This window comes from Oncorhynchus kisutch, linkage group LG9, assembly GCF_002021735.2.
Source record: "Oncorhynchus kisutch isolate 150728-3 linkage group LG9, Okis_V2, whole genome shotgun sequence".
NCBI lineage: Eukaryota > Metazoa > Chordata > Actinopteri > Salmoniformes > Salmonidae > Oncorhynchus > Oncorhynchus kisutch.
The window spans coordinates 6095313-6381273 of record NC_034182.2 but is presented as its reverse complement, the minus strand read 5'-3'; the positions used below and the strand labels follow the sequence as shown (position 1 = coordinate 6381273).

Here is a 285961-nt window from a genome sequence, read left to right as displayed (position 1 = left end):
TCCGTGGCCTCCAACTGCTCTTAAACGCTAGTAAAACCAAATGCATGCTTTTCAACCGGTCGCTGCCTGCACCCGCATGCCCGACTAGCATCACCACCCTGGATGGTTCCGACCTAGAATATGTGGACGTCTATAAGTACCTAGGTGTCTGGCTAGACTGCAAACTCTCCTTCCAGACTCATATCAAACATCTCCAATCGAAAATCAAATCAAGAGTCGGCTTTCTATTCCGCAACAAAGCCTCCTTCACTCACGCCGCCAAGCTTACCCTAGTAAAACTGACTATCCTACCGATCCTCGACTTCGGCGATGTCATCTACAAAATGGCTTCCAACACTCTACTCAGCAAACTGGATGCAGTCTATCACAGTGCCATCCGTTTTGTCACTAAAGCACCTTATACCACCCACCACTGCGACTTGTATGCTCTAGTCGGCTGGCCCTCGCTACATATTCGTCGCCAGACCCACTGGCTCCAGGTCATCTACAAGTCCATGCTAGGTAAAGCTCCGCCTTATCTCAGCTCACTGGTCACGATGGCAACACCCATCCGTAGCACGCGCTCCAGCAGGTGTATCTCACTGATCATCCCTAAAGCCAACACCTCATTTGGCCGCCTTTCGTTCCAGTACTCTGCTGCCTGTGACTGGAACGAATTGCAAAAATCGCTGAAGTTGGAGACTTTTATCTCCCTCACCAACTTCAAACATCAGCTATCTGAGCAGCTAACCGATCGCTGCAGCTGTACATAGTCTATTGATAAATAGCCCACCCTTTTCACCTACCTCATCCCCATACTGTTTTTATTTATTTACTTTTCTGCTCTTCTGCACACCAATATCTCTACCCGTACGTGACCATCTGATCATTTATCACTCCAGTGTTAATCTGCAAAATTGTAATTATTTGCCTACCTCCTCATGCCTTTTGCACACATTGTATATAGACCCCCCCCTTTGTTTTCTACTGTGTTATTGACTTGTTAATTGTTTACTCCATGTGTAACTCTTTGTTGTATGCTCACACTGCTATGCTTTATCTTGGCCAGGTCGCAGTTGCAAATGAGAACTTGTTCTCAACTAGCCTACCTGGTTAAATAAAGGTGAAATAAAAAATTAAAATAAAACATTGTTTTTATCCGCTAGTGAACGCAGTTTATCCAGTCTTAAATTTGATTGATTATTCACGTTACAAAATACCTAAAGTTGTATTAGGAAAGTTGTTTGAAATGTTTGGACAAAGATTACAGGTCATTTATTAGATATTTTGTAGTCATGTTGCACGAGTTGGAACAGGTGTTTTTCTGGATCAAACGTGCCAAATAGATGGACATTTGGAGATATAACGATGGAATTAATCGAACAAAAGGACCATTTGTGATGTTTATGGGACATAATGGAGTGCCAACAAAAGAAGATCTTCAAAGGTAAGGCATGAATTATATAGTTATTTCTGAGTTTTGTGTTGCGCCTGGCGGGATGAAATATGATTGTCTGTGTTTGTTTGATGGGTGCTATCCTCAGATGATAGTATGGTTTGCTTTCGCCGTGAAATCTGACACAGCGGCTGGATTAACAAGAAGTTTGTCTTTAATCCTATGTATGACACTTGTATCTTTCATCAATGTTTATGATGAGTATTTCTGTAATTTGATTTGGCTCTCTGCAATTTCACCGGATGTTATTTGAGACAATACGTTACTGAACATAACGCACCAATTTAAACTGAGGTTTTTGGACAAAAAGAGGGACTTTATTGAACAAAACGAACATTTATTGTGTAACATGGAGTCCTGGGAGTGCCACCAGATGACGATCAAAGGTTAGTGATTAATTTAATTGCTATTTCTGACTTTTGTGAGCCCTCTCCTTGGCTTGAAAATGTCTGTATGGCTTTTGGGGCTAGGCGCAGTCCTAAAATAATCGCATGGTGTGCTTTCGCCGTAAAGCCTTTTTGAAATCGGACACTGTGGTTGGATTAACAAGAAGTGTATCTTTAAAATGGCATATAATACTTGTATGTTTGAGGAATTTTAATTATGAGATTTCTGTTGTTTGAATTTGACGCCCTGCAATTTCACTGGCTGTTGTAGAGGTGGGACGCTAGTGTCCCACAAATCCCAGAGAGGTTTAAGGATCAAAAGTAAATGTCATTTCTAAAATTTACTTAAGTATCAAAAGTGAAAGTATAAATCATTTAAAATTAATAAAACCAGGTGGCACAATGTTTTTTTTTTTTTTTTTTATGTATGCGTTTTAAACACTGACATAATTTACAAACAAAGCACCCCCAAACAATAAATAAATAAAATAATATTTACAAAAGAAAGCTACAAAAGCATTCCTGTTTAGTGAGTCCACCAGGTCAGGGGCAGTAGGGATGACCAGGGATTTTCTCGTGATAAGTGTGTGAATTTGACAATTTTTGTTTCCTGCTAAGCATTCAACTTGTAATGAGTACTTCGGGTGTGAAAGAAAATGTATAGAGTAAAAAGTACAGTATTTTCTTTATGAATGTAGTAAAGTAGAAGTAAATGTTGTCAAAAAGGAAAGGTAAGTTTAAAAAAATATATATATATTTCACCTTTATTTAACCAGGTAGGCAAGTTGAGAACAAGTTCTCATTTACAATTGCGACCTGGCCAAGATAAAGCAAAGCAGTTCGACACATACAACGACACAGAGTTACACATGGAGTAAAACAAACATACAGTCAATAATACAGTAGAAACAAGTCTATATACGATGTGAGCAAATGAGGTGAGATAAGGGGTAGAGGCAAAAAAAGGCCATGGTGGCAAAGTAAATACAATATAGCAAGTAAAACACTGGAATGGTAGATTTGCAGTGGAAGAATGTGCAAAGTAGAAATAAAAATAATGGGGTGGAAAGGAGCTAAATAAATAAATAAATAATACAGTAGGGAAAGAGGTAGTTGTTTGCGCTAAATTATAGGTGGGCTATGTACAGGTGCAGTAATATGTGAGCTGCTCTGACAGTTGGTGCTTAAAGCTAGTGAGGGAGATAAGTGTTTCCAGTTTCAGAGATTTTTGTAGTTCGTTCCAGTCATTGGCAGCAGAGAACTGGAAGGAGAGGCAGCCAAAGAAAGAATTGGTTTTGTGGGTGACCAGAGAGATATACCTGCTGGAGCGCGTGCTACAGGTGGGTGATGCTATGGTGACCAGCGAGCTGAGATAAGGGGGGACTTTACCTAGCAGGATCTTGTAGATGACATGGAGCCAGTGGGTTTGGCGACGAGTATGAAGCGAGGGCCAGCCAACGAGAGCATACAGGTCGCAATGGTGGGTAGTATATGGGGCTTTGGTGACAAAACGGATTGCACTGTGATAGACTGCATCCAATTTGTTGAGTAAGGTATTGGAGGCTATTTTGTAAATGACATCGCCGAAGTCAAGGATTGGTAGGATGGTCAGTTTTACAAGGGTATGTTTGGCAGCATGAGTGAAGGATGCTTTGTTGCGAAATAGGAAGCCAATTCTAGATTTAACTCTGGATTGGAGATGTTTGATGTGGGTCTGGAAGTAGAGTGTACAGTCTAACCAGACACCTAGGTATTTGTAGTTGTCCACGTATTCTAAGTCAGAGCCGTCCAGAGTAGTGATGTTGGACAGGCGGGCAGGTGCAGGCAGCGATCGGTTGAAGAGCATGCATTTAGTTTTACTTATATTTAAGAGCAATTGGAGGCCACGGAAGGAGAGTTGTATGGCATTGAAGCTTGCCTGGAGGGTTGTTAACACAGTGTCCAAAGAAGGGCCAGAAGTATAAAGAATGGTGTCGTCTGCGTAGAGGTGGATCAGAGACTCACCAGCAGCAAGAGCGACATCATTGATGTATACAGAGAAGAGAGTCGGTCCAATAATTGAACCCTGTGGCACCCACATAGAGACTGCCAGAGGTCCGGACAGCAGACCCTCCGATTTGACACACTGAACTCTATCAGAGAAGTAGTTGGTGAACCAGGCGAGGCAATAATTTGAGAAACCAAGGCTGTCGAGTCTGCCGATGAGGATGTGGTGATTGACAGAGTCGAAAGCCTTGGCCAGATCAATGAATACGGCTGCACAGTAATTCTTATCGATGGCGGTTAAGATATCGTTTAGGACCTTGAGCGTGGCTGAGGTGCACCCATGACCAGCTCTGAAACCAGATTGCATAGCAGAGAAGGTATGGTGAGATTCAAAATGGTCGGTAATCTGTTTGTTGACTTGGCTTTCGAAGACCTTTAGAAAGGCAGGGTAGGATAGATATAGGTCTGTAGCAGTTTGGGTCAAGAGTGTCCCCCCCTTTGAAGAGGGGGATGACCGCAGCTGCTTTCCAATCTTTGGGAATCTCAGACGACACGAAAGAGAGGTTGAACAGGCTAGTAATAGGGGTGGCAACAATTTCAGCAGATAATTTTAGAAAGAAAGGGTCCAGATTGTCTAGCCCGGCTGATTTGTAGGGGTCCAAAATTTGCAGCACTTTCAGAACATCAGCTGACTGGATTTAGGAGAAGGAGAAATGGGGAAGGCTTGGGCGAGTTGCTGTGGGGGGTGCAGTGCTGTTGACCGGGGTAGGAGTAGCCAGGTGGAAAGCATGGCCAGCCGTAGAAAAATGCTTATTGAAATTCTCAATTATAGTGGATTTATCAGTAAAAGTAAAGTACAGATACCCCCCAAAATGACTTAAGTAGTACTTTAAAGTATTTTTACTTAAGTACTTAAACCATTGCTATTATAAAATGTATATTTATGTAGCTAAACCTGTACAGCTCTAATTAAATTGATATCTTTAATTTACACAACAAAAAACTAATTTAGCTAATCTAATTTTGGCGATTTTTTGCCCTGAAACAGAGGCCACACATAACACTTGCTAAAAGCTACAAGTTCAATGACATAATTTACAATTACATTTTTTACAAAGCACCAAAAATATTTGTACCACACAAGACGTCTCGAATTGTTCATTGATTAATGATTGTTGATTCATCTTTAATGATGTGGTTATAGATTCGTGAAAGTTCTTCTCAGCAGATTTGCCTCTTCTCACCAGCTCACACAGATGGAACAAGGAGGGTTGGTTATGTGTCCTCGGATGGGGCCACAGTGTCTCCTGACCCCTCCTGTCTCAGCCTCCAGTATTTATGCTGCAGTAGTTTATGTGTCGGGGGGCTGGGGTCAGTTTGTTATATCTGGAGTACTTCTCCTGTCCTATTCGGTGTCCTGTGTGAATCTAAGTGTGCGTTCTCTAATTCTCTCCTTCTCTCTTTCTTTCTCTCTCTCGGAGGACCTGAGCCCTAGGACCATGCCCCAGGACTACCTGACATGATGACTCCTTGCTGTCCCCAGTCCACCTGGCCATGCTGCTGTTCCAGTTTCAACTGACCTGAGCCCTAGGACCATGCCCCAGGACTACCTGACATGATGACTCCTTGCTGTCCCCAGTCTACCTGGCCATGCTGCTGCTCCAGTTTCAACTTCCACCTGACTGTGCTGCTGCTCTAGTTTCAACTGTTCTGCCTTATTATTATTCGACCATGCTGGTCATTTATGAACATTGAACATCTTGACCATGTTCTGTTATAACCTCCACCCGGCACAGCCAGAAGAGGACTGGCCACCCCACATAGCCTGGTTCCTCTCTAGGTTTCTTCCTAGGTATTGGCCTTTCTAGGGAGTTTTTCCTAGCCACCGTGCTTCTCCACCTGCATTGCTTGCTGTTTGGGGTTTTAGGCTGGGTTTCTGTACAGCACTTTGAGATATCAGCTGATGTACGAAGGGCTATATAAATAAATTTGATTTGATTTTGAGTTATAAATATCTTTGGGAAGATCTCCATTGTTTCTCGTTGCGTCCTGTCCTCGTCTCCTTCTCATAACACATTGGATGAGAAAGCCAGAGGTCCCGCCCCTCTGACATTCTTCTCCATTCGAGTTTGAGAAGGAGACGAAGAGAGAGGACGCAACGATTTAGAAATTTCTCTGTCTCACACAAGGGAAGAACAAACGACGAATCATCGAATCTGAATCGTCAGATTTGTAATCACATTTTCGGGCGGGATGATTGAAAGTTTGTTTTCGTGGACCAGTGACCACTGTTGAAAATCTGCATAGTATGTTTTATGGCTACTTTTAGGATACGATCAGTAAAACATTTGAGCAATAATATAATTTTGACCATCGCTAAAGAAAAGAAAACTGATATGGAGCGACCATCGAGGTTTGTAACCAAAGCTAACCTTCTTTATTAGCTAAGCCTCGCTTGCTATTACAGTAGCGTTAGCCAGTAGTACGAGCTGACAGCACAGACTAGAGAAGTGTATTGCTTTGCTTGATCTTTAGGCTCGGAAATCCCAAACCTACATTGGTACATTGTGGGTGGCAACCCGTCTGTCTAGAGAGACTACTTGATCTTGCCAAATCTTGTCACTTATAAGGTGTGTGTGCGCGCGCGAGTGGTTTTTATTGATTTATTATTCATTTTTTTGACAGGAAGACCAAGCTTGTAAATTATTCAGATTTCCAGGACTTGGGTGATGGTATGTCAAATCCAATGTATTCCATTAATTTATGGTGTAAATAGAGAGTTGGTGTTGCAATTCCCTTCTCCTTTTATGGTTTGTATGTAATCATGTGTTCCACTGTTTCTGATCATGTGCAAACAGATGATGATTTTGCCTCTGTGAAAGCACCACCCAGCAAAAAAGCCAAGGATAGTGTGAAAGAACCAGCACAGGAGAAAAGGAAGAAATCTTCAAGCAAGACCTCCAGTCAAGAGACTGGCTCACAGCCCATAGGCCACAAGGATAGGTAGGACGTTGAATCAGAAACAAGCAGAAACAACCCTTAAAGGGTTTACTAAACAACACCGTATATTCAATATAATTTATTGTTGTTTCTTTGTTCCTCAATAAATATGTTGTGGAGACAAAAGTTATGAAACATTCTTAACAGTTTTGTAGTGTGTGACCGCGGCTATGTAAACAAAAGCATGCATGCAGAACACAAACACACTGAATGTCCTTGTTGCCCTCTGTCAGTGCCCCGTCACCTTATTCTGCATAGTGACAGATAAACAATAACAAATACCCAGTTGCAGGCAGTATTAGGGACAATGTGTCTAGATGGTGTATGTAAGGAAATCAGGCTGACCACTGGCCCAGAGAACTCCATAAATCAGTGCTCAAACTCAAATGAGTCTTTTAGCCAGACGCGTTGCTTGTGATCTGCCATGCATCAAATCACAAAAAGACACAATGTGGTGAATCATTGGCAAGGTCTCTGAGGCCAGTGGCAGTAATGGTGTTTTGATGTGTCATGGTGAGACAGAGTGACAGTCACTCTGAATGTAACCTTGTGATCAATCTGCTCTATGTTGATCAAGATTGTCTGTGAAACTTCAGCAGTGCAGCTCAGGATGACCAGAATTCACCTACACATATCACGTGTTACATGTTAACTCTGTCACACTTTTGTCACGTCTCTTTGAGAAGGCTTTTTAATGTATCAGAATTGTACCTGTGTTTTTCAGGAAACCATTGGATGAGAAGCTGTATGACAGAGATTTGGAAGCAGCTCTTACTTTGTCGTTGCTTAAAACCACCAAGATAAATGAGGAACAATGCTCTTATAATCCAGGTTTGCATTGGACTGTTGATTCTTTACAATTGGTGTTTGAAACATTGCTGTTCAACAGCAAAACAGCAATTTGGAGTGGTTTGGCTCATTGGTAGATTTATCACAATGTGCACATTACATACAGTGGAGAAGAGATGACTCGCATGTCTCACTCACTGTCAACAATTATTTGCAATTTAGTTTATTCTATTTATTTTTAGAAAGATGTGTCAAGAATCAACCACAAAGAGATGGTGAAAATCTGGATCCATCATTACGCCTTTCCAACTGCAGTGTGGACATCAACCATTTGGGTATTTATTTTTGATATCTAAAATGCATGGGTGGTGATGCTACACATGCCCACCACTGACAAATCTATGTAATATTATTGGATCCCATGCTTTTGCATCTCACAGACACTAGTGATCCCTTTGTGATTAGATAATCTCCTCCCTTAGGCCTTGACCAGATCACGAATGATCGGGGATCCCCTTGCGCCCCCTCCAGACAGAGGAAGGCAGCCTCCAAGGCTACAGAGCAGCAAAGGAGCATGCTGAAGGATGGCGATGAGGACTACAATCCCAAAGGGACACCAGGTTGTCATATCAACAAAATGGCGTATGCTCTTTGTTTTTCTACATTCCAGGTGTATTTCATGACACACATTTGTTGTGTACTGTATACTGAATATTCCTTTCTATTCAGATTCAGAGAGTGATGCTGATTTCAGTGATCCAGCTGAAAGTGGTGATGATGATGATGATGATGAGTTCACAGTAAAGAAACCAGAGAAAAAGAAAAAAAACACAAAAGTGAAGACAGCCAAGAAGGAGCAACCAAAAGCTAAACCTCAGGTGGCCTCAAAGGAAGAAAAGCAGCCATCAAAACCATCAAAAACCAAACCACATTTGACAGGTACTTAATAGCATTATGAACTGTGAACTGCCATTCTAATAACTCAATCTCTTTATGCTCCCAGCCTGCTGAGTTTCAATCAAATTGTCCTTCTGTGCCTCACAGGGTCTCCCAGTCTAAAAACTCCCACCTTAGGTAGAAGTCCAACTGCCAAGCCTGCTTCTGTGCCCAAGAGGTCCCCTGCCGCTTCTCCTGTCTCCAGACCTGCAGTCTCTGGCAGTCCAGCAGGGGGCAGAATACCCAAGTGGAATCCTCCAGGTAAGACTGACTGAAAGGTCAAGGAGGTCATCGTAATCTCATAAACAGGTGTAGGACTGCATGTTTGGAAACAAGGTTGTGCCTTGTATTCAGGCATTTTAAGACCCATTTCACCCATTATTTTTCTTATACAACTTGTCATCAGGTCACGTTGGACGAAGTCCCGGCTCATCACAGAGTGCCCCAGTGAAGTCTCCAGGGCAGGGTCTAAGACTTGGACTGTCTCGCATGGTGCGGGTCAAATCCCTACACCCCAGTGTTGCTAGTCACTGACCCCACCTATCTATCAGAGAGGAGCTCTGTGCCTCTCTGCGTAATTGACAGTTGACTTTCAGGATTCCTTTTGTAATCCTCTAGATCTGTCTATTTTAAATAAGAGGCATTCAAATTGTACTGTTCATTATTTTTAGTCTGGTGTCATACATGCTCTCCTTTTATAACAGCTCATCTTTTGGACCATTTGACTTAACAAAGGTTAGTTCCCAACCTTTTCTGTTATTAGGCCTACAGCAAAGCCTTAAGATTTCAAACCTTTTGTGTCTTTTATTATTTCAGAGAGGTTTTTGTCTTCTGTCTGTTTAGTTTTCACTCAAACGTGTAAAGAAATGGTGCAATGGCACACTCTGCTGGATACAATAATCTTAAAATGCAAAATGAACATTGTTAAAATGGGTAAAAAGCTGAGGGATGAGGCTGGAGAAATGTAACCACTCTGAAATTCATAGATAGAGCTGTGGATGCAAGGACTGACCATTCATGATATCAAAACTAGTTTTAACTATGTTTTGAGGCTATATACCCAAAGTGCAAAAAACTGGTTGGATCAACTTTATTTTCAGCAATTTCAACCAACAAAAAAAATCTATGTGATGAAGTTGAATCTACATGGAAAATTGGATTTTCAAAAAGTCAAGGTAAGGGTATTTCATAATTTTTTTTCACTCAACTTTTAACCTAAAACGACATTACATTTTTTGTTAATTTCATGTTAAATTCACGTTAGTCGACAACTAAACTAAATGTAAATCAAAATGAGAAGTTGAACTGAAGGCTGTGCCCAGTGAGTAGTGTTTGTTTGCATTTAATGTATTAACAAACATTGGGATTAAAACAGCTTATATTTTGGGGTCTGATGGGGTATGACCATTGAACCAACCTCATGAGCCATTTATAAGTTATATTCTTCAAGACTCAATGGGCTAATATCATTCATTTTAAAAGTAAAATAATGGATGTAGCAACTACAGAGCGCCCCTTTTATATAAGGTTTTACCTTGATTTGATGAAAATACAGTAGAATAGGCTATGTACCTGTTCTATTTGTGTTTAAAGTTTTGTGGATTTTGTTTGTTTAGTGAAAGCTTTGTACAATGTGTAAATATAAAACATTAAAGATTCAATATAAACTATAACCTTTTATGTAGTGAGCATGTTTCCAGTATAGCCTGTATAGGTCTAATGAGTTTGTTCAGCATCTCCGTGTGTTGTGGAACATTGTGGACAGCTACTTTTTGAGTGAATGATAATTCTCATTGCTCCCAAAACCAGAAATGGAAAGTGAATCACCATAGATTATCATTATTCTTTTGCGTTACATAATGCGTTGTTTTACGTGTTGATTTCACTTTTAGCGCTTATCAGTCAACAGCGCGCCGTCGTCAGTCCGAATGTATCTCCATTACGACATAATGAAATCACAATGACATGACGCGTATGTATGCATAGTCAGTTTGAACATTGCGTTTGACAGTTCAATATTTAGTTTACTCCGTTACCTTGCAGCAGTAAACCACCGGACATGAGCGAAGAAAATCCATCCAATGAGCGAAAGTAAGTGTGAATTAGTTGTATGACTTCCATTTCTGATTTTGGTTATCAATCCTTTTTTTATCGTGAATTTGCCAAATTTTCTAGCGCATTTCCATTTATTTTAATTTTATATTGCTGTGTTATTTACTCATCTACTATGCAAACATCTAACGGGATAATAGACAAATAGGATTTAAACTATCGCTCAAAAAAGATAATTCCACTATTTAAACACAAAAAAACATGTATGTCAAAAATCTTCAAAGACTCCATAAACCTCTCAAGTTGTTGACCTTTCTGTTTTCAATAGGAAAGAAATGAAAAAGAAGTTGAAGAGACTTATCGAAAACAGGAACCAACATCTCCCGTTGTTGAAAAAGGTACTGTATTTATCTTGACATTTACAATATAGACATTTAGCAGACACTCTTAGATCATATCTGGACCACCTGAGATCACCCACAATCCAACAGTCAGAGTTGCCTAACAAAACTCCAGCCTTGGATCCAACCAGGCCTACCACAGGAAGGTAAGTTTACCATCAATCTGAAGCCCTACCCCCAGTTACATCTCAATCCTCTGGCAATTAAAAAAGCACATTGATTGATATCTGAGTAGCACAGTCTCTGTCTCTGCACAGGCTGAATTCTATGTACAATGCTGCAGTCCCAAATAAATTAAACAATAGTCCATGTCCTCTGAATGGGATCTGCAGTAGGCCACCTGGGATTTGGGATTAAAAAAAATAGCTGGACCACTGGAGGACAGGATATAAAATGTGGAATGGAAAAAAATCCACCACATAAAATTAACAAGAAAAGGAGAGTGGGAGACTCCCTGATCCAGTGGTGCTAATTCATTGCCTGTAGAATACCAATGAGAGGAAGCCTGAATCCAAAGGCAGGAATATGAGATAGTGAGCGATGATGAATTCCCTCTACATGCCATGCACTCAGGAAACATCTCTGTGCTACTAGAGATCCTCCTGATCAAATGGAGGATCAAATGCTCCTCTGATCAAATGTCTATTTAGGGCTGCTGGCTGTGGCACGATCTACCTCAAACTCTGGAACATGTACTGTCAGAACTCAACCAGGGCTGATGATGAAAGCGAAGAAAAAGACACGAGCATTGCGGCTACATCAGCAATGCAATGCCTAGAAGAAATACAAAAAAGGCAGAGAAATGTCATTTTGACATTGTATTATGAATCTAGCTTGATAAAAGCTTTTTCATTGGTCCTTATTGGACTCAAAAGAAACATCACATTATATATTTTGTTTCATGTAAATTGCTCATGGCTGTACATTGTTACCATATGTGGTTGCTAACGGTGGCAGCCAAAAATGGCTTGTTAGAGCACTAGTCCATTGCCCTCGGCAGGGAGTGTAGGAGGTGACCGAAACCTGTCTTTGCTTACCTGGCTGACATGGAGCCCGACTGCCTGTCTCATCTCCAGCACCATGGACAGCGAACGGGGGAACAGACAGTGCAGCTCACCCCACCCCACCACATGGCGGATGTGCCGACAGATGGCTCAGAGTAGTAGACAATGCAGACAGGTCCCTTACACTGTGTTTAGGGGGGAGTGATAAGCCAAAGGTGTGGGTGCTCTACAACATGTTATGCATGCTATATAGACAGTCCACTGAGCAGTCTTTTAATGCATGGCGATGGACATTTCTGTTGATTTGTCTGTGGTGAGTGTCTGGTGTTTTCCTGGTCTTGTTGGAGGCATTTTCATCAAACTATTTAGTTGGAAATTGGAAATGAAGCATGATCTTCTAATCATGAAGGCTACATTTTATTCTTTAAAGTACCCCCCTCATTTTATGTTGTGGAGTTAAATCTCTATGTTACAGCACAAAGAAAAGGAAGTATGTGCGTTCTCTGACCCCTTGTAGCTAAGTCAAATAACCCACAAATTCCCAGTGGAATGAACCTTGAAGGTAGCCCACTCTATCATTCACTTCACATTCCTCAGCCACTGCCTGCCAGAGTTGTCTGTCTGGGACAGTTGTGTCACCACCACTGCTCAGTCAAAAGGATAGAGTTCACTCTGACCAGCAAGGTTCGACCGGTTCTGACCCCTGACAGACAGACCGACAGCAATGTTTAGGGTAAAGCCAGCAGTGCCTGATTAGTCTACTCAAGATAATATTGTGTCTAGCTGTCTCTGTACGCAGATTGAAGTGGATACAATCTGTGTTCTAATATGGGTCCTTGGGAAAGGCCAGCTACACAGGCCAAGCCTGTCTGTCCCCGGCCTTTTCTGGGACACGAGGATGGTGACATGGTAAGACTCCAAACAGGGCTGATTTACTAATGCCTGTTATGACATTCTCTGGATCAGCAGTGAAGAGATGGTTGTTATTGAATTCTATTGGTTATTGTCGGATTTACCTTGGACTTGATCATAGAAATTCAAACTGCATGAAGTGCATTTGTTTTGTGTGTGTGTGTGTGTGGAGGTTTTAACAATAGAGATGTAGGCTTGGCCGCTGTGTTTTAGTTCTATTGCTATAGTTAACACTGCATTGTGTGCTCTCAGGGTTGTGTAGCTATTGATGTCCGCCGCAGTGCTTCTGCTCCTAGCTCTGCTCCTTCCAGAGTGGTTTTCCTCTCTGTGTCTCTGTGGCAGTCAGTCCATGGCAGGCTACTAATGGGATTTAGCCTGATCTGGATTAGACCAGTGGGTGGTCCCTCTTTACTCTCTAGCCTTGGATGCCTCCTACTACTAAAGTTAGAGAATAAACACCCACCTACAACAACACAGGTCTACTGGTGCACTCCATCATGCTGCAGGAGAAACACACCTTTTGTTTCCACTAGAAAATAAAAAGGGCTATCCTTTACCTTTGCACAATTGTTTCCAGTTAGTCTTATAAGCCAAAAAATATTGTCAAATAATCAATGGTATTTTATGCACGGTGGACAATGAACCTTTGCCCAATTACGTCAACCGCACTGTTGGGTATAACTGCTACAGTGGGGCAAAAAAGTATTTAGTCAGCCACCAATTGTGCAAGTTCTCCCACTTAAAAAGATGAGAGAGGCCTGTAAATTTCGTCATAGGTACACTTCAACTATGACAAACAAAATTAGAAAAATAATCCAGAAAATCACATTGTAGGATTTTTAATGAATTTATTTGCAAATTATGGTGGAAAATAAGTATTTGGTCACCTACAAACAAGCAAGATTTCTGGCTCTCACAGACCTGTAACTTCTTCTTTAAGAGGCTCCTCTGTCCTCCACTCGTTACCTGTATTAATGGCACCTGGTGAACTTGTTATCAGTATAAAAGACACCTGTTCACAACCTCAAACAGTCACGCTCCAAACTCCACTATGGCCAAGACCAAAGAGCTGTCAAAGGACACCAGAAACAAAATCGTAGACCTGCACCAGGCTGGGAAGACTGAATCTGCAATAGGTAAGCAGCTTGGTTTGAAGAAATCAACTGTGGGAGCAATTATTAGGAAATGGAAGACTTACAAGACCACTGACAATCTCCCTCGATCTGGGGCTCCACGCAAGATCTCACCCCGTGGGGTCAAAATGATCACAAGAACGGTGAGCAAAAATCCCAGAACCACACGGGGGGACCTAGTGAATGACCTGCAGAGAGCTGGGACCAAAGTAACAAAGCCTACCATCAGTAACACACTACGCCGCCAGGGACTCAAATCCTGCAGTGCCAGACGTGTCCCCCTGCTTAAGCCAGTACATGTCCAGGCCCGTCAAGTTTGCTAGAGAGCATTTGGATGATCCAGAAGAAAATTGGGAGAATGTCATATGGTCAGATGAAACCAAAATATAACTTTTTGGTAAAAACTCAACTTGTCGTGTTTGGAGGACAAAGAATGCTGAGTTGCATCCAAAGAACATCATACCTACTGTGAAGCATGGGGGTGGAAACATCATGTTTTGGGGTTGTTTTTCTGCAAAGGGACCAGGACGACTAATCCGTGTAAAGGAAAGAATGAATGGGGCCATGTATCGTGAGATTTTGAGTGAAAACCTCCTTCCATCAGCAAGGGCGTTGAAGATGAAATGTGGCTGCGTCTTTCAGCATGACAATGATCCCAAACACACCGCCCGGGCAACGAAGGAGTGGCTTCGTAAGAAGCATTTCAAGGTCCTGGAGTGGCCTAGCCAGTCTCCAGATCTCAACCCCATAGAAAATCTTTGGAGGGAGTTGAAAGTCCGTGTTGCCCAGCAACAGCCCCAAAACATCACTGCTCTAGAGGAGATCTGCATGGAGGAATGGGCCAAAATACCAGCAACAGTGTGTGAAAACCTTGTGAAGCTTACAGAAAACGTTTGACCTCTGTCATTGCCAACAAAGGATATATAACAAAGTATTGAGAAACTTTTGCTATTGACCAAATACTTATTTTCCACCATAATTTGCAAATAAATTCATTAAAAATCCTACAATGTGATTTTCAGGATTTTTTTTCTCATTTTGTCTGTCATAGTTGAAGTGTACCTATGATGAAAATTACAGGCCTCTCATCTTTTTAAGTGGGAGAACTTGCACAATTGGTGGCTGACTAAATACTTTTTGCTCCACTGTACACTGCATTAAGAAGTCCGTCTTCTTCATAAAAAAAATCCTGGGCTTAGCCTATAGCCATGAACAGATTAAGGCTGGAGGCTTACTAGTGAGGACTGGTTGTGACTATAGGCTTCTTCAATATCATGGACTGAAGCTGGAAATCATATCACCATGGAGACTGCAGCTTGGGTAATGGCAAAAAAAACATATATGGATGGTATGTCAAAGGTGAGAGAAATACACTGGGTAGCAATTGAAAGAAAACAGCTATTTTCTGTTAGCACTAATAAAAAACCAGTTATGAAATAACCACTGTTATCTAGTCGTGTCTACCCCGAGATGACTGACCATGCCGACGTAGGCTTCAGTAGAACATACTGTACCACCCACTTCACGCTTGGGGAATGTAGGATGAATCATGTGAAACTGTAGATGCCTCTCCCACACATCTCAAAGGATTCTCCACTCCAGGTTTGCCTTGATGTGTAATTCACTTTCAATTATAAGGTGTGCGTGAGTTTTTAAAATATGTTTTACAATACCTGTACCAGAAGTACTCACAAGAATGGTAAACCAACTACAATTTTGAGAAGAGAGGACATTCCGGTCCTCACATATGAAAAGGCTGTTTTAGGTTAAGGAAAACAGGATTTTGAATGGCAATCAATTGTTGGTCCCCCCAAAAGTCCTCACAAGTATAGTAAAATGTGTGTGTGTGTGTGTGATTTATAAACTGATCCAATGATTAAACATTTGATGATTTAGTACTGTTTTTTGACAATTGCATTTTTACAACCTAAAGATCTCTACTACTGTAAAGCTGTTGTGATATCATTCAATATTCCATGTTTAATGTGGTTATTTTGATGGTACCTTCGTGGGAGACTAAAAGTGAAGTAGTAATCATTAGCCTCAGATGTGTGGTTGCTATTCAGCAGTGTTGCTCTGAGTTTCAGTTCCCGGACAGTGATTCTGACACGTGAGCATTGATCCAGTGTAGGTGCATCTCATTCTCTGTAGTAGGCCTACACTGTGAGATAAACACCGCGAAGACTCAACCCAAGGATTTGGGGATTTAAGAAAAAATGGTGTCATACACGAGCTAGAGAGAGGGGATTTGTTGTTGTTTGAGCTTGGTCACAAACGGTCGATGGATTTTGTTTTGCTGGGGGACTTATACTGTACATGGTTCTATAGGCTACTAGCCACATAACGGTTTTACGCGCAATGTTGATTCTCATGCTTGGAAAGTTATGTATGCGGTACCCGAGGAGTCTGTGTGAAGTTGGACAGTTGAATGAATTGACAAACAATCTATACCGGGAGTCCAAGGTGTCGCTTGTAGATGTGGAATAAACTGTGACCCTAGAATACCCTAACAGGTGGCTCTCCGACGATATGCGCGTCAGTCTAACAACAGCTTGTACACTCTCCATAATCTTCGGCTGACAAAGCTTTTTTTCTGCATCTACAGTCCGTTCATTACTATTCAGCAGCACTACTCTGCAGTTACCACCGAGCTCCAACATCGTTTTGATGGAAGCAGAATATTGGTTTCTGCGTTTACTCGGGAATAACATTTAGCCTGGGAATGTTTTCAGGCTGTGCGCTCACGTGGACCAACTAGGAGTGATTCTCGATGATAATTGGAATTCACCCGGGTTATAACGCAATGTTTCCAGAAATTCATATCAAGGTGAGGTATAAAGAATGGTATTGCTTTGTTTTATGTGGCTCATTGGATACAAATTCAACATGGTCTTTTTTGCATTTTGTTTTAGTTGACAGTACTGTATTTGGAACCTCTGTACTTTCATGCTAACTTTAAGTGTACTGTACAGACTGTACTGGACAGACAGACAGTAATTAGATCTGAACACTTTCCAACTGTTTTCAGAATCAGATGTCAGTGCATTGACACAATTACTCCCATGGTTTCATGGTTCCACTAACCTTCAGATGGACTAACCCACTTCAATCCCCATGATCTACAGCTCCGTGTGCTCAGGAATGGATCATTGGCTTCCTGGGGTCTACTGGGTTAATATGATCCGTTTGTCACGGCTGACACCTAGCTGGTGTCAGCACTGGATTCACAATATATTTGGGCCACTGCACATTTTTATATTGCAGTATTCAAAAATGGGCTTACTGTGTCTACTCTAGCCATAGTGGAATACCCCCCCCCCCCCCCCACCCCCATGCATTTATGCAGTATTGACTACAGCTGCATATGAACCACATTTGAGAATCATCGCTAGTTCTAAAAATACATTGCAATTTAATTAGGACGTTGGCCTTCATAGATTTTCTATATGCAGTCGGTGTGTGTGTGCGCACGTGTGAGTTCTGGGGCCAAGCTAAATAGTTTGTGCCTATGTGTAGGTGTGTGCACGAGTGTGTTCATCTTCAGCTAGCGCATATTATATGACATCCTTTTCTCATCCAATCCCCACAGACAGAGAAGCCCGATGCCTACTCCCAGCAACACAAACTCCAGCCTGAATGCACACGCCTTGGGTCCAGCCGGGCCTACCAGCAGCAGCAGGTAAACCTACTCCCTGATCCACCAGTATTCTGCTCTTGTATGTGGGTGTGCGGGGAATACGATTGATGTGTCATGATCTGTTTGTGTGGGGGAGTACTATGACTCGTGTGAGCTGTAGGGGAATACTGTATGATGGAACAGCCCAGCCCGCACCTCTGAAAAGACGGTGCAGGGTAGTTCTCACCAGTTAGTCCCTGCTGATTGGATCCTGAGTTTTAAAAGTAATTTGCCTTATCCCAAAATGATTCAATGGCCTAAATAACAGTGTGAACGTGCCGGCCGGGTGCAGAGGTAACTGTCTTCGGTACCATGTTGCTATATATAGCTCTTTATGAATAATTAATCTTGCAGATACTGCAGTAAAGCCCTGGATATTAAACAGTGCGTTCTATTAATAGAAATTCCCCTCTCGATTTGGCAGCACTGTTTCAGTTCAAATCAATAAGGCCACGAGAGCCATACTACTGTAACTGCAGCACAGCTTTATCCTTCAGTCAGAGGTGGTGCCCTGGTATAACCTAGCCTTTTAGGCAGCTTTTGAGAGAATGTGTTGCATAGAGTACCGAGAAAGACTAGCAGCCTATAAACAAAGAGAGAGTGAAGGAAAAATAAATGGAGAGAGAGAGAGACTCCGAGTCGGGCTGCAGTGAAAGCTTCTGTCGAAAAGTAGACCTCCAAAGGCTTTAGACCCTGCTTCCCTCTCGCCCTGGCACGTAACTCTATGCCCTTTCTGGGCACCACAGGCTACTTGCCTCATTACTGAATCGGCAGGAAAACTAGAAACACCCAGTGCCTCAAACCTCGTTATGTAACAACACCTGTATTATCTCTGTACATTTAACCTGGATGACCCTCTAAATATGGGTCCTTCTCTCTCTTGTTCTGGCTGTAGAACTGTGGCTCGGGCAAAGGCACCCTGCCCAAGCTGGATACTAAGCCCCTGGTTGTAAACAATGTCAAGTACCATCACCTGTCCGAAAGCATCCTGCCCAACATCACCAGCAAGGGCCTGCAGAACACCTGTGATAGGCAGCTTTCAGGTACTAGGCACCAGGAAAGCTTCCAGGTGAGTCCTTGTTACTATTAGTCTAATCTCTTGGTATTATGTACTTAGAGCCTAGTATATTGAAGCAATGAAACATTCTGCTGAGAAATTATAAGTGTTAAATTGTTACCATGCAAAACCTCTGCAACTAGTTAATTTCCTGTATGTTTTACAATTGACAGGATGAGAGATCACAGAGCTCCACAGTGGAGAGTCTGCCAGAGTCCATCAACAGGAAGAACAATCAGGAGCAGGAGAGGAATATTGAGGGACACAATCTGCCCATGTCTCCTGCAGGTGTGTGTGGGCTAAGGGTAGGACTAGGTCTGAGTTGGAGAGTAGGGAAGCGTTGGTGGAAGGTGCTGTTGTTGTCGATTTAGTATTGGCAATTCTAAAGGAGAAAGAGTTTTCTGTCCCTTGATCTTATTTCATCAGGAAGAAACAAATGCAAACTGAGATTTGCAGACAGTAATTTCCTTTCCCTCCTATACAGAGGTCCTGAAGGCGTTCAAAGATCGTCTGACGGAGCATGAGCAGGAGGAGGTCATGGACTACTCCGAGGTCTGGTACCTGGGCCTGGATGCCAAGAAGATGGAGGGTTCCCCCAGCCTGCCCCATAACTCTGGCTATGACGATGAGAGCGGAGGCTATCTGAAGGTAACATAAAATGGGCACAAAGATGGCAGTAAAGAAGCTCTGTGAATTTCAGAACCAGTTTTAGTGCCATATAGAGTAAACTTTTTGCAGTTTTGCTTTAAAGTAAATTATGCCCTTTTCTCTGCAGGTCGCGCATGACCACATAGGCTTCCGGTTTGAGGTGCTGGAGGTGATCGGGAAAGGATCCTTCGGACAGGTCCTGAAGTGCCTGGATCACAAGACCAATGAACTTGTCGCCATCAAGGTCATTCGTAACAAGAAAAGGTGACTAACACCACTAGCTAGCTAGCATATCGTAGTACAGCTGGGTTGTCAAATACCAACATTTCACTAATAACACGTTATGACACGCTATGACACGTTATAACACTGCTTCTCTGTTATGATTGGCTGCAGGTTCCACCACCAGGCCATGGTGGAGTTGAAGATCCTGGATGCGTTGAGAAGGAAGGACAGAGACAACAAACACAACATCATTCACATGAAGGAGCACTTCTACTTCCGGAACCATCTCTGCATCTCCTTCGAGCTCCTGGGGTAGGCTTGACGGACACAGACACTGTAGGGCCAAATATAAGATCATATTCAGAAATACAATAATACCTTTTTGTTATTTGTTTATTTAGTTCAGGAGAGAATACGTCTGCTATATTTCATCCACAGGAGGTAAACATGTAGTATGAAGATTATTTGGGCATTTAAATCTAAAGGATGTTTGCTTATCTTTGATCGTGCAGAGTGAACCTGTACGAACTCATCAAGAAGAACAACTTCCAGGGCTTCAGCCAGATCCTGGTGCGCCGCTTTGCCTACTCCCTCCTCAAGTGCCTGCAGATGCTGCACAAAGAGAAGATCATCCACTGTGACCTGAAACCAGTATGACCCCTAGCCATGACCTTTAACCCCTAACAATCTTGACACATTACTTCATGAAAAGTGAAGCATATTTGCACACATATTCATTGTTGGCTCAGTATAATGGTGCCACAGGAGATGGAGAGGATATGCTCATACTTGGGTATTTATTTTCCAGGAAAACATCCTTCTGTCACACAAAGGCCAAGGCAACATCAAGGTCATTGACTTTGGCTCCAGCTGCTACGAGCAGCAGAGAGGCGAGTGTCTTAGCTTGTAGATTTACTAATGTAGGGTTAGAGCAAGTAGGCAAACAGGGGGCACAAACTCATTATAGTATCACATTATAGCATACCTAATTCCTGGCTCTCCTTCACAGTTTACACCTACATCCAGAGCCGCTTCTACCGTTCCCCAGAGGTGCTCCTGGGCCATCCCTACAGCATGGCCATCGACATGTGGAGCTTTGGCTGCATCCTGGCTGAGCTCTACACTGGCTTCCCCCTCTTTCCTGGGGAGAGTGAGGTGGAGCAGATTGCCTGCATCATGGAGGTACCTACCTAGTACCTACAATATCATGTTCTCTTTGTTAATGGCTCTTTCAACCTTGTGGTTTGGCTAGCAACGTTGATGTATTAATCACTGTGTGTGTTCACCTGATTTGTTCTCAGGTGCTGGGAATGCCTCCAAATGATTTCTTGTCGACAGCAACCAGGAAAAAGCATTTTTTTGGTAAGCGTTTTTGATCTAGTACAGTCACATGGTTTTCTCTTCGACTGTTCGATTGAAATTCTGTTAAACTGAGACCTTTCACTTCTACTCATGTACCAATAGGATCACAGTTAAATGTGTATATTTCTGACATAGGGATTTGACAGAGGGTGTTTAAGCAATAAGCCTGAGGGAGTGTGGTATATTGGCCATATAACACAGCTGAGGGTTGTTCTTATGCACAACGTGAAAGGGAGTGCCTGGATACAGCCCTTAGCTGTGGTATATTGACCATATAACACAAACCCCCGATGTGCCTTATTGCAATTATAAACTGGTTACCAACATAAATAGAACAGTAAACAAGTATGTTTACATCACAACCATGGTATATAGTATGATATACACATGGCTGAAATGCTGTTTCAGCCAATCAGCATCCAGGACCCAAACTACCCGGTTTATAATTCTTAGTAAGAGATCTTCTTGTTGATTAATCATTGGTTGTGATTGTGCAGATTCCAAGGGCAACCCCAGGAACATCACCAACAGCAGGGGGAGAAAGAGACGGCCCAACTCCAAGGATCTGGCCAGTGTCCTGAAGACCAACGATCCTGTCTTTCTGGACTTCATCAAACGCTGTCTCACGTATGTACTGTGTACACTGTACACCTGTCAATAACACAGCCATAGAATTACCCAATCTCAAATATTACTAAGGAGTCATGTGAAGCGAGCCCTCTTTCGCATTATTATTGACTTAAGTTTATTTACCGTTTACTCATCCAAGTGAGGCTCATTGAGATTGAAATCTACAAGGAAGCCCAGTGTGGGGTTTTACCTTTGGTTCTCTCTGGGAGAATCTCATTTGAATACTCCTCACTTCCTCTCTTCTCTCTCCTCGCCTCCATCTCAAAACCCAATGGAGGAAGAAGGTCAGAGGGGAGGGACCTCCGAGAGAGCACGCGAGGTGTATTCAATTGAGATTCTCCCTCTATCTGACTCTCTGCCCGCTTCTCTCTTCTCTCTGTCAGGTGGGACCCTAAGAAGCGCATGACGCCCGACGAGGCCATGCAACATGAGTGGATCCAGGAGGCCCGCTCCAACAAGTTTCGGCCCAAGACCCGCACCGTGAGAAGGCCCAGCGAGAGCCTGAGCAACGTGGAGAACCACAAGATAGAGCAGCACATTCCCCACAACCCAGCCCTCATCAACAAGATAGGTAAGAGGAGCAGTCATCTACCATACTACTACCATGCCATCCATATGTATGTGTTTACATGTAACAAAACAAAAAACATCTGCACTAGACATTTTTTTGACTTTGAGAGTGGCAAATTGACACAGACTACATTTTCTCCACATCTCTATGATTGACATGAAGTAACAGGCATCTTACTTCCCCCTCTCTGACGCAGTTGACAAGGCATTCTACAGCCCGTTCTCCAACGCCACAGACAGGCCCAAGAGAGAGAACTCTGTGAAGCTGGCGTCCGCCGAGCGCTTGCGTCCGATGGGGGCTTCGGCCGAGGGCCAGATGGGCGAGGGCAAGACCAAGAGCACCAGGGCTGTTAGCAGCAGCAAGCAGGAGGTACCTAGGGAGAGATCAGTCCACATTGTCATCAGACCCCGGCTGGAGCACACTGTAGACGCAGACAGGGACAGTCTGGAGCCCCAGCAGGGCCTGTCCCCCATCACATGAAGGCCCCAGGGACAGAGGGCTTGGGGCTGGGAGGGGGTTGAGGGGAGGGGGGTTTATAGGTCACATGCATAGGTCACATCAGGGTTAATATCATCAGAGGTCAAACATAAGACACATATTTATAACATTAAATGGGGGTCATGGTTGGAGGTTATCCTGTTTTGTAGATGTAGTGGGTCATCAATTTGTTATATACAGTGGGGCAAAAAAGTATTTAGTCAGCCACCAATTGTGCAAGTTCTCCCACTTAAAAAGATGAGAGAGGCCTGTAATTTTCATCATAGGTACACTTCAACTATGACAGACAAAATGAGAAAAAAACATCCAGAAAATCACATTTGTAGGATTTTTTATGAATTTATTTGCAAATTATGGTGGAAAATAAGTATTTGGTCACCTACAAACAAGCAAGACTTCTGGCTCTCACAGACCTGTAACTTCTTCTTTAAGAGGCTCCTCTGTCCTCTACTCGTTACCTGTATTAATGGCACCTGTTTGAACTTGTTATCAGTATAAAAGACACCTGTCCACAACCTCAAACAGTCACACTCCAAACTCCACTATGGCCAAGACCAAAGAGCTGTCAAAGGACACCAGAAACAAAATCGTAGACCTGCACCAGGCTGGGAAGACTGAATCTGCAATAGGTAAGCAGCTTGGTTTGAAGAAATCAACTGTGGGAGCAATTATTAGGAAATGGAAGACATACAAGACCACTGATAATCTCCCTCGATCTGGGGCTCCACGCAAGATCTCACCCCGTGGGGTCAAAATGATCACAAGAACTGTGAGCAAAAATCCCAGAACCACACGGGGGGACCTAGTGAATGACCTGCAGAGAGCTGGGACCAAAGTAACAAAGCCTACCATCAGTAACACACTACGCCGCCAGGGACTCAAATCTTGCAGTGCCAGATGTGTTCCCCTGCTTAAGCCAGTACATGTCCAGGCCCGTCTGAAGTTTGCTAGAGAGCATTTGGATGATCCAGAAGAAGATTGGGAGAAGGTCAGATGAAACCAAAATATAACTTTTTGGTAAAAACTCAACTCGTCGTGTTTGGAGGACAAAGAATGCTGAGTTGCATCCAAAGAACACCATACATACTGTGAAGAATGGGGGTTGAAACATCATGCTTTGGGGCTGTTTTTCTGCAAAGGGACCAGGACAACTGATCCGTGTAAAGGAAAGAATGAATGGGGCCATGTATCGTGAGATTTTGAGTGAAAACCTCCTTCCATCAGCAAGGGCATTGAAGATGAAACGTGGCTGGGTCTTTCAGCATGACAATGATCCCAAACACACCGCCCGGGCAACGGAGGAGTGGCTTCGTAAGAAGCATTTCAAGGTCCTGGAGTGGCCTAGCCAGTCTCCAGATCTCAACCCCATAGAAAATCTTTGGAGGGAGTTGAAAGTCCGTGTTGCCCAGCAACAGCCCCAAAACATCACTGCTCTAAAACATCACTGCTCTAGAGGAGATCTGCATGGAGGAATGGGCCAAAATAACCTTGTGAAGACTTACAGAAAACGTTTGACCTCTGTCATTGCCAACAAAGGGTATATAACAAAGTATTGAGAAACTTTTGTTTATTGACCAAATACTTATTTTCCACCATAATTTGCAAATAAATTCATAAAAAATCCTACCATGTTATTTTCTGGATTTCTTTTCTCATTTTGTCTGTCATAGTTGAAGTGTACCTATGATGAAAATTACAGGCCTCTCTCATTTTTAAGTGGGAGAACTTGCACAATTGGTGGCTGACTAAATACTTTTTTGCCCCACTGTATGTGCTGCACTATAGAATATATTTCCTAGTCCAACGGTATGTTTAGCGCTTGGACTCTGTCTAGCTGCAGAGGTCTTTGGAACACAGAGTCTTCGGTGGGTCTTTGGGTAGAGTTAAATGAGCTGTGTATCAGCAAATGTTGGTCTTCTCTAGTATTGCAGTAGTCACAAATGGGCTTATTGCATCTAGAATGTGGCCACATTCACTTGTCATAAGCTTGTAAAGTAGCACAGGTCACTTGCATTAGTTTAAAATGGCTGAGAGATTCTGTGAGGTGGGATCCCTCGGCTTAGAACCCAGATCAATGCCCAGATTTTCCTGTTTTCCACTCTCGGTATAGCCAGGTTAGGTTGAGCCACATTTACTGAAATTTTGCCAGAGGTTTAAAGCTCTTTGAGTAGGCTAATTCCCTGCAAGTGTTCTACTGGAATTGAAGTTTTGGCTTTGACAACACGGATGTCTGACCCAAAATATACGTAGGTTAAGCCCCGGCCCAGGTGTTTGCATTGAAATACGCATGGCAAGCCCAAGGAGTTGCCCGTGCCATGGATGCGATGTTTAAGGCTCTTAGCAGCACAAAGTATCTCCCATGCACAGAGCTGATGGTGATAGTGGAAAAACGTAAAGCACTAGTGTGCACAAACTGATCTTGAGATTACTCAGAGTTGACCATGTTTATGGAGTTTGACATTGACTCAATCATTTGTGGTTGTTGACCATAGTATTATTGATATTGTTTCATTACGAGTTTATTAAAACTCTAGGTGTTACTGAATAAAATGACAATCACTTGTAAGTCAGTGAAAGGGCTGTCGAGCTGACAACTGTTAGCTCAAAAACAGGGCCCTCAAGTGGTCAATGTAAAGGAATGTTATTTTCCTGACCTGAAATGCCAAGCTTGGACTGGGATTGGATGGTTTGATATTCTTCATACGCCATTGTCTTATACAAAGTATCCCAGTGTCTACAAAACAGGAATATTCTGACCAGTGATCCTCACCACTTGTTATTCAAATGTGCCTTTCAGCATCCAAAGTGACTTTCTGACCCACAATGCATCGTCTGTTTTTTTTTTATTCCTCACACAAATGTCATTTTTAAAAAGCTCTTAATTCTTCAAAAAAGCAGTTCCATCTATTTTGATTAACTTCTCTTACCTTGACAAAAAGATAATTTGCTACAATGTTCAGCTTTCTTCAATAAAACCTGGGCCAAATGAAGGAAAGTAGCTTTTTTTGTTCTCTGTACGCTTCTTTTTAAGGAAACTGGTGCTGATGCTTTTCACATGCTCCAGTTAGAGAAAGTCATTTTAAAACTGTTTTTATATTTGTAACATGTTCAGAAATGGAATATATTTCCTTTTGAACAGTACATCATTTAATGTACATTTTACACTTTTGTTATGATTAACTTATTGGTTTAAGGTGTGACCTGTATATGAAATATTTGGGGTAATAAACTCAGCAAAAAGGAAATGTCCTCTCACTGTCAACTACGTTTATTTTCAGCAAACTTAACATGTGTGAATATTTGTATGAACATGGTTACACGTGGTCTGCCACTGCAAGGCCGATCAGCTGTCCGTCCTGTCTCCGTGTAGCGCTGTCTTAGGCGTCTCACAGTACAGATATTGCAAGTTATTGCCCTGGCCACATCTGCAGTCCTCATGCCTCCTTGCAGCATGCAAGGCACGTTCACACAGCTGAGGCATGCAGCTGAGGCACAGCTAAGGCATGTTCACACAGATGAGCAGGGACCCTGGGCATCTTTTCTTTGGTGTTTTTCAGAGTCAGTAGAAAGGCCTCTTCAGTGTATTTTAAGTTTTCCTTAATTCCGTAACCTTAATTAACCTTAATTGCCTACCGTCAGTAAGCTGTTCTTGTCTTAACGACCGTTCCACAGGTGCATGTTCATTAATTGTTTATGGTTCATTTGACAAGCATGGGAAACTGTGTTTAAACCGTTTACAATGAAGATCTGTGAAGTTATTTGGATTTTTACGAATTATCTTTGAAAGACAGGGTCCTGAAAAAAGGAAGTTTCTTTTTGGCCGAGTTTATATCTCAAGCACTGTATGTATACATAACCAGGTCACATTGGCAATGTCTTAAATGAAATATGTATTTTTTTTACCATGTTTCAATTGTAATTTGAATGGTTTTCTTGTTTATTTTTCAGTGCTCGCTGAACATTGTTATTTAAGAGAGCCCCACAGACAATAGCTGGTGCGCTTAATGATGATATTGTGTGATGTACTGAGTAACTGTTTTGCAATCTTTCTATAAGTCAGTATAATAGCATGCCAGGACATTGCTGATTTGTATTGTACTGTACTACAACAAAAAGAAAGTGTGTGCATTCATTTCAACCAAATTATTTCACAATCAGCCATTGTGGTCTATTTGGAAATAATTGAATTGAGGGCATTCCACTTGATGAACTGTATATTGATACGAAAACATTTATGAACATGTAATTGAATAAATTGGTTGCCTCTGCCCATTTGATTGGACCTCAGATCATTTTGATATTGTATAACAAACATTCAGCTAGTTAATGAAACAATAGATTATTACCATGCAGGTAGTGAAATAATAGATGATTATAATGCAGGTACCCCAGCCTAGCTAATGTTAGCCACCACCTAACATTAGCGTTAGCCACCTAGCTAATTGGAATTCGTAACATACAGTATCATACAACTTGCAAATTCGCAACATATTGAACAAATTACAATTTGGAACATACTTTATCTTACTGAATGGATGATGGACAACCACAAATGAATACATACCATACGAAACGTAACATTTCATAATAAGTGGAGTGTCTCGGATTTAAATACAGAATCATTTGAAATGCTCTGAGACCTGAGACCTTTACCTCTTAAAATCAGGTGGTCAACCTAGAATGGAGAAGAGCTACAGCTGCTCTTTATTGTGGACTTGAGTTTCAATTACAAGACAAAGTGCTAGTAACAGCCAAGACCATCACTTTCAGAGAGCCACACCTTTGCAGCCTGTAGTATTGTGGCTTTTAGCATTTATTTCCTGGCTTCAACAATGACTTGAATGCCAAATGAAAGGTTGGATCCATTAGGTGCAGGTTTTTGACCTGTTCAGTTCTTACATCTTTCAGGATAAAAGGCTTGTACGTTACAAGGTTAAGATTGATGAGCCAAAGGCAAATATTATTGAATGTGTGCTTTTCCTCAGAAACTCATTTGAACATTAGGGTGAGAAACTCACACCCACCGAGTGCCAGCCAGGTATGGTGCACCTCACACTCTCACCTTTCAGGCGAGCCTGGATCTTGGGAGAGTGAAAGAGGAAGGCCGTCCTGTCCGTATCCCCATGCTGAGTGCTTACGCTCAAAGGGACGATGAGGCTATGCTTGAAAAAGTTGCACTTCTCTTTCTGCGAACATGTAAGCCTTAGTCTTTGAGTAGATTTAGAGTCTTTTACATTTGAGTCATTTAGTAGACTCTCTTATCCAGAGCGACTTACAGGAGCAATTCATGTTAATTGCAATGTTCACTCTAAGCTGCGCACACTAGCATATAACAAGAGACAATTCTTTAAATAGTAAAACACAGGATAGCATGACTATGTAATTTTCCATGATATTTCCTCCATTTTGAGACTAAGTCTCAACCTAATAGAACATTACTTACAAGCATTTTCATTAAACAAGCCTTAACATGAGGAAAAATTAAAGACTTTCTTACACTTAGTAAATGACCTCTGTTGTCATTGAGTTTCAACCATTCACATAGTGCAATTCATTCTCAGAAGGGCATCTTCTTCAGGGGTCAGTAATGGCATGTCAAGAATAGTCTCAATGGCTTTTACACAACTTAAAAAATGTAAGCCTATGCTAAATTAACCAATTAAAAACAGTATTGTAGCAATGATGTTTGTGCAGTAAGCTATAGGCCCAATACATTATCACTTTATGTTGGCTTTGCTTGAATTGTTGTTCGGGACATTTTTTTTATTACAGATACTTTTAGTATACCTGTAGTATTGTGACTTTCAGCATTTATTCCAATCAACAATGACTTGAATGCCAAATGAATGGTTGAATTGAACCTGTTCAGTTGCGCAAATTCATTCTAACAGGATACAACATATCCTGAATCCTTTCTCAAATATTTAAAAAAGGTGTTGGTATTTCATTGTACTTACATCCTTCAAGACAAAAAAGCTAGCAAGTTACAATGTAAAGATTCATGGCCCAAAGTCAAATAAAAGTAACTGTGTGCTTTTAGTCAGAAATTCATTTGAATATTAGGATAAGAAACTCACACCCCCTGGGTGCCAGCCAGGTATGGTGCACCTCACACTCCCTCCTTACAGGCGAGCCTGGATCTTAGTGAGAGAGTGATAGAGGAAGGCCGTCCTGTCTGTATCCCCAGGCTGAGCACTCACACGCTGAGGGACGATGAGGCTAGGCTGGGTTCGACAGCTAGCCCCTTTGCTGGCCATGGCTGCTGGAATACTCTACATCACATCCATTAAGTGGGAGGTTCATTCTCATGGGGAGAGACTGCAGGGGGCCCATCAGAATGAATTGGCCAGGGGCCAGGACATTCTCAAGAGGCTGGAGAAGATGGAGGCTCACATCGAGAAGCTGGGTGAGTCTCAATCTCCTTCATTTACCTCTGACTTACCTGGAAGAGAAATACCAGTAGCTCTGTCCAAGTACTGTACCTGGACTGCAATCTGCCACTGTTGTAGCTGGTAGGGCAGATTTAGAGGGGAGTATTTGAGAACACATTAGAATCTAGCCTGAGCCTACATGTTGATCCCAGAAAAAGTTATTTCACACTTCACAGTGATGATTGTAGAAGGGAATCTGTTCCCAATTAAATAAAGGGTTTAAATAAACTAATAAAGGATTAAATAAAAGTACCATTTTAGATTGTTCTTTAATTCTGTATACTGTTGCTTGTTGAACTACATTTATTCAGTTTTGATCTATCAACTTCTATGTGCCAAAGTTTGCCATATTGCTTCATTTTACATTTACAAAAAAGAAAACACTTTTACAACAGTTACATCAAGGTAATTCTCCAAGGTAATTCTCCAAGGTAATTCTCCAACATAAAAAATTGCAGAACGGCGCAAAGTTCTGTACCCAATCTTCAAGGAGAATAAATTAAAAGGGAAACGTGTAGCTCTTGTAGATGATAAACTGTTTATTGATAACCAAATGTTCCGAGACAGAAAGTGTAATGATGCGGACTGAGAGTCGGAAAGCAAGTTCAGGGAGTGAATGTTTTAATAAATAAACACAACATAATACAAAGTAAGAACCACGAACAACGCACAGACATGAAACAGCAACAATGACGCCTGGGGAAGGAAACAAAGGGAGTGACATATACAGGGCAGGTAATCAAGGAGATGATGGAGTCCTGGTGAGTGTCATAATGCACAGATTGTCAGATTCTCCCTAGGAGAGTAGGGTGTGGAGTCAGGCGTAGGAGAGAGCGAATTGCAAGAAAGGGCGTTTTATTTACAAGTCCAAAGAACAGGGACAGGACCACAACAGTAGCCACAGAACAACAGGAACGCAGTCCAGAAAAAACACCTGTTCAACAGAACAAACCAAAACGCAACCCAAACAAATGACAGCCTCAGGTGCAGAGAGCAGAGGGTTGATTTGTAGTATTTATTCTCCTGCACAAAACAGTCATGCCAAATACAGGGCGCATAACACTGACCAGCCCAAAACACAGGACAAAACGGTCCGGAGAAAAGGAGAACACATCCACAACCAACAGTGGACAAAATAAATCGGGCACAAACCTAACTGGGCCTAACAGGCTTAAATAGACCAAAAATCCAGAAACACAAAAAGGAACAGTTGCAACTATTAAGACTAAACCAACAGAAAAGGAAAAAGGGATCAGTGGCGGCTAGTAGACCGGCTACGACGACTGCCGAGCACCGCCCGAACAGGCAGGGGAGCCACTTCGGTGGGAATCGTGACAGTAACCCCCCCCCCCCCCCCCCCCCGACGCGCGTGCCTCAAGGGCGACCCGGGGGGCAAGGCATCAGCCGATCCGGGTGGAGGCGGTGGAACTCACCCAGCAGAGATGGGTCCAAGATGTCCCCCACCGGCACCCAGCACCTCTCCTCCGGACCGTACCCCTCCCAATCCACAAGATACTGCAGGCCCCTCACCCGACGACTGGAATCCAGGATGGCATGTACAGTGTATGCCGGGCCCCTCTCGATGTCCGAGGGGGGGGCGGAGGGACCTCCCACACCTCAACGTCCTGCAGTGGACTAGCTACCACCGGCCTGAGGAGAGACACCTGAAATGAGGGGTTAATATGATAGTAAGGGGGAGCTGTAACATATAACACAACTCGTTTATTCTCCTCAGGACTTTAAATAGCCCCTCAAACTGCGGGTCCAGCTTCCGGTAGGGCAGGCGGAGGGGCAGGTTTCGGGTCGAGAGCTAGACCCAGTCCCCCGATGCGAACACAGGGGCCTCACTACGGTGGCGGTCAGCGCTCTCCTTCTGCCGCCCACTGGCCCGTTTCAGGGCTTCCTGGACGGCTCTCCAGGCCTCTTTTGAGTGCTGCACCCATTCCTCCACCGCAGGAGCCTCGTTCTGGCTCTGTTGCCACTGTACCAGGACCGGCTGATAGCCCAACACACTGAAACGGTGACAGGTCCACATCCTGGTTCACTCTCTCCACCTGCCGATTTCTCTCGGGGTGAAAACCCGAGGTGAGGCTGACCGAGACCCCCAGACGTTCCATGAACCCTTTCCAGACCCTGGACGTGAACTGGGGACCCCGACCAGAAACTATGTCCTCAGGCACCCCATAGTGCCGGAAGACGTGTGTAAACAGGGCCTTCAGCGGTCGGTAGGGCCGTAGGGAGACCGGGCAAAGGGAGGAGACGGCAGTACTTAGAAAACCGATCCACAACGACCAGGATCGTGGTGTTCCCCTGTGACAGCCATAATAGGGATTGTAATAAAAAAATATATAGAAAAGCAATAAAATACAACAATTGTTAAAGAAATAAACTACAACTACACTATACCATTCTAGATGTGTCATGGCTTCCACCCAAGTCGGTTCCTCTCCTTGTTCGGGTGGTGTTCGGTGGTAGGCGTCACCGGTTTTCTAGCCATCATATATCCATTTTTCATCTTCCATTTTGTTTTGTCTTCTTTTCCTACACACCTGGTTCTCATTTCCCTCATTAAGTGTTGTGTATTTAACCCTCTGTTCCCCCCATGTCTTTGTGTGGAATTGTTTGTTTGTAGTGCTTATGCACATTTGTTACTGGTGCGAGTCGGGTTTTGTACAAATTATGGTTATTTTGATGCTGTTGGTTTTGTATTAAACTGCTCCTGCTGTTACCTAGTTCTGCTCTCCTGCGTCTGACTTGACTGTGTCATGACTGTCCTGATCAGGTCAGGTTACAGGAGACCACAACCCTACAGATTATCTCTCAACCCCAACAGAGGAGGAGAGATCTAGTGGTCTGAAGATGTGTTTTTTATGACCCCTCAAGCCCCTGGTAAATCTCAGGCCACAGACACATTCCTTTGACCTGTTACTATGGAGAACCAGCCTCAGAACATTAAACATTAAATAAAAGGACTTTGGAACAATGGTTTCCGTCAGCCGCAATGGTGGTCATGAGAATAGATGGAATATGAAAATGTATGTCATTTTTGTTTTGTTATTAAAGGTTAATAGATGACATTATTACATAGACATTGTAACGTGAAGAGTTTTCCTAGTAGATGTTGGATGTTTATACATTGTACGGTGTATGGAAAATATCAAAGAGAATGTTTTGGGGAAGATGAAATGTTAAGTTAGTTGTCCAAAATTGGATTTGAATCAAATCTAGACCTTGCCTCATTAACTTGGTACGCCCAGAGAATAGCCCTAAAGGCAGTTACGCCCACTTCCCAAGGGTATAAAACCTGTGAGTATAGAATTTACAGACAGGACTACGTGACCCCAGCTGCAGCAAGGTCTACAAATAATGTGTCTTGTCTATATGTATCTTTTATTATCATTTTAGCTTTTTAGTAAATAAACATTAAACTAAGATTGGTGTGGTACGAATTCATTGGTGAGACCGGGTCCGTGCAGATTCACGGGCTATACGACGTTCAGAACGAGATTGGTAGAGGCAACTGGTTAATTAGCGGCTGTTGTAAAATCAATATTCTGATATTCTTTGAGTTAATTTGGGAAATAGGAACTCAATAAAAACTAGTTTTCCCATGGTGCCCCACGTTAATGAGTTAATAATTGCTTGATTCAGATAATCACATAATTAGAAACTTTTAATAATTTGATGAAAAACAGTTCATCAAATTAACTAATACAACATCACGACAACTGCCATCAGTTACACACGCCTTTACAGAATTCCACACCGCACCATGGAGTCAGCAGGCGATGATCCACCATCTCGGCGCCGCCATGGACCGCGTCGCCCAAACACTGGACAGCTGAGACAGAGAATCCCTCCAGCGCCTCCCCCAGCACAACAGGGGTTCCCACTACTCGTCCCTCCTGTACCTGGTTCCAGTGGGATGCGTCTCGCCCTTCCAGAGGAGTATGATGGGACAGGGCACGGTGCCAGGGGTTCCTGCTACAGCTGGACCTATACCTGGGCACCGTTTACCTGGCTCCCTCAGGAAGGGAGAGGGTGTCCGCCCTCATCTCCTGCCTCTCAGGGAGAGATCTGGAGTGGGCTAACGCCGTGTGGGGAGAAGGAGATGCGTTGTTGGACGACTTCACAGAGTTCAACCGCCGTTTCCGGGCAGTCTTTGACCACCCGCCCGAGGGTAGAGCGGCGGGTGAACGTCTTTTCCACCTGAGGCAGAGGACGAGGAGCGCCCAGGAGTTCGCCCTGGAATTTCGGACCCTGGTTGCCGGAGCAGGATAGAACATCAGGGCCCTTATCGACCAATACCATTGCAGCCTGCGCGAGGATGTCCGTCGGGAGTTGGCCTGCAGGGATACTACCCTCACCTTCGACCAGCTGGTGGACCTGTCCATTCAGTTGGATAACCCGATGGTCAACCGCAGAGGTCACACTGCTGGTCGGTGCCGGGTTGTTTCCTCTTGGTACCGAGGCAGCAGGCAGGGCACTCTGGCGTCGCCCCAGGTGAGCATGCACCACTCTCATCCAGAGCCCTCTGTTGTTCACCTGTTTGTGCATGTTTCCTTTCCTGTGATTTCCCAGCATTCCCAGCATAAGGCGCTCGTCGATTCAGGCGCGGCTGGGAATTTTATTGACAGAGCATTCGCCCATAGGTTAGGGATCCCTATTGTTCCAGTGGTTAGGCCTTTCCCAGTTCACGCTCTGGACAGTCAACCATTAAGGTCCGGGGTAATTAGGGAAGCTACCATCCTCCTGGGCATGGTGACGCATTTCCCGTTGTACTAGGCCTTCCCTGGTTAGCTCGTCATGACCCCACCATTTCATAGCATCAGAAGGCTCTCACGGGGTGGTCGCGAGAGTGCTCAGGGAGGTATTTAGGGGTTTCAGTTGGTGCTACTATGGTGGATATTCAAGATGAGGTCTCCACCGTGCGCATTCCCCCCGAATATTTGGCTCTTGCCTTCTCCAAAAGGAAGGCGACTCAATAACCACCCCATCGACGGGGGGATTGTGCGATAAATCTCCTGGTAGACGCTGCACTTCCCAGGAGTCACGTGTATCCCCTGTCACAGGCGGAAACGGCGGCTATGGAAACATATGTCTCCAAATCCCTGCATCAGGGGTACATTCGGTCCTCCACTTCACCTGCCTCCTCAAGTTTATTTTTTGTGAAGAAGAAGGAGGGAGGTCTGCGCCCGTGTATTGACTACCGAGGCCTAAATCAGATCATGGTGAGGTATAGTTACCCGCTACCTCTTATCGCCAGTGCGATTGAGTCAATGCAAGGGGTGCGCTTCTTCACCAAACTAGACCTCAGGAGCGCTTACAATCTGGTGGGTATCAGGGAGGGAGACTTGTGGAAGACAGCGTTCAGTACAACCTCAGGGCATTATGAGTACCTCGTCATGCCGTACAGGTTGATGAATGCTCCATCAGTCTTCCAAGCCTTTGTAGATGAGATTTTCAGGGACCTGCATGGGCAGGGTGAAGTGGTGTATATTGATGACATTCTGATATACTCCGCTACACGTGCCGAGCATGTGTCCCTGGTGCGCAGGGTGCTTGGTCGACTGTTGGAGCATGACCTGTACGTCAAGGCTGAGAAATGCCTGTTCTTCAAACAGTCCATCTCCTTCCTAGGGTACCGCATTTCCACCTCAGGGGTGGAGATGGAGAGTGACAGCATTTCAGCCGTGTGTAATTGGCCGACTCCCACCACGGAAAAGGACATGCAGAGGTTCCTAGGGTTTGCCAATTACTATCAAAGGTTTAACCTGGGTTTTGGTCAGGTAGTTACCTCCCATTACTTCACTGCTGAAGGTGGATCCGGTACGCTTGCAGTGGTCGGCTGAGGCGGACAGGGCTTTTGGTCACCTGAGGGCTCTGTTTACCTCGGCTCCCGAGCTGGCCCATCCAGATCCTTCTTTGGCGTTCATAATGGACGTGGACACGTCCGAGGCTGGGATAGGAGCCGTGCTCTCTCAGCGCTCGGGTACGCCACCGAAGATTCGCTCCTGTGCCTTCTTCTCGAAGAAGCTCAGCCTGGCGGAGCAAAACTATGACGTGGGGGACCGGGAGCTGTTGGCCGTTGTCAAGGCTCTGAAGGTGTGGAGACATTGGCTTGAGGGGCCTAAACACCCTTTTCTCATCTGGACTGACCACTGCAATCTGGAGTACATCCGGGCAGCAAGGAGACTGAACCCTCGCCAGGCAAGGTGGGCCATGTTTTTCACCTGTTTTGTTTCCACACTTTCTTTCAGACCAGGTTCCCAGAACGCTAAGGCAGACGCACTGTCCCGGCTGTATGACACAGAGGTGCGGCCCACAGAGGAGCGGCCCACCCCCTACTCCCCGCCTCCTGCCTGGTGGTGCCAGTAGTGTGGGAGCTGGATGCGGATATTGAGTAGGCATTACGTGCAGACCCCGCTCCCCTCCAGTGTCCCGCTGGACGTATGTACGTTCCGTCTGCTGTCCGTGATCGGCTGATCTATTGGGCCCACACATCACCTTCCTCTGGTCATACAGGCATCGGTCGGACTGTACGCTGTCTGAGTGGAAAGTACTGGTGGCACACTTTGGCCAAGGACGCAAGGGTTTATGTTTCCTCTTGCTCGGTGTGCGCTCAGTGTAAGGCTCCTAGGCACCTGCCCAGAGGTAAGCTACATCCCTTACCTGTTCCAGAATGGCCATGGTCGCACCTGTCGATCGATTTCCTGACCGATCTCCCCCATCACAGGGAAGCACCACGATCAAGTCCTGCCATCTCCTTCCTCTGCCCGGTCTCCCTACGGCCCTGCAGACTGCGGAGGCCTTGTTTATGCACGTCTTCCGACACTACGGGGTGCCTGAGGATATAGTGTCTGATCGGGGTCCCCAGTTCACTTCGAGGGTCTGGAGGGTGTTCCTGGATCGCCTGGGGTCTTGATCAGCCTTACCTCAGGTTTTCACCCCGAGAGTAACGGGCAGGTGGAGAGAGTTAACCAGGATGTGGGTAGGTTTCTGAGGTCTTATTGCCAGGACCGGCCTGGAGAGTGGACGGCGTTTGTGCCCTGGGCAGAGATGGCCCAGAACTCGCTCCGCCACTCCTCCACTAACCTCTCCCCCTTCTAGTGAGTACTGGGGCATCAGCAGGTTCTGGCTCCTTGGCATCAGAGTCAGACCGAGGCTCCTGCGTTGTACGACTGGTTCCAGTGCACGGAGGAGAGACATGGGACACCGCTCATGTTCACCTTCAGCGCACCGTGCTGCGCCAGAAATTCAGCGCAGACCGTCACCGCAGTGAGGACCCAGTGTTCGCACCAGGAGACCGGGTCTGGCTCTCGACCGGAAACTTGCCCCTCCGCCTGCCCTGCCGGAAGCTGGGTCCGCGGTTTGTGGGGCCATTTAAAGTCCTGAGGAGACTGAACGAGGTGAGTTACAGGTTACAGCTTCCCCCCGAATACCGTATTAACCCCTCGTTCCATGTGTCTCTCCTCAGGCCGGTGGTAGCTGGCCCGCTCCAGGAGTCTGACGTGCGGAAGGTTCCTCTGCCCCCTCTGGACATCGAGGGGGCCCCGGGGTACTCTGTTCGATCCATACTGGATTCGAGGCATCGGGGGAGGGGCCTTCAGTACCTCGTGGACTGGGAGGGGTACAGTCCGGAGGAGAGATTCTGGGTTTCGGTGGAGGACGTGTTGGACCCTTCAATGCTGTGGGAGTTCCACAGTCTCTGTCCGGATCGCCCTGCACCTCGCCCTCCGGGTCGTCCTCAAGGCCAGTGTCGTCGTCAAGGGGGGGGGGTACTGTCACGACATCCACCGAAGTCGGTTCCTCTCCTTGTTCGTGCGGTGTTCGACGGTCGGCGTCACCGGTTTTCTAGCCATTGTCGATCCATTTTTCATTTTCCATTTTGTTTTGTCTTGTTTTTTTACACACCTGGTTCTCATTTCCCTCATTAAGTGTTGTGTGTTTAACCCTCTGTACCCCCCATGTCTTTGTGTGGAATTGTTTGTTTGTAGTGCTTGTGCACATTTGTTACTGGTGCGCCTCGTGTTTTGTACCCATGGTTATTTTGATGCTGTTGGTTTTGTATTAAACTGCTCTGGTTATTACCTAGTTCTTCTCTCCTGCGTCTGACTTCACTGCCACCAGTTACGCAAGCCTTTTTTTTTGATGTTGGAAAATAATGAGTATTAGACTTTCCAATAATAGTACTTCATAAATTTATAAGACAGCATTACAATAACAAATAATTAGTGAAATAATGCATCTTCAAATATAAGGAACTGGAACACAAAAGTACTCAATCAACATGGAAGAGATAAAACACAGCAAACAGAGGACATAGAAGGCACAGTATGTGGGTATGTGCAGATGTATTGTGATGGAAGGTGGGGTGTGTGTTTTTGTGTTTGGAAAAGTCTGGAGTTAAGCGAGTGAAAAAGGATACAGTAAGGGTTGCAAATCCCAGAGCTCATGTGTGTTTGTGAGCAGGGGTGTTGAGAGATCTTTCAATTTTGTGCAGATATGGGATATACATTTTTAAATAAATTATAAATATAGTTTATTTATTTATTGTCCTATCCTGATGGAATGGTCCCCAACCCTATACCCTGGACACCCAGCTGAGCGTCCCATACATTAAGGAGAAGTTCTTATCTGTTTTATGGGTCTACTGTAAGTAGCCTACATGTCTGAGGACAAGGTGAGGGAAATGATCTCTGAGAAATTGAAGATGGACCACATGAAGATTGAGGTGGAGCGTGCCCACAAGACTGGAAAGCCCACAACCGGCCCAGGTGACAGGCCCGGGCTGATAGTGGTCAAGTTCCTGAGGTTCAAGGACAAGGAAGCTGTTCTGGAAAGAGCCAAGAACTTGAGAGGGACATATATCATCCTAAATGAGGAATATCCTGAAGCTGTGCACCAGAAGAGGAAATAACTAATTGCAGCCATGAAAGCTGCCAGAGTGCATGTGACACGCTCGTCGTCGAGGAAATTACCAGACCAAGGTGCAGCGTGGTGGGCGTATTATGTCTATATCTTATAAGCTACCCATGAAAGGGCTGAAAATAGCCCATATTAATATATGTAGCCTTAGAAATAAGGTTCATGAAATCAATATTTTGCTAACATCAGATAACATTCATATATTAGCCATTTCTGAGACACACTTAGATAATTCATTTGATGATACAGCAGTAGCAATACAAGGATATAACATCTACAGAAGAGACAGAAATGCTTATGGGGGAGATGTTGCTGTATATATTCAGAGCGATATCCCTGTAATGTGTTATTGAAGTGTTGTGGTTGGAGGTTGTGACGACCCTCCCACTCTGTCTGCCGTATTCTCTCTTTGTTCTTGTTTCCTTATTAGGATGCCGGTGGGCGGAGTTGGGAGGGTGGTCAGCTACATGGGAAACACCTGGGCCCGGTGTGTCCCAGGATAAATAGACCTCTTCCACATTCATGGAAGAGACACTCTCCATGCAGACACTTTGATAGTTTTTGTTGTGTTTCTTGGTGGTTTTTGGTTGTTTGCTTTGGCACCTTTCAACACCCTGCATTATCACATTCATGCAAGCAAAACACTCACTTACACTACTGATTACTGATTACACACACCATTGTATATTTTCCTTAGTTGCTTTATTTAATAAATATATATTTTGTTACTCCTTACTTCCACGTTGTCTCCCTTTCGTTACGGGCTTTGAGCCGGTTCGTGACAGAGGTTCACTTGGCACATCTAAAGCCTTTTGTTGCTATAGGCCACCAAGTGCTAACAGTCAATCTCTAAATAATGTGTGTCAAATGCTTGATTGTGTATGTGATAAACAGAGAGGTCTACTTTTTTGTTGACCTGAATATTGACTGGTTTTCATCAAGCTGTCCACTCAAGACGAAGCTTCTTACTGTAACCAGTGCCTGTAATCTGGTTCAGGTTATTAATCAACCTACCAGGGTGTTTACCAACGCTACAGGAACAATATCATCCACATGTATCGATTACATTTGTACTAATACTGTAGAACTTTGTTCTAAAGCTGTATCCGTACCCATTGGATGCAGTGATCACAATATAGTAGCTATATCCAGGAAAGCCAAAGTTCCAACAGCTGGGCCTTAATTAATGTTTAAGAGATCATACAAAATATTTTGTTGTGACTCTTATGTGGGGAATGTTACAAATATTTGTTGGTCTGATGTGATTCATGAGGAGCATCCAGATGCTGCACTTGATAAATTTATTAAATTGCTTCTTCCAATGATTGAACATGCACCTTTTAAGAAACTGACTGTTAGAACTGTTAAGGCTCCATGGACTGATGAGGAATTTAAAAACTATGGTTGAAAGAAAGGAGAGGCAAAAGGAGAGTCTGGCTGCACATCTGACTGGCTGAACTAAACTCAACAAAAAGGACGAAACTGTATAATGCCAAAATAAAGAATGATGGAAAAAAACTGGATTACTTTAAATGAAATTAGGGGCAGAAAGACAAATTCAACTGAATCTTTTATCGAATCAGATGGCTTATTCATCACAACTGTTTGATGTTGCCAATTATTTGTATAATTACTTAATTTGCAAAGTGGGCAAACTTAGTAAATACCAACAACGAACAGTAAGCCATTGTGTTCATGCATTCATGCATAATGAAAGAAAAGCTTTGCAAGTTTGAATTTTTTAACGTTTCTGTGGGAGAGGTGAAGTAATTATTGTTATCGATCAATAATGACAAACCTCCTGACATTGACAACTTAGATGGAAAGCTACTGAGGATGATAGCTGACTCTATATCCACTCCTATCTCTCATATCTTTAATCTGAGCCGAGAGGAAAGTCTTTGTCCTCAGGCCTGGAGGGAAGCCAAAGTAATTCTGCTACCCAGTAAAACGGCCTTTACTGGTTCTAACAGTAGACCTATAAGCTTGCTGCCAGCTCTGAGCAAACAGTTGGAAAAAATTGTGTTTGACCAAATACAATGCTATTTCTCTGTAAACAAATTAACAGACTTTCAGCATGCTTCGAGAGAAGGACACTGAACAAGTATTGCACTGACACAAATGACTGATGATTGGTTGAAAGAAATCGATAGTAAGAAGATTGTGGGACCTGTACTGTTAGATTTCAGTGCAGCCTTTGATATTATTGACAGTAACTTGTTGAAAAAACGTATGTGTTATGGCTTTTCAACCTCTGCCATATTATGGATTCAGAGCTTTCTTTTTTGGAAGCTTCTCTAATGTCAAACATGCAAAGTGTGGTGTACCGCAGGGTAGCTACTCTTTTCTATTTTTACCAATGACCTGCCACTGGCATTAAACAAAGCATGTGTGTCCATGTATGCTGATGATTCAACCATATACGCATCAGCCACCACAGCAAATTAAGTCGCTGAAACTCTTAACAAAGAGTTGCAGTCTGTTTTGGAATGGGTGGTCAGTAATACACTGGTCCTTAACATCTCTACAACTAAGAGCATTATATTTGGTACAAATAATTCCCTAAGTTCTAGACCTCAGCTGAATCTGGTAGTGAATGGTATGGCTGTTGAACAAGTTGAGGAGAGTAAATTACTTGGTGTTACCTTAGATGTAAACGGTCATGGTCAAAACATATAGATTCAATGGTTGTAAAGATGGGGAGAGGTCTGTCCATAATAAAGAGATGCTCTGCTTTTTTGACACCACGCTCTAGTTTTGTCTAATCTTCATTATTGTCCAGTTGTGTGGTCCAGTGATGCAAGGTTAAGCTGCAGCTGGCCCAGAACAGAGCAGTACATCTCGCTATTCATTGTAATCAGAGGGCTGATATAAATGCTATGCATGCCAGTCTCTCTTGGCTAAGAATTGAGGAGAGACTGACTGCATCACTTCTTCTTTTTATAAGAAACATGAATGTGTTGAAAATCACAAATTGTTTGCATAGTCAACTTACACACAGCTCTGACACACACACTTACCCCACCAGGCATGCCACCAGGGGTCTTTTCACAGTCCCCCAAATTCAGAACAAATTTGAGAAAGCGTACCCTTATTATATAAAGCCATTGTTGCATGGAACTCCGTTCCATCTTATATTGCTCAAATAAACAGCGAACCTGGTTTCAAAAAACAGATAAAGCAACACCTCGCAGCACAACGCCTCTCCCCTATTTGACCTAGATAGTTTGTGTATGCATTGATATCTAGGCTACGTGTGCCTTTAAAACATGTTTTATGTAGTTCTGTCATTGAGCTGTTCTTGTCTATTAATGTTCTGTATTATGTCATGATTCATGTTTTGTGTGGAACCCAGGAATAGTAGCTGCTGCTTTTGCAACAGCTAATGGGGATCCTAATAAAATACCAAAATACAAAATATGCAGTCAAATCAGAAAGATGACTGCAGCCAGAGAACTACTAAAGCAGCACCGCCCCCTCAATATTCTGAGCCTGCCTGGCAGGGTTGGTCCTAAAAGCCAAAGCCCCCCAAGGAAATTCTCAAAGCTGATAATTATAAACATGACAACCTTGTACCTAGCCGGTGGGGTCAAAAGTTTTAGAATAATTACTCATTCAAAGGTTTTTCTTTATTTTGACTATTTTCTACATTGTAGAATAATAGTGAAGACATCAAAACTATGAAATAACACATATGGAATCATGTAGTAACCAAAAAAGTGTTCAAATCAAAATATATTTTACTTTTGAGATTCTTCAAATAGCCACCCATTGCCTTGATGACAGCTTTGCACACTCTTGGCATTCTCTCTACCAGCTTCCCCAGAATGCTTTTCCAATAGTCTTGAAGGAGTTCCCACATATGCTGAGCGCGTGATGGCTGCTTTTCCTTCACTATGCAGTCTGACTCATCCCAAACCATCTCAATTTGTTTGAAATCTTGTGGAGGCCTTTGTCCTGTTTAAAAACAAATTATAGTCCCACTAAGCCCAAATCAGATGGGATGGCGTATTGCTGCAGAATGCTGTGGTAGCCATGCTGGTTAAGAGTGCCTTGAATTCTAAATAGATCATAGGCAGTCACCAGCAAAGCACCCCAACACCATAACACCTCCTCCTCCATGCTTTACGGTGGGAAATACACATGCGGATACTATCCATCCATTCATGTCTCACAAAGACACGACGGTTGGAACCAAAGATCTAAAATTTGGACTCACCAGACCAAACACTGTTGCTCATGCCCAATTTTTCAGTTTTTGATATGTTAAAAAAGTTTGAAATATCCAATAAATGTCATTCCACTTCATGATTGTGTCCCACTTGTTGTTGATTCTTCACAAAAAAATACAGTTTTATATCTTTATGTTTGAAGCCTGAAATGTGGCAAAAGGTCGCAAAGTTCAAGGGGGCCGAATACTTTCGCAAGGCACTGTATCTTCTTCTTTTTGGTGTCCTTTAGTGGTGGTTTCTTTGCAGAAATTTGAACATGAAGGCTTGATTCATGGGGTCTCCTCTGAACAATTGATGTCGTGATGTGTCTATTACTTGAACTCTGTGAAGCATTTATTTGGGTTGCAATTTCTGAGTCTGGTAACTCTAATGAACTTATCCTCTGCAGCAGAGGTAACTCTGAGTCTTCCATTCCTGTGTCGGTCCTCATGAGAGCCAGTTTCATTATAGTGCTTGATGGTTTTTGCGCCTGCACTTGAAGCAACGTTCAAAGTTCTAGAAATGTTCCGTATTGACTGACCTTCATGTCTTAAAGTAATGATGGACTGTCTTCGCTTATTTGAGCGTTCTTGCCATAATATGGACTTGGTCTTTTACCAAATAGGGCCATCTTCTGTATACCCCCTACCTTGTCAAAACACAACTGATTGGCTCAAACGCTTTAAGAAGGAGAGAAATTCCACAAATAACTTTTAACAAAGAACACCTGTTAATTGAAATGCATTCCAGGTGACTACCTCATGAAGCTGGTTGACAAAATGCCAGAGTGTGCAAAGCTGTCATCAAGGCAAAGGGTGGCTATTTGAAGAATCTCAAATACAACATTTGTTTAACACTTTTTTGGTTACTACATAATTCCATATGTGTTATTTCATAGTTTTGATGTCTTCATTATTATTCTACAATGTAGAAAATAGTCTAAATAAAGAAAAACTATTGAATGAGCAGGTGTTCTGAAACTGTTGACCGGAGTGTATGTACAGTTTATCACAAAAGTGAGTACACCCCTCACATTTTTGTAAATATTTGAGTATATCTTTTCATGTGACAACACTGAAGAAATTACACTTTGCTACAATGTAAAGTAGTGAGTGTACAGCTTGTATAACAGTGTAAATTTGCTGTCCCCTCAAAATAACTCAACACACAGCCATTAATGTCTAAACCACTGGAAAAAAAGTGAGTTCACCCCTAAGTGAAAAAGTCCAAATTGGGCCCAATTAGCCATTTTCCCTCCCTGGTGTCATGTGACTCGTTAGTGTTACAAGGTCTCAGGTGTGAATGGGGAGCAGGTGTGTTAAATTTGGTGTCATCGCTCTCACATTCCCTCATACTGACGGGTCACTGGAAGTTCAACATGGCACCTCATGGCAAAGAACTCTCTGAGGATCTGAAAAAAAAGAATTGTTGCTCTACATAAAGATGGCCTTGGCTATAAGAAGATTGTCAAGACCCTGAAACTGGGCTGCAGCACAGTGACCAAGACCATACAGCGGTTTAACTGGACAGGTTCCACTCAGAACAGGCCTCGCCATGGTCGACCAAAGAAGTTGAGTGCACGTGCTCAGCGTCATATCCAGAGGTTGTCTTTGGAAAATAGATGTATGAGTGCTGCCAGCAGTGCTGCAGAGGTTGAAGGAGTGGGGGGTCAGCCTCAGTGCTCAGACCATATGCCGTACACTGCATCAAATTGGTCTGCATGGCTGTCGTCCCAGAAGGAAGCCTCTTCTAAAGATGATGCACAAGAAAGCCCGCAAACAGTTTGCTGAAGACAAGCAGACTAAGGACATGGATTACTGGAACCATGTCCTGTGGTCTGATGAGACCAAGATAAACTTATTTGGTTCAGATGGTGTCAAGTGTGTGTGGCGGCAACCAGGTGAGGAGTACAAAGACAAGTGTGTCTTGCCTACAGTCAAGCATGGTGGTGGGAGTGTCATGGTCTGGGGCTGCATGAGTGCTGCCGGCACTGGGGAGCTACAGTTCATTGAGGGAACCATGAATGCCAACATGTACTGTGACATACTGAAGCAGAGCATGATCCCCTCCCTTTGGAGACTGGGCCGCAGGGCAGTATTCCAACATGATAACACCCCCAAACACACCTCCAAGACGACCACTGCCTTGCTAAAGAAGCTGAGGGTAAAGGTGATGGACTGGCCAAGCATGTCTCCAGACCTAAACCCTATTGAGCATCTGTGGGGCATCCTCAAACGGAAGGTGGAGGAGTGCAAGGTCTCTAACATCCACTAGCTCCGTGATGTCGTCATGGAGGAGTGGAAGAGGACTCCAGTGGCAACCTGTGAAGCTCTAGTGAACTCCATGCGCAAGAGGGTTAAGTCAGTGCTGGAAAATGGTGGCACACAAAATATTGACACTTTGAGCCCAATTTGGACATTTTCACTAAGGGGTGTACTCACTTTTGTTGCCAGTGGTTTAGACATTAATGGCTGTGTGTTGAGTTATTTTGAGGGGACAGCAAATTTACACTGTTATACAAGCTGTACACTCACCTTATTAATCAAAAAAATTTTAAACACCTAAAAACAGTCACTGAAGCTATGTATATGAGATCATGCTCTGTTTGTACCAAAAGGAGTGAATCATGTTGATTCTGGCAGTCATAACACATTTATTACAGTGTGATGAACAGCTGTCATGTTTGTCCACAGTGAAGACAATCAACAAAGGTAGCAGTCTGAAAGAGGGGCAGGCTGTGAAGGCTCCCGAGGTCAAGAAGGAGAGGAAGGTGGTGAAGAAGGTGTACCCCAACTCAGCTCTGTTTACACACTGGGGTGATGAGCTCTCAGAGGAGGAGCAGAAAGAGGCAGAGGGGCTGTTTCAGATGTATGGATACAATGCCTTCCTGAGTGACGGACTACCCCTGAACAGGGAAATCCCTGATACTCGCGATCCTAAGTAAATCATTTCTCATCTCTCCTCCACCTCAACACAGCAAATTATGGATAAGTTGATAACATAAATTCTAACCACAGTCTGTTGCATTGCGGCCATCCAAGGTCAATTCCATCTCAGCACTGTGAATGCAATTTGAGCAATCGTGACCTTAGAATTAGAAGGTTTTATCTATCTAATAAGGTTCTACCCCTCCTTCGTTTAAACGGTGTGAGCAATTTTTTATCTTGTATTCTTTTAAACTGAACAACGTGAAATGGGGTATTTAGAGTACTATATAGGTAGAGAACATTGAACAGAGCGAAGCTATGTCAACAAATACATTTTGACAAAAAATGCAGTCCAAGCTCTCGCAATGATATTGAAATTGGCAATCACTTAAGAGTGAAACAGCAGCTTTGGTGGAATGAATGATATGAGGTGGACCAAATGTGTTTGTTGTGCCTGTTAGGTGTGCTAAGCACCAGTATCCCCATGACCTGCCCACCATCAGCATGGTGTTGATCTACTTGGACGAGGCCCTGTCAATCATCAAGAGAGCTGTCCGCAGCATCATAGACAAGACCCCCCCCCAACGCCTGCTCAAAGACATTATACTGGTGGATGACCACAGCTCCAATGGTTCGCATATTTGGTCTCTTCTCTATGTATAGAAACATTTGAAATTACAATTGTTAACATTTAGATTGAACTTTGATTGAAAGGTGTGGCTTTCAACATTTGTTGTGCACCACCGATTTGCAAGCTTCTGCTTTCACAGATGATCTAAAGGAGAAGTTGGCTGCCTACATCAGCTTCATCCATGAAGAGCGTCCCGGCCTGGTGAAGAGAGTGAGACACTCAGAGCAGCTCGGTCTCACACAGGCCAGCCTCTCAGGGTGGAGGGAAGCTGAAGGAGATGTGGTGGCCATCTTGGACGCCCACATAGAGGTCCATGTGGAATGGTAGTCTAAATGAAATATCTCAGTGAGACTTTCTGAATCCCCCCCCCCCCAAAATTGTGTTTTGACTCTGTGTTTGTGTGAACAGGGCGGAGCCTCTGTTAGCTCGGATAAAGGAGGACCGCACGTTGGTGTTGACACCGGTGTTTGACAACGTCCATTTCGATGACTTGACAGTCACACGTTATGTGCCTGCTGCAGACACCTTTGACTGGGCCCTGTGGTGTATGTACGAGCCCTTCAAACCTGAGTGGTATGCCTTGAAAGACGAGTCACAGCCAGGAAAGTGAGTTGTTCGTGATTTCATAGGATGATAGTCCAGTTTCACAAATCTGTTTGAATAGGCGATAAGGAAAGCACAGCATTGGGAGGAAAATCATACCTAATATTTACACCTGGATTATTAATTTGCGTTATATATTCATTAAATTAATGTCACTTCTCCCAATGTGGAAATGACCATGATTTGTACTGTATGTTTGTCAGGAGCCCCTCCGTTATGGGCATACTAGTGGTTGATCGCCTGTTCTTTGGGGAAATTGGTGCTCTGGATGGTGGTATGAAGATCTATGGAGGAGAAAATGTTGAACTGGGTATCCGGGTAAGCCCCTCTGCTACAGTTTCTAAATGAATGTTTGAAATCAATGCAGACTTGTGTTTGCAGAATTACTTTTTGTTCTTGAGTCATTCAGTTTGAACAAACCAATCTACATCCAACATCCAGACACTTCAGTCCATATCTATAAACTCTTCCTTCTCTCTTGGTGTTTGATGTGTCGAGGTGTGGCTATGTGGTGGAAGTGTCGAGGTCATACCTTGTTCTAAAATAGCCCACATCGAGAGGGCCCATAAACCCTATCTCCCTGACCTGAGCATTACAATGAAGAGGAATGCTCTGAGAGTGGCTGAGGTCTGGATGGATGACTACAAACATAATGTCAACATTGCCTGGAACATCCCACTGAAGGTACTGTACACAAGAAACCAATCAAACAGTAGGTTTTGTTCAGCTGTTCCTATAGAATAGCAATGATTGCTGTTTTGCATGCCTTGTGTTTGAAAATAAGTAGATTAGACAGTCAATATTATTTTTAAAATGGTCTATTACTCAATGCCATGATAAAGATCAGAGGATCCATGTAAAATGATGGCAGTAAGCAAAAGTGGATAATAGGTGGATTGCTCACATGGCCTGTGTTTCGGATTTAGAATTCTTCCTCTTTCTCACCACAGGATCACGGCATAGACATTGGCGATGTTTCAGAGAGGAAGAAGTTGAGAGAGTCTGAACTGCAAACCCTTCCAGTGGTATCTGGATAACGTGTATCCCATGTTGGACCCCCTGGGTGACTTGCTTGGTTATGGAGCTGTGAGTGATGCTAAAATGTTACAGTTGTTTGATAATTATTTCCTCACCAACTGTGTTTAGTGGCATGCATGGCATCCTTTTTCAATAGGATGCAGGGTCATACATCCAACTCATTATCTAATCAAATCAAAGTTTATTTGTCACGTGCGCCGAATTCAGCAGGTGTAGGTAGACATTACAGTGAAATGCTTACTTACAGGCTCGAACCAATAGTGCAAAAAAATCTATTAGGTGAACAATAGGTAAGTAAAGATATAAAAATAACAGTAAAAAGACAGTGAAAAACGGTAGTGAGGCTCTAAAAGTAGCTAGGCTACATACAGACACTGTTTAATCAGGCTGATTGAGGTAGTATGTACATGTAGATATGGTTCAAGTGACTATGAATATATGATAAACAGAGAGTAGCAGCAGTGTAAGGGGGGTTGGGGGGGGCACACATGGCAAATAGTCTGGGTAGCCATTTGATTACCTGTTCAGGAGTCTTGTGGTTTGTGGGTAAAAACTGTTGAGAAGCCTTTTTGTCCTAGACTTGGCACTCCGATACCACTTGTCATGCAGTAGTGGAGACAACAGTCTATGACTGGGGTGGCTGGGGTCTTTGACAATGTTTAGGGCCCTCCTCTGACACCGCCTGTTGTAGACGTCCCGGAAGGCAGGGAGCTTAGCCCCAGTGATGTACTGGGCCGTACGCACTACCCTCTGTAGTGCCTTGCGGTCGGAGGCCAAGCAATGCCATACCAGGCAGTGATGCTCTCGATGTTGCAGCTGTAGAACCTTTTGAGGATCTCAGGACCCATGCCAAATCTTTTTAGTTTCCTGAGGGGCAATAGGCTTTGTCCTGCCCTCTTCACAACTGTCTTGGTGTGTTTGGATCATTCTAGTTTGTTGGTGATGTGGACACCAAGGAACTTGAAGCTCTCAACCTGCTCCATTACAGCCTCGTCAATAAAAATGGGGGCGTGCTCGGTCCTCCTTTTCCTGTAAGTCCACAATCATCTCCTTAGTCTTGATTACGTTGAGGGATAGGTTGTTATTCTGGCACCACACTGCCAGGTCTCTGACCTCCTCCCTATAGGCTGTCTCATCGTTGTCGGTGATCAGGCTGTTGTGTTGTCTGCAAACTTAATGACGGTGTTGGAGTTGTGCCTGGCCATGCAGTCGTGGGTGAACAGGGTGTACAGGAGGGGACAGAGCACGCACCCCTGGGGGCTCCAGTGTTGAGGATTAACGTGGCAGACGTGTTGCTACCTATCCTTTCCACCTGGGGGCGGCCCGTCAGGAAGTCCAGGATACAGTTACAGAGGGAGGTGTTTAGTCCCAGGATCCTTAGCTTAGTGATGAGCTTTGAGGGTACTATGGTGTTGAACTCTGAGCTGTAGTCAATGAATAGCAGTCTCACATAAGTGTTCATTTTGTCCAGGTGAGAAAGAGCAGTGTGGAGTGCAATAGAGATTGCATCATCTGTGGATCTGTTTGGGCGGTATGCAAATTGGAGTGGGTCTAGGGTTTCTGGGATAATGGTGTTGATGTGAGCCATTACTAGCCTTTCATGGCACTTCATGGCTATCGAGGTGAGTGCTACGGGTATGTAGTCATTTAGGCAGGTAGCCTTTGTTCTTGGGCACAGGGACTATGGTGGTCTGCCAGAAACATTTGTATTACAGACTCAATCAGGGACATGTTGAACATGTCTGTGAAGACACCTGCCAGTTGGTCAGCACATGCCCGGAGCACACGTCCTGGTAATCCGTCTGGCCCTGCAGCCTTGTGTATGTTGACCTGCTTTAAAGGTCTTGCTCACGTTGACTACGGAGAGCGTGATCACACAGTCTTCCGGAACAGCCGATGCTCTCATCCATGCCTCATTGTTGCTTGCCTCGAAGCGAGCATAGAAGTGATTTAGCTCGTCTGGTAGGCTTGTGTCACTGGGCAGCTTGCGGCTGTGCTTCTTGTTGTAGTCTGTAATAGTCTGCAAGCCCTGCCACATAAGACGAGCATCGGAGCCGGTGTAGTAATATTCAATCTTAGCCCTGTATTGACAGTTTTCCTGTTTGATGGTTCATTTCAGGGCATAGCAGGATTTCTTGTAAGCTTCCGGGTTAGAGTCCTTGAAAGCGGCAGCTCTACTCTTTAGCTCGACTGTTGCCTGTAATCCATGGCTTCTGGTTGGGGTATGTACGTACAGTCACTGTGGGGACGACGTCCTCAATGCACTTATGGATAAAGCCAGTGACTGATGTGGTGTACTCCTCAATGCCATCGGAAGAATCCCGTAACATGTTCCAGTCTGTGATATCAAAACAGTCCTGTAGTTTAGCATCTGCTTCATCTGACAACTTTTTTTATAGACAGAGTCACTGGTGCTTCCTGCTTTAATTTTTGCTTGTAAGCAGGAATCAGGAGGATAGAGTTGTGGTCGGATTTACCAAGTGGAGGGCGAGGGAGAGCTTTATACGCGTCTCTGTGTGTGGAGTTTTTTCCCTCTGGTTGCACATTTAACATGTTGATAGAAATTTGGTAGAACTGATTTAAGTTTCCCTGCATTAATGTCTCCGGCCACTAGGAGCGCCACCTCTGGGTGAGGGGTTTCCTGTTTGCTTATTACCTTATACAGCTGACTGAGTGTGGTGTTAGTGCCAGTATCTGTCTGTGGTGGTAAATAAACAGCCACAACAAGTATAGCTGAAAACTCTCTAGGCAAGTAGTGTGGCCTGCAATTTATCACAACATACTCTACTTCAGGTGAGCAAAATCTAGAGACTACTTTAGATTTTATGAACCAGCTGTTGTTTACAAACATGCACAGACCCCCCCCCCCCCCCCCCCCCTCGTGTTACTGTTGCTGTTCTATCTTGCCGGTGCAGCATATATCCCGCTAGCTGAATATCCATGTCGTCATTCAGCCACGATTCCGTGAAACATAGGATATTACAGTTTTTGATGTCCCGTTGGTAGGATAGTCGCGATCGTACCTCTAATTTAGTCGCGACAATACCTCTAATTTATTGTCCAATGATTGCACGTTGGCGAGTAATATTGACGGTAATGGCAGCTTTCTGCGGGTCCTCGTGAGGCATCCCGTTCTGTGTCCTCTGTACCTGCGTTTCTTCCTCTGGCAAATAACGGGGATGTTGGCCCTGTTGGGTGTTTGGAGAAGGTCCTGTGCGTCTTGCTTGTTGAAGAAAAAACCTGTGTCTAATCCGAGGTGATTGATCGCTGTCCTTATATCCAGGAGCTATTTTTTGCCGTCAGATACGGTTGCAGAAACATTATGTACAAAATAAGTTACAAATAACGCGATAGGAATATGCAGGATAGGAATCTGCACTTTTATAACTGTTTATCTCTGTCTATAAAATCAACAGCTGGTCAATGACCAGAAGACGGATCTCTGTATAGATCAAGGCCCAGTTCCGGGGAACACACCTATTTTACACGGATGCCATTATTTTGGTCCACAGGTTTGTAGAAACATTACTTAATATCTTAGAATTTAACTACATGTATAATATGGTTCATCCCATGGCAAACTTGGTATTCAATCCATGCCACAATGCAAAGTACTGTCAATACCACAGACTCAGAAAAGCCTAAATATCTATACTCTCTGTCCAGAACTGTTATTATCGAGCCAGTGGGGAGATCTACATTGGGGGCATCAAGTCTCACAAGTACAACAGTAATCGCTGTCTGGTGGACACTGGCACTCGAACCCCAGGACTGTATGAGTGCAAGGTGGCCCAGCAGAAGGGATTCCACATGCTCTGGGACTTCCAACAGGTAAGCACTCCAAAATGAAATAGGGAATTTGATGCTTATAAATTGTTGGAAACAACAGAGATGTCTTTGACTTTTTTCATTTTTTTATTGTGGGATGCTGTACAGTAGAATGTTTGTTGTATTTTACAGGGAAAAGCCATCCAGAACAGACAGACAAAGAGATGTCTGGAGATTGCCCCAGGGGAGGACACCTACTACCAGCTCATCCTTCAGGAGTGTAGTGGGCAGCACTGGAACATACAGAATCTGATTAAAGACTTCTGATACACAGAGATAGTTAGGCCTACTGTACCAGAGACAATACAGCAGGACTATAGGAGTTAATGCTGCAATCATAAGCAAGTGGGAAGGTGGTATTTACCACATACGACTGGTAAAAGTCCACTTGTACGCCCCTCCAACTGGTAATTATTAGTGGGAAACTCGTCAATCTTCCCTGAGGTCCGACTTCTCCCACATGCTGACCTCTGACATCACCTACTAACGAAATTACCCTTTTATCATAATTTTCAATAGTTCAATGCAACAACAAAACATTATTTACAAAAAGATGTCCTTAAATATGTTTTTGAACACTATAATTTTTGTACAAACATGATATCTGTACTTACAGTTTATGGTTGACGCAGCTTCTTGGCCCTTAGCCTATCTGAGTTTCTCAATGAGTTCAATGCATGTGAATGTATTTACGACTTCACAACTGGTAATTACCACCTTCCCACTTTGTTATGAACACATCATTATCATCATGCTTTGAAAAGCTGGTGGTCAGCAGTGGTCAGCAGTGAGATGACTGTGTAATCTTAGTGATCTATTGGTTTTACATATTTTCATGGGGACAGATGTACAGTTTCTTCACAGAATGTGGAATGCTATTGAGCTATGTTCTCCTTGGTCCTGAATGTAAATGCAAAGAAATAATACATATTATTCCTGTATTTATGCTAATTTGTAGTTTCTTATTGATTTTCACCAAAGAAGGTCAATGAATATTTGTCTGCACTGACATCATATAGAGCTGAATTGACATCAGTGTAGTTTTGATGAAGTCCCATCCTCAACTGCTCAGGGATTTCTCTATGAGTTCTTGGAGATGAACTTATTCCACATCCTCTGCCACATGGCCAGCCCTCTCTCCATCAGCTGTGATGGCTGTGAGCTATATCTATGGTAAAGTCACGGTTTCTAGGACATATAACTACAACTCACAGACAAACACCTCATAGAGTCATATGAGTGCCCAGCGTGCCATATAAAAACTGGAGATTTGAGGGCAAAAGGACTGTATTTAAGTTTAGTTAAGGGGCGGCAGGTAGCCTAGTGGTTAGAGCGTTGGGTGGATCGAATCTCCGAGCTGTCAAATCTGTCATTCTGTCTCTGAACAAGGCAGTTAACCCACTGTTCCTAGGCCATCATTGAAAATAAGAATTAGTCCTCAACTTACTTGCCTAGTTAAATAAAAAGTTGGTTTCCTTCATTTTACTGTTTCAGACAGCCATTAAATATGGAGTGAATGCGATGTAGTTGATCCTCTGTATTTTCAAGTATTGCCGTGGCAGCATCATGTTAAGAGTATGCTTGTCATTAGCAGGAACTGGGGAGTTTATACAAAAGGGCTATGTTGTATCTTGACTTTTTGGATTAACTTTAGACTCGGGAATGGGGACCGAGACTGATACATCGTTTTAGATGCAACGAGTGTTTTACTGAAAAGTGATGTCTTACATTACTTCAGGGAGTCCCTTTAACAACCGACTTCAATACCCATAATGCTTAGCATTAGAACTACGGCTTCAGAAACCCACATAGTACATAAATAGTTAGTCCCAATATATAAAATATAGTATTTCCTCCCCCTTAAATGGCATGTCCACATTAACATAAGCAAACTAAACTTTCTCTTACTTGTGAGAGAGGGTAGACTGCCTCAACATCCCTCTAAACCCAAAGATAAGTATTATGCCCCTTGCTTCCAGGGTTAGCACTATGTATAACATTCAGGAGGTTTTCTTTCTCTAGGTGGGTTGCGACATAACCCGGGATCAGGCTCAGTCACAGGCTGGTGTAGCCTCTGTTGGCGGCAGTGAAGAAGAAGCTGGTGCGGTTGCTGACTTGTTCTGGTGGTGTGTCAGCTCGTTTGTGAAGGTGCCTCTGCTTCAGGGATTGAAGCTGCAGGTGCTCGTGGGAGCAACTGGTTAACTTCTTGCGTCGAGCCATCCCGGATCCGGGATCGTGAATACAGCCTCAAGCTCATTACCATAACGCAACGTTAACTATTCATGAAAATCGCAAATGAAATGAAATTAATATGCTAGCTCTCAAGCTTAGCCTTTTGTTAACAACACTGTCATCTCAGATTTTCAAAATATGCTTCTCAACCATAGCAAAACAAGCATTTGTGTAACAGTTAGCGCAGCTAGCGTAGCATTTAGCGTTAGCATTAGCAGGCAACATTTTCACAAAAAACAGAAAATCATTCAAATAAAATCATTACCTTTGAAGAACTTCAGATGTTTTCAATGAGGAGACTCAGTTAGATAGCAAATGCTCAGTTTTTCCTGAAAGATTATTTGTTTAGGAGAAATTGCTCCGTTTGGTGCGTCACGTTTAGCTATGAAAAAAACCTGTATCCAGGGGTGTAATTATCCCCGCAGCTCATTAGCATAACACAACGTTAACTATTCATGAAAATCGCAAATGAAATTAATATGCTAGCTCTCAAGCTTAGCCTTTTGTTAACAACACTGTCATCTTAGATTTTCAAAATATGCTTCTCAACCATAGCAAAACAAGCATTTGTGTAACAGCTAGCGCAGCTAGCGTAGCATTTAGCGTTAGCATTAGCAGGCAACATTTTCACAAAAACCAGAAAATCATTCAAATAAAATCATTACCTTTGAAGAACTTCAGATGTTTTCAATGAGGAGACTCTCAGTTAGATAGCAAATGCTCAGTTTTTCCTGAAAGATTATTTGTTTAGGAGAAATTGCTCCGTTTGATGCGTCACGTTTGGCTACCAAAAAAAAATGAAAATGAAGTCTTCAAAACGCCAAACTTTTTTCCAAATTAACTCCATAATATCGACTGAAACATGGTAAACGTTGTTTAGAATCAATCCTCAAGGTGTTTTTCACATATCTCTTCATGATATATCGTTCGTTGAAAGCCTCCTCTCTCCTCTCAATCACTGGATGACTGCGTGCAGCTTGTAGATTACGCACCAATTTAGACAAAGGACACCGGGCGGACCCCTGGTAAATGTAGTCTCTTATGGCCAATCTTCCAATGATATGCCAACAAATACGTCACAATGCTGCAGACACCTTGGAGAAACGATAGAAAGGGCAGGCTCATTCCCGGCGCATTCACAGCCATATAAGGAGACAATGGAAAACAGAGCTTCAAAAATTCTGCCCATTTCCTGGTTGAAGTTTCATCTTGGTTTTGCCTGTAGCATGAGTTCTGTGGCACTCACAATTTTGGAAACCTTAGAGTGTTTTCTTTCCAAAGCTGCCAATTATATGCATAGTCGAGCATCTTTTCGTGACAAAATATTGCGCTTAAAACGGGCATGTTTTTTTATCCATAAATTAAAAGAGCGCCCCCTATATCCAAGAAGTTAACATGTCTCTGCCAGGTCTGGTTGTCTTGGGTGCAGACTGTATGAGGCAGGCCAAGTCTTTTGAGAACAGTTGCGGGTGGCCACCTTTCTGTAGTGGTGTAGTTGCGTGTGAGGACTGGATCTTCAACAGTGAACTGTCTGTCTTTATACCATTTAGCTGGCTGGTTGACTTGGTCTTGCTGCTTGTTTTACACCACCGTTTTGGTGGGCATTTCTTTTCATGAGCAGATAATCAGGGGACGTTCCAGTTGTTGCATGAGGGGTATTACAATACTGTAGTGGTGCTTCACTTTTGGACGCCTTGAGTGCATGTTTGTCTGAACCCTTCACTCTTCAAGTCTATGAGTGGATGGATGATAAGGACTTGAGAGGATGTGTTTGATTCCATTGCTCTGGAGGAAATTTCCATCTCCTTGGAAACAAAAGATTACCATTGTCCGTGACTATCTGCTCAGGCAGTCCGAGACTTCCAAACATCTCCAAACAGGTAGGTGATCCCGAAGATAAGATAATAAGGGTATTTCAGTCCTTGACGTGAAAGCAATGGGCTTCTCCTGCAGATGTGCTGTTAGACACGACGGCCCGAACTCCATACAGGGAAGCGTTGCAGGCCAGTGGAATTGGCAAGAACGGGTCAAAGTGAGTCAACATCTTTTCAATCAGTGCTGCCTTCCAGGATTTGCTCTCTCTCATTACCTCATGCAAAGGCTTCAGCTGCAGGATGAACTCGTCGTAGTCATTCAGGACGCCAAGGAAAGGCCACAGCTGGCCGACTTTCTCGGGAGTAGGAGGATCTACAATGACTGTCACTTTTGATGGGGCTGTGTGGAGACCGCCAGCATCAATCAAATGGCCTAAGGACTCCACTGCATGCTTGAAAAAGTTGCACTTCTCTAATTGCAAACACGTAAGCCTTACTCTTCAAGTCGATTTAGCAGATGCTCCTATCCAGAGCAACTAGGGTTAAGTGCCTTACTCAAGGGTACGTCGGCAAATTTTTCATTTAGTGGGCTTGGGGATTCAAACCTGCAACCTTTCGGTTACTGGTCCAACACTGTTAACCACTAAGCTACCTTCCGCCCTACCTGCCACCCTTTTAAAGGTTCAGCAGTTGCTCCTCGCCATCCTTTCCTGTGATGAGGATTTCATCAAGGTAACAATATGACCTAGGGTGGTCGCTCAGGACCTGATCCATGGACCTCTGGAACAAGGCAGATGCCAACGTGATTCCAAAAGGCAAGTGGCGGTATCAGTAGAGTCCCATGTGGGTAGTGATGGTGAGGTACTTTTGTGACTCTTCATCTACATGCAGCTGCAGGAAGACTTTGTTGAGATCAATCTTGCTGTATTGCTTTCCACCAGCCTACCTTGCGTGTAGTTCCTCAATAATTGGAGGAAGCGGCTATTGTTCCACCATCAGTACAGGATTAATGTTCACCTTTATCTCCACACAGGGGAATGGAGCCAGTTCATCCTTAAAAACAGCTGCATGTCGAGTCAGCACAGCTGACAACCCTGTTTCTTCAACTGTCACCGATTCACCTTCGCCCAGTCCAGACAAATCTTTTCAAACCATGGTTGGCATATCAGCACCTTGACCACATAGATGGGAAGTTTGGCTTTTTATCGGTTTAGTTCCCGCATGACCTCTGCCATTCCATCATGGGGACAATCTCTCAGTGTGAATTTTTGCATGTGTCTGTGAAAGGTGGTTCAGCCTTATTTTTTATCGTTTTTCTGACATAAGTGAGACAGCTGCTCCAGTATCGATATACATATTTTTTGGTTGTCCTCCCTATGGTGTTGTGACACCGTTGGCTGTAGAGTGTCCTTTTACTGTCAATTCCTTGATCGGTAGCTCCTCCACAGAGTCTATGCCACTGTTGCATGACTGGACCTGCTTCACAGCATGCAGGTGTTTCTTCTTGGGGTGCAGCTGGCTGTGTTTCCTTTTCCAGATATTTCCTTATAGCTGTCCTTTGCTGGTTTCTCTCTATTTCTTTTACAAGCTCGCTCAATGTGTCCTTTCTTTTCACAATGGCAGCTCATGTCAGCTCCTTTGCCCAGCATTCAGATGGGTGATGACCCTGCTTTCCATGGTGCCCCCTTTTTTCTATCCTGCACTGCTGCTGCACTGTGCACTCTTGATACAGCCCCCAGCTGTTGTGCTTATTTGCAGCTAGCTCCATTGATTCAGTGAGTAGGCACTTCTGTATTGCCTCACTCCTTAAGCCACACACAAGCCGATCAAGTGTCATTCAATGTTGCATTAAACTCAATGTTCAGTTAGTCTCTTTTATATATATTTTTAGAATTCCTTATTATGTGTCCAATTCAGGAAATGTGTCTTTTATCTCAACAAACTTAAATCCGGGTGGGGATTTTCTCTCCCAACACATGTTAAATAGGCTTCTAATCAAGGGGCGTAATCATTAGTTCAAAACATTTTGCAACAAAATTAAGAGTTTACATTGGACAAATTCAGGTAGGTCCCTCCCTGTTTCGTTCCGTTTTGGTTCAATTGAGTTCCTAGTGAATACACCCATGGTTGCTACCTAATGGACTGAGTATGGAGTGTTTGGAGATGCTTAATGTGTGATCTAGTTAATAGATGGGTTGACTGTTTAGCAACCAAACCATGTTCAACTATGGGGCAAAACAGATGGAGTTGGCTTAGATTGTTGACAACATATTTCATCTCTAATGTTTATTGAAAACATAAATACAGTTGCACAATGAGCACTTGTTGCCTCTTAAATACATTGTTACAGTTGTTGTTTAGCTAGCCAAACCATTTTATCCATATTAGCATAAACCTAACCTCACTCCGAATGTACTTTCACATACAGCTTGCATAAGAAGAGGAAGTTAGAGGAGTTACTTTCAACTATTCAATTTTATTTAGGTAGTCTACAACAATGAGTATGGAAGCTGATCAATGTGTAAATGTGTTGAAATGTCACTGAAGCGGACACAGCTTGTTTCCAAATTTAAGCAGGGTACAAAGAGGTAGACATCTGGATGGTAGAATTGTTCTCACTGAGGTGCATTACCTCTCATATGTGACCAACCTCTGTGACGCCCTGACCGTAGAGAGACTTTTATTTCTCTATTTTTGGTTAGGTCAGGGTGTGATTAGGGTGGGCATTCTATGTTTTCTGTTTCTATGTTTTCTATGTCTTTGTTGTTTTTGCCATGTGTGGTTCCCAATCAGAGGCAGCTGTCTATCGTTGTCTCTGATTGGGGATCATATATAAGTTGTGACTTTCCGTTTGGGTTTTGTGGAGAGTTATTTTCTGTTTAGCTGTTTTGTTGCCTGACAGAACTGTGCGCTTTTGTTTTTTTCTACTTTGTTATTTTGTTGCAGTGTTCAGTTTATTAACCTGTTGCGACGAGCAATCCCGTATCCGGGAGCGTAATTATAGCCTCAAGCTCATTACCATAATGCAACGTTAACTATTCATGAAAATCGCAAACGAAATTAAATAAATATATTGGCTCACAAGCTTAGCCTTTTGTTAACAACACTATCATCTCAGATTTTCAAAAAATGCTTTTCAACCATGGCTACACAAGCATTTGTGTAAGAGTATTGATAGCTAGCATAGCATTAAGCCTAGCATTCAGCAGGCAACATTTTCACAAAAACAAGAAAAGCATTCAAATAAGATTATTTACCTTTGAAGAACTTTGGATGTTTTCAATGAGGAGACTCTCAGTTAGATAGCAAATGTTCAGTTTTTCCAAAAATATTATTTGTGTAGGAGAAATCGCTCCTTTTTGTTCATCACCTTTGGCTGAGAAAAACCCCCAGAAAATTCTGTCATTACAACGCAAACTTTTTTCCAAATTAACTCCATAATATCGACAGAAACATGGCAAACGTTGTTTAGAATCAATCCTCAAGGTGTTTTTCACATATCTATTCGATGATAAGTCACTTGTGGCAGTTTGGTTTCTCCTCTGTTCAAAATGGAAACATGCACGCACCTGGAGATTACGCAATAGTTTCGACGGAGGACACCGAGCGGACACCTGGTAAATGTAGTCTCTTATGGTCAATTTTCCAATGATATGCCTACAAATACGTCACAATGCTGCAAACACCTTGGGGAATCCTTGCGCATTCACAGCCATATAAGGAGACATTGGAACACAGCGCCTCAAAAATCGGACTCACTTCCTGTATGAAATTTCATCTTGGTTTCGCCTGTAGCATTAGTTCTGTGGCACTCACAGACAATATCTTTGCAGTTTTGGAAACATCAGAGTGTTTTCTTTCCAAATCTGTCAATTATATACATAGTCGAGCATCTTTTGGTGACAAAATATCTTGTTTAAAACAGGAACGTTTTTCATCCAAAAATGAAATACTGCCCCCCAGAGGTTCAAGAGGTTAAAAATCATGAACGCCTACCACGCTGCACCTTGGTCTCCTTCTTCAACCCACGAGAGTCGTAACAACCTCCTCGATTCGGTCTTATGTAGCAACATTTCAAATGGTCTTTTTTACATTGGAAAAAGTAGAGACTCGGAGCTACAGAATGGTATATCATACACTGGAGTTGAGGGACAGGTGTGTGCCTTTCCATAAAGACAGCTGTGTGCCTTTCCAAATTATGCCCAATCGATTGAATGTACCACAGGTGGACTCCAATCAAGTTGTAGAAACATCTCAAGGATAATCAATGGAAACAGGATGCTCCTGAGCTCAATTTCGAATCTCACAGCAAAGGGTCTGAATACTTATGTAAATGAGTTATTTATTTTAATAAATTTGCAAAAAACATGTTTTTGCTTTGTCATTATGGGGTATTGTGTGTAGATTGATGAGATTTTTTTTTTAAATACATTTTAGAATAAGGCTGTAATGTAACAACATTTGGAAAAGTTTAAGGGGTCTGAAAACTTTCCAAATGCACTGTATTAATCTTGAACAGGATTATTTATTTTGGATGCAATCTGAATAGAACTGATGAAAAGAGAGAAAGATTGGGAGAGAGTGCCTTGATTTGAAGCAACAATATAGGAGTTTTAAAACTCTGCAACTGCACAATTTTTTTTAAAATTTTAGAATTAAAAAAATAAGGTGATCCCCGAAAGTCAGATGGAGATGTGTAATTAGACGTGCAGTATGTCTTTATATTACTGTAGCATAGACTATGCTGCAGGAAATATAGGTCTACCTGCCACAATGAAAAAAGTTACCATGATGAGATGATGGGTCTACATGGCTGTCGGTCCCCAGCCTGAGTGTTGATGATTCTTCATGCAGTGACCAGAGAGAAGGCTGTAGAGAATACAGATTTAGACATTGCACATCATTTAACAGTTCCATTTCACATCATGATGTTTATATAAATAATTTACTATTTTTTAAAAGGGAGTGGTTTTGGGGAGTAAATATCAATAACTGGGTTCCAGCCATTCAACCCCAGTCTACAGCTATTAACACCCTCTTAAGCCTTAGCCCCACCCCATCTCTTTAAGGATTCACATGTGAGGTCATGTGAATCCTGAGTAAGGTCGGGAAAGGGGGATACCTAGTCAGTTGTACAACTGAATGCCTTCAACTGAAATGTGTCTTCCGCATTTAACCCAACCCCTCTGAATTAGAGAGGTGTGGGGGTTGCCTTACTCAACGTCTACGGCGCCCGGGGAACCTTGGGTTAACTGCCTTGCTCAGGGGCAGAAAGACAGGTTTTTACCTTGTCGGCTTGGGAATTCAATCCAGCAACCTTTCGGTCACTGGCCCAATGCTCTAAACACTTGGCTACCTGCTGTCCGAGGTAGCCTATTATTATTTACCAGTTTCTCACAAAAGGGAGTGGTTACTGAAGCGTCATTTCAACCACACAATATAACTGAATAAAATAAAACATATTTTTTAAATTTCTACCTGGAATTTTCAACGCAATTGCAACGTATACATAGTTTTGATGATTATGTTGTAATCAGATGATTGATGTAGCAACCTGTTAGTCAGGTTAAGTCAATGTATTTAAGTTAAAGTTTTACCCTAATTTCAATGTTTACAACGCTGGTTGAAATGAGATGGACAGTACTGGTTGATTACTTTTTTCAAATCCAATGTGTTTTCCACTTTGATTCCACATCATAATACGTTGACAAATGACGTTGAAACAACGTTGATTCAACCAGTGTGTGCTCAGTAGGTAGTGACTGTATCTAGAGTTTCATTTAACATAAGAGGAACTTTATTGTCCCCAAATTGAAATACCCTACAGTGCTGATTTTTTTATTGAATCAATGGGAATTAGTGATATTATGATGAGTACTAACAGACAATGTGGCATTTACCTGGTTTGAGATGATTCAGACTTCCAGGCCCTGTTTCCCTTCCTGGAGAGCTCCTTTGCATACCCATGCCAAATACGTTGGGTGTTGAACAGTAGGGCATTCAGAATTTTTTCATCCACTTCAGTGCCCACCTCGTCTACGTAAGTACGCATGTTTGATGTATCTCATAATAGCCTAGTTAATCATAGTTGATATATTTTTCAGGACAAAAGGCTATAAAGTTACACGGTAAACATTCATGGGCCAAAGGCAAATATAAGTGACTGCGCTTCCATGCACTTTTCCTCAGAAATGCGCACTGTGTTTATGCATTATCTACATGACAATTTGCTAATTGTCACATCGACCCAAACCAGAGACAGTGAGTGATTGACAGCCTAGGGGAGGCGAGTGACGAAAAACTCACATCCACTGAGTGCCAGCCAGCCAGGATGGTGCACCTCAGCTACAGTATAATGGGAATATTTAAGATGACTAAAGTTCATATTTAATTTAGAATGATCAACACAATGTAAAAAACGTGATTTCCAGTGTTTGGTTTGTAACACTTGGGTTGATGGTCACTAGACTAGAGGCTGTATGTTATGGATTAAACTCATAACTGCTGATAAGGTTGACGCCAGACTGGAGGTACAAGGACAGAGGATACACTGATTATTACTATATTGTGTGAAACAATGTGATTCTGTAGCTGCTGACAAAGTCACTGCCTTCTGTTTTGACTTCCTACAAGCCTATCGGGCTGGTGTTTACAGAACATTTGTACGCTGATTAGGATATAAGGGTGTTCTCAGAGAAGGCCAGTTAGACATTTTCTGTGCTTCTATCCTGGAGGTTTCTTTCTCCCTGTTGCAACTTGTAATAAACAAAATATATTTTTGATTGACTATCTGCAACTGCTCTTCTCTTTTGTTCACTTGGAAATGTCTTACATCTCCCCTCCCTCCTTTCAGGCGAGCCTGGATCTCAGTGAGAGAGTGAGAGAGAAAGGCTATCCTGTCTGTATGCCCAGGCTGAGCACTCACACGCAGAGGGATGATGAGGCTAGGCTGGGTTCGAGGGCTGGCCCCTTTGCTGGCCATGGCTGCTGGAATACTCTACATCACATCCATTAAGTGGGAGGTTCATTCTCATGGGGAGAGACTGCAGGGGGCCCATCAGAATGAATCGGCCAGGGGCCAGGACATTCTCAAGAGGCTGGAGAAGATGGAGGCTCACATCGAGAAGCTGGGTGAGTCTCAGTATCCTTCATTTAACTGTGACTTACCTGGAAGGGAATTGGCAGTAGCTCTGTCCACGTACTGTACCTGGACTGCAGTCTGACACTGTTCTAGATAGTAGGGCAGATTTAGAGGGGAGGATTTGAGAACACATTAGAATCTAGACCAAACCAACATGTAGAGTTGATCCCAGAAAAAGTTATTTCACACTTCACAGTGATGATTGCAGAAGGGAATCTGTTCTCAATTAAATAAAGAGTTTAATAAACAGATAAAGGGTTAGATCAAATAAAACAAATATGGCCCATAATCATTTTAGAATGTTCTTTAATCCTGTATACTGTTGATTGTTGCACAAAACTTGTTACATTTTTCTATCGACATCTGTGTGCCAAAGTTTTCCGCAATGTTTACTTTTACAGTTATGTCAAGGTAATCCTCCAAGGCAAATCAAGTCTTATTAATCAACTTTGAAAAAGCTAATGCAAACAAGTTCATGCTTTGTTTGTATAGTATCAAAAGGAGTGACTCATGTGGCTCAACTAGTCACCTATGTTTCATTGATTTGGCAGCCTTAAACAATCTGAATTATTCAGTAATAACCTATTAATTTACGTTTGATGAGCAGCTGTCATGTTTGTCCACAGTGAAGTCAATCAACAATGGGATCAGTCTGAAAGAGGGGCAGGCTGTGAAGGCTCCCGAGGTCAAGAAGGAGAGGAAGGTGGTGAAGAAGTTGTACCCCAACTCAGCTCTGTTTACAAGCTGGGGTGATGAGCTCTCAGAGGAGGAGCAGAAAGAGGCAGAGGGGCTGTTTCAGATGTATGGATACAACGCCTTCCTGAGTGACAGACTACCCCTGAACAGGGAAATCCCTGATACTCGCGATCCTAAGTAAATCATTTTCCTCATCCCTCTACCACCTCTACACAGCAAATTATGTCTAACTCAAGACTTCTGAATTCTAACCAAAGTCTGTTGCATCCGAGGTCATCAGAGGTCAATTCCATCTCCAGCACTTTTAATGCAGTTTGACAAATGACATTGAAATGGACTAACTTTAAGAGTGAAGCAGCAGCTTTGGTGAAGTGAATGAATGATATGAGGTGGACCAAATGTGTTTGTTGTGCCTGTTAGGTGTGCTAAGCACCAGTATCCCCATGACCTGCCCACCATCAGCGTGGTATTGATCTACTTGGACGAGGCCCTGTCAATCATCAAGAGAGCTGTCCGCAGCATCATAGACAAGACCCCCCAACGCCTGCTCAAAGACATTATACTGGTGGATGACCACAGCTCCAATGGTTTGCCTAATTGGTCTCTTCTCACCTCTTAGAAACATGTCAAGGTATATTTGGTAACATATAGATTGAACGTAGGTGTGGCTTTCAACTTTTGTTGTGTATCACTGATCTGCAATTGTGTGCTTTCACAGAGGATCTAAAGGAGAAGTTGGATGCCTACATCAGCTTCATCCATGAAGAGCGTCCAGGCCTGGTGAAGAGAGTGAGACACAAAGAGCAGCTCGGTCTCACACAGGCCCGCCTCTCAGGGTGGAGGGAAGCTACAGGAGATGTGGTGGCCATCTTGGACGCCCACATAGAGGTCCATGTGGAATGGTAGTCTAAATGAAATATCTCAGTGAGACGTTTTGAATCCCCCCCTCAAAATGGTGTTTTGACTCTGTGTTTGTGTGAACAGGGCGGAGCCTCTGTTAGCTCGGATAAAGGAGGACCGCACGTTGGTGTTGACACCGGTGTTTGACAACGTCCATTTCGATGACTTGACAGTCACACGTTATGGGCCTGCTGCAGACACCTTTGACTGGGCCCTGTGGTGTATGTACGAGCCCTTCAAACCTGAGTGGTATGCCTTGAAAGACGAGTCACAGCCAGGAAAGTGAGTTGGTTGTGATTTCATCATAGGATGATAGTCCAGTTTCACAAATCTGTTTGAATAGACGATAAGGAAAGCACAGCATTGGGATGAAAATCATACCTAATATTTACACCTGGATTATTCATTTGCGTTATATATTCATTAAATGAATGTTACTTCTCCCAATGTGGAAATGACCATGATTTGTACTGTATGTTTGTCAGGAGCCCCTCCATTATGGGCATACTAGTGGTTGATCGCCTGTTCTTTGGGGAAATTGGTGCTCTGGATGGTGGTATGAAGATCTATGGAGGGGAAAATGTTGAACTGGGTATCCGGGTAAGCCCATCTGCTGCAGTTTCTAAATGAATGTTTGAAATCAAAGCAGACTTGTGTTTGCAGAATTACTTTTTGTTCTTGAGTCATTAATTTTGAACAAACCAATCTACGTCCAACATCCAGACACTTTCAGTCCAAACTCTTCCTTCTCTCTTGGTGTTTGATGTGTCGAGGTGTGGCTATGTGGTGGAAGTGTCGAGGTCATACCTTGTTCTAAAATAGCCCACATCGAGAGGGCCCATAAACCCTATCTCCCTGACCTGAGCATTACAATGAAGAGGAATGCTCTGAGAGTGGCTGAGGTCTGGATGGATGACTACAAACATAATGTCAACATTGCCTGGAATATCCCACTGAAGGTACACTCTAAGAAAAAGGGTTCCAAAATATAGAATAACAATCGTCACTGTTATTGCAGCTTGAAAGAAGACTAGACAGTCAGAATTAGCACTTTGTGTGAAAAGTTTACATTATTCAATGCCACAATAAGGATATTGAAGTATGATCTATGTAAATATCACCAGGGTAAAAAAAGTAGCTGGAAAATAGGTGGATTGCTCACATGGCCTGTGTTTCGGATTTAGAAATCTTCCTCTTTCTCACCACAGGATCACGGCATAGACATTGGAGATGTTTCAGAGAGGAAGAAGTTGAGAAAGAGTCTGAACTGCAAACCCTTCCAGTGGTATCTGGATAACGTGTATCCCATGTTAGACCCCCTGGGTGACTTGCTTGGTTATGGAGCTGTGAGTGATGCTGAAACATGTATCATTGTTCTTCGCACAGACACACAGTCCACTCTGCTGTTCTATTATATACTATTAATCCAACTACGCGACCAAGACACTACCCACTTTTTATTTGTAAATACATTCATACTTTACATAACACATTCATTATCTATACTGTATGTATATACACTGTACCAGGATGATAATCTGCACTTTTATAACTGTTTATCTCTGTCTATAAAATCAACAGCTGGTCAATGACCAGAAGATGGATCTCTGTATAGATCAAGGCCCATTTCCAGGGAACACACCTATTTTATATGGATGCCATTATTATGGTCCTCAGGTTTGTACAGTCATTGCTTTGTATTTTTGTATTTAACTACATGTATAATATGGTTCATCCCATGGCAGACTTGGGAATCAACCCATACCACAATGCAAAGTACTGTCAATACCACAGACTCAGAAAAGCCTAAATATCTATCCTCACTGTCCAGAACTGTTATTATCGAGCCAGTAGGGAGATCTACATTGGAGGCATTAGGTCTCATAAGTACGACAGTAATCGCTGTCTGGTGGACACTGGCACTCGAACCCCAGGACTGTATGAGTGCAAGGTGGCCAAGCAGAAGGGATTCCACATGCTCTGGGACTTCCAACAGGTGAGTATTACAACACTCTGTAAATAGGAAAATGTATACTAATAAGCATTTGAAACACAGTGAATTTCAAAGGCAACATGCCCAAAACCATGGCTAAAAGAACCGTAATTTACATTTGAGTGTTTTTTATTGTGGGATGTTGTACAGTAGAATGTTTGTTGTATTTTACAGGGAAAAGCCATCCAGAACAGACAGACAAAGAGATGTCTGGAGATTGCCCCAGGGGAGGACACCTACTACCAGCTCATCATTCAGGAGTGTAGTGGGCAGCACTGGAACATACAGAATCTGATTAAAGACTTCTGATACACTGAGATAGTTAGGCCTACTGTACCAGAGACAATACAGCGGGCCTATAGGAGTTATTATCAACTGGTAATTACCACCTTCCCACTTTGTTATGAACACATCATTATCATCATGCTTTGAAAAGCTGGTGGTCAGCAGTGGTCAGCAGTGAGATGACTGTGTAATCTTAATGAGCTGTTGGTTGTACATAGCTTCATGGGGACATTCCTCACATAATGTGAAATGCTATTGAGCTGTGTTCTCCTTGGTCCTGAATGTAAATGCAAACAAAGAATAAACACGATTCCTGTATTTTCCACTCATTTGTGGTTTGTTATTGATTCACTGTAGATTTTCACCAGAGGGTCATAGAATATATGTCTGCATTGACATCATATAGAGCTGAGTTGACATTGTGGCTTTGAAGAAGTCCCGTCCTCGACTGCTCAGGGATTACTGTATGAGTTCTCAGAGATGAATTTATCCCACGTCCTCTGCCACATGGCCAGCCCTCTCTCCTTCAACTGTGATGGCAGTGAGCTATATCTATGGTAGAGTCGTGGTTACTAGGACATATAACTACAACTTTGTCAAACATACTTTTCATGACTACAAATTAAGCAGTTGGTAATCTCTGAACCCAATCACCCATACGCAAGCTAGCTATGTTAACGGTCATGAGAGATGAAACACTTATTATCCAGAGCAAACAGAGGTAATACCATAAAGATACATGAAAGGTACATGAAATACTATTACATTTAAATTCTCGAAACAACTCTTGACCTCACCTTATGGAGTTGATGGCCAGCTCCTTGAGAGTGCCCAGGTTAGCCCTCAAGCCACCGATGCCCACATACACCTCATAGAAGTCATAGGAAAGCCCAGTGGTCCCAAACAGGGACGGGTCATCAGAGCTGACCACCATGGGGTGGCCCTCAGACATCAGCACAGCTGCAGGGTGGTTCCTTAGGTCGGACACCAGCTTCAGCACCTGGTCATAGACACACAGGGATTCAGGGACGGCAACACTGATTTAACTCAATGGACTATTGACAACTGACACAGAGATATCTAGAGTTACAGTTAAGATTAACTTTATTGTCATCCAACTGAAATACCCTACAGTGCTGCTTTTTTATTTAACCAATGAGTTGTACTATGATGAGTACTGACAATATGGCATTTACCTGGTTTGAGATGGGGCATACTTCCACGGCCACGTTTCCATTCCTGGAGAGCTCCTTTGCCAGTGGGTGGTGTGCCAAGGCATACCCATGCCCAATACGTGTGGTGTTGAACAGTAGGGCATCCAGAATGTTTTCATCCACTTCAGTGCCCTCGTGGTCTGCGCAAGTATGAATGCGTACACACACACACACGTTATACTATAAGTGCATCACAATAATGTGTACATGTATATACCGTGGATTTGTTTTTGTTAATTACACAATTGTTTTAAATCAATCATCCTATGCTTACCAGTCTCTCCTGCATGAAAGAAGTATGGCAGCGTGACTCCAAGCTCTGCAGGTAGAGATAAGGCCTCCCTGAAGAACCAGAGAGGTCTTCCCCTGTCCTCCCTGCCAACCTAAAACCACAAAAGAACAGTTTATTTTGCAATGTGTGTCGAATAGATGCAATGTAATAAATAATTATGTCAATGTGTTAAGTCATGAAATTGTTTGTGTATTTATTTTCAGTAATGAGTGGGCATAATGATTGGTTCTACCCCTCAAGAGAATTCTCACCAGGTCGAATCCTGCAACAAACTCTGGGAAATCCTTCTGCATCTGAATGGCCTCTTTTACAGCTGCTTTAACATCAGACACACTTAGAAGCCTAAGGTGCACACAAGGGCAGTGCCAATCATTCTATTGTTTCCATTGCAACAGGCAAGCACAATCAAGCACAGATAGTGTCCGAAATGATTTATAAATAGTTGTCTGTACTGTACCTATGGACGGAAATGATGAGTCGAGCTCCCAGAAAGCTAGGGTGTTCAGCCACAAACTGTTGTGTGACTTCCTGATAAGTCCTCAAGGACCAGGCTTTATCATGGATGCTTCCATCCAGCTCATATGTCTGCAGGATGTGCAGAATAAAAACAGGCAAAACACATCACCAAAAACCCTTGGGGGGAGAAAAAAATCTATGTATCTACTATAGCCTAGGTAACATGTAATTCCAGCTCACTACATTGCCCAATATACTTTCGATTAAGGCCCACAGTACTAACACTTGATAGTCCAGTTCTTAGTTCCAGGTACATGATGTTGTCATGAAACAGCTGTTCTAAGCCCTTGTAGAGAAAGTCTTTAAACACAGGAGCGTAGGTGACCAGCCCAGCTATGGCCACGAATGCCATCTCAAACCTCTCCCACACTGCATCCTGGCTCGGGTAGGTAGTGTCTGGATCCTCAGTGAACAGAGTGAGGTTCTGCATCAAGCTGGAAAAAACATCCAAAAAGACAATAAACTACCCATCTTTTTGCTACTACATGTGTTAATTCAAAGACGCCTATTTGAATTGCTTGGCTCTAATGATATAGTGGAATACCTGTAGTCAAAGCCTGTAGGATCCACCATGTTGGCTCTCAAGGTCTTCAACAGTTGCCAGTAGAGGCAGTCCCAGGTAGGGAAGGGCCGGCGACTAGAGAAGACAAACCGTACAGACCTGCCCCATGTGAAGCAGATGTAACAATGGGGCCTGTATGTGATGTTCTTCACCAGCCAATCAACACTCACCAGGGATGAGCTGTGGATGTGGAGAGCTGCCCCTGTGACCCAGTATCGAGAATGTACTAAATGCAGTTAAATTGATGGAAAACATATTTATAAGGTGAGCCAAGGTGCTCCTCAGCTGCACTAGGGCAGTGGGACTGTATTACTTGTCTTACCTTTGGGCATCCTTTGCAGCAGGCTAAAGATGGGACTCTTATGGATGAGGGGCCGTGCCTTGAAGAAGTGAAAGGCAGGAGGGAACTGGGCCGCAGCCATCTCTTGTTCTTTTAGCTTGCGAAGGTGTGCGTCGAGCCGCTGTTCTGCACCTGTCAGATGCACACGACCCCCTATCTGTCTGGAGGCCTCCTGGTGCATCATCGTCTCCCTCTGACGGGGGTCAGGGGTCCCGCCGCATGCCGTCACACAGCACATCACAGCTGCCAACTGGAGGGTGATGGTATACCTCCCTCTAGAGGGCAAAACCACCTTGTTCTGCAGTGTCATTGGAGGTTGGAAGAACCAGTTGTGGATATCCTTCTTGAGGCCACTCATTCAACTGAATACTAGCTTTAATTCAACAATGAACAAAGAGTTTTTCAGAGATTGTAATTAAGAACACAGGGTACTACTGCAAACATTTGCAACTAGAGAAAATGGTGCCGACGGGTAGGGCTGCCATGCTTCAAGCTCTTAGGAAACTTAGCAGTATTTAGCTTTTTTACGTATAATTTATTACATTATTAGCCCAGGACTTTTTTTGTGTTATTACATACAGCCGGGAAGAACTTTTGGATATCAGAGCGGCGGTAACTCACCAGCATTACAACCAGGAATACGAGTCACTTTAATAACGTTTACATATTTTGCATTACTCATCTCATATGTATATACGGTATTCTATCCTTATCTACTGTATCTTAATCTATGCCGCTCCGACATTGCTCCTCCAAATATTTATATATTCCTTCAATTTAGATTGTGTGTATTGTTAGATGTTACTGCACTGTTGGAGCTGGAAACACAAGTATTTCACCCGCAATAACATCTGCTATACACATGTATGTGACAAATAAAATTGGATTTCTAAGAACAATGAAACACAGCCCTGAACAGGAATGTTGAGATAATCATACAATTTGAATCAGACAATTGAATTCAACCAAAGTTCACATTAATAAAATAAAGCATACTTACAAATGAAAAGCAACAGAAGCAAAGAATTCTACCCTTTTCCTTATTCACTTTTTCCTTCTCAAGTGTGCAAACCTTTCTCAATAAACTACCCCAGTACTATGCTAGTTAGTCTGACTTGACGGGCTCACAATACCATTGTGTTATACCCACTTAGTTAATGGCTGTTGCTAGTCAGAAGAATGCAGCCCAAAAATGTAACATGTCATGAGATTCTCTGGAGGGGCCATGGATGATTCAATTTAATAAATAACAAGAGACTATAGAGCAACTCCTTTGTCAGACAAAAAATGCATTGTATTACGATACGATAAGAGAAAAATGTGTAGGTCAAAAAAGAGCAGGCAACTGATACTATCGATTTATACTTTATAACATATTTTCACGATAACCTCTTCAGATGGAAATATTGACCCTTCCTTCTGTTTCATGATACAACAGCAGACATTACATCAATAAATTAATTGGATTCAATAAGGACATAGTTGGTCTTCAATGTTTTTCCAGCATCACTTCATTTTAATTGTGATAGATGGGAGCAAATAGCTACGGGTGAGTCAATGCTCCATGCAACTTTTTATTATATTTTTTCATGAGAGGAAGATGTTATTAGCCTGAACCAATCAGACTGAAATTATTACTGTCCAGCCAATCATAATAAAGATGACTGCGGTGTGTAAACCAAGATCCCCAGGGGGAGCAGCAGATCCATTACCACTGTGCAAAAGTTGCTCCTCCTACTCACATCTGCAATGAAGTTCAACTTTTATACTGTCCCAAGATAAAGAAATACAACAATACATGACAAAACAACAAATGGTATCTTTTCCATTTTTAACTGTGTTTTTGGAATTCTTCTCACAGACACAGGAATGGTAACTTTCACACGACAAAAATAAATAACTCCTCTTCAAGACAATGGATGGAGACACTCAGTCCAAAAACTTGCGGTTCTGGTTCTGACCAAAGAGAGCCACTCGAATCTCAGGCATCATCTGAGCAGAAAGACAGACACTGGATTAGTGCCAAGCTGAACCTCATGAAAAACCACAGAGCAAGGGGCCAAACTACATCTGAGAATTTACAGTACAATCATGTGCAAAACTTCACACAGTGTATACATCTAAAGAATGATGGTAAGCCGATAGCTTTATGCGAGGATATTCACACTGTTGGTTGTTTATATAGGACACAACTGTCAATGAACTAGATGTGCTAGCTGTTCATAGTACAATTATAGTTCCTGTGAGACTGTCCCTGTGCCCTTACCTGCTGAGCCATAAGGTCCAGTCTGCTCTCTAGGGTGTTGGACACCTTGATCTTCCCATCAGCGTTGTAGATTTCAATACCTCCTGAGCTGAAGGAGACATACAAACAACTTTGAATTAACTCATGAACCCTTGACTGACACCTTAGAAAGACCACAGAAGACATTTTATTTCAATGATGTGTTAATCAATCAATACTATTTCAAAGTAAAAACCTATTTGAAATGAATGGGTTCACATTGAGACAAGGGACTGTCTTCTTACATGTCTGGAGACAGGAAGTTGTCCTGGTCGATGCGAACCTCAATATTGTTCTTCACTGCTGCTTTATAGACGGGAATGGTCTTCTGGATAGCCGCCTGAATAGGAATAAAACATATGAATCATGCATCAACCCGGTATAAAAGGAAATACACTTGAACAACATTGAACTGTTAGAGGGAAAAGGATCATTCTGACCTTAAGCACCTGCAGGTCCTGTTTACGACAGCGGATGGTCACTTTGGTCTCAAGAAGCTGATAGAAACCCTAATATTAAACAACAGAGCAACAGACATTAAAAACATTAGCTTTAAATCAAATCAAAAACTCACCGCACAACGCCTTTGACCTAAATAACATGCAGGCCTATGTATGCAGGACTGTATAACTGATCAACTATACTGAATGTAACATATGAATGTAGGCCTAAAGTAATAGTTATCTCTGTTTCTCTCAGCGTTGTCCCAGTACAGGACCTTTTTAAGTTCTGTTGGTCTTATTTTCCACACATGTAGTTCTCCTTCAGCGGTTCTTGTCGATTCATGTTCAGTATTATGTCATGTGTTATGTTCTGTGTGGACGCCAGGAAGAGTAGCTGATGCTTTAGCAATAGCTAATGGGAATCCTAATAAAACACTAAAACTGTGGCAGTGCATTATTTTTAAAAAGGCCTCACCTGCAGAACCAGCCCGTCCATCAGTGCTGGGTACCTGGCTGGGTCCTTGGCTACGTTGGCCAGCCGTTGACGCGCCTCGCTCAACATTTCCTGAGGACACACATTGAGAGGGTTAGCCTATTATTTACACAGAATGCATTGCTGTAGCAGAACATCATGCCTCTGGCTGTGTTTGAACAAAATAATATGCCAGCCAAGACAAATTAAACTTACTGAAATCATGTCGTCGCGAGCCTTTAACACCTTCAGACGAGCCTGGTTCATCAGGTTAGACATTTGACTGTAGAGGAAGAGAGGTAAGTAAACAAGAGGCTGTGGCACAGGACCACATCACATGTCCAAGCAGGTGTAAGCCATAGCACATATACTGTGCTTCTTATAATGAATGAGCTGTTGGATGTGACTTCAAATTTAGAATATAAAAGACTTAAAGGAAGTTGTGTCAGACAGATTCCTCTTTAGAGAAAGAAGAGATTGAGGAAGTCTCTGAGGGAGCTGAGAGACTAGCAGCAACACTGCCTGAGCTGTAAAGAAAAAGAGTGACTAACATTTTCTTCTGCTGCTCGATCTGCTTCTCTTTCTTCTCGTAATACTCCATGATCTTCAACCTCTGGGTCTGCACCAGACGGCCCTTCTCGATGTTGAACTCCTCTTCCGCCTGCAGGGGGAGACACTTGTCACTCAGAGCATGCAATGAGGAGGCCCTGTCTTTATGATGGTAGGGTCATTCCTCACTATTGAGGATACATTTTAAGAAGCATTGAACCAGTAGAACAGTTAAAGGTACAACTAAAATGATTGATTTAATTTAGTAAATTCTCATTATGTCTTAGAGGAGGGATCATGCCTTCTTATTTCAGTTGAATGTGCCTATGCAAATCTTTTGAGTTTTTATTTGCTGAACTATGCCAGTCACTTGTGAATAAGCACTGTACCTTGGCATCAATTTCCTCTGCCTTCTCATTGGCCTCCTGCTCAATGAAGGCCATCATGTGTTTGATCTATACAGTGGGAAAAAACAGTGAGAATTAGAGATGTGTTGACAGTAAAAGACTCACCACATTAGGCATGCTTTCCAAGTCATATTTCATGCTGAAGAGAGTCAAGAGGCTGACTTAAAAAGCTTCATTACTCTGTACATTAATTAACTTGTCTCTTTTGGTTCCACCATGTGGTGTGGAATGTGTCTGCCTGGTGTATAGCTTACATTTCTGTTCCATAATTTTCCATGTAATGTTCATCTAACAAAACATGTTTCTAAACCATAAACTACAGAGGGAACTGTAATTATGAAGCCTCCTAATCAATTCTACTGTATATACAGTGCATGATAAGGGTTGGCGTGATAAGACAACTGGACATAGGACTCCTCAGCTGACCATGGGTTTTACCATCATATGACCATATATTGCATCTCTCCCTCACAAATACCGCACTGAGTAAATGTATTGTGCAATTAGATGTCTAAATCATACTAGACATTGTGATTGTATTTTAGTAGTATTTCAGATTTTTTTTCAATGACAACCTTGGCATGATACAATCACAATTCTGCTCCTTACAAATATACAATTGCCATCATTTATGATAAGAAAGAAAAAAGGCCTAAATTGAGCAGCAGATGGATAGACGGGTGAAGGTTAAAAGGCTGTAATTGCAATGTACCTGCTTCTGAACGTCGGCATCGCTGAGCGCCATGGTTGCAGCAGTCTAGGATCTTGTTTCCTTGAAAATATAAACACCGTGATTTCAATACAATAAATGCAACATGCTTCAAAATATTGTGAATCCTTTAGTGCGATGTATCAATTAATTACCAGAGAAATAGAGCCAGGAATGTATGAATTAACCGTTGTAGTCGTGACTAAAGATGTCTACACTTGATCATCTGATTTTCAACGTCACATGATGTTTACTTCCGGTCTCACCCACCATTAAAATGTGTGACGACGGATACTGTATGCTACGTTGGGTTAGGGGGATATATTATATATTTACAAAAACGAGTGAGTGCAGTGGATACATTTGTAAAATATATAATAAACAGTGTTGGAAAAAGTACACAATTGTCATACTTGAGTAAAAGTAAAGATACCTTAATAGAAAATTACTCAAGAAAAAGTGAAAGTCACCCTGTAAAATACTACTTGAGTAAAAGTAGACGCCATCATTTGCTTTTACACTCCGACACCACCATAATTTACAAATAAAGCATTTGTGTATGTTTAGCGAGTCTGCCAGATCAGAGGCAGTTGGGATGACCAGGGAGACTATCTTGATAAGTGCCTGAATTTGACAAGTTTCCTGTCCTGCTAATAAGCATTCAAAATGTAATAAGTACATTTGGGTCTCAGGGAAAATTTATGGAGTAAAAAGTTACATTATTTTCTTCATGAATGTAGTGAAGTAAAAGTAGTCAAAAATATAAATAGTAAAGTAAAGTACAGATACCCCCAAAAATGTCTTAAGTTATACTTTAAAGTAAGTATTCAACCCCTTTGTTTTGTAAGGCTAAATAAGTTGAGGAGTAAACATTTGCTTAACAAGTTACATAATAAATTGCATGGACTCACTCTGTGTGCAATAATAGTGTTTAACATGATTTTTGAATGACTACCTAATCTCTATATCCCACACATACAGTTATCTGTAATGTCCCTCAGCCGAGCAGTGAATTTCAAACACAGATTCCACAAATACCAGGGAGGTTTTCCAATGCCTCGCACAGAAGACATTTAATATCTCTTTGAGCAAAGTGAAGTTATTATTTCAACTTTAGATGGTGTATCATTACACCCAGTCACTACAAAGATACAGGCGTCCTTCCTAACTCAGTTGCCGGAGAGGAAGGAAACCGCTCAGGGATTTCACCACAAGGCCAATGGTGACTTTAAAACTGTTAAGAGTTTAATGGCTGTGACAGGAGAAAACTGTAGATGGATCAACATTGTAGTTTCCAACACAGTACTAACCTAAATGACAGAGTGAAAAGAAGGAAGCATGTACAGAATAAAAAAATATTCCAAACATCTATATAATATATATAAAACATTGCATCCTGTTTGCCAATAAGGCACTCAAGTAAAACTGCAAAGAAAATAACATTATGTCCTGAATACAAAGCTTTATGTTACGGGCAAATCCAACACAACACATCCCTAAATACTATTCATATTTTCAAGCATGGTGGTGGCTGCATCATGTTATGGTATGCCTGTCATCAGCAAGGACTCGGGAGATTTTTAGGATAAAACAAAAACAAAATAGAGCTAAGCACAGGTAAAAAAAAATTAAAAAAAACACAAGGCCAAATATACACTGGAGTTGCTAGTTTTGACTTAAATCGGTGTAACGTTCGTCGTTAAGGGTAGACGAAGGCGCAGCGTGATTTGGGTTCATCATATTTATTTAAAGTGTGAACCAGAAGAAAAAGAACAATAAACAATACAACGAAAGAAAAGCTTTGTCGTGCAAAATAGATGCAACCAAACAAAGACAAGATCCCACAACTGAAGGTGGGTAAAAGGGCTGCCTAAGTATGATCCCCAATCAGAGACAACGATAGGCAGGTGCCTCTGATTGGGAACCATACTAGGCTAACAAAGAAAAATAAAACATAGATATACAAAAACTAGAGTACCCACCCTAGTCACACCCTGACCTAACCAAAATATAGAGAATAAACAGGGATCTCTAAGGTCAGGGCGTGACAATCGGCTTGAAAATCTATGGCAAGACCTGAAAATGGCTGTCTAGCAATGATCAACAAACAACTTGACAGAGCTTAAAGAATTTTTAAATTAATAATTCTCAAATAGTGTACAATCCAGGTGTGCAAAGCTCTTAGAGACTTACCCAGAAAGACTCCCAGCTGTAATCGCTGCCAAAGGTGATTGTAACATGTATTGACTTAGGGTTTGAATACTAATGTAAATGAGATATTTCTATATTTCGTCATCAATACATTTGCAAAAATGTTTTAAAAAACTGTTTTCGCTTTGTCTTTATGGGTATTGTATGTAAATGGGTAAGAGAAAAATATATATTTAATCCATTTTGAATTCAGGCTGTAACAACAAAATGTGGTCATGGGGTATGAATACTTTCTGAATGCTTGTATTAAATTAATTAAAGCTGTCAAACACGGACTTCTCACTGAATATCTTTCTCAAATGTTAATATTTTAATTAGAAGGAAATCAGTTGCGGATAATGTCAACATCAGAGGAGACTGGTGGGTGGAGCTATAGGAGGATGGGCTCATTGTAATGGCTGGAATGGAATAAAAGGAACAATATCAAACATATGGAAACCACATGTTTGACTCTGTCCCATTTATTCCATTCCATCCATTACAATGAGCCCATCATCCTGTAGCTCCTCCCATCAGCCTTCTCTGGTCAACATTTATTTAAAGTATTTTTGTAATAATCCTCAGAAATAAATTGTCTGTGCAGACTGACTATGTAGTCAATGATGCAGACCATGGTGCTGCAGACCATATATGGGCCTTGCCAGTAGATGACACTAGAGGGTTAGAGGAATTCCGTAAAAATAGCACAGAGTTTCTATTCTGGTTCTGACTCAGTCTGCATTCTTTCCTTCGACAGCACAGTGAATGACTGTCTGCCATCTGGAAGTGTGTCAGAAAACTTTGGCCAACTGCCTGTGACAGCTCTAACCTCTGCCTCCTCTGTACTGTTCATTATTATGTCACTCAGAGGTTTTTTACTGACTTACAGCTAGTTATGTCTGCCCAGTGCAAGACAGTAGGCATAATAGAAGGCATAGCTATTTTACCAAGCTAGCACAATGATGAAGTATTCAAACACTTTGCATGCTGCAATTCTATAGCAGCCTCTTACAAATGGAATATATTTATTTTTTCCCTCCATAAAACATGCATGGCCACATTGTAGCCAACTGTTACGTCATAGTCTGGGCACTGGACAGGGGATGAAGAAAGAGAGAGACTGGAAGAGTGAGATAGAGATAGAGAGAGAGGGAGGGAGGGGGGCTCCTGTGTTCTGTGGAGCAGCTGGTAGTCCATTGGTAACTACAGCGTGTATGTCACCGTCTCTGTCGCTGTGTCCTCAGCCCTGACTTTCTGTCCGAGTGCACGTCTCTTACTCTATTTCAACATCTCTCTCTCGCCTACGACTTTCAACACTTTACAGAGAGGAGCCAGGTAAGAAAGACACTTATTTTACTCTGATCTTAATTCATGGAATGCAAGGCCGCATCACAGGATATCTTGTTGTTGTTTCAGGGCACGGCTCTCCAACCCTGTTCTTTGAAAGCTACCATCCTGTAGGTTTTTATTCCAACCCTGATCGAGCGCACCTCAATCGAATAATTCGCTGGTTGATATGATGAATCAAGTTAGTTACAACTTGGGTTGCAGCGAAACATCTACAGGAGGGTACCTCTCTAGGAACAGGGTTGGAGAGCCCAGTTTTAAGGGAATTGTGGTGTGTGGGTGTATAGTACTGTAGTTGTATTAGTAGTACATAATAGTACACACACGTAGTAGTAATATATGTAGTTGAGGGGATAGGGCCTTGTAAAAGCTTGCTTTGTTAAACCAATATAGAAGGTGTCTATATCAGCCATCATGGAGCTCTTTGATGTTATGAAGGGCACAACTCCAAGAGGTTTTAACCTTGTGTACCACCTGTCAACATAAAGAAGTCTGTTTCTCCGGGTGTTGTTTGGTGGTTGTCATTAGTTACTAATTAAATCAACAGGGACAGGATTATGTCCGAAGTCTTGTGTCCAGCTAACTTGTCATTGACATCGGAAAAAACTAGCCTTATGTGCAGCCTATCCTCAAGTGTGTGTGTCTGTGTCCGTACGTCCCTGTGTGTATGTTTGTGTGTGCATGTGCGTGTCTGTTGTCATGTGTCTGTTTCTAGAAATCCAATCAGATAAGATCATCAGATGGTTCATGAGGGGCTGAGAATGTGTGGTTTCCTCTGTCTGACATTCAGACTGACCTTTTATCTCTGGGGCTCTGATATCATGACCATGAGTCTCTGACATCACTACCATGGGTATCTGATACTATTGGGAAGAGAACAAACCTGGGTTCAAAATAATTTCAAATACTTTATCTGGGTTTGATTGAACTTGCCTGGCACAATGGAACCAATATAATAGTCACAAAAGAAGTGCAAACCCCATCTATCTGGCACTCCAGACAGACTAGGCCAAACACTAAATGTATCTGAAAGATTTCAAATAGTAATTGAATCCAGGTCTGGAAAGGAGTAGGACTCCACATTATAGGGATTCATTTTAATTAAACTCTGTGGGGGTTAAAAGCCATTGTCAGGGGGTGGCTCATTGGGAAACCTATAACTAAAAGAGGGTAATAAGTGAATGAGTCTTGTTGGACAGACTAAGCAATTAATATGCTTTAGAACAGGTACTGTACAGTACCATTCCACATAAACAAGTTTGTGGATATCTGCCTATAAGCCTTCTCTGTGCCTTGCAGGGAGAGCGTGATCACCATGTCACTGCTTCCCCTTGTGCCAAAATGCCTAGTAACATACACCTGGCAGGCCTCGATGTTAGAGAGAGGGCAGCTTTCTCGGCATGCTGCACTGGTCACATGACAGCTGGTTAGTCACTGCATTTGTCACATGCTGAAGGTTATGTGACTTCTATTCCATGGCTCACTCTTCCAAGCTAAACAGTTTGGGAATGATGGGAAACAGGGTAGGGTTGTAAGAAATTAGTGGCTACTTGGAAACGTGACTTTGGACTGATGAGAATTTGTTTTGCCTGTAAAGACAGTGACATGAGTTCCAGATGTGTGGAGGCTGGTGCCATCAGTGATGGTTTTCATAAAATGACTCAACTATTACACAAGTGTGCTTCTTGTTGGGTGCACTGTAAACACTAGGTCCAATGTATAGATATTCTAGGTATTTAAAATGATTCCCCCACCCAAACAGCTTGCACTCAGCTTTAGCCGACAGATATTTAATCCACGGTCTCTGCTGATGTGCCTCTCAGAGACAGTCGATCTCAGGACAAACACACAATGCGTTCTGTAACTGTACAGAGGAACACAAGTAGCACGGCACAAGTGCATGAGCTGTTTGATCATTCAATATTGATCAAATCAGGAAATATTTATCGTAAACATGGATAAAGGTGACCGATTTAAATGTCCTCTGTCACTGTGGTTCTATGCTTATTCATTATGTAATAAATGGCTCTGACTTGATCTCAGTGTTTTGACTCTGTGCCTGGGATGAGATTACACGCATGCACAATGATTAATCAGGGTCACTCAATGATGGACAGATGCATTCCATCTCAATATACAAGGAATTAACAAATACATACATTGACATTTGAATAGAAAGGATGGACTGAAAGACAAGGGTACAATGAGAGGATGAAGAGTGCTGCCACAATCTAAAATGGATTTAAAAAACATTCTACACACAATACCCCATAATGACAAATATGTTATTTACATAAGTATTCAGATTTTGAGTTCAGGTGCATCTTGTTTCCATTGTTCATCATTGAGATGTTTCTACAGCTTGTTTGGAGTCCACCTGTGGTAAATACAATTGATTGGACATGATTTGGAAATGCATACACCTGTCTATATAAAGTCCCACAGTTGACAGTGCATGTCAGAGCAAAAACCAAGCCATGAGGTCGAAGGAATTGTCCGTAGAGCTCCGAGACAGGATTGTGTCGAGGCACAGATCTGGGGAAGGGTACCAAAACAATTCTGCAGCATTGAAGGTCACCAAGAACACAGTGGCCTCCATCATTCTTAAATGGAAGAAGTTTGGAATCAGCAAGACTCTTCCGAGAGCTGGCTGCCATTCCAAATTGAGCAATCGGGGGAGAATGGCCTTGGTCAGGGAGGTGACCAAGGACCCCAAAGGTCACTCTGACAGAGCTCTAGAGTTCCTCTGTAGAGATGGGAGAACCTTCCAGAAGGATAACCATCTCTGCAGTACTCCACCAATCAGGCCATCACGTCTGAAGGAAACCTGGCACCGTCCCGAAGGTGAAGCATATTGGTTGCAGAATCATGCTGTGGGGATGTTTTTCAGCGGCAGGGACTGGGAGACTAGCCAGGGTCGAGGCAAAGATGAACGGAGCAAAGTACAGAGAGATCCTTGATGAAAACCTGCTCCAGAGCGGGCAGGACCTTAGACTGGGGCAAAGGTTCACCTTCCAACAGGACAACAACCCTAAGCACACAGCCAAGACAACGCAGGAGTGGCTTCGGTACAAGTCCCTGAATGTCCTTACAGTGCCTTGCAAAAGTATTCACTATTTTGTTGCATTGAAACCTGTAATTTAAATTGATTTTTATTTGGATTTCATGTAATGGACATACACAAAATAGTCTAAATTGGTGAAGTAAAATTTTAAAAATTAAAAACAACGGAAAAGTGGTGTGTGCATATGTATTCACCCCCTTTGCTATGAAGGCTCTAAATAAGATCTGGTTCAACCAGTTACCTTCAGAAGTCACATAATTAATTAAATGAAGTCCACCTGTGTGCAAGCTAAGTGTCACATGATCTGTCACATGATCTCAGTATATATACACCTGTTCTGAAAGGCCCCAGAGTCTGCAACGCCACTAAGCAAGGGGCACCACCAAACAAGTGGCACTATGAAGACCAAGGAGCTCTCCAAACAGGTCAGGGACAAAGTTGTGGAGAAGTACAGATCAGGGTTGGGTATTAAAAATATCTGAAACTTTGAACATCCCACAATTTTTTTATAATCCATTATTAAAAAATTGAAAGAATATGGCACCACAACAAACCTTCCAAGAGAGGGCCACCCACCAAAACCCATGGGCCAGGCAAGGAGGGCATTAATCAGAGAGGCAACAAAGAGACCAAAGATAACCCTGAAGAAGCTGCAAAGCCCCACAGCAGAGATTGGAGTATCTGTCCATAGGACCACTTTAAGCTGTACACTCCACAGAGCTGGGCTTTACGCAGGAGTAGCAAGAAAAAAGTCATTGCTTAAAGAAAAAAACAAGAAAATATGTTTGGTGTTCACCAAAAGTCATGTGGGAGACTCCCCAAACATATGAAAGAATGTACTCTGGTCAGATGAGACTAAAATGTAGCTTTTTGGTCATCAAGGAAAATGCTATGTCTGGTGCAAACCCAACACCTCTCATCACCCCGAGAATACCATCCCCACAGTGAAGCATGGTGGTGGCAGCATCATGCTGTGGGGATGTTTTTCATCGGCAGGGACTGGGAAACTGGTCAGAATTGAAGGAATGATGGATGGCGCTAAATACAGGGAAATTCTTGAGGGAAACCTGTTTCATTCTTCCAGAGATTTGAGACTGGGGCGAAGCTTCACCTTCCAGCAAGACAATGACCCTAAGCATACTGCTAAAGCAACACTCGAGTGGTTTAAGGGGAAACATTTAAATGTCTTGGAATGGCCTAGTAAAAGCCCAGACCTCAATCCAATTGAGAATCTGTGGTATGACTTAAAGATTGCTGTACACCAGCGGAACCCATACAACTTGAAGGAGCTGGAGCAGTTTTGCCTTGAAGAATGGGCAAAAATAGAGCTTATAGAGACATACCCCAAGAGACTTGCAGCTGTAATTGCTGCAAAAGGTGGCTCAACAAAGTATTGACTTTGGGGGGGTGAATAGTTATGCACGCTCAAGTTTTCCATTTTTTTGTATTATTTCTTGTTTGTTTCACAATAAAAAATATTTTGCATCTTCAAAGTGGTAGGCATGTTGTGTAAATCAAATGATACAAACCCCTCAAAAATCCATTTTAATTCCAGGTTGTAAGGCAACAAAATAGGAAAAATGCCAAGGGAAGTGAATACTTTCGCAAGCCACTGGAAGTGGCCGAGCTAAAGCATGGACTTAAACCAGATCAAACATCTTTGGAGAGGCCTGAAAATAGCTGCCCAGCGACACTCCCCATCCAACCTGACAGAGCTTGAGAGGTTCTTGAGGCTGTAATTGCTGCCAAAGGTGCTTCAACAAAGTACTGAGTAAAGGGTCTGAATACATATGTAAATGTGATATTTCATTTTTTAAAATATAAATTAGCAAACATTTCTAAAAAGCTGTTTTTGCTTATTATGGGGTATTGTGTGTAGATTGATGAGGGGGAAAAACAATTTAGAAATAGATTTTAACATTACAACATGTTGAAAAAGTCAAGGGGTCTGAATACTTTTCGAATGGACTGTATTTTTCTAATTGTAACGTTTTGCGCAAGTGCAATGTCCTCTGGCTGAAATGGAAATACATATATAGGGCTTATACATAGTCAGACATGTGAGGCCCAGGCTATATATAGAAAAGAATGCTGCAACACGGAGCAGAGGGTGCTACTTTTTCCACACAGAACTTGATCAGTCCACGTCACTGAAGGACATCTTCTAATATATTGGTTAACCTTTTCCAGGGACCACAGCTATAAGATAGCCTAGTCCCAGAACGGTGTGTGCTCTTGCCAACTCTATTGCTGCCATTTTCAAGCCAAACAATTCCATAAGCAGTTGGCAAGAGATCAGAAACAGACGCTATGAGATTCTGTGTCATAAAAACACACAATCATTCTAGCAACTATTAAGTAGTTATTAAGGTTTTATATTCAACTCAATATAGTTGATTCATTTATTGTTGATTTTAGGAATTTAATTTATTTTCTGAACAATATTATCCTATATGTTTTCATGTTAATGGTTGGTTGTCTGTTGTGTCTCTCTAGTGGCCAGGTTTCAGACTGGAGGGCAAGGTCCCAGCAGTGTCCAGAGGGGGGGACAGTGGTGAGGTCAGTTCCCTGTCTGGAGAGCAGAAGCCTGATTGGCTGGGCCCCGCCATGTTACAGCTGAGCCAGGGAGACAGCGGCGGGTCTGGCCCCTGGCAGACAGAGAGCAGCCTGGCTGAGTCCTGGTCCACCGTGGGAGACATGATGGACCCCGAGGACACCAAGAGCCTGGACAGCAGCGACGGAGTGGCCCACCTAGCTGAGGAGCGCAGCGAGAACCACTCCTCCATCTCAGACATGGTCCACCTAGAGCGGGAGGAGAAGATACTTGCGGAGGAGGAGGAGGACGGGAGCCTGGGGGAAGAGGAGGAGCTGCAGGCCTGTGTGATGAGTGTGATTGGGGGAGGAGGAGACATGTCTGAGTTCAGGGAAGAGGAGCTGGATACCCAGGAATTATTACCTTCATCTGAGGTGTCAGCTGACCACCAAGAGACTATGGATTTAATTATGTCTGTGGCTGAGGAGCTATTTGTCCAGGAGGAGCCTGTTGAAGTATCCCACGCCACCACTGCCTCTATGCCCATGCCAGTTTGGAAGCTAGAGCCCCCCTCTGCCTCCTCTACTCCTGTCCCCTCAATACCTACACTAGCTGAGTTACATTCAGAGCTCCAATACTCTATGCAGGAGCAGCTCCACCCTCCCCCGGTCCTAGGACCAGGAGCACCACAGCCACCAGACCAGAGCCAAACTAACAGCCAACCAGAGTCCTTGGCCTCGCTCCACACTGCCCAGGAGACACAGGAAATCCCACCAGTGACACAGGAGGTTCCACCAGAAAAGACAGAGGCTGAGCTTGCTACATCGCTCCATGCCACTGAGCTACCTGTGCTGCTGTGTGGGGGCGCTGCAATGGTTGCTATTGTGGGAGTATTAGCTTATGGGGCTGTGGCTTACTGCAGAAAGTAGCAAACCCCTATCCTGTGAGCCCCAGCAGCCATATAACCCAGGTCTTTTCAAATCTACTCTAAACTATTCCACCAAGTACATACTGGATTTTACACAATGCGTTTCTTTGCATCTAAGTAGTATTATAAAGGTTGGTTACATTTTTTATCTATTTCCTGTGCTACCTCAGTCCACGTAAGAGCTCAGGAGATTTGTAAGAGCAAGAAAATTTGTTTCTCTGTAAATTCACAGGAAATTACACTTTTAAAATATCTTAAAAATCAGATCTTTGTTTGTTGTTTATTTTTTGTCCCTGTCAATGCACTATAAAATAACACACACGCATGCACGCCCACGCACACACACACACACACACACACACACTAATTATGACTATAGTTGAGCCACTTCAAGGGGTATTGTATAATGGCTTGTTCTGTGTCACTGTGGGCAAACTCAGTGACTATGTTAGTTTTTGATCAAATGTATTAGTGGATATTAATCTGTATAGTGACTCAGCTGCAAATCAGCAAAGGGCCAAAGCTTATATAGCAGGTGTGGATATCTGGAGTTACAGTAACCACACAGCACTGCCCCCTGTTGCTCAGTTTTTGTAATACAGAACAACAACTACTATTTGTCTACAAACCCTAGAGATTGATTTCCTGTTCAACATGGCAGATCAATAAAGGTCTTCTGCAAGCTCTAAAGAATTGAATGCACTCAGATTGTGCTCTGTGCTCCAATATTTTCCTACATTGGCTGCTGTGGGGGAAATAGATTTGATAAGAAAAGGTCCCTTTGACATTTTTATTCCTTGTGAAACACACATTGGTTACTCAGCAAACATTCCCAACCTTAATTCTCGCTCTGTTATAAACAATTATAAATGTTAATGTTACTTTCTATGAAGTACATACATAAACCGTTTTTTTCTTTGAACTGAAGGATTGACTAAATTAGATGTATTATTATAATTTTCTGACATGGTGTGATGTCAGTCTTTACTACTTCCTAGTGGCCATGTGTGGAACAGTAAAAAATACAAAATAAATGTAAAAAATATGTGGAACAGTTTTTTCCTGTTGTGGATATATTTTATTTTATTTAACCTTTATTTAACTAGGCAGGATAAGTCAGGATATAATTATAAGTGACTCATATTCACAAGTCCATGCCCATGAATTCACTGGCTAAAACTTCAAATGGAAAAAGTATAAATTAAGTTATTCATTCTGTATTATTTCATTTGAAATTATATCTAAAACAATCTCAGAGATATACATCATATTTTTTTCTAAATAGTACTTGTGGTTACATTTTCTCTAACCACAAGTCAAAGGCTATCTAAACTGTTAACATTGACTGTCTCAAGCATGTATTCATACTCCGTTAATAGGAACCAGTGGCATCTACAATTACTTTGATATAGTGAGAAATTCTTGCAGAACAAAAATTAAACAAAATAACAAAAACAAAAGAAACTCAACATGCAACATCCACATCCATAACTCAGACCATAACATGATCTCACTGATATAGTTTTACAATGCTGTGGCCTCACAAACTTTATTCCACTGATCTAATCTGTGTCAGTGCCTTTGGTACTTCTTGATTTTCATTGAGTGACAGTAAATAAAGAAGTTGAATCGGTGTCGACCGTGTTGCGGTTACACTGCCCTTCCCTCATTGGTGTTGATATAAACAGACCTTTTCAATAGAGCCTGCAGAGAAGGGGAAGAAAAATGCTTCTTTGTTTGAAGAGATAAAGCAGCCCGCACGACTGCTTTATGGGTAAATGTAAACACCTTGGCACAGACACGCACTCATACACACCCACGCACGCACAGACCGCTCTCAGGTAAATATGTCAACCTCAATCTTCCTGCTATGGGTTAATTGTTATAACTATAGCTGTGATGTTGTCATCACAATCTATACAAATACATTTAGTAAATAGAAGGAGTCAAGAGGGCCTGCATTATTGGTTGCATGGTTGTTGTTTTTGATTTATAGTTGACTTTTGACAGAAGTTTGACCATGTTAATGTGTACAATGGAAAGAAAGCTAGAGGGGGAGAACGTTTAGGCACTGTGGTTTCTAGCGTTCGAGCAATACGAGTCACCTAGAGGAAACCCCACACAAGCACACGCACATCTATACACACGCACACACATGCACCCATCACACACACACAGTATGCAGTAAGTTCAAATGTATTTTCAATTCCAAAACTGTCTAGTTATATAAATGTATGGTCTAGTTCAGTGAGTGTAGACAGCGGTTTTACAGTATATGCCATAGTGTAGGCTAGGGACACGGATAGATCAAATCCGTGCATCTTTGTTGCACTGTGTCCATAATCTTTTAATCTATCCATGCAGGCAAGATATCCGCTGTATTCACACTCAGCGAACCTGAAAGGGGAACTTCGGGAGTCAGTCCGTTGATATTTAAAACGTGTCGGCAGCTTCTAATAAATGAACTTCTCAAAAATCCCTTGTTTATTTGGAGAGGGAGGAGTTGGGATTTGCGGACAAGACAAATACATATACTTGAACTATGAATCATTAACGATAGCTTTTATGACTCAGGTCAAAAATCTGACCCCTAATGCATAGGTCAGTTCCAGTTAAGCAACACATATCTATTTATTAAAATGTGTGATATCTGTACAACATATGGTTGCAACAGTGACCAGACGGTGTGGCTCACATTGATTTACTGAAATATTTCATAATCATCTCAAAAAGGTTACATTTATGTAATCGACTCACAGCAAGTTATACTTACGGTACTTGTGTATTGTATTTTTTTCATCATCACCTAGTTTGTTTAATACTTTGAAGTATCGAGTGTGAAAATGAAATCAACAAATGCTGTTTTAAAAATATAGAAACGGCGATGTGTACATTAGCAATCCCTAGTGGTTCAGAAGGTGCAATCAAGTTACACGAGGTTTTTTTAACAGGTGCAGATGATTCCATCATTAGAATTAGGGAAGTATGGTTTTTAATCATCTACTTTTCAGTCTCCTGCTGAAATCAACACTCATCATGCACACCTTATTGTGTTTGTCTTAGGCATACAGTAATATCCATTACAAGTCAGGATAAATCAGCAACATTGTATCAATTCTAAAACCAACAGATTGCTAATCTACTGAAATACAGATCAACTATTTACCAGACATGATGCAACACTTTTCACTACTTTCACTACTTCATTACACCATCTCCAGTGTGTCCATAATAACTTACTATCAAAAAATGCTAAATGGGCTAAAGGCTACATGGAGCTTATACTCAGGCTTTAGAATGGAAAACTAATAGGGTTTTTATCACTTGATGTCAACGACTGCAGTTTGGTTACAGATACAGTGCCTATAGAAAATCTACACCCCCTTGGATTTTCTTCACATTTTAATATATTAAAAAGTGGGACAAAAATGTATTTAATTGTACTTTTTTTGTCAATGATCTACACAACACAACATTTAAAAAAAAAGATGAATGAAAAAATGAAAATGAATGAAAACACTAATATAGCTTGATTAGATAAGTATTCACCCCCCTGAGTCAATACATGACACATCTGGATTGTGCAATATTCACCTATTATTCTTTTCAAAATTCTTCAAGCTCTGTCAAGGTATTGGGGATCATGGCTAGACAGCAATTTTAAAGTCTTGCCATAGGTTTTCAAGCAGATTTAAGTCAAAACATTTACTGTCTTCTTGGTAAACAACTTCAGTGTAGATTTGACTTTGCGTTGTTGGTTATTGTCCATCTGAAAGGTGAATTCATCTCCCAGTGTCTGGTGGAAAGCAGATGAAGCAGGTTTTCCTCTAGGATTTTGCCTGTGCTTAGCTCCATCCAGTTTATTTTCATCCTGAAAAACATCCCAGTTTTTGCTGATGTCAAGCATACCCATACCATGATGCAGACACCACCATGCTTGAAAATAAGGAGGCAGTTACTCAGTGATGTGTTGTGTTGGATTCCACCAAACATAAGGCTTTGCATTTAGGCTAAAAGTGTATTTTTTTAACTTTAGTGAATACAGGATGCATATTCTGTATATTTTTATTCTTCTTTTCACTCTGCTGTTTAGGTAATTATTCTGGAGTCACTACAATGTTTGTAAGGGTTGCGGAACTAGTGCCAGTGAAGTCAGACGCAGGAGAGCAGAAATAGGTAATAGCCGGAGCAGTTTAATTTAAAAAACCAACGGCAATAAAAAAAGAACCTACATGGGTACAAAACCCGACCCACACCAGTAACATAGTGCACAAGCACTTACATACAAACAATTCCACACAAGGACATGTGGGGAACAGAGGGTTAAATACACAACACTTAATGAGGGAAATGGAAACCAGGTGTGTAGGAAAACAAGACAAAACAAATGGAAAATGAAAAGTGGATCGACGATGGCTAGAAGACCAGTGACGCTGACCGCCGAACACCGCCCGAACAAGGAGAGGAAACGACTTCAGTGGAAGTCGTGAAAATGTTGTTCATCCTGTTTTCTCCCATCACAGCCATTGAACTCTGTAGCTGTTTTAAAAATCATCAATGGCCTCGTGGTGACATCCCTAAGCAGTTTCCTTCCTGTCCTGCTGCTCAGTTCAGAAGGACGACTGCATCTTTGATGTGTATGGGTGATTTAATACATCATCCACAACATAATTATTAACTTGACCATGCTTGGTCATTACATTTTTGATTTGTTATTGTTACCCAAAAATCAACCACTATTATTTCCCATAGAGTGAGCCCATGTAACTTATTATGTGATTTGTTAAGCCAAATTTGACATCTGAATTAATTTAGGCTTGCCTAAACAAAGGAGGTGAAAACATACGTTATATTTTAGTTATTACATTTGTATTAATTTGTAAAAATGTGTAGAATTTTCTTTTCACTTTGACATTGTGGAGTATTTTGCCTAGATCAATGACAACCCCACTTTGTAACGCATCAAAATGTGGGAAAAAAAGCTTAAGGGGGTGTAGACATTCTATAGGCTCTGTAAGTGTTAGCCACGTCAGACAATACACTTAAAACCCTGTAAAACAATATAATGGAAATTATATAGACATATCCCTCAGCAGTTCAAGGGTCTCAGATTTCAATTTACAGTAAAGTCTATATTTACTGAAGAGCATTTATGGTAAGATAATATGCATGTTTATAAATATCTACCCAAAAATGCTAATTAGAATGCTATTGAAGGATATTCCTGGATAAATGAAGTCATAAGAGAGGTTATTATTATTCATGTGATCTGATCTAGTAACAGTGTGAAAGAGTGATTGTGGGAGGTGTATCTGATCTGCTCTTCCAAAAAGAGAAGTATTGCCAACCACGAATTGACGTTGACACATTTAAATCGACCAATCTCTTTTCTGACACTTCGTTTTAGCCGAAAGGTGAATATTGCGGGCTTACACCACTATATATACACCTGCACAAGTACATCCATCTCACACAGACAGTGGTCAGACACTGCTTGCCTTGTCTGAAGTTCACGCTCAAACATACAAAATGGTGAGTCATGACAGATTGAAGATCAATTTAGTTTTTATTTTAAATACATTTCATGTTGTTCTAGAATAAGGCATTTATTCCTATTCATTCTGTAGCTTAACTTTTCTCCTAATTACGACATTGTAGTTGATTGCACGTAATTGATGTTTTCCTAGATCTCCCTGGATAATGACATCAACCAGCACTTCCAGGATGCAATTGATGTGATTCAACGGCACTCTGACGATCCGTATTGTGATACAGGTAAACTTACACTTCAACACTCATGCCAGAAAACCAGATTTAAATCTGAAAGCTAACAATCACCATCATTATTGTACAGACATTATTGTTTATACTTTCTTTGTATTGAGCATGCCTGAAAAATGATTCAATACATTTTAGTCTCATTGGTTCTGGCAGTGAAGACTGGATTGAATTACTATATTTTTCTCCCTCTACTTAGAGTATAAGTACTTTGAGCCTCCAACGCGATCAGGCATAATGTGCTGCTACCCCATCACCCACCCTTCTGATGTGCCAGGTCCATATGACTGGAATGAGCAGACGGTGAGTGTACAGAACAAGTGGTTGTATTTGACCAGTATAGTACTATTGACTGACTTCTCCAAGTTTGCACAACTGTGATGTAAGGTTACAGTACATGTATGTGTCATGTCTCATGTGGTTGTGACTGACCTGACCCGTTTGTCTCTCCTCGTCCTGCCAGTCATGGCCTCATGTTGTTCCTTACGACTCACTGGGTCCATCTGTAACTGTGGAGTACCCCCAGTTCTACTCCATTGCACCGCCACCGAGGAGCGGCAAAGGTAAGCAGTGTTTGGCCACAAGTGATGAGTAATGACAATGTCTGTATGAGATGTGAGAGAGTACAACTACATACGCTAGAATTGAACATGTTTCTAATACTTTAGTATTCTATTGCTTCAGATTTTTGATTGCCAAGTATCAAATTGACATCATTACAACTGAATCTCTGCCTGTTTATGATTTCATCATAGTCAACCTTTTGATCTCATCAGGTCGCAAGAAGCTGCGTCTTTATGAGTACCTGCATGAGGCTCTGGGCGATCCCAACATGGCTGACTCCATCCAGTGGACGGACCGTGGCAGCAGCACCTTCCACTTCATTTCCAAGAACAAAGAGAAGTTGGCCGAGTGCTGGGGCAAGCGCAAGGGCAACCGCAAGACCATGACCTATCAGAAGATGGCACGGGCGCTGCGCAACTACAGCCGAACGGGCGAGATCGTAAAGGTGCGCCGCAAACTCACCTACCAGTTCAACCCGTCGATCATCCAGAGGCTTGGGGGCATCAGTCACGTCATTCCCCCTGCCGGGCACCCCGAGGCTGGCCACCCTGGGCGGGAGGTGCTCCTCCACCAGCAGCATGCCCCAGCTGAACAGGCTTACTATGGCTCTGCTGCTGCACCTGACTGGCACAGCTGGTATGAACATTACTCCCTCCAGGGAGACTGTGATCTTGCCACAAGTTTCACTTCATCCACAGTCACCAAGGTATGAACTCAGGTAATGTCACTGTGGGAAAATAACAGAGGTTAAAAGCTGCTTTAGCTAGCTGTCAATTCATACTGCTACTCCTGCATACTTCTGAGGGGGCCTACAACTGGGCCTTGTTATGCAGCCATTGTGTTATGGGGGTCAGGAAACGTAACAGTCATGGTAAAGAACATTTCAAAATGTTTACTCTCCGTTAAGTCAGCACCTTTTGCCATTTAAATTTTTTTAATGACCATTGATCAGGTATTGTGGATCATTGAATATGTAAATAATGAAAATATATTCACTTTTTTTTTTTACCTATGAGAACTGTGAACCAGTTATAAGCCTTCGGTGTGGGTACTGTACATGTAAAGGGAAAGAATTACAATGTTGGTTTCAAATACGAACATGTATTACTGCATGTCATTTTGTAAATAATGAATTGAAATCCATTGATGTATTTTAATAAATAACTTTTGTATAATTTGTATTTGTACTGTGTATACGGTTTTATTTTAGGCAATGAATTATTCAACACTGCATCAACACTGACTTCAACACTGACTTCATAACTGACTTCATAACCGAGCCATTCTTGCTTACCTAACAATGGTGAAAATGTCATGAGTTCCAACAAGTGTCCCATCCTTGTTGTGTCCGAGGAAAAAAAGAGGGGGGAAAAAATAGAAAACCATGAACTTTGTTGAATGAGCCAAATATGTCTGCTTGTGCAACGGCAATAACAACACTGTCTACCCCTCACTCACAATTCCCCATCAATCCACACTCTGTAAGACATGAACACAAGGTGTATCGCTATCCCAAAAGGCAAACCATTGTGATAAGTGCTGTTTTCCTGTCAAGAGAGCCCATGGCTGCTCTTATCTTGCCCAGCGGTGAGGATGTGGTCTGTCCTGGGAGACAGTGCTTCTCTGGTGGTGGGCTTTGTGGGGTGGTGGTCATTGTTCCTGTGGTGAAAGTTTATTACGGTAGCCTAGTTGTGGTGAGTAGTGCAGGCCAGGCGATAAGCAAGGCAGCCCCAACTGGCTGTCATGTTGCGGAGGCATAATAAAAGCCTGGGTGTCACACAGTTCCTTCATGCATTTCATCTAACACACAACTCTGTGAAAAACCTGGGATCAGGACCTGTGACTGCAGCAGTCTACGTGCATCCGACAACGATGGTAAATATGAGACCGTTATAAGCTTAAGGATAACTGCACAGTGATGTATATTGACGTCACACTTTCAAACTGAACTGTATGTGTGAGTCTGCTGTACAATTTGAATCGGTTATCTTTATCAGAATTCTTTCGAAGATAACCAGACAGATCTGGAGGTGATTTTGGACTTTCTGGAGGAACACTACAGACAGGGCACTGGAGATGGCGGAGAAAAAGGTTGTTCTCTATTAGCGTTATGAATCATACAAATAAATGGATTATTGTATATTTTTAATGCCACCTCTTGTTCCACACTATTGCAGTGGGAGGTGTCTGTGCTTTGCCTACACCAGTGACAATGGAAGGAAACTCTGGTGAAACTTGTTTTGATCACTGGTGCCATGAGGAAGAGGTATGCATTCAATTATATATATATATATTTTATTGATTTATTTGACCTTTATTTAACTAGGCAAGTCAGTTAGGGACAAATTATTACTTTCAATGACGGCCTAGGTACAGTGGGTTAACTACCTTGTTCAGGGGCAGAACGACAGATATAAGCCTCCCCATGATGCTTAGGTCAGCATGTCATAGACAGCACTTTGATCTGTGAAAGATACACAGTATAGGGCTATAGTTTATTGGGTGATGTTCTGCTTGTCTCAGTCATTCAACTCAGTTGGTTAAAAAAAAAAAAAATGTTTTTCAGGCTATGCAATCACACGGTGGCTACACAACAACACTACTGGACCAAAACACCACTACAACGTCTGAGAAAGGGACAGACCACACTTTGCCACATGCTATGCCAGCAAGACCAGCACCTACACACCACATTGGACCTTGTGAAAGAGGCAAGTTCCCTTTTTGTGGTTAGTAGATACTGCCACTGGAACTCATTCTGCCCTGAGGGACCAATGCCTAAAGAGACCTGCCTTTAACTGTAAAGGACAATGGTCCCATACTCCGCTTATCTCTGTATGTTTTACATACATATCAAATGAGCTAAATGTTTACAACTTTACCACTGAACACCATCACAGCTGGTCATCTCACAAAGGGATTTTTATCATCAATTATGACGGGATATTGTTAACCGCTCCATCATTGTTACTGTGGTTACAGGTAGAAAGGTGCGTCTGTTTCACTTCTTGTTTGAGATGCTGGAGAACCTTGGCATGGCCCACTGTGTTTCCTGGGTGCCAGCGGCAGCAGACGGAGTGTTCCGCTTCTCTTCCCGGAACAAGGAACAGGTAGCAGCACTCTGGGGGCAGAGGAAAGGCAACAGGAGGCCCATGACCTACCAGAAGATGTCCAGGGCCCTGAGGAACTACGCCCGGTCTGGAGAGATCTTCAAGGTGAAGATGAAACTGACCTATCAGTTCAGCAGAGCGACATTGAGTGCCTTGAGGAAGTGCCATCAGGGAAAACTGTAATGGACACATTTTCACATGAAAAACTGTAATCTATTGTAAATATCAATCATCAATTCGATCATCATCAAATCAATCATCAATAATTTGAAGACTGACTTGATTTAGTCTGTAGATTTGTGTCAGTAGCTAGGCCTGCTGTGTGATATTTTACACAGACAGAGGTATATGACTGGCATGTAGTGTAGGCTTCTGCTATAGGATACTAAACTGACTGTACAAAACATTAAGGACACCTGCTCTATCCATGACCGGCTGACCAGTTGAATTCAGGTGAAAGCTATGATCCCTTATTGGTGTCACTTGTTAAATCCACTTCAATCAGTATATATGAAGGGGAGGAGACAGGTTAAAGAATACTTTTTAAGTTGATTTAACAGGTTACACCAATAAGGGATCATAGCTTTCACCTGGATTCAACTGGTCAGTCTGTCATAGATAGAGCATGTGTCCTTAATGTTTTGTGTAGTATCCTATAGCAAAAGCCTACACTACATGCCAGTCATATACAGTTGAAGTCGGAAGTTTACATACACCTTAGCCAAATACATTTAAACTCAGTTTTTCACAATTCCCAACATTCAATCCTAGTAATAATTCCCTGTCTTAGGTCAGATAGGATCACCACTTTATTTTAAGAATGTGAAATGTCAGAATAATAGTAGAGATAATTATTTCTTTCAGCTTTTATTTCTTTCATCACATTCACAGTGGGTCAGAAGTTTACATCCACTCAATTAGTATTTGGTAGCATTGCCTTTAAATTGTTTAACTTGGGTCAAACGTTTTGGGTAGCCTTCCACAAGCTTCACACAATAAATTGGGTGAATTTTGGCCCATTCCTCCTGACAGAGCTGGTGTAACTGACTAAGGTTTGTAGGCCTCCTTGCTCGCACATGCTTTTTCAGTTCTGCCCACAGATTTTCTATAGGATTGAGGTTAGGGCTTTGTAATGGCCATTCCAATACCTTGACTTTGTTGTCCTTAAGCCATTTTGCTACAATTTTGGAAGTATGCTTGGGGTCATTGTCCATTTGGAAGACCCATTTCCAACCAAGCTTTAACACTGATGTTGCTTCAATATATCCACATAATTTCCCTCCCTCATGATGCCATCTATTTTGTGAAGTGCACCAGTCCCTCCTGCAGCAAAGCACCCGCACAACATGATGCTGCCATCCCCGTGCTTCATGTTTGGGGTGGTGTTCTTTGGCTTGCAAGCTTTCCCTTTTTCCTCCAAACATAACGATGGTTATTATGGCCAAACAGTTATATTTTTGTTTCATCAGACTAGAGGACATTTCTCCACAAAGTATGATCTTTGTCCCCATGAGCAGTTGCAAACCGTAGTCTGGCTTGCTGAGAGGCCTTTCAGGTTTGTTGATATAGGACTCGTTTTTACTGTGGATACACATACTTTTGTACCTGTTTCCTCCAGCATCTTCACAAGGTCCTTTGCTGTTGTTTTGGGATTGATTTGCACTTTTCGTACACCAAAGTACGTTCATCTCTAGGAGACAGAATGCGTCTCCTTCCTGAGTGGTATGACGGCTGCGTGGTCCCATGGTGTTTATACTTGCGTACTATTGTTTGTACAGATGAACGTGGTACCTTCAGGCATTTGGAAATTGTTCCCAAGGATGAACAAGACTTGTGGAGGTCTACAATTTTTTTCTGAGGTCTTGGCTGATTTCTTTTGATTTTCTTATGATGTCAAGCAAAGAGGCACTGATATTGAAGGTAGGCCTTGAAATGCATCCACAGGTACACCTCCAATTGACTCAAATAGTGTCCAATAGTCTATCAGAAGCTTATAAAGCCATGACATCATTTTCTGGAATTTTCAAAGCTGTTTAAAGGCACAGTCAACTTAGTGTATGTAATCTTCTGACACACTGGAATTGTGATACAGTAAATTATAAGTGAAATAATCTGTCTGTAAACAATTGTTGGAAAAATTACTTGTGTCATGCACAAAGTAGATGTACTAACCGACTTGTCAAAACTATAGTTTGTTAACAAGAAATTTGTGGAGAGGTTGAAAAACGATGTGTATGTAAACTTCTGACTGTACCTGTAAAATCTCAAACAGCAGGCATAGCTACTGTTAAAAATCTATAGCCTAAATCAATTATTCTTTTATATAATCAGTGTACATTTGGGCAATATTGTCAAAGGGGGTGTAGTATATGGCTAATATACCACGGCTAAGGGCTGTATCCAGGGTTGGATCTTGCCTAAGAACAGCCCTTAGCCGTGGTATATTGGCTATATACCACAAATCCCCCGAGGTGCCTTATTGCTATTATAAACTGGTTACCAATGTAATTAGAAGAGTAAAAATAAATATTTTGTCATACCCTTGGTATAAGGTTTGTTGTTATAAAGTGGGTAGTTCGAGCCCTGAATGCTGACTGGCTAAAAGGCTTGGTATTTCAGACCATATACCATGGGTATGACAAAACATGTATTTTTAATGCTCCAATTACGTTGGTAGCCAGTTTATAATAGCAATAAGGCACCTCGGGGATTTGTGATATATGGCCAATATACCATGGCTAAGGGCAGTGTCCTAGCACTCCACCTTGAGTCGCCTAAGAACAGCCCTTAGCCGTGGTTTATTGGCCATATAGAGTACAACACCCCCCAGGCATTATTGCATAAATATACCACAGCTTTGAGCCAATCAGCATTAAGGGCTCGAACCACCCCAGTTTATAATATATATTTTATCATATTTATGTTTCATAATGTTTACTTATGTTTCTTTCTTGTTAAATGTTAATAAAGTCTAATAACAATAATGAAAAATAATGTAATTGTAACAAATACCCAGATCACGTGACCATGTCGGGGGACTGGTCTGGTATTGATGCATTTTCAATTAATGTAATTACATTATCCATTCAGTTTTTCAACTAAATGTAATTATATCTCGATATTTGCATGATGGGAACTAAATACACCGCAGGAAAAATCTGAGGCCGCTGTGGAGCGCGTGCATAATTGTTCATTTTACCTGCCCAGCTGTTGACACCACTGAGGTGTCATAAGAACGGTTGACACGATCGAGAGATGCCATGTTTCCACCTTATAAACGTTTCTTTTAAAAAGTATGTAGGCCTATTTCTTATACATAAAAAAACAGTTGAGACAACGCCACAGAGTGCCTAGGTGAGTTCGGGCTACTGCATTTTCTTTGATAGGCCAATATTTTGTTCAAGGGAATTTTCCGTTTTAGTTGTTCGTGAAGAGTCAGTGTATTCATTCCGCCAGTTGCAAAACGAGTTTCTATTGAACAAATTCAGGTATGTCCCTCCCGGTTTCGTTCCGTTTGCTTCCGTTTAAGAAACGTTTTGAAAGAGAATCAGCGTAATTAATATGCCCCTACAGGAAGCGTATAAAGTTATCGAGCCAACTGACTGAATAAAAATATTTAGGTTGGCTGTTAGCCGAATTGCTACAGATGTGTTCTATTAGGCCTACAACGGTTGGCTGTTCCTAGGTGTCATTTTACTATACTACCTATACAATAGCCATAAACAGTGCCAAATACTGTTGGTTCGAGGGGCCCATATTGCAGGAAAATATTTCAAGGCTATACATAAATATTAGGATATAATTTAGGCAATAGACCTATTATGTTACTACAGTAGGCATAGTAAAGCTTCTTCTTTTTTTGTCATTCAAGCTCCATATTTTTTGGCACATGAACTGGAGAGCTGGAGGGTTCTGGAAATTTTCGTCAACCAGTCCAGAGAGGTTCATATGCCTCTGCTCTCAGGAATGCCTCTTGGGCCCAGTATTTCCAAAGTTATCCATCTGAATTTCGCCTACCGGCTAGGATTAAATGTATACAAATAGAATGGATGAATCATTGACTTGAATGGGGACCCCTGTTCTTTTCATTACATTTCTTTGCATTTGATCCTATCCGATAGCCAAAATCCGGAGAGATAACCTTTAAAAAACTGGACCCTGAAGTCAGAGAGACATTTGATCAGAGCATGGGGAGTTCCATCACCATAAGGAGGTAGGAGTGAGTCTATTTACAGTCTACTTTCCATGCTACCCTCAACGTTTAAAATGGGCCATTCTCCTATGGGAACAGAATTATGCAGTAATGAGCGTCACTGTAATAGCAGTCTCTTGGCTGGGTGTGATACTTTGCCTGGTCTGTGTGATCTCTCCTTTTGTGTGAGGTTAACAATTTCATGTAATCATTGACTAGAGTATGTCTACATACTGCATGTGTACATGCCAGGAAGCATGTCATGTGTATGTGTTGGTGTTAGTTTCATCATGTGTTTAATGGGTAGAAAGGTAAGAGCTGTTATGTTCTTGTGTGACCAGCAGGGGTCAGTGTAGCTCCTCGGAGGGGCACTGTTTCCCCCTGGTTGTCCCTATCAGCTCTCAAGGGTGACCTCATGGCTAAATCTCCCCTGGGATGCCAACTCCTGCCCAGACCAGGCAATTCCAAATGGTTTTGTGTTCTCTTTGTAGCAGACCCACATGATACTGCCCTAAGCCTTGCATTTACAACTGGAGCCCACTCTGAGTTATAAATGGGGTACAGAGCATGTGTGTGTCTGTTACCAAGAAAGGCCACATACTTCAAAACTATCTGTGAAGGCAGTCACCTAACACTAGGCCTAAGTAAGGACATGTTTTTTTCTTCATGAAATCTGTCTGGTGTGAATCATTAAAGTCTTCCACGTCATTAGGAGACAATGTGCATAGTAGGTGTGCAGTATCATATGTAGAGATTCAACAAATTAGTTGCAGGGTTTCTTTATGAAGGGTTTTACTGTCCCATTTCAATAGGATAGCCTGAAAGGCTGCAGACAGAGATGTTGTTTCAGATACAATAAACAGTCTTCTGTGGTCTTTTGTGTTCAATGGACAGGGGCAGCACTGCGCTGATATTGGCCACATCTGGGTATGTTGTTGATACAGTGAATGATAGCACAAGATGCAGTGGAACAGTTTTCAGGAACAACTGAAGTGTTGGGGAAATGGGATCCTGGTGTTGAGTGGTTATGTTATGTTAAGTCTCAGCAGGAGCCTGGGACTGCTCACAATAAGAAGCCCTCATTGTGTGTTTTATAAAAGCACCAAGATGACCTCTCCTTTTAAGTCCCAACAGCTTTAAGCCTTGTTGGCCGAATCGTCACAGCCTCACTAGAGACCACTGCCTGATTTATCACTCACCCGATGTGCTAAAAGGTTAATTAGCCTCCTAGCAACCGCACCAATCTCAAAATTCTCTTATCAAACCCCCTTTCCATGTCCGACATGTCAAATGTCAAGGTTCATGACAGCTTTCTAAGTATAGGCCATATAACCACCGCCAGGGCAGCTCTCCAGTATTTATTGGCCCTGCAGGCAGGCCTACTTACTTGGACAGCATCCCTCGAGGATTACACAGATCTCTGACACTTGGCATAACGTCTATATAAGCTAGTCTTCTCAATCTTTTTATGTGCAGCGAACCCACAAAGTCACTCAAATAGCTCTTGGTATAGGCCTAACGAATGTGACTGAATCATCAGGAACTATCAGATTAATCTCACGCCTGAAATGTCTCATTGGCTTTTATTCCCTATTTACCACTCTTCATAACGGACCAGTCTCCTCCCTCATTGCCTTATTTTGGGTTGCAAAATTCCTAGAACGTTCAATAAATTCCCAGTTTTTCCAGAAATCCTGGTTGGAGGATTCCAAATGTCCTGCTTATTACCGCCTGACTCTGGGAATCCTCCAACCGGGATTCCGGGAAAACCAGGGAATTTATTGAAAGTTCCAGAAATTTTGCAACCCTGCGATGTTTTGCCCCACCCACACAATGTCCATCTCATTCAGGGTTGATAGCCTGGGCAATGGTGGCATCCAGTTCACAGAACACTAAATAAATCCACAAAATGTTGTACTCCCAAAGTGCTGTTTATTTTGATACTGTATAGGCAATGGATGGTCCAAGAGCCTCTGTCTGCCTTCTATATATTACAATAATGAATTAAGCCACAGTTGAAATGTTCTGTCCCAATTCTGTTTTTTGAATGTGCATACATGTATTACTCCTAAAAGTGTATCTATTTCACAAACAGTGTGTTATCTGTTCTGGTTTTGATATGCTATTTTAGAGTTTTAGGATAGTAGCGTATATACCCGTATCAGACCTGTACAGAAAGACATTCGATGCCACACAGCCCTGAGGGGCCAGTGTGAAATTCAAAGTAAACTGGCGGCTGGCCAGTTATGTACGTCATAGTGCTAACCTCAGCATCCTTTCATCTGACAACCTTCAGGAAGTCATCAGAAACCAATCATTTGGATCCACCACTGTTTGGATGAGGAATCAGAGCCTTTAGAATAAGAACCACACCTCTGCCAGAGTCTCCCCAACCAGCACCACACCGAATCCCTGGGAGAGCAGCCTATAGAGCTGGCATAGAGGCCAGTGAAGACAGTGATGCTGGGGGCAGGATGGAGCTGTACTGTCAGCTAGAGAGAGGAGGGGACTGCTGCCCTGCTATATAAAGACATGAAGCCCATCTCCTAGATGTCACAGTGCCGCCTCTCCCCCATTGAGATTCCCATACTGTCCCACACTGTGCCCTCCTCATCTCTTCCAATCACTCTGGTCTGTGGGTCCCAGAGAATTTCCCAGGTGGTCGCCCATCTTTATCTCTCTCCCTCTGGACTGAGGGCTCCCACGCTCCACCTGGCCTCCCATACAATTACGCTGATCTGAAGGCACCTACCGGCCTGCAGCTTTTCATTCGTTGACGCTTTTCTTGGGACCCGGCTCAAGATGCCAGAGCCCACAAAAAAAGGTAGGAGCGCCCCTGTTCTCCTCACTGAGTGTACAGAAAGGGTTTCAGCAAACTGTACTGTACAACCTGTCCTGAAGCAACGATTTGTTAGAATTTCAGACTGCATCTAGGATCCTGCTTGTTTAATGTATGAACAACAGCTGATAATGCATATGTTATTTTACTTTCATGTTGTAATAATTAGTTGATTTTCTCTACTGGCATATAATATGAGGAAAAGTTCCATTAACCCTTAATTCCTTTTTCTTGTTGTGTAAATATTAGGCTAACCAAAATATTATTATTTTGGTGTTTGTTTTGTTCATTTGTTGGCATTGAGTAGTCATTTAGCATTAGACAAAATAAGTTCTCTAAACTATACTTTGAGAGTTCCCAGGAATTTGCTCACGGTAATTGAGCGACAGCAGTATTGGCGACACCAGTATTGTATTTCTGCTTGGATGTTTCTACCTCACCTGTGGAGATGGAGATTCGGGAGGTTTATTTAAAAAAACTGTTGTTGTTGCTGCTGTTAGCATGATGTACAGTGGTCTCATGGTGATAAGGAGCCCCCTGGAGGGAGACGTGATGAGCACTGGTGGAGGAATGTTAATGATCCCTGGTGCTTTGCGCTGGGCTGAGCTGGACACCAGCGAAGAAGACCCCTGAGCGGTGATGCAATCTGGATGGACTCTTGGGATCGTGTTGGAATGAAGATGCCTTCCGGGTGATGGATACATTCTATCCTCGGTCTTGCTGATGACTGATGAATCGATGGCAGGGTGGATGACATGTTATTGTGCAGCAGAAGCCAAACAAGATTCCTCAAACCCATCCCCCATATTCAACTCCATATTCATCTCCCTCCTCCTTTCTATGGCAGAGCCCTGAATAGCATATCGCTGCTAGTCTGCATCGACTTAATCACTCTGTGTCTGTCTTGTTTGTAATTCTGCTATTCTAGTACTTCCTCCCTCTCCATTAGTTCAGCTATTTGGGGATTTTGCTCAATAGTAAGACATTCCCATGTACAGGAACAGAACAGTATATTCATCAATAGAACACCACCACAACGGAGTGAATAACAAGTTTTCTTCTAAACCGTTCATCTTCTGGTGGACCGTAACTTTATCTGCAGCAGTACTCGCACATCAGGAATGGCACACCCCCTCTTCTCTCCACACATACATCCAGACCACTCTGCCGGTGTATTCTCTCCCCTGCAGGACCATGGGGTTTATAGGCTAGAGTGGGAGGGCTTTGCATTCATGGGAATGATTCAATAAATATGTTGGCAATACATTTTGGGACTAGACCAGGTATGCAGCAACCGGTCCAATCCACTTTTTGTCATCTTTAAAAAGTCAGCTGTGAGCACAAAAACACTTTACTGGCCTCATTCGGGTTTCAGTACCAGTTTGTTTGCCCGTGTTGCTTTGATAGGGCTCTCAATAAATAAATGTCAACATCTCAATGTAGTGTAGGAGAGGCTGGGTGAGCTAGAAGTTTAACATCTACAACGTCGCTTTGGGGTGAGGCACCATGACACTGTTGGACAGCTTAGCTTCCTCTTGTACACATAACACACAGCACTACTATAAAGTGGGTTTTATTAGTACAGGAGAGATGCCTCCAGAAAGTTCATCCAGCATAATAAACATTCATCGTCCCGTTGGAGACAAACACACAGGGAAAGGGGAGGCAGTTGCATGCCAGTCCACACACAACCGTCTTCCATAAATAGCTGCTCTGTTGCAGAAGACTAGATAAATGACTGTGAAAAAAAGTATTGTTGTTATAAATTACTCTGAACAGCTGAAGAGGAGGAGGCTGCTGGATGTGGTGTTGGTTTAGACTGCAGACCCAAGTCTTTAAAAAGCAGGATGAGAGATGACAGACTGACTGGACTGACTGGCTGGCTGGCTGAGTGGCCCTTGGAGCTCTTGGGACCTGGATTCCTTGGTCCCTGAAATAGTTCATAATGAGCAGACTTTTAATCCTCTCTCGGTCTCTGTCTCTCGCTCTCTCTCTCTTGTGCTCTCACTCCCTCACTCTCCCTCACCACACGCCATTGTCACACCATCATTTTAGATGATGATTCACTCAGGGCACTATGGAGTCAGACGTACGGTCATTAAAACTCAAATGACCAGCATCATCCACTACACCCACTGTGCCCGCTCTCAGCAAAAGTTTTGGGTTTCAGTGAGAAGAAAGCCCACATCCTCACCTCTGTATATTTACAACCACTCCGCCCCCATCACTCTCCCTGCTCTGTTACCTCAGACAGCAGGTCGTCGCTTTCCGAATTCCACTCCACATAAATCAAGCCTTTAGGTAAACAACACAGGGAGACCCTGTTGGCTGCTAATCACAAAACCACAGCCCCACATCCACACTGAGGTCGTCGGCAGTTCCTTTTTGTGGCCTTTTCACTTCTAGCAGCACTCATTCTCAGCGCTCCTAGGAATCAAGAGTTTGTCATTCTGCAACGAACGAACACTATCCCTTATGTGGACCGCCGGTCCGACTGACACACAATAGTCACAAAGAAGGGGTGTTGATTAAAGGTGTGCATTCAAAAGTTCTGGTGTCTATATTAAGAAGAGACGGCAGCTTGGCTCTCTTTGGGATCACCAGTAGCCCATCTGTCTGCACAGCAGCAAGGGCGACAGCTGAACATACCTGCAGCGTGATCAGCTGCACTGGGGAGTTCACTGAGGTGAAACAAAACCTTTCTCTGCACTCATGATCTCCACGAGGAGACAAAGAATGCCTCCCTGTAGTGCACTTTGATGTGTGTGTTTGTGAGACCCTATAGGATTCTGATGTGATGAGCCAACACCAAGTTTTTGGTGAGGTGTGTCAATGTCTAAATCTGAACTGGAGTGTCCGGTGGGAATCACAAAGGAGTGGCTAGACAACGGGGTTTTTGGCTGTGTTGCAGACTGGAGAGTAGAGTGGTTGGGAAGTCATTATGGATCTAATTGTGTATGGACTTTGGATTACAGTATGTACAGTATTACTGTAATTAAGCACACAGGGATTTAGGAATGAGAGATGGATGGGAGTTACTGTATATTAAAAAGACAGAGGAAATTGTCAAAGGCAATAGATGTGAAGAGGGAGGGGAGAGGACAGAGAACTCACAATGGGGCATGGCAGACAGTCTTACAGAGAGAGAGAGACAGGAATGGCACTGTAATGCACAGTATTTCTCCAGATCATTAACAAAGGACCCGTCGTGCCTGGCACAGTGCAGCGTGGCAAGGCTGGCAACCCTGCAGAATTCACAGGCTGTTGTGCCAGGCCTACTGCTCATCGCTGAGTGCCACTCTGTGGAAATGGACAGGCTAGCAACAGAGCTATGGAAGTACACTGTCATCACCTTCCAAAAATTCCCCCTACACCCCCTCTCTTTTTCCTCTCCTTCCCTTACTCAGTCAGTCAGCGTCCGTGTCCAAAATCTGGCTTGCCTACTACTTACTTAAACTGCGTTCTGTGTACTAATCGTACTACATACTATTTAGCACACACTGTTTAGTAAAAAGTATGCAGTATGCCACGGCCGAAATGTACTACTTTTGGTCCATTCAAGACAACTGGGAATACGGAAACAAAACAAGGTCAGACTGGGAAAAATCAGAACGTCGGTGATCTTCAGAGCAGAGAAGTCAAAGCTCAAAGTTGATGCCTTTCTGACTTGTAATTCCGAGTGGGATGACCGTTCAAAAATTATTTTCCCAATCGTAGCAGTTTCTTTCCCCCCATGTTCCCCGCTGTCTTGAAAGCACCGTCAGTTACATCTTCATATGAACCGGAAATTATCCTCTGTAGACCCACCCAGTGACCTTTCCGTGTTGTTGTTTTGGGTTTACATTAGCTAAAAAGTTAGCATTTGGAACAATGTATTTGGAGTAAATTTAGGTGTATCGTAGGCCTATGCATGTATTAATGGAAGAGTCACCTGAAGCTTGAAAGTAATGACAGATGCAGTAGAGGAATGCAGTACTGAGGCAGATGGCTCGTAATGAGGATGACTGGCTACTACTCAGGTGGTGAGATTTCTGGAACCCAGAGCTGCTGAGGCATCACTCAAGTGGGTGCTATACATTGTGAAGGAAGTCCAGTAGCTACCCGACTCCCAGAGCAGCCCACAACAAGATCGTCATCAGACTCCATCTTCATCAACCATGTCCCTGACCACCTTCCTCTGATCAAGCCATGAACTGTCCCTCCACCTTTGGAGGATACATGCACTCAGACTTGGTTGACCTAGCGAACTAAAGCTAGGCTACTCATGATCTATTGCTTCTTTGTTTTTTACTTTTGATGCACTTTGAGATTATGAAAGCGCTATTGAAATGTAATAAATTATTATACAAAAGATGGTTTATTTAGTTTAGTAGAGCAAAAAGCTCTGATGAAGGCCAAGAGGCTGACAAGCTTCAATAAAAAAAGTGCTACTAGCGAGAGCAGTGTGCAGGTTTATTTTTTCATCATAAACAACAGTGATACTAGTGAGAGCAGTGTGCAGGTTTCTCTTTTCATAATAAACAACAGTGATACTAGCGAGAGCAGTGTGCGGGTTTCCCTTATCTTTCAACTTATCAATTGTTACCATGCACCTGGAACTTAACTCCTGAAAAATATGGAAAAGTATAGCTTTCAGCATCAAACATATTACATGTCAAAGCCTGTAAAAGGTATTATGCCAATTGCAGTATATTTCTCTGGAATACTTGCACTTTTCTGAAATGTATATCGTCACACTTACAGAACATCAATGTGCCGGTGAAGCATAGGAAATAGATGTGTTGTTGCGGACACGGCATTCGGGTATTTAGACACGGCCACTCTCATTTTTCCTTTTGTCAATGACTAAGACTCCATCATTCTAAAATCATCCTATCTACTTTATGTGTGATGCCAGTACCCCCCCCCCCCCCAAATGCCTGTGTTTTCTTGTACTGTATGCAAATGTGAGTGGTATAAGCGTGGTTATCAGGCTCAAGATATACATCTGTTATTATTGATGCCAAAGTCCCTGTGGATTGATATCGGTCTTGGGGTAAGTGCTCTTCTTGTAGCCTCTATCTGTCACTGTCTGCTGGGGTCTCCATGTCTGTGTTTGCCTGTTACTGTGTAATCCATCCTCAGTCTACCAGGCTAATGTGACGATTGGGTGGAATCCCCTTTCCTCCAGTCTGCATATTGACACATGACATGAGAATGGAACTCTGTGAAACTTGCATTGACTTTCAATAGGAAGAGGAAAGAGGAAGAACCACTGTGTTGCGCAAAAGTGGAGATTTTCAATCTAACCTTCTGGTAAGGACCAGACGAGAACACACGTGACTCTGTTTCACTAGCCCATTAATAACACACAAGGTAAACGTTCAAACCCGATAGGCTAGGGCGTACCAAGGGATGTATAGAGACGTTGATCCACTGAGGCCTAGCTTTAGGTCCCTTTAATAGGTTTAGATTGTAGTGTTCAAATAGGTGCCATAAACCCGCTGTGCAGGTTTGCTCAGTCCAGACAGTGCAGAGTTCAAACAACGTGTGTCAATTGGTACCTTTTATAATCAGTTACTACTATAGTGTCCAGACACAAGGTGCTGTGCACCCCAGGGATGATGTGGCTCACTGGGGACATAAGACATAGGCTTATAGCAGTAGCATCCTAGTCATGATACTATACATTAAACTGTGTAACATGTATACATCCAACCTTCTCAATACTTTTAGAAAAACGGTCACATGCTGCTTTGATGTGTCCACTTACAGTATCAATATTTTGATAGTTGCTGTGGCGCGCAACAAATTGACTAAATCAAAAATCACCACTTTTGAATTGTTCTCTTTTGTCTCTGTTTTGCAGATGAGACACCCAATGGTGAAAAAGGTCAGTAAAGGGTGATGCCGAACAATGTTCTTTCACCTCACACAGCACTGGCTTTGAGCAGAGAAGTTGGTATGAGAGAATTATTATGGTAAACATTGGTTATGTCATGCAGGAGAGAATGTATCCCATATTAGGTTGGCAGTTTTGGTCTATTGAATGGTAGAAACCATGTTTGTGCAAATGTGAAGTCACATTAAGGTACAACTGAGGCTGTATGTGATGTGACTACTCCACTTCGACTTCAGTGTGAATGTGGAAACACGGTCACTGGTTTAAACACTGTAAAAGTGTAAATGTCTACATGTCCTTGGCAATATAATTGTTGTATTACTGTGGCTCAGTGGTCAGTGGTGACGACCGAGTGGTCAGAATCTACACATTCCCCTGGCGGACCGGCTGATCCAGGCCTGTTGATTCAGCTGACGCTCCTGCCCCCCCATGTGACCAGGACTCTGGCATGTTATTGGCCGCCTGCCGGCACCAGGCTTTGACCTTGGGAGCAGCGTCTTGGGCCTGGGGCTTCGTACAGTGGGGGGAATAGCTCTGCTCACACACAGGTTTAGGCTAAATGTATCCCTGGCCGGGCACTGATTTGATTTTACGTACTTCTCTGAAAGTATTAAATCGTAATTGTGCCATAAATATCGCAATTGTGCTTCAGAATGAGAATTGTCTCAGATTTGATAGTGTAGTTTAAAGTCAAAAGTAAGAATAGTCCAGAAAAATTTGGACAAAATTTATTCTGAATAAACCTGTCATACAGTAAGTGAAGGACACATTTGAACCCTGTAATGTATTTCATCCATCAACTTTGGGGCGGCAGGTAGCCTAGAACATTGGGCCAGTAACCGAAAGGTTGCTGAATCGAATCCCAGAGCTGACAAGGTAAAAATCTGTCGTTCTGCCCCTGAACAAGGCAGTTAACCCAATGTTCCGAGGCCGTCATTGTAAATAAGAATTTGTTCTTAACTGATTTGCCTAGTAGTTAAGTAAAGGTTACATTTTTTTAAGTGAAAAAACATTTAAACATTCCCTCAAGCCCACCAAAACAATGAATCTGCTTCAGCCAAATGGCTGTAAAAAAGAAAAGAAAAATCTTGAAGGGAAAATTTGTTCATCTACACTATCCCACTTGATATTGTGCATGCATATGTATGAATGAATTCAGTGGATTTACTGTATGTGTCCCAATCTGTGTGTGACTGAGTGGAAAATGGCGAGTGAGGTCGGGCATACAGTGAGTTAGTATGCCCATTGGTGTGAGAGTATGTTAAAGACTAGGTGTGGAGACTTTGCGCTATTAAATGCAGCTCTTCCATCCCTGCTATATTTGTCACATACTCAGAGAGTGTTGCCACAGACAGTAGTGAGGCGCCAATGCCCACACCTGAGATATCCCTCGAGGTCTCACCTCCACCCCCAGGTGGGTAACCATGCACTGGTGTCATGCCCCTCTTTTCTCCCCTTCCCCACTCTTCCCAGGTGATTAATTTGCACACCACACTGATAACACGCGTGTTTGTTGTTGTGTGTCCACCGTTCTTGTTTTTCTTGTTTTGTAATGAGATTTCTCAACTGTTCCTCGACGACACACACGTTCACATGCAAACATAACGCATATAAGTCAAAATAGTCTACGTGCGATCCGAATAAATCAACTTCCTGATAAACAGCACATATGATGCACATAATTCCGTAGTTGCACTGCTGCTACTGTAACACACTCCCGTGCTCACGTTGCTGTGATGCTTTGTCCCCAATACTGGCTTGTGCTTGTTCTACCAAGTGTGTGTGTGTGTGTATGAGGTACTGAAGTATTGGATTGGAATATGGAATCATCCACAGGAAGTACATTCATTGTGAATGAGGAAGTATAGGTTTAATTGTTACATTCAGCAGGTAGCCATCATTAGACTTATAATAGATTCCGTTGACCATGTCACGTTCAAATTTCTGGGAACTGTTATGATTTGCTATGTGAAATAATGAAAATCGTTTTTTAGAGCTTGTGGTACATTGCAATTAAGTCTTGCACAAGCTTGCTGAATAAGTAAAACTATACTTCCTTGAAGCCTCCAGGACTACCTATAGATGTGCAATGACCAGATTGGTAACATCCCTTAATTTTTTCTGCGTATTTGGCAAATAACTTTTTTATCATTTGTATACATTTTGATCGCCTGTCATGCATTCAGACATGACTGTCAATGGAAAGACCCATTCTGGTTGCTGGCTATCTATGCTTATTCATGCCCAGCCAGCACCTCATATACACTGCTCAAAAAAATAAAGGGAACACTAAAATAACACATCCTAGATCTGAATGAATGAAATATTCTTATTAAATATTTTTTTCTTTACATAGTTGAATGTGCTGACAACAAAATCACACAAGAATTATCAATGGAAATCAAATTTATCAACCCATGGAGGTCTGGATTTGGAGTCACACTCAAAATTATAGTGGAAAACCACACTACAGGCTGATCCAACTTTGATGTAATGTCCTTAAAACAAGTCAAAATGAGGCTCAGTAGTGTGTGTGGCCTCCACGTGCCTGTATGACCTCCCTGCAACGCCTGGCCATGCTCCTGATGAGATGACCTGGACTAAAGCATCCACCAACTCCTGGACAGTCTGTGGTGCAACGTGGCGTTGGTGTATGGACCGAGACATGATGTCCCAGATGTGCTCAATTGGATTCAGGTCTGGGGAATGGGCGGGCCAGTCCATAGCATCAATGCCTTCCTCTTGCAGGAACTGCTGACACACTCCAGCCACATGAGGTCTAGCATTGTCTTGCATTAGGAGGAACCCAGGGCCAACCGCACCAGCATATGGTCTCACAAGGGGTCTGAGGATCTCATCTCGGTACCTAATGGCAGTCAGGCTACCTCTGGCGAGCACATGGAGGGCTGTGCTGCCCCCCAAAGAAATGCCACCCCACACCATGACTGACCCACCGCCAAACCGGTCATGCTGGAGGATGTTGCAGGCAGCAGAACGTTCTCCACGGCATCTCCAGACTGTCACGTCTGTCACATGTGCTCAGTGTGAACCTGCTTTCATCTGTGAAGAGCACAGGGCGCCAGTGGCGAATTTGCCAATCTTGGTGTTCTCTGGCAAATGCCAAACGTCCTTGCACGGTGTTGGGCTGTAAGCACAACCCCCACCTGTGGACGTCGGGCATTCATTCCACCCTCATGGAGTCTATTTCTGACCGTTTGAGCAGACACATGCACATTTGTGGCCTGCTGGAGGTCATTTTGCAGGGCTCTGGCAGTGCTCCTCCTGCTCCTCCTTGCACAAAGGCGGAGGTAGCGGTCCTGCTGCTGGGTTGTTGCCCTCCTACGGCCTCCTCCACGTCTCCTGATGTATTGGCCTGTCTCCTGGTAACGCCTCCATGCTCTGGACACTACGCTGACAGACACAGCAAACCTTCTTGCCACAGCTCGCATTGATGTGCCATCCTGGATGAGCTGCACTACCTGAGCCACTTGTGTGGGTTGAGACTCCGTCTCATGCTACCACTAGAGTGAAAGCACCGCCAGCATTCAAAAGTGACCAAAACATCAGCCAGGAAGCATAGGAACTGAGAAGTGGTCTGTGGTCACCACCTGTAGAACCACTCCTTTATTGGGGGTGTCTTGCTAATTGCCTATAATTTCCACCTGTTGTCTATTCCATTTGCACAACAGCATGTGAAATTTACTGTCAATCAGTGTTGCTTCCTAAGTGGACAGTTTGATTTCACAGAAGTGTGATTGACTTGGAGTTACATTGTGTTGTTTAAGTGTTCCCTTTATTTTTTTGAGCAGTGTATATACACACACACAGTGGGGAGAACAAGTATTTGATACACTGCCGATTTTGCAGGTTTTCCTACTTACAGAGCATGTAGAGATCTTCAACCTCTACATGCCTACATGCTTTGTAAGTGGGAAAACCTGCAAAATCGGCAGTGTATCAAATACTTGTTCTCCCCATATATATATATATATATATACACACACACACAGTGGGGAGAACAAGTATTTGATACACTGCCGATTTTGCAGGTTTTCCTACTTACAAAGCATGTAGAGGTCTGTAATTTTTATTATAGGTACACTTCAACTGTGAGAGGCGGAATCTAAAACAAAAATCCAGAAAATCACATTGTATGATTTATAAGTAATTCATTTGCATTTTATTGCGTGACATAAGTATTTGATCACCTACAAACCAGTAAGAATTCCGGCTCTCACAGACCTGTTAGTTTTTCTTTAAGAATCTCTCCTGTTCTCCACTCATTACCGGTATCAACTGCACCTGTTTGAATTCGTTACCTGTATAAAAGACACCTGTCCACACACTCAATCAAACAGACTCCAACCTCTCCACAAAGGCCAAGACCAGAAGGCTGTGTAAGGACATCAGGGATAAAATTGTAAACCTGCACAAGGCTGGGATGGGCTACAGGACAATAGGCAAGCAGCTTGTTGAGAAGGCAACAACTGTTGGTGCAATTATTAGAAAATGGAAGAAGTTCAAGATGACGGTCAATCACCCTCGGTCTGGGGCTCCATGCAAGATCTCACCTCGTGGGGCATCAATGATCATGAGGAAGGTGAGGGATCAGCCCAGAACTACACGGCAGGACCTGGTCAATGACCTGAAGAGAGCTGGGACCACAGTCTAAAAAAAAAAACATTAGTAACACACTATGCCGTCATGGATTAAAATCCTGCAGCGCACGCAAGGTCCCCCTGCTCAAGCCAGAGCATGTCCAGGCCCGTCTGAAGTTTGCCAATGACCATCTGGATGATCCAGAGGAGGAATGGGAGAAGGTCATGTGGTCTGATGAGACAAAAATATAGCTTTTTGGTCTAAACTCCACTCCCCGTGTTTGGAGGAAGAAGAAGGACAACCCCAAGAACACCATCCCAACCGTGAAGCATGGAGGTGGAAACATCATTCTTTGGGGATGCTTTTCTGCAAAGGGGACAGGATGACTGCACCGTATTGAGGGGAGGATGGATGGGGCCATGTATTGCGAGATCTTGGCCAACAACCTCCTTCCCTCAGTAAGAGCATTGAAGATGGGTCATGGCTGGGTCTTCCAGCATGACAACGACCTGAAACACACAGCCAGGGAAACTAAGGAGTGGCTCCGTAAGAAGCATCTCAAGGTCCTGGAGTGGCCTAGCCAGTCTCCAGACCTGAACCCAATAGAAAATCTTTGGAGGGAGCTGAAAGTCCTTATTGCCGAGCGACAGCCCCGAAACCTGAAGGATCTGGAGAGGATCTGTATGGAGGAGTGGGCCAAAAGAGTCGGCCAAAATCCCTGCTGCAGTGTGTGCAAACCTGGTCAAGAACTACAGGAAACGTATGATCTCTGTAATTGCAAACAAAGGTTTCTGTACCAAATATTAAGTTCTGCTTTTCTGATGTATCTAATACTTATGTCATGCAATAAAATGCAAATTAATTACTTAAAAATCATACAATGTGATTTTCTGGATTTTTGTTTTAGATTCCGTCTCTCATAGTTGAAGTGTACCTATGATAGAAATTCCAGACCTCTACATGCTTTGTAAGTAGGAAAACCTGCAAAATCGGCAGTGTATCAAATACTTGTTCTCCCCACTGTGTGTGTGTGTGTGTGTGTGTGTCTGTGTGTGTGTATGTGTATATATATATGTATATGTATATATATAATGCAGTGTTTTGAGAGGCTGCCAGTGCTTTTGCTCAAGGCATGCTGCTCCAGCCTGGCACTGTTATCTGCTGTACAGAACAACCGGTAGAGACTGAGGGGAAGGATCCACAGCCCATAGAGGTGATTAAGCCTGTACAGCCAGAACCAGTAGAGAATGGGTCTAAAGAACCAGAACCAGAGGCGGTTGTGGTCGGGGCTAAAGAGCAAGTCGAGTCTGTGAACTCCGAAGTAAAGGAGGAGGCCCCGTCCCCTTGCTCACCCCCACTGCCTGGTAAGTCAAATTCACTCAGTCTCAAGCCATTCACAGTAAAAGCGCATGCTGTTTACTATAACGGAAGGCCCAGCATTTTTCCTGATCAAGTCATGTGGTTAGGAAAAACTCCAGGCCATACTCATAAATAGTAACAAGCGCCTCCGTTCAATTGTCCCACTCTCAAACCATTGATTGAAGCAGTTTGACTCTAGTCTGTAATAGAGTTAGATCCATAGTGCTGGTCTTTGCAAAGGCCCTTTATCTTCTCCCAATAGATCATATGGGCCAAAGTTCCATTCAAATCAGGCAATGGACTGATAGAATCTGCATGAATCAGGCAATGGACTGATAGAATCTGCATGAATCAGGGTTTTATTTGGATTGAAGCGCTGTTTGTAATGACAGACAGAGACACCTTTTGCCTCAATGGCTGCTATGACCCAATGTGATGAACTTCATTGGCATTTACACAACAACAGACATACATTGGTTCATGCTTTGCTTTCTGCAGATTGTTGACTAGTGCATTTTTATATACAGTAAGTTCAAATTCTTCTAAGGCGAAAGTGCCCCCAAAATCGTGTCTGATAACTTTGTCATGGTTAAACAGCACATATAGGCTACGTGTAAATGCAGCGTGTCTGCTGTGTGCACAGTTCAGTACGACAACTTTACGGCACATACAGTTGGAGTTAGCAGTTTGTTTGTATTAGAAATTGATGACTGAAAGAAACTTAGTGCTGTGTGAGTGGAGGAGATGGACGGTAACTTTAATCTGTGAGAGCCTTGTCCCAATTCAGCAACCGTGAAGGAGGAAGCAGAGCCAGTTGTTACGGAGGTTAACCAACCGCCAGAGCCTGTTGTTACAGTGGTTACCCCGCCCCCACCTCCAGAACCAGTTGTTACGGATGTTACCCAACCGCCAGAGCCTGTTGTTACAGTGGTTACCCCACCACCACCACCACATCCAGAACCAGTTGTTACGGAGGTTACCCAACTGCCAGAGCCTGTTGTTACAGTGGTTACCCCACAACCACAACCAGTTGTTACATTGGTTACCCCACCACCACCCCCACCTCCAGAACCAGTTGTTACGGTGCAGGTTACCCCACCCCCACCTCCAGCAGGTCTGGAAGAGTGTGTGTGTCTGTGCAAATGCACGAACGTGTGTATGTGCATATGCAAGAACGTGTGTGTGTATATAGGTAGGCTACGTTTATGTGCGTATGCACAAACATGTGTTGATGTGTGTATGTTTGTGTGTGTATTATTGTGTGCGTGGCGTGTGTTTTCTGTGTCTATTCCTCTCAGTACAGTTTGCAGACTGTTTATAGCTGAGGGTCTAGGTTTCATAGTGAGGCTATACTGTAGCAACAAGCACAGTGCTGTTGACAGCCGCAGCAGCAGCTGCTGATCTAGACGTATGGAAGGTTATATCTCTCCGCAGTTGTCACTCATCACTCAGCATTGCTCCAGTGCCTTTTTACCACAACAAAGGTCAGTTTCATATGTCCCTTCTGTTTTGCTCAACCCCCACCCCCTTGAACGCTCTCTCTATCACACCCTTATTTTTAAGAAATAGCACCCCTTGTGTGGACTTCCGGTAATACCGTATACCCCGGTGTGGGACAGAAACAGGATGAAAATCTGGATACCGCCCAACACTACTCTCTATAACGTCTCTGGAGGTGGAGATGAGCTCAGTTACTCTTTTGATCGACAAAAAGTTTCTAAGTAACAGGGTTTATCTTGGATAGTTAGGTCTTTAATCTTTCATATCCCTTGTGGACATTCTTGTGTTATTCTGGCCGCTGCTTGTCAACTTCAATTTCTCTCTTCCTCTCACAGTGCTTCTCACTTGCGCTTCCAGCTTTCCTAAACAAAGCTTGTGGTGTTACGCATAATTCCTTTATCTTACGTACACGTGTGATCTCTCACATCACCGTCCACTCCCATCTCATAGACACTGGTGTGATCTCTCACAGGACACGCTTCGATCTCACGATCAACAAGTTTGTGGTCTCATACACTTCATCTATCCATTTCAAAGACATGCATATGTGGTGGTGTTGTGTCGTGTCGGTCCCATGTTCTGTCTTGTCTTGCATGCTTTGTCTTGTGGCTTGTCTTGTTGGCCTGCCTTGCCGGTGATGGACTTGGAGCCTTTTGATAGGTGGGTCTGTGTCAATCACACCTTTATTGCAGATAAAGATGATGACGCTACAACCAACATCCCATCACCACCGCCCCCACCAGGTTGGTAACCATGACAAACCATCCTCATTTTCTCCCCCTTTCCCACCTTGTCAAGTCGGTTACCATGGAGACTCCACTATAGGACAGGGCTCCGATCAACACCCCAAAAGTACATTTTGCAGGAGACAGTTACTGTGGGGAAGACCTGATATACCTATATTCCTGATATGCGTTTAATACTGGCACATGGCATTTTGCTGGTTAGAATATTCAGGATCAGCTCCTAAACTATTGCAATATATGTTTGTGCATATCACATATGTTGTTTACATGCATGCCAATTCAAAAATGCCAAAGTATAATTCCTACAAGCACACAAACCTTTATTTATTATAATTCTAATATAAAGGTATGGATGTGAAGATCACATCTGACATGTATACTGTATATATACACACACATAATGCCTTTAGAAAGTATTCACACACCATTCATTACTTTTTCTACATTTTGTTGTCTTACCGCCTGAATTTAAAATGAATTAAATTTAGATTTTGTGTCACTGGCCTATACACAATGATGTCAAAGTTGAATGATGTTTTTTGAAATGTTTACAAATGACTTAAACATGAAAAGCTGAAATATCTTGAGTCAATAAGTATTCAACCTCTTTGCTATGGCAAGCCCAAATAAGTTCAGGAGTAAGAATGTGCCTAACAAGTCACATAAGAAGTTGCAGGGAGTCGCTCTGTGTGTAATGACAGTGTTTAACATGATTTTTGAATGACTACCTCATCTCTGTACCCAACCATACAATTATCTTTTAAGGTCCCTCAGTCAAGCAGTGAATTTCAAACACAGATTCAACTACAAAGACCAGGGAGGTTTTCCAATACCTTACAAAGAAGGGCACTTATTAGATGAGTAAAAAAAAGACTGAATATCCTTTTGAGCATGGTGAAGTTACTAATTACACTTTGGATGGTGTATCAATAGTGCACTGTTGCTACAAAGATACAGGCGTCCTTCCTAACTCAGTTGCCCGGTGAGAAAGGAAACCGCTCAGGGATTTCACCATGAGGCCAATGGTAACTTTAAAACAGTTACAGAGTTGAATGGCTGTGATAGGAAAAAACGGAGGATGAATCAACACCATTGTAGTTACTCCACAATACTAACATAAATGACAGAGTGAAAAGAAGGAAGCCTGTACATAATAAAAAAATATTCCAAAACACGCATCCTGTTTGCAATAAGGGAGTAAAGTAAAACTGCTATAAATGTGGCTAAGACTAGGGAGGTTTTTTTAGGATAAAAAGAAACGGAATAGAGCTAAACACAGGCAAAATCCTAGAGGAAAACCTGGTTCAGTCTGCTTTCCAACAGATACTGGGAGACAAATGCACCTTTCAGCAGGACAATAACCTAAAACATAAGGACAAACGTACACTGGAGTTGTTTTCACTTTGTCATTATGAGGTATTGTGTGTAGATGGGTGAGAGGGGAAAAAACAATTTCATCCATTTTGAATTCAGGCTGTAACACAACAAAATGTGGAATAAGTCAAGTGGTGTGAATACTTTCTGAAGGCTTGGAATATACACACCAGTACCATTCATGCCACGTATGCTCATCATGTATACTGTATGTATATTATATGTTATGTGTATATATATGATGATATTATACATGTTTGGTTTGTCCTAGACCTCAATTATGTTGATTTTATACCGGTTCTCTTGTCTTGAATTGTGTTATATGTATTCATATTTAATTCATTGGAAATTGTTGGTATAAGTAATTGGAGGTTTCATTTAATATTTTTTCTGATTACAAGGCCATAAGGACAATTTGTCATACTACTTTTGTCAATCATCACAAAGAGTCAATCGAAATATTCCTCACCAGAGTCAAATCAATTGACTAGTTAAAAACACAAATTAATACCAGTAATGCTGTGCTTTCTTTCACAGAGGATGCCAATACAGCCAAGAAACTGTCTATTGAGCTGCCTAGTAAGATCTTTCTGTTAATCCTACAACTATAGCTCTGACCAAACTAGTCGTTTTGATCAGAATGTTACAACTGCCTGGATGTAGGAAACATGTTCGGAGACATGTTTATTTCTAGAAGGTGTTTTGTGTGATTTTTGAAGTTAGTTATTTTTCCAACCTTAGATTGTCAACAGTGAAACATATTGCAAAAACACCATAATAGATTTTTATGAAAAATAAATGATAAGAATTTAAAGATTTTAAGGGTCTCCTTTTCTGCAATTTTCTGTCTGGCACATGCATGTTAGACATTTATGTCAACACATTTGGAATTCTGATCATAATGCAACAATACAGTTTGTATAAAACTTTATTTTAAGAAATACAAAGGCATGAAAGAAGATTCAAAACTGATTCTCCTCACTGGTGAAACCTAACAATATACAACAATGTACATAGTTACAGCTTTCGATTGGCAGCTTGCATCATTATGTCAGAATTCGTCAGGGCTCAGCTTGCTTACTGTTAGATGTCTTGTATTGCTTGCTGGTCCTGAATGTTTGTGTGTGCTTGCTTCTGTGGACTTTACAGTACTATTTCTTATAATATGCTGTAAATTTCTCTCTGTCTTTGTTCAGATGATAGCGTCCATGTGTCAGCCATGGGGAGAAAAGACTCAGGTAATACTATGTAACAAAAGCCGTAATAAACATCCTAGTAGAAGGTTAGTTTTCAATAGCAGAGCTCCAGAAAAGCAGTATCCTCTCTGGAGCAAGCCCACTCACGAATAGTGTTAGTCTCTTAGCTGGCTCTTTTCATTTTCCCCGATTAGCTGGTCCAATGGGACCTGGCTTGGCATTCTTTAAAAGCTCAGGTTCATTTGAACTATGTTCTGCTCTATGAAAAATACTGGTTTCCTAAAATGTCATAGTTCAACTGCCACGTTCCTCTCCAATGCTTGTAGGAAGCTATGGGGCTTTTCAACATCTTTATCTTTTTCAAACATGGGATAATGAATGACATTTCACATAATTAAGAAGTAAATTAAATGACTAAGTGACCTAGTTGAGTGTTAGTCTTTGAGTCAGAGATGACGTAAACTGGGTGAGGGTAGCTGGGTCTTTGCAGTAGGTAGCGAGGGGTGGGGCTGAAGGAACTCCGTGTGTAGGTCTGTCTATAGTAGTTTCATCACATGTTGGGCATGGCGACTGCTGACATCAGTCCTAGTCCACTGAGATCTCAAAGAAGACCGGAGCATTTAGAAATGGAAGAACGTATCAATCGATACACTTTTGCACACAGCAAAGGTGCCCCTCTGATATGGTAATCATTCAAAGCCCGTAACGCTTTTCCCAGTACAGGTATTTGTTCTATGTTCCATGTTCTTATGCTTTCCATGTTGTAAAATGTTATGCTTTCCATGTTGCAGCTGCTATGAACAGCTGAGGAACCGTGTGAATGTATTTCTGTCTGTCTATCTACCTTTGGAAGTATATCACTTTCAGATGAATACAGAGAAGTGTGCTGACAGATTGTTGAAGCCATTGAGTACAGTATACGAGGAGTGTGTTGGTCTGTTGGTGTTGATGGTGTGATGGTGTGTGTCCGTCTCTCCTGATCGAACAGTGTGGTCTCTGGGAGAGGGACAGGCTCCAGAGGACCTTGACAAGCCCGTAGACACCCCACCGCTGTCCAGCCTGCTCATAGAAAGACCCCAGGGCGGATCCATCACTGTGGGTGAGTGCCTGCTGAGTGAGCTCTCCTCTCACAGCTGCTGTAGACCAGAGATGATATACTCATAGAGACATTTTAAAACCCTTACATGTATTATATTTGTACTGGTCAAGGTCTTTTAGATTTGTCTCTCTCCCTTGTTATGATGAAAGATAGCCTCTCTCTCTCTGCCTCTCTCTCCTTCTCTGCCTCTCTCTCACTATTGTATTTATTATCTCCAAGAGAAGGAACCTCTGGCAACCATGTGTAGTACATCTATCCACCTCAAAGGCTATTCCCACCATGGACATGCTGTGTTTTATATGTTCACAAGGTGGAGACATCTCCTTTGTTGCCAAGGTGGAGGCCCAAGACCTGCTCCGTAAACCCACCATCAAGTGGTTCAAAGGGAAATGGATGGACCTGGCCAGCAAGACCGGAAAGCACTTGCAACTGAAAGAAACCTTTGACCGACGCACCAAGGTAGACACCCTCCCATGTATAGCTCTATGTACTGTATGTTAACACACACACGCACATTGGTCCCCTAGCTGTCCTTCCAATACCTATGTATCACCCTGCAGATTCACACATTTGAGATGCATATCATCAAGGCCAAAGACAACTATGCTGGAAACTACAGGTGTGAGGTCACCTACAAGGACAAATTTGACAGCTGCTCTTTTGACCTGGAAGTGAAAGGTTTGTTGCGCTGTTCGAGTCTCAGTCATACAGCAAAGAACACACACTGAAACACGAGCAATAATACAATATACTGTGTTATTGTTTTGCATTGTGTTTCAGAACTGGAACAGTCACAGAGTGTTGATATTCGATCAGCTTTCAAAAGAAGGTAATGAGAGCAACACAATCTGACCTCGTTATTTAGATTTTCTTTTAAACAGACAGTTAGTAGACTAGTTTTCAGAGTCAACAAAAGAGTGATATTTTTACAGTTAGTGGTTAGATTGAGCATTTGACTAATGAGTATCCTTTTTTCTCATAATGATAAATATGACAATAGTCAAATTAAACACAAACTTCACTGGTTTCGAGCAAGATTCAATACACATGGAAAATAAACCTGAAAATGTACATTTGAACATCAGATACATGGGACATTGTGGCTCAGTAGGAAAACCATGGCTCTTATCACAAACCAACATGAGAACATAGTGTCTGAAACATAATGACCATGAAATCAGATGTGATTAACCTTTATTAAGGTAATTACCAATCAACGTGTTGAACAGCACAAAGGCCAATGCTTGCATTTGAAACTCCCTCCCAACAATGTGTCAGAAAGCAACGCAAAACATCCCAGCCCCATAGCATTATCCCAACGTAGCTGCTCAGTGATGCTCCTGCAACACAGCAGAAACATTGTGGAAATGTTTTCATATGCTGGTAGGGATCGCTCTCGATACTCCTTACACAAACCAGTTCATTAGAAGCATTTAATTGGAAATGAACCGAAATGGTTTTTGTGTAAGCCACCAATCATGTGTTAGTCTGAACCTAATGCATTTGATTGAAGTCAGTAGCCGCTGCTTTGCGTTGTTCTTTTAGCATTGTTTATCTAGTTGCCTGTTACTGTTTCTACTCTGATTAAATCTCCATTAATCTCTTCTTGTTAACAACAGCAGTGAAGGACACGAGGATGCAGGGGATCTTGACTTTAGTGGTCTTCTTAAACATAGGTGAGAGTCACTGTCCGTCCTCAAGGGGACAGTCTTATTTTTGTATTTTTTTACTATGCCCTTGTTTTGGGTGTTTACCTCTTTTCTCTTTATTTTTTATTTTGCCCCATCTTTTACCCTCTTTTTACAATTTTTTTTTATCACATGGTATATATATGCATTACAATAGAGTATAATATATTAAAGAGTGCAGTATATTAGTTAGAACATAGGTGAAGTACCATGTACTGTAAGAGTACATCATTTCATTAATATCAGGAGTTACAGTGAATCACATACTATCTAGTACACTATCTACTCTCACATATTGATAACTGTATTTTTGAGTTTCTTTTTTTCGTTTGTAAATACAAATCTACATTTTTTTCTTGGTTCAGACAACAGCATGTTTTTTCAATGTACTGCAATGAGTACAATAGACCTAGACAGACCGTGACACTTCACTGAGGTAAAATTACACATTTATTTGGGCTTGTCTCTTCTTCTTCCCTACACATTCAGAAACCAAAGGTTAGTAGAGAGAATAACCTAGGTAATTAAACGATTAGACCTTACTGCGGGGTAAGTACTATAATCCTGTAGCGTCCCCAGCATGGAATGTAGCTCTAGGATCTGGAACAAGCAAGAGTGTTGGCCTACTGTAGTACGGTAACACTTCATTTACAGCCACTTCATTCTCAAATGCTCCATTAACAATCAGTAAGGGTTGAAATGGAATTTGCATTATAAAGTCTCTCTACTGTTGGGGATGACCACTTTTTTGATCAACAGTAGAGTTCAGTAATACTGTGTTTATGAGGCCAAGGGACTCCCATTTCGGATCATTAATGATCTGCTAGTGGATCATTTATGAATGATGCTGTGAAATAGTGTTATCGCTACAATGTCATTTTATTTCAACTTAGAAATACAAGGCACATATCACAATGTTTATTTCAGTATACACAGTAATTGCCTGGAAATAAACAAGAAGAGAGATGCATAAGAATGAAATAATAATTTCATGCTTTTTTACCTCCAAAGCTTTCCGACATTTGGGAAAATGTCCATGAAAGAACGGACTGATTGAATGATCTTTATTTAGCCGCCTAATGTATCTACTCACGCCCAGGCAACATGCTTATTAACCTGGATCTCACAGATCTAACATCCCCTATGGACGCCTAGCCTTCCATCTCTAACACGGTCAGAGCGTCTCTGAAGTGGTGATGAGTGAACATACTGAGACACAAGGCAAAGGGATGGGCAATGTGAATAGAAAGAGAAGGAATGTAGACTTTATCAGCAGCACATCTGTTGAGGTGTCATGTTTACCCCCCCCCCCCCCCCCCCCCCCCCCGAGGAACAAAAGTGGCCTAATAGCATTAGTTTATAACCTTTTTACTGTTATTCGTTAATACAGCACTGGTTAAAATGTATTTTATCTTGCAAAATCTCACCCTAAAGGCAAGTAACAATGTCCAGACTTAAAGAACTCGACCCTGGTCAAAACCCCTACCTGAAACATATTCAACTCCCTTGTAATAATCTGATCCCTCTACTTGCCTCAGCAGTAAAACCCTTCCTATAGGATATAATAGACTAGCCACCCCCTCTCCTCCTGTAACACCTCATCCAGAGATGATGTCAAAGGACAGGTACAGGGCTTCAGACCACGCCCATCCCTTTGTGTGACATGTCCTGAGGAACTCTGTAGGGAGAGAGAGAACGTGTGTCTGATATAAGGAGAGAGAAGAAGAGAAATGACTAGAAACACAGCAGATCAGTAGAATAGCGGAGGGAAAACACTCTTGAAAACTAAGTTAGTAGGTAGTCCCTATCTACAGTAGATACAACACAGAGTAGTCTTCCTTCAGCGCAGTCACTGTCCCTTTTATAGTATCCTCTCCCCTTTCCAGAACCTCCTTCCCCACCCAATACCCCCCATAGGGATCAGTTCCTCAGGACACGTCGCGATAGCCCAGAGTGTGGCCCCAGCCCTCACATCCTCCCCTCGTGTCCTGCCCCAGGGAGCCCAAGCAGGATGAGACCCCCGAAGTGGACGTGTGGGAGATCCTGAAATCGGCCAGGCCAGACCAGTACGAGAAAATCGCCTTTGAGTACGGCATAACAGACCTGCGGGGTCTGCTCAAGAGGTTGAAGAAGACCAAGAAAGAGGAGAAGAAGAGTGAAGGTGCTGAATTGAGTGTTTGTCCATGTGACTGTGTGTCACTGTTGGGATTATGATGCACTAATCTGTGATTATTCAGGGGAAAGGCACACATTTCACTGGTTTTCTATAGGATGCATAACCATTGTCATGGGATATTGTCTTTTTTGACAAAGCTTTTGCCAAGAAGTTGGATCCAGCATACCAGGCTGACAAAGGAGGGAAGATCCGCTTAGTGGTGGATCTTGCAGACCCCACAGTAGAGCTGAAATGGTACAAGAACGGCCAGGAGATCCGTCCAACTCCAAAGTATGTCAAGCTTTTTCTTCTTTCTCCATGTGTTAGTCGTCTGTATGTTTTTCTCAATTTCGTCTTCTCACAAATGAAAGGCATTTTTGGGAGTTCCTCATAAAATGTGTTTCATTCGTGATTTGGTCCTCATTGCCAGTCCCCTGGCACTTGTAGTTTTTATCTGTTCCTTGTCATGTCTCTCAGCATTGAAAAGCAATGGTTCACATGCTAGTGTTTCTGATGGTCTCGCGGTGTACACAAGCAAGCAAGGATGCATACACCCAAACTTGCACATCAAAACACACATTTTTTTACACCAATAATTGCTTTCACATAATGACACACACATACAGCCCTGTGTGACCCTGTTATGAACAGGGTCTACTGCCTCAGACCTTGTAAACCAGGGACAAGTCTGACCCTACATGCCCTTCACACCCATACAGAGCTCCCATTGTGCCCAGACACACACACAGCTACATGACCAGCCCAGATCTCTGCACTGTAAACCATTGCCAGCTGATGCCCAATGAACAAATAACATTCTCTCAACACTAATGTGGTGTTGATAAGATACCACCTGCATCTCACCAACGCATCAAGAACGTTATTTGTTTGCTGGGCAGTGCGTGGCACTGAGCTACATTTGAGTGGAAATGCACTGTTTGATGTTTTAAATAATGGTCCTTTGCTATTAACTACAGGTCCTTCTCTGTACAGGGAAATGGCGGTACCTTCTCCACAGGTCTTTAACTGACTCTGGCTTTGTAACAATCAATGGATGATCTATTATTTTGATAGCTGTGTACCCCACCAATGTTAGTGTACCATAAATATAATATGGCGTAGTTTAAGTGTATTGATCTTACCACATCGTTTTATCAACCTGTCAATAATGGGAATGTATAACGAAAGGTGACTATTTTCTTACCTCTCTCTGGAAATCATTTGTATAATTAAGTGATAATGCCCGAGAAGCCAGTGTTTGAGGATATATTAGCATGGGTGTTGTGCAAACCATGCCAATATATCCTCCAAACACCGGCTCCGAGGGCATTATCACTTTTATACAATGGGTTACCAACCTATTCAAATAATGATTGACATAATTTCATTTTCATCGTTATTTTGATTAATTTATTCATACTATTTCATCCTTCCACAATATATAATCCCAATACAAATCTAGGGTTGCTACCCAAGCCGGCTGGTCGTTCGTTCTATTGGTTCGGTTGCCAGAGACGCGACCCAGTTGATCGGTCTTTTTGTTCTGTATCTATGGACGTGACCCAGTTGTTCGTTCTAAATGTTCCATTGCCATACTGTCTGGCAACGTTCTTATCCCTTTCTTGCTAGCTAGCCAACTACGGCTAATTTACAGTCACGTCAAACAGTGCTATCAGAATAACATCAAAGTAGCTGCATTTGCATTTGTTTAAGCTGTTTTCTAGTGACATTTATTTGGATACATCCATAACACTGAACTAATGAGGTGCGATTTCGCCTGGCATTGAAAATGTGCTCTCTTGTCAGGACACTTGTTCAGAGGAGCTAGCCAACAACAGACTGCAAACTAGCTGCACTTCGTTGACATTTCTTTGTATATATATCCATAAAAATTATGCCAGCTAATTCATGATTTCAACTGGCTAAGAAACGCTGCCTGCCTGTCTGTTTTGTCTCAACTCGTTCATTACTATGCGACAACTGGAGATTGTTTCAATATTAAAATTCTATGTCGCAAATGTCAGAGAGACAGTAAGGTTTATACAAATCTCTGCTGTTAAAAACTAAATGTTAGTCTAAAAGAAATGTGAGATAATGTCTAGATGTTTTTTATAGTGGAGATCAAGTTTATAAAGTGCCTGGATGGGCTGGATTGCGCAGTCAGATGTAACAGTTAACAAATTCCATCACATGAAACAAAATTCTCTGGTCTGATGAAACCAAGATTGAACTCTTTGGCCTGAATGCCAAGGCTGCAAGAAAAATACATATTTTCAACTTTGACTTTCACCCAAAACAAACGCAGATTGGATGTCGGGCATAATCTTATTTTCAACATCTGTTCAACAACATTTTGCTAGGTAGGATAGCCCAATGTCAAAACACAGTTTGAACGTGTCCAAATCTATAACCAATATGCAGAAAACTTCAACATAAAATGTAGTAAAATGACAAACATGCCACAACAATAATCATATTTAGCCGTTGGTAACTTGTGGAATAGACACCGTCTGGAATTAGACCCACCCGTGTGTATTAACAGTAGTTATACAATACTTTTGAAAGTTAATCTCATCACTCAATCTAACATCTGTATTACTCAATGTTACAAGACCTCTATGTACCCTCAAAGTGTGTACTTAGATTCTAAAAAGGGAAGGGTCAATCTCAGGCTACTCTCAGTAGAGGTTGTTCAAAGCCAAGCCGAGTTAAAGCCATCTGGGAGGTTATTGCAGTTTTCTGTTCCCTGGTCTCCAGTGGTGTATTTCCCAGGATTCCCTGTTATGAAGATCTCTCTCTCTCTCCCTCTCAATTTTTTGTAACACTATTGGCTGTTACAGCCCCCTCCTCTAGCCTTCTGTCCTTCCTGTCTGTCTGTCTGTCTGTCATGCCATGGTGCTCATCCTTTTTCTCTGCTATAACTACTTCTTCCTCTGGCTCCATTCCGGCTCCACTGCTGACCTTAAGTCAAAGGAAGTAAGTCCACCCGTCCTACATCCCTGACCTCTGGTGTGACCCCAACCCTCTGTCTACTCTATTCCTCTGGGTGTGCACTGACAACCCACGCTGATGCATGTTGGGATGTGTTTGTTTGTGAATGGGGGCGGGTCTCTGTATATGAATTTGGCTGTATATCTTCACATTACAATGACTTCAATGACAAAGGTTTTTGATTAATAAACTAGCACAACTTTTTATTCTTAAAAAAATAATAAAATACTACATCTATTTCTGCTTTTGGAAGACACAAGTAAGCAAAGGCAACTGTCTGTAGCTCAGTGGATGATATGAAGTCTTGAAATAATTGCCATTCACAAGCATATATGGTATACTATAACTTTATCTCCAAGCGCATATAGTCACAGTATGTGGATATCCAGTGATTTGATTGATTGATACACTTGCTGCATAGGTTTATCTTTGAGCAAAAGGGCACGCAGCGGATCCTGGTCATCAACAACTGCGGCCTGAATGATGATGCTGCTTATTCCGTAGCTGCGGGAGAAGAGAAGTGCACCACAGAGCTGTTTGTCAAAGGTACCCCTCTCCATTCCATCATTCTTCTCTCTTCATTTTAATGTCTCTTTGAGGAATTAGTGGGACCAGAATGTGGTCTCTCCATAATTTCACACTCCACTGTTTCTAATTATATTGATGCCTGCCCCTCTATGATTTTATGATTTCTATCTTACCTTTCTGCAGAGTTACCAGTGAAGATTACTAAAGAGATTGAGGCGGTGAAAACGACAGTGAACGAGAGGATTGAGTTGGAGTGTGAAGTGTCTGAAGTAGGAGCTCAAGTAAAATGGTAGGGCCATGTCAACTTATTGTGTGTGTGTGTGTTTTTTCCCCTTTGAGTGTGTGTGTATGCTTGTGTATTTTTCCCATATATATATATATATATATATATATATATATATATATATGTATGTGTGTGTGTGTTTTCCCTTGTGTCCTTTGTGTGTGTGTGTATGTGTGAGTGCCTCTGAGCCTCTAAACTTTTGTCTTCCCCCTCAGGTGTAAGAATGGCGTGGAGGTATCGACCGGGCCCCGGTCACGCTACCGTGTCAAATCTGACGGGCTGAAACACTGGCTAATCATTGACGATGCCTCAAAGGAGGACACTGGAACCTTCTCCCTAATGGCCTCTGGGGGCACCTCTGAAGCCAAAGTCCAGGTTGAATGTGTGTATTTCACTTCCCTCTCTTTTCCTCACACTTTCTCTCTTACCTAGAAACTGTAGATCAACTATATTGATTACTATTTTTACTTTTCTCTATCCTCTTTCTTTCTGTTCTTCCCTTCATCAGTGAAGCCACTGAAGATTATTCAGGATTTGCAGGACATGACAGTGCTTTTGGGCCAGCCACTGAAGATGCACTGTGAGATCTTCCCTGGGAATGTTCCAGGTCGCTGGTACAGGAACGGACAATTGATCCAGTCCAACGACCGCATCAACATCCTGCAAAGAGCCAAGTACGTCACCTCCCTCCCACTCGCCCATCTCCTCCGCTCCATACCTGTGTTCATGGGGGTTTCATACCTGGTCAAGTCGCAGAGGCAAAAATTCTGGGCCCAAATCATGATTCATCATTAGGCCCATGTAACCTGAGCAAGAAAAACTCAGGGTCTTAGCCCTTCCCTCTGTCCTCCTGCTGGTCTCTAGTGTCTTTTTCATATTGATTAAGCTGTCTTCTCAGGAGCAAGCCTACAGTATTCACTTGTTTTCTTGTTTTGACAGGAACCACCGATTAGAAATTGTGAACAGCACCCTTCACGATGCCGGGGATTATACCTTTGTGCCAGAGGGATACTCTCAGAGCCTCTGTGCCAAAATTCATATCGTTGGTACAGTAATTTTAATGATACAAAACCATCCGTGGGTTGATAGGAATATTATAGAGCACTTACATGTTTTCTTCCTTGTCCCGTTCCTACAGATCCTCCCAGGGTGCACCTGGAGAGCTTGAACTTCCCTGACAACACAGTGACCATTGTGGCAGGAAATAAACTCCGTGTGGAGATTCCCATCAGTGGAGAACCAGCACCCAGAGTGGTGTGGATGAAGGGAGAGAGGGTGAGTGCTGACCTGGGTCGAAATAGGCTTCATTGTGCTTAATTGTTGTCGGAAGTAAAGTATACAGTCGTGGCCAAAAGTCTTGAGAATGACACAAATATACATTTTCACAAAGTCTGCTGCCTCAGTGTCTATAGATATTTTTGTTAGGTGTTACTATGGAATACTGAAGTATAATTACAAGCGTCAAAGGCTTTTATTGACAATTACATGAAGTTGATGCAAAGAGTCAATATTTGCAGTGTTGACTCTTCTTTTTCAAGACCTCTGCAATCTGCCATGGCATGCTGTCAATTAACTTCTGTGCAACATCCTGACTGATGGCAGCCCATTCTTGCATAATCAATGCTTGGAGTTTGTCAGAATTTGTGGGGTTTTGTTTGTCCACCCTTGAGGATTGACCACAAGTTCTCAATGGGATTAAGGTCTGGGGAGTTTCCTGGCCATGGACCCAAAATATCGATGTTTTGTTCCCCGAGCCACTTAGTTATCACTTTTGCCTTATGGCAAGCTGCTCCATCATGCTGAAAAAGGCATTGTTCGTCACCAAACTGTTCCTGGATGGTTGGGAGAAGTTGCTCTCGGAGGATGTGTTGGTACCATTCTTTATTCATGGCTGTGTTCTTAGGCAAAATTGTGAGTGAGCCCACTCCCTTGGCTGAGTAGCAACCCCACACATGAATGGTCTCAGGATGCTTTACTGTTGGTTGGCATGACACAGGACTGATGTTAGCGCTCACCTTGGTCTTCTCCGGACAAGCTTTTTTCTGGATGCCCCAAACAATCGGAAAGGGGATTCATCAGAGAAAATGACTTTACCCCAGTCCTGCAATCTTACCGGCAGCAATATCCTTGCCTGTGAAGACCTTTTTGTGCAAAGCAATGATGACGGCACGTGTTTCCTTGCAGGTAACCATGGTTGACAGAGGAAGAACAATGATTCCAAGCACCACTTTTTGAAGCTTCCAGTCTGTTATTCAAACTCAATCAGCATGACAGAGTGATCTCCAGCCTTGTCCTCGTCAACACTTACACCTATGTTAACGAGAGAATCACTGACATGATGTCAGCTGGTCCTTTTGTGGCAGGGCTGAAATGCAGTGGAAATGTTTTTTGGGGATTCAGTTAATTTGCATGGCAAAGAGGGACTGCAATTAATTGCAATTCATCTGATCACTCTTCATAACATTTTGAAGTATATGCAAATTGCCATCATACAAACTGAGGCAGCATTCTTTGTGAAAATTTATATTTGTGTCATTCTGAAAACTTTTGGCCACGACTGTACATACTGAATGTATGGGTACAGTACAATCTACTATTTGCCATCATAGGTAATCCTTGACTCTGGCCACCGTGTGCGAGCTGAAACCTTTCCGGATCACACCAGTCTTACCATCGACATCGCAGAGAAGGAAGACACAGGAAACTACAAGATAGTCCTGCAGAATGAGGCTGGGGAAGCAGGGGCTAGTGTCAAAGTCAAGGTGGTGGATATCCCAGACCCTCCTGAAGTTCCCCTAGTCACGGAGGTGGGAGGAGACTGGTGCTCTATGACATGGGAACCCCCGATCTATGACGGAGGCTCACCCATCTTAGGTAGGTCTGTGTGGGTGGTTTTATGCTAACAAGTTGGATATTCTGGTGTGTATGTGATATAGAACTATGCTTTTCCCCAAAGGCTACTTCATCGAAAGGAAGAAGAAGCAGAGTTCCAGATGGATGAGGCTGAACTTTGACCTGAACAAAGAGACCACATTTGAGCCTAAAAAGATGATTGAGGGTGTCCCATACGAGGTGCGCGTCTTTGCTGTGAATGCCATCGGCGTGTCCAAACCCAGCGAGCCATCCAAAGCCTTTGTGCCCCTGGGTGAGTTCTGTGTACGCAATGTTCGCTTGGCAATGTAAATCTTTGTGACAAAGCCAGTGAGGTGACACTTACAGTACAAAGGCGTTATCCTCTTATGTAAGCCAATACAGTTTATCCTGTGGTTATATCATATCACGATAGTGGGAGAAAAATGAAATACTGTGTGATAGTGCAGGCCATTGCGTGGGCTGCCCTTCCCCTTTGAAACTGTTCCTCTGATACCCCACTATTCCAAGCATTCCGCATTCTGACGGTGACCTCTACTGGACGTGGCCGGGGCTTTAGGAGATATTAAATATGTCTTTATAATGGCTGCCAAATCATCTAGGGCTTATAGGTTTAGGAGATCAGCCTCCCACAGGGTTCAATAGGAGTTAAACTTGATGCAGAATGTAAGAATAGACGTTAAGAGCCGCCCCTAATGAGATCTGATGAACAGATTGATGGCATACCAGTGCCAGCTAGTGAGTGGGTGTCCCACTCACATGGGCATGGAGGTGTTTCTTAGGTATACTACATTGTATGCGTCATACTGTTCTTATGGCAATTGGAGATCCACTTTTGACAAGGCATGAAACATACTATACATGCAAGGAAATGTTTGTGTGACGTTCAACCTTTGTAACACTCTCACACTCACTCAGCTGTGACCAGCGAGCCCACCATGCTGGTGGTGGATGATGTCACAGACACCACGGTGACCATGAAGTGGCGTCCCCCAGACACCATTGGAGCTGCAGGCTTAGACGGCTACCTGGTGGAGTATTGCATCGAAGGAAGTAAGAAGCATTCGATTGACATGCCTCCATCGACGAATAGACTTTGTCTTTTATAACTAGAACCCACTTGACTTTTCATGATCAGGAGAAACTCCTGGCTTGTTAATAAGTATTACCTGCTGTGTTAAGTCTATGGACATGTTCTCCACAGCTGATGACTGGAGAGTAACCAATAAGGAGCTGACAGAGAAGACTAAGTACACCATCACTGGTCTCCCTCCAGAGGCTAAGATCCTGGTAAGGGTAAGGGCCATCAATGCTGCCGGCGCCAGCACTCCCAGAACACTTCAGCACTCTATCCTGGTCAAAGAGGTCATCGGTGAGTCCTAGCCACTCTCCACTTCTCTTTTTGATGTCTGTATTTATGATTTATTAGCAAGGCTTAAGCAACAGGGCTAGGAACATGACATTTGAAACACAAGTCCAAAGGACAGGTGTTCATGAAAGATTTACAGTGCCTTCGGAAAGTATTCAGACCCCTTGACGTTTTCCACATTTTGTTACGTTGCAGCCTTATTCTAAAATGGATTTTAAAAAATCAGCGATCTATACAGAATATCCCACAATGACAAAGTGAAAACAAGTTTTTAGAAAAATGTGCAAATGTATTAATATAAAAAAACAGAAATAGCTTATTTGCATAAGTATTCAGACCCTTTGCTATGAGACTCGAATTCTAAGTCTAATGAAACCAAGAGTGAACTATTTGGCTTGAATGCCTAGTGTCACGTCTGGAGGAAACCTGGCACCTAGCATGGTGAAAACCTAGCATGGTGGTGGCAGCATCATGCTGTGGGGATGTTTTTCAGAAGCAGGGACTGGGAGACAAGTCATGATTGAGGTAAAGATGAACAGAGCAAAGTACAGAGAGATCCTTGATGTAAACCTGCTCCAGAGCACTGAGGAAATGTCACCTTCCAACAGGACAACAACCTGAAAATAGCTGTACAGCAACCTTTCCCATCCAACCTGACAGAGCTTGAGAGGATTTGCAGAGAAAAATGGGCGAAACTCCCCATATACAGATGTTCCAAGCTTGTAGTGTCATACTCAAGAAGACTCAATGCTGTAATCGCTGCAAACAAAGTACTGAGTAGAGGGTCTGAATACTTATGTAAATGTAATATTTCAGATTCATTTTTATAAATTAGCAACAAATTCTGAACCTGTTTTTGCTTTGTCATTATGGGGTATTATGAGTAGATTGATGAGGATAATAAATAAAAAAAATCCAGTTTAGAATAAGACTGTAACGTAAAAGAAAATGTGGAAAGTCAATGGGTCTGAATAATTTCTGAAGGCACTGTAGATAAAAAATAAAAAGTATAATTTTCTTTAACGGAAATCACATTCCATCCACTTATCTGACCTATCCTCTTCCCAGAACCACCTAAGATCCGCATCCCCCGTCACTTGAAACAGACGTACACTCGTAAAGTCGGAGAAGCCGTCAATCTCGTTATTCCATTCATGGTAAGGCAATAACAGAAAATGGCTGAACCACCTCCAGTAAAAGCCCTTTAGTAAATCATATTTAGTTAGATTCATGCTCCTATGCGATATGTGACATGTAGGGAAAGCCCAGGCCAAAGGTGAGCTGGCTGAAGGAGGGTCAGACGGTGGACCCCACGCAGGTCACTATCCGCAACACAGACTGTGACAGCATCATCTTCATCCGCAAAGCAGAGAGGAAGCACTCTGGGAAGTACGATATGAAGGTGGAGGTGGAGAACCACGTGGACACGGCCATCGTAGACATCCAGATAGTAGGTGGGTCAAAGGAAACTGACAGGAAGGATATCCTGATCTCACTTACAGATTAAGTTGTTTAGGCATAGATCAATTAAGCACTAAGCATCAGTCATTTTTACAGATTTAATCAAATAGGAAGTAGAAAAAAATACTATAAGAAGGAAAGTTCTCATAGTAAAGAGTTGATCGAGTTTAATGTTTTTAGTGTTGTTCTGCCCTTTATTCCCTACCAAATTATTCACAGCAGCTAATGTCTAGAACATGCCAATAAGACCCATACTGATGTTAATGATGTTAACGGATTCATCTCTCCACTCAGACCTCCCAGGGCCTCCACAGTGTGTGAAGATAGATGAGGTCTGGGGGGGGAACGTGGCTCTGGACTGGACCCCTCCAAAGGACAATGGCAACGCCGCCATTACAGGCTACACCATCCAGAAAGCAGACAAGAAGACCATGGTATGAGTCTGCTGAATGCATCACTTAGTACTCTACTGTATGGAATCAGTATGAGGGAGAGATTTACCTCTGTATGTACTCTGCATATGGAATCCAGGTGTTTGTGCTAATCAATGTTATCCCCTGCATGTTTAAACTAATCTGCTTTCTGTGTGACAGGAGTGGTACACGTGTATTGAGCACTACCACCGCACCTGCATCACCATCACCGAGCTGGTGGTGGGGAATGAGTACTACTTCAGAATCTACTCTGAGAACATGGTGGGTCTGAGCGAGGGTGCCACCCAGACCAAGGACAGCGCCCTCATTGTTAAAGAAGGTATATGTGAGCTCCTCTGTGGGGGGGATATCGTATGGAGAGCAATGAAAAATATGACCCGTATGTCATCCCCCTCTACTTTCTAATATTATGAACCAACACATTCCAAAAGCAGTCCAGCCCCCCATGAACCTCAGTCACTTCTTTTTTCATTTTCTTCTTTGTCTTTTGTCACAAAAGGTAACGATACAGTGATAAAATATACATTTTTACAGAATTGGACCAGTTGCTTTCATTCAGAGATGGCGTATACACTACATATCATGTTTCATTGTACTGTACTGTTAATGCAGATGTTGCTGTTTCTGACCACAGATGATGAATTCAAATACTGTCTCTCCTTCAATCATGATCACAAGGGAAATTCCCCCATGATACAGCTCAGCGCCTGTATCATGTACAACCCCATTCTTCCTCCCTTCCTCCCTCTGCAGGCATGCAACTGAAGAACCCCGAGTACATCGACCACGACTTCAAAGAGCCTCCCAAGTTCACCCAGCCCCTCATCAACACCTTTGCCATCGCTGGTTACAATGCCACCCTCAACTGCAGCGTCCGTGCCAACCCACGGGTAGGTGTAGCCCGGGTCCCAGATCTGTTTGTGCTGTCTTGCCAACTCCATTTCAGCAATTGGAGTTTGCAAGACGGCACAACAGATCTGGGACTCAGGCTAGGGTAGGTGTGTAGGACTGTACTTAGACAGTGCCTACACCAACCCTCTGGGAATGTTCTGTCCAGCTAAACTCCTGGACATGGTTGTGGTATCATTGCTGCTGATGTTCAGTCCTGTCTATTAATTAGTGATTGATTTAGACATGGGAAACCAAGTATGTCTTCTCTATTGACTCTGGCCAATCAATGACATGAATTGATGAATTAGGAGCCAACCCCAAAGACTGTGCAGCCTTGAAGCCCTGAGGCTGGGACTTCCAATGCCCTGGCCTAGTGGGACAGGCAGCCTGTTCCCCATACCCCTCCAGTCTGTTCCCCATACCCCTCCAGCCTGTTCCCCATACCCCTCCAGGATGGACCAGGTCCAAATGGTCCAGGCCCCCAGCTGTATACTGAAAGCTTTACACCTGCAGCCTGCTCTTTCTGACCGCCTCTCAATCACGGCAGCCTTTACACCTGACAACTATCCTCTCTCTAACAACACATCTCTAGTCAGCTGCCTGAAGTTTTTTTGTTCAGAGGTTAAAAAACGGATTAAATAAACAGACAGAGGACATTTGTTTAACACATGTGCCTTATTACCATGGGCACTATGTAAATATAAGGGTTTATCTGATTAATGCACTCTTGGTTATAAGATATGACTGTTCATACACTGTTCTGATTAAGTTATCTCTAACTTGAACAGTGTATTGGCCCTCTCACTGAGAAAATAGTGCAAATCCACAGACCAGTAAAACATTGCAATGTATTGAATGATTTTGAAATAATGTACTACAACATATTGAGTTGACAAATGTTTTAATGATACAGTAGCGATGCCTTTTATACTACTTGATAAACATTATGGGGAGTAACTTGCGAAACATCCCTGACTTAATTGAGTATTGATATTTTAGAGGCTTCTCTAGGAAACGGGCTAACCTTCTCTGTTTTTGACTTCAGCCCAAAGTGATTTGGATGAAGAATAAGATAGCCATCATTGACGACCCGCGCTACCGCATGTTTAGCAACCAAGGGGTCTGCACCCTGGAGATCCGGAAACCCAGTCCCTACGACGGGGGCATGTACTCCTGCAAGGCCATTAATGACCTGGGTGATGCACTAGTGGAGTGTAAGCTGGAGGTTAAAGGTCAGTTTTGGCTGGAGGGGTACCTGGTAACCTGCGGTGTATGTTATCCACCTGTGTACAGTGTTAGGTGTCTAGACTCTATGGTGATGTAGATCAGTACATAGTTTGTTTCAGTGACTACACCACCAGGAGCCCGTCCATATCAGCTGTGGTCCTGTAAGTATTCGTGGGAACATATATCGTAGATGATATATGCTTATATTGTCATATATAACATCCATCACCCCTGCTACTCCAATGAGGAACAATGTATTACATCATGTGGCTGAACTCAATCTATGCATTTTCTTCTCATTTTAGACAATTTTGAACATGTTCATCCAGTTACAGGTGTTCATACAAGACTTCAGTAATGTCACTTGTGTTCAGCCGAATCCTGTACATCCCACTACCACTGTTGAATTTCCTACCACAACTTCAAAGTCACAACGTCAAATGTAGCATGCTTCACCAATACAGCATGGTTCAATTCTTCCTAAGCGACATCATACACCAACACCTCATAACTCAAACACACGTCAATACGTATTGTTCTAGATGTAGTTCCCTTGTTAGATGAAGACTATCTTGTGGCTCCATGTTTTAATGTTTCCCCTCAACAGATGGTGATGTTCCTTCAATTGCGTGTTTAACTCCTCATATAAAATGAGTTCAATAACTGACCAGTATTCCCTGGAGAACACATAACTCCCCCATGTAAACATTTGAATAACCCCTCTTCTCTTCTCTCCCCCCAGTCCCCACTCAGGAATAGTGAATGTATGTTCTCATCCAAGGTAAGCTTTCATATGGTTTTGGCATATGAAGCTTATGTCATTCATTCTGCATCTGTCAAATGCCAATAATACAGCTTTTCTCAGCAGTACTAGGTGGTCTATTTAAGTTCACATCCACCCGTCTGAAAGAGTACCACGAGAAGGAATGCAAGAGTTCAGGGCTTGCCTGCTTTAGTCCAAATGGATGTGTGATATGTACAGTAACATAATAGATTATTGTGTATGTGGCTCTAGACACTTTATGGGCAGTGTTCATTGGAGCCAGTTACTTTCCAATAACACTCTAGGGTTGCTGTCTAGGGTGGCTGTCTAAAGTCAAGCGTACCCCTAATATTTCAGAAGTCTATTTTAACGGTCGGTGTGACTTGACTGCTTGTATGACCTGTGTTTCCCTGGTAACCGTGTCTGTTCCTTATCTAACATATGCCACACACAAAAGGTGAGTAACCATCAAACTAGTGCAAATGGCCTGATTGTGACATCAGAGTAAATACCAACATCTGCAGAGCATGGCTCTTTATTGAAGATTAAAGGTTGACATTATGTTTACAGTATTTTCCAGAAGTCGTTACTCCAGGATGGTGTCCTGTACATACGTGTTATGATATTTACTGGGGTGATAAGATAAAAATTCATACATAGATCACTTTCTGCTGATTAATACATAGATGATATATCTATAGTAGGCCTATATTTGACACAATAGGCCTAGGCAGATATATATTTATTCACAGACGCAAAAGTGACGTCTTGTACCTTCCCTTTACTGACACTCTCTATTTTCTCTCCTCTCACTGCTGTCCACTTTGGTATCTCTTCTTTTTTGTACTGTATTGTGTTTCTCTTCTGTTTCTTTGTTGCAGACTCGCCCTATTTTCGCTGTTTCAGTGTCTGTTTCAATGTTGCACACTGACCCTTCGCTTTTGCCTATTACGATCTTCTCTCTGTTAAAAATGGATAGTCTTCTCTCTCTCTCTTTCACTTTCTCTCTATACCTCCTAACAACAAATTGAGTGTCTCTCCTTTCTCCCCCAGGGGGCTTTACCTTCTCTGAGCTCATGCAGCGTGGAGTGCCTTTACACCTGATCGATAAGTACATGAGCGAGACCAAGGCCGTGGAGCAGCCAGAGAAGTAGTCGGACTGAGCAACCGCTGATACGCCTAGGCTGCCCGGAACCTGTCTTCACACCACTAGTGATCTGTCTCTCACCAGCAGTTGAGGGAGGGGCTGGAGGGGGAGGGAGGGTTGTACTGGACTTTGGCATGGCATGCTGTGTGCGGGTATGGAGCTAGTTACCAAAGAAGAAGCCAATTCATCACCAGCTTTGTGTCATCTCCTAGTATTCAAAAGGCTCTGTTTAAGCTCCGTTGCATGTTGGCAGTGTTTTGGCTGTAGCTTTTTATTTTAGATGAGTAGTGCGGGAATGTATGGTAGGACGAACTGTAATTTCCACCTATGTGAACATGTTTTGTCTCTGTTGGGATGGGAACTGTGTTTGGGGGAGGGGGCGAATGTTGAAATGTATAAACAATATGGCTTGATGTCTGTAATGCAATGTCTTGTGATTAAAGATTTAACTTCCGAAGATACAAATATTAAAACATTTCTGATCAGGTGATTTGCAATGAGAATTTACATTATTTCATCAGTCCCTTTAAAATGCTTCACATTAAGATTTTCTGATTTCATTTTCTGTTCTTGGAGTATGAAAAGTATAGTTGTCTGACTAATGTTGAGATTTGGGCTTTCAAACAGACCGTTATCCATCTTTTTGTTTAAGCTTTACACTGCATGACACATTGTGCTTTCTGTGCTCATACTGTACTTCAGGCTTGAGTGTATGCTTAGCCATCAGGCCATCTGCGCATGTTTTAATCTTCAATTTGTAATGTATGACTCCTGGAATAAAATAAAAACATGTAACATATCATCCTTTATGTGTAAATAAATACTTTCAAAAAAAGGTTTATACAGTACATAATAGGAAAAAAATACTTGAAGATGCTTAAAGAACAAGCTGTATTCACTTCAGAGCGCACTCAGAAATATTGCAACTACAGAATAAAATGTTACGTTCAATGGAGCCATGAAGCTGTAGAAACCTACTGCAGTTGTAGTTCACTGCTCCTAGCGGTCAATGGACTACATTTCATTTGAAATTCCCGGCCTCAATTCCCTTCCGGAGACTTGCTTCCTGCTGAAACGCAATTCTCGATCACAAACGGAAAAAATATCGACATTCATGGTTCCGCTCTAGGAAAATGACTGTTCACACGTAACTGCCAAATGAACAAGTATTTTCTGGTTGGTCGTGAGAAGATATCAGTGCCTGAAACACACAAGAACGTCAAGAGTATCGCTGGGTGATAGGCTACTTTTCGTAGCGCCTAAGCTGGAAACAATGCCACATTTCTTGTGGCCGGAGCCGCTGTCAGCCGCACAACTCAAGCGGGTAGAGGAGCACAAATATAGCGCTTCGGGTCGATCTCTTTTCGAACCTCCTTGTCAGATATATTGGAATTGGCTGGTCCAACAAATTCCAACTTGGGTAGCGCCTAATACTCTGACTATAATTGGACTGGTAATAAATATAGTCACAACTGTAGTGTTGGTGTTTTACTGTCCAACGGCAACAGAGGAGGTAGGTGCTTTGCGACCTTGGGGGGGAGAAACTTTCGAGTAGCCATGTAGCAACACCCCATGACAGCATTGCAACTCTCTGAGATAGTGTGTAACATTGTTGCAACTCGAATACATTTACAGCGCTGTTGTTACTTTGCAACCGAGAACTTGTTCTCAACTGGCCTACCTGGTTAAATAAAGGTTAGAAAATTAAAACTGCTCAAAGCATCAGCATATTGGGTGGAAAATGTGCACAGTCCCCTAATATTTTGTTCCTCGAAAGTTTGTCTAATAGCCTATTATTGTTGTCTTTGTCAAAGTTGCCACCATGTTTGCTCAGCCACTCATAAATCAAGCGAATAGTAATTTAAGGTAACTGGGAGTAAGTGTGGCTGAATGTTTATTCAAGGAAAGGTAAAGTTAATATTACTTTAGTTGTCGCAAGTTTGTTTGGATCATGTAAATTAAGCAAATACAGTTGAAGTCGGAAGGTTACATACACTTAGGTTGTAGTCATTAAAACTAGTTTTTAAACCTCTCCACAAATTTCTTGTTAACCAGCTATAGTTTTGGCCATTCGGTTAGGACATCTACTTTGTAATTTTTTCAACAATTGTTTACAGACAGATTATTTCACTTGTAATTAACTGTATCACAATTCCAGTGGGTCAGAAGTTTACATATACTAAATTGACTGTGGCTTGGAAAATTCCAGAAAATTATGTCATGGCTTTAGAAGATTCTGATAGGCTAATTGACATTTGAGTTAATTGGAGGTGTACCTGTGGATGTATTTCAAGGCCTACAGTCAAACTCAGTGCCTCTTTGCTTGACTTCATGGGAAAATCCAAATGAATCAGCCAAGACCTCAGAATAAGTCTGGTTCATCCTTGGGAGCAATTTCCAAATGCCTGAAGGTAACCTGTTCATCTGTACAAACAATAGTACGCAAGTATAAACACCATGGGACCGCTCAGGAAGGAGACTCGTTTTGTCTCCTTGAGATGAACGTACTTTGGTGCGAGAAGTACAAATCTATCCCAGAACAACAGCTAAGGTTCTTGTGAAGATGCTGGAGGAAACAGGTACAAAAGTATCTACATCCACAGTAAAACGAGTCCTATATCGACACAACCTGAAAGGCCGCTCAGCAAGGAAGAAGCCACTGCTCCAAAACTGCCATTAAAAAAGCCAGACTACGGTTTGCAACTGCACATGGGGACAAAGATTGTACTTATTGGAGAAATTTCATCTGGTCTGATGAAACAAAAATATAACTGTTTGGCCATAATGACCATTGTTATGTTTGAAGGAAAAAGGGGGAGGCTTGCAAGCCGAAGAACATCATCCCAACCATGAAGCACGGGGGTGGCAGCATCATGTTGTGGGGGTGCTTTGCTGCAGGAGGGACTGGTGCACTTCACAAAATAGGTGGCATCATGAGGAGGGGAAAATTGTGGATATATTGAAGCAACATCTCAAGACATCAGTCAGGAAGTTAAAGCTTGGTCGCAAATGGGTCTTCCAAATGGACAATGAGCACAAGCATACTTCCAAAGTTGTGGCAAAATGGCTTAAGGACAACAAAGTCAAGGTATTGGAGTGGCCATCACAACACCCTGACCTCAATCCCATATAACATTTGTGGGTAGAACTGAAAAGCGTGAGCGAGCAAGGAGACCTACAAACCTGACTCAGTTACACCAGCTCTGTCAGGAGGAATGGGCCAAAATTCACCCAACTTATTGTGGGAAGCTTGTAGAAGGCTACCTGAAACGTCTGACCCAAGTAAAACAATTTAAAGGCAATGCTACCAAATGCTAATTGAGTGTAAGTAAACTTCTGACCCACTGGGAATCTGATGAAAGAAATAAAAAGCTGAAATAAGTCACTCTACTATTATTCTGACATTTCACATTCTTAAAAGAATGTGGTGATCCTAACTGACCTAAGACGGGGCATTTTTACTAGGATTAAATGTTGAATTGTGAAAAACTGAGTTAAAATTTATTTTGCTTAGGTGTCTAAACTTCAGACTTCAACTGTAGATAACAATAGGCATATAACTTCAACCATAGTCAGCAAATCATTAACAGGTCGAATACCTAGGTTTTAACCATGCCACGTGTTCATACTATGACATGTCATCCGCTTAGGTTGATTCCCTGAAGAGAGAGAGAGAGAGAGAGAGAGAGGGGGTGTGAACCTACCCCTTTTGCTATTTGGCTTCTTTTCCTTCCTTTGTATAGTTTGCGTTCAGGCACGTGCCTGTCAGGTATTCAGAGATGTTACAATATGTTTATTGGTTCTACACCTTTGTCCACCCATCCCACAGTACAGATTGGAATCTCACCACTGACACAAAGTCCAGATTCCATCAAGCTCCAGGCAGGTTTGTGCAGCAGACAATTCAACAAGCACATTTTATATGCAGCACAAGCTGTTGTGTCAATGCAGCCATGGACTCACATGTAACCTGTCGCCATCTGCAATCTGTATGTACAGAGAGCCATGTAACTAAGATGACTACCTGTACACAGAAAGGGATTTTTAGGGCAGGGGTTACTGAAGAGCAGTTTGTTGTTGGTAAAGGAAGGGACTGGAAAACAGCAGGATATCTAGAAAGAGAAAAAACACTACTGTAAAAATAGTTGTGGTGGACAAACCAATGGGACAAGCACACAGTTAGGCCAATACAGTAGTGTTGTGTTTAGAGTACACAGTTGGGCAAGTACTGTGCAGAGAAAAGAGTTAGGCCAGTACAGTACATTGCAACCTGTGGGCCTGGGCCCAACTACTGAAAAGCCAGGCCCATCGAATCAGATTGGGGAACAACATTTTTTAATAATTATGCCCTCTACATGTCAGTGTTCCAAACGGGACATTATTTGTCTTTTTTATCTAAACATGCAAACACCATCAGATATAATTCATAGCAAGCAGTGCACTGGAATGGCATTTAGATGAAGTGGAATGACATTCTCTCATGGGATGGGTGGTCAAAAATCACTAACTGAAAGCCACACCCCCAATAAGCCATGAATATGACTGCATTAAGGCCTATGTCACTGTGCTTACTGTGCTTATATGGCTATACAGTGCATTTGGAAAGTATTCAGACCCCTTGACTTTTCCACACTTTCTAAAATGTATTAACACTTTTTCTCATCAATCTACACACAATAACCAATAATGACAAAGCAAAAACAGATTTTTAGAAATGCTTGCACATTTCTATAAAAAAACAAATTGTATTATTTACATAACTATTCAGACCCTTTGCTGTGAGACTCGAAATTGAGCTCCGGTGCATCCTGTTTCCATTGATCATCCTTGAGATATTTCTTCAACTTGATTGGACTTGATTCTTCAACTTGATTGGACACCTGTGGTAAATTCAATTGATTGGACATGATTTGGAAAGGCACACACCTGTCTATGTAAGTGCATGTCAGAGCAAAAACCAAGCCATGAGGTCGAAGGAATTGTCCGTAGAGCTCCGCGACAGGATTGTGTCTAGGCACAGATCTGGGGAAGAGTACCAAAACATTTCTGCAGCATTGAAGGTCCCCTAGAACACAGTGGCCTCCATCATTCTTAAATGGAAGAAGTTTGGAACCACCAAGACTCTTCCTAGAGCTCCAGAGTTCCTCCGTGGAGATGGTTGTCCTTCTGGAAGGTTTTCCCATCTCTGCAGCACTCCACCAATCAGGCTTTTATGGTAGAGTGGCCAGACGGAAGCCACTTCCTCAGTAGAAGGCACATGATAGCACGCTTGGAGTTTGTCAAAAGGCACCAATAGGACACTCAGTCCATGAGAAACAAGATTCTCTGGTCTGATGAAACCAAGATTGAACTCTGGCCTGAATGCCAAGCATCACGTCTGGAGGAAACCCTGGCACCATCCCTACAGTGAATCATGGTAGTGGCGGCATCATGCTGTGGGGATAAAAACAAATTAGCGTCAGGGACTGGAAGACTGGTCAGGATCGAGGCAAAGATGAGCGGAGCAAAGTACAGAGAGATCCTTTATGAAAACCTGCTCCAGAGCGCTCCGGACCGGATCGTTGTCCTGTTGGAAGGTTCACCTTCCAACAGGACAACGACCCTAAGCACACAGCCAAGACAACGCAGGAGTGGCTTCGGGACAAGTCTCAATGTCCTTGAGTGGCCCAGCCAGAGCCCGATCTAACATCTCTGGAGAGACCTGAAAATAGCTGTGCAGCAACACTCCCCATCCAACCTGAGAGCTTGAGAGGATCTTCAGAGAAGAATGGGAGAAACTCCCCAAATACACCATGCCACTGCCACCTTTTATTTGTTCATTTAGCAAACAACATCGCTCATAGTCCAGTGCCTTTTATCACAGTCAACACACCTATATTTTATCTTTAATTAACTTAACAAATACTACGTTCTCTGAGTCTCATGGCAAAATGTGTAGAATAACATGGAGCTTCAAAACAGCACATTTTCCTCTGCCCCATGGAAAAATGTGTAGAATTGCAGGAAATGTGCTTTAAAACAGCAGTTTTCTCTTTGCCCCATGGTAACACTTTGTAGAATTTCAGAAAGTTAACTTTATTTTGATTTATTTAGGAAAACGGCTGTCTTTATTTATAGAAGAACAATTGTCCCACCCAAATTTCTTGGGGCTCACCCACCAACAAATTTCTGGACTACTCGTACATTGTTGTATGGAGAGATGATAAACACTGATTGTTGGCTCACCCCTAATGTCCAGATAGCTGGTAATACTTCAAGTCCCAGTGTTAGGAACTTACCCAGTCAGGTCATCTACTTTCCTTTACCATACCTTCACTTTTTTTTTTCACACTCACGTGTGTGTGTGTGTGTGTGTGTGGTGGGGGTTGGGAGGGTCATTCAAATTAATGTCATTGAAATATTTCTTTATTGCGTTATCAGGGAAGATGTGTGCAAAGAGAGCATCGCTGTCTTGAAAGAGTACAACTTGTCCTGATACTTCCATGCGACGCATGCAGAGAAATATAGGAATGTCTTCTGAGCAGAGGGCAAGTGCATTGAAACAGTTGCTTTCTCTTCTCACAAAACTGCATTCAGCAAACGACGGAATTGAGAGCTAGCTACTGTCCCACAAAATTGCTAAACATAGCAAGCCATTCGATGAGGGCAAATTTATTGAAGAATGTTAATTGACTCTGCAGCAATACTTTGCCCGACAAGAAAGATGTGTTTTGAAAATGTTTCCCTGTCAAGACGAACAGTGACACAGCTAGGGTTGCACATTTTGGGGAATATTCAGAGATGGAAACCTTCTGTGGGAAAATATGGGGATTTAATATTAATACCATTTTAAATATAGCTGTTTTTTGCATTGGATATATTGACCATATCATATGGAGACAGAAACATAAACCTTTTATCTTATCATAAGTAGACATAATTGCAAATTATTAAATCCTTCCCAGAAAAAAAAAACGATTTAGTTACGAATTGAACTTTAATTAAACGAGTTGACTCTTCACATGTGATGATTTCATTGAACAACAAAAGAAAGGGGTATTGAATGATCCCCAATGATCCATCGCATCTCCCAAAAACGTTTTCAACATACATCTCTAAAATTATAGTTTAGAAACTAAAACTTTGGTTGTCTTCCTCTAAGGCTTCCATGTCTTCTCCCTGGACCTCCTCAATGTCCACCTCTTGAACATCAGACTTTGAGGCCTCATCCTCACTGTCACTTTCCAACCTTGTTGAAGATGGCACGTTGTCAGGCTCAAAAAGCCTCAAATTTGCCCGGAAGGCCACCAATCTTTCAACCCTTGTATTGGTCAGCTTGTTGCGTGCTTTAGTGTGTGTGTGTGTGTGTGTGTGTGTGTGTGTTTCCAAACAAGGACCAGTTGCGCTCTGAGGCGGCTGATGTTGGTGGGATTTGGAGGATGATGGAGGCAACAGGGGAAGGAGCCTCAGATCCACAAAGTCCCTTCCACCAGGTGGCTGATGAGATATGTTGTCACGACTGCCATATTGCATCTCCATCCCAAAGCCCTTGCTCGGAAGTGTACTTCACCAGACTGCCAAGAACCTTGCCCTCATCCAGGCCAAGGTGGCAAGAAACAGTAGTGATGACACCCTAGGCCTTGTTGATCTCTGCACCAGACAGGATACTCTTGCCAGCATAATTGAGGTCCAAGATGTACGCTGCGGCTTGTATGGGCTTCAGGCAGAAGTCTTCAAGCTTTTCAATGTATTTCAGAACTACAGTTTCCTCGGCTTGGAGCAACAGTGAAGTGGGCAGGCCAGTACGGATTTAATCTCTTACATCTGCAAGCAGAGTCTGAACATCAGACAGGATGGCATTGTCTCCCTCAATCTGGGCAATGGCTACTGCTATAGATTTCAGGCTGCATACCACTCTCTCCCAAAATACATCCTCCAGGAGGATCCTCGATGGGGCTGGCCATCTCTGCAGACTGTGATATGGCCATTTCTTGGAGAGACTCCTTCCCCTCCAGGAGACTGTCAAACATGATGACATCACCCCAAAGGGTGTTGCTGGGCAGCTCTTGTTCTTCTCACTTTGCTTGGTGAAGTAGATTGCTGCTATAACTTGATGACCTTTCACATACCTAACCATGTCTTTGGCTCTCTTGTAGAGGGTATCCATTGTTCTCAGTGCCATGGTGTCCTTGAGGAGAAGATTCAATTCATGAGCAGCACAGCCAATGGGTGTGACGTGAGGGTAGGACTCCTCCACTTTCGACCAAGTAGCCTTCATGTTCGCAGCATTGTCTGTCACCAGTGCAAATACCTTCTGTGGTCCAAGGTCATTGATGACCGTCTACAGCTCATCTGCAAGGTGGAGATTGGTGTCTGTTGTCCCTTGTGTCTGTGCACTTGTAGAATACTGGTTGAGGGATGGAGATTATGCACTTAATTATTCCTTGTCCACAAACATTTAACCACTGATTGCAATAGTCTGCTTTCTCTGATTTGCTTGACCTTCACTTGAACTCTGTTGAACTCTGCATCCAGCAAATGAATAGATAAAGCATGTCTAGTTGGGGGGTGTATGCTGGGTGAAAAACATTCAGAAATCTCTTCCAATACACATTGCCTGTGAGCATCAGAGGTGAACCAGTTGCATACACAGCTTGAGCAAGACATTCATCAGTATTTCTCTGACTACGTTCCTCTATTGAGTCATAAATACTTCTGATTCCAGGAGGCCCATGAGCTGTTATCGATAAGGTGTCTGATTAATCATTTTCACCTCGAATAGAAGTAGAGGGACTTTTGTCAGAGGTTGCTTGTTGTGAGCACTGAGGGAACTTTATGCACTTGGCCAGATGATTCTGCATCTTTGTTGCATTCTTCACATATGATTTGGCACAGTATTTGCAAATGTACACAGCTTTTCCTTCTACATTAGCTGCAGTGAAATGTCTCCACACATCAGATAGTGCCTGTGGCATTTTCCTGTAAAGATTAGAAAAAAATGAGAAACAACAAATACAATTCCATGTACAGATAAATAATAAAGCTGTTAGATTAAACAACTCCTTTGTAAGATAAATGTTTTAAAATTAAACATGTATGGAAACAGGTGAATTAACACTCCGCAGTTAGCAGGCTCAAGCAAGCTAAAACCCACATGGTATTTTTTATTTTTTACCTTTTATTTAACCAGGCAAGTCAGTTAAGAACACATTCTTATTTTCAATGACGGCCTGGGAACAGTGGGTTAACTGCCTGTTCAGGGGCAGAACGACAGATTTGTACCTTGTCAGCTCGGGGGTTTGAACTCGCAACCTTCCGGTTACTAGTCCAACGCTCTGACCACAAGGCTACACCTTACTAGCAAAAATTGTTAACCAGTTAGAAATTATTTAAACACACTCTGCTGTAGGTTACTATTTAATAGTTAACAAAATATCATGTATGTCATATACAATATATTCACCCACCCAGTGTTGTAATCAAAGCATGTAGTCCTTGGCTCAGACAGTGTAGTAGTGTGGGCTCAATAGCATCTCATTAGTGTGCAAGATCTTGAGAATCAGCTGTACATGTGATGGAAGAATACACTGTGTATGCGGAGATTTGCAATTCCATTGAATTGGGGATAGTTTAACCAAAATATGCCACAATACCTACAATTGGCTTGTGTATCCCACAAAAAAAAGGTTCACTGTTTTAAGCTAACTTTTTTTGATTAATTTAATCAAAGTTCCCCAAATTCCAGGGCCTAACTTCCATGGAAAATTCCGTAAATTTACCAGAAAGTTTCCGACCCTTTGCAACCCTAAACACAGCGTGTTGAGGACAATATGGAACAGCAGTTGAAAAACAAGGTAAAGGATTTCTCCTTGGAACTGGATGAGAGCAGTACGTGACACGGCGCAGTTGTTGATATTGTTATGAGGCATAACTCCAGACTTTGAAATTACAGTCAATGAAGTCAATTTCCCCACAGGGAAATATTTATTGGAGATTAAATAATTATGAAATAATTATTCCCCCCCCCCCCCCCAATTTCATAAGTATCCAATTGTTAGTAGTCACTGTCTTGTCTCATCGCTACAACTCCCGTATGGGCTCGGGAGAGACAAAGGTCGAGAGCCATGCGTCCTCCGAAACACAACCCAACCAAGCCGCACTGCTTCTTAACACAGCATGCATCCAACCCGGAAGCCAGCCGCACCAATGTGTCGAGGGAAACACTGTACACCTAGCGGCCTGGTCAGTGTATACTGCGCCCGGCCCGCCACAGGAGTCGCTAGTGCACGATGAGACAAGGATATCCCTACCGGCCAAATCCTCCCTAACCCGGACGACACTAGGCCAATTGTGCGTCGCCCCATGGACCTCCCGGTCGCGGCCAGCTGCGACAGAGCCTGGGCTCGAACACAGAGTCTCTGGAGACACAGCTAGCACTGCGATGCAGTGCCTTAGACCACTGCGCCACCGGGAGGCCATGAACAGACATTTTCAGTGATGAAATATAACAAGTTAAGGCACAGATCAACTCTTACTGACTCTTAGCAATCCTGCACATAGCGACTTCAAACTATACCTGACATCACTGCTCTAGTCAATGCCCATCAGAGACTTCACTCCTCACACTGAATATTTTAAATGTAATTTTGAGCTCTCTGGTGTTTTTCGTGCATACCCATTAACAAGAGTTCTATCCGTGGTGCTGAATGCACAGTGCTTTTCCCTCCGTGTAGTTCATTGCATGTTTAATAATGAAAATATCTACCAAAATGTGGTTTATTTCTGTACATGTTAAAAAGTAAAATAAGTAGCATATCTGGACATGATTTACAGTAGATATATCTACTGTCAACATAGTCATTCCCATGATGTACAATCCTGTAATATGCCTCTGGCCGGCGATGGCAAAAATATATTCTAATGTGGCCCTCTGTGGAAAATAATTGCCCAGGCCTGCATTACCCTGTTTTGCCTTTTCAAATCATTTCCTACAAAACAGCTGTAGTAAGCATACATTTTAGACAACGTATTATAAGATGTCTGTTAGAGAACAAACCCGTGTTGAGGTAAATAGTCAAACATCTCAACTTGTCAAACAAAAGCAACTCTGTTTTGCAAGAAGTGACTCAATATAAGATAAACAACATTCCCCAATGTGTGTCATGGCTTTCTTCAATCTTCACTGATTTGGTAATACACCCTGCATCTCTTGTAAACAAGTCTGTTTGTTTACACAGAAGACAAAGACCGAGACCATTCCCTTCAATGGGGGATGGTGGAGGAAAAGTTTGTCCTAGTTGAAATAGAAACCAGGTCATTCCATCCCCTTGTTTTAATCAGATGTCTCTCCCTCCTTTCTCCTCCCTTCCTCTTTCCAGGCTCCAGCATGGGCCTTCATCCTGAGTGCGTTGGGCCTGTTCATCTATCAGTCGCTGGATGCCATCGATGGGAAGCAGGCCCGGAGGACAAACAGCAGCTCTGCGCTGGGGGAGCTCTTTGACCACGGCTGTGATGCTGTCTCCACAGGTGCGGGCCCCCAATTATTTTTTTTGCCTGTTAATTTGTGGTGCTTTACTGTACCTGACCAAGTGTGTATTTCAAGCAGTGGGGCTTCCCTGTACTTTTGTCTAGAGTCTGGACTAGACTGCATTTAATGTTTAGAGTCATAGCAACCAGTGTGTCATATTGACTGACAACATACATTGTTCTATGCCTCAGAAGTGTGACACATTGTTACTCATTAGTTCTCGTCTCTCTCTCTCTCTCTCTGTTTGTCTCTCTGTCTGCAGTGTTTGTTTCTGTGGGAACATGTATATCCTGTGGGGTAGGAAGCTACCCTGATTGGATGTTCTTCTGTGGCTTTGTGGGGATGTTCATGTTCTTCTGTGCACACTGGCAAACCTATGTTTCTGGAACGCTGCGCTTTGGCCTGTAAGTAGGAATGATGCCCAATTATATTATTTGTTTACCTGTTGCTGTGCAGATAACGCCTGTTTGTTTTTGACGTAGTACTTAAGTCTAGTCCATCATGCTTCATAAAATATACAGTCTGGTTCTGACCTATGAGTTCTATAAATTCTATCCACCCAGGGTTGATGTGACAGAGGTCCAGATTGCCATCGTTGTCATGTATGTGATGTCAGCTTTTGGTGGAGTGGCCCTTTGGGACTACAGGGTATGGCTTCAATACATTTATCCATCCATGCACACAAACCTAACACACACTCCCATACCCAATCATACACTCTCTCTCTCTTTCCTTTTCTGTCAACTAAGCTATAGGATTTGGAGACTTGGACGTTTTTACACCAACATTTGCCACTATGTGACGACACAAATTTTACACCAACACTTGGCACCATAAGACAACACAACCAATCCTTAACATGTACTGTATAACCAATCAACCAACCAACCCCACAACAACAATCTACTAGTGATTAAATAGTCCTTTTGTTTCACTTTCACTCTGTGCAGCCTGTGGAGGCTTAACGACTAAACGCCACAATCAGAAGTGAGAAGAAGGTAATTATGGGTAGCTAATCCACCGTGGCAGAGACATGATCACATGATCAGGCTAGAAAAAAGCTGATGTCACCACGCAATATTATTGGCTTCTCCTCCCATCATGGCCTCAGCAGCATGCCCCGCCCACCCACAGCTTATTGGTGTAAACAACGCTAGCTGTTGTGACAGAAGTTGATTAGTTCTGTTAACTGAAACTCTTGGTTGTTTTACCCTTTTGTAGTTACCTGTCCTTGGGGTGAAGCTGTATGCCTTCCCCATCTTGGGCATCATAGGGGGAGCCGTGTACTCCTGCTATAACTACTTCCACGTCATCCTCAACGGGGGCGTCGGCAAGAACGGCTCCACTGTGGCTGTAAGTATTATTATGTAATTACGTTTTTGGGTTGATTAGTGTTTTTTTTATTACACTTAATCCTAAACAGCTGGCGTGGTAGTAAGATGTTGCATATACAGTGTCTTCAGAAAGTATTCATACCCCTTGACTTATTCCACATTTTGTGTTACAATGAATTCAAAAACCGTTTTCACATTTTTGCTAATGTGTTGAAAATGAAATGCAGAAATATCTCATTTACATAAGTATTCACGCCCCTGAGTCATTACTTTGTCAACATTTGCCCATTTTATGATTTTTTAAATTCTCCAAGCTCTACCAAATTGGTTGTTTATCATTGCTAGACAACCATTTTCAGGGCTTGATATAGATTTTCATATAGATATAAGTCAAAACTGTAACTCGGCCACTCAGGAACATTCACGGTCTTCTCAGTAAGCACCTCCAGTGTAGAGGTTGACTGATAATGAGTTTTCCCACGCTGATACCGATTATTGGAGGACCAAAAAAAGCCGATACCGATGTTTTTATTATTATAATTTTTATTTTATTTATTTGTAATAATGACAATTACAACAATACTGAATGAACACTTTTTTTTTATTTTAACATAATACAGAAATAAAATCTATTTAGTCTCAAATAAATAATGAAACATGCTCAATTTGGTTTAAATAATGCAAAAACACAGTGTTGGAGAAGAAAGTTAAATTGCAATATGTGCCATGTAAAAAAAGCTAACGTTTAAGTTCCTTGCTCAGAACATATGAAAGTTGGTGGTTCAAATAAATAATGAAACATGCTCAATTTGGTTTAAATAATGCAAAAACACAGTGTTGGAGAAGAAAGTTAAATTGCAATATGTGCCATGTAAAAAGAGCTAACGTTTAAGTTCCTTGCTCAGAACATATGAAAGTTGGTGGTTCAAATAAATAATGAAACATGCTCAATTTGGTTTAAATAATGCAAAAACACAGTGTTGGAGAAGAAAGTAAAATTGCAATATGTGCCATGTTGGTGGTTCAATACCAATTGTATTTCATATACCTTTGACTATTGGATGTTCTAATAGGCACTTTTTAGTATTGCCAGCCTAATCTCGGGAGTTGGTAGGTTTGAAGTCATTAACAGCGCTGTGAATCAAGCATTGCTAAGAGCTGCCGGCAAACGCAGTAAAGCTTGAATGAATGCTTACGAGCCTGCTGCTGTCTACCACCGCTCAGTCAGACTGCTCTATCAAATCATAGACTTAATTATAATATAATAAACACAGAAAAACGAGCCTTAGTTCATTAATATGGTCAAATCCGGAAACTATAATTTCGAAAACAAAACGTTTATTCTTTCAGTGAAATAAGGAACCGTTCCGTATTTTATCAAACGGGTGGCAACCCTAAGTCTAAATATTGTTGTTACGTTGCACAACCTTCAATGTTATGTCATCATTATGTAAACTTCTGGCAAATTAGTTCTCAACGAGCCAGGTGGCCCAAACTGTTGCATATACCCTAAATCTGCGTGCAATGAACGCAAGGGAAGTGACACAATTTCACCTGGTTAATATTGGCTGCTAACATGAATTTATTTTACCTAAATATGCAGGTTTAAAAAATATATATCCTTCTGTGTATTGATTTTAAGAAAGGCATTGATTGGTTGGGTACATTCGTGCAACGATTGTGCTTTTGTTAAATCATCACCCGTTTGGCGAAGTAGGCTGTGATTTGATGATAAGCTAACAGGCACTGCATTGATTATATGCAATGCATGACAAGCTATTTAACCTAGTAATATCATCAACGATGTTTAGTTAACTAGCGATTATGTGAAGATTGATTGATTTATTGTTTTTTATAAGATAAGTTCAACTTACCTTGGTTCCTTGCTGCACTCGCGTAACAGGTGGTCAGCCTGCCACACAGTTTCCTCTTGGAATACAATGTAATCGGCGTCCCAAAATTACCGATTGTTATGAATAATCGGTCGACCTCTACTCCAGTTTATTATGTTATTCTGAAATGGACTCCATTTTCTCCATATCATGTTTCTTTAGACATGTCTAAAATAAATAATGGAATTATTGTGAAGGTGTAGGCTGTATTACATGGATTTATTAGACTATTTAAAATGTAGATGTTCCAAAGGTGGCTTATTTGGAAGCCAGGAGATACTAAATGTGTTTGTTAATTAACAGTCAACTGCAGGTCTCACGGTTTTTTCTTTGCTTGACAATCACCGGCGGACGAAATTTCGTAGTGACTAAATGTGGAAAAACTCAATGGGTGTCAATGTTTTCTGAGTGCTTTCAAGTTATGTACCCAGTAGGTCCCTTGGGTCCTCTGGCACTTGGCTTTGAACTATCCCAAAGCCTAGGATCAAGAGGCATGGAGAGGCAGCCTTTAGTTATATGCCCCCAGCCTCTGGAATAGCCTGTCTGAGGGGGGGCTGAAACTGTGGACATATTTAAGAGGTCTGAAACCATCTTTTTAGCTTTGCTTTTTCTTAGGGTGATTTTTAGTTGTTCAGTTTGTTTGTTGTGTAGTAAATATTTCAGCTTTTATTTTCATTGTTTGTTTATTCGTTGTTTTTTTTACTGTAATTTACATTACGTTGCATTCCATGTCTGAAATGTGCTGTATAAATAAAGTTTGATTTCATTTGAAGGCACTGTACATTTTAGGACAATCAACAATTTTTTTGGGCTTCTATTCTAGGTTAACAATTATTATTTATTATTTTGCTGTGTGTCCCTTAGGACACCAGTGTGCTGGCACCAGGTATGCACATCGGCCTCATCCTCACACTGGCCTTCATCATCTTCAAGAAGTCATCCAACAAGCTTTTTGAACTGCACCCCTGTCTCTACATCCTAACTTTCGGCATGGTCGTCGCCAAGATCGCCAACAAGCTAGTTGTGAGAGCTCCATTTAATATAATAGTCTTCACTTTCTTACTTTGCTGTCATCTCTCAATCTATTAATATCTCTAGTCTACCGACTCTACTGCCTGAAGGGAAATTCATTAAAAAAAAATATTTGTCTGGAGTGTCTTATCAAGCAAGCAATGAATACTTTTCCTCTCATAAATGGGACCCTCCATATGTAACAGTGAAAGCCTTACCAGTGTTTACCTTAGCTCATTCATTAGCTTTACTCCTCCAATATCTGTATGTTCCTTGTGTTCCTCTGTCCTTGTGTCAGGTGGCCCACATGACCAAGAGTGAGCTTTATCTCCCAGACACGGCTTTCATCGGGCCTGGCCTCCTTTTCCTCAACCAGTACTTCAACAGCTTCATCGACGAGCACATAGTCCTCTGGATCGCAATGGTGAGTTCTCACCCCAGATTTGTCTTTACAATTCTGTAGTTCTGTCATCAAAACAATGTTTTAGTTCAGGTCTGGTGTCATTTTCAACCCATTTCAGTTGTCTTCCATATAGATAGGACCAGGAGTTTCCCCAAACCACATAAACTGACTGGGAACAACTCTAGGCCCTATGTGCATCAAGTACATTTCTCATGCCAGTCCTTATTTCCTCCCCAGGTCCTGTCGTTGATTGACTTGACGCGCTACTGCACAGGCGTGTGCATCCAGATCGCCTCTCACCTGCGTATTCACGTGTTCAGCATCACGGCGCAAGCTGCCCCCAAACACGACTGACGTTTTGCCCGGAGGAAGAGGGCAGGGGAGGCAGAGGACGCCACCCCGCTCTTGAAAGCAGACGATGATGACGAGGTCCCCTCCACCCCAAACCTCAGCAGCCTTGACACAGTGACCACCACTGACTAAAGGTTGTCTGTAATAACACTAGGGTAATGACAGGAATGACACAACCACCCGAGCAGAGCCATTGTCAAGGGTAACACACTGGTCTGTATCTCACTGGATGAGTGCAGAGTAGCTGGCATGGAAATAAGTTGGTTGGTTGGTTTTTCTTTGTCTCCATTTTGGAAGTAATCACTACCTGAGGTAATCTGAGACTCAGATTTGGTAAATGTCATCAGACAGGTTTTAACATCCAAAGCGCACCATTTGCCATTATTTCCAGCTCATTCAAATCATACACTATGGGTAAAAGCTACAATACATTTTTTGGCAAAGATCAAATAATGTTTCTCAGTGATCAGATGGTTGCTTTGTATTTTTCTCAATTGATAAATATTCCTAACTAATTGACCTATATTCAATGCTGTAAAGTTAGAAGCTACAGTACTAGACTCATGTCTTCACAACCTCTTGTTAAAAACAATGTGATAACTCAACATGTTTGATCATTGCCCAAATTGATATTGTTGCTCTTGAAATCATTCATTAGTCATGTTTATTTATTTAATGAATGAATGAGACCCAATCTGACATGAAATTAACTTAATCAGGGCTAGGAAATACAAAATAAATCAACCTTTCAACCTCATAACTTCTAAAATGAAGTTTGAAGTAGAATGAGACATTCCTAATGAGGTATGGTAAGCTAATTGTCAAGGACTGCAGGTGAAGGGGCAAGGGTCTGGGTTAACGCTGAAAACAGTGACATTTCTTCTACAAGGGCTTCCATCTGACTGTGAATCCCCCTCCAGTGTATCCAACACCCGCCATAACCTCAACTCTACTCCAGTTGAAGTCCTTGTAGTCATGTTGGTGATGCGTTAACACCAGAGTCCTGTCTGCTTTCAACGTTCTTCTCCCTAAAGGGCTAATTCTTTGAATCCTTTTGTTTCATTTTAAAAATGTCTGAATATTTTAAAGAACAAGTTCTAAAATGTGTCTTCTGCATCATTATGAAACCAGTATTTATGGTTGAAGTATCAGACCATATGTAACACTGATGTTTTACTGGAATTTATTTTACTATAATTCTGTACTGGAAGCCATCTTTTTTCATCACACATTTAGAATATGTATAGGTGAATGAATGCATTTTGGTACATTAAACTCAATGATTTGTGATTGTTGAATGGTATGTTTTGGGGCATAGCTGAATGGTCATTGCTCAACAACTTTAGGATAGACAGACAAAGGGATGGAAAGGTGTGGATGTTTCGCCCCTGTGGTCATGTTTATGTAACAAAGAAAAACAAGAACCCCTACTCTAGGAATATGGCCCTAAAAAGGACCTTTTGATTGGTCGAATTCCAATGAGAGCCTTCAGATTGTGACATTTCAATGACTTTGTCTGGAAATGTTAGCCACCTGTTCTTGTTCAATCAGGGTTTGAACTCAAGGTGAACTTTGAAACTATGCATTGAAAAGGCCACATGGTATTGTACTGTTCACTACAAGTAAAACATCTTTATACTAACAAGTTAAATTATTGTAATAAATAAATATTTTCCATTCAAGAAATTCAGTTTCATGACTAGGCGAGTCAGGTTTATTTTAGATTTTGGGATGAGCCAAAGTGATGACTAAACAAAAAATGTGAATTTGACGCATACCACCCATTGTTGTAATTCAACCTGGTCTCAGAGCATGTTGTATTCTGTACATAAATCCGTGGCACTCCATTTAGTATGGTATGTAATTCATTTGTAGCTAGTGCTAACGTTAGCTGGGGTTAGCAAAGTAGCTACAAATTAATTAAAATTCTTATTGTCTGAGATCCAAACACACAACCTTTGGGTTGCTAGATATACGCTCACCCTCCTAATATTTGCCTTAAGTGATCTTGCTACGTTTGGTTACATATACTAATGAGTGTCCCAGACTGAGACCAGGCTGTGTAATCTGACACACTGCATACCACAGTACACCAACACTACAAATATTCAGTAATAGTAAGGCAGCAAAACATTATCATGGTTCTACTGCTGCTAGCAATCATTCACATTTTATCAGAATTAATGTCACAATGCACCGCTTGTAAACGGAGGGGAGAGCTACCAAATTCAGGCATGGAAGGCTCAACAGAGAGACCATAGAATCAGAAAAGAACTGAGGGTCAGTAGTAGAACACTTGTGGAGCTAAATTAACATTCCGTGGCATTCATTAGGAACGCATTCACTGAACAACACAGACATTACAGAGCATGCTGAAGAGATCTGAATTTCAGACACTAGCAGAGCTATACGTAAAGTATCCCACAGGGACACATTCTGTGTGGATGGCTGATCGCTGCGTGGTCTACTGTGTGAAACATTCACGATTTTAAAAAACAACCGGTGTGGCATTTTTCACCCAGAAACCCCATGCCTTTGAAAGAAATCACTTATGACATGTGCATACCAAATCCAACCAAGACTTTTAAAAGGCAAGCAGGGACAATGGGTAAACAAGGTCATACAGTCTAACTGGAATACTTCTGGCACCACTCTTTAAAATAAGGCACTTGTGTTGAATGTAGACATTGACCAGGAGTGACATGGTGAAACAGGTCAAATGGCATAATTCCTGTTATTCTGATTAACCCCTCCCCGATCCCTTTTTTCCTTCTGTGGAATAAAGGTACAATTTAAAAAAATAAAAATAAAATAGTGTCCAACCTAACCTCTGGAATGCGTCGCAAGGTTACAGCTCTCACGGTTAAGGTGCTGTAAACCCACACCACAGATGGTGTCTCCCGCCAATCGCTTCCAGATCATGGTTTTAACAGTACATCAATCACACTGCCCACACTGACTAGACTGGAGCAGTTTAGCACATAGTTGGCTCAGTCAGTGTCCTTCTCCACAGCCTGGTGTGTTGGTGGCGTGTGGGCGATAAGTCCCTCTGGCACCCCTGGTGGAAGAGAAGTGTCTGGTTTCTGGCTTCTACTGGCACGACATCACTCCAGCATCTCCCAGCCAGGTGATGCCCATCAATCATCTTACCCGTCACACATGATTAACGTTGTTTACAAGAGTCCCTCTCTCCTTGAGCCATGCTGATGCAATCCCAGATGAGGACGTTTCGAGATATAGGGATAGCCCTCCTCGCTCACCACCTACCCCTGCATGGCCCTCAATTTGAACTCAAGGAGAGAGGTTGAGGAAGGGGACAGGTAGGAGGGTGGATGCAGAGAGGAGGATTAGGACATCTTTCCCTCGTTCTTCACACGCGCTCTGGGTTGACATCGTTGCTGACCCTGCGTCTGGGAAACAGCTTGCGCTTCAGTAGAATCAGCTGAGGGAAGAAGAAAATACCACAAAGGACTGCGTCACAAAACACACAAACACTGAAAGACGAGTGGAAAAAGAGGGAAACGACATTCCTCTGTCAGCATGTGGCTCTGAGCGGCAGCTTTTTGCTCTATTTTTCTTGCCTTTGAACAGATCAGGGCAAAAGCATTTCGGGAGAGTCAACATAAGTCCTGTAAAGTCACCAGAAGGTGGTTTATTGGTCCAGGCCTGAGCCGATAAACCACAGAGATGTAAACAGCTCTCCAACTTCAAGAGGCAGTTTACAAACAAAGTACCAGATGCCTGGAAGGAAAAGGAAGGAGGAGTGGAGCCTTAAGCCTGAGGAGAGGGATGATTCTTGGTACAAAAACAAGACGGCTCCCTCAGATTCCTCCATGTCCCAATGGCCCAGTGCACAGTGTGGATTGCCCATTCCTCCACGGTCACTCTGGCGATTAACCTTTATTAGGAGAAACTTTACCCCGACCCCCTCAGATCTGACAGGTGCCATGATCAACAACAAAAAACATTCAGCCATCCACTGCTCACAGTCCAACATGGACAGGTTTCAGTCTCATTTCAGTGACGCAAATTTCAGTCATTCCAAAGCTCAACCGATAGTGAGGGATACGTGCCCCTGTAGAGCTCCCTCTATGGAGCCCTGGAGCTAACTAAGTGCTAAATCACAAGCAACAAGTGTGCTGTTTATATTAGCGAGGCGGAAATATACATGACAGTGTAAAGTCCTACTGACCTGCTCTGCAAAGAAGGAGACGACAGTAAAGATCACCAGGGTCACCAATACACAGTGGGTCCAGAACTTCAGCTTGTCCCGATATACTCGCCTGTAAGACAGAGACAGTAAGACAGCAAAAATAAACAAACTATTTTTGTGCCATCAATGAACACATGACAAAGCAGATAACTCTCTGAAAGTCATCACTCTCATATTCTGATCCTAGGCTCCAGTATGACAATTGATTGAGTGATTGACAGGGTGAAATGTTTTTGGGAAGTATCAATGAATACAAAACAGAAACTCGACGAAAGTCACGACTGCCATATTCAGAGTCCAGTCTCAATTATGAAATATTTTAGGCTTGGGTGACAGGGTTAAAGGTCATTATGAAATGCCTGTGGTTCCAGGGGAGAGGAAGAGAGGGCGACAGGGTAAAGGGGTGACAATGTGACATCAGGGGACCTCTGCTACCACCCGCCTGTCACTTCACTAACACCCTTGTGACTCTTGGAGTGTCATGTGTGTGGCTCATACGAGTCTAATTTTAAAGTCTCGGTATCTGGCTAGATTCCTCCAGCTCAGGCCTGGTGCTATAAGAGCAGGATCCCACTATAACCCCCTTGGATTCCCAGCGATCATTTATGGCAGTGCTGCACTCGGAGGTGCTGACAGCTAGGATCCTTCATTCTTCTCTTGGAGAAATGGGGAGAGACCTCTGTCTCACATGGCACTAATACAGTAAGATAACGTATCTGTCCATCTATCATTTAGGACAGATACTACAATTGACAAAAGTATCTGTACAGGCATCTTGTACTGTGTGCACATTGTGCTTCTGCACTGCCACCAATTAATGGTATAATGACAAAAGAATGTAACTAAATGCAGATCACATATTCAACTGATAATCTCTCTCTCTCATATATATATATATATATATATATATATATATATATATATATATATATATAAACCACCCCAGTCCTACCATTCCCCTCTGTCTAGTATAAACCACCCCAGTCCTACCATTCCCCTCTGTCTAGTATAAACCACCCCAGTCCTACCATTCCCCTCTGTCTAGTATAAACCACCCCAGTCCTACCATCCCCCTCTGTCTAGTATAAACCACCCCAGTCCTACCATTCCTGGAGCTCTCCCATGTGGAGGAAGCGGTTGCGGTATTCTCTGGGCAGCTCAAACTGGGAGGTCAGGGGGAACATGGACTCATAGAAGTCCCTCAGCACCGCCTTAACAGTCCCTGCGTCCTTATGGCTGTGGTCAATGTTGTCATTTAGACATATGAACTTCCTGTGAAGAAACACAGTGATGTGGTCAAATCATAATCAACAACATCATGGTCAAATGGTCATATGAAAAGGTAGTATAACAATAAAACAGGAAGTAGTAGTACATATTAATTAGGCAGGCACTAGGCTGGACACCTACAGAAAGTACAGAGGTAATGCTAAAAATTGGAGGGGGGGGGTGCTCATCTTTGTTCTGTTACACACAAGTGTGTAATGGAAATGTGTCTTTCATATCCCAACTCCCCGAGACACCGGTAGGGAGTGGTGTCAAGGCCAGGGTCACTATTGTACAGCGCCCCTGGACAGATCTTTCACCTCAGCCGCTCCGGTGTTCAAACCAGTGATCTTTCGGTTACTGGCCCAACTCTCTAACCTCACCTGGGGTTCTTCCTGATGTCATCCAGCTGGCCCACCACATGGGACACGTTGGTCCGCACCATCTTAAAGGCGATCTCCTCCTCGCCCATTATCTCAAACCTGTCAAAGGAGAGGTTTCCATGTTTACTGTGATCTTAAATAGGGTCAGGATATTCAGAGAAAATGTAGGATGGGTGATATATATAGATTAAGGACCGTGGATGATGGTAGAGAACAGGATTTTTTAAAATCTTTTTTTTTTTTTTTAAAGACCCAACCACCCCCTCTTCAGAGGACAAAAATAAATGTTTTTACAGCATTTTCATTTGTTGTTACACACATTTGACATAGATTTTTTTTATTTTATAATTTTTTAGAACAGGACTTACTTGTACTTGTTCTGGTCTTTGAAGGCCTTGTGGATGCGCTCTGTGACGGCTTTACAGTGGACCACCAGACCTTTAGTGACGGGAGGCTGTGGATTCAAACACACGAATCAGTCTCTGCACCTCAAGTCTACTACAGCTTATAAATGTTGTTGGGCCACAGCATAGAGGCAATGTAGAGTAGTCACCATGCTGGCTTCGTAGTATGCCTCCTGTGTAGGGCTAACGATATGTAGCTGGGTCAGGTTGGTTGGCAGCGTCTTAGAACAGTTGATCAGCAGCTGCTCCAGACCTGTCAGATCCTGCAACACGCCACACGCTAACACATTAACCTCACTGTACCACTGGTTTGAGATCAGCTTTTAATCAGGAGTAAACCAAGGTCGGTATTCATAAAGTGTCTCAGAGTAGACGTGCCGATCTATGATCACTTTGGCCTTCGATGATAGACAACATGGACACGCGGGGACCTGATCTTCTACACCCAGACTTCTCTACTGACCTGTAGATTGAGGGGGAGCTCATGGATGCGAGTGGCCAGCGTTCGGATCTCGCGGTCAGAGAGAACGCCGGAGTGGTCCGTGTCGATCTCGTCGAACACCTGCGAAACGTTGAGCGGCTGCAGGGCCGACATCAGGAAGTAGAAGTAGGAGAATGAAAACTGCATGTCCTCCGGGTGACGCACGCGGTGAGACGACGTCAGGTCAAACGCCTGTGGGAATCTGATGGGTGGAGACATTCACATATCAGTTTGTTCAGCAACGGCAGGTAGCCTAGTGGTTAGAGCGTTTGCAACATCGAATCCCCGAGCTGACAAGGTAAAAATCTGTCGTTCTGCCCCTGAACAAGGCAGTTAACCCACTGTTCCTAGGCCGTCATTGAAAATAAGTATTTGTTCTTAACTGACTTGCCTAGTAAAATTTTTAAAAACGAATTAACTATAACGAGGTAAACAAATGAGTGCTCCTGTTAGACAAGCACTCACAACAGCTACTTCGGTCTTGTATATTACTAACCCAGTATTTCCTGTTACTCACATGTCCTGGAGCTCCTGCATGATGAGCCTGTCGATCATGTGGGGCATGTGGGCGGGGACCTTGCGGGAGGTGAAGCCAAACTGGCCGTTGAGCAGCTTGTTGACGTAGCGGAGGGAGTCGGCGAAGGTGTCCTGCAGCTTCCGGCCAGCGGCGGCGCTGTCTGCCTGGTACGCCAGCTCTCCCTCCAGACGCTCCTCCTCCTATAGCAGCCATAGAAAGAGCCAGAAAGCAATAAGAGAATACACAATTAACATTCTGATCAAATTCAGATAACATTCAGATTCCCATTTACATTTGGAACATTAAAAGTTAAACCGTTTCTGAGTAAAGTGTTTGCGATTCAATCCAATGCACGGTTGTTCTCGATTCTATGTTCTTCATCTCAAGAGCCAGGATTTTTCCTGACTGACCTTGTGACATTATTACAACCCAACCCCAGCTCACCTCCAGCAGGTCCTGGAAGTACTTCCGTCTCTCCCAGGGCAGGAAGCCTCTGTCTGAGGAGGTGTAATGGTGCAGCTTCCTGCCCACAGGAACCCCCCGGGCGCCCTCTGCTCCTTCCTTCGGTCCCTTCTCGGCCACTGCCTGCTGCGATTGGCCCTCTGAGCCCTTGGCTTTGGACATGCTGCCCACCAGGGTGCTCAGCAGCTTGGAGGACGGTGGAGGTTTCTCTGTGGGGGTGGTGTCCTGGGCTTTAGCGGCTTTCGGAAACTCCCCATCCACTAGAACTGGGATGGGGGTTGCTGGAGTCTTTTGTGCTTTCTGTTTCTCTTTCTCACCAACGATGCTCGACTTGGGCACCTCCTCTGGTGCCTCGGTTCCCTCTGGCCCTTTGGTCTTCTCTGCTCCGTTTCTTTCTGGATTGTGTTGTGCTACTGGGTTAGCCTCCACTAGCTGTGGTGTGTCTGCCTCTCTCCTCACCACATGTCCTACTAGGTCTTTAAAAGGGTTGTCCTGGGGTTTGATCTGGTCAGCTGGTGTTAACCTGGGGCCCCGATTGGCCAGAGCCTTGTACGGCCCTAGCATTATAGCCTTGGTGAGGTTATAACCTTTCATAGTGATGTCACCCAACAGGAGTTTTCCTTGCAGCCTCTGAAGCTCACTCTGCAAGGCCGCCGGTAGCAGGGACACATTTAGCGCAGGCACATCCACAATCACCTCATTTTCCCCAGGTGGCATCTTCAGGACTCGGGGACCTTGTTTCTCCAGAGGGACATCCTCGAAAGGGACCTCAGGCTCTGCGGTGGCGGTGGTGGGCTTGGCCTCTTTGGATCCATCTTTGCGGACTGGGTCTGACACGGACACGTTGGTCTGGGGGAGCTGGCGGGTGTCCACAGCCACGCTGAAGGTCAGGGAGAACTCCTTGTCATCATCCCCTTGGACAGTGAGGTTGTAGTGGACCAGCGAGGCATTGTGGCCCGAGTGGAGGAGCAGGTGGACCGTCTTCCACTTGTTGGCCACCGAGGTATGGCGCACGGCCAGGTTGTCGCTGACCTGGGCCTCGGTCACCCGGCGAGCCACGCCTGCAAAGCTGAAGTATGGCCTGGTCTCACCCACCGGTAGGGTGTACAAGGTCTTGTTCTTCAGCAGGGTGATGCTGTAGAGCTGGTTAAAGTAATCTACAACACACACACACACACAGCATGATTATCACTGCTCTTCCACCTCACTGGATGAGCTAACGTGACCAGATCAGGAAAAACACTTCTGCACATTTTCTCATCAATGAAAAATTAGATCTTAGAGTCTTCTCTTCACAAAAGTAGAATCTGTTAGGAACAAATTGCAATAGGTTTTGTAGACTTGACACTGTGCCAATGTTTTTTTTTATTACGTTGTTTAAAAGGAGTGCAAGAGCGAATTGAGTTATTGTATATGCGCACTTCAAGGAATAGGCGTTCCCTCACAAAAACTATGTAAATGCATGTTAAAACGCGCAAATAGGATCTGGCTAGCTCATGCTTGGCACTGCCCATCTCTTCGCTTGTTCTGCCCACTGTGCTTATTTTCTCCCATTGTAAATGGCACATAACGCATCTTGGGTTAGTCATCAATATCTTTGCTATAAATAAAGCACAGAGTTTGAGGTCAGGTGATTAAGAAAAACTCCTGGGCCTACTTCAGATCACACTCACCTTGTCCACAGTCGCCCACGTCGAAGCCACAGGAGAGCACGTTGCAGGCCTGGTCGCAGAACTTGTCTGCCAGCCAGGAGTTGGCACAGCCTTGGTTACAGCTGGACACGCCCCCGATGCCACCTAGACCTCCGGCAAACTGCCAGGGCTGATTACCCACTCCGCCCACAGCGGTCCCAAACCGGCTGCCCCCAGCTCCTGTGTGGTGGGATGGAGAAGAGGAAGAATAGAAAGCTCAGTGAACGACGAGTTGTGACGGAGGAGAGAAGGGAAGAAGGAGAAGAGGCAGACTGGTACAGGGAGGGATAAAGGAGAGATCGTCACCCAGGCAGTCGCCACCATCCCAGTCACAGGCGGAGTTGTTGCAGGCCTTGTCACAGTAGCCATCTTTGATCCAGGAGCCTGGACAACCTTCAGCACAGTTAGGGACCGGCCAGGTGAGGTACACCTGTAGGTAGAGAGGACAGGCGAGGTACAGTAGGGATGTTAAGACAATATTACAATATACAAAATAACAGAACTAACCCAATCTCATGCCAGCGAGCTATTTAGATGAAATGATCAAGAGTCTACATTAGCACAAACTTGAGCAAGTGAGCTAAATTCAAGACCATGTATCTAGTAACACTTGAAGTCTAGACCCGGACCTTCTGTCCTTTGGAGTGACTGAAGAAGTCATCAGGCCACACGTCCTTCCCGAACATGACGTCGTCGTTGAGGTAGATGAACTTCTGAGACAGGCCTGGGATTCGGTGGATGTGGGTCTCAATGGCAGGGGAACTGAAGGTGGGCAGGTGAGTGTGGTTCTGGAAGACATCCTACACAGGAGAGACAATCATATGGCAACCTGGATTTTTTTTCTTAACTACAGGCCCAGAATTCTTCCTGCTCCGGTCACAACATCCCTTATTTTCTGTTATTGTCAACAATCATATCTGTGAGAGTAGTAGTGTAGGCCTCAGGTGTACCTGGTGTGTTACCACGGTGACGCGGGGGTTGTCCAGGTTCAGCCAGGAGGGGATCTGCCCATTGGTCACGATGAAGATGTGCCGCACCCAGGGGGCGTGTCTCTCCACTGAGCGCAACGAATAGCGCAGTTCCTCGTTGTCCTCGAAGCGACTAGCCGAGACGTCCTCGTCCTGCTTGGACTAGGGGGGGGGCAGAGAGCAGAGCAGAGGGGTCTGAGACATGCTTTCACCGTGCTCTGAAAAGAGACCAATCCAAAATGTTTGCACTACATGTCATTGTATTTTATCCTCACGGTCGAATAGGTAGAAAACAATGGAAGTTCTCAGTCCAGCAGTTTAGTTTCACTCAGTGATACCTACTATACCCTGAATGAACAGTGCAACTGCATTAAACAAGAGTTAGAGCTCCTCTTCACCTTGACATACACTGTTGATCTTCCCTGATATAGAGTGAGTGACGGGACAGAGTGAGGTCCTACCTGTGTGATGGCAGTCAGGTCCCAGAAAAGATAAGCAGCGCTGATGGTCAGCTCTTTCCCGTCCAGGGTCAGGTTCTTTTTGGCCTGCTGGGTCAGGTCAGTAAAGTCCTGAGGGCTGTTCAGATGGAGCAGGGCGATACTGGCCTCCGTATACAGCTGGAACTATGGGAGAGGGGGAGGGAGAGAGAGAGAGAGAGAGCGAGACAGAAACTCTGACATGTCAGTGTGGCAACAGAGACAGCAGATGCTACTCAGCATAGCAGCGCCATGAGAAAACAACGCAAATATCACAGCCTTTATTTGGAGCCAAGGACACAACCTCCACAACAAGACAGACATCAAGCCAGATATATTTTTATGAACCACTTTAGACGTAGTGGCCATGTCAAAGGTTATATGAAGCGCTGCCTAAAATCCATTATTGTGACTTTGGTTAGAGAGATGACAAACAAAGCCACCACATGACGGGTGCATACACAGACTACTAGGCTGAACGTGAGCCAGGTTCAAAGCCATTTGATTTTGATGTTGACCTATAACTTCTGACCCGTGGCCAGTTTAAAGGATGGACCACGTCCAAGCAGAGAACTCGTCGCCACCAACCACTGTACCCTTCAAGAGGTACTAAACAATATCATGCCTGTGTGGATATGGGAACGAGAGTGAGTGTGAGGGAGTGTGCGTGTGTGGCAGGGAGGGGGGGGGGGGGCTTGGAAAGTTCTGTGATGTCATCTCTGTGTGGGGGAGCTGGTATTGATCTCAGGGTTGGAATGGAAGGCTTGACTCCGTATCCTTGCATGTGTCATCTCAGTAGTTGCCTCTCACGACCATCGATCCCGACTCCCTCATCTCCTTAGTCCCTAGCCTTCCAGGCAGCCCACAAACCACTGAGCCAGAACCCAAACACCTTACTGCTGCATGTCTCCCTCTCAGCCATTGACATGCTTTTTCTCTGTTCCTGTTGTTATATAAATCCCTAAGAGGAGGCAGGGACAGCCAACTGGAGATCACATTTCCATTTTTATTAGCCCCTTTTATAGGAGCTGTTAACACACAGCTCCGTGTGTCTGTACAAGTGCACACACACACGCACACGCCTCCATGTCACGGTAACACAAAGACAATAGTAAACATGGCTTTATATAGCTTTACTCGGAAAGGCATTGGCTATTGGCAGTAACATCAACATTCTCGTCCACATCTGCCCGTCAGCAGCCCGTCAAAAGACGCAGGCGTTTAGTTGAAGTATTTAAGGTCATGTCATACCCGTTATCATGAGCCAATGTCAATAGTGACAGGAGGATCCAAACATCAGCTGTTTTTCCTACTCCTGACATTTTAAACTATTTCATTACGGTTTAAAAACGTCATTAGTCAGTATACGTGCAAACCACAAATACAGTAAAACCTTGAACCACATGCTCTGGAAGGAAAAAGCTGAAGCCTAAATATACCTCATCTGGGTAGCCCAAACCAAATCTTGTGTGTGTCACAAGAGTCTAACACACACCAGAGCCTAGTAAATATTTTACCATGTGCGCGAACACATGGTAAATATTGTCACACAACTAAAAAGAGTCCGAGCAAGACGTCACAGTAGTGTTGAGTGAGGAGGTAGGCTTCATGATGTCATACGATCATCGATCCATCACCTCTCCGGGTCTCAGACTCTACAGCAGTGATCATCAACTAGATTCAGCTGATTTTGTTCTTGGGAGGATGGCTGGCGGGCCAAAACATAATTACAAATCATTTATAGACTGCAAATAGACCGTAAGGAGCCCAAACAGATGTTATATTTGACTAAAACATCATTATAAACCTTGCTTACGTTTGTATACGATCACGTGTCTCTATTATGCGTGGGAATACTTGGGAACAAGTTTCCCCAAATTAAAAAACACTTGGAGTTCCTTTCCTGGTGTTTTAACAGTATTTTCTGTCCAACAATAAATTCTTTATAAAATGATATAATATTTTGGAGGACACCAGTCGGGAAGAACTGGCCTAAAATATAACCAGGGGGTCATTCCAGTCATATGATGAAGGCCAGTGAGGTGAACAGGGAAATGATGCGTCTATGGATTCCCTGTGGCCTGGCTGGTCTAGCGATAATGCCGCAGCTCCTGGCACACGCCTCCCACAACAGCACAGGGTTTGAGCCCAGTCTACTGCCCTTTGATGCAATCTCTCTCCATCTTTCTGTTCAATACAGAATCTGAAAGACCTAAAAAGGATATAAATAAACAAAAATATAAGGATTTCCCACCAAAATAGTACTACTGTGTACTCAGTAGTACTCAGATTCTGACTATCATGGCTTTGAATGTAGCTGTACTTTACGGCTTCGATTTATTTACTATTTTCATCTATTCTCTACAGACACACTAGCTGCACATTCTAACCTCGAGTACATAAACCACAGGCTATCCTATACAAGTTAGCTATAAATGAATAACACACAACACGTGTGGAAGGCAACATGCCAGTTAGAGGAGCAGACAAACGGAGGGCAGTATTTTCTAGGCGACAGTGTGAGCAGATGGGGGTCGTGGGGCAGCTTTCATCACCATCGCACTCAGTTTAACACCGTCTATAAATACAGTCCATCTCTCAGCACCACCACCCTGCCCATCCCTCTCTCCCCCTCCGTCTCTCTGCATTCTGCCCATCCCTCTCTCCCCCTCCGTCTCTCTGCATTCTGCCCATCCCTCTCTCCCCCTCCGTCTCTCTGCATTCTGCCCATCCCTCTCTCCCCCTCCGACTCTCTGCATTCTGCCCATCCCTCTCTCCCCCAGTCTCTCTGCATTCTGCCCATCCCTCTCTCCCCCACAGTCTCTCTGCATTCTGCCCATCCCTCTCTCCCCCACAGTCTCTCTGCATTCTGCCCATCCCTCTCTCCCCCACAGTCTCTCTGCATTCTGCCCATCCCTCTCTCCCCCACAGTCTCTCTGCATTCTGCCCATCCCTCTCTCCCCCACAGTCTCTCTGCATTCTGCCCATCCCTCTCTCCCCCACAGTCTCTCTGCATTCTGCCCATCCCTCTCTCCCCCTCCGTCTCTCTACATTCTGCCCATGCCTCTCTCCCCCACAGTCTCTCTGCATTCTGCCCATCCCTCTCTCCCCCACAGTCTCTCTGCATTCTGCTCATCCCGCTTCACAGAATCGGCCCGACAGCACCAGGAAGACCACTGAAACTGGATCCCTGCATTGTGCTACTGACAGACGGATGGACCCCCCCCCCCACCCACCCAGCCTTCCTGAACCTCCTGTCCCCATACACTCTGCTTATAAAGGCTACCTCACCTGTGAGGGCTGTAGAAAGGTCTATGTGAGACAGAAGGAGTGAGTGGGTGGAATAGAAAGAGGAAACAGAGGGGGATAGAGAAGGAAAGGTCAGTAAAATCCTGGTGACCTTTCAGTGTGCTGCCTGTCACCACGCCACCCAAAACAGTTGTTCTAATGTTAACCCCCTTGGCCGCTCCCCAAGATAGGGTTTCACCCTAATCCCCTTCTGTTGTCACATGACCCCCGGCGAGACAGAGAGAGACAGAGAAAGAGAAGAGAGAAGGAGAGAGGCAGTAGGGGGTGGATAAGGAGAGCTCACTGTAGGAGTCTGCAGATCACAGACACTTTCTGTTGTAGTGTAGGTTGACAAAGACCTTTTTTATTCATAGTGATTATTATTGTCCCAGCAACACCAGAGTGACCATTTCTGATGTGCATTAGGCTGTTTAATTCCATATATATGATATACACTGAGTAGACAAAACATTAGGAACATCTGCTCTTTCCATGACAGGCTGACCAAGTGAATCCAGGTGAAAGCTATGATCCCTTATTGATGTCACTCGTTAAATCCACTTCAATCAGTGTAGATGAAGGGGAGAAGACCGGTTAAAGATGGATTTTTAAGGCTATGGGCAAATGAGACATTGACTTGTCTCAACCAAAGATTTAAGTGCCTTTGAACAGGGTATGGTAGTAGGTGCCAGGCTCACCAGTTTGAGAGTGTCAAGAACTGCAATGCTGCTGGGTGTTTCACGCTCAACAGTTTCCTGTGTGTATCAGCAATAGTTCACCACCCAAAGAACATCCAGTCAACTTGACAACTGTGGGAAGCACTGTTGAGTCCATGTCGAGTCCATGCCCCCAACTGATAGGCTGTTCTGAGGGCAAAGGGAGGTGCAACTCAACATTTGGAAGGTGTTCCTAATGTTTTGTACACTCAGTGTAGCTTTGTATGGATATAGTCTAACTATGCCTGTGGTGAGACAGAACTACAGTAGTCTTTTTTTTTTTTTTTTTACAGTAGTTAACCATCATGTTTTATGTTATTATCTCGTTTGTTGTTACTGGCATTCCTCCTCCCGAAATATCTCAGAGCTCTGATTAGAGAAAATTATTAGATTGACAATCCGTGGCCAACCTAAACCAGGGCTCTTTACGACCATAATATCGGTTTAAAATAGATGAGACCTCTTCTGCTTAAGTGTTACTGCTTATTTAATTCGGTATAGTTATGTTGTTTAAGGTCTGTGGTTATGGCAGACAGACAGTGTCTATGTTCAGTTTGAACACAATAGATTCTGTCTGGATCCTGTCTGATATACAAACGTTTGGAGCACAGCAATGACTAGCCTATCTTTCAAATCATGATTCTGAGGTACAGCAAGGGTGACATCTTGTGGCTATATGAATGTAGTTACATATTATATCTTATATTAATATATCCTGGAATTGTACATTCTTTTTTACTAAAAATCTGCATTTGTCATTAAATGTAAATAAAGTATGTTGTGGCATATCTGTGCCTGGTTAAGAAAACAACAAATGTGTTCATATGATAAAATGCCATACTGTATTTTGTGAAACACTGCCCTCTAGTGAAATAACAGATACATCACCCCGTCTAAAATAATACAGTATTTGACTTAGCACTGTGTTTTCCTGATAGATTATGTCATTTGTTTTCCTTTTTCCATCTAGGTTAGTCTTACCTGTTTGATCTTGCCAGTGACAACAGATGGCAGTTTGACTCGGAGCTGCTCTGTCTCCTTGAAGGATGCTGGGAAGCCACTGAGGTAGGCCAGGCTCTGCATGCGGACCAGACCTGGTGCTTCCTTATCTGTTGTCTACAGGAGGAACAACAGGACAATAGCTTATTGTTACCATATGACTGTGTCCATTGCTTATTCATCCTTAAGGACCAGTGTATCCAACTGGGGTAAATGCTCAATCATATAATTGTGCTGGAATCAGAAAGGACTAGGAAGTGTTGATTGTGTCTGGTGCAATAGAACTTCTAATAGCATAGAGAGTCAGGTAACTCACCAGGTAACATCTAGAGACAGAGCGCTTCAGGGCCTCACGGGGTGCGTCTGTGTAGGCCTTGTCCGCTATGGGAGGGAGAATAAGAGAGAGCCATACAGACAGAGCCATAGAGAAAGAGCGAGAGATTTTGCTGTGATGACATGATTGGTGTTCTCGTACTGAGTGGGTAGCAGAACTGTGAACTGAAATAGCATGTGTGTAGAGTGCCCGTTGGGAGTGTTAGTTTCAATGACTCTTTACCATCAGCCTGAGAGTGAAAGATGACCACAGACACTGTGGTGGAGGGGTGGAGGGGCTTGGCCACCTGCAGCAGCAGCTTGGCGGCGGAGAAGGAGGGCGAGAGCGAAGGCAACTCCTTCAGAGTGACGTTGGCAGGCAGAGCCGGGTCCAGGGCTAGCATGGGCGCTGTGATACAATGGGACAGCAGACATTCTGGCTTCACACTGCAAACAGAAACACAGACGTATAAAGAGAAAGAAAAAAAGGTCACAAAACATCAAGATGGTGTCCACAATTCCAGGCCAACATCACTACTTCCACCAAACCACTATGGCTAGTGCAAAACCCTGCTCTGTCTCGCTGTAGTTTGTACCACTTGCACAAGGCTTCCTTTGTGCTGTGGTTGCATCTCACGCCTTAATGTCTGTGGTCATAAGCCACCTGTTGTTGCAGATTGGTCGACAACACCGAGACCCGTTCTCACAAACACTCAGTTGAGAGAGAAACAGGAAATACCAGCAATGATGTCAAAAACCCTTGATCTTAGACGACCGTAGTTTTTGTCTCAATAAGATGGTTCATCATCAGCTCCCTGCTCTTAGAGTTTGGAAGCATCCATATTGAGCTAGAGATGTAAAGAGTGTGTGAAAACCACAGTCACTCACCTGTCCTTTGGCAATTCAGTCGGATCACTTGCATTCTTCCCCAGCCGTTCCCTATGGTGAGAAACAGTCCAGAAAGTCAACGCACTGATCCCGTTAACACATGGAATGTTTTGTTGGGGAATGTTCTAGTATTGTGATTGGAAATCGACCTTTGAGCTAACAGAATCTCCCTCTGGCAATATTAGTACACTACATATTTGGTCCCCTAGTCTACACAACAGGATGAATGGGAACGATTCAATCATGTAATGTGAATAAGTACCCGCTTGCTTTAGGTGCTAATAACATTCAGCGGACCACAGTAACCCTCTCTCCGTCAGCCCTTTACCAAAACAAATATGTTCAGCGTGCAATCACCTAATACTATTTGTGTAGCCTAACGTGTGTGACGTGCAACTGAAGTCTCTGTGACCATGTGCAGTACCTCAGTGTTCTCTGCTCTTCCTCCAGCTGCTCTCTCACACCACGTAGCTGCTTCATCAGGTCTGTGTCCGTGCCATTCACCCAGGTGTACACCACATCTATGGGCATGGGCAGGCACAGCCTACAGTGGCACAACACCATAGAGAAGATACACATCAGTTTCAAATCAGTAAATAGACAAAAGGAAGGATATGGAGTAGTGAATTGAGACAGTGCAACACTGGTTATCCCTGTAGTGGATAGCACTTGGGCAGAGAGGCTTACTCACCGAGTCTGGAATGATTTCCCAGCTACATTGTCTCTATATGAGTCAAACAGTACATGGTACTGATCCCTACTCCACTCTACCACCACCTACACACAGAGAGGGGGATGATATTATTAACCACTGAATGTATTGTATACTTCAACATAACCAGCCAGAACAGGCCGTGCCTTACTTCACTTAGTGTATCACACACACACACACTTACTTCACTTAGTGTAACATCACACACACACACTTCACATAGTGTAACATCACACACACACTTCACATAGTGTAACATCACACACACACACTTCACATAGTGTAACATCACACACACACACACTTCACATAGTGTAACATCACACACACACACACTTCACATAGTGTAACATCACACACACACACACTTCACATAGTGTAACATCACACACACACACACTTCACATAGTGTAACATCACACACACACACACTTCACATAGTGTAACATCACACACACACACACACACTTCACATAGTGTAACATCACACACACACACTTCACATAGTGTAACATCACACACACACACTTCACATAGTGTAACATCACACACACACACTTCACATAGTGTAACATCACACACACACACTTCACATAGTGTAACATCACACACACACACACACACCACATAGTGTAACATCACACACACACACACACACCACATAGTGTAACATCACACACACACACACACATAGTGTAACATCACACACACACACACATAGTGTAACATCACACACACACACACATAGTGTAACATCACACACACACACACATAGTGTAACATCACACACACACACACATAGTGTAACATCACACACACACACACATAGTGTAACATCACACACACACACATAGTGTAACATCACACACACACACATAGTGTAACATCACACACACACACACACACACACACACACACACATAGTGTAACATCACACACACACACATAGTGTAACATCACACACACACACATAGTGTAACATCACACACACACACATAGTGTAACATCACACACACACACACATAGTGTAACATCACACACACACACACCACATAGTGTAACATCACACACACACACCACATAGTGTAACATCACACACACACACATAGTGTAACATCACACACACACACATAGTGTAACATCACACACACACACATAGTGTAACATCACACACATAGTGTAACATCACACACACACACATAGTGTAACATCACACACACACACACAGTGTAACATCACACACACACACACAGTGTAACATCACACACACACACACATGGTGTATCACACACACACACACACACACACACACACACACACACACACACACACACACACACACACACACACACACACACACACACATCATTGCGTTTGACAAGGGTTAGCTTGTTAGCTAGCTAAGCTACTTACTTCTCCAAACTGGAAGGCAGAGACGATCATGAGGACTATCCCTCCAAAGCAGAGGTACAGTCCATAGCGATGGGACAGACAGGTGTAGGTCTGTCGCTGCAAGAGTTTCAGTACTGAATTGATTATCACCATGGTTCTACTTTGCAATCCATATCTCTTCAGTCATTCACCGAAGACGCAGGAGCATATCGGAGTTAATATAAAATAAACACTACAAAACGAAAGATGTCTTCTTTGTCACATGACACCTAGCAAAAACTGTCAAAGCACATAACCAAACATTGCACTTCCTTTATGGTGATGATGCGCCTTGACTCAAATGTTCCGGGTGCTGCTTTTTTTTTTTACTCTATAACGCCCTCTATCGACAAGGAGGAGTTGTGCTATACATTTTGCGTGGTGTGTCCTATGCACAGAAATACACTGAATATACCAAACATTAGGAACACCTTCCTAATATTGAGTTTATTCCCCCATTTGCCCTCAAAACAACCTAAATTAATCAGGGCATGAACTCTTTTATTTATTGTTGTTTATTTTATCAGTTAAGTTGACTGAGAACACATTCTCATTCACAGCAACAACCTGGGGTATAGTAACAGGGGAGAGGAGTGGGGATGAATGAGCCAATTGAAAGCTGCGATGATTAAGTGGCCATGATAGTACTAGGGCTAAAGAGGGGAATTTAGCAACCACAGAGAGTCAGGACACCAGTTTAACGTCCCAACCCGAAAGACGGCACCCTACACAGGGCAATGTCACCAATCACTGACCTGGGGCATTGGGATATTTTTTTAGACAAAGGAAAGAGTGTATCCTATTGTGTATCCTCCAACACCACTTCATGCAGCATCTGGTCTCCCATTCAGGACCAACCCTGCTTAGCTTCTACAACATCAACAACACAAAGGAGCTGATCATGGACTTCAGCAGACAGCAGAAGGAGCACGCCACCATCCACATCGATGGGACCGCATTGGAGAAGGTGAAAAGCTTCAAGTTCCTCGGGGTACACATCACTGACAATCTGCACCGCCCGCAACCACAGGGCTCTCCAGAGGGTGGTGCGGTCAGCCCAACGCATCACCGGGAGTACACTGCCTGACCTTCAGGACATCTACAGCACCCGGTGTAACAGGAAGGCCAAGAAGACCATCAAGGACCTCAGCCACCCGAGCCACGGCCTGTTCGCCCCGCTATCATCCAGCGAGTTCAGTACAGGTGCATCAAAGCTGGGACCGAGAGAATGAAAAACAGCTTCTATCTCAAGGCCATCAGACTGTTAAATAGCCATCACGAGCCGGCACCCACCCAGTACCCTGCCCTGAACTTAGTCACTGTCACTAGCAGGCTACCACCCAGTTACTCAGCCCTACACCTTAGAGGTTGCTGCTCTATGTACATAGACATGGAATACTGCTCACTTTAATAATGTTTACATACTGTTTTACACATTTCATATGTACTGTATATACTGTATTCTAGTCAAGGCCATCCTATTCAACTAGTGCTGTACATGTACTATTCTATCGACATATTCTTCAGATACACTACATATTCTCTCCACATACTGTCCATAATGTCTATACTCCGGACTCCGATATTGCTCATCCAAATATTTCTATATTTCTTCATTCCAATCTTTTACTTGTAGATGTGTGTGTATTGTTGTGTATAGTTAGATATTACTGCACTGTTGGAGCAAGGAACACAAGCATTTTGCTACACCCATAATAACATCTGCTAAATATGTGTATGCAACCAATACAATTTGATTTGATTTGACAAGGTGATGAAAGCATTCCGCAGAGTGCTGCTGGCCCATTTTGACTCGATTGCTTCCCACAGTTATGTCAAGTTGGCTGGATGTCCTTTGGGTGGTGGACCATTCTTGATACACACAGAACACTGTTGAGCGTGAAACACCCAGCAGCGTTGCAATTCTTGCCTCAAACCGGTGTGCCTGGCACCTACTACTATACCCAGCTCAAAAGCACAATCTTTTGTCTTGCCCATTCACCCTCTGAATGGCACCCAAACACAATTGATGCATCAATTGTCTGAATGCTAAAACATCCTTCTTTAACCTGTCTTCTCCCCTTCATATACACTGATTGGAGTGGATTTAACAAGTGACATCAGTAAGGGATCATAGCTTTCACCTGGATTCACCTGGTCAGTCTGTGTCATGGAAAGAGCAGGTGTCCTTAATGTGTTGAATACTCAGTGTAGAATGGATGCATCCCTCTGCAGGCCTACCCACTCAGATTAGAATGAATAATGAACAATGAAGTTGAAAGAAAGAAGAAAGAAAGAAAGAAAGAAAGAAAGAAAGAAAGAAAGAAAGAAAGAAAGAAAGAAAGAAAGAAAGAAAGAAAGAAAGAAAGAAAGAAAGAAAGAAAGAAAGAAAGAAAGAAAGAAAGAAAGAAAGAAAGAAAGAAAGAAAGAAAGAAAGAAATACATTTTGGTTCAAAAGAGGATGACAAAAAAATGGTGATCGTGTGTGTGTAGCCATTTTATGTAAAGCTGTGCGTCTTATTTTCTGTTACATGCGGAAATGATCGGAAGAGGTACCGACGTCAGCCCACACTCAACTTGACTGAAGTTCAATACTGTCTAGACCACGTGATTGCAAAATACCAGTTTACAGTATAGTTTACAGTAAGAGATGTCACTTTTTAGGTGGCCGATTAGACAAATTCTAATATTACTTCAAATCTAAACTCTGAGAAATATTGACAGAGGGATTTTACCTGTCAGTATTCTGCATCGTATTTATTCTTTATAACTTGCACAAAGGTCGGTCTGTCTGCGTGGTAACTTTTCCTTATTGCTGACAAAATGTTTTGGTTCTTGGAGGGAATATGCTTTTTACCAACTTTTTTGGTCATCTGGTCATCAAGCACGTTTATTGTTTCCTACCTAATTGCATTGTTCGAGCATCATGTGGATGTTATCTTCCCCTATATAAGGTAAGATTATGAATATTTATCAGCAACCTGAGCATTTTTATTTTCCACGAACTTGCCGTAATAATAGCGTTAACTTATTATTATTTAAATCAGTGGGGGTATTGGTAACGGAAATCATATCGCAATTTTGCAACAAAAATAAATCAGTTTCGTTTTCCCCACCCCAAGTTGAATGCTGTATTTGGCTGGTTCCCAGTTCACAGCTGTGCAGTCCACAGCGTGGGGGCCTGTGAACCCCTTAATGTCCGGTGTGTGTCCTCACTTGACATTTAAACAGCTTTGTTTATTAAGCAGATAGACATTTAACACATATGCAAACTAAACATTACTAGGCATAGCTAATGAATAATGGTTTTACTAATTAGCGCTCTATTCAAACGATCAAAGCCCTCTATTCAGTAATATTTTCTGTAGATATACCCGAATTATTTGTTTGTCATCAAATGGTATGGTTTCACAATTGAAATGCAATTGTCTATTTGGTTAATATATTATGCCAATGGTGTGATTTTGCTTTGATTACATTTTTTGATTTAATTTAATAACAAATGATATCACTTTCTGTTCAGTTATAATTCAATAAGTATAATGATTTTTTAAATATAATGTATTGTTTCAATTAAATCCAAATGATTTAAAAGGACCTCCAGACATGGCATTAATACACACATTAAACTTGAACTATTCTTTCTTTAGTGACACTGGGGCTGAACCCCCAGAGAGCTGTGTCTTTGGCTTGATGACGGTCATCACTGCATTTGCAGGTGAGCACAGAAAGACACTAAAACCACGAAAGGGCTTTTTGTCTTAGTGTATCGGGATAGTTCACCCAAATTACATATTTGGTTTCCTTACCCTGTAAGCAGTCTATGAACCATGTATGACAGCAATCCATGCTTTGGTTTAGTTTCCTTGGCACTGTTTCCACATGCTAATGTCATGGGACGATATTAGCATTTTTTCATGTATCATGTTCAAATCATCTATAAGTGAATTTGTTGAGCTTCACACTAAGTTTTAGATACTTCTGGATGATTTGGACATGACACCCGAAAAATACTAATATTGGTCCGATGATTTAAATGGGATTTGTGCCACAAATGCTAAAACATTAGCATGTGGAAACGGTGCTAGAGGAACTTAACCAAAGCATGATTTGCTGTCATACCTTGTCCATAGACTGCTTATAAGGTAAGGAAACCAATGTGTTCTTTTGTCATTTGGCTGAACAATCCCTGTGAGAAACTCCAATGGGTTTTTCCAGGTCAGAGACAATGCCAAGAGCTTTATTCACACTTCCCATTTTTTAGAAAATGAAAGCAGATATGCATGGTCAGATGGGGATAAATGGTATGATATTCTATTATTAGGTTTCACTTCACTATGTTTGTCTTTCTTTTTTACCTATTTTTTAAGGTGCAAATAAATACATATTGCAGCAGGTTTTTACATATACCTACAATAGTCTACTGTGAGCGTATACTGTCTAAATGTGAAAAGTGCTAATAAAAACGTTCACTCCATGTGCCATGACAATTCCTCTACAGGTATGGCCACCATGTATGCCAGATACAAGTTTGTGGAGAAGCTCAATGAGACAGCAGGTGGTGTGCCCCCAGTACTGAACCAGGCTGCTTTCTGGATTGGAATGCTTTCTTGTTTGGGGATGTGTTTTGTCGCTACTTTCCAGGTAGGTTGCCACGGTGCACAAACGTCAGTTCAACAACTAGTTTTGATTCACATTTGATTCACATTCACATCACAGTTGTCAACTGACTTGAATTCAACAAAAAATTTCACCATCCCATTGGGCACAGAAGTCCATTCAATTTGCCTATTCAACTTTGATTCAACCAGTGTGTGCCAAGTAGGATGTAATTGGATTTAAGATAAAAGTTGGGTGAAATCCAATCAGTTTTCCATGTTTATTCAATATCATCACATTTTTGCCCAGTGGGTTGTCACCCCTTTCGTGAGAAGATGGTGTGGGGGGGGGGGGGGGGTTTACCATTAAGTGACAGTGTGATATGTGATATTATATACATGATCTCTCTGGCATGTTATTTTTCCCCAGGAGACAACGATTACGATAGTTCATGATGCAGGTGCATTACTCTTCTTTGTGTCTGGTGTTCTGTACACCATCCTCCAGTCCATCATATCCTATAAGGCCTTCCCCTATGGGTGTTCATTGGCCTTGTGTCGTATGCGCACAGGAATTGCAACCATCGCCTTCCTGGCAGTTTTCCCCAGTATCCTTGAAAACAAAAGTAACCCTGATCGATTTTAATCATGAATGATCATTGTTTTATCAAAGAAAATATCTCCTTCATTTTCCATCCAGCTGTTGTCTGTGCTGTCTTCGTGACACAAACCACACTGCATAGAAAAGCAGAAGACGAGGTACAGTATGAGCACATCTTTACCAAGAACACGATATTCTGGGTCCATATAGGCTTCATAGGCCAGAGAATCTATACGTGCATATATCAGTCTCTATCTGACTCTCCCTGTCATTACAGGACTATGTGTTCCATCTGGTGAGTGCTGTGAGTGAGTGGATCGTGGCCTTCAGCTTCATCTTCTTCTTCTTCACCTACATCCACGACTTTAAAGTGAGTTTTCAGTCACCGCTCTGTCATTGTGGTGGGAATGATTCTCCTTTTCTTCTCCTTTATTTGAGTTATTTCTCTTTGTCCTGTTTCTTACAGAAGTTTACTCTGAAGCTGAGAACACAGTTTGTGGACTATTCCTGAGGAAGCATTGATTTGAACCTTTTAATCTGAATATTTACAAAATCAAATGTATTTTTTCTACTTTTATAAAGCAAATGTATATGAGATTATCTGAATGGTATGATTTATTTCTTTATACTGTATCCATTGCAACATAGCCTCAGTCTTAGCGGTTATCCACAAAACAAACACATCCTGTGACATCCTGGGTTAACGAAAGCGTTAACCCATTGTTCATCTGGTGATACATAGGTCAGTATTGCGCAAGAAAATCACAAGATCAAGTTAATATAGAAACGTAATTTCACCCATCACCAGTTTATGGATAGAGACTGTATGTACTCTTACCTACTCCAATGTTAATCGTTTGATACTACTATGTAAATATTTTTCTAGTTAGGTATTTTGCTTAAGAAAACCTCTTTCTCATGGTATTGAGGCATATCTATGGTATACCTTTGTAATAAAGTAACTCAGAATACATACAGGGCTACTGTATGTGTGACGTATTTCTGTTCCAAACACAGTTTTTGAATAAGGCGGCCCCATATCTTTAGCCAAAATGGGTTATTTATTTTTCAGGCTAAACTGCATAAACACTACAGGCCATACTTGTGAACATTAGAAAAAGTTTAAGTTCAAGGTTGAGTTTAAGCATCAGCCAATTAAAATCTTTGACATAGTGGCAAGTGATCAATGTCTACATATGACCTGTTCCCAGGTGGCTGTGATAGTTTCCTGTCGGAAATTCCCTATCAGCCAATTCAAATCGTTGATGTAGTTGGACGTGCTCATGGAAGAGACCTTAACAGAAGTACAACAGTGCTTACTGATAATCAAAGAAACTACATCACAAGTGTTTGACTGACTGGTCAAATTGCTCTCTGTGTAGATTTGTGGCAAGGGCTCAAATCTCAATCAAGTTTTTGTCCGCCTTTGATATGTAGCATTACATTTACTGGGTTAGTGTGTTGAGAATGGACAGCCTACAGCCAACAGCTTGAAAAGGAAGATTAATAATAATAATTCATGATTGTAGTTTGCACTCTCCTTATCATCCTACAGATGAGTCTATGGCAGTTATTTAATGATCATGATTCCAGACTCGAGCCCACGCTACAGTCTTTAACGGAGGAAGACACTTGACTGTATCCGTATCAGAATGTGAATTATTTATATTTGAGAAGGTCATCTAACTGTCTGGTTAGCATTTTATGTACTATAGGAACTCAATAATATAGCTATAGCCTACATTCATTCACATCAGTTAGTATCCGCCTTTTGCTATTTAACCTATTAATGCACATGTAACTTTGTATGGTATACTTCAATTCGACAATGTTTGCGATAGGCTATTTGTGAAATCGATGAATTCAATGTAAAAATGCAGACCGGCACATAGGCTACTGGCACTGCTACATACATAATCATCACGACTATAGTATAGGCCATGTAATCCCCCACATTCTGAAATGTCCTTTTTGCCCCCCCCCCCCCCCCAGTTTTATCATTGGAATATGATACAAAACAAGTTAACGGGCGCCTCCGAGTGGTCGGCTTAGCTGTTTCACAGATCAGACACGGACAGAGTAGGATTAGCTCGGTTTCAAGGGTGTTTATTTATATAATAATTCAAAAAGAAAAGGTCTCCCCCATGAGACCCTCTCCGGGATACAGTCTTCTGGGCTCCGGGTCTTGCTGTATCCTGTCAGGATCAAAACTGCACTCACTCCTGTTATCTCTGTAACCATTCCCAACTATATGGGAGTCCTTTCTTTCCCCACACACTCCCTGTGTGCTGCCCTCTGACAGCTTTATGGGCCTTGCACAGCTGGTGAGCAATCAGCCCTTGATTACTCACCGACTCCCAATCAGCCCCAATTAGTCCTGGCCGGAGAACCCGTCGAGACCTGACACGTCCAGCAGATGGAGCCATCGCCTCGTGATGTATACACCGTCTGTCACCAGGCCTCGATGAGTCTCCCCCTGGTGGCTGACCTGCTGTACACCACAATATATATTATGTCTCCCTCCACTTCGAAAAGCAATGTTGCGTCCCTGGTATAGGCTAGATTACATGTGTAGCAGTGGAGGCTCCTTGGAGGAGGAAGGGGAGGACCATTTAAAAAGTTAGAATTTTGAGTGAAAACTACTCAATATAATCACGTCACCACATAGATTAGAACACACTATTTTGCAAAGGTCTACAGTAGCCTCAACAGCAAAACCTAGGAGGTTCACGGTTCTTACCCCCTTCCATAGACCTACACAGTAATGACAACTTCCGGAGGATGTCATTGCAACATAACCTCAGTCTTAACAGTTAACCACAAAACAAAACATATCCTGTGACCAGCAATTCGAGAATTTATTGGGTTAAGGAAATATGTAACCCATTGTTCATCAGCCAGGTGGTACAAAGGTCAGTATTGCGCAAGAAAATCACAAGATCAAGATATAGAAACTTAATTTCACCCATCACCAGTTTATGGAAAGAGGCTGTATGTACTCTTACCTACTCCAATGTTAAGTTTTATATTATAATGTGTATTTTGCTCAAGAAAAACTCTCATGGTATTGAGGCATACCTATGGTATACCTTTGTAATAAAAGTAACTCAGAATACATACAGGGCTACTGTATGTGTGAAGTACTTCTATGTTCCAAACACAAAACCCAAATAGTGTTTGAATAAAATGATGTCCACATATCTTGAGGCAAAATGTGTTCTTTATTTTTCAGGCTAAACGGCGTAAACACTCAGATGTCAATGCTGCTTGCCTTGTGCTCGTGAACAAAGTGCTTTCCAGTCTAACACCACTCCATCTACCCTCTTTCATAATCAATTGAAAAACTCCCATCACTGCAGTGTTCTGTCCAGAGACTACTACAAACAATGTGAAGATGATTTGGATCTCTGAGCATTTGGATAAAAAAAAGGGATGTAGTATAAAACTATTGGACTTAAAGGCCAAGGCATAATGCCTTCACAACAGTGGGAATCAAGGGCCTGAAAGGCTTGCTAACATGGTTAAATCTGGGATGGAGATGTATAATTTTAGAAGATTGAGGTGAATTCCCATTAGGTACTACTGTTAATTTAGTCTACACTGTACCATTGTAATTGACACATTGCTCACAACTAGGTGTTTTTTTTCTCCATGATACATTTCTCCAAAAGTGCAATTTCCTTAATTTGTTCTTCACATTGTTCCTGGAGTGAACAGTTACAGTTCACAGCTTAATGTCTCAATTAAAAGTGACGAATCGGCCAGAGAACAGTCCTCAACATTTCTGTAGGACATCCTTCATACAGCAGTTGTAGTGTAAAATAGTACCCATCAAAATGTTCTCACAAACATTATTATGGACATGAGATACAACATATCACCCTCTCACAAGTGTAACATGCAGACATCACTGTCAAAATAAAACAAATGTGACTAAAGCACAATTACATTTGTCTTTTAGCAGACACTTATCCAGAGCGACTTACAGGGGCAATAAGTGCCTTGCTCAAAGGCAAAAAGATTATTCACCTAATCGACTTGGGGACTCCAACCAGCAACATTCTGCTTACTGACCCAACCGCTAGGCTACCTGCTGCCCCACAATCTCTTTCATTGGAATGTTCACAAGATATTGACAAAGGGGCAGAGGCATGTTTGCCCAGTGCAGTCTAAAGAAAAGAATGATCAATTACTAATCGATTATCTGGTTGATACTTTCCATGGTTGTCATTCCATCTGTTTTACTGCTAAACGACATAAAGAAACACCATGTCCAATCAAATGTTTCAGGAGAAGAAATGGAAACAAAAATATAACATCCACACAATCAGTGGCTGACCTGGATACAGACATTATCAACTGTCTCGTTTACATTCACTCAATCTACAATGCATTTCAGATACTTTAATCTGCCTGCTTTTGAAAGTCCCATGCATCCCTGGAGATCATCCACAGAAGTGGGACTTTGTCTGGTAGCACTGTAGTTCTGCCTGTCAAGCACACACTGGCATCTAGTCCTTCTGTGCCCCTGCAGCAGCACAGTGGAAAAGGCCTGGAGCACAGGTGACAGGGAAGGAAGTTGCCTATAGGCAGCTTCATGGCTTAGACAGCAGATCAATCGCTGAAAGATGACTCACTGCCATCGTCACAGTCATCATCTTGATCTAGTGTGTTCTTCTTGACGGCATCAGGCACAGGTGCATCGGGTGTGCTGCATACCGAAACATGTAGGAATCGCCATTGTTACTTCGAATACATGTAGGACCACCATTTTATGACATCAGAAAGATTTAAGATGTGGGGTATAAAACAAAAAGTATTGGATTACGAGTTATGAGAATACAGATATTACTAAGACGTAATGTAAGCACACTCACTCAAGCAGGTTGGGATCCAAACCTTCCTGGACCATTTTATTCTTTATCGCCATAACTGGAACACCCTGTTTTTGAATAGTTTTCTAAATTACGGATTTCATTGAACAGACGTCATATTCTGTAGAAATGTGAAAATGTAGAGAGACCCACCACTTGCACCATCTTGAGATATCTGGCATAGCGTGGGTCCTTGGCCACAGTCATCCTACTGTCTCCTGCTGCCTCCGCTGCTCTTGGGTCTGGTATGTTTGGAGAGGCCTACAAGGAGAGTCAATACTGCAATTTAGTATTTCCATCATGCACAAATATACCAAGTCTTTAAGTTATTGTTCCATCAACATGGATATGTTGAAATCCCAGGAGGCTGGTGGCACCTTAACTGGGGAGGACAGGCTCGTGGTAACGGCTGGAGCGAAATCAGTGGAATTGTATCAAATACATCAAACATGGTTTCCAGGTGTTTGATGCCGTTCCATTTTCTCCCTTGCAGATTTTCTCAAGCTCTGTTAAGTTAGATGGGGAGTGGCGGTGAACAGCAATCTTCACGTCTTTCCACAGATGTAATGGTATTAAAGTCTCGTCTTTGGCTGGGCCACTCAAGTACTTGGACTGTATGCTTAGGGTCATTGACCTGTTGGAATGTAAATCGTTGCCCCAGTCTAAGGCCGTTTGCAGGTCGTCCACCATTCTTCACAGTAGGGATCGTGTTAGACAGGTGATTAGCTGTGCCTGGTTCACTCCAAACATAGCGCTTTGCATTTAGGCCAAAGAGTAAAATGTGTGTGTCAGATCACATAATCTTATGACTGCAGTTTTTCAGGTGCCTTTTTGCAAACTCAAGGTGTGCTGTCATGTGCCTTTTTCTTAGGAGTGGCTTCCGTCTGGCCAGATTGGTGAAGTGCTGTAGAGACTTGTCCTTCTGACAAGTTCTCCCATCTCAACCAAGGAACTATGTAGTTCTATCAGATTTGTCATTTGGTTCTTGTGACCACCCTGGCCAAGGTCCTCCTTGCCCGTTTGGTCGGACGACCAGCTCTAGGCAGAGTCTTGGTAGTTCCATATTTTTTCAATTTCCCAATTATGGAAACCACTGTACTGTTGAAAACTTTCGACACTCTAGAAACAGTTTCATACCCTTCCCCAGATATATGACTCATCACAATTATATATTGGAGATCTATGGACTTCATGGTACAGTTCCTGCTCTGACATGCACTGTCAAATGTTGGCCCTTACATAGACAGGTGTGTTTCTTTCTAAATCATGTCCAAACAATTCAATTGTCCACAGGTGGACTCCAATCAAGTTACTGCCATCTCAAGGATTGGCTGCACCTGAGCTCAATTTGGAGTGTCATAGCAAAAGGGGGAGAATACTTACAAAAATGAGATATTTCTGTATTAAATTTCCAATAAATTATCAAACATTTCTAAAAACATGTTTTCACTTTGTCATTATGGAGTATTGTGTGTAGGTGCATGATCATTTTTATTTAATTTAATCTATTTGGAATTCAAGCTGTAACACAAAATGTGAAATAAGTCAAGATGTATGAATACTTTCTGAAGGCAATGTACGTGTGTGTGTGTGTGGAGGGGGGTACCTCAGGAGGTTGCAATGGCACAGCCACAGCTATAGGGGTCTCTGGTTGACTTGGGACCAGGACTGGACCGTTGACCTCCGTAGCTGGCCGCTGACCAACACCCTCCACCCTGACATCCTCCAAACCAGGAATAGAGGATAGCTACATAGAACAAAATCAGCACGTACTGGCATTATCATATTGGTATGCCCAGAGGAGCAAAGCACATAACAATACAACAACAAAGACATAGTAAAGTCCCATCATATTGTATACAAAACACATACCTTTGCTTCCAAAATGCTGAGGGTAGTTTCAATCTGCTGTATCCGAAGAGATATGCATGCAAGTTTCTCTTCGCAAACTGTCGAAAAACGATTGAGGAACCGAACAGTGTGCACAATGAACTGGTTGAGATAGGCAACGACTCTCCTCTGTTGTATGGCTGGGACCTGTGACCATATCATTCAGTATCATGGAAAAACGGCAATGTTTATTTACTACACACACTCATTAGATACAACATTTACTTGATTACATTATTTGTCTGGGAGTCATTCAGTTTGTTAACAAAACAAGCTAAAGCTATCATGGCTAATTTAGCTACAGTAGCCACCAAGATGTATTCGGCTACGGAAAACACTCACCTTGGTCAGATCTATTCCCGATCCCACAATCGGTAAACCGTCCTCGTCCATGTTCTTATCGTTTTGGCAAACTATCGGTTAACTCGCGATTACTTTGTTTAATTGTAATATTTTACTGACAATCTGCAAAAGAGAGATGGGAATTGTAATACGCTTCATGTGACTTCACAGTGATCCAAAACGGACGTCATTATTATTCTGCTCTTCCGGGTATATCAGCCAATGAGGTGCTTAGTTTTTCTTCTTCTTTATTGGAAATCAAAATGAACCCAAGGTTGAAGGTGCATACCTCCATCACCTGAACTGGAGGGTTAACAGTTCATTGCCACAAATGTAGTGTGTTCAATGCACCACAAGGAGGGAGTATAGTATAATGGTTAATAAATGTGCAGCGTCTCAAAACAAGCCCCAATTATGTTGATCCAGGCAAGGATGACTTAGTTATCGTAATATGGTTTGCAGAGATGATGAGTTAATGGATAAAGCCATCAACACAAACTTCATTTTGATGATGATTCAGATGCTATAGTCTTTTGGAGACAACCCACAATGTGAGTTGCATTGGATCATGCCTGATTAGTTGTGAACTATTACTACATAGGAGAGCAGCAGAACCAATGAAAAACAAAACACAGGAAACCAAAAATGCTTTCCAACTTGACCTCAATCTGAACTCGATTCCAACCGTTTGATTTGAATGGACTTGTCTGAAATAAGAGCCCCTTAAACTTGATGTCAGCCAGAAATGAATCTCTCTAACCTGACCTAAGAGCAAACTGAAGCCATAGCCCATGCCTAGTACTGCCCACCAATTCAACCTAGTTCAACAGGTAGGAAGAGTCTCTGCCCAGTATCAAACAAAATTGTTATGATGCTTCTACACCTGCATTGCTTGCTGTTTGTGGTTTTAGGCTGAGTTTCTGTACAGCACTATGAGATATCAGCTGATGTAAGAAGGGCTTTATAAATACATTTGATTTGATTTGATTTATGAAGAACTCAACAACAAAAATGAAGGTGACCTCCTGAGTCAGACCCTATCCAGAGAGTGTTGGGAGCAGATCACTTTTTAAACCAGCAGCATATTGATTTATATGGGACTGTAATTGCTTCAGTGTGTCCTGGATGACTCCCCCATAATTGAGGCCTGGCAGAGCCTCTTCCCTGGACATACTCTGAGCCAGGCAGCGGGCAGAGGAGTACCGCACCCACTCCCCTCCCCTCCCCTACCCTCCGCCAGGGAGTGAGCAGTGGATGGTTACCCCCTTACCCCCAAGCCACTCTATCATATCGTGAGGAGTGAACTGCTCTGTCAGAGCTTCCTGTGCTTGGCCCTCCTATGTTGAACATAATAAACGGCTCCCTATCCACCGGATGTGTACCAAACTTACTAAAAGTGTCAGTAGTAAAGCTTCTCTTGAAAAAGCCAATCCTTGACCCAGAAAATATAAAAACTATCTGACTATATCGAATCTTCCATTCCTCTCAAAAATGTTAGAAAAAGCTGTTGCGCAGCAACTCACTGCCTTCCTGAAGGCAAACAATGTATACAAAACGCTTCAGTCTGGTTTTAGACCCCATCACAGCACTGAGACTGCACTCATGAAGGGGGTAAATTACCTTTTAATGGCGTCAGACCAAGGCTCTGCATCTGTCCTCGTGCTCCTAGACCTTAGTGCTGTTTTGACACCATTGATCATTACAGTATTTTGGAGAGATTGGAAACCCAAAATGGTCTACACGGACAAGTTCTGGCCTGGTTTAGATCTTATCCGTTGGAAAGACATCAGTTTGTCTCTGTGGATGGTTTGTCCTCTGACACATCAACTGTATGTTTCGGTGTTCCTCAAGGTTCCGTTTTAGGACTACTATAGTTTTCACTATATATTTTAACTCTTGGTGATGTAATTCAGAAATATAATGTTAACCTTCACTGCTATGTGGACAATACACAGCTGTACATTTCGATGAAACATGGTGAAGCCCCAAAATTGCCCTCCCTGGAAGCCTGTGTTTCAGACATAAAAGGAAGTGGATGGCGGCAAATATTTTACTTTTAAACATGGATAAAACCGAGATGCTAGTTCTAGGTCCCAAGAAAAAAATAGTTATTCTGTTGGATCTGACAATTATTCTTGATGGTTGTACAGTCGTCTCAAATAAAACTGTGAAGGACCTCGGCGTTACTCTGGATCCTGATCGTTCTTTTGATGAACATATCAATACTATTTCAAGGACAGCTTTATTCCATCTTCGTAACATTACAAAAATCAGAAATGTTCTGTCCAAAAATTATTCAGAAATGTTAATCCATGCTTTTGTCACTTCTAGATTAGACTTCTGCAGTGCTCAACTTTCCGGCTACCCAGATAAAGTACAAAATAAACTTCAGTTAGTGCTAAACATGGCTGCTAGAATCTTGACTAGAACCAAAAAATGTGATATTACTCCAATGCTAGTGTCTTTACACTGGCTTCCTGTATAGGCTAGGGCTGATTTCAAGGTTTTACTGCTAAAATCTACAAAGCATTACATGGGCTTGCTCCTACCTATCTCTCAGATTTGGTCCTGCCGTACATACCTACACGTACACTATGGTCACAAGACGCAGGCCTCCTTATTGTCCCTAGAATTTCTAAGCATACAGCTGGAGGCAGGGCTTTCTCCTATAGAGCTCAATTTTTATGGAATGGTCTGCCTATGCATGTGAGATACGCAGACTCGGTCTCAACCTTTAAGTCTATATTGAAGACTCATCTCTTCAGTAGGTCCTATGACTGAGTGTAGTCTGGCCCAGGAGTGTGAAGGTGAATGGAAAGGCTCTGGAGCAACGAACCGCCCTTGCTGTCTCTGCCTGGCCGGTTCCCCTCTCTCCACCAGGATTCTCTGCCTCTAACCCTACTATGGGGACTGAGTCACTGGCTTACGGGTGCTGGTCCATCCCGTCCCTAGGAAGGGTGCGTCACTTGAGTGGGTTGAGTCACTGACGTGATCTTCCTGTCCGGGTTTGGCGCCCCCCTCGGGTTCGTGCCATGGGGGAGATCTTCGTGGGCTATACTCAGCCTTGTCTCAGGGTAGTAAGTTGGTGGTTTGAAGATATCCCTCTTGTGGTGTGGGGGCTGTACTTTGACAAAGTGGGTAGGGTTATATCCTGCCTGGTTGGCCCTGTCCGGGGCTATTGTCGGGCGGGGCCACAGTGTCTCCCGACCCCTCTTGTCTCAGCCTCCAGTATTTATGCTGCAATAGTTTATGTGTTGGGGGGGCTAGGGTCAGTCTGTTATGTCTGGAGTATTTCTCCTGTCTTATCCGCGGTCCGGTGTGAATTTAAGTATGCTCCCTCTAATTCTCTCTCACTCCCTCTCCCCCCTCCCAGAGGACCTGAGCCCTGGGACCATACCTCAGGACTACCTGGCCTGATGACTCCTTGCTGTCCCCAGTCCACCTGGTCATGCTGCTGCTCCAGTTTCAACTATTCTGCCTGCGGCTATGGAACCCTGACCTGTTCACCGGACCTGCTACCTTGTCCCGGGCCTGCTGTTTTCGACTCTCCCTCTCTACCGCACCTGCTGTCTCTAACTCTGAATGCTCGGCTATGAAAAGCCAACTGACATTTACTCCTGAGGTACTGACCTGTTGCATCCTCTACAACCACTGTGATTATTATTGTTTGACCTTGCTGGTCATCTATGAACGTTTGAACATCTTGGCCATGTACTGTTATAATCTCCACCCGGCACAGCCAGAAGAAGACTGGCCACCCCTCAGAGCCTGGTTCCTCTCTAGGTTTCTGCCTTTCTAGGGAGTTTTTCCTAGCCACCGTGCTTCTACATCTGCATTGCTTACTGTTTGGGGTTTTAGGCTGGGTTTCTGTATAGCACTTTGTGACATCGGCTGATGTAAAAAAGGGCTTTATAAATATATTTGATTGAGAGCTTCCCATACATGTTTCACACAAACACGTTCAGCACGTTGCTGGCAGGGCTTTCTGCAGGAGGGAGTACTTCTCTATAGGGATACTTACAGAATGAACAGGTTTCTTACTTAGAGGGGTCCTCTGAGAGTGTAGTGTGGTGGGGCATAGACAGCTTACGGTAATTAAAAAGCTATGTTTCTCAGGGTTTTTCCTACATCAAGAGCACTCGCTGAACTACTGGCAACTTGTGCATACTTGAATTGTATTGGTATGATTGCATCACCCAGGATTTGCAGAGTGTTCATTGTTTTGACAGAATCCTGTGTCTGTAAGCACGTTGACACTGAGGAACTTTCCTATGTGCCGTAAAAGACAGAGTTTGGGAATTTTGACAATGATTAAATAATGACAGCATTATTAAACATTGATAATAAATACATGGCTCTTTATAATAGAACCGCAATCCTGCAAGTTGAGGAATAGCCTTCTCCTGTATCACAATTCCCATAGATGACTGTAGTCACTACTTGACCTGATACCCTGGTAGCTGGGTAATATTTGCTTTGATAACAGGATTTCTGAATGTCTTCTGAGTAGGGTTTTATAATTCCAGGAACTTTCAATAAATTCCTTGGTTCTTCAGAAATCCTGGTTGGAGGATTACGGACTTCCTGCTTATTCCCTCCTGACTCCAGGAATCCTCCGACCAGAATTTTCAGAAAACCAGGGAATTTATTGAAAGTTCGTGGAATTTGGCAACCCTACTTCTGAGCACACAAGGCTATTTCTGCAAACGTTCTCTTACTGGAATCCAGCATGTTCATCAATCTGACACGGATAGTTAAACTATCATAGAACAGTATTTAAATTGGGATTTGATCATCAACAGGCGCCATGGAATTTCCTGCCCACTTCACCGAAACATTTGTGACCCCTACATGTTGCTGCGGCAACGGCAAGTATCAAAACAAGCACCCCTCTCGCTCTGCTGCTCCATGACGCACCTTTATTTCTTCCATATGAACAGACATGGTATGGCACCGAAATATGTTTTTGATAACACATGCACACACATCAGCACCGCACCCCTCTTTTTCAATGAAACCCACTCCACATCACTGAGTAGATTAAATACTGGGGGGAAAAAACGAACTTACCCCCTCTCTCACACAATGAATAGCTTAGTTTGCCTAGTTCATATGAATATTTTTGGGTTGAAATCACTGATCAGAAAAGAACAGCCTAACTCACAAGAGCCATCTCAAACTAATCAAGAGGGAATAGTTCACCCCAATTAAGATCAATGCTATGAAGGAGTAGAATGAAACAGGGTTGAGAGCACAGAGTCTAACTGCTCTCTCAGCCCCCTGTGTGTCCTCGTGTGAACTTAAAATGCTTATCTTTCTCATATACTCATCTGTATGCTGGACCATTGTCTTTACCTCTGGCCTGGCTGTTTGGCAGGTCAGTCCAGACAGAGGACGCTGTCAGCACCTCTTCCCTGTCCAGAATCCCTGTGAGTGAAAACAAGCCTTTTCCTGGTCAATGAGTTCAAGGGGGCGGAAGAGACAGAGAGAGAGAGAGAGACAGAGAAAGTTAGAGAGAGAGGAGAGAGAGGGAGAGAGAGAGACAGGGCAAGAGAGAGAGAGAGAGAAGGGCAGACAGACAGAAAGAAAGGGAGAATAAGAGAGGCAGAGAATAAGGGACAGAGAGTGAGAGAGAGAGCGAGAGAGAGCGAGAGAGAGAGAGAGAGAGAGAGAGAGAGAGAGAGAGAGAGAGAGAGAGAGAGAGCTGGCAGAGGTACAACCCTGAATGCTGCATATTGGAGTGGGCAGGAGAAGGAAAGGAAGGTCAGTCTACTACTGCATTGGGGGATAGTCAGACAAGAACAGGCCATCATTATAGCCATACCCCAGTAGTAATGATAACAGTCATATTTGTCATAATTCATGGAAGTGGGACTTATAATCACCTGAGAAGATGGTTGCCAAATTAGATGAGCTTTTCATCAGGAAACACAGATTGATAGCGAGGTTTCTGTAAGTTTCTTAGAACCAGAGGAGTTTTATTTTAATTTCCCTGATTTGACAAGGTCAGCTCAAGCAGCTTTGTCTTTAATCAGGAGTGCATCATTGTTTACTATTATATGGTTACTCGTTACCATGATGCAATACACAGCAGGGAGTGAAAATGTGTATGGTGCATTGTGCTCCTGTTTTGTGCCATTCAGCATATTGGATGATAATGCCCCAATGTTCTGAACTGAAGAGAGAGACAATGACTTAATGGTTATGACAATGCACCCAATCTGCTGGAGCTGTAGCTAAGCCAGGGGCGGGGAGGACCTTTGGAGGCAGTAGGCTTTGGGGTGGATAGGATGTTGGGCTTGATCATAGTTATCGAGGCATCTTGAAACCTTTTATATTCCCTGCTGTGCTCATCCACGTAACACTGGTAATAGTGTTATGCATAACATATTGCATTAGGTGAAAACTGTATATGAATGTAGTCACTATCTGCCCATATGAGGTTTAAATAGGTGAATTGAATGTCCTCATACACCCTGTAACGTCTTTGAATGTGCTTGCATGTTATGACCCACTTTGGTGGCATTATAAGGTGTCATCTTTGCCTGTTTGTGCCCACGCACTGCCCTCTCTAGATACGTCCTTGTTTATGTGATGCGCTGACACTGTCTGAGCTAACTGGAGCTGTGCTGCTGATGTCCTGCTTTATGATTGGGTCAGCACTGATCTCCTGTTTAGTGATTGGATCAGTGCTGGTGAAATCAACCCTCTTTAAGCCCTGGGACAATTAGGCAGTGGTCTTTCAAAACACTGCCCTTTATTGGAAAAAAAGAGGATTGTCCTATTCAAGGGCATACATATTTTCCATGGAAAGGGTGCTGTTGTCAACAGATACTGGGACACATGTCAATTCAAGGGGAGAGCAAAGTGCAGATTCACAGATTGGGAAAAAGACCACACTTGGGATGTCAAGTGGCAATACATTGTTCAGTGACAAACACTGAGTTGTCAAAATATTTGCATTGTAAAATATGATTTATTGCCATGGTGTTCACAGATAGACCTGACAAGAGGACATTTAAAAGTACATGTATAAAACTACATGAATAATCAGGTGGTTAGATGTAAGATTTGAATCCTGATGACCTGAGGACAGGGATGATATTCACATATATGAATATAAACGTATATGAATTGTATGAAAAAAGAGACCAATGTGCAAGCTATCCATTAAAACATTTGACTGTGTGTGCACTGTACATAAACACTCAAATATTCTAGTTTATGAAAATCTTTAAATCATGATGATGAATCAGCCCACTAAATCAAAAGTTGGAGATAGATATGTATGTAATAGATGATGAATATGAAGACACATAGCCTACATGTGCCACATAAATTATGCACGAGCGCTTCGTGGACAATAATTATATTTTCCAACGCCTATAACAACTCATCCATGAGATTTCTACACATAACAAGCTTTGAGAAGAGCGGGTGGTATGAGTCTTGTTCTATCTTGAACTACTAACCAAGCCTTAAAGAGATCAAAATTCAATCCCATTCTAAGAAAAGTATAAACGATGACGTTATTTGAATATGTGCCCAAAATCCTTAATGAATAACTTAGGATGAGGAGAAGGCAAATGCTGCCCCAGCTGTTTCCTGTTGAAAATGTCTGTGTAATGTAGATACATGTGAGGGATTTTCTCTCTAAATCCGTCTCCTGTTCGCTAAATCTCACTTCTCCAAAACGAGCCTGCGCAATGGAACAAAGTCGGAATATTGAGATGTGACATTGCCTGCATCTTATCCACTTTCTCACTGTTTTTAATGACTTCAAACAAGTTCATTTTTGCTGGGCTTTGTCGTGCGGAGACCCGTGGGGATGTCTAGCGGTCATTTCTTCCAGTGGCATTTATGTGATGTCTTCAAGGTAACTTTAAATAATTTCCTTTGACACCAGATTGTCACCTTACTTACTCTTTTTTTGTTTTGTTTTTTTGTTGCAAGAACCAAACTGATTTATTTGCAGTATCAAAACACAAATTAATAAAGACCCATGTTTGATTATAGCATATGATTTTAGTTCAGGGATTTAATTAATTAATTAAGGTACAAATCGGTTTTATTATAGACTATTTCAAAATGACTATCAGAACATGTCAGCAGGTAGATGTGCATGCATTTTCTGTGAGTGCATGTTTGACTGTTTTCACATAGACATTTTTTGTAGCCTAGCTATAACATTTACTTTAATTGACTTTACGAAAATAAGGTTATGTTGGCATGTCTGCGTGCATGAGTTAACACACTCGTGTGGATGTTTCAATGCGTTTCCAGCATGAGTTTCGACACGTTTGCGCAGTGCGCGCTGACCGGTGCCGTTTCCATGAATATAAACCACTAATGTTGCTGCATACGTTACTGAACTTTCAAAGTAATTTCTGCTGACTCCGCATTTGGATACCACATTGGGTTGTAGGAAAACAAACAATAAGGAAGGGTTTAAGGCGTCTAAGAAGGCACCCTTTGGGCAGGATGACTATGTGGTAGCGGTTGTGATGTATATGAATCCTGTGTAAATTATCTTTATTATGTAGATTTGTCCCGTTATGCTTCATCTGCTGGGTTTGGCGCGTGAACCGTTTTCCATCTCATGTTTGGATAGGCAAGATCATTGGCTCTGTGGCTCCTGTCCTGAACGATCGTTTTTGGAGCTGAGAATGAGAGAAACCAAGGGCATCATTGCATTATCTTAAAACCATGCCTACTTAAGAAGATAAACCACTGTTTGTGAACAAACGATTTTAAAGATATCTTATCGCATTGATTGATTTCTGCATTAGTTTTATGCATACCTTTCTCTCTCTGTGACTAATTCCTATGCAATTGTTCTTTATTATAACACCCCAAAAGTTTGATTATCGGGTTGTGAAACGTAACTGTCTGATGGCTGCGGGAATATTATCAGTGAAATAGCCTACAGACAAGATAATGATGTGTATGTGCTTCGAACCGGGAAAGCACTCTCTCCTCAAGAAGCGGCTCGTGCAGTCACCGCTCCATACATCCTAATATGCTTGTAAGGGTTAATACACTTCAAGGGCCATACGTACGTAAGTCGTGCGTAAATCGTGACCAAAACTCATAGACTGGTATTATTGTAGGCTCGTTGTATTATGATTGTGTGATTGTTTTGGACGTCACGGTTCCATAGACACCTGTTCCTTCACTTATTGTGAACCTATTAGAAAACCTAGCTATATATTTCGCAAATGTATAGTAATCAAAATGACGAGGATGTTGAAATAGGCTGGTGAAGGCATATGAAATCACTGCCATCAAGTTATACTGACACTGGTGAAATAGGATATGGAAGGTGAGACTGACGACATTCTCTGCCTGCCATGCCCTACTAACTGTGCCCTTCTCCCCATTGAACGCAGAGAGCGATGTGCTGTGTCTCCTGTACCCACACCCTCTCACTGCTGCTGTGCGTCCTAACCCTGACTTCGGCGGCAACAGGGGCGGGGCCCGAGACCCTGTGTGGGGCGGAGCTGGTGGACACGCTGCAGTTTGTGTGTGGAGAGAGAGGATTTTATTTCAGTAAGTGCACCTTTTATTTATTCATAAAGTATTGCTGCTGCTCCATTCTCCCAAAGCGCTAATGCCGCAACCTCATAAATGAAACAGTATCAGATCTCTCTCATCTGGCCTTCCCTTTCTAATAACCATTCCCTCTGTCTTTTTCCTCTCTCCTATGAAACATTTCAGCTGTAGACTTATCAGATTTGAAAGAGTTGATGAGTATAGAAGCCTATGTATATTTAGTCTCTATCCTTGATTGTGATGGACTACTTACTGACTTAGAGGAATGGAATATATAGAATCACATGATGCAATGCCCTTGAAGCAGGAGTGAAGTTCTGGGGGTTGCTGAGAGGTAAATGAAGTGTAGAATGATGTTAAACAGCTATATGTATATTATGCTCATTCAGATGGCTGCTGGGTCTATGGGGATGGGGTTTTAAGTGGAATTGAGGCTGACTATCTGTAAGAAGGAGGAGGGAAAGACATAAATGTTGCAGTGAACTCTTTTTCCACCAGAAATGGGGAAAGCTACCCAAAGAAAACCATCCGCTAAGAATCCAGGACTTAAATCTCCTATTTTCCATTGGAGGCACAAAGGCCAGAACAACATGCAATATATGGCAGTGCTGAGCTGTGTCAAGGTGTTGCGTTCTCCCTCTCAGCAGTAGCCAGTGTTCCTATGACATGGACCCTGATCCTTCCCTGAGGGGACTACTTCTTCCCATTAGAACCATGGAAAGGTTCTCAGAAAGGTTGTGGTTTGGCTCATTAGTGCCGTATACTGAATGTGGTGCCTTGAGGCTCCCTAGCTGGCATTGAATGAAATCACTGCACATTCAATTGTCAAGTCTCTCTTTACCACCTCTCCAAGGCTAAACAATTATTGTGCACCATCTTTTTGTATCTCTGACATTGACATATCAATACAGCTCAGAGATGTCAATCATCTTGAAAGAGGCTTTATGCTCCAACTTAATCAGACTTAATTGAAAGTTCTCCCGAGGGTTTATTTTTTTGACTAGTTCTGACAGAGTTGAGAATATTTGAGTGATAACAATTCTTCTGGGAACTTGATGAAATATTTAATATGTGTAAATACTTTTGATGAGGTGGGAGACGATCTGGGAGATTTGATGATGTGAGACTGTGAAAGGGGTTTATGTGTTCTCTGAGTGTTTAAGGGATTTCTGAACCATTTTATCAATCAGGCTACTTCACATGGCCTATGGAATATAATCTTGAATTGCCAGAACTTGCTGCATTGCCTTGTATTTGGAATAGAACTGTATCTTCAACAAGATTATTCTATGATGATTAATTGATGAACTGAACAATGGACATAAATAGCAAATCATTCCTATCATGAACTCACAGACCTCAGATAGACCTTATCTGGCTCTGGGAATTCAATCTGTCAAGGTTTGGAACTAGACTGCATACCTCCATATGACTATATACTGTACTGTGCGATCATTAAGCTGCAAAGTGCCCATCCATCAATGCCTTGTTCTCGTGTTAAAAAAAGGTACATTGAGTCGAGGACATTTCAGGCACACTCCATCCTTTCTGGAAAGGAACATTGAGGTATGTACAGCAGGTGGCTCGCTGTGTGGACAGTATGTCTCTCTCTCCTGCTGTCAGATGGAACCACATGTATAACAATGAGTCTTTAAGTGAGATATCTGGGTTATCCATTTTCGTCTCTGTCGTCTCTTGCACTGGGAAGTGTGACAACTCTGTGCGGTCGTCATGTCTGGTCTGCTCCCGACCTGAACTCTTCTCCTCCAGTCTGCTGCACCATGTTGAACTTGGTAGCCACCATAGTGATGATGTGTCCCCAGAGTGTTGCAGCAACACTGGGTTTTCTGCGGGCTGAGAAGCAGGGCCAATCCACCTTACCCACCATGTCACTGCTAAAGTAGCCTCACTTGCATTTCAAGACTTCAGATTTCATTACCTTGACAGAAATGTGAAATACTACTCGGTGGAAAAATATTTTATTGAAACAAAATGTGGTCTAAAGAAGAAAAACTAAATCCACAACCGTAGTCAGTTTTTCCAATTATTAGCCTGACCTAGAAATCCTCAGTTGTCTTAGTAATGCTTTAGCAGGCAAACTCCTCCCAGGTTGAGTGGAGTAGAGTGGATATACAGACATACTGTGAATCTGGTCTTCGTGGGGGTCTTTTGGACAGAATCTGGGTAACCCCAGATTGCAAATAGGAACACTGGACGACAGGGAAATTGGGAGGAAAATCGGTAGGAACATTCTCTGATCAGTGGGGCACTGTAGATTCATTGGAAGACATGAATCAACTCTTCCTGAGCTTTTATTCTAGATCACACCCACTTCCTGTAATGTACTCTGGATGAAGCTGGTTATTCTATTCTGAAGAATTTCCTCTCACCGTCTAAAAGTGAACCCCTATGAAGCACCTACACTCCAGAGCACTAGGATGTGGAAAATTACAACTGACTAAAATGAAAAAGGACTTCTATGGCACACCACACCACCTTTCTCTTAGTAACTCCATAAATACAATGTCATGGCATATACCAAGTCTCTAATGTGGATGATGCTGGGAGTATTCGTAAATGTATTAGTGATATACATTTGAATCAGAAGGAACCATGTCAGGGTCAGAGATAAACCTATTCAGAAAAAGGCACAGAGATTCAGCGACACAGGGCAATAGACAAACCAGTCTTGTCCTTATTGTCTCATAATGCCATGTCATAAGCCACTAGCTCAGAGAGTTGTACATGAGATACATTTATAGTTGAGATGAAAACAAATTCTGATTGGCACTGTGCCATCGCCCTCCCAACAGCATGTAGTTTAAACAGAATGAGCAACAGAGGGGAGTAAATTGCTTTTAAGCAGCCATTGATGAGCCATCCTATCCTTTCTCAGCCTTGTTTGTCTCTCTGTGTCTATTCTATTTGAAGCAGCTGGAGTAGGAGAGTGGAGAACGTGTAAACAGCACATCAGCCTCACTACACACACAGCTAGGCCTTGTCCCAGAGCAGTAGGGGATTATGGGGGATTACAGGATGATCAGGATGCCCCCCTCCCCTCCACCTCCCCACCTCTCTAGTTTTACACACTGGACCTGAACACACACACACTCAGCAGAAGGCACTCAGCACGAAAGAAAGAAAGGCCTCCTGCTTGCACTTTGTGTGCACTTTGAGCACTGTGAAAAGGTGTTGTTTTTCCATGGAGTGCTGAAATGAGAATGTTGACCCTCCTCACTAAAGAACTACTCTGCAGAACAAAGAGACATCTCAGGAAAAGGACAGGATGGGGATGTTAGATTTGAGTTCTGTCAGTTTGGAGTCAAGACACAAAGGTTTGAGTTGAAATAAACCTGTTCTATTGGAGATGTTGGCCAGGCTTGACCATAAAGAACTCGTACGGATATTGTGCCCACATTATTATAGTCTACAGTTTCATCTGAGGCCTCTACTTAGGTCTAAAACCGAAACTTAAACCCTGGTAAATGGTTCCTAGACTGTAACTAGCCAGAGCTAGCCAAGCTTGCTATGTCACATCATTTTGAACTGCCTGGCCCATCCAGTTTATCCCATCCCATGAGACCCTAACTCACTGAGTTAGGATCCTAAATGCTCTTACATACTGGCTTTTAATTGCCTAACAAAAGCAGACAAAACCTCAGTTGAAAATGTGAGGGAAATTTAGCTAGGCTATAAACTCTTTGTGGTTCCAGTGATAAAGAGGTAGTTTCCAGGTCTATAGCAGCTTTCGTAGACCCCGACAATCCATAAACTCCCTGACACTCCACAAGCAGTGCGCTGCACCAGTTCCAAGAATTCACTGTTTCTTACTATCCACAGCGAGGCTGTAAAACTCAGATCCTTTCTGTGCCCACTCTGGAGGAGAGCCTTGTCTTTTCAGCCTTACTCGTTTGAGGAATGTGAGCTATGTGCTGCAGTGTCTCCAGCATAGCTTTATCCAAGTAGCAGGATGGAGCAGTGAGTGGCCTGCCTCTTGTCTCAGAGGTCATTCAAATATACTGAACAAAAATATAAATGCAACATGTAAAGTTTTGGTCCCATGTTTCATGAACTGTAATAAAAGATCACAGACATTTTCCATAAGCACAAAAACCTTATTTCTCTCCAATTTTGTGCACACATTTGTTTACATCCCTGTTAGAGAGCATCACTCTTTGCCAAGATAATCCATCCACCTGACAGGTGTGGCATATCAAGAAGCTGATTAAACAGCATGTTCATTACAAAAGTGCACCTTGTGCTGGGGACAATAAAAGGCCACACTGAAATGTGCAGTTTTGTCACACAAGACAATACCAGAGATTTGTTGTCCCTCAGTTTTGAGGGAGCGTGCAATTGGCATGCTGACTGTAGGAATGTCCATCAGAGCTGTTGCCAGATCATTTAATGTTAATTTCTCTACCATAAGCCGCCTAACAACGCCAGCCCAGGACCTTCTTCACCTGCGGGATCGTCTGATACCAGCCACCCAGACAGCTGATGAAACTGAGGAGTATTTCTGTCTGTAATGTAGCCATTTTTTTGGGAAAAACGTATTCTTATTGGCCGGCTTATCCCCTCCCAGGTCCACCCATGGCTGCGCCACCTGCCCAGTCATGAAATCCATAGATTAGATCCTAATGAATTTACTTCAATTGACTGATTTCCTTATATGAACTGTAATTCAGTAAGATCATTGAAATTGTTGCATGTTGCGTTTATATTCTTTACTTTGGAATGTATTCAGACCCCTTGACTTTTTCTACATTTTGTTACATTACAGCCTTATTATAAAATTTATAAAATTGTTTTTTTCCCCTCATCAATCTACACACAATACCCCATAATGACAAAGCAAAAAAATGTTTTTTTTTAGAAATGTTTGCAAATTTATTATAAATTAAAAACTGAAATATGCCATTTACATAAGTATTCAGACCCTTTACTTAGTGCTTTGGTGAAGCACCTTTGGCAGCGATTACAGTCTTGAGTCTTCTTGGGTATGACGCCACAAGCTTGGCACACCTGTATTTGGGGAGTTTCTCCCATTCCTCTCCGCAGATCCTCTCAAGCTCTGTCAGTTTGGATGGGGAGTGTTGCTGCACAGCTATTTTCAGGTCTCTCCAAAGGTGTTAGATCGGGTTCAAGACCGGGCTCTGGCTGGGCCACTCAAGGACTTCAGAGACTTGTTCAGAAGCCATTCCTACGTTGTCTTGGCTGTGTGCTTAGGGTCGTCGTCCTGTTGGAAGGTGAACCTTCACCCCAGTCTGAGGTTCTGAGCTCTCTGGAGCAGGTTTTCATTAAGGATCTCTATGTACTTTGCACTGTTTATCTTTGCCTCGATCCTGACTAGTCTCCCAGTCCCTGCTGCTGAAAAACATCCCCACATCATGATGCTGCCACCACCATGCTTCACAGCAGCCATGGTGCCAGGTTTCTTCCAGATGTGACGCTTGGTATTCAGGACAAAGAGTTAAATATTGGTTTCATCAGACCAGAGAATCTTATTTTTTATCGTCTGAGAGTCCTTTAGGTGCCTCCAACTCCAAGTGGGCTGTTATGTGCCTTTTACTGAGGAGTGGCTTGTGTCTGGCCACTCTACCATAAAGGCCTGATTGGTGGAGTGCTGCAGAGATGGTTGACCTTCTGGAAGGTTCTCCCATCTCCACAGCGGAACTCTTGAGGTGGCTACAAACTTCTTCCATTTAAGAATGATGGTGGCCACTGTGTTCTTAGGGACCTTCAATGCTGCAGAAATGTTTTGGTGCCCTTCCCCAGTTCTGTGCCTTGACACAATCCATTCTCAGTACTCTACAAACAATACCTTCGACCTCATGGCTTGGTTTTTGCTCTGACATGCACTGTCAACTGTGAGACCTTATATAGACAGGTGTGTGCCTTTCCAAATCATGTCCAATCAATTGAATTTACCACAGGTGGACTCCAATCAAGCTGTAGAAACATCTCAAGGATGATCAATGGAAACAGGATGTACCTGAGCTTCATTTTGAGTCTCATAGCAAAGGGTCTGAATACTTATGTAAATAAGGTATTTATGTTTTACATTTTTTGTACATTTTCAAAATGTTCAAAAAAATAATTTTTGCTTTGTCATTATGGGGTATTGTGTGTAAATTGATGAGGATTTGTATTAATTCAATCCATTTTAGAATAAGGCTGTAACTAACAAAATGTGGAAAAAGGGAAGGGGTCTGAATACTTCACGAATGCACTGAACATAACAAATATAATCTCATAGCAACTTCAGCATGATCATGAGCACAATAATGGTAGTTAAAGGTACGGTTTATATTCCAACCCATGCCTCTCTGCTGTTGTGGCACTACCATCATGCTGTGGGCGGCAGGTAGCCTAGTGGTTAGGGCGTTGGGCCAGTAACCGAAAGGTTGCTAGTTCGAATCCCCAAGCTGACAAGAATCTGTTGTTCTGCCCCTGAACAAGGCAGTTAACCCACTGTTCCTAGGCCGTCATTGTAAGTAAAAACGTGTTCTTAACTGACTTGCCTAGTTAAATAAAGGTTTTTAAATGAATAGACTGCCAAAAGGTCAATGCTGCTTGATGAAAAGATCCCTCTAGCTTGTGTGCATCTCAGACAGGTTTATCTTAACAGGCTGCCTTGCTCTTCAGCTAAAACATTGTTGACTGACCTGACAAAGATCCCAGTGGGATCAAAACCTTGTCTTGTGTGCATCTTAATAAACCACTGGGGAGCATTACAGAGTTGCAGACATTCCTTCTTTCAAGTCATGATGGAGCCTCTCTCTACGCGGCCAAACAGTTGTTATGCAGCACTTAGTCTCAATCTAATCTATTCAAACTCATTCACCCTACCAAAAGGGGGCGGCACATGGGCCCCCTTCCATCCAATAGATGCATGCAACAACACACAACACCAAAACAAAACTGCACCCTAATCTGTAGTAGTGGGTGTCTGTCTACGACACAGTGACACAAACAAAAGACGTGTAGCCTACCACTAATCTGCCGTGCCCTGAATGTCTGTGACCAAACTCCACAACAATAGCCTTTACCAATCACCACGGATCCCCCTTCTCAAACAGCCTGTTTCTCACACCACCGACCGGGCTGGATGTCCACACCATACGGCAGGCAGGAGAAGGTGGTTTGTCTGAGTTTGTTTACAACAATAGCACACAGGACGCCAACTCTTTGTTCATGGGGGATTACAGTCAGTGATCCCTTGAAACGTGGCACTTAAAACCTTCCAAAACCTATTCCACCTGATTACTGATGCTTTCTGCTTTTTACAAACCAGCTACAGCTGATGTTAAAATCTGCAGCCAGATGATTTTTCTCTCCTCTCCAGCTGTTTGTTTAGAAGGTTACAGGTTATATTGAGAATAAGAGCGGATGTTCATTTGGAGGGCCTTATTGGGAGGGATTGGAAAACAGGGCCAGCACAGTCGACTCCTGGCTCACAATACAACCTGTCTGATTGAATAATCAGAAGCTTGGCCTCGCAAGATGGTTTCCCTCGTCATGAAAATTCCTTGTTATACGTCAGCAACAATGGTTAAGTGACAATTTATCATGGTTTATTTTGGCTTAATTACAACATGCCATTCAGTAAACGGGGGTTAAAGATGCACTCCGCGATCTTAAGCACAAAAGATTGCATGAATTGGATTTGTAACATATCAAACAAAATGGAGGACATAGTATATAGAAAATATAAAAAATGTATTGTCACATACACTGGATAGGTTCAGTGAAATGTGTTGTTTTAGAGGGTCAGCCATAGTAGCATGGCGCCCCTGAAGCAAATGAGGGTTAAGTGCCCTGCTCAAGGGCACATCGACAGATTTTTTACATTGTCGGCTCAGGTATTCAAAACAGCGACCTTTCGGTTACTGATAAAAAATACTCTAACCGCTAGGCTACCTGCCGCCCTACACAATGGAATGACGTAGTGCACAAAAAACAGGGACCCGTTTTGGCTCGTGAGCGCCCCTATCAAAACTACTGGCTGAAATTATACGAAAGTTAGAGAGTGCATCTTTAACTGGGCCCAGCTGAGGACACAAAGAAAGATGAAGTTATGAAAGTCCTAAAATAGTCTTCAAACAATGAGACCTGCTACCTTTCATTCTCAAGGTGAAAACTGGTGTATTCCACATGCAGTTCTCATTGTAAAGAGGCTATAACATGGCTTGATTACTTATAGCCTACATTTTGGTGGTCAAATCCTCAAAACAATGATTGACCTTGTTGACCTGGACATATTTCAAGCTCATCATACAGGGGATGTCTGGGGTCTATAACTATAGACCTTGGGTGAGAACTAGCTCTTTGTACTCTAAGACTTAGAGCACTTTGCCTGCTGAATCAACTATTCTTGCTGTCCAGTGCAGCAACTTCAACCTTTTAGCCAGTATAGAACCATCTCACCTTCAACCTTTTAGCTAGTATAGAACCCTCCTACCTTCAACCTTTTAGCCAGTATAGAACCATCTCACCTTCAACCTTTTAGCCAGTATAGAACCCTCACACCTTCAACCTTTTAGCCAGTATAGAACCCTCACACCTTCAACCTTTTAGCCAGTATAGAACCCTCACACCTTCAACCTTTTAGCCAGTATAGAACCATCTCACATTCAACCTTTTAGCCAGTATAAAATCCTCTCACCTTCAACATTTTAGCCAGTATAGAACCCTCTCATTTTCAACATTTTAGCCAGTATAGAACCCTCACACCTTCAACCTTTAAGCCAGTATAGAACCCTCACACCTTCAACCTTTGAGCCAGTATAGAACCCTCTCACCTTCAACTATCCACGAACACACACTGTATCTCATCATCTGACTTGAGATCAGTGTTTTCTCTCACACAGTACAACTCCCTCCATAATCTTTCTTCACACTGTACACAGGGTCCTGACTGAGAACTGTGGAGAGATGCATCTGTTTCTGAATTGGAGCTCCTCTCTGTCCAAAACAACATTGTCAAGATAAGGAAGGCATAGAGCAGAAGTTAATGCACTTTGTCAGCACTGGCAGGCTCCCAGGCCAAGAGCTATTAACTCTGAAAGGGAAAGGCATTTCCTCCTTGTAAATGCCATATTACATTATTATTATTTCATTTGGTAACAGGGAAAAGCCTATCAAGGCTATATTGCCCGAGGTGAGCAGGGAATTGTAAATGGAGAGTGGGATATTTTTTTAACGGCCACTGAAAGAAAGTGGGTTTGGAGAGAGGGAGTCGAAAGATGTTGGAATTCAGGTGTCAAAGCAACTCCTAACTTCCTCCTCCTTTCCACTCACATCACTGTACAAGGTGACTTGGGTTCTCAGAGAAGTGCTCAGATTCCGATTCATACTGAAGAGCACCAGACCTCCAAGTGAGCCTCTCTGGCTTTTCACCACTGGAGGCTGGTGAGGGGAGGACAACTCATAATAATGGCTAGAATGGAGTGAATGGACTGATATCGAACACATGGAAACCATGTGTGTGATGTGTTTGAAACCATTTCCTTTATTCTCTTCCTGTCATTACTATGACCCCCCCACACAATTTAGGTGTCAACAACTGTCTGTCTTTTGCATGTATGGGAACTATGGGTCTAGTCATGGTTCAGGACAGCCATATATATTGTTAGTAAACAACAGCATGGCTGCATTGTAACAGCATCCGCAGTATCCAGAGTCCAACTGGCTCTGAGATTGTCAGCAATAAAGGGCTGCTGGGTTGCCAGGTAAAAATGTGAATGAAACGACCAACCCGTACGCCAGAGGGTGTGACTTAGGCCTGGGCCTATTTTCTCTACAGGCTGATTGGGCCCCGAGGGGTTGAGGTTTGGCCTAATGGGTCTAAAATGTCCGAACGTGATATTCTCAATGTTACGGTGACCGTGACCTTTTTTTTTACTGCCTCGCGGCTGCCAAAAAGGGTCCGCACAGTGCAATGGGATACCCTGTAAATTTTGCAGTGAAGAAATCAATGTCATTAACGCTGTCCATATATCAGAATAATCAAGTCACAACCATGCCGTTAGCACTCAGCTATTACAGGGCCCAGGTCCTGGCGCACAGCCACAAATGATTACAGCTTTTTGGATTAATTCAGCTCACAGATATAAAACCTTCCAGGGCATCTGCACTAAAGAAGTTGGTCCATATCCAAGACTGTAATGGGTTATGTTGTATATGATTCCATTGGCTCTTTTAAAGCACCTGTGGTTGACTTAACATACCCGTGACACAACACTTAACATGCCTATGACCTCTACTTTTACCTCAACGTTTAACTTCGACCTATAACATGAAGACAAACATACATGGAAGTCCAACATGTATATTCATAAACAACAAGCTGTCTTCAGTTATCTTTTTTATTTACTTACAGAACAAACTGGAACGACAGCTATCCTTGCTCTTTACGTGCTCTTTACATGCTCTCTGCATGCTCTCTACATGCTCTCTACATGCTCTGTACATGCTTTCTACATGCTCTCTACATGCTCTCTACATGCTCTCTAAATGCTCTTTACATGCTATTTACGTCTTCACATGTAGTAACACAAAATCTTCTTCCTTTCCGTCCCTCAGGTAAACCAACGGGGTATGGCCCCAGTTCACGGCGGTCACATAACCGTGGTATTGTGGACGAGTGCTGCTTCCAGAGTTGCGAGCTGAGGCGGCTCGAAATGTACTGTGCCCCTGTCAAGTCTGGCAAGGCAGCTCGCTCTGTGCGCGCACAGCGCCACACAGACATGCCAAGAACACCTAAGGTTAGTACTGCAGTGCAAAACGTGGACAGAGGCACAGAGCGTAGGACAGCACAGCACCCAGACAAGACAAAAACCAAGAAGGTGAGCACAGCACCAAACAGATATACATTGTAAGAGGATGCACAGTTGACATCATCGAAACAGAATGGACATAGATATAGAACATTGTAGTGGGTCTTCCAGTATATTTGATTTTTAGATCATACAGTGCATTCAGACCACTTGACTTCTTCTACATTTTGTTATATTACAGCCTTATTATAAAATTAATTTAATTGTTTTCTCTCATTAATCTACACACAATACCCCATAATGAAATACAAAACTAAAATATCCCATTTACATAAGTATTCAGACCCTTTACTCAGTACTTTGTTGAAGCACATTTGGCAGCGATTACAGCCTCGTGTCTTCTTGGGTATGATGCTACAAGCTTGGCACACCTGTATTTGGGGAGTTTCTCCCATTCCTCTCAGCAGGTCCTCTCAAGCTCTGGTTGGATGGGGAGCATTGCTGCACAGTTATTTTCAGGTCTCTTCAGAGATGTTTGATCGGGTTCAAGTCTGGTCTCTGGCTGTGCCACTCAATGACATTCAGAGACTTGTCCCAAAGCCACTCCTGCTTTGTATTGGCTGTGTGCTTAGGATCGTTGTCCTGTTGGAAGATGAACCTTCGCCCCAGTCTGAAGTCCTGAGCTCTCTGGAGCAGGTTTTCATCAAGGATCTCTCTGTACTTTGTTCCGTTCATCTTTGCCTCGATCCTGACTTGTCTCCCAGTCCCTGCTTCTGAAAAACATCCCCACAGCATGATGCTGCCACCACCATGCTACACCGTAGGGATGGTGCCAGGTTTCCTCCAGTTCTTGGGGACTTTCAATGCTGCAGACATTTTTTGGTACCCTTCCCCAGATCTGTACCTCAACACAATCATGTCTCGGAGCTCTACGGACAATTCATCGACCTCATGGCTTGGTTTTTGCCATGACATGCACTGTCAACTGTGGGACCTTATATAGACAGATGTGTGCCTTTCCAAATCATGTCCAATCAATTGAACTTACCACAGGTGGACTCCAATCTAGTTGTATAAACATCTCAAGGACTAGTCTCCCAGTCTCCCATCTCCTGACTAGTCTCCCAGTCCATGTCGCTGAAAAACATCTCCGCAGCATGATGCTGCCACCACCATACTTCACCGTATGAAGTATGATACTTCACCGTACAGCCCTTCTCCCCTATTACTATTTGGCCGGGCAACCAGCTCTAATAAGAGTCTTCCTGGTTCCAAACTTCTTCCATTTAAGAATGATGGAGGCCACTGTGTTATTTTTAAATGATCTTATTTAACCTTTGTTTAACTAGGCAAGTCAGTTAAAAACAAATACTTATTTTACAATGACGGCCTACCCTAGCCAAACCCTCCCCTAACCCGGACGATGCTGGGCCAATTGTGCGCCGCCCTATGGGACTCTTGATCAAGGTCGGTTGTGATACAGTCCGGGACCAAACCAGGGTCTGTAGTGACGCCTCTAGCACTGAGATGTAGTGCCTTAGACCGCTTTGCCACTCGGGAGTATTGAAGGTTCTTGGGGACCTTCAATGCTACAGACATTTTTGGTACCCTTCCCCAGATCTGTGCCTCAACACAACCCTGTCTCGGAGCTCTACGGACAATTCCTTTGACCTCATGGCTTGGTTTTTGTTCTGACATGCACTGTCAACTGTGTGACCTTATATAGACAGGTGTGTGCCTTTCCAAATCATGTCCAATCAATTGTATTTACCACAGGTGGACTCCAATCTAGTTATACAAACATCTCAAGGATGATCAATGGAAACAGGATGCACCTGAGCTCAATTTTGAGTCTCATAGCAAAGGGTCTGAATATTTATGTAAATAACGTACTTCTGTTTTTAATTTTGGATACATTTGCAAACATTTCTAAAAGCCTGTTTTTGCTTTGGCATTATGGGGTATTGTGTGTAGATTGTGGAGAACATTTTTTTATTTAATCCATTTTAGAATAAGATTGTAACGTAACAAAATGTGGAAAAAGTCAAGGTGTTTGAATGCTTTTCGAAGACACTATGTGTCAGGCTTTTTCCAGAGCATGCACTCCAAGTTAAGATGTTAAGTCTATGGCTTGCTGATGAGGACAGAAAACACCAGTAACTGACTTTTACCCCTTAGAGAGTGGCTAACTATTCCATTGTGGACAATAAATTACCACAGTGGAAAGCACATGTCTCATATCTCAACGGTTTTATTATTTTTCCTGACAGAAACCTTTATCTGGGCATAGTCACACATCTTGCAAGGTAGGCTGTTTGTCCTTCACTACTACAGTGGTACTTTCCTACTATAACTACACAGAACAAAAATATAAATGCAACATGCAACAATTTCTAAGACTTAACTCAGTTCATATAAGGAAATAAGTCAATTGAAATAAATAAATGAGGCCCTAATCTATGGATATCATATGACTAGGAATACAGATATCCTAAAGAAAAGGTAGGGGTGTGGATCAGAAAACCAGTCAGTATCTGGTATGACCAAGATTTGCCTCATGCAGCGCGATACATCTCCTTCGCATAGAGTTGTTCATACTTGTGATTGTGGCCTGTGGAATGTTGTCCCACTCCTCTTCAATGGCTGTGCGAAGTTGCTGGATATTGTCGGGAACTGGAACATGCTGTGGTACACGTCAATCCAGAGCATCCCAAACTGCTCAATGGGTGACATGTCTTATGAGTATGCAGGCCATGGAAAAACTGGGACATTTCAGCTTCCAGGAATTGTGTACAGATCCTTGCATCATGGGGCCATAGATTATCATGCTGAAACATGAGGTCATGGCGGTAGATGAATGGCACATAACAACGTTGACATCAGCGCAAACAGCTCACCCACACTTCTGCCCAGTACAGTTGAAACCGGGATTCATCCGTGAAGAGCACACTTTTCCAGCCAATGGCCATCACTGGTGACAATTTTACCACTGAGGTCGGTTACGATGCCAAACTGCAGTCAGGTCAAGACCCTGGTGAGGACGAAGAGCAAGCAGATGAGCTTCACTGAAACGGTTTCTGATAGTTGTGCATAAATTCTTCGGTTGTGCAAACCCACAGTTTTATCAGCTGTCCGGGTGGCCGCAGGTGAAGGAGCCAGATATGGATGTCCTGGGCTTGCATGGTTACACGTGGTCTGCGGAGGCCGGTTGGACATACTGCCACATTTTCTAAAGAGGAATAATTTGAGAAATGAACATTCAACTCTCTGCCAACAGCTATGATGAACATTCCTGCAGTCAGCATGCCAATTGCATGCTCCCTCAAAACTTGCAACATCTGTAGCATTGTGTTGTGTGACAAAACTGCACATTTTAGAGTTGCCTTTTATTGTCCCCAGCACAAGATGTACCTGTGTAATGAACATGCTGTTTAATCAGCTTATTGATATGCCACACCTGTCAGTTGGATGGATTATCTTGGCAAAGGAGAAATGATCACTGACATGGGTGTAAACAAATTTGTGGACCAAATTTGAGAGAAATAAGCTTTTTGTGCATATGGAAAATGTCTGGGATCTTTTATTTCAGCTCATGACCAACACATACATGTTGTGTTTATATTTTTGTTCAGTGTAGAATATAGCATGCTATGATTGGTACCATGACTACCATCATATGCGATGCATACTTTTCTTTGTTATAAGTAGCTGTTTATACCTTCGTTTAGTAGATACACAGTAAATGACTCCTTGGCCAGTTTACAACAGAATACAGTCAGCATATATTGACTTCTTTGTGAGAGGGAAGGAAATACAAGCACAGAATTTAATTAGTAATCAATCCCAGTCCAAACGAAGTAGTCAACCCAACCAGAAGAAACTTTTCTTTCCTCTCCATTAGTTTCCCAATTCCACCTGTGTGTCCATGTCGTCCTTTTAAGCTTGGACTTGGTGCATTTTACAACTCTCCTCAAAAAAAGAAAGCCATTAGCGAAGAGGCGGAGGACTAAGTGGTTTTTGTGGTAGACCCATGGGCACTCTCTCTCCCAGACAGATTCTACTTTCATACTGTACATTTTGTGCTGAAACCCTGGTCCTCAGATTGCAACAGATTTGTGGCATGCTAGTTACAGAGGGTAACGGCATGCATATAATCACATTGATTTATTCATGTGCAGAGGGACAGTGTGTTGAATGTCAGTGCCGCTCTGGTGGCTTGTGGTTTGAATATGACCTATCAGCTCTGGTAGGGAGGATACTCGATACTGTACTGTTTGTGGCTCTTTCACTATAGCAAAAGGTTATGAAATCATCACCCATTAATTGTACAGCTGTGTTGTTCTAGGCACAGGCACTGGGTTTTGACCCAAAGCTGTTTTTCTCCCACTCTCCTAATCCACTTATCTAATGTTTCTCCTCCTAAAAATCTGTTCCCCCTCCACCCTTTTCAGGAGGTACATCAGAAGAACTCAAGTCGAGGAAACACAGGGGGAAGGAACTACCGAATGTAGAAGACAGAATCTAACAGACAGGCGGACAGGGATGAGAGAAGGGTGGGCCCATACCTGGTGCCCCTGTGGAATGGTTCACTGTAAAACAACAAAAGGTGGATAATGATACAATGCTAATGGTAATAAGCTTTGTGTGTAATGTCTCTAGCTGAGAGGTGAAGTGCTGGGGTTAAATGAGAGGTATTTTTATTATTTTATACACTGCACCATTTCATATTGGAAGGAATTATATTCCATGTCAAACCAATGTAACAGACTAGTTTAGCTGCTTACACATCAAAGAGCTTCTTCTTCTTATACCTCCATGTGTGAGCTGAGCTATAGTGTCCCTGGTGGCCTCTGATAGGCTCTGTGCTACATACAGCCAATAGGAGGGCAGCCAGCAGTCTTATCTGTCTGTCTATGGGAGCCAATGGTCCATCCTCTTTACCTGAACTCTGAAATAGTTCAAGCTTTACACTGAGAGGTTGGGCCATGCAAAGTAGTCAGGCTATTGGATAAGTAATCTCCCCATTCTCATCTAACAACCACTGCTTTGATTATATATTAGAACCTCAATAAGAATGTTATTTCAGCGTCAGTCAGTTCTGGCCAAAAGATGATTTCACAGTTGTCACATGTTTCATTAAGGCTATTTATTTACTATTGTCTACTTCAACAGACAGTAAGCGTATTACATGCAACCATACCATAAGAACCTGGCTTTGAAGCAACGACATGACCAGAGACCTATTCTGATGACACAATCATCTTGTACTGCTAAGCCATTCTAGTGAAACTAACAGTAATATTACATTCTGTACTGTAAACAGAAAGTTTTGAGGAGATTCAATGTATATTTAATTTGTAAAGACTCACCGTAGATTCTCTGGGTCTAATATCGGGTCTGATTAAAAATGGATTCTAATGCAGAGGACAGGACAGAGGGGCGCTAAAAATAGCCATCTACAGGAAGACGATTAATGATTGATTTCACTGCATTCTTTTATTTTGTCAGCTTAGGGAGGGACCTTTGCTTCTTCTGTATGAACATGGACTGCATGGATTTTTCATAAAAAAGCGATAAAATGAACAGCAACACATACAATTCACTCAAGTGAATGATATGCAACTCATATACTGTTAGAAACACAGAAACACACACCTACAAACAGGGCTGCAGATGAAAAATGCTGTGCACACACAAACACAGTCCGTTTGTGGCTAAGCCACTCAGAGCTCTGCTACTGTGAGCAAGGTTCACACACTGGTTCCATCAGACCACGTTCTGAGAATTCCTGTGTTTGCGTCAGGATTACAGAGAGTAATGGCTGTTTGCACAATCTGGATGCCTGACAGTCTTACTGTACCATTTCAGCAACCTGACAACCCATCCCATCTCTTCCTCCTCTGTGAGTGTATAATCAACCAATACTCCCATTTATGTTATCCTATGCATTCTTCTACTATTATTGTACATGATGGTATCATATAGCAAAACCGTATTAAGAAAATCCTATCCACTGTATAATGGTGCTATTTTGTAGTTTGTTACTTGCAGCGGTGGGCTAAAACAGGAAGAGAAAGAGAGATGGCAAAGCTTATCGTTGGAGGTCGTCCCTTTTGCACAGCCTTGTGGCCACCATTTTATTAATAGTGTTTTTATTTGTATGCGATTTCAATAAGGTAGTAGTATAAGCGAGCAAATGTCTTTGTGTGAAATCTGTGAATGCATGAAAAAAAAGTATCATATTGTGGTCCCAAGAAGGCAAAACGCTATTTTTTCTACTGTTTTTAAATTATTGTTACTCAATATAGATCCCTATGCCAAATAACTTGACAAAAAGCACTGTGAACTGTGATCCTTCAATAATATTAAGGTGTTAAAAGTCATAGTGCACTTTTGTTTGTCCTGAACTAAATGTATGTAAACGCACCACATTGATGATCAGAAAGCCAAGGCATTGATGCTTACTAATATGTATGATTAAGGTTGAACGATTTGTTTTGTAAAACCATGTGCTCATGTGTTAAAGAGCTTAAGTGACACAGCGAATCAGATCTGGTTCTCAGCTCCCCACAAATTAAGACATGTTTAATTTATTACGACCTTTTACAATTTTGGGCTGTTGATGCAGTCGGACATCAATAAAAATGGGATAGAAATGATCCAAAAAAAGTATTAAAATGACGGTCTGACCTAAAGTATTAATGTGGTACTTCTATCCTTACATCTATCAGCAACCCACAGCTGTAATCATCAACACATACAATACAATGTAGTTGTTGTGTAGTGGTTAAGATTAGGCCTCCATCTTGTCCATTCACATATAGCTACGGACGATATTGCCAGGTGAATTGAAAGCCAGGATGACCTCTATGGCCGCATCCCATTTGACCCTCCGTGAGATGCATGTATGTGGTTTTAAAATCTATTATCAGCACGATTGTCCTTCAGTGCCATATCACCAGACTGATACCAAAGATCTCAGCTAAAGTAAGACACAATCTAATTCAACTTGCATTGTCAGCTTTGTATTTAATGAAAGACAGTTTAGGTAAACTGACAACTGTCAATCATAAGCTATCACATTTGATCGATGTCTCCATCCATCTGATCAGCTATGCTAATGCTGCTTGAGTAATACAAGTGTAGGTTTCATTCATCCCCTGAAGCATACGCTGGTCAGACTGACCCCAGTTCAGTTCTACACTCTTAGGCTTCGGCTGTCCCCACAGGAAAACCCTTTTTGGTTCCAGGTAGAACCCTCTGTGAAATGTTTTTTTTGTGGAAACAAAAGGGTTCTACCTGGAACCAAAAAGGGTTCTTCATTGGGTTAACCTATGGAGACAGCCGGAGAACTCTTTTCGGTTCTAGATAGCACTTTTTTTTCTAAGAGTGTAGTTCTCCCTGAAACAAAGCTGAAGATGGAAGTTTACCATGTGGGATTTTGTGGGGACTGTCAATATGCAGGCATAAAGGATAATAATGGTGGCCTCTTGAGGGGCAGCAACAGAGGAAAGCTATGAGCATGATAGAATCTAGATTTTTAATCCAGTTATCTGACTCCCAAAACACTATTTTGACTGATTCTTTGTCACCATTTATCTCACAATTAGCAGATACAATGTCACAAACAGGAATGAAAACTGTATTTTGAATTACATATAGGAACTTGACTCTATCAAGCGCTCTGGAATAGGAAAACATTTGAATTGATTGCCATGGGATTCCAAAGCTCACCATCATCTAAGAAACTGTTTAATTACAGCGCTGTTATTTCTGGTGCTCGATTGCCTTCTGTAGAAAATGTTTAAATACTGACAGATTGTTCACCATTCCTGCTGAATAAACCACTTGTCAACATTATGCAAACGTCTGGGCACTTATTTCATACCATTTGTCATGCTCGTGTCAGAATGTTCTGCAGGCACGTTTGAGAAACCTTTGAATACCCTCCATTAATAAAATAACACGAAGATGTTTGTACCACTGTTACTTGGCAAGCAAACATAAGAAGAAAAACAGAAACTGCCAGGCGAACAATTTTCTTTCTTGTATCAGTATTTGGAGTGTAATTGATCACCATGTCCCTCTCGCTTGATGGAAGGGAAAACCAACCAATGAACGTCAAGTATGAATATCCAACGGATGTAATGAAACAGAGAGGTCCAGGAGACATTCTACAGCAATGCATCTTATTAACACACAATTCTCCCTACTTTGTAATTATAGCACAGTAAGCTATCCACAGCAAGGTCAGACCTGCAAAATAAACCTTGGTGTCACTGACATAGACATTAGTGTTGCATTGTAACAAAGCTCACTTTTGTCTCTGAGCATGTGCAAAAACGATAAAAAATCAATTATGTCTGTCGGCTGTATGTCAACACACGATTCAGATTGGAGATCATTTCACCATCAGTCTGAAACTGAATACACACTGGATGACAAAGTGATACTTCCTAAAAGATGGCATGTTCCGCCAAGGCAAACAGGGTCGGTGTGGGTTCACTGAGGGGAGAGCTGTGCCTGTGTTTTCAGCTTTTTAGAGGACGGACGGCTCTGCAGTGACAGGACAAAGCTTTCATTCGCTGTCAGCACTTTTTTATGAATATATAACCAAACATTTAAGTCATTTTCACAGATAAATTGGCCTTCTGGCTTCCATTCAGCAGACATAACAGTTTCAAGTGTGGAGCAGGGAGTTGGCAAGTGTCTGGCCCAGCAATCCTGGATGCTATTTCATCCAAGCCTCTCAATGACTAATACAAGATCAATTATTAGGCCCGAAAAGACAAATTGCAGTTTGCAAGCTTGCACGATTTAGAGTTTAAATAAATCCCCAAGAAACCTCTGATGGATACAAGAGGCTGGGTATTGGGGTAACTGCATGTGTGGTGGTTTGGACCACAATGACCACACCATAACAAATCAGTTTATCATCATAATTCACTTTTATACTTCATAGTAAACTACTGATTCCTTACAAAATGAAATGTTCCTCAATGCTGTATTATGTCAACAAACAAAAAAAACGTAGAATCTATTTAACATCTGCGGTCTAATTCCTGATTTGTAATTCTGTAATATCATAACTAATCGTGAATTTCTCCATTGCACCTCTGCAACACCAGCAGAAAGATTCTGGAAGGAGCAGTCTCAAGTATCTATTTCCCATATTTATCAGATGGACTCTATGTGCTCTGGGCTTAGTGCACCTAAGGACACCGATTTTGGATCAGCCCTGAAGTGGAAGCTCCAAAACCCTACTACAACTACATACGCTATTGTCTTTTAAATGACCTTGTGGTTTATTTTAATACACTCCAATTTCACTATTTTTCCTCTTGGTTGTTTTAGGGGGAGGGATGATTTGTGTTAGTCTGGCAAAATTCTACGTAGTTTTCATTTAATAATAAACTGGGTATCAATTACTTTTACAGTAGTACGAAGGACTGGCAATTGCAATTATTGTTCTCACTGTATATTCGTCCTTCAACTCAGCATCTTTCCCCATCACTACTGTTTCCTGTCTTTCTTCTCTCCTTAGGACACCAGCCAATGTGACAGTAACTTTGTATGTCATTGGATTATGCATTTCCATTTCAAACTGAAACTCTCAGTTTGAAATTCTAGCCATACCTGGGTGTAGAAGGGGAAGGGACCCATGCCCATAGGGGCTTCTCCGTCTTATTTTTCCTCCATTTCCCTCAGCAGTGGAAATTCACTGAGTACTGATTATGGCAGGAGAGTGTTGGCTCAGCTGTGTGCTTTAAGAACCCATGATGTCAGACCCATATTTTCCTTGGAGAGCCTCTCATCAGCTGCATTGTTCCAGGAAACCATGGTCTGTTCTCTGGGCAACAAAGAGGCCTGCCCAATCGTAGCCCCTTACACCCACAACTCTGCCTGCTGCAAGACAGTCCTAAAGGCCCCCACTTCCAAGCATCCACCCCGACACCAGACAGACTTCAAGGCCCCCACCTTCATCTTCACAACAAGAGAAATCTGTACACAGTGAGCATCCTGGAGCTCCCAGCATTACGTACTCCTCTCCCAGCTCTGTACTGTTTTTACTATAGGAGTTGAGGGTTGGCGATGAAAAGCAGCGTGTTAGAACAGGACAAGGAAATAATATGTTGCTCCACAGAGAACCATAACATGATGCTGCTGATGGTGTCATCTGGCGAGGTCTTCAGAGGGTTTCGGTTCTGACTGAAAGATGTATTTGACCGGATTACAACACCGCCCCCTGACAGGTGACGCAAGCAGCAGCGAGAGATGATGGGAAAACTGTCCCCACAGCCAGCCATCTCTCTAAGTTTTGATGGGCAACTAAGCTGTCAAACCCAGAGAGAAACTTTGAACCAAGATAGAAAATATTAAGGCAGTAGCGGCATACAAGTCAATCAACAGTTTCATACATCTGATATATTTTGGCATACATGTCATTATTAGAAGTCATTATTCCCAAAAATAAAGATATCACCAGTTCCCTGTTTTTGTTCCACATAACATACACACTTATTTACCTCTCCTGATCCCTATGTTTGAGTTGTTTACTACCCAATTGAAATGTTTCATGATGTATTGGCTGAGCCAATAAAAATCATCAGAACAAGGTGCACAGATTCTCTGATCCAACAACAGAAGATTGGAAACGCTCATGTTCAACTCTCCCTCTGACTTCAAAGGAGATCAAACAAATATGACCGGAGAACACAAAGGACATCTTGCTCCTTTAAGATTATTTAGCTATTCCCTTTTATGTTAATGTGCTTTAGTTGTAGAATTATGATAATGTTTTCCTAGAAATGTAACTCAAGGGAAAACAGCAAAAAAAACAGATAAAGAGCCTGAGCCTCACCATCTCAAAGGTCATTGAAGAAAGGAGGGGGTTCATCCACATATGCTTTAACTACAGGGTCTTCCAAGATTTACAAGCAGGGCTGATATAAGACAAATTGATATCAATTGTGTTTTTGGTGCTAAAATACAAAAAATACCACAGGACTGTTTACATTTTGAGAGAGAGAGAGAGAGAGACAAAGCAGATGAGAGCAGATTAACTCCTGCATTTTTCAGCATGCTTTTACAAAAAGATAGTTTTAGAGTTAGATACAGTACATTCGGTAAAATCTTTAGACAGGTCGACATTCACAAGGCCAGACGGATTACCATTACGTGTAGTCTGAGCATGCTGGCAAATGTCTTCACTGACATCCTCGACCTGTCCCTGACCGAGTCTGTAATACCAACATGTTTTAAGCAGACCACCATAGTCCCTGTGCCCAAGAACACCAAGGTAACCTGCCTTAATGGCTACCAACCCGTAGCACTCACGTCGATAGCCACGAAGTTCTTTGAAAGGCTGGTCATGGCTCACATCAACAACATTATTCCAGAAACCTTAGACCCACTCCAATTTGCATACCGCCCCAACAGATCCACAGATGATGAAGTCTCTATTGCACTCCACACTGGCCTTTCACACCTGGACAAAAGGAACACCTATATGAGAATTCTATTCATTGATTACAGCTCAACGTTCAACACCATAGTGCCCTCAAAGCTCATCACTAAGCTAAGGACCCTAGGACTAAATTCCTCCCTCTGCATCTGGATCCTAGACTTCCTGACGGGCCGCCCCCAGGTGGAAAGGGTAGGTAACAATACATCTGCCACACTGATCCTCAACACGGAGGCCCCTCAGGGGTGCGTGCTCAGTCCCCTCCTGTACTCCCTGTTCACCCATGACTTCAGTTAATTTTTTTCTTACAACTGTATTGTTGGTTAAGGGCTTGTAAGTACGCATTTCACTGTAAGGTCTACACCTGTTTTATTCGGCGCATGTGACAAATAATAATATATATATATATATTTCCGGTAATGACATATGTAGGATACTACACTCCAAAACATAACCTTCACTCCAAATCAAAACTCCAAACCTGATTTTGGACAAAATTACCTGGAAGGATTCCTACTACCAAAGATTCTTATTTCCAAGCCATACAGAAAATGCTCTGACAAACAAACAACAGAAACCTGAAAACACCATCCAACCTAGAACGGAGTTATTAATGTTTAGTCTGAAGCTACTTTTAAAGTCAAGAAGAAAAACACATTACAATGATATATTTTACTTTATCAGGACTGAATGCTCAGGCTACCAAACTATGCTAGGACAGAACATATCACTGAGGTGGGAAGTGAGAGGTGTCTAAGCCAATGAGCCCAACAATGGCAGGAGAGTTTCACAGCCTACCCCACCCAAATGCAGAGGCCTTTAAAGTCCACCCCTGCTGTTCAGAGGTCATTACAATACAGTACTCTCTGGATGTAAAACAATGAAAGGCACGAAAAGAGTACAAAAAGTAGCTCCTTCTGGAAAATCAAAATACTCTTTTTGCTGACTACTATAAAAATGGGAACATAAGAAAATTAATCTTCCACATAGACCATCCCTTGGCATTGCGCAGTGCTATATTAACACACTACCCCTCTGTTAAGGGGGGGTGTTAGCGATGGGTAGAAACTCTGGTTATTAGACAAAGAGGACTCTGAGTCAGCCAATGTTAACCTGTACAAGTCTGGAACAGTAATGGTAGGTGGCAACCCCAAACAGTTTCAGCTGGACTTTCACATAATCAAAGAGATAGCTCAGCAGGATAAGCTCTCTCTTGAGAAAGATACCCCCCACCCCCCACACACACACACACCCACTGAGGATATACACAAGCCACAAATTGTAGTCTTTATGCACTCAAACTGGAAATATATACAAGAAAATAAACTTTTCCCGAACACACAATGTCTAAACGCTGGTGTCCAAACACCCAGCGCACCCTAGACCTTCTGTCTGAGGACGGACTAGGGTCACCCAGCCACATAATAATATGCACAAGCACAAATGACCTGAGCATAGCAGGAAAGGGTGGCCACAGCACTCAAGGGACTGATTGAAAAATATTCTTCTACTTTTCCCAATGCACAAGTGGTTATCTCCACCCTGCTTTCACAAAAAGACTTCTACCTTGCTACCATACAGCGGGTAAACACAAGTATTTCCCTTGACTCTGCCTCAAAACCAAATGTTTACCTGGCCCACCACTCCACCCTGGACTTGAACAGCCTTTACGACCAGGTCCACCTATATAAGGCAGCAGTGCCCCCTTTTGCCCGGACCCTAAAGGGCATCGCCCTCAAACGCAGCCCTAAAACCTCAAACAGGAGCAACTGATCAATAGACACGCTCTGTCGCACGCTGAGTATGTACATAGTCAATGTAGGCTTCGAGGGGACTCCTACAGTAGTGCTGTAGAATACTTTAACATTGACCTCAACCCAGAGTCTCTCAGAGCGTTCGCAGTCAGCCCACTGACACCAGTATCAGATCACAGCAAAATCAGTCTTCTTGAACAGAGCAATACTCAATAATGAGGCATCAAAGTCAAAGGAACTGAATAAAATTAAGAAATGCTATAGATGGAAGGAAAGTACTGTGGAAACCTACTAAACAGTATATTTGACCTACAAGCTTCCCTATCAAATAAAAAAACAGAAAACCGAAGAATAATAACAACAATGAAAAAAGGTTTGATGAAGAATGCAAAATCATAAGAAAAAAAATTTGAAACCTATCCAACCAAAAACATAGAGACCCAGAAAACCTGAGCCTACACCTTCACTATGGTGAATCACTAAAACAATACAGAAATACACTGTGGAAAAAGAAGGAACAGCAAGTCAGAAATCAGCTCAATGTAATTGAAGAATCGATAAGACTCTAACCAGTTCTGGGAAATTTGGAAAACAAACAACAACATGAAGAGCTATCTATCCAAAATGGAGATGTTTGTGTAAACCACTTCTCCAATCTTTCTGGCCCTGGAACAAAGAACAAACAGCAAAAAATAATACATGATCAAATACAAATCTTAGAATTAATGATTAAAGACTACCAGAACCCACTGGATTCTCCAATTACATTGAATGAACTACAGGACAAAATACAAACCCTCCAACCCAAAAGGGACTGTGGTGTTGATGGTAACCTCAATGAAATTATCAAATATACAGACCACAAATTCCCATTTTAAACTCTTTAACATCATCATTAGCTCTGGCATCTTCCCCAATATTTGGTAACAAGGACTGATCACCCCAATCCACAAAAGTGGAGACAAATTTGACCCCAATAACTACCGTGGGATATGTGTCAAGCGCAACCTTGGGAAAATCCTCTGCATTATCGTACATTTCCTCAGTGAAAACAATGTACTGAGCAAATGTCAAATTGGCTTTTTACCAAATTACAGTACGACAGACCACAAGTTCACCCTGCACACCATAATAAAAAAGAAATAAAGGAAAGTCTGCTCATGCTTTGTTGATTTCAAAAAAGCTTTTGACTCAATTTGGCATGAGGGTCTTCTATACACATTGATGGAAAGTGGTGTTGGGGGGAAAAACATACAATATTATAAAACCCATGCACACAAACAACAAGTGAATGGTTAAAATTGTCAAAAAATACACACATTCCTTTCCACATGGCCGTGGGGTGAGACAGGGATACAGCTTAAGCCCCACCCTCTTCAACATATATATCAACGAATTGGTGAGGACACTAGAACAGTCTGCAGCACACGGCCTCAACTGACTAGAATCTGAAGTCAAATGTCTACTTTTTACTGATGATCTGGTGCTTGTCACCAACCAAGGAGGGCCTACAGCAGCACCTATATCTTCTGCACAGATTCTGTCAGACCTGGGCCCTGACAGTAATCTCAGTAAGACAAAAATAATGGTGTTCCAAAAAATATCCAGTTTCCAGGACCATAAACAGAAATTCCATCTAGACACTGTTGCCCTAGAGCACACACAAAACATACCTCGGCCTAAACATCAGCGCCACAGGTAACTTCCACAAAGATGTGAATGATCTGAGAGACAAGGCAAGAAGGCCCTTCTATGCCATTAAAAGCAACATAAAATTCAACATACCAATTAGGATCTGGCTAAAAATACTTGAATCAGTTATAGAACCCATTGCCCTTTATGGTTGTGAAGTCTGGGGTCCGCTCACCAACCAAGAATCCACAAAATGGGACAAAAAACAAATTGAGACACTGCATGCAGAATTCTGATAAAAAATAAATATCCAACCAGGCAACCAGTGAAGAACACCATTGTAAATACAACCTGTTTATTTTCAATTTTGTACTTTCACTATTTGCACATTATTACAACACTGTAAATAGACATAATATGACATCTGAAATGTCTTTATTATTTTGTAACTTTTGTGAGTTTAATGTTTACTGTTTATTTTGTATTGTTTATTTCACTTTGGTTTATTAACGATTTTACTTGATATGGCAATGTAAACATGTGTTTCCCATGCCAATAAAACCCCTTCAATTGGAAATTGAATTGAGAGGGAGAGATAGAGAGTGAGCGAGATAGATAGATTGAGAGCGAGAGTTGGATAGAGATAGAGAGAGCAAGATAGATAGATTGAGTTCGAGAGCGGGATAGAGATTGAGAGCGGGATAGAGAGAATGAGGTTAAAACAATAGATCTTGAAGCTCCCAGGTTGAGTTGTGCTGCTCCTGGAACAGTTGGGCCCCTGTGGACCAGTTCAGTCCTTCACTAGAGTCCGTCAGCCTCCAACAAAAATACTCACAAAATAAAGGCTGTGAACTCCAAGAACAATCACTTCAGCTGAGTTCAATAACTATTATTCATGTCCCATTTCTCCATCCCTCTACTGTAGCTACTGTGATGTTAATAAGGTAAGCCCTTGTCTGTTTTCCTAACTGAACTGAAGAGGAGCTTGGGAGAGCTATGTCAACAAGGCCTTTAGTTTTGGTTTGTGAAACTATTCCACGCTCATTTCCCTAAACTCACAGCCATTACCCTTGTGAACATGATGTGATCAGCCATGTAAGCCACAGATGGCGGTCAATGGGCTTCCCATTATGGGCAGGACCTAGTCCTGGGGAAATGAAGCTAACACCCAAGGTTCTAATGACTAGAACCCAGAGTTTTTCCTGACCTGTGACCATGGGATCAGAACAGAATAAACAATTGTTACACAGCCTATAACTAGCACCTGGAGTATCCTTCAGGTTATGTTGTCAGGAAAGTCAGGGACTTCCTCCCACCTACTGTAATACCCAACCGGTAAGGGTGTATACCCAATCACCAATAGGTCAGTTCGGTTGATGCTACCTGGGTCTGTTTTCATTCTCTATGAGTCTTGTTGAAGTCTGATGACATGACCTTAGTGACCCAGCCTCTATTCATACCAGGACTGTTCACCCTGGATGATATTCTCTCCCCACAGAGCATTGATAACTGTAGCCATTGATGTAGTTTGGTGATGATAACTCATTGTAGGCAATCTGTTGGTTTCTTTCAGATTGCACAGTAGGCATATGTTCCACCGTTGACTTTCCACCTTTGAAAGTGGACAGCATTGAGAAGTGAGACCTTTGTGAGGCCAATTTGAGACCTATGATCTTTGAGGGGCCCGAGGAGACCCTCTACAGGAGGGAAGAGATGACTGTGGAAAAGATGTTGTCCCCCTCTTTCAAATCCAGCATGTCCTTACATCTGACAGTAATCCAGCTATTATTCACCTAACCTCCCTTCTGATTAGACTACATAAAGGAGCTATACATATTGGCTATGACCTTTGACATGACACCCTTTTCTATGATGATATGGGCCAAGCTAAGCAGGAGACTTCAAATCTCCTCTACGCACATATTTGACGGCTTTGTTACGATGGTAAAAAAAAACAAAACACTGTTTTGGCTTTTCGTGATATAAAAAGAGCTGATGGGCCACTGATCAACAGTCATCACAGGTGAGCGCAACTAAAGTCCACTCTCAATTACCCTCGGAAGGCCGTTAGGACCAAGATAATATAGTAGGAATCATGATCTCCCTATACTCTGTTATATTCACACTGGTGCTGTTCTCTGAGTTTAACACCCGCTCGGTCGTCTTTGCTGTACAGACAGGCAAGCTGGACGAAGGTAGGACAGAGCAGGAGAGCCTGCGATCGATACTAGAAGAAGACATGATGAGCGACAACGCTCTGGCTGCCCCGAGGTTCAGACGGGACCTCATCCTGGACAACGGACTGGACGACAGCAACACAAAGATCATCATTCTTTCAGTAAGTATCCTCCGTCATCCATGTCCATCATCACACTAACCTTCCTCATTTTACATTTGCTCAAACTTGAGCCATCATCAAACAAAGATGAAAAGGATAGGTGTTTAATCTTGATTAGATTCCCACAGTGGCAAAATCTACGATAATGTCTCCGCTCCATCAAAGGTTTGGCAGGCATGTGGAGTGATTCAGTTTCTGGCATCTGTATGTCATGCAAGTCATGGACATGGTTATCTCTGCTGTACTGGAACAGGAGAGAGTGATGAGAGGTTATAAAGCCACTTGGGCAGATTAGATGTCTGGATAACTGAGGCCACTTTTATACAGGTTTCATATGGCCTGGCTCAGGACCAGACTCCAGAAGGCCGGGGTTTGAGACCCAGAAGATCTGTGCCGCTTCTTAAATGTCCATCTGGCAAATGGCATGCATCAATCCCAAATGAATGGAAAGGAAAAACACCATCCCAAAGTCCAATTAATTTTGACATTGGATTCTATAGCCCTTTCATGTGTATTGTTATATGTTTGTTGTATCATGCAAGCTAGATAACCTTCGGGTTTGGTACACCAAATCTGATTTTGCAATAGAATCATCAGTGGATAGAGAATACTAATGTAGAGGCTGGCTGATCCACTAAAGGAAGCCTGCCAGACAGTAACCTAGCCTTCTGTCCCACAGGACATTGGACTGAAAGGGCACACCAGACGTGGCATGAACACAGCTTTCTCCCGAGCCCTTCCTGTCCTCCCCGACCGAGCCACAGATCACTCTCCTGCTGAATATAGCCTGAAAGTAGAGCGCAGGGAGGCCGACCTTGAGAGTAAGTATCGACCAGCGACTTCCTTTTGTTATCGTGCGCATTAGAAAGATCCAGGTCACCGTCATGCAGCATATCAAATGGGTGACTTGATGACACGATACCGGCATCAAAACCATTAATGAGGGTGTTGACACTTTTCACCATGATATTCCATTCATTACTTGGAACAAGTTTCATCAGCTGGACTTGACATATAAAAGCAACAAACTAAAGACTGTTGAAGGTTGACATCACTATTAAAAAAAGTTTAATGCTTAAATTATTATTATTTAATTTTTTTAATCACTGCAATTCTACCAATTTTATTCCCTCCAGTGCTGCGATGCATGATCGGACGAGTGTACCGACCCTGTTCGCAAGCATAAGAGTGTGGTGGATCCTACACTGCTGCCCTGCCGTCTGTCAATCTCCTGCAAAACATGATACACTTTCCTTATGTGTTCCTTACACCTGTGGCATGGTTCTAAAACACAAACCATGTATAAAACTATTAAAAATGTTTTGAGAAACTTGAAAACTGTTGTACGTGTCAATTCTGGGTCACATAATATAGCTACATTTGGAAAGTCACCATTGTTCAGGTGAAGAAAATAAGAAATTCTATACTGTTTATGATAGTAGTAGTGAAGATGCATGTGAGAGAGGAGAAGAGTCTAGCGGTGGGCCTTTTGTCTTAGAGGGAGATAAACTGCAGGCCAAGCCTCCGCAGATCGCCTATCAAACAGATCTGCTTGGGTTTTAACCACTCTCAGACTTTCCACATTGCCTCAACAGCTCTTCTGCATCATACTCTCCCACAGACGCACGACAGCTGGTGATCTTTCTTTCAAAATGATGATGTCTGTCAATTGTTGGAAAGCACAACAGAGGCAAAAAATAAATAGAAAGTACAATAAAGCCTCTGAAATCAGGCCAAACCCCACTGGGGGAAAAACAAGTGCAATTGATTACAGGAACATTCAGCTTCAAAGAAGACAGACCATTGATTAAATAAAACATTACTAGTACTGCATTCTACTTCAACACGACAATGAATAGTTTACAATCTGAAGAAGCTGGTGGGCTTGCCCTGTCCAGCAATCAGTTTCTTCTTACTTGGGGCTTTCTTCCCTGACAATTTGGTTGATGTTACAGTGGTGGAGGGGTTTTTTCAGAGGGAGCTGGTTCTCTGACCCACAATGTTCGCTACAATCCACCAGCTTCCGTTTACAGGCCTTGCTGCTTCCTTCTGTCTGGATGTTGGTCTTCAGACCGCCCCCACCAGCTCCACTCCTGGGCCCCAGCGCTGTGGCAACCCCCCGGGTCGTGCCTCCTCGCTGGGCCTCTTTCCTCTCAGCCTCTGGGTAAACCTCCACTGGAGAGAGGAAACAGTAATAGAGCTTAACAATTGGGGCCGAAAAAAATTGACATAAGAGAGGAAGGAAAAAAAAAAAAAAACGGATAAAATTGCTGACGTTAGCCTGTAGTTTAACAGCCAGAGTGTTTATTCTAGCGGGCTGAAAGTGAACATTTGTCATGTAAACCGATGGCGCAGAGCCTGGATTCCCACAGAAAGAAGGGGGGGGGGGGGGGGGGGGGGGGGGTAGGTTTTTACTACAGATGTGGGGGCGGCCAGGTTTTATAAAATGGGGAATCATTTAAAGGTTGATCGTAAGTACCAGTCCCAGGGCTGGGACTGGGCAGGGTTCGAGGCCAGGGCTGGGAAGGTGGGTCTGGGCATCGATCCGAATCTGTGGCGTCAGAGGGAATAGAAGCCAATCCCTGAAGGGGGGGGGTGTATGTAACTGCGCTGCACTATATGTGAGGAAATCTGGAGCAGTTCACCAGCATGCGTGCAGATTAGTACATGCAGTTACAAGTCTCTGAGAAAGGGAGAATGATGCCACAACTAGACATTTTTACCTCTGCTGTCAAGGAGCTGGGCAGAGGTGGAGTCCACAGTAGTGAGGGTCCACTTGGGAGCCTGTTGCACACAGGTGGGGCCCTGGATGATGCTGGGGAAGTCCAGCACGCGGTTGAGGGGTGGCTCCAAGTCGTCCTGGTACGTGCAGGCAAACTGAGATCTGGCCTAAAAAAAAGAACATCAAAGAGAAACTATCACGGCTCTTCAACCCTGTTCCTGGAGAGGTACCCTCCTGTGCTATTTTGTTGCAAGTTCTGGAGGAAAAACTTCATTGTCTAATGGCGGCTTGGCTGAGAAATTGTGACGTAATGAACCTAGAAGCCCATTTAAAAAATAATAATTTTTAAAAAAGCAGCGAGTCTGATCTCCAGAGCCCATGATCGCAGCAGCCCCAGGAGTATACTATGATTGAAGCTAGAGCTACTCAGGTTTTTCTAAATCTAGCCAGCTTCAGTTAACTTCTCCTTCTCAGGCTTCCTCCATACTACAAAAGTGTATATTGATTGTCCGCCGTAACTGCACATGCATGTCGCACATGGCTAGTCAAACGCCAAACTCTTCGAGACAATGCCGAAAACTTAATCCATGGTCGAGTCAGTGCCACACTTTAATTTCTGCCAAAAACAAAATGAATGAAAAGTCATTGCAAATTCCGCAGGCGATGGTGTGAAATAAGCTTGAAGTGCAGTGTTTATTTGAAATATAGTTTTGCTGTGCTTATCAATGCACAAGCACCCCCCACACACTCCTATTGATAAAATAGCATTACACCATATACAAGTTTACTCTGCGTGAAGTTTCAAATGCATTGTCATTACTGTGTAATTTAACAGATGCTCTTATCCAGACCAATTAGGGTGCCTTGCTCGAAGACTCGACAGCTTTTTCACCAAGTTGGCTCGGGGAGTCGAACCAGCGACCTTTCGGTTATTGGCCCAACGCTTGTAATTTGAGGCATTTTATTTTTATCAAATATTTTTAAAATCAGTAGTCTTCCTCAAATTAAGGGGTTGACTCAATATTTGTGAGAGGGAGGGAATCTGATTTAATTGGTCCTCAACTGTTGCTTCATTCAGGATAAATGGAGTTTGCCAGCCTGGGATCAGGTTAGTTCTGAAGTATTCATTGCTGTAGAAATGTAGCTGGCTTAAAGGTGAGCGGGCACTGTTGTGGAACTGGCCAGTGGCGACCTGTCATTCAGGGCAGGTGGGGCAGAGCTGCACCGGATTAGCTAAAATAAGTGGCAATAAGTGTCACAACAGTTTGCAGACAATGTAAAAAAATAAATTAAAAAAAACGTTTTTTAAAGTATCATGTAGTTAAAGCCGCATACAAACGTGGTCTCTTTTTTGCTTTCTTGAGTAAGGCAGCTCCAAAAATGCAGGCGTTTCAACCTAGTGCTTTCTGTGGTGCTGGGCCAGCGGAAAATACGAAGAGTAGGTGTTGGTAATTTTCTCTAGTTGTGCCGTGATAGGCTCAGTTCTGTCACTCATGGGGACACTATGCCACCGCAAAGTATACAAGGAGAGCTCGAAAATTCAAGCACCTTGGGTGCTGCCATAGATTTACATTAGAAGTGCCCATCCAAGAAGGCTCAAGTTCATTGGCCACAGATAAAATGACGTTATAACAACAGTAGCTTTGATTGGACTGATCATGTCAAAATAATACTTTCAAAATCTTAGCTAGCAAGCAGTAATTGTGAATCAAGTCGACACTCTACTGGCAAATCCTTGTCATATGAAGATAAAATGTATCGGTACTCATCAGTTATACAGTGCATTTGGAAAGTATTATGACCCCTGGACTTTCCCCACATTTTGTAACAGCCTTATTCTAAGAGTTAATAAATCAAATGTTTTAACCAATCTACACACAATACCCCATAATGACAAAGCGAAAACAGGTTTAGAAATGTTTGCAACTTTATCAAAAATAAAACAAATACCTTGTTTACATAAGGATTCAGACCCTTTGCTATGAGACTCGACATTGAGCTCAGGTGCACCCTGTTTCCATTGATCATCACCTGTGGTAAATTCAATTGATTATGGACATGATTTGGAAATACACACACGTCAGAGCAAAAACCAAGCCCTGAGGTTGAAGGAATTGTCCATAGAGCTCAGAGACAAGATTGCGTCAAGGCACAGATGTGGGGAAGGGTATCAAAACATTTCTTAAGCATTGAAGGTCCCCAAGAACACAGTGGCCTCCATCATTTTTAAAATGTAAGAAGTTTGGAACCACCAAACTGAGCAATCAGGGGAGAAAGGCCTTGGTCTGGGAGGTGACCAAGAACCTGATGGTCACTCTGACAGAGCTCCTCTGTGCAGATGGGAGAAGTTGTTCAGAAGTACAACCATCTCTGCAGCATTCCACCAATCAGGCCTTTATGGTGGGGGACCAGACAGAAGCCACTCAGGAAAAGCCACAGGACAGCCCACTTTGAGTTTGCCAAAAGGCACCTAAAGACTCAGACCACAAAAACATTTAAAAAAAGATTATTGTTTGATGAAACCAAGATTGAACTCTATGGCCTGAATGCCAAGCGTCACGTCTGGAGGAAACCTGGCACAATCCGCACGGTGAAGCATGGTGGTGGCAGCATCATGCCGTGGGGATGTTTTTCAGCAGCAGGGACTGGTAGACTAGTCAGGATTGAGGGAAAGATGAATGGAGCAAAGCACAGAAGTGGCTTCGTGACAAGTCTCTAAATGTCCTTGAGTGGCTCAGCCAGAGCCTGGACTTGAACCCGATCAAACATCTTTGGAGAGACCTGAAACTAGCTGTGCAGACACACTCACCATCCAACCTGACAGAGCTTGAGAGGATCTGCAGAGAGGAATGGGAGAAACTCCCCAAATACAGATGTGCCAAGCTTGTAGCATCATACCCAGGAAGACTCGAGGCTGTAATCACTGCCAAAGGTGCTTCAACAAAGTACTGAGTAAAGGGTCTGAATACTTATGTAAATGTAATATTTAAGTTGTTTAATTTCTTCAATTTGTCAAAACTTGAGAAAAAAAAAACAAGCTCTGACTTGGAAAATATATTTGGAAAGGTCATGGTGTACAGTGCGAATACTGTAAGAATTTCCCATGTTCTGAATTCTGTCGCTGTACATTTCCAAAGTGCTGAAATAGACTAGTCTTAACTCGCTCATTAAAAAGTCTTACTCAAAATGGAAGATTGCCTCATCCGCTCATCATTCCCTTATGCCATAGTTTGAACATCTCAATTGTCAGTAGAAACCACATTTGTTTAAGCAAGTCAGCCATATGAGATATGTTTTTTTTTAAGGCAGTAAATGAGGCTAAATTAGCTGTTTCGCAGCCAGACAAGGCTCCACTGATATCCAGGTGAAGTGGTGGTAAAGGTTAACTCCATGGTGCTGAAAAGAAAACTCTGCTGTTGGGGCACCGCTTTATGTGGGCACCGTTTGTCACAGTTATAGTGCAATTCATGTATTGTTTAGTGGCTTTGCTGGCATGCACAAAAAAAAAAAAAAAAACGATTGGGGTAGTTAGCCCCACCAATACTTACATGCTAAAATTGCCAATGGAACTGGCTCTCTCGAATTGAACAAAGTTACCCCGTTAACGTCTCAAACCACGTACGTAGTATAGGGCTCAAGGACCGGTTACTCAAAAGCATCTTAAAGCTACATTCATTGTTAGAACCTTCGTAGGAGTAGCGTTAAATCTGTCTCGTTAAAGTTGCACTTGAAAACGCTCGTAATCTAACGCCTGCCTCACACTCGTAGAACAGCTAAATGCGTCAGATGCTTTTTTGCCCTCCCGCATCACTTTATACACAGATCCCCGCAAAACAAAGAATCACATGGTTTATCCGTCTGACCACGGATAACAGAATTACCAAGTTGTCTTTGCAATTGACAAACAAGCGACGTATAAAAATATGCTACAAATGAAAATCGAGATAACATGTATATTTCAATGTTATGTTCAATCAATTGAGTTATACATGTTTCTACTTGTAGGCTACTCTGTATAATTTCAATACATTGCATGGTGTGTAGCCTATTGTATCATGCGCCAAATCTGCGATTTAAATGAATTTTTATTGGGTAGGCATTAGAATAAACCGTGTCAAAATGTGCGGCAATGGGAGTAATATCTCTCGGAGCTGATCTGTTGTCAGTATTTTGAAATAACTTTTTATAATTAAGGAAATGTTTGAATGGAGAAAGCGGATCCGAGAGCAGCGCTCCCATCATCCTCGACACATGCTCCAAGATGCACTTCACGACCCTTCTCTCTGCGTTGTGTTTTGGGAGATGCATGTTACATATTTAGCCGTTTTAGGCAAGCGTCGTCGTTAAAAACACCCGTAAGCCTAAATTCCATCACTATCGGGAAACCGGGCCCTGGCTGATCCACTCCTTTATCCCCTGTTTGATCTTGGCCTGCTGGGGATTATCACAACTCAAAGATTTCTCCCTCCAGGCCAGCAGCAGTAGGGAAGGAGGAATCCATTGGAGAAAAAAGAACGGTGTGCAAAACTGGGTGGGACTGTAAAGCAAAGGGGGGAAATTAAAGTCCAGAGAGAGGGCTATTCAAAGAACTCAAAATAACTTCTCAAACGAGCACCTAAAACAACATTTAACCCTCGGATCACCAAGCATGAAATGTACACGTACCCTCGTTACATGCTGATAAAAACGCCTCGCTAAAGCCAGAAATAATGACGGACAGGGGAGAACATAACGCAGGCAAAGAGGTAAAAGACTGACATGACGTCCTCCTGACATACAGCTCACACTTAATCCAATTACAGCAGCTGGAAAGAGCAGCATCTAGTTCTATTACAGGGGGGGGGGCACCGCTTCTGAGGCTGTCCTAAAACAACCTCTATAGACTGGTTGGCCTGGCCAGGTTAAGGTAAGCCCATCCTGTTGAGACCTCAAGGAACAGCAGGTGCAAGCAATTGCTCTGTTCTGGGGTCTGGTGTTTGTTTTTGAATGCACGCACACAAGCCCAATAGCCCACCTGCAAGATCAGGATATTAGGTGAGGAGTTGGCAGACACATTGTGTTCTTATGGCAGCTCCTCTTATGATGAGCCAGCTTTCATTTCATGGGGAAGAGGAATAAGTCAAAGCATTGAAAGGCATCTTGTTACAGAGATCAAATGATCACAGAGACGTCAATCAATAATTTATCATACCATTCACCCAAATCATGCAATTCAATACATCATTAAGCTCATTTAACTTGCTGTGTTTAATCTGTCTGAAACAGACACAAAAGCATGGAAAAAATAACCACAATGCAAAAACTCAAATGTGACCATCTGCACGTGTGCCAGGTGACTGCCGTCAGCGTATGATGAAACTATTGGACAGGGGCCCGGGTTGATAAAGACATTCAGCAGACAACAACCATTCAAGTTTCCCTTACTAGTCGAGTTAAGTGACTGATATGGCATCTTTAAAGTGAAGTGGATGCAGAAAGCTTCCGCCCGCCGAGTTCAGGAAGCGGTGAGCCGCCCAGGGACCATTACAGCGCACTCACAGGAAGACGGCCAGAATGTGGGGAGCTAAAGTGACATCTGCTAGCGCAATCAAATAAAGGAGCCCATTTCCACAAAATGTGTTTAGCACACATGTTTGAAAGGGGTTCAAGCAGTCTTTCACAGAACAACCCAGCCCCTTTAAATCTCAAACTGTCATTGTTTTTAGAGGAGTAAGCAGTTTCTACATCCAGGTTGTATTTGCGGAATGGTATACTTGTTACTGACGAGCACAGCATGTTAGCACCAGGTCTCAATTCTACTAGCGCATCGTGAACACAGCAAACATGTACACGGAGGCAAGTCGATAAGCCCACAGCCTTCCAGGCTGCAAACACCACACTGCTAACTGAGAAGCTCTCCACATCCGCTGGTTATATCAATCCGTTTATATCAAGATCATTTGGGCCGATACCAGTATCGTGGCAAGGAAAAAAACAAAAAACATGAAGCGTGTTTCACTTTAGGAAAAGAACCCAAATGTTGGAAACAAACATATTTGTCACATTTCTTTTTTATCTCCAAGCTACAGCAGACAACCTGTATCCTTTACATTTTTGCTATGGAAAAATATTGCGATACTGGTATTGTCCCAGGCCTACTGATAATGAATGAAAAGAGAACACATCTAGGGATGCTATACAATGACACAGTAAACAGGCAAACCCTCAGAGGGATAGACAAAAGCAGAAGAGTAGAGCATCTTCTGACCAGCTACTTATCAAACCAAGAGGGTGGAGCCCTGTTGAGAAGCATAACAAAAACAAAACGTGTCACTGGGAGATTGCCGGTTTGAATCCCCGATTGTAGAGGAGTAGTTCTATACCCCAGACTCAACGCAGAGCAACACACTGGATTAACGGGAGCAAAAACACAGCTGTACAAATGTGAACGTGTAGAAGCCAGTTATAAGATGAGGGGCGTCAACTGAGCAAATAAATAATACAATACCGGGGAGAAATTACAGAACGTAAAGACATTATTTTTCAATGTTTGGACATCTGATTCGATGTTTCGTATTCGGGTCTCCTGGTTCTACTTGGAGGGTGGGCGGGCTGTGTGTACCTTGGGTTTGAGTTGATCTTGTCGCTCCTGGACGTGGGGCTGCATGGGGTTTTGGAGAGGAGCCCGTGGGCACCTCAGGGGATCGGAGGACACAGAAGCAAATCAGACTGAAAGCAGCTGTTTATAAGTTAGGTGTTAGAGAGGCTGTGAAAACCTATGAATTATTAGCATATTAAGCATTGATTTGTGTGTGTGCGTGCAAGATGAGGCTTACCGGAACAGTAAGAGCATGCAGGTCCCCTCCTCCCCACTGAGGACAGCCTGATCCACAGAAAGTAAGACTGCCTTGTTCCTGAATGGCGGTGCCAAAGCATCTTCATCCAGCAATGCTATCAGGACCTTCAGTCTCCCGACCTCCATAAGCAGTGGTGTGGTTAATAGCATGGTATCTAGGCTGAAAAGGATATACACAAAACCATATAGTGTTAAGATGATGGCGTTCATGTATATGTCAAGGCCCTTTTTGTTTGATCCACATGTAGACAGAGAGGTTGGAGCCGTTGGCCCAGAAAGGTGTCACACCCTGGCTGGGCTGATCCCTGTCACACTAGCCGACTGCAGTCTGTGGGACAGGTGGATCTGAGCGATCTGCTCTTTGAGGTCCTTGGCGGTATCATTGTGTATGCTGCAGCTGACATCTCCACTGGCCCGCCCCTTCAACAGAGCTGCCCTGATACTGGTCACCAGACGAACGCCAGCAATATTGAGAAAAACAAGTGTACATAAAATATAATAAAACATTTGTAATGATCTAATCCATTACGAAGACAAGTCAAGCCTCGGGTAGAAAGATGATAAAGATGCTCCCTTTTTCTAAGGGTTCACTCATCACTTTTTTATTTCACCTTTATTTATTCATTCACCACTGACCATGAAGTGACTGCAACATTATTGGGGTGTGTGAAAAGAGCAGCAAGTGTCAACACTGTAGCAAGGTGGGGTGGAGAAGGAGCAGGCTAGATTCTCTGACCCAGCTATGATGAGGGGAGTGAGTCTCTGGAAGAGAATCATCTGGGATACCAGATGTTAGCTGAACAAGAGGCCCTGAACCCTTCAGAGAAGGTGTTTGTGTGTGGAAATACAGTACTCCACTGAGGGTGTGAAGGGGGAGGTAGGGGTGCAGGCTGTTGAAAGAGCCATTCTGGCATCAGATCAGTCCAGTGTCCCATCAGAGAGGCACCACAGCAGAGCAGGGAGAAAATCCTCAGTCATAAACACCCAGAAGGCCCCTGCTATGAGGGAACTGGGACAATACATCCAATATCATGGACTCTACAGCTATATATCTGAGTGCCAAGGTGTCAATCATCTAGCGCTGTAGTTGCTACTGCAATTCAGGGGAAATGAGGCCTTGTTGTGACACAGCATGGCTTCTCCCATTGCATTTGATCAAAGTTCAGTCCACACGTTTTCATCGAATGACCAAACAATCTCTTAACCACATTTGTGGCACTGCCAAACGCTTGATGGAGAAAACCTGAATCAATCTGTAATTATACACAGGCCATGAAAGTGATCAATGAAATCTTAAAGTTTGATGATAATTTAACTAAGTAATCAAACCAAGGAAGGAACACATTATCTTTTTACTTTTAGTCAATTTTACTTTGATGTAGCCGAGATAAACATGTTTTAGTAATTCACATGTTATCATGAGAACCTGGGGCAGAAGTCATTAGGGGAAAATCAGATCTGTACACAGCAATAGGCAGGTGGGATTTGATGACAAGGGTAAGCAGAGATGGAGTCTGCCAGGCCAGGGTGGTATTCATTAGGCACCAAACAGAAGAAAACAGACAAACCAGGAGGGACTACAGTACAAAAACATACCCATTAATAAAGGTTGGGTACCTTGGGTTAGGGTTGTCTCCCAATATCTCCTCCAGATTTTCTGTGAAATGGACAAAGTCTGACAGGCCTTTAACATGTTTCCTCAGGTCAGACTCAGGAGGGGCATAGCCCTTTCCTCCCAGCTGGACCACACTGGCAAATGATGTCACAGCCTGCAATATATAGATGATTAACATTACGAGATCATAAGATTGTCATGTTGTCAACATTCATTGCCTAAACCCATACGTCAGTGTAATGATAGGAAACAGACATGGAAAGTGTAGAGGCCATTTTGTCATTCTTACCAAGAAGAGTGACATGTTCTTGCTCCGTGTTTCAGGTCAGTAAAAGCTACACGTCCGAGCGATCTGCCAGGGGTGTCAAGGGTGTGCGCTAGGGCCATGTCGTTCTTGGAGTTGACCGGCTGATCCAGATAGGAGCAGGTGACCCTCCTCGCCATCTTTCCTACCCATTGGGGATTTAGCAGCCTTTAAAAACAACAGCCGATGCCACAAACTACACACAGACGGCCCCATTTAAAGTCAGAACACCATCTTCAACCCAAACCAACATTTCAAAAACCTTGTCATCCCCAGGCAGTATTACAGTAGCAACCCGTATTCTACCCACTCATAAATCAGACAGTTGACAGGGCAGCAGCCTGGAGAGAGCAGCGCATGTCCTAGCCCACAATGTCTGTTGCGTTTTAAAACATCTGCCTGGTAATTTAATTCACATTTCGCTCTTAAATCTGAGTGATATGATTTAAAGTTCCTGTTAATAAGAGCGAGACAGATTCCAGTGCCTGAGAAAGACTGGAAAAGCTAAGAGAGAATGAAAGGCTTGCCAGGCTGACTGGGAAAACGAGAGGGAAGAGTGAAAGAAAGTACCTTGGTTGCACAATGATATGAGCCAATGTAACATTTATTATTCTGGCCATACCACCTTCTCTTATGTGAGGAGAGAATGGAGAGTCAGTTTGCTTACACTATGCTGACATGTTCATACATGCTTATGACATATCTGCTTACCTGTGTGCTGCATGGCTTTGACTTGCTTGATGAGTCGAGGGGACCTGGGACAGGGAATCCCTCACCTCATAGGTCTCCATGTTACTGGACTGAAACAGCTGGACCTTGGCAACAACACAGATTTGTCAGTTAGCGTAACTGGCCTTCGAGACTATCAAACAGATGACTAAAACTTCCAATCATGGTCATTCATCCTAGTTTCAATCAGGCCTAATACTCACTGAGCTCAGAGGCTCCCGGATCAACCCTCAGCTGTTTGTACATAGAGTGGATATCAATCAAGTCCATAGTGTTGGTGCGCTTCAGAAAGGAGTCGTATTCTTTCCTGATGATGTCATAGTTTTCTGGTCAGGAACAGTCATTGTAAAGGGGCAGGTGAAGTTTGTCTAATAGTAAGTGTTTCCAGGCCATCAGGACGTCGCTCAGGGCAACAGTGAACTCTCCACTCTCCTGTCAGAAGAGAGCAAAAGCAGATGGCTTAAAGCCATGACTGCTGCCTGTGAAGGGAATCAGAATGCATAGTTCATGGTGAATTATCCTCCCATACAGTCTGGTGGGACCAAGGGTGGGACAAATTATGTTATTATTGTAGGGTCAGGAGTCTTTCCTGACCATGTGATCAGGGGAAACCAGGCCCAAATGCCTATAATAGGGGTGCAGATAAACTCATTGCCTTAATGGCGTAACTCCAAAACATGTTGTCACTAAATGCTATGACTTTGATCCCTGTGTCTGTTAGGACCACAGTCACTGGCGTACCACAGCAGGCTTGGGGGGCCTACGTGGTACGCAAGAGTGGTACACCAGAATGGACATGAAGCTTCTTCTGATGGGATAAAGACCAGCCATTTGGGTCAACCATGGTTTACCAGTTCTGTGATAAAGATGGTGTAAAATAATGAATGGGAAAAATGTCTGCACTGTATGTTGTTTGTTAGATAGCCAGCTTTAGATGAATGATTGCATAAAAATAATATTTAAAAAAAATACCTGCCACTATTACAGTCAAACAATGCAGTCAATCCACAGCTATAAACTAGTTGAAATCAGTAGATGCTAGGATTTAGACAAGTTGTAAATGCAACAAGTACTAATATTGTAGCATGTACATGGTCCCCAATAGAATATGAACACATTATAAACCATATCAAATATGCTAAGAATAACAGGAAATTAGCTGTAAAACTGCAACAACAAAAAATCTCAGCCTCATGGCAAAATGTGTAGAATAGCAGGAAATTAGCTTTAAAAAATGACAAATTCTCAGCCTCATTGCAAAATGGTATGAGTAGCTATAAAAACCACAATTTTCCTTTGCCCCATGGCATAAAGTGTAGAATTCTAGTAAGTTTAACCCCCCTTCTCGCCTGAAGGTTCTCACTATTGTCTTCAGACTGTCCTCTAAATTCGCGATTGTCCATGTGAAGATGATAAACAAGACTGTTTAGTTATATGTACTGAAACCCTAAAAACGGCAATGTAACCAATACAAACGAGGTACTGTATGACGTCTTATAACAATGTATTAGTTAGAATGTTTAACGTTAATTCAAATCAAATTTTATTTGTCACATACACATGGTTAGCAGATGTTAATGCGAGTGTAGCGAAATGCTTAATTAAAGTGGATATAAGATCTACAAGAATACAGATGTAGGTTACTGGTAGCTAGTAAAAATATAAAACACCATTAAACACATACTTACCTAAACAAATGTTACAGCCTCAAACAGGGGCGTATGTAGTGAGCGTATCGCCAAAATACATTCTTCACCACGTAGCCAATGCACAAGCAGCTGATGCGTTGACATTTTTTAAATTCTGCGAAATAACCACTCTGACCAATCAGAATCTGTGTCATCATTTAACCACGCCCATGTTGTTTCAACCGCTATCTGTGGTTCATTATCACAGAACCCAATATTGTTTTTAGCATGTCTGACTATGTTTCGTGTGAGAACGTTTATTAATTATTATTTTATAACGTGTTTTTAATATAGCAATAGTGTGTAACGTGTCAAAGCGCTGAACCATTGCGTTTTAAATCTAAGTGTGGTCCCCCTAGAATTGAAGAATAAAATGGCATGGTACGTCCCAACACGGACATCAACTGGGGAACAAATGCTGGGTTTTTTTTTGGCAGAAGTTGTAGCTCACATGCTGAAAGGCGCGCGTAGGTATGGTTATGAATGAGCTATATGCTAGTGAAAAGGCCGCGTTATTTGTTGAAATATTTTGTATTATATTGTCACTTTTAATCGCTGTAGTGTGTTGTAGGCTGCTAGCGTTTGAGTAGTTTCCCTGGCTGATATTAGCTGTCTATCAGCTAACTAGCGTCGTGTTTAGACGTTAATAGCTGGTTAGCAAGCGCTGCTATATTGCAAGCTAGCTTTTACAACAGGGGGTTGGGCTGCTAGTTACATAGCATTTCACAATGTTACATTATCAGAGCATGTCCTGAAGCCAAAGCTACCACTTTTCTGGTGGTTACAAGGAAGATAGTCTACCTAGCCATCGGCCGCGAACTAAGTATTCTAGCTAGGTACAGTACTGACCGTTTGTGCACTGCTAGCAATAGCCAGGGCATGCCTCATTGACCCTAACCTACTAACTATATTATAGCCTGTCTTCTATGTGTAACATATATTTGGATTGTTAATGCCTATCCAGACATATTTTAACTCCTGAAATACGGGGATATCTAAAACATTTTTTAGAACGAACTAAGACCCCAGTACGTTAACTAAAGTAATTAGCTTGCCTGCTTAAAAGGGCAATTTGAAGCTACTACAATAATTTTTAGACCTTCTAAATCTTTTTGTTTGTTTGTTGCATACCCATTGATTATTGAATAATATAACTCGTAGATGCCTCGTGAGCTTAGTTCAACTGTCAAAACCCAATCAGAACCCACAATGTAAGCTTGTGTTTTATTCCTTTTGTTTGCAATTACTGTATAGCTTCAAAATCTGATTAATCCTATACTTTTGATATAGATCAGGGGTAGGTAACCCTGTTATTGGATGGAGTGCCACAGATACTACAGGATTTTGTCCCAACTAGGCACCACACTGAGTTAGTTACTTGGTTAATTGATCAGTTCCCCGATTGCCTAAATTCAACACACCTGGTCTTCCAGGTCAGTTAAATCAAAAACATAAAGTGCCTGTGACATTCTAGGACCAAGGTTGCCTACCCCTGTCATAGATGGTCAGTACTTCCATCCATAGCTCTGTCCATGAATTTGGGTGGTTGCATTTCTCAAGCCCCATCCTGTTTACCAAATCAGTGTCAGTGTGGTCCGCTCTGTAATTGTTCGAACTGCACATTGCCCCTTTAAGACTGCAGTCAATGACACTTGAGACTGAATGATCCAGTGTAGTGAAATGGTGTTCTGTTGCCTTCACTTGGTGGATCCCCCTAGCTGTTAACCTTGAGTCCAATAGCCCAGTGGTTTTCAAACTGGGGATGTTCCCCAATGCTGGAAGTGGGGTCTGAGTGAAAAGTTTTGGGAACGTACAGTTTGGGAGCCTACATGATGTCAGTACAACAGCAAGAATGATGTCCCATTATGTGATCACTGACAGCTGTCACCTATGACCTTTCACACAATTAAAAAACTTCCATCTAAACAACCTCCCTGACCCACATGTGCCGGAAGAAGGGTGTTTCACCGCACCATTCCTAGAAAAGCCGGGCAAGTCTGTGTTTCTGGTATATCTCTCCTAGTCAAATTGTAGCAAGGGATCTATATGACTGGTTTTGCATTTAGGGAAGTTCTGATCTCATGGTTATCTTATTGTCACTCCCTACAGTGATTTCCTCAGTGACTACCACAGAAATTAAACAGGCACATTAATGTTTAGGCTATATGAATCCCCCTCAACGAGTTAACCCAATACTGGAGAATGTAAGCTTTGGCTCGCTTGAGTATGCGTACGGAAGTATTATTTTGGGCTTTCAATACAGATGTGCTGTTTCTGTATCAGGAAGTTAATATTAATCCACAATCCTGATGCAGGTGGTAAAGTCAAACCAAAGAGTAAATACACCGGACATAAACATCACCAACAATACATTTAGCATGGAGGACTCTGGTCGAGGAGCCAGCTACACAGTGCCCTGTGACGACTACGTCCATGTGGTGGAGTTCAGCCCCTTTGACAGTGGCTCAGCTGCCCTCCTGGCCTATGGAGGAAACCAGTATGTGGTGGTTGGCACCTGCCGCTTCCAGGTGAGTGGTAGCATGCCAGATTCCTCTTCCTCATGTCCTCTCTTCTAGCCTCCCTTCTCAAAATTAATCTGAAGAGAAGATCCTCCCAAGGTTCCTCTCTAAGGAGGCATGGATAGGGGACACAAGGAAATGAGAAACAGTCTGTGTTTTGGTGCAATGTGTGATATAAACCACTGCTGTATGTGTGACGTTAACCGCTGTTTGTGCAGGAGGAGGACATGGAGGTAGAGGGGGTTGAATTCACCACACTGCGTGTTTTCCATCATGCGTTACGTGTGGATTGCCTCGCATGGAGCCCTGAGTCTCGGCTGGACAAGCTGCCCCAACTCATCAGGTAGCCTACCTTAAACCTTTTAGTTCTTACAGCTGTCTTCTGTCATTTATAAAGGCCATTTTTATATCAGCAGATGTCACATAGTTCTTATACACAAACCCAGCCTAAAAGCCCAAAGAACGAGCGAGCAGGAGAGGGCGAGAGGGATACTTAAGATCACACAGGACTCCAATCAGACAGGAGAAAAACGTCAGATAGGACAGACCCACCCTAGGTAGACTATTGCAGCATATATATTAGGGACTGAGACAGAGGGGTCGGGGGACACTGTGGCCCTCTCCCATGATACCCCTGGACAGGGCCACACACTTTGCAAAAGCACAGCCTCCACACCACCAGAGGGATATCAATAGACCACAAGTATAGCCTGTGGAGATCTCCCCCATCACATGAGCCCGAGGGGGCGCAAGACCAGACAGGAAGATAACATCGGTGACTCAACCCACTCAAGTTGAGTATAGCGAAAAGAGCCTGGCAAGACGTGATGTACCCGTCCTACTGACGGCATCAGAGAGCACAAGCAAGCCACTTACTCAGCCCCCGTAATAGGGTAAGTGGAGAGAATCCCAGTGGATTGAGGGGAGCCGGCCAGGCAGAAACAGCAAGGGTGGTTCATCACTCCAATGCGTTGCTATTCACCTTTGCACCCCTGGTTCCAGACTACACTCAATCATAGGACCTACTGAAGACCGTTTCTGCATCTCTCATATGGATCGGCAGACCATTCCATAAAAATGGAGCTCTGCCCTGCCTCCAGCTGTTTGCTTAGAAATTCTAGGAACAATGAGGTCTGCCTCTTGTGAACGTTGGGTACGTGTAGGTATGTACGGCTTGACCGCCTGCTTATCCCAGAGCCATAGATTTATCTAACTATGTCTCTGGGTCATCCATCTACACCACCTCTGTGTCAGTCAGTGGTATGAAACCCTCAGTCTTGGCCCAGCTGTATTCCTCATTCACCTACTGTATGAAGCTCAGTCATCATTCTAGTCTGTGGCCCATTGTAGTGGTGGAATACCAACCCAGTTATTTCAGGTGTGGTTTGATTAAAAAAAGGAAGTTGAACGTTATTACATAGAAAGCAAAGTGTTCCTCTTAATTGGAATGGTGGATGGGAATGCTGTAATCCCGCGGGAGATGTTTCCAAGTTTCTTTAATTGAAAGGGAAAGATAGCGATACTTCCTGGCCTTCCGTGGTTAAGTCTGCAGGGCCCTGGGGCCGGCGTGTGACGTGCGCACGTGTTATTACACTGATGTCTCCCCCGCTCAAGTTCCGTCCCTCCCCTAGTTTTGCATGTAGTTATGCCTTCCAGGAAAAGCACAGTGTTCTCACTGGCGTGCCTGAGACAGGGGCCGGCGAGGGTGCTAGGAGGAGGAGGGGGTAGAGGGCTTACGCTGGGAGGATCCCAGATTCTACCAGGCCAGCCATGTGAGGTTCAGTCCACAACCTCCTGGTAGATTCTGGGGAACTGTCAGGAACACCTCCCCAGCATCAATCAGCTCAGGGCCAAAACAGACCCAGTCATTAGTCAACCCTTTGACATTGACAACTCTTTGAAGATTGTCTCATGAAGAAATGTTCTCCCACGTGGCACTTGTTCTTTCATTGACAATATTCCTGCAGCGTAGGCTAAATCTCGATAGCCTAGTTCGTATTGCAAGACTGAAGTATGTATTGAATTAGAGGTTTGAGTTGAAAGAAGGGTGAAATGCCCTCCACAATTCGCTAACTACTAAGCTAGGTATCAGTTGTTGGTATACTCACCTGTACCAGTTGCTTGGGGGAATATTCTGGCTGTGTATCGTGACATCATGCCAAATCCGTCTGTTCCTGTGACTGCAAATGTGTGTGATGTGTTTTTCTTGTAAGTGAGAGAGTGTAATTGTAAGTAATTGCAGGCGCTGGTATATACTACAACTGATTAGAGGCAAAGTCGTCTCCCAGGCGTTAGCAATGCTCAAATGGCATGAGGAATCTTTGTTTTTCTCCATGTTTATCTTCGCACTTAGAATCTCCCTGGCAGTGTTTCCATTGATTCATGTCCAAGTCTTTACCACACACACACACATCCAAAGGTGTCAGCCCACGCTGCAGTGCAGTCAGACACAAGCATAGACATAGACATGGACGTGTGCCTGGGTGCGTGTGCGTTCGCGTGTCTTATAGTAGGATGGGCTCTGTTTTGATGTTCTCTTTCTTTGTTTGTTTTTCTCTCCGTCTTTCCCTCCAGATTTTGCACTGCTGCAGCAGATAGAAAAGTGAGGCTGTTGACTTCTGATCTTCAGAATCAACATGAAGTTAAGGTAGAGTACTGGAGCCCCTGCCCTCATGACTAGATCCCACTGGAACTACTGCACCTGTCAGTTCAGTTGGCTTCTGGTTTCTTTAAATCAAGCAGTTTGTATATAGCACACTGACAGTAGGCACTTAGTGAATGGCTTTTTATTTTAGTCTAATCAAGAACCCAGCACATAAGGAGCCAGGGAACTGTCTTACAGGCTCGCACCAAATGCAGTGTTTTGTTAATTGTATCTTCTGTGGTGATGTCTGTGTGGTTGTCTAGGTGATGGAGGGTCACACAAGCTACATCAACCACTTAGTGTTTGAACCCACGGAGGGGAAACAAATCGCTTCGGTCAGTGATGACCATACATGCAGGTCAGTCCGAACCTCCTCCCGGTCTCATTCAGCAAGAATAATATGAGTGTGTCTTCCCCCAGCTCTTGGATCTGCGTTCTGTTCTCTGTTAATGGTGCAGAAAGTCCTGACTGTTTCCAAAATGAAACCCAATGCTTATCACAACACACGCTGGTGTTGCCGTGCGGAATCACACCGCTGCTTCTCCAGCTTTTCAAAGTAATTGGTTAAATATGTAAATCCAATTAGCTGCAGTACTGGTGGAGGTTGTTCCCCTCCTTAGGGTTGACTCTTAACAAGGTCCCCCAATGTGGCCTATCAATCAGTAGCTAGGTAGTGGAGCAAGGAAGGAAAGAGTGTGTTGTTAGCCAAAGGTGTAACCATGGGGTAACCTGGCACAGGAGGTTGGTGGTACCTTAATTGGGGAGAACGAGCTTGTGGTAATGACTGGAGCGGAATCAGTGGAATGGTATCAAATACATGGTTACCCGGTGTTTACTATTCCATTAGCTCCGTTCCGGCCATTATTATGAGCCGTTCTCCCCTCAGCAGCCTCCACTGAACCTGAGGGTCCTCCTGTTACCTTAGTAACTAGGGTTGTATCTAAGGTCCAGACAGGGCGAAAGCCTGGCCCAAATCCTACTTCCTCTTTGCCCCTTCCCACACAATGTGAGCTCTTATTGTTTGACCTGTGATTGATGGGGGAGAACGTTTAATCAAGTTAGCAGCTTAGAAATGAATGACTGGCCCCTACTTTTCTCTCCGCTAGAGCCTGAAAGAGCACGTCTCTCATATCAATCTTTAAACCCAAAGCTCCCTGGATGAGAAACACACCTGAAACATCTGCTTTCTATTCATAAACTCATAATTTCAGGAGCCTGGAGCTCGCGGTTACACTTCCAGTCATCAAATACAGGCCATGGTTGAATTATCTCCTCAATCTCCTTCCGCCCTGCTTAAATGCTCTAAAGTGTTGGTTAGGATGAGGGCTGTGGGGAGAGAGCGGCCTCAGCTCGGGCTGGTGATGAAGCTCTGCTACTGTGAGAAACATCAGCGAACAGTTCTCCCTCAGCCTCCCTCTATAATGGTCTGGCCAGAGATAACGGGTACGCTTGCTCGGCTCCATCTGCAGAAAGATTTAAATTCTGTCACGTTGAAAAAATATAGGACGCAGGAGGAAGAGTAAAGTGGAACTAGGGAAAGATCAAGTTAACAGGGGAGGGGCCTTCCAGGCAGCCCACAGAAACCGAGACCCCTGATAGGGTGAGAGAAAAGAACAGTGGACCGTCTTCTCTACTTGGCAGGTTGCACTACCATAACTCTGATGTGCTCTTTGTCAGCACTGTCCTTTCCGTCGTGGGAACTTTACTCCAGCCGGAGTAGCCACCTGTAGCAGCTAGAAGGTCGCAGCCTCCCACAGAGGTCAGAGTGTCTGCTAGAGGTCCTAACCTCTCTGGGCTTGGCTCCCATTGTCTGTTAGCTTCCAGTTGGATTTGCAGTAGGTATGTTTCTGTTGAGTGAGATGGATTCCTCAGTTCAGCCAGCTCTGGTTTCGTGTTGACATGGATCAGCAGAATACAGCTTACTCAAGGGGCTTGAACAGAGACACCTGCTGCAACTATTTGTGCGGGATCTCAACTATTTGTTTTGAGTATGATCTACTCTGTCATCCTTTTGGGAAGTATTTCTGAGGCGTTATTGCAATAGTTTGAGACTTTCTCCCCCCTCTAGCCCATCAGTCAAGTTATCTGTCAGTTAGTATGTCCATGTCCACTCTACAACATTTCGGTCTTTCATCTCCTCTTTTCTTCTCATGTTCTCACACTTTCTTTTTGCTCTGTTCTAGGGGATCCCATCATCAACTCTAGCGAGAGGAGAAAACTGATCCAATAAAAATTACAAATGGCCGAGAATTATTTCAACAGTCCAAATGTCTGTTAAAGAACGTGTTATTGTTCAAGACACTTGAGCAGGTCTGGTCAAGATGGATGTTGGTGTGGTTTCGGGGAGGACGGTGTGCTGTGCACCTCTGCCTGGACTCCCCTGTGAGGCTCTGAGGCGGGATTACTGTTTGTCTTTCTCAAACCTCGTTCCAGCCGAGTGTCGCCAAAGTTATTTACCCTGCACACTCTCATAATTTAGTTCACACGGTGCACACTACGTTTCTCATTTCCTCTGCTCATTTGGAAAACGTTGACCGAAATGAAAAGGTGCGGCTGCTGTTTCTCACTCACATCTTCACACAGACTTCAAATGCAGTCTCGCCTTTCAACTTTATTGTACATGAAGCCCAGTGTTAATGCTTGATGTCACGACAGCTGTAGTGTTATGCAGTTACACATCTCTTTGTCAGTGGTGGTTTCAGTCTTGTTTCTTGCCCCCTTTCACCTTGTTCAGCGAGGATTACATAAAAAAAAATATATATAATTTTTAAATCATAATCTTTCCCCATTTGAAGGGCAAAGTGGTGGACCACAACTTGGCCGGATGCGGCGTAGCGTGCGATTGAACTCTGCTTGGCGAGTGGTCTGAGAAGAGAGGGTTTATGCTTGTTTGTCTGCGGTGGTCTGAGGTTTCCAACCTTGCTCATGTTCTATGGAGGAGGGTCTGCACCTCACTCTACACAGGGCCATTCTGACTTCCTTGTCGAGTCAAGAAGCAAAAGCTCTCATGGAGAAACGTGAGCGTGTTTTATCCCCTGCAGGGAAGACACAGGAAAAGTTTGTTTACGGAGGTTATCATCTGGGATGGGGCATAATCATATCCTCTCCTCTGCGCCACTGCAGACATCTCTCCAACATGTTTGACATTTAGATGGGCTTTGGGCCTTTATTAGATGTCTTCTGCATGACCTCATCAGTCAGCGCATTCACATCGCTTGCATGTTTATTCCTCCCTGGTTCAGGGGAATGTTTTGTGAGATTTGAGGCCTTGTGTTCGCTGAGGAGGGCTCTCCGATGTGGTTGAAGAGTAGATCCTGGTCTTGGGAGCAGCCTGTCCTCTCCAAGTGATTTATTACATCCGTGCGCACGTTTGCCTTGTGTCCTCGGCCTTTTCTCTCGCTCGCCCGCCCTCCTGTCTTCACAGCTCAAGGGGGAGATTACGACCAAGATCCCTTTTTCCCTGAAAGAAGGGTGGTACTATTGAGGCTCTGTGTCCGCATCTCTTGGACAACTGACAGAAGTTAGATAAATTACACACAGGCATTACGTGCTTTCAGAAAAACACTGGCATCACTACAGGCCAGTTGTGTGCTACTCACACATTAGAGTACATTCTGAAGAGCGTCTCAGACGCCTGGGGAAAGGTGGGTTTGGATGGAGGCTTGTAACTCCGCTTTTTTGACATGGATCCTGTGAGACAAAAACATCCAGCCAGCCATGATGTCTTTGTTGTTTTTCATATTTTTAGCTGCCATTTAGCGTGTGTAATCCTTTGTTTTGTGTGCTGTCAGCACCAAGGCGTCTGCCTGCGCTGTGCTGCGCGTCATCGCCTCTCCCCTCCCCACACAGGGTGGCTGGACTCCGGAAGCTATTTTTTTACACTGCCGCGCATCCAACTCCAGTACAGCTAATTGAGTGCCTATTAATCTTGTTTTTTTGGATTTGATCATTTGTCATTTTTGACAGGACCTGTTTTCAGACCCAGTTTTTGAATCGCAGACTTCCTGTCTCAGGTTGTTTTGTAAACGGGCAGTTGAGGACAGGAGAATCATTTTCTTACGGTCCTTAAATGGTTCATTTCCCCTGAGCACAACCCCTCTCTGACCATCCTGTAGTGTCCAGCTAGTGCCCTTTCATGCTAGATGGCCTCTTGTCCCCACAGGGTGTGGGACCTGGAGGGGAATGAAACCACTACATTTAGACTACGCTCTCCTGGTGTCAGTGTGTGCTGGCATCCTGAAGATGCCTTCAAGGTATGTACAGTAAAAGTGCTCTCCAGTTTCATAATGAGAGTTTAAATACTTAGTGTGAGTGAAAAGAGCTTGTGATACTAAACCTTTGTCCTCTGTATAGCTGATGGTGGCCGAGAAAAAAGGGACGATACGGTTCTATGACCTGGTTACCCAGCAGGCCATTCTTTCTTTGGATTGCGGCCAGTCGCCGCTCATGTCGGCCGACTGGTGCCTCTCCAACACCATCAAGGTGGGCGCGGTGACGGGCAGCGACTGGGTCATCTGGGATATTACCCGCTCCAGGTGAGTGTCTGGACAGATGCTTGTGACCGACTGGGTTTTAACCCAGACAAGGTTACCCATCACCTCCGTTACATGCTGTGTAACACTACTGTATGAAGACATGGGATTTGTTAATGGTTATTTGTCTGTTCATAGTTACCCACAAGAGAAGAGGCCTGCCCATGTAGAACGAGCAGGAAACTTCAGGTAACTGCTTTGTCCATGCTTCAAAAGTCCTTGCTATCTGGTATCCTTGGGATGTCCCTCCCTCATTGAAATGATGTTAAATGGTTAGGGTAGGGATGTCCCAAGGATTCTGAATGCTTCCAATTCCTCTGACCTTCAGAGTTGTGTGATGCATGTTGTGGTAGTCCGGCTGACAACGTCCACGATAATGGCTGTGGTGATGATGATAATGGTGATGGCAATTACTGTAACCACGGGTGTCATGTCTTCCAGGTGGTCTCGGGTCAATGAGAATCTCTTCTCCACAACAGGATGTCCAGGCAAGATCAGCAGTCAGTTACTAGTGCATCACCTGGGTCACCCGCAGGTCAGTGAGCTGTGTGTTTGGCTGTTTGCATAGACAGTGTGTCAGTTTCTGAGTAATAAAAGTGTGGGAATAATGTTCAGTAAGAGTGTTGGAAATGAGGATAACGTAACATGCGTCCTGAACCTGGTTTCTTATGTTTATATGGCGGGGTTGCAGCCCGTGATGATTGGATCAGCCACGGTGGGGGCGGGTCTAAGCTGGCACAGGTCCCTCCCTCTCTGTGTCATTGGCGGTGACCGAAAGCTCTCTTTTTGGATGACGGAAATGTAATGCAGTCCCTCTGTATGGACATACGGGAGGCAATGCAAATGTACATCGAAACTGTTTGACATGAGGTGTGGTCGGATATTTCTATTTTCATAATTTTTCAATAAAGTATTTCATTTTCCATGTTTTTGTTTGTTTTGACTTCTGAACTTAGTTTACACATCCTGGACTTTTGATGTTTATTTTAGAGTCCGACAACTGACCGCCCAGACAAACAGACAAACTGTCATACCCAGACAAACAGAAGGGTGGAACTTGGCTTCTGTGAAAAGCGGGGCTGGTTCTGTCTTTCTCAGAAGCTTTGTATCAGTGCTCGTTTGTTATGATGTTCTGCCAAGCACCTCAGGGTGAGCTGCAGGTCACAGGAATGTGTGCGCTCAATGCTGCCAGCACTCTACTCTACCGGTCAACATCACAATCCCTCTACAGGTGCTCACTCTCTGTAAAACAGACACACACTCACCCATACACAATCTGTCTCACGCACACACACAGCTGTCACCACCCATGTGGGTCCTATAACACCTGTAGAGTGAGGCCTGGGAAGGCGAAAGACTAATGCATGCAGCCTGTTCCTGCTATTGGGTTATCCTTGAGATTATGACAAGGGCAGGAAACTAAAAAGAGAGAAATAAGGTTTTGGAAGAGAAGCTCAGGGAACTGGGAGTTGAGGTCTTTTCAGGTCAGATACTACTGGCTGGCAGAGGGGATGAGTGATTTGTCTCTCCAGAGAAGAGGGAGATGAAGAGAACACAAGAGCCACACATCTCATCGTTCTAGTGGGTGGGGACGATCAGTGATGCTGAGATGGAGCATGGGAGACATTGGACCATAAGCCAACAGACGCAGAGTACTCCATTAGAAACAAGGGCTCATTGTATCCTATTGGACGGCCCATGTGCGAGAATACCACTTACTAACTGCATTAGAACTACAAGGGGGCAAGCATTAAATTTGATCATGAATCATATTTAGTGACAGCTAATCACTTGTTTCCACGGATGGATCTTTTTTAGTTCGAGGGCACAGTCCTTTGGATGGAGTTGTGTCTACAAGGATTAACACAGAACAGTTTATTTTACTCCATTAATGTATGTGTAAGGGGTGAAACAGTAGGTTTTATTGTGCACCGGTGTTGCTGCACGACAGCGTGAGGCAGGTATAGGGGAGGTGAGACCTCCACTCTTTCAATCCCGCTAGACAGGCCTGTATGTTTCTTGGAGCGTACGCACTAACCACCATCCACAATCATAACATGCTACCGCTCTCCTGGTCGACTCTTTGTTTGAACAAGTCCAATGTGGTCGGTGCCGTACGTTTGCAGTGTTGGACACAAGTGGTGCTCGAATGGCTATGTGAAACACAGAGAAATCAATGTTGGAGATCAAGACGCCGCAACCTCTCTGCACACACCACTAAACATTTTCCAAAGACTATAATATCCTCTTAGGGTGAATTAGAATTGCAAAGTGCAAGGTTTTTGTGAGAAATGTGAGTCATGAATCTCTCAATCAATCGTGTCTCCCAGAATCAAAGTGACCCAAGATCACCACCTGGTGGTCTCCCACCCGTTTCTAGTCTCTCTAGATCAGGGATGGGCAACTCCAGTACTATGATGCTGGAGAGGTGTCACACTGTTCCTCCATCCCTAGAAAACACAGGTGATTGAACTAATTGTGTTATAAACAACAAATCACAATTAGTTGATTATTGGAGTCAGGTATGCTGGCTGGGGCAAAAGTGACACCAATCAGGTCCCCGATGACTGGAGTTACCCATCCCTGTTCTGGACAGATGGCTTGCCTCCCAGAATGTACCAATGATCCATCTTAACACGTCTGGAAAGGAAAGGGAAAGTGGGATACCTGGTCAGTTGTACGACTGAATGCATTCAACTGAAATGTTTCTTCCGCATTTAACCCAACCCCTCTGATTCAGAGAGATACAGGTTGTATACAACGTAAGTTTGGCATAGAGGAAAGGGTGGCGTTGGTACATCCAGCTTTTTTAAGTCACTGCATTATACACTTCTTGCCCTATCGTAAACATCCCCTGGACACATAGTAGCTGGTAAGATGGAGATCACAGGGGTTATTTTTAATGAGGGCATTTTTGCTAGTGGCTAGTTTGTTTCAACTACCTTCACTAAAACTACAGCAAACGTTAGTTTCGATGTGTCTGCCTCATGATTTTTTGGGGAGAGTAGTCTGTCTGAAGAGGACCCTCCCGGAACAACCAAGAGAATCTCATTAATCCCAGACCTAGTACTGTTGCTGCCCTAGGTCTTGAATTTCAGAAACTGCTTTGTTACCTTCTTTGACATACCATGTCATTTTTGGCAAGTTAAACCAAGTGTAAACTGAGCTTGAAGCTTGCAGTATTAAAGTATCCATATTAGGTCATTCTCATGACCCTTAACCTCTTTATTTTTTTGTTTGAACAAGGAGATCCTTGGTTTGAAGTTGAACAGTAGGATAACCATGATAGAGCTATTTCTCATAGGCCAGAAAATGCTATCCTGGTTAGTAGGCCAACTTGGCTTCCAGCTTAATCTCCAGTTGTAATGTAATAACGAATGCAGAGAGGAATCAAAGAGATCAGACAGGTGTGAACTCTCCACCTCTCTCTCTGTAATCCCCTCCACCACTTCAGACAAGATGAGACCTTCAGCTAATTCCGCCCCAACCCACACATGCGAAGCCAGGGGCTCAAGAAAAAGAGAACAAATGCTAATAATGAGCAGTATTAGAGGAGAGAAAACAAAGGAAGAGATTAGAGGTTTTCTTTTGAGGTAAAAAAAATACTTTCCTTTAATCTCCTGGGGATTTTCTTAGGCCTACACGATGTAAAACCAGCCTGAAGGGGAAATGTGTTGATCTGGATGAGGGCAGTTGAGAGAAAAGGCTGCAAAGCATTACAATACAGACTAAATGTGACTACGATAAATCATTAGAGCACTCGGTACAGTGGGTTACACAAAATGTAAATTGGAACATTTTGGTCATCGTTTAATTTCAAGTGTCTCTGTGCAGTAATCATTGTGTTTAGCAGCATTTTTTTGTTTATGAATGCGGCAAAAAAACAGTTCATGATCTGTGCTTCATCTATGTCTTCAGCGAGGACTCTGTGAACCCCAATGACCCATCCTTTTGAGTCTGGGGAGGCTAGCGTGCCAAGGTAACGATGGTCCATGACATTAGGAAACACTTAAATTCTGAAGGCAGGATGATACTGTACATCATTGGGGGATTTGTGGTTAGTATGTGAGGCAGGATAATTTTGCTTGGAACCAGTAGTGGTTATCGTATCGTCATGGCAACCCCTTTTGTGTTTAGGGGCCTCAGCAGATTTGGATCCCAGTGGTCTGTGATTTTCTGGGGGGGGGGGGGGGGGGGGGGGGGGGATTTTTGGATTCGAGCTGTGCTGGATGTAAGCTGAGAGATGCAAAATTATTAAGTGTTCGAATTTGGGTTAAGCAAGTGGATATGTGTGCACTGCTGCACTCAAGTCGAGCGGTATTGTAGATCAATCTTCGGCTCTGTGCACCATTTTCTCTCCACTGGAGAGGTTGTGTTTCTCTGTGAGTAAGGTGAACCATGTTTGATTTACACTGGAATAATTGAACAGGAAGGACTCCCAATCTAGGTGGTCGGAGGCCTTCACAGCCATCATGATGTTTTACAGTCGGAGTAGATCTATGAACCGATTTGCGTTCTGGCTTTAAAATGAATAAGGGTGAACTCTAGTGCAGACACATTGTCACTGATACAGAAACAAGGCATCTATTACCCCTTGAACCCACAGGTAGAGAGAGGAAGAGAGAGGAGATGGAGAGAGTTTATCATGCCAGTTGTGAAACCCTACTGACCGTGTAGTGTTATACTGTGAGGTCTGTGTGACCAGGTCCAGCTTTAGATCCACTGGGCCTCAGTACTGGCTCTGACAGTAGCCAGCTGAGGAAACATGATATTTAAATCATTCATAATTAGCTCCTTCCCTTTACTTAATAACACGTGAAGACAAATGGGTTCCAAGAATTTTCTAAATGGAAACAGTTGGTTTGGAATGGGAGGCAGTGGCACATGGGCTTATATTGTAGTACTCCCACCCTCTTTGATGTTCATGTTCCCTCTCGCTCTGTCTCTTGCTCGCTTGCTCTCTCAAACGCAAATGCACAGACTTTGTATACTTTTTTGTCTCTTTCCTTGATCTCCCTCCATGCGCTCTTTCTGATCACTATTTTACACATGCATTCTAAAGTTTTTCTCTGTAATCTCTCTACTAAGATAAACATTCTCGGACATATTCAGCCTGTACATTTCCTACCCCCATGTGTGTGTCTCTCACTTTCATGCCCTTTGTGATTGGACTGGAAAAAATTGAATGTACATTCTCCTCACAATACATGTATAACGTCACCGTACATATCAATACATGCACCCAACAAGGAAATATGATTGAATCTTGCACGTAAATATAAATTATGTTTTTCAGTTAACTAAATATATACACAGTATTTCACATCCATTTTTAAATGCTAAATCTAGTTTAGTCTCTAAAAAATACAATAATAATAATGCAAGTATTAGCCCAGCAGGATTGCCTTAAATGGAACTACTGTATTTTGTGCAATTTGAGCATTGATTGTTTGTGCATTTGGCCCCATGGCCACACAGAGAAATGACAGATTGCACCTTTAAAGACCCAAAATGGCTTCCCCTTTCCACCCCTCCAGAGGTATGTATCAGTTTCACTCCCTGAGTCTCTGGCTCAGTGTTGAGGCCCTCAGCCCAGTTTCTCCAGGGCACTGTGGAGTATCTTCAGGTCGTCTCTCATCTGGCCTAGGGCATGCTGGATCTTACTGGGTTGGTCCAGAACCTCCAGGCTGCAAGTGAATGGGTCGTACCGGACAGAGAAGGGCCGTTGGATGGACGACGAGTACCGCCTGCAGGTAGAACAATAGGGTTTTAAAACATTGGGTCCATATTTGCGAATAAGCAACCATTTCATTTTAAATAGTTCTCTGACATCAAATGCATATCAGCCAATTCAAATCTGTGATTTACTTGCATGTAACAGAAAGCTAAATTCAAAATCAAATGTTATTTGTCACATGCGCCGAATACAACAGGTGTAGACCTTACATTGCAATGCTTAGGAAGTCCAGGATCCAGTTGCACAGGGAGGTGTTTAGTCCCAGGATCCTTAGCTTAGGGATGAGCTTTTGGGGCACTATGGTGTTGAACGCTGAGTTGTAGTCAATGAATAGCATTCTCACATAGGTGTTCCTTTTGTCCAGGTGTGAAAGGGTAGTGTGGAGTGCAATAGAGATTGCATCATCTGTGGATCTGTTGGGGCGGTATGCAAATTGGAGTAGGTCTAAGGTTTCTGGGATAATGTTGTGGATGTGAGCCATGACCAGCCTTTCAAAGCATTTCATGGCTACAGACGTTGGTCATTTAGGCAGCTTACCTTAGTGTTCTTGGGCACAGGGACTATGGTGGTCTGCTTGAATATGTTGGTATTACAGACTCAGACAGGGAGAGGTCGAAAATGTCAGTGAAGACACTTGCCAGTTGGTCAGCGCATGCTCGGAGTACACATCCTGGAAATCCGTCTGGCCCTGCGGCCTTGTGAATGTTGACCTGTTTAAAGGTCTTACTCACATCGGCTGCGGAGAGCGTGATCACACAATCATCCATAAAAGCTGATGATCTCATGCATGTTTCAGTGTTTCTTTCCTCAAATCGAGCATAGAAGTTATATAGCTCGTCTGGTAGTCTCGTGTCACTGGGCAGCTCTCGGCTGTGCTTCCCTTTGTCGTCTGTAATAGTTTGTAAGCCCTGCCACATCCGACGAGCGTCGGAGCCGGTGTAGTACAATTTCGATCTTAGTCCTGTATTGATGCTTTACCTGTTTGATGGTTCGTCGGCAGGCATAGTGGGATTTCTTTTAAGCTTCCGGGTTAGAGTCCTGCTCCTTGAAAGTGGCAGTTCTATCCTTTAGCTCAGTGCGGATGTTGCCTGTAAACCCTGGTTTCTGGTTGGGGTATGTACGTACAGTCACTGTGGGGACGACGTCATCGATGCAATTATTGATGAAGCCAGTGACTGATGTAGTGTACTCCGGAACATATTCCAGTCTGTGCTAGCAAAACAGTCCTGTAGTTTAGCATCTACTTCATCTGACCACTTTTTTATAGACCGAGTCACTGGTGCTTCCTGCTTAAATTTTTGCTTGTAAGCAGGTATCAGGAGGATAGAATTATGGTCAGATTTGCCAAATGGATGGAGAGCTTTGTACGCGTGGAGTAAAGGTGGTCTAGAGTTTTTTCCCCCCTCTGGTTGCACATTGAACATGCTGATAGACATGAGGTAAAACTGATTCAAGTTTCCCTGCATGTATACAGCTCATTGAGTGGGGTTTTAGTGCCAGCATCAGTCTGTGGTGGTATTTAGACAGCTACGAAAAATACAGAAACTCTCTAGGTAGATAGTTTGGTCTACAGCTTATCATGAGATACTCTACCCCAGGCTAGCAAAACCTCGAGACTTCCTTAGATACTGTTCACTAGCTGTTGTTTACAAATATGCACAGGCCCCCGCCCTGTGTCTTACCAGAGGCTGCTGTTCTATGTTTCCGATAGAGTGTATAACCCGCCAGCTTTATGTTATTAATGTCGTCGTTCAGCCACAACTCGATGAAACATAAGATATTGCAGTTTTAAATGTCCTGTTGGTAGGATATATGTGCTTTCAGTTCGTCACGTTTTATTTTCCAGCGATTAAATGTTAGCTAGCAGTACTGATGGCAAAGGCAGATTAGCCACCCTTCGCCTGATCCTCACAAGGCACCCCGATCTCTTTAAGTGAAATCTCAGTTTCTTTCTCCAGCGAATGACGGGGAAACTGGGCCTGTTTGGGTGTTTGGAGTATATCCTTCCCGTCCAACTCATTAAAGACAAATTATTCATCCAATTCGAGGTGAGTAATCGCTGTTCTGATGTCCAGAAGCAATTTTCGGACATAAGAGATGGTAGCAGTAACATTATGTACAAAATAAGTTACAAACAATGCGAGAAAAAAAAATACAAAATAGCACAGTTGGTTCAGAGCCAATTAAACAGCAGCCATCCCCTCCGGCACCATCACAATTGTAGCTGGTCCCATCAGATAACATGGAACACGTTAGCCCTATGCTAACCTCAACAGGTGGCACTTATTCTTCATCAGCCTATCAAAGATCTTAGACTTATATCCACCAACCAATGGCATAAAATAGGTCAACCCTGGCCACTAGAGGGATATTTTCAACCCATAGGATAGGGTAGGATCTCTCTCCATTGAATACAGGCGGTTGACGTCAACAACTCTCATCGAATATTCAAATAAGATTACAATAATGAGATGTATCCACAAGAAGGATAGGAGGGAGCAAGACAGCCTGCCGTGCCGTTTTCTAGACAACTGCCACCATTGTTAGGACAGAGGGCCATGTATCTTGTCAGTATATCCACAATCTTTGCTGTTCTGTTGGTCTGTATAGTTGTGAGCCAATATTGCATTGACGCATCCTCGACTACGCTACTAGCTAGTACTAACAATAGACATTTTCATGTTTTTGCATTTATGACAAAATCCCACGTTTCTGTTTCACACACATCCATGTGCTTTTATGGAAGAATGATGAGGTCCTTACAACGTGTACGTTTATCGTACATCGTAAAACCCCAAAAACGGAGAGCCTTATGGATTTGTCAAATAGCATGTAGACTATCATTATTGCCTCAAGGTGGCACACTGCTAAAACGGTTGGCTTGAAATCAGTAGCTCACCGTGGGTTCGAGTCACCCTCCTGGCAAGCTTTTTTGTTGAGGAAAACACTGTTCACTGCAGGTCCTTGATGCTCAATTCAAAACGCATTTGACCAAGTGGATGATTATAATAATGCATAGCCTACAAAACGTTGTAAGTGTAGCCTACCTACATAAGAATATACTCATGACAGCCAAGTGTGATAAACTTATTTTAAAATAACTGCAATACTGCCATCTGTAGGATGATAATGATACTAACTACAATCCTACTGTACACTGTAATGTTCATCCTCCTCGAGTCAAATAACGCATATGTGACAAAGTAGATGATTGTAAATATGCATATATCAAATTGTAGGCCTACATTTGTGTTCATGTCCATGTAATGTAGCCTATGTAATATAGCCTATGCCATATAATTATTAGGCCATAGCAGTGCGTTTGTCTGCAAGGCTGAAGAAAGAGTTATCTCCTTATTCAATTATTTAATCATCTTCTCTTTCAAGCTGCTGGCGTCCCTTTTCAGCATGTATATATACATTTCAAAGGGGAGGAAACTCGTGAAATTCGAACCCTTGCCGCAATCTACGACAATTACGTGGACTTGGCACATAACACAAGAGAGCAATTTGACCAGTCAGTCAAATACATGTGACGGTTGCTTTGATGATCGGAGCATCCTGTTGGACTGGGGTGTGTTAAGGATGCTTCCATGAACAAGAGTTGGAACACGTCCAATCACGATGACAATTGTAATTGGCTGATGCATAATTTGTGCCAGGATATAATCAGTGCCACCTGGTGAGGTTAGCATAGGGCTAACGTGTGCCATGTTATCGGATGGGACCAGCTACAATTTAGTGTTCTGTCACGTGCAAGTAAATCGAAGTTTAATTGGCTGAGATGGATTTTGTGCCAGAGAACCTGTTTAAAAAACCCTAAGATCGATGTCCGAGGCCCCGCGGAAATCTAATTATCATAATAAAAAATGATCATAAGAATCTGTCAGTTTAAACAAGAGATATCTGTTTTTTGCATTGGATGAGGCTCAATGCGTTGCATCCGCCTATGATGTGACAGCGTGGTGTTTTGCATTGGATGAGGCTCAATGCGTTGCATCCGCCTATGATGTGACAGCGTGGTGTTTTGCATTGGATGAGGCTCAATGCGTTGCATCCGCCTATGATGTGACAGCGTGGTGTTTGGCATTGGATGAGGCTCAATGCGTTGCATCCGCCTATGATGTGACAGCGTGGTGTTTGGCAGATTCATTTATTTTATTGAACCTTTATTTATATCCTTTTTTCTCATTGATATAACATCTCTTTTCCTAGCGAGACCTGGTCCAATAGCATATGATGAGATGATGACATTCTGAAAATCGTCTTCTAAGGGGTTAATAAAATGTTTGTTTTTTATACTTCCAAGGGGTCTCCAGATTCAAAATCAAATGGCAAAATTATCCTCCTTAATCCTCCTTAAAACAATTCCACATAGCTTAGTAGTACCCCCTCCCCTGGCTTAGACGGGGCTTAAAACTCTAATGGGTTCAATTTAAATGTTCGGATGTATGGACTCCGAGTGTCTCCTCAGGTCATCTCCTGGGGTCACCCGTCCAGCATCACTACTCTGGATGGTTCTGACTTAGAATATGTGGACAACTACAAATACCTAGGTGTCATGTTACACTGTAAACTCTCCTTCCAGACTCACATTAAGCATCTCCAATCCAAAATTAAATCTAGAATAGGCTTCCTATTTTGCAACAAATCATCCTTCACTCATGCTGCTAAACATACCCTAGTAAAACTGACTATCCTACCAATCCTTGACTTTGGCAATGTAATTTACAAAATAGCCTCCAACACTCTACTCAGCAAATTGGATGCAGTCCATCACAGTGCCATCTGTTTTGTCACCAAAGCCCCATATACTACCCACCACTGCGACCTGTATGCTCTCTCGTTGGCTGGCCCTCGCTTCATATCCGTCGCCAAACCCACTGGCTCCAGGTCATCTATAAGTCGTTGCTAGGTATAGCCCCGCCTTATCTCAGCTCACTGGTCACAATAGCAACACCCACCCGCAGCACCGCTCCAGCAGGTATATTTCACTGGTCACCCCAAAGCCAATTCCTCCTTCAGCTGCCTTTCCTTCCAGTTCTCTGCTGCCAATGACTGGAACGAACTGCAAAAATCACTGAAGCTGGAGACTCATATCTCCCTCACTAGCTTTAAGCACCACCTGTCAGAGCAGCGCACAGATCGATGCACCTGTACATAGCCAATCTGTAAATAGTTCACCCAACTACCTCATCACCATATTGTTATTTATTTTGCTCCTTTGCACCCCAGTACCGCTACTTGCACACTCATCTTCTGTATATTTATCACCCCAGTGTTTAATTTGCCATACTGTAATAATTTAGCCACTATGGCCTATTTATTGCCTCACCCCCCTTATCCTACCTCATTTGCACACACTGTATATAGACTTTCTCCATTGTATTATTGACTGTATGTTTGTTTATTCCATCTATAACTCTGTTGTTTGTGTCGCACTGCTTTGCTTTATCTTGGCCAGGTCGCAGTTGTAAATGAGAACTTGTTCTCAACTAGCCTACCTGGTTAACTAAAGGTGAAATAAATAAATGTGTTCACTAACACACCTGACTCCAATAATCAACTAACCCTGATCTTCAGTTTAGAATGGAATTAGGTTACTCAGCTGTTTGTGCTAGGGATGGGGTAAAAGTGTGACACCACTCCGGCCCCCAAGGACTGGAGTTGCCCATGTCCATCCATACTCTGCTCAATCAGATTACATTAATATATTACAAAACGTAATATGCTAATTACGAGTAACTCCTAAACAGCTGCCTTCAGTCTGATTTGCTTCTGTGTCCTCAGATCCCCTGAGGTTCCCACTGGCTCCTCCCCAAAACCCCTGCAGCCCCGCGTCCAGGAGCAACAAGATCAACTCAAATCCAAGGTATACGCCACATGTTACACATTTCCTGTGACTTACTGAAGTGCTCACATATAGACATTCACCATTTGTATGCATTGATGTACCTCATCTTAATCTTGGCATCCTCAAAGCTTTCTGAGACAAAGTAGACAGGTTGGAAAGTCTGGTCCTGGTAAGGCTGGATTGCTGTCTCCTCTGGGTTGAATGGCTTGTACTCAGGTTCGTTAGAGAGAGCATACTGAAAGATGGAAGTAAGAGATAAGTGATTAGTTATCGTTTTAGACTCCTTCAGAAATTATTAGTGGCATGTTATATGAAAACAGATAATAAATGAGGAATTAGTCCCCTCTATCAGTACAATTCTACAGAGTACCAATGTAAAATACTACTCACAATGAGTTCTCCATATGAGGACAAGAGGCCGGCACCATATGCCTTCACAGTTCCATTCTGCTTACACAGTCCAAACTCCACCGTGAACCAGTACAACTGTCGGAGGGACGGCAACAAGTGATGAGGAAAAGATAAGGCTCCGTTTCACCCCTGACACCACATTCATCAAATGGTCAGATTGGTCAGTATTTTATATGTTCCACTAGATGGCAGCAAAGGTCCGTAATTTGCAGTCCAACACCCAACCTCAGTGCAGTATCTAATGTTTTACATCTGATTGGTAACTGCTTATTTTGAAATGAAAGCTCAAAGGTCAGCTCTTACAGTTGAGAGTCTCTCAATATCCTCGTCTGATGCTCCCAGTGAGGCTAGGCCAATTTCCTGCAAATGACAAACAATTGTGAGTGTTGCGCACTGATAGGACAATGGATGTATTATTATAATGGATGTATTATTACGCCATATGAACCACATTACAAGTCTAAATGTTTTTACCTGGGAAAACTGGGCAAATTCTTTGTCTGCAAGCATAGGAATATGGCCGAGTAACTCATGACAGCAATCTCTGAGAGAAGGAAGCGAAAGAGCAGTGACTGCATGACGCACATGAATATGTCCATTGATTAGACTGATTATCATAATACACATGAATATGTCCATTGATTAGACTGATTATCATGATACACATGAATATGTCCATTGATTAGACTGATTATCATGATACACATGAATCATACATATGTTATTATTTATGATCAGTTAGTAAACTGAATATTATGACACACACTGCTTATTTCGAGTGATTTTACTATGTCAATGACACCATTTGACGTACGGCTCCGGGGAGTGCATGGGTGCGGAGGCGTGGCGGATGTACTGGGTACACTGGAACACTCTGAAGGCCAGGCTAGCTAGGAAGTCTCTGGCGGAGAGTAGCCCTGCCACCGGACGCAGCTGGAAGCCTGTCTTCTCTGGACAAACAAGAACACAGCGCAAGGTACCACTGTCAGAGACATATTCACAACATGGATGCTGATGTTCATACATGGTGAACAGTGACTGCCTGTAGTGTTTCTACAGTACGAGAACAATCCCTAATGTTGTTATTACTGTTGTAAGCAATCGACAATAAAATAACGAGGCATAATCAATCTATGAGGTGCGCACTGCGCACAGTCATCGACCAGAATTAGTCATTCAATGGAAAGTCATGGGCATGCTGGATTTGCCTTGTCCATGTTTATTCTATTCCTTGAAGCTGGGCATAGTGCTGCTATTGCTCTGTCCCTCAGGCAGAGATAGGCTGCTGGGCCTCACCTCTGAGGAAGGCAGAAACCTCCCGGAGCTGGGGGATACCGTCCTCTCCATAGCCACACTCTCTCTCCAGCTGCTGCAGCCCACCCAGGAACTGTCTGCATGCCAGGTCAGGGTAGATGGTCCTCAGGGTCCGGTACACCTCTCTCCTGTTAAATGACAGCAGCAGCAGAGTCATTAGAACACTGTCATTCCAACTCCACAGGTATACTGACTGTAGACTATTATCATTATGAAAGAAGTCTATTAGGATGGTATGATGTCCATCTCCAGTATACTATACATCAGCTGTTATTCTCACCATGTGGCCACCTCCTCTGGTGTGTACTCCACTCTGGGTAATGGTTCCCCCCTGTGGAACAGAGATGGATGCATCAATCATTCCTTTACGAATGCATTTCTACAATGGCATGCCTTTGGTCCAATGATGCAGTGCTGGCACCTAAGATCGACTGACTACATGGGAATATCTTTTTTGAAAGGTGAGAATGATGAGATCCATTTACTGTTTGTAATTCGCTGCAAGTTCAGCGATGAAGCACCTTCTTTTTCTGTATTCTGGATCACTGAATCCCTTAAAAAGGAATCATAACAATTAGTTAACCATGACATTTTTTGTTTGTTATCCTTTTGATAGTTGAGTATTTATTTCTAACAATCCAATTAATTATACAAGTATTGTATCAATGCCATATAAATGGAAGCCTAGCAATATTGCTAAGGTAAACACTAACTGGATGATCCTGGTCCATATCTGGGTCATATTTCGTTATCAAAAGGTTGCATTTATCCAGATCTCTGATCTTTCTGGGGAACCAGGGAACTAAAACAAGGAAACAGGAGAATATGTCAGAGCGTAATTATTTCACACAATTTAAATGATTAGATAAGAATAACGTTACTATTATTAGAAACGTGTGATTTATTATTTCATTCAAATTGTATTATAACCTTTTTCCTCTGGGATAGTGCGTACGTCGTCGGCGACTCTCTTGAGTGAGTTGATGAAGATGTCTGTGTCCGAGATGTGCACTTCACACCTCATAAAGAACTCCAGATCATCACAGCCACTGTTCTTAGACTTCCTCCCTGGTCGGCTCTCAATATGCAGAAGCTTAGCTTCAAACGTCTGAATCCATGGTAAAGACATACATATCATATATAAGCAAACACATGTATATTTTATCACGTTGATTCGATGCCGTAGACCTGATTTTATTGAAGCTCTCCATCTGCAACTCATATCTAATGATGAACATGTTTTCCTTACCTCAAATACTTTGCCAGTTTTAAAGAACCCTGCATTCTTCTCATGGCTGAGTGCGAAAATAATGTTCAGTGTCACTGTTCCTTCCTTTTCCTCAAACACAAAGTTTTCACCGCCCCGCGATGGGCCAGGGGAAGATGAACCGCTGGCGCGCTCTTTCCGGGCATCTTCGATCAGACTTCGCTTTCTGCCGACGAACGGAATGTTTTGCGCCACACTCTCCGTCTTCATTGAACTTATGTCAATTTTATCGTAGACTGTCTTAAAAATAATATTGTAGAGTTGCTATGATTTGTTTGATCGAATAGTCTATATAGGCCTATTACCGGATACTGAGACTCTCCGAGGCAGTGTCTGAAGCTGTGCTATCAGCAGAGAGACAGGTTTATATCCCAGTGCCACACAATTCTTTATGGAAATGAGTTACGCAAATGCACACGTCTCACTTTTAGGTGTTATGCGTCATAACAGCCAATCAATCACCTTTTAATGGAATAAAACACAGTTTATGAAAGCACGTATAGGCCTAATATATTGAGAGAGACAAACGTTTTGTAGCCTACAAAATAAGATTATGAATATTGAGTTTTACTTACATTTAATCTAGGCTATATATTTTTCTTTCCATTGATTTGTAACAGGTGCAACAGGACATTTGTTTTCCCCTGACTTGGGATGCTCTCCAAGGTGCTGAAACGCACTTTGACAGACTCTACAAAATATGTCCTCACAACCAATTATAGCCTAATAATAATAATAAAACACAATTATTTTGAGAATTGATCTGAAATAACCTTTTAAGCATACATTTATTTGGCAAGTTAATAACACGTTATATTATATATTATTATACAAACACGTGATAGTAAAGAATGGAAAAACAGTCGATCATTTGGATTAATCAGAATTCAGGATATAATCAAACACATTCTCTAACATGCTGGACATACACATTGCATTTCCTTATTGTGTTATATAGGCCTAGCTATTTCTAACATAATGCAAGGATGTATTTTTGTTATTTGAGATTTAACCAATATAGATAGAATACTCAAGTGCGAATTAGATCGTCTTCAAAGCCTGAGCTAATAGTTCTGGAACAGCACTCTTCCAATGTAATCCCTCTCAGCTGGTTACAGAAAATGACATCGGTTAACCTATCAATACTGTAGTGGCGGTGTTGGATTTCTAGAACATACTGAAAAGGGTATGTTAAAATAATACTTCTCCTTGTTGGTGTTAACAAAAATCTAACGAAAAACTCACTCACTTATCGAATAATTCATTTAAAGTTAATACTTGTTTTATGTAACTTCATATTTACAATGAGTGACTAATTTCGATGTGCATTTTCATTGGCTTAGTAGTATGTCTGTGTGATTCATTGAGCGAGTGCTCCTCTAATATTGACGACTAAAATGAAAATGTTCTACTTAAAATGACTAGTGTCTGGGATGCAGTAGGTATTTATGAATAATTGATATAAAGATGAAGCAGAATGCATTAGATGTTATAATGGACAAGCACACAGATTATAAATACAAAGAGTATAATGGAAATCTATAAGATTGATGAAATGCATTGAGATTCTATCATTGCGCACATCAGTATTGAAGGATGTCTCCAAAGTGGTCTCCTTACTCCATCTTCCGCAGGGCATTGCACAAGATCCCAATTTCCCCTAAAATAAAAGCAACATGATAACATTAGGTAGTTCATCTGTGGAAGATTAAGAAACATTACATTCCAGTAGGAGTTGGGCATTCATACCAATATTGTATTGCATTAAACTGTTTTCAATTTGTAAAAGGCAAGACAAAAATAAATCCTAGTGTGGTCTTCTATAGCTCAGTTGGTAGATCATGGTGCTTGCAATGTCAGAGTACTGGGTTTGATTCCCAGGACCACCCTTATGTAAAATGTATGCCTGCATGACTGTAAGCCGCTTTGAATAAAAGTGTACGCTAAATAGCATATACTACACACAGTGTATATAAATGACAATTGGTAGAAAATCTCATTTGAATCCATTTCCAATAGTACTTGATGTTGGTATTTGCATAAGGGGTTATTGAGAAGTTAGTTTTATGAGGACTCCATAGAAATGTCACACACCACTGATGTTGTCAGCCAGGTTTCTCAGCTGCTGGGTGTTATCCAAGACTTCAATGCTTTGGGTGTACGCATTGTAGCGCACTGAGAAAGGCCTGGGGATGGTGTCGGCAAATTTCCTGTGTATAAAAAGTCATAACATAGGACTTTCAATTGAAAATGTGAACGTATATATTGCGATATAAAGATCCAGAGTTCCAAAGCAAATGCAGTGAATGAATGTGACATAATTCAAGTTTCATATTGTGCAGATGTTAAATAATACCTGACTTTCTCTTTGGCGTCATCAAAGCTCTCTGCAACAAAGTAAACGGGTTGGAACTCAGTGATTGGGTACTTCTGGAGGCTGGTCTTTGCAGGGTCAAATGGTTGAATCTTGGGCTTGTCTGTCAAAGAGTACTGTAAAACAATTCAAAACAGTCAAATGTTATTCCAGAGTTTGACTCCAACTCTAATCCCCACTTATGGGAGATGCACCACTGTCATGGGAGATGCACCACTGTCATGAATCAATCTACAATGAGCAGAATCCAGGTTACAAGTCCTCATTTGGTGTTTTGAGGTCATGGACCACTAGCAGTGTGCAATTCCTCAATGACATTCTGTGCGCCTAGGTAGCAGTAAACAGGAAGTGCAGTGTGAATGGCGTCCTGCTGTGATATGACTCAGCTAACTGCTCATCCTCTGATGACAATGTATAATGTGACTTAAGATATTAATTCTGTCTCTGCCCCCTACTTCTCCAGTGAACCACTAACCCACTCCTCACCAGTTTCCGCCAGTGACACATTTAGCCTGAGCCCTGGGTGGACCACTAACAAACAGCTGTATTGCATTAGTGGAAACCAAGATTGGTATCAGGGCAGGTCTGACGGTTTTTACTAGTGGAAGTTACTTTTCGTAGCAGGTTAGGAGAACTTACCTGGCAGGTTTGGAGAATTAGGTTAAGATTAGAACTGTCCCCAACATATCTAGCTACAACCAGGTCTGCCCTGAGAACAGTCTTCAATTTGACTAATGCGATGCTGCTGACTGACAGCCCACTGGGCTACCTCATAGGGATTTGTTTATATTAGAACTGCAGAAAGGAGGCCTGCGCACGTGGGCATAAAAACAGGTCATGAAAGACACCCTCGCAAAAATAGCCACATGGCTAAATGGCAACCAAATCAAATTTTATTTGTCACATACACATGGTTAGCAGATGTTAATGTGAGTGTAGCGAAATGTTTGTGCTTCTAGTTCCAACAATGCAGTAATAACCAACAAGTAATCTAACCTAACAATTTCACAACAACTACCTTATACACACACAAGTGTAAAGGAATGAAGAATATGTACATAAAAATATGAGTGATGGTACAGAATGGCATAGGCAAGATGCAGTAGATGGTGGTATCGGGTACAGTATATACATATGAGATGAGTAATGTAGGGTATATAAACATTATATGAAGTGGCATTGTTTAAAGTGGCTAGTGATACATTTTTCATCAATTTTTACATTATTAAAGTGGCTGGAGTTGAGTCAGTATGTTGGCAGCAGCCACTCAATGTTAGTGGTGGCTGTTTAACAGTCTGATGGCCTTGAGATTGAAGCTGTTTTTCAGTCTCTCGGTCCCTGCTTTGATGCACCTGTACTGACCTCGCCTTCTGGATGATAACGGGGTGAACAGGCAGTGACTCGGGTGGTTGTTGATCCTTATGGCCTTCCTGTGACATTGGGTGGTGTAGGTGTCCTGGAGGGCAGGTAGTTTGCCCCTGGTGATGCGTTGTGCAGACCTCACTACCCTTTGGAGAGCCTTACAGTTGTGGGTGGAGCAGTAGCCGTACCAGGCGGTGATATAGCCCGACAGGATGCTCTCGATTGTGCATCTGTAAAAGTTTGTGTGCTTTTGGTGACAAGCCAAATTTCTTCAGCCTCCTGAGGTTGAAGAGGCATCTCTGCGCCTTCTTCACCACGCTGTCTGTGTGGGTGGACCAATTCAGTTTGTCCGTGATGTGTACGCCAAGGAACTTAACTTACTACCTTCTCCACTACTGTCCCGTCAATGTGGATAGGGGGGTGCTCCCTCTGCTGTTTCCTGAAGTCCACGATCATCTCCTTTGTTTTGTTGACGTTGAGTGTGGGGTTATTTTCCTGACACCACACTCCGAGGGCCCTCACCTCCTCCCTGTAGGCCGTCTCGTCGTTGTTGGTAATCAAGCCTACCACTGTAGTGTCATCTGCTAACTTGATGATTGAGTTGGAGGCGTGCATTGCCACGCAGTTGTGGGTGAACAGGGAGTACAGGAGAGGTCTCAGAACGCACCCTTGTGGGGCCCCAGTGTTGAGGATCAGCGGGGTGGAGATGTTGTTACCTACCCTCACCACCTGGGGGCGGCCCGTCAGGAAGTCCAGTACCCAGTTGCACAGGGCGTGGTCGAGACCCAGGGTCTCGAGCTTGATGACGAGTTTGGAGGGTACTGTGGTTTTAAATGCTGAGCTGTAGTCGATGAACTGCATTCTCACAAAGGTATTCCTCTTGTCCAGATGGGTTAGTGCAGTGTGGTTGCGATTGCGTCATCTGTTGACCTATTGGGGCGGTAAGCAAATTGGAGTGGGTCTAGGGTGTCAGGTAGGGTGGAGGTGATATGGTCCTTGACTAGTCTCTCAAAGCACTTCATGATGACGGAAGTGAGTGCTACGGGGCGGTAGTCGTTTAGCTCAGTTACCTTAGCTTTCTTGGGAACAGGAACAATGGTGGCCCTCTTGAAGCATGTGGGAACAGCAGACTGGGATAAGGACTGATTGGACATGTCCGTACACACCAGCCAGCTGGTCTGCACATGCTCTGAGGACGCTGCTGGGGATGCCGTCTGGGCCTGCAGCCTTGCGAGGGTTAACACGTTTAAATGTTTTACTCACGCCGTCTGCAGTGAAGAAGAGTCCGCAGGTTTTGGTAGTGGGCCGTGTCAGTGGCACTGTATTGTCCTCAAAGCGAGCAAAGAAGTTGTTTAGTCTGTCCTCAAAGCGAGCAAAGTAGTTGTTTAGTCTGTCTGGGAGCAAGACATCCTGGTCCGCGACTGGGCTGGTTTTCGTTTTTGTAATCCGTGATTGACTGTAGACCCTGCCACATATCTCTTGTGTCTGAGCCGTTGAATTGCGACTCTACTTTGTCTCTACTGACGCTTAGCTTGTTTGATTGCCTTGCAGAGGGAATAGCTACACTGTTTGTATTCGGTCATGTTTCCGGTCACCTTGCCCTGATTTAAAAGCAGTGGTTCGCACTTTCAGTTTAGTTCAAATGCTGCCATCAATCCACGGTTTCTGGTTTGGTAATATTTTAATAGTTGCTGTGGGTACGACATCGCCGATGCACTTGCTAATAAACTTGCTCACAGAATCAGCGTATTCATCAATGTTGTTGTTTGACGCAATGCGGAACATATCCCAGTCCACGTGATTGAAGCAATCTTGAAGCATGGAATCAGATTGGCCGGACCAGCGGGAGCTTCCTATTTTAGTTTCTGTCTATAGGCTGGTCTATAGGCTGGTCAGCTTTTCCGAAAGGAGGGCGGGGGAGGGCCTTATATTCGTTGCGGAAGTTAGAATAACAATGATCCAGGGTTTTACCAGCCCTGGTTGCACAATCGATATGCTGATAGAATTTAGGGAGTCTTGTTTTCAGATTAGTCTTGTTCTAATCCCCAGCTACAATGAATGCAGCCTCAGGATATGTGGTTTCCAGTTTACACAGAGTCAAATGAAGTTCGTTCAGGGCCATCGATGTCTGCTTGGGGGGGAATATATGCGGCTGTGATTATAATCGAAGAGAATTCCCTTGGTAGATAATGTGGTCGACATTTGATTGTGAGGAATTCTAAGTCAGGTGAACAGAAGGACTTGAGTTCCTGTATGTTGTTATGATCACACCACGTCTCGTTCTTACCAGAATGCTTGTTTCTGTCAGCGTGATGCATGAAGGAACCAGCTGGCTGTACCGACTCCGATAGCGTGTCTCGAGTGAGCCATGTTTCCGTGAAGCAAAGAACGTTAGTCTCTTATGTCTCTGGAATGCTACCCTTGCTTGGATTTCATCTACCTTGTTGTCAAGAGACTGGACATTGGCCAGTAGTATGCTCGGGAGCAGTGCGCGATGTGCCGGTCTCCGGAGCCTGACCAGAAGACTGCTTTTACGGTGTTGTTGTTTTGGTTCGCCGGCTGGGATCCGATCCATTGTCCTGGGTGGTGGGCAAAACTGAGGATCTGCTTCGGGAAAGTCGTATTCCTAATGGTAATGATGGTGAGTTGACGTTGCTCTTATATCCAATAGTTCCTCCCGACTGTATGTAATAAAACCTAAGATTACCTGGGGTCCCAATGTAAGAAATAACACGTAAAAAAAAAAAAATACCACATAGTTTCCTAGGAACGCGAAGCGAGGCGGCCATCTCTGTCGGCGCCGGAATTGTTCTGTTGTGAAGATGCCCAACATGTGACCACTATGGCTGCTTCTAGCATCTATTTGTCATTGTAAGTCGCTCTGGAAGGTGTAAATACAATGTAAATACCTGCAGCTCTCCAAATGATGAGAGAAGGCCAGCTCCATAGGCCTTGATCTCAGAGCCCTGCTTGCAGAGGCCAAACTCCACTGTGAACCAATAGACCTGTGGACAGGCAGACAAGGGCTCATCACACATTCAATATTGTTTTGCCTTCCTCTGGTATCAGGAGTCGTCTCACAACATCAACTACAGCCGTCTGAGATACTTACAGTAGCAAGCCTCTCAATGTACTCGTCGGGGGCACCCAGGGAAGCCAGACCGATTTCCTGTTCAGAATAGTGTCAAATAAATCATGTTATTGTCCATACAGTTGAAGTCGGAAGTTTACATACACCTTAGCCAAATACATTTTTAAACTTGTTTCACAATTCCTGACATTTAATCAGAGTAAAAATTCCCTGTCTTAGGTCAGTTAGAATCACCACCTTATTATAAGAATGTGAAATGTCAGAATAATAGTAGAAATAGTTATATATTTCAGCTTTTATTTCTTTCATCACATTCCCAGTGTGTCAGAACTTTACATACACTCAATTAGTATTTGGTAGCATTGCCTTTAAATTGTTTAACTTGGGTCAAATGTTTCAGGTAGCCTTCCATAAGCTTCCCACAATAAGTTGGGTGAATTTTGGCCCATTTCTACTGACAGAGCTGGTGTAACTGAGTCAGGTTTGCAGGCCTCCTTGCTCGCACACACTTTTTCAGTTCTACCCACAAATTGTCTATAGGATTGAGGTCAGGGCTTTGATATGGCCACTCCAATAGCTTGACATTGTTGCCCTTAAGCCATTTTGCCACAACTTTGGAAGTATGCTTGGGGTCATTGTCCATTTGGAAGACCCATTTGTGACCAAGCTTTAACTTCTTGACTGATGTCTTGAGATGTTGCTTCAATATATCATGATGCCATCTATTTTGTGAAGTGCACCAGTCCCTCCTGCAGCAAAGCACCCCCACAACATGATGCTGCCACCCCCGTGCTTCACGGTTGGGATGGTGTCCTTCGGCTTGCAAGCCTCCCCCTTTTTCCTTCAAACATAACGATGGTCATTATGGCCAAACAGTTCTATTGTTGTTTCATCAGACCAGATGACATTTCTCCAAAAAGTACGATCTTTGTCCTCATGTGCAGTTGCAAACCGTAGTCTGGCTTTTTTTATGGCGGTTTTGGAGCAGTGGCTTCTTCCTTGCTGAGCAGACTTTCAGGTTATGTCGATATAGGACTCATTTTACTGTGGATAAAGATGCTTTTGCACCTGTTTCCTCCAGCATCTTCACAAGGTCCTTTGCTGTTGTTCTGGGATTGATTTGCACTTTTCGCACACTAAAGTACGTTCATCTCTAGGAGACAGAACGCGTCTCCTTCCTGAGCGGTGTGACAGCTGCGTGGTCCTATGGGGTTTATACTTGCATACTATTGTTTGTACAGATGAACGTGGTACCTTCAGGCGTTTGGAAATTGCTCTCAAGGATGAACCAGAATTGTGGAGGTCCACCATTTTGGAGGTCTTGGCTGATTTCTTTTGATTTTCCCATGATGTCAAGCAAAGAGGCACTGAGTTTGAAGGTAGGCCTTGAAATACATCCACAGGTACACCTCCAATTGACTCAAATTATGTCAATTAGCCTACCAGAAGCTTCTAAAGCCATGACATCATTTTCTGGAATTTTCCAAACTATCTAAAGGCACAGTCATTTTAGTGTATGTAAACTTCTGACCCACTGGAAATGTGATACAGTGAAATAATCTGTCTGTAAACAATTGTTGGAAAAACTACTTGTGTCATGCACAAAGTAGATGTCCTAACAGACTTGCAAAAACTATAGTTTGTTTACAAGAAATGTGTGGAGAGGTTGAAAAACGAGTTTTAATGACTCCAACCTAAGTGTATGTAAACTTCTGACTTCAACTGTATCTGCTTCAGGATATTGTGCTGTAACACCGATGAAAGCGTTCTACAGGAGTAAAACCAATATTAGAGAAAAACTGACACATGCAGTACAGTTGCATGGCATTCTCCTCAATCCTCTTCAACATTATGACTAGCATGACTGTGTTTGAAGCTGATCTTTAAAGTGGTACCCTTTTTCACGCCAACGATAGTTCTCTGAAGTTATGATACCAGCAGGGGTTAAAGAAAGTTCATGTCCTCTTGTGTTCTTTACCTGTGAGAATTGGGCAAAGGTGGGGTCAGCAAACAGAGGAACATGGCCCAGGAGTTCATGGCAGATATCCCTGTGGAGAGATGTAAGTCAATGACTGTAGAACATATTCAACTGGTCCCAAGGTGGGGTGTGATACTTAATATAAAGGTACGGACACAACAGAGGCGTTTGCCGGCCGAAAATACTTAACAGGGTGCCGTAATTTGCAAACCGAGTACCAACCGATTCTATATGTGTGGAAACGGGCGAAAATGACGAAAATCGGACGGCCCATAAAACATACCATGGCAATGTTGTCTTTTTGATGTTTTTTTCCCCTTAAAATGATGAGGGTGACACTTACGGCTCAGGTGTGTACATGGGCTTGGATTGGTGCCGGATGTACTGTGTAGAGTGGAAGACTCGGAAGGCCAGACCAGCCAGGAAATCCCGAGAGGAGAGCAGGCCAGCCACTGGGCGCAGCCGAAAACCTGTGCACGCTAAAACAGAAAGGAGGGGAGGGTACCATGTCAGTGTATGTGGGACGCTGATAGAAGCATAGGAAGTGGGGCACTTGGGCACGATCGGTTGTCTTTACACTGCAGGTAGCGTGAGATGTCCTCCAGCTGGGGGATGTTGTCCTGCCTGTAGCCGCAGTACTGCTCCAGCAGGGGGAACACACGGTTGTGCTCGCGGCAGGCGTGCGTGGGGTACAGAGTCTTCAGCTCATTGAACACTGTGCTCCATGTGGCCTTCTCCTCCGCTGTGTACTCCACCTTGGGAATGACCTGGCCACTGAAACAGAGAGACACACTGTTGTTAAAACACACTTGTGTATACTATGTTATTCTATACACAGACACACAACAGTCCCTATTTGGTGAGGGGGGACGGATGAGGGGGGGGGGGGGATCAGTGAGTGGATTCACTTCATTATTCTACCAAGGTCCCACTGCTATGTAAATGTGAGCTTCCTGTGAGGGCGTTTTCATTGGGGCTGGCGCTCTTTGTAGTTCCTGGGAATAATGAAGTCTCAATTATGCGAACAAAGCTAGAGGCTTCAAATCCACCACTGCCCCCTCTGTAATTTGTCTCCTTTTGTTTGTGGTCATTTTCAATAAAAGGCCAAGCGGGGACTGAAATGAGGCTGGAGGAGAGGGACATAGATCACTTCTAGTAGGTTCTAGAAGCTAGAACCCAAGAGAAAAAGTTCTAGAGCCCAAGAGAAAAAGTATTCTAGTCTGGATGGATGGATAGTTACTGTCTGTAGCTGTAGGCAATGTCGGCAAACTCCTTCCTCCTGATTCTGTACACTGGGTCTGTGAAGCCCTGGAGTGAAAGACAGAAGTAATCAATGTTAGATCTTATTTATGATCACTGCCTGGTCCTGTATATAGTGTGTAAATCCTCAGCTAGGACCACTTGGACTCTTTGACAGTATCATACTCTCCCACTCTGCTGAGAGCCCTGGCTGGAAACACATATTCAAATGAGGCCTTTGTAGAATGTATGCAGCTCATGAGGAATACATTTCACTTTATAGGCGGTGGCAAAAGGGAGCAATTATCTATAATTATAGGGGCTCAATTAAAGCAATGACATCAATTTGGGGCCCTAGAGAGTTTCCATTAGAATAGATAGCAGAGTGGGGACTCATCACGATTTGAGTCTTTCATGAAACACACGTGTGGGTGCACATGCACACACACATGTACATACGTATGTACACGCACACACACAAATCAAATGAAATAGTAATTGTCACACGCTTCGTATAACAAGTGTGACCTAACAGTGAAATGTTAACTTACGGGCCCTTCCCAACAATGCAGACACACAGACAATACAAAGCAGACACCCAGTACACAGTGTGTAGGATGTAAACAGACAGTAATAAATGGTTGATCCTTACAGGGTGATCAGAATCCAGCTCAGATCCGTAGCTCAGAATCTGGTTGGCAAAGCGATCCAAGTCCTGGATGTCATTGGGGAACCATGGAACTGTGGGACGGGGGAATCTCCTCATTACCCAGTTCAGGTGAATGTGACAAATAGATATATACATGGCCAAAACAGACCAGAGTAAAACCAGTCAAAACAATCGTGCATAACTTCTTGAGATGTAGAAAACTACAATTTAGTAATATTTACAATTGTCTGTAGTATATCTGCCTTGTGTTCAATGTCCAGTTCCAAAATGTAAATTGATTGAAACAAGTGAAGCCCAAATGAATATTGATGTGGATGGCTTTGTGGGGGATTTGCCTGCAGGGTGCTTTGTATTGGGATAGAACACTATCCAGTAACCATGTTGACAGTGAACAGAGCACCAGAGGAGGTCACCCATTGGCTCATTTATGACAGTTAGAAGTACTGGACATCAACCATTAATCTAAATCGAGGCCGTGTGGTCCAGCCTGAGGCTAGGGGAACAATGGGATCCCACCAGACTCCTCTCAAAACAGCCTGTCTCCATCTCAGACCATAAATATCTTGAATATCCTCCAATCACACATTAACCTGTCGCCCTGTCCAGTAGACCATAGGGCTAGGCAGAGGGGGCTTGGTGGTGGCCCTGTCTATCTGTCCGGGATGAGCGATGACCCTGTTCGGGTTTCCCTCCTCTGGGTCTGTGATAGAGGCAGTCTGTTCTGTGACAGTCGGTGACACTGGGCTCCTCTGTTTGCAGCCAGGCCAGTTGGTACCCAGTAACTAAACTAATGTCATTGTGGAAACAACTAATAAAGGAGGCTGGATGTGAGGGACAGGCCATCCGTCTCCGCGGTGACGCTCATCACCTCATTAGACAGTCTGGCTGGTGGCCTGCTAAAGCGCCACCCAAAGTTCAGATCATGTGACACACACACACAGGCTTTGTCTACTTCCCCCTTCTCCCTCCTAGACACAAATATATCATCATATAATTATTGTTAAGTAGACTTAAAATAATGATTTAATAGTCATGATTTGAATCAGTCATGGTTTTCAAAACTTTCAGTCATGGTTTCTAATACGTTATATGCATATCTAGATTGATTATTCATTGATCATATCTTTCTATATACATACACTCATACACACCAGGATTAGGATGAATTCCATTTCAACTCTAGTCAATTCAAAAAGTAATTCTGTATTCCAATTCCAAATATTCCTAAATAAAAAGCGTTGCCGAGAGTTGGAATTAACCCCAATCCTGATACACACACCTGTGTCCTTCTGTTTGTTGCGTGAGAGCTCGTGCACGTGGCCACTGATCTCGGTGCGCAGGCCGTCGATGACCTCATCCAGGGACTTGGAGTAGCTGGTGTCCACGCTGATGAAGAACTCAAACTCCTGGTTGTTCAGTCGCGACGGGCGAGACTCGATGTGCATCAGGTTGATGCCCTTCTCCTGTTGAGTCAGAGACAGAGGAGAAGCCATGTAGCTCTGTAAATCCTGTGTGACAGCTGGGTGGTTCAAACCTGCTATTAGATCTTGTAAATCACTTTATTTCTTTGGTCATTTTGTTTTGTATATTTACTTTAAAAGCATTATTGTATTATTGACAATAAAAGTTAGGTTACATCTTTGAAAAACGAGTTTAAAAACCTGTGATTCAACTCATGACGATCCAGCACTGGAAATACTTTGTGTGGACTTAGCATACCCCTAGAGGGCGCCAAGTGCACATCCAAACAGTGGTCATTTGACAGGCTTTGTGGAGTCGACCATGCCCTTAGGACAGAACAGTACACCACTAAACAATCACCCAGATAATTAACTGTGGGCTGGATGTTATAGAACCGACTAGAGCCAGGACGTGAGCTGTGGTAGCATTGAAAGGGCTTGCACAACAACCATATGAATCTGCTGTTGTTTCAACATCCAACAGCATTTAGTTACAAAACAACGCTCCAAAATATGCCCCCCCGCCCAGTTAATGTGGACCCAGGGCCTCTATGGGTCGTTTGGGTAGATTTGTGTACTTCCTAGGGATGTCGCTATGCTCCTGGTGACTTTTGAAGTGGAATGAATGTCTACCACAAGGCCTGGTGTGAGTGACATTAATCCTTCCAGTGCCCTGGCTGGGCTAAGGCCTTGGTCCGGTCATGACAAGCTTACTGATGCTAGGAATTAACTCCTCGCATCCAACCCACATCACATGGGCTGGCGTTTCAGAGCGATAAACAGGGAGTTAGTGAGATGTAGCTGGGGACTGGAACTGCATAGGAGGACTTCTTGACTCCAAATGAATACTGTAAATGTACATAGGTATGAATGATGCTGGTTATGCAGCTGGTAATATGGATATATGGAGCCAATGTAAACGTTTCCTTTGCATTCGGTCCGTCCTACTTGAGCTGTCATTTTCAGGTTCTCACATTCAAATTATGATGGTTTCTACTTGGATGCCTTCGATGTTTCACTCCACATACATAAAGCCATATGGGAACATTGTATTCCAAAACCATGCATATGTTCCTGTCTTCCCACTGATGACTGAGAGGGGCTCTACGGGGGGGGGGGGGGGGCAGCTGATGTTGATGGTTGTCAGGGTAACGTGGCCTGTTTTTATAGAAAAGGAGGGTGTGGGTGCTGGAAAGTGATTGGACTACAATTTGGTCTGATGGTGGGGAGGTTTTGGGTTTTACAGGGAGATGGGGGCAGAGTAGGGGGTGGGTCTGGGGAATGAGAGCTCATAGGTGCAGAGGAGCTTCTCATGTTTACATTTGGAGCACAGCACGTGGAAGATACTTATTGATCTCACACATCTCCACAAACACACATTAACACTCACACATTTTTTTTTATCTGTAGGGGAGAGTGGGGTAAGTTGAGCTGTTATTTACATTCAGCATCACAACATCAAGGGAAATATAGTATTATTTCTAACAAAGATATCTACATATATTTCAGGATGGTGTGTGTCCCTGGAAATAATCAGAATTCATAATAGTTTTGAAAACGGCTTCCCCCCCCCAAAAAAATTGGTCTCTTGTCACAACTTGGGAATGGAAGGTCAAAGTTTAATTCATGGAATGGGGATGTGGTATATAGTATATTTAAATGTATGCCTACTTTCAGATATAGATATCTCTGTACTAAATCACTAAGCCTTCCATTTTGTGACCAGTTGTCTGGGACAGGGATGTTGTTTCGATGTACCAATTCGTAGGCAAGTTATTTTGAGGCGATTAGGCCCATGGGGGGGGGGGGGGGGGGGGGGGAAGCTGATGTTGATGGTTGTCAGGGTAACATGGCCTGTTTTTATAGAAAAGGAGGGTGTGGATGCTGGAAAGTGATTGGACTACAATTTGGTCTGATGGTGGGGAGGTTTTGGGTTTTACAGGGAGATGGGGGCAGAGTAGGGGGTGGGTCTGGGGAATGAGAGCTCATAGGTGCAGAGGAGCTTCTCATGTTTACATTTGGAGCACAGCACGTGGAAGATACTTATTGATCTCACACATCTCCACAAACACACATTAAGATTTTTTTTTTTATCTGTAGGGGAGAGTGGGGTAAGTTGAGCTGTTATTTACATTCAGCATCACAACATCAAGGGAAATATAGTATTCTTTCTAACAAAGATATCTACATATATTTCAGGATGGTGTGTGTCCCTGGAAATAATCAGAATTCATAATAGTTTTGAAAACGGCTTGCCCCCCCCAAAAAATTGGTCTCTTGTCACAACTTACCCTGGCCTGGGTAGGTTGAAAATAGGGACGGGGTGAGTGGGTGATGGGAATGGAAGGTCAAAGTTTAATTAATGGAATGGGGATGTGGTATATTGTATATTTAAATGTATGCCTACTTTCAGATATAGATATCTCTGTACTAAATCACTAACCCTTCCATTTCGTGACCAGTTGTCTGGGACAGGGATGTTGTTTCGATGTACCAATTCGTAGGCAAGTTATTTTGAGGCGATTAGGCCCATGAAACTGGTCTGCGAAATTCTTGATATGTTTATCAAGCTCCATGTCAATCAGATAAGACCTCCTGTGCCTCTGCAACTCTCTCATAGCCTCTCTTTCACAAGGAACATGTTAGTTTTCTTTTTTTGTCAATGTACCTCTTCAGTGTCATTCAGTCAATTTTTTTCCCATCCATTGCTGCTGATCGAATGGACTTCTTCCCCTCTCTCACTCCGTTGGCTGCTCTCTCAATAACCTCAAGGGGGCTAGACCCCTGATTGCTTTACATTTGTATACACGGGACATGAGGATGTCTGTTCTGTAACAATACAAATGCTATATCTTGAGTTCATATGCATGACCTATTGCAGGCGTATTATGCATACAACTGACCAACTTGAATCATTTGTATGGAGAATGGTAACCATTGGCTCTACTTATCCTAATGTCCATTTTCTCAACTTACTCCAAGGCAAACATTTTGTCTATATTAGCCAACATAGCTACAAGGATGAACTTTCAAGCTAGGTTTAGAACCTCATGTGAAGTTTATAGAGACCCCAACTGATGTATAAAACCATCTACTTTGGTTTCGATTCAAGCATCATGAAACACTAAATTAGCACACTCATTTATTTTCTCTTTTTTGGACCTAACTTACCACTTTTTCCATGTGGTTTCTTCCTTCCCAAGACTCCATGAAATGATGACCTCTTCCTAAATATTTGGTCAGATGATTAATTGTGTGTATGGTTTCTTAGAAACAAGGGGTGGCTCAACTAATCCTTTGACACAACTTACCCCGCTCTCCCCTACAAGTGAGGCACAAGACAATCCAATTCTGTTTTGACCACTAGGACATTAAACTTTGATAGCACTTCATCGTCGAAGGTGAAACAATGGATGTGCTGCCCAACAGCCCCGACTGCGTGCTACGAAGTACACAGTCGTTTAAGTCAACACAAAATAAATAAAAAACAATGCACCTTGGTACAGGGTCAACTGTTGCTGGTGGCAACAACACAACATGGTTAAATGAACACAGTAGCCATAACTGGTGACCATATTGGGGTCGGATGGGTGTCTTCCAGTCTGTTTGACTATTTGACTATTTCAAAAACAGAAACCTCAGCCTGCATCGTGGATCAAAGAGCGGCCTGGAACGATTGTGTCCACAGCTGCTCCCATAGATATCTAAGATAAAGATGTCATCACACTAACAGTTACCATAGAGCCGTAAATCTACACTGGGCAACCAGCACATTGGACAAAGACGTCAGATCAACAACCACATTTTGGTTAATATTTGATTGAGTTGTCAACAAACTCAAAATATTTCAAATAGACCAAACCTTGAACCCTGGTTGAAAGGTCTTGGGTTAAAGTGACACAACAATGTTCAACATGTATGTGTTAAGACAGCTACAGCATCATCCATGATGATGCAATGGTATCATTTTGATTCCGAAATAACAAGGAAACAATGTTGACAAACACTTTTTGGCTAGTTAAATGTTCATGTAAATTCTGCCCCAGGGAAATGTCCAGTATTCATACTTCATGGGGGTGCAGTAGTTACCGTACAGTGCATTTACTGGAGCATTATTTTCCATGACCTTGGCCTCTGTCGCAGGAGCCTGCATAGAGATTTAACAAACTGGTCTATATGTATGAGAGAGCCTGTTTCAATCGGACACAGAGCTGTGCACATTAAAATACAGCAGGCCCTAGGGTAGGATATACTCCTACTGGGGGGAACTATGTACTGTATTCAGCCAGACACGGGTCCTTTACTGAGGCAGGTACCCGGATGCAGGAGGATGGTCAGTAACCTCGAACATCTGGAGCTAACTGGAAACATGCTGTCTGATGAAGCGCGTTTGGTTGCGTACCTTGTAAATTCTTACATGGGAGGAGAGAAGGGAAACGAGGGAAGGTCTGGCTAACTCAGTGTGAAGCCCTGGCTGTCTCTTTAAATTGGTCCCCTGGACTGACAAATGGCAGCTAGTAAACTTCTGTCTGATCTTTTAGTCTCTCTGATTTTAATGGGCATGATCGTTACCTCCCTAAAGTTGCTAGTGATAAATGGTCCCGTGGAGCTCATTGGTAGAGCATGGTGCTTGCAACATCAGGGTTGTGGGTTGGATTCCCACAGGAAACCAATATGAAAGCATGTATGAAAATGTATTCCCTCGCTACTGTAAAAGGCTCTGGATTAGAGTGTCTACTGAATGACTCCAATGTAAACAAAATAACTGTCCTCCTGAAGGAGTGACAAAGCCGTTTTCCTGGTCCAGAACACAGCTGTGAAGTTGACTCTCTGAAGATACTGTGGATTTGTCTTTTTCCATCTGTTTTATTCATATTTGGTACGCATGGTATGACATGGATAAAAACACCTGATCGTTTGCTTATAGCCTGTTGTTGTGCTTGTACTGAACAACAGCCTCGTACTCACCTCTCTTTCTCACCTACAGAAACTATTTCAACATCTAGCTTTTAAAGTTAAAAACAGATTAAATACATAATAATAAAGCTATTTCAGCTTTTACAGCTTTTACAGCTATTTCAGTTTTTACAGCTATTTCAGCTTTTACAGCTTTTACAGCTATTTCAGCTTTTACAGCTATTTCAGCTTTTACAGCTATTTCAGCTTTTACAGCTATTTCAGCTTTTACAGCTATTTCAGCTTTTACAGCTTTTTCAGCTTTTACAGCTTTTTCAGCTTTTACAGCCTTTTCAGCTTTTACAGCCTTTTCAGCTTTTACAGTTATTTCAGCTTTTACAGCTATTTCAGCTTTTACAGCTATTTCAGCTTTTACAGCTATTTCAGCATTTACAGCCTTTTCAGCTTTTACAGCTATTACAGCTTTTGCAGCTTTCACAGCTATTACTGCTTTTACAGCTATTACAGCTTTCACAGCTATTTCAGCTACTACTGCTTTCAGCTTTAAATTTTTTTCTTTTTTTTAGCTTTCCAGGTTTTTTACTTCTTACTTGTCCTTGACCTATGACTCATTGGACCCATGACTCATTGGACAAACACATCAGAGCATTTCAGAATAAAGATTGAACATTACTTTGCGTGTGTGTGACTACAGTACATTACTGCACATGTAAGATTGTTTGTTTATACTGTGTACATTCATGTTCATGGTTATGTTGAGTTGTACCTCAAACAGCCTGAGGGCTTTGGCCAGCGCCCCAACCTCCTCCTTCAGGGAGAAGAAGCAGGACAGCACCCCTGCCTTGGCACTGGTCTCTTCCTCCAGGTACATGGAGCCTTTCCTCTGCAACAAGACAAGACTCACAGCAATTTGACTTATGACCCCCAGGGCTGGACCTTACCACTGCACACATTCCAGGGGGCAACCTTCTGTAGCGTGGTGACCCTCAACTACACGGCTATTTCTCTTCCTTTATGCCCTCTCACTCTTTCGCTCTCTGATTAGCCGAACCGCAAACACGTCGCCCACTCCCTAATGACTGAGCCTCCACAATCTGACACACAAACCTGATTGGAATCCAGGTAGATTGGGGCGGCAGGGTAGCCTAGTGGTTAGAGCGTTGGACTAGTAATCGAAAGGTTGCAAGTTCGAATCCCCGAGCTGACAAGGTACAAATCTGTTGTTCTGCCCCTGAACAGGCAGTTAACCCACTGTTCCTAGGCCGTCATTGAAAATAAGAATTTGTTCTTAACTGACTTGCCTAGTAAAATTAAAAATTTTAAAAAGATCACACAGTTGAACAAATATGCATTATATCATTAGGATTGTGTTAATTTAATCCATGAATGAAAGTATCACTCACAATGAAAAATCATGTTTGGTGTTTGTGTGTGGGCTGTGGTTATAGAACCCAGGTTATTTTGCGTATTCTAAAAGACTTACCTCTTAAAGCGCAAAGCTTTCACACCTTTCCCCTCTGACCTTTTGTAGTAATGACCCCTGACACCATCTCATCCAAATGGCCTATTTATCTCTACTCAGCACAAATACCTCGACGTCCACAATTCCTTGAACTTCGCTGTTTATTGGGATTCTATCCATTTAGAATCTCCACAGTCTGTTATTGTGATGAATTAATAAACACTAAACGTTTTATCATTACCTCTCAAGCAGAAGCTGGTGTTAAACTGTGCACCCCTTTTCTAGATCAGATTAAAAACATCAATACATATATTTATCACACACATTCCTGCATGGATTCATAGTCACTGACCTTTTAACATGATTCACAATGACTATGAGATGTTTACAATAGTCTAGTCTGTGTTGCCATTCCGCCGACTAGAAAATTCCATCCACAGTGAACAACATACAGTAGCTGGACAATGAACAACATAGCTGCCATTCTAATAGCCGTTTCACCAAATGACACTGTGACTTCATACAATAGCACGTTTTTAAGGGGGTTTGTCCAATGCCAAATATACCTGTTCCCTTCCCTATCTCGTGGCATGGAATTTACTGCACAATAATAATGATGTGGCTATATTATATGAATAGAATCATAAAACCATCAGTTATCCTCATTCTAGTATTATAAGTCAATAAGTGTATAAATGTATATTACTCATTCAACATTATAACATATTGTCATCACCATTATATTATTAGTGAAAAACAAGTTCATAAATGTATGTTGTTAAACATTTAATATGATTGTTTACACTAGATTTGATGTTTAATATTGCTTACCTCTTTGCCGTTGTCCGGTGTGGGATAGTCCCCGTTAATATTTTTGTATGCCTTGTCCATCCTCCAGTCTTCTCGTTGCGCAGGTATGAAACTACTGATGCTGAATGTGTGTGCTTTGGTCGAATTTGTTTGAGCAGCTCAAGTTCAACTTCAGCCATTCATGTTGTCCCACCTGACACCACACCCCCTTATGGTTTGTATCCCTGTCACGCGAATGAGTATAGCCCTATGGAGCCATGACGTTATGAAACTGCTATATTGGCACATTTTGTTCTTTGCTATATTGGCACACCTGGTTCTTATTGTCTAGCGCTGGGGTAGAGGTGGCTGGGGTAGAGGTGGCTGGGGTAGAGGTGGCTGGGGTAGAGGTGGCTGTTCAGACTCAACGTTTTGTAACCATAACCATAACCAAGCCTCCACCCACAGGACTTCCCTGTGATGTAACAGATGAATATGACTTAGGTATATTGATGAAGAGGATGGTCAATGCATTCCTATACTGTGACGCATGCTCATAATGAGACATTAGACCACTATAATGACCCTAAAATCAATAAAGTTGTGTAGCTGCTACTCATATAAGTAGCAGCTACACATATAAGGCTCATATAAGGCTACGTTATGACAGTAAACGATGCAACTTGTATCGATCAAAAGTTTGTTGCAGTTCTTTAGGTATTTTGTGTTATGAATGTGTTGGGGTCGGTTTTGCTTGCTTGGCCCCTCTTACCAGCATCCAGTGGTGTGATGGTGCTCCTAAAAGCCACAAGGTGGCGCCAAACAACCGGTTAAAACAGGTTGTAGCTGATGTTCAATACAGCGCCACTTCAGCGGCCTGCCTACATGACGTCCCTCTCCATAAAAACAAACGGAGAGTTGTAAATTACTTTTCAAAATAAAAACTGTTTGATCCTGAGTGTCTTATAGGACTAAGCCATGTAGGAATACTGTATTTTTTTGTGTCACGTGCCAGGGCAACATACCTGTCAACTGGTGAATAAGCAGTAAGTATTTTACATTTCACATGACTCTAAATTAAAATGTTAAAACAGCTATTTAAATAAATTGTCTTACAGCTCCATCCTTTCTGCTGGTGTTCAACGAACACAGTACGGCAATAGGCCTAGACATGTAGGCCTATCAATAATGTACCCAGAATTCTCCTCTACAACAACAATGAAGGTGGGCCTATCAATAATATACCCAGAATTCTCCTCTACAACAATGAAGGTGGGCCTATCAATAATATACCCAGAATTCTCCTCTACAACATTGAAGATAGGCCTATCAATAATATACCCAGAATTCTCCTCTACAACAATGAAGATAGGCCTATCAATAATATACCCAGAATTCTCCTCTACAACATTGAAGATAGGCCTATCAATAATATACCCAGAATTCTCCTCTACAACAATGAAGATAGGCCTATCAATAATATACCCAGAATTCTCCTCTACAACAATGAAGGTAGGCCTATCAATAATATACCCAGAATTCTCCTCTACAACAATGAAGGTAGGCCTATCAATAATATACCCAGAATTATCCTCTACAACAATGAAGGTAGGCCTATCAATAATATACCCAGAATTATCCTCTACAACAATGAAGGTAGGTCTATCAATAATATACCCAGAATTATCTACAACAAAGAAGGTATGCCTATCAATAATATACCCAGAATTCTCTACAACAAAGAAGGTAGGCCTATCTACCTCTCCTTGTTAAAAGAGACCACAAACAAGCATTTGATAGAATAGGCCTACTCCTCACAATTCAACAATGTGGTATTAACAATGAGAACACACCCAACCCACTCATGGTCATTATGGATAGTGACACGATGATAAATGTATGCAAGGAGAGGGTCTGACCTCTACTTGACCTCCTGTATAAGAGCATTCATTTCTTCAGACTGCACATATGTCATCTCACTGTATATCAGTGACTACACACTTGTCTCCTATACCAATGACTGCTGTTGGATTCCATTGCATAGCTGCACAGATAGTCAATGCTGTAATAATGGTGTCATTAAACCTCATTAATGTGCCTGTCCACTTCCTCAATGTGTTCATCTCACTGTACATCAGATCGGGGACTCACTGCGTCATTAACGGTGATGGAGACAATTGCTCGTTCTTCATGTGAAGTGGCCAAGTGTGTGCGGACAACGGCCTGTTCCATAGAGCCTCAGTCCTCTTCTCTCTGTCTCACACAGAGCATCTGTTCTCACTAAGTACTCCTTGGGTCAAATGTGTTCTGGGGCATTTTGTCATTTGGGTGCTTCATGTGAAAAATAGTGAGGAATGAACATTTAGCCTGTCTCAGGACCCATTCCCTGAATGTTTCCCACATGTATTCCAGCTGTTGTGAGTTTCTTAGACCTTTTGTGAGTCATTAACTGCCCTATCATTATGCAACACAGACCTCGGATTCAATTATGTTGTTGTGGTGTTCGTCTGAATAACTGCAGAGTCCGTGTGATTGTAGAGACTAGACTAGGAAGCTTGGTTGGGACAAGACAGATGACAGGGGGGGGGGCATTATAGAGTTGTGAGGCTTAATTGTGTCTTCATGAGAGATGTCGTTGATTTATGGCCTGATTGACGGCAGTCCTGTGAATCGGGCCCACATGTGCACTGTCTCCCAGCCGCAGCCCAGTGTCCACAGGGGTGCTGAAGAATCTACTCTGGGTTTCCACTGGCATTGTGCAAAACTCTTTTTGAACTGAGTGAGAGAGAGGGAGAGAGATTGAAGGGGGGAGGGGGGGATAAAGAATTAAACTTTGAGGCTTTCAGCAGGGCTGTTGTAAAGAGAGTGAAAGGGGAATGGGGGCCGTGTGGCCAGCCACATGGGCTGTTCTCACTCGGATAATGGAGCTCTTTCTGTGGCACTTAACCCCCTCGCCGCACGCTGGGAACAGGCAGCCGTGCGCCCACCGCGTCTCAACAGACACGCTCAGACACGCTCACCCGCTGCATAATTGAATTTTACACCCAGGAAAGTCACCCCCGGCCACCTCCCTGCTACACGTGGCCCTGACAGCAACTCTCCCAGGATCACAGCACATCTCACCCAGGCCAGCACAGAGAGGACGCAGGCCCAATGTCGGTAGGCCCATTGGGAGAATAAAAAATAAAAAAATTATTTCACCTTTATTTAACCAGGTAGGCTAGTTGAGAACAAGTTCTCATTTGCAACTGCGACCTGGCCAAGATAAAGCATAGCAGTGTGAGCAGACAACAAAGAGTTGGTGAGAATGGTGGATAGAGAGTAATAACTACTCCATGTGATGGGAGACCGTGGTCTACTTTACTGTAGAATCTGGGTTGAAGTGTCTGGTGGACTTATGCAGGTTTTTCTGGACACCATTCAGTTGTCTCTCTGACTTCATATAATATCTGATTCTAAAATGTCAGTTGTAGGGGTAGTGCAGTGTTTGTATTAGGAAACTGCCATGATACCATCGAAAGTTGTTGGGAGTCACAGGAAGAGAGGCAGATATAATCTCAAAAGTGTAGATTTTATTTAGACTGAAAGAGGAAGTCTGTCTGTCACCAGTCCAAGTAGAACTGACCTCAAATAGAACTGGCCTAACTGATGAGATACGTTTTAGCCTTAGGGTTTGTTTCCACAACATAAAAGGGTACTGGTGGAGAGGGGTTTGGTTATGTCTCTAACCTGGCAGTTGGTGACCCAAGGGTGTGTGTGTGTGTGAGTGAGGGGGGGGGGGGGGGTTAAACGATGAGGTAAAGAGAGTGAGTTAAACCGACCCCTCAGTCCATTAAAGGCCCCTGGGTGTGGAGGCTGGCTGACGAGCTCGTCTTTAGGAGGGACACGGGCGGCTGAGCAGGCCCTATCTCTCTGCTCCGGCTCTCTGCCCTCTTGACCAAACACAATAGGTGTTTCCTCCCCACGACTTGGTCACTTTCACCTGTCACTCAGACTTTCTCCTGTCCCCCAGGGCTGTGTTCCTCTCTCTCTCTGTGGGTCTGAGGAGAACAGCTCCAGGTGAGCGTCCATGTGTGGCAGGCTGCTCCTCCTCAGCAGTGAGTGTGTGCACTGTGAAGCCAGACCCCCCTCTCTCACTTCCCCCAGACCCTTTGTTCTACACAACTCTCAGTATCACCACCCATCCTATCTCTACCTTTATATACATAGTATTATTTACAGAATCATCCCTCCAATCTGAGCTCCATGAAGTCACCAGAGACATGAAAGTATAATGGTCACCCATGTTTGTTTGCCTCGAAGTTTGTCTGTCTGAGTGGGTGAACGACCCAGCCAGGAGACTGAGTTTCTTTGGTTCGTTCATTGTTCATCATCTGCTAAATAGCATGTTATTTCATTCCAAGTTAATGAGAGAACCTATTAATGTAACTTAATTTGTGGTATCTTACCAGTGAAGCTGATGGGGTGACAGAGTCCAACTTAAAGCCCAGTGTTGTTTGCTCCTGTGTTCATTGACAGTTTCAATACTTCCTGTCTCCAGCCGCTGGCTGATGCATTCATCAGGTCCATTGTGAACTCCCACACACGCCTTTCAAGCAGCGCTGAGGCCTGTGTTTACATGGTGGTGATCATAGGCAGACTGCACAGCGTTTGTACCTGTGTGCCTTAATTAGATCCCTGTGATGGACCGACATCCTCCTGCTCTCTGTCACACAATATACCAGTCTCACTGTGCTGCCCACACAGACAGGACATCACTTCACAGCAGCTAATCAGCCACTACAGTCATGTTCACTACATTGGTCAGCTTTCCTGGCTGTTGCATGACGTCAATGAAAGCCTTAAAATGAGCTCCACACAAACCTAGGCGAGTTTATATTTTGGCATTAGCATTCCACAAGAATAGCTCAGAGGTTATTTATAGGGCCAAGAGTTTTTCCTGACCACATGATCTGCCCAGGAACACTTTTCGACCTGTATTCAACATTGTGATGTGCTGACATACAGTTTCCTCCACCAGAGGACACCATTCTCTGAGTAACCCTTCCTCTGGTCTCCCCAGGCAACCTCCTCCTCTTCGCCTGTCGCTGTGGCCCCTCCCTTCAAAGGCATAACCTCTCCTAATCCCCCTCCCCCGGTTTCCGTGGAGACGGCCCAGACGAGCAGGTGACGCATTGACAGGGAGCAGATGGTTGCCCGTGGAGGTAAGCATGGCTGAACAATGCCCCCATATTCATCATACAGCCCCTCTCTCTCAACTTCACTCTCTGTATTCTCAACCACACACACACACACACACACACACACACACACACACACACACACACACACACACACACACACACACACACACACACACACACACACACACACACACACACACACACACGCACATCAGCATAAACTCTATAACTCCCCTCTTGAAAAGCTGATTTTTACACAGCTGCATGTACACACAGGCACACACACATACACAAACAGTAACAATTATTAAACCTTTCAAAGAATGTTGGTTTCTTGGCCCAGGGGACATTCTGATGGACTAGTCCTGGACAGTATTTTTAGAGGACTGAAGGGTAGATAGGGATTGTGATGGACAGTAGAATATTACAGTATTGTTGTGGGGGCTACAATACATTGAGGGATTGACATGAGGTTGGGGTATACTGAAGTTTTGGAAGAGGGCCGGTAGCACAGTTAGATAAACAACGGGACCTCCTTGCCCTGGCCTCTGCGCGTGCCTGTCTCCTTGCAGGTGTTTGTGGGGCCCTCGGCGCAGTAACTCACTTCTCTAACGAAGCTCATTCGTTACTCTCCGTCTCCCCTGGCGATAAAGTACAGACATCCCTCTCCCTTCCTCTCTTTCTTTCGTCCAACTCCAGAATAATCCAGCAACAATACAGGGGCTTGAAGGTGGTGTGCAGCGATTCGCCGGAGGCCTGGAGGGGGGGGGGGGGGGGGCTTTATGGAGATCAGCTAATGCATGTAGAACGCTGGCGAAGAAAGTGTGCGCCTGTACAATGGAGTCCTCTTTAGAGGCTTCAGAGCGCTCTGCTTAACCCACCACACCTGGAGCTCAAAACAGGGTGCGAGAGTAACCCAGCACACCCCACTTCACCCCCACCTCGCTCCACCTCAGCCCACCCCAGCACACCCCACTTCACCCCCACCTCGCTCCACCTCAGCCACCACCACACCTCCAGCACCTATCTATACAGTCTGAGGAGCTGGGCTCGGGGTGGAGGAGGGGGGGGCTGCCTGCATTCAGGGCCTGACTATGATAAAGACGCACAGTGAGGAGCCATTGAAGAGCCCTGTGCCTAAAATGGAGTCACTAATAGGTGCCTATTCAGCAAGGAAAGGGTTTTCTGAAAGAAAAAAAGTTTTTGGGGGAAGCAACAATCACTATGCCCTGCTACCTTGTATATGTCAAATTTATACAGTCCCCAGCCTACCCCCTTTTTGCTATTTAAGAGAATCACCATTGAAGAGATTCCATGTATAATTTGGAGTCTCCTTTTCTTACTTGGAAATGAATTGAATAGTCTGTTTCTAAAGTGAGTCCAATCGAGTGGCATGGTTCTCCAAAGAGAGACACGCTCTCTCTCTCTTCTCTTTTCTCTCTTTTTATCTCCCTCTCTCCCTGATTGTTACCCCCATACAC

General features: G+C 43.0%; 18 protein-coding genes and 1 pseudogene across 48 annotated transcripts; 12 read left to right on the top strand and 7 right to left on the bottom strand.

The window, feature by feature from the left end:
- Window positions 1-5904: 5904 nt before the first annotated feature.
- LOC109896683 (RAD51-associated protein 1) lies at window positions 5905-10205 on the top strand. The gene is made up of 9 exons (XM_020490984.2): window positions 5905-6220; window positions 6493-6539; window positions 6666-6810; window positions 7532-7638; window positions 7839-7931; window positions 8079-8216; window positions 8326-8535; window positions 8641-8793; window positions 8939-10205. The coding sequence occupies exons 1-9, from the start codon at window positions 6123-6125 to the stop codon at window positions 9064-9066; spliced, it is 1119 nt and encodes a 372-aa protein (XP_020346573.1). The 5' UTR covers window positions 5905-6122; the 3' UTR covers window positions 9067-10205.
- A 5968-nt stretch (window positions 10206-16173) lies between these two features.
- Window positions 16174-22875, top strand: LOC109896379 (dual specificity tyrosine-phosphorylation-regulated kinase 4). The gene is made up of 14 exons (XM_020490626.2): window positions 16174-16861; window positions 17624-17713; window positions 18606-18779; window positions 18941-19055; window positions 19252-19415; window positions 19543-19679; window positions 19812-19952; window positions 20153-20291; window positions 20449-20530; window positions 20650-20822; window positions 20942-21002; window positions 21500-21629; window positions 22016-22203; window positions 22400-22875. The coding sequence occupies exons 1-14, from the start codon at window positions 16805-16807 to the stop codon at window positions 22681-22683; spliced, it is 1935 nt and encodes a 644-aa protein (XP_020346215.2). The 5' UTR covers window positions 16174-16804; the 3' UTR covers window positions 22684-22875.
- A 10029-nt stretch (window positions 22876-32904) lies between these two features.
- LOC109896288 (probable polypeptide N-acetylgalactosaminyltransferase 8) lies at window positions 32905-52238 on the top strand (annotated as a pseudogene).
- A 9959-nt stretch (window positions 52239-62197) lies between these two features.
- Window positions 62198-66684, top strand: LOC109896680 (probable polypeptide N-acetylgalactosaminyltransferase 8). Of its 2 annotated transcripts, XM_031831675.1 has the most exons (11): window positions 62204-62475; window positions 63112-63358; window positions 63602-63768; window positions 63900-64083; window positions 64166-64363; window positions 64567-64681; window positions 64855-65040; window positions 65290-65427; window positions 65663-65758; window positions 65913-66077; window positions 66249-66684. In XM_031831675.1, exons 1-11 carry the CDS (start codon window positions 62280-62282, stop codon window positions 66381-66383), a joined length of 1827 nt encoding a protein of 608 aa, XP_031687535.1. In that variant the 5' UTR covers window positions 62204-62279; the 3' UTR covers window positions 66384-66684. The 2 variants fall into 2 exon arrangements, 1 of the variants encoding a protein (XP_031687535.1); XR_004210982.1 differs by having other exon boundaries at window positions 62198-62475; window positions 63602-63812; window positions 64567-65040; window positions 66249-66678.
- Window positions 65524-69654, bottom strand: ada2b (adenosine deaminase 2b). Its single transcript, XM_031831676.1, has 9 exons — window positions 69266-69654; window positions 68926-69145; window positions 68605-68815; window positions 68323-68450; window positions 68117-68207; window positions 67848-67956; window positions 67556-67713; window positions 67157-67359; window positions 65524-66911 (listed from the first exon to the last, which is right to left on the bottom strand). The coding sequence occupies exons 1-9, from the start codon at window positions 69639-69641 to the stop codon at window positions 66812-66814; spliced, it is 1596 nt and encodes a 531-aa protein (XP_031687536.1). The 5' UTR covers window positions 69642-69654; the 3' UTR covers window positions 65524-66811.
- A 978-nt stretch (window positions 69655-70632) lies between these two features.
- LOC109896682 (V-type proton ATPase subunit E 1-like) lies at window positions 70633-74419 on the bottom strand. 2 transcript variants are annotated; one of them, XM_020490983.2, is made up of 10 exons: window positions 74303-74419; window positions 74151-74210; window positions 73421-73486; window positions 73034-73143; window positions 72699-72765; window positions 72486-72575; window positions 72008-72076; window positions 71813-71907; window positions 71550-71637; window positions 70633-71275 (listed from the first exon to the last, which is right to left on the bottom strand). In XM_020490983.2, the coding sequence occupies exons 2-10, from the start codon at window positions 74181-74183 to the stop codon at window positions 71213-71215; spliced, it is 681 nt and encodes a 226-aa protein (XP_020346572.1). In that variant the 5' UTR covers window positions 74184-74210; window positions 74303-74419; the 3' UTR covers window positions 70633-71212. The 2 variants fall into 2 exon arrangements, with proteins under 2 accessions (XP_020346572.1, XP_031687537.1); XM_031831677.1 differs by having other exon boundaries at window positions 74335-74385.
- Window positions 74420-77470: 3051 nt separating this feature from the next.
- Window positions 77471-84473, top strand: LOC109896679 (bcl-2-like protein 13). Its single transcript, XM_020490980.2, has 2 exons — window positions 77471-77672; window positions 83245-84473. The coding sequence occupies exon 2, from the start codon at window positions 83356-83358 to the stop codon at window positions 84208-84210; it is 855 nt and encodes a 284-aa protein (XP_020346569.1). The 5' UTR covers window positions 77471-77672; window positions 83245-83355; the 3' UTR covers window positions 84211-84473.
- A 1559-nt stretch (window positions 84474-86032) lies between these two features.
- Window positions 86033-91732, top strand: LOC109896378 (transcription factor Spi-C). Of its 2 annotated transcripts, XM_031831674.1 has the most exons (6): window positions 86033-86050; window positions 89617-89741; window positions 89897-89984; window positions 90187-90290; window positions 90451-90550; window positions 90764-91732. In XM_031831674.1, exons 2-6 carry the CDS (start codon window positions 89739-89741, stop codon window positions 91261-91263), a joined length of 795 nt encoding a protein of 264 aa, XP_031687534.1. In that variant the 5' UTR covers window positions 86033-86050; window positions 89617-89738; the 3' UTR covers window positions 91264-91732. The 2 variants fall into 2 exon arrangements, with proteins under 2 accessions (XP_031687534.1, XP_020346214.1); XM_020490625.2 differs by lacking the exon at window positions 86033-86050 and having other exon boundaries at window positions 89473-89741.
- Window positions 91733-100368: 8636 nt separating this feature from the next.
- Window positions 100369-137056, top strand: LOC109896286 (myosin binding protein C1). 18 transcript variants are annotated; one of them, XM_031831659.1, is made up of 35 exons: window positions 100374-100677; window positions 106541-106564; window positions 107910-107987; window positions 112342-112536; window positions 113319-113645; window positions 114724-114774; window positions 116689-116730; window positions 117348-117389; window positions 118336-118446; window positions 118757-118905; window positions 119007-119124; window positions 119227-119275; window positions 120066-120122; window positions 120624-120632; window positions 122132-122295; window positions 122448-122580; window positions 125257-125265; window positions 125702-125826; window positions 125992-126097; window positions 126307-126473; window positions 126600-126765; window positions 127031-127137; window positions 127230-127366; window positions 128701-128965; window positions 129048-129236; window positions 129881-130015; window positions 130167-130334; window positions 131400-131488; window positions 131590-131785; window positions 132087-132226; window positions 132386-132545; window positions 132980-133116; window positions 134163-134349; window positions 135087-135125; window positions 136161-137056. In XM_031831659.1, exons 1-34 carry the CDS (start codon window positions 100656-100658, stop codon window positions 135101-135103), a joined length of 4071 nt encoding a protein of 1356 aa, XP_031687519.1. In that variant the 5' UTR covers window positions 100374-100655; the 3' UTR covers window positions 135104-135125; window positions 136161-137056. The 18 variants fall into 18 exon arrangements, with proteins under 18 accessions (XP_031687514.1, XP_031687517.1, XP_031687513.1 ...); XM_031831653.1 differs by lacking the exon at window positions 135087-135125 and having other exon boundaries at window positions 100370-100677; XM_031831654.1 differs by lacking the exons at window positions 125257-125265; window positions 135087-135125 and having other exon boundaries at window positions 100369-100677.
- Window positions 137057-137275: 219 nt separating this feature from the next.
- LOC109896669 (cholinephosphotransferase 1) lies at window positions 137276-154041 on the top strand. Its single transcript, XM_020490967.2, has 8 exons — window positions 137276-137767; window positions 147612-147759; window positions 148023-148164; window positions 148324-148408; window positions 148982-149113; window positions 151851-152009; window positions 152296-152421; window positions 152638-154041. Exons 1-8 carry the CDS (start codon window positions 137528-137530, stop codon window positions 152752-152754), a joined length of 1149 nt encoding a protein of 382 aa, XP_020346556.1. The 5' UTR covers window positions 137276-137527; the 3' UTR covers window positions 152755-154041.
- Window positions 154042-154437: 396 nt separating this feature from the next.
- On the bottom strand, window positions 154438-172237 carry LOC109896662 (N-acetylglucosamine-1-phosphate transferase subunits alpha and beta). The gene is made up of 21 exons (XM_031831673.1): window positions 171941-172237; window positions 170507-170592; window positions 170240-170359; window positions 169816-169866; window positions 169172-169374; window positions 168932-168996; window positions 168598-168732; window positions 163598-163759; window positions 163119-163298; window positions 162798-162968; window positions 162475-162598; window positions 162151-162348; window positions 160460-161634; window positions 160016-160215; window positions 159481-159700; window positions 159167-159280; window positions 158982-159067; window positions 158614-158712; window positions 158069-158236; window positions 156944-157034; window positions 154438-156193 (listed from the first exon to the last, which is right to left on the bottom strand). The coding sequence occupies exons 1-21, from the start codon at window positions 172070-172072 to the stop codon at window positions 156122-156124; spliced, it is 3852 nt and encodes a 1283-aa protein (XP_031687533.1). The 5' UTR covers window positions 172073-172237; the 3' UTR covers window positions 154438-156121.
- A 2271-nt stretch (window positions 172238-174508) lies between these two features.
- Window positions 174509-178156, top strand: LOC109896377 (DNA-damage regulated autophagy modulator 1). Its single transcript, XM_031831652.1, has 7 exons — window positions 174509-174912; window positions 175609-175676; window positions 176460-176602; window positions 176987-177164; window positions 177257-177315; window positions 177435-177527; window positions 177624-178156. The coding sequence occupies exons 1-7, from the start codon at window positions 174782-174784 to the stop codon at window positions 177666-177668; spliced, it is 717 nt and encodes a 238-aa protein (XP_031687512.1). The 5' UTR covers window positions 174509-174781; the 3' UTR covers window positions 177669-178156.
- A 2184-nt stretch (window positions 178157-180340) lies between these two features.
- On the bottom strand, window positions 180341-184462 carry washc3 (WASH complex subunit 3). Its single transcript, XM_020490957.2, has 6 exons — window positions 184264-184462; window positions 183904-184068; window positions 183638-183778; window positions 182185-182292; window positions 182035-182099; window positions 180341-181868 (listed from the first exon to the last, which is right to left on the bottom strand). Exons 1-6 carry the CDS (start codon window positions 184312-184314, stop codon window positions 181772-181774), a joined length of 627 nt encoding a protein of 208 aa, XP_020346546.1. The 5' UTR covers window positions 184315-184462; the 3' UTR covers window positions 180341-181771.
- Window positions 184463-191866: 7404 nt separating this feature from the next.
- On the top strand, window positions 191867-212456 carry igf1 (insulin-like growth factor 1). 4 transcript variants are annotated; one of them, XM_020490955.2, is made up of 5 exons: window positions 191867-192139; window positions 193653-193812; window positions 204403-204584; window positions 206867-206902; window positions 209048-212456. In XM_020490955.2, the coding sequence occupies exons 1-5, from the start codon at window positions 192092-192094 to the stop codon at window positions 209105-209107; spliced, it is 486 nt and encodes a 161-aa protein (XP_020346544.1). In that variant the 5' UTR covers window positions 191867-192091; the 3' UTR covers window positions 209108-212456. The 4 variants fall into 4 exon arrangements, with proteins under 4 accessions (XP_020346544.1, XP_020346542.1, XP_020346545.1 ...); XM_020490953.2 differs by having other exon boundaries at window positions 204403-204665; XM_020490956.2 differs by lacking the exon at window positions 206867-206902.
- A 9002-nt stretch (window positions 212457-221458) lies between these two features.
- Window positions 221459-223117, top strand: LOC109896658 (pro-MCH 2-like). The gene is made up of 3 exons (XM_020490952.2): window positions 221459-221784; window positions 222464-222605; window positions 222921-223117. Exons 1-3 carry the CDS (start codon window positions 221542-221544, stop codon window positions 222968-222970), a joined length of 435 nt encoding a protein of 144 aa, XP_020346541.1. The 5' UTR covers window positions 221459-221541; the 3' UTR covers window positions 222971-223117.
- Window positions 222852-235857, bottom strand: LOC109896656 (PCNA-interacting partner-like). 3 transcript variants are annotated; one of them, XR_004210981.1, is made up of 10 exons: window positions 235678-235857; window positions 234193-234468; window positions 233972-234075; window positions 233246-233405; window positions 232959-233110; window positions 231322-231501; window positions 231108-231180; window positions 228055-230784; window positions 224508-224673; window positions 222852-223959 (listed from the first exon to the last, which is right to left on the bottom strand). XR_004210981.1 is itself a non-coding variant. In XM_020490949.2 (9 exons), the coding sequence occupies exons 4-9, from the start codon at window positions 233258-233260 to the stop codon at window positions 223697-223699; spliced, it is 849 nt and encodes a 282-aa protein (XP_020346538.1). In that variant the 5' UTR covers window positions 233261-233405; window positions 233972-234075; window positions 234193-234468; window positions 235678-235807; the 3' UTR covers window positions 222852-223696. The 3 variants fall into 3 exon arrangements, 2 of the variants coding, with proteins under 2 accessions (XP_020346538.1, XP_020346539.1); XM_020490949.2 differs by lacking the exon at window positions 228055-230784 and having other exon boundaries at window positions 235678-235807; XM_020490950.2 differs by lacking the exon at window positions 228055-230784 and having other exon boundaries at window positions 234193-234421; window positions 235678-235798.
- A 74-nt stretch (window positions 235858-235931) lies between these two features.
- On the top strand, window positions 235932-246298 carry nup37 (nucleoporin 37). 6 transcript variants are annotated; one of them, XM_020490945.2, is made up of 11 exons: window positions 235939-236148; window positions 237559-237668; window positions 237993-238205; window positions 238415-238539; window positions 240771-240843; window positions 241104-241198; window positions 245003-245093; window positions 245194-245375; window positions 245511-245561; window positions 245814-245907; window positions 246064-246298. In XM_020490945.2, exons 3-11 carry the CDS (start codon window positions 238056-238058, stop codon window positions 246175-246177), a joined length of 975 nt encoding a protein of 324 aa, XP_020346534.1. In that variant the 5' UTR covers window positions 235939-236148; window positions 237559-237668; window positions 237993-238055; the 3' UTR covers window positions 246178-246298. The 6 variants fall into 6 exon arrangements, with proteins under 6 accessions (XP_031687510.1, XP_020346534.1, XP_020346532.1 ...); XM_020490943.2 differs by lacking the exon at window positions 237559-237668; XM_020490944.2 differs by having other exon boundaries at window positions 235939-237668.
- Window positions 246299-249584: 3286 nt separating this feature from the next.
- On the bottom strand, window positions 249585-260275 carry th2 (tyrosine hydroxylase 2). Its single transcript, XM_020490624.2, has 12 exons — window positions 259938-260275; window positions 259619-259796; window positions 259402-259490; window positions 259174-259241; window positions 258969-259019; window positions 258671-258816; window positions 258189-258324; window positions 257849-257918; window positions 257678-257734; window positions 257354-257449; window positions 257065-257198; window positions 249585-251119 (listed from the first exon to the last, which is right to left on the bottom strand). Exons 1-12 carry the CDS (start codon window positions 260163-260165, stop codon window positions 250960-250962), a joined length of 1413 nt encoding a protein of 470 aa, XP_020346213.2. The 5' UTR covers window positions 260166-260275; the 3' UTR covers window positions 249585-250959.
- Window positions 260276-260724: 449 nt separating this feature from the next.
- Window positions 260725-279554, bottom strand: LOC109896653 (phenylalanine-4-hydroxylase-like). The gene is made up of 13 exons (XM_031831649.1): window positions 279340-279554; window positions 277813-277929; window positions 271949-272132; window positions 270652-270740; window positions 270001-270068; window positions 269338-269534; window positions 269104-269239; window positions 268761-268830; window positions 266804-266860; window positions 266601-266696; window positions 262312-262445; window positions 262050-262165; window positions 260725-261615 (listed from the first exon to the last, which is right to left on the bottom strand). Exons 1-13 carry the CDS (start codon window positions 279397-279399, stop codon window positions 261572-261574), a joined length of 1368 nt encoding a protein of 455 aa, XP_031687509.1. The 5' UTR covers window positions 279400-279554; the 3' UTR covers window positions 260725-261571.
- Between the last annotated feature and the right edge of the window lie 6407 nt (window positions 279555-285961).

Coding starts and splice junctions, on each gene's coding strand:
- LOC109896683 (XM_020490984.2), top strand. CDS start 6,123: ATGGCTACTTTTAGGATACGATCAGTAAAACATTTGAGCAATAATATA. Junction 6,221..6,492: donor GATATGGAGCGACCATCGAG/GTTTGTAACCAA, acceptor TTTTTTTGACAG/GAAGACCAAGCTTGTAAATT. Junction 6,811..7,531: donor CCCATAGGCCACAAGGATAG/GTAGGACGTTGA, acceptor TGTGTTTTTCAG/GAAACCATTGGATGAGAAGC.
- LOC109896379 (XM_020490626.2), top strand. CDS start 16,805: ATGATAATTGGAATTCACCCGGGTTATAACGCAATGTTTCCAGAAATT. Junction 17,714..18,605: donor GGGCCTACCAGCAGCAGCAG/GTAAACCTACTC, acceptor TTCTGGCTGTAG/AACTGTGGCTCGGGCAAAGG. Junction 19,953..20,152: donor ATCTCCTTCGAGCTCCTGGG/GTAGGCTTGACG, acceptor TTGATCGTGCAG/AGTGAACCTGTACGAACTCA.
- LOC109896680 (XM_031831675.1), top strand. CDS start 62,280: ATGATGAGGCTAGGCTGGGTTCGAGGGCTGGCCCCTTTGCTGGCCATG. Junction 64,364..64,566: donor GACGAGTCACAGCCAGGAAA/GTGAGTTGGTTG, acceptor TATGTTTGTCAG/GAGCCCCTCCATTATGGGCA. Junction 64,682..64,854: donor ATGTTGAACTGGGTATCCGG/GTAAGCCCATCT, acceptor TGATGTGTCGAG/GTGTGGCTATGTGGTGGAAG.
- ada2b (XM_031831676.1), bottom strand. CDS start 69,641: ATGAGTGGCCTCAAGAAGGATATCCACAACTGGTTCTTCCAACCTCCA. Junction 68,816..68,925: donor CCTACAGGCTTTGACTACAG/GTATTCCACTAT, acceptor TGTTTTTTCCAG/CTTGATGCAGAACCTCACTC. Junction 66,912..67,156: donor CTGGCCATCAACTCCATAAG/GTGAGGTCAAGA, acceptor ACTCTACCATAG/ATATAGCTCACTGCCATCAC.
- LOC109896682 (XM_020490983.2), bottom strand. CDS start 74,183: ATGGCGCTCAGCGATGCCGACGTTCAGAAGCAG. Junction 72,077..72,485: donor TGGACGGGCTGGTTCTGCAG/GTGAGGCCTTTT, acceptor GTTTAATATTAG/GGTTTCTATCAGCTTCTTGA. Junction 71,638..71,812: donor AACTTCCTGTCTCCAGACAT/GTAAGAAGACAG, acceptor TGTCTCCTTCAG/CTCAGGAGGTATTGAAATCT.
- LOC109896679 (XM_020490980.2), top strand. CDS start 83,356: ATGTTACAGCTGAGCCAGGGAGACAGCGGCGGGTCTGGCCCCTGGCAG.
- LOC109896378 (XM_031831674.1), top strand. Junction 89,985..90,186: donor CGATCCGTATTGTGATACAG/GTAAACTTACAC, acceptor CCCTCTACTTAG/AGTATAAGTACTTTGAGCCT. Junction 90,291..90,450: donor ATGACTGGAATGAGCAGACG/GTGAGTGTACAG, acceptor TCGTCCTGCCAG/TCATGGCCTCATGTTGTTCC.
- LOC109896286 (XM_031831653.1), top strand. CDS start 100,656: ATGCCAGAGCCCACAAAAAAAG. Junction 106,565..107,909: donor GACACCCAATGGTGAAAAAG/GTCAGTAAAGGG, acceptor TCACATACTCAG/AGAGTGTTGCCACAGACAGT. Junction 122,296..122,447: donor AGAGGAGAAGAAGAGTGAAG/GTGCTGAATTGA, acceptor TTTTTGACAAAG/CTTTTGCCAAGAAGTTGGAT.
- LOC109896669 (XM_020490967.2), top strand. CDS start 137,528: ATGCCACATTTCTTGTGGCCGGAGCCGCTGTCAGCCGCACAACTCAAG. Junction 137,768..147,611: donor GTCCAACGGCAACAGAGGAG/GTAGGTGCTTTG, acceptor TCCTCTTTCCAG/GCTCCAGCATGGGCCTTCAT. Junction 149,114..151,850: donor AGAACGGCTCCACTGTGGCT/GTAAGTATTATT, acceptor TGTGTCCCTTAG/GACACCAGTGTGCTGGCACC.
- LOC109896662 (XM_031831673.1), bottom strand. CDS start 172,072: ATGGTGATAATCAATTCAGTACTGAAACTCTTGCAGCGACAGACCTAC. Junction 162,349..162,474: donor GGATGGTGGCGACTGCCTGG/GTGACGATCTCT, acceptor CCCACCACACAG/GAGCTGGGGGCAGCCGGTTT. Junction 158,237..158,613: donor GACATCAGGAAGAACCCCAG/GTGAGGTTAGAG, acceptor GTTTCTTCACAG/GAAGTTCATATGTCTAAATG.
- LOC109896377 (XM_031831652.1), top strand. CDS start 174,782: ATGTTTTGGTTCTTGGAGGGAATATGCTTTTTACCAACTTTTTTGGTC. Junction 174,913..175,608: donor GTTATCTTCCCCTATATAAG/GTAAGATTATGA, acceptor TTCTTTCTTTAG/TGACACTGGGGCTGAACCCC. Junction 175,677..176,459: donor GGTCATCACTGCATTTGCAG/GTGAGCACAGAA, acceptor ATTCCTCTACAG/GTATGGCCACCATGTATGCC.
- washc3 (XM_020490957.2), bottom strand. CDS start 184,314: ATGGACGAGGACGGTTTACCGATTGTGGGATCGGGAATAGATCTGACC. Junction 182,293..183,637: donor TGCCATTGCAACCTCCTGAG/GTACCCCCCTCC, acceptor CTCTCCTTGTAG/GCCTCTCCAAACATACCAGA. Junction 182,100..182,184: donor ATCTCAAGATGGTGCAAGTG/GTGGGTCTCTCT, acceptor ATTCAAAAACAG/GGTGTTCCAGTTATGGCGAT.
- igf1 (XM_020490953.2), top strand. CDS start 192,092: ATGTCTAGCGGTCATTTCTTCCAGTGGCATTTATGTGATGTCTTCAAG. Junction 193,813..204,402: donor AGAGAGAGGATTTTATTTCA/GTAAGTGCACCT, acceptor TCCGTCCCTCAG/GTAAACCAACGGGGTATGGC. Junction 206,903..209,047: donor ATAGTCACACATCTTGCAAG/GTAGGCTGTTTG, acceptor CACCCTTTTCAG/GAGGTACATCAGAAGAACTC.
- LOC109896658 (XM_020490952.2), top strand. CDS start 221,542: ATGATCTCCCTATACTCTGTTATATTCACACTGGTGCTGTTCTCTGAG. Junction 221,785..222,463: donor CAAAGATCATCATTCTTTCA/GTAAGTATCCTC, acceptor TCTGTCCCACAG/GACATTGGACTGAAAGGGCA. Junction 222,606..222,920: donor CAGGGAGGCCGACCTTGAGA/GTAAGTATCGAC, acceptor TATTCCCTCCAG/TGCTGCGATGCATGATCGGA.
- LOC109896656 (XM_020490949.2), bottom strand. Junction 231,181..231,321: donor TGCATGCTCTTACTGTTCCG/GTAAGCCTCATC, acceptor CGATCCCCTGAG/GTGCCCACGGGCTCCTCTCC. Junction 223,960..224,507: donor CCAGCTCCTTGACAGCAGAG/GTAAAAATGTCT, acceptor TCCTCTCTCCAG/TGGAGGTTTACCCAGAGGCT.
- nup37 (XM_020490943.2), top strand. CDS start 238,056: ATGGAGGACTCTGGTCGAGGAGCCAGCTACACAGTGCCCTGTGACGAC. Junction 238,540..240,770: donor AAGCTGCCCCAACTCATCAG/GTAGCCTACCTT, acceptor CTTTCCCTCCAG/ATTTTGCACTGCTGCAGCAG. Junction 240,844..241,103: donor AGAATCAACATGAAGTTAAG/GTAGAGTACTGG, acceptor GTGGTTGTCTAG/GTGATGGAGGGTCACACAAG.
- th2 (XM_020490624.2), bottom strand. CDS start 260,165: ATGAAGACGGAGAGTGTGGCGCAAAACATTCCGTTCGTCGGCAGAAAG. Junction 259,797..259,937: donor AAACTGGCAAAGTATTTGAG/GTAAGGAAAACA, acceptor CCATGGATTCAG/ACGTTTGAAGCTAAGCTTCT. Junction 257,199..257,353: donor CCTCATATGGAGAACTCATT/GTGAGTAGTATT, acceptor TCCATCTTTCAG/TATGCTCTCTCTAACGAACC.
- LOC109896653 (XM_031831649.1), bottom strand. CDS start 279,399: ATGGACAAGGCATACAAAAATATTAACGGGGACTATCCCACACCGGAC. Junction 272,133..277,812: donor AAGCCCTCAGGCTGTTTGAG/GTACAACTCAAC, acceptor CTGACTCAACAG/GAGAAGGGCATCAACCTGAT. Junction 270,741..271,948: donor CAACAAACAGAAGGACACAG/GTGTGTGTATCA, acceptor CCCGTCCCACAG/TTCCATGGTTCCCCAATGAC.